This window comes from Micrasema longulum, unplaced genomic scaffold, assembly GCF_059751315.1.
Source record: "Micrasema longulum isolate JH-2025_06_02 unplaced genomic scaffold, ASM5975131v1 h1tg000185l, whole genome shotgun sequence".
Taxonomy (NCBI): domain Eukaryota; kingdom Metazoa; phylum Arthropoda; class Insecta; order Trichoptera; family Brachycentridae; genus Micrasema; species Micrasema longulum.
The window spans coordinates 122199-410556 of record NW_028277390.1 but is presented as its reverse complement, the minus strand read 5'-3'; the positions used below and the strand labels follow the sequence as shown (position 1 = coordinate 410556).

Here is a 288358-nt window from a genome sequence, read left to right as displayed (position 1 = left end):
TTTTAAAAAATAAAACTGTCTAGAATGTGATATTGAACAGATTTTTTTGAGAAGGGAATATGAAATTTTAGGCATCAATAAGGCATTAAATCTGTCATTTTCTGGTGTATGTAATAAATTTATTGTACTGTGTAATATTCACCATTTTGTTTGCATTGCCTATTATGGACGAGGCTTACTATTTTTTGGACATTTGTTCATTTATACAATTCATAGAGAATTAATATTACGATATAGATTAGTCAAAAACATTAAATAAGAAGAAAAAAAGCATTGACAAACATAAGGGACATCGAGACAAGATCTGGACTATTTATTTGTTTATTGCAAAGAGTACGTTTCTTCCAAATGCTCTAACTTTTTTGTGATAATTAGGCAGGATAATTGGCTGTGGTCTTGTTAGGGAACTTCTCCATATTTGTTTAATGCAGAGGAAACCACAGAAAACGAATTCAGGAGAAGCCGGACCATATTAACAGACCGCCCGTACCACTTAGAAAGGTTCGGCATTTGACTTTACTATTTTTACCATGAATGATATATTACCTCCCGTGATAAGTCCTTATGACTTATAAAGGTTACGATATCTCCCGGGTCCCTATTCAGACTTCTACATAGCGCCCTTTAGTTGCATTCGCTCTAAGCTGAAAAAACCTCAATGCATCAATAAATAGGGAATATCTTGGAGTGTCTCAGCAATACATGTACTCAAAATATTACTGGATTGTCTCGTAGTGTCACTTTGTGTGTTATTATAATATTTAAACTTGCGGGATATGGGATTTAAATATTCGAGGAGAAATGATCAATTCCGAATATGAATAGATTATTCACAGTTTTCCAGTGAAATAGAGGATGTGATACCGCCACGGTGGTGTATTGTTTGGTGTGCACTTGCAATGTATTGTCCACCATTCGTTTCACACTCGATATATAGCCCGATACTGCCATCCGACTGCGGACACCAGCCGGCCATGGGAACTCGGTGTACGTATATAATATAAGCGATAATATGGTTATACATCTCGCTGACAAACCTCAATCACACATGACGCAGGCAAAAATGACTCGATGTGATTTCCATAAGACTATTCAAATATTTACATTATAATATGGTGATAACCACACACTCAGTTTGCACAAAATTTAGTATTTGAAAGTCAACATTACTTTTGGGAAAGAGATGCGAGATTTGGGCAGCAATTTAAAGAATTAGTATTAAATAAAAAATTGCATTCCATTTGTGAATAATAACGCTGTATTGAGTTATTTGAGATTTCTTTGGTATTTTTCGATGATCGATTCAGCCGTTAACTTTGTCAGCTTATCCGCCTTATTATTGGTGATGCTGCCAAACTGGTTTCCTGGTTGATTTGCGTTCAAAAGGCAAGGCGGAAGTAAGGTGCTCTTAAAAAATATTTATTAGCTGGTAGGTTGATAAGTAAATATCCTTAATAAGAAAATCCAGACAAATAGTATCCGACAAAGGGACAAATATTTCCTTAATAAAACTATTATTTTTTTAATAATAATATTTAATTGTAACAAACCAAATAAATACTTAAAACGAATTACAGCGACTTATTTTATAGGAAATTTACTTATATCTAATAATAACGAGAACCTCGGAGTTTAAGAAAAGCTAAAGTCCTGAGTCTGAGCGCTCGCCTGGTTACTGGAACCGGAGGCCCCGTGGCCATCCAGGCCTGCGTCGAAGGTCATGGTCCCTGCGCTGGCGGAGGCCGCATTGCCGGAGGCATCCAGACCCCCGTGACCCCCGAGGCCGGCGTTGAAGCTCTGGGTCTGAGCGGCGGCGTTGGTGGCGCTCCCGCCGCCGCCCCCGTGTCCAGTTCCGAAGCTGCTGGTCCCGGCGTTCGCGGAGGCGGCGTTACCGCCGAACCCGCCCCCTCCTCCGATGCCGAAGCTCTGGGTGTTGGCCGCCGCCTGCGACTGGCTGCCCGAAGCCCCGAAGCCGGGGAAGCCTCCGCCCTGGTTGAAGTTGCTGGTGGCCGCGTTAGCCGAGGAGCTGCTTCCCTTGATGCCCCCGAAGCCGCCGAAGCCCGGATTGCCTCCGAATCCCTGGTTGCCCCCGAAGCCCTGATTTCCGAAGCCGAACTGGCTCCCGTCTCCGCCGGGGAAGCCTCCCTGGTAGCCGCCCGGGTAGCCGCCTCCGCCCTGGTTGTGCCGGTTCCTTTTGGGAGAGCGCGCCTCCCTCGCGAGCTCGACTCCTTCTTCATCTCCCTGCATCTCCATCAACATGGCGAGCTCATCCTCCGAGATCGGAATGACTGAAACAGATGAGAATGTCATTAATAAATCACGCCGATAACCTTTGTTATTTTATTTTTAGACGGAACACTACTGCAGATAAACACAACACAAAACATGAACTGTATTTAGAATATGAATTGAAAGCCATAAGATCTACTGTCGGTTTAGAGTAAACTCCTCAGTATCACTTCACGCAGCGGTTCCGGGGAAGGTGTACTTACTCCTGAAGGTGGCGGCGTGCGCCGCGACGACGGCCGCCAGGAAGACGAGAAGCAGCTTCATGCTCGTATAGTGTATACTGTGGTGTGGTGTGTGGTGTGCGGTGTGTGGTTGTGCGGTGCGCGGCTCGTGACTAGACCGCTGCTCTCGGTGGTCTGACGTGAGCGCCAACGGAGTCAGCCCCCTTTATACACTGGCAGAACCGCGGAGAGCCGCCATGGGTTTTACCTCCGCCGACCTGCTCCGCTCGGTGCGAATCGAATATTTACAAATATACACAAAAAATGAAGCGGGGAACGCAGCCAGGACCGCCAGGGGTGGACCACCGCAGCACGGCGTATCGCGCGCCGCACATGACATGTCCTTTATGTTCATCTATTAAACTTGTTTTTAGTATTAGTAATTTCTGTCGCAATAAAACGCTTGTTCAATAATCTTTAATTTTCAATTCTATATTTTCTTTACCCAAACAGTTTATTTATGAAACCAAAATTTTTCAAAATTACGTTCCTGCTCTCATTAAATTTATTGAAATATTGTGAAATCGTGCTTCTACAGAGAAGTGACTTTAGATTTTGGACTCTGATTTTCTGATCTGAACTTCTGGGTCCTTGGAAACTTGATTCTCATTTTTTATCACAGGAAACTATAAAATACTTTTTTTTTTTTTATTTGAAAATTTATTTATAAACCCTTACGGATTATAACATTCATTTTACATAAAATAATACATACATTTTTCATTTATACTCTGTTGTTTAAAATAATATTTTTTACATCTTTTGTAAAGTTTGTCTGAGTCTTTTGTTTAGTTTTGTCTGGTAGTTTATTGTATAATTTCAGTCCCTGGTTCATTAGTCTTGATTGTCCTTGTCTTGTTTTAAAAAGTTGTATATGGTATTTGTCTGATATTCTAGTATTATGTCCATGTTGACTACAATTTTTTATTAGTTTTAGTTCTTCGTCTACTATTTGGAGACGACAAACACCATCAACTTAAAACGTAATCATGAGAACGAAAAAATTTCATTAAAAAGATAAAGTGATCTTTATTGTTACAGACAAGAAATATTGTTTATATTATTAATAAAACATTATTGATAAATATTTAGTTTACAAGTTTAACTAGCAACGTCCAGAAAAAAATATTCAGTTACTTACTGAAACTACTTAACTACGACTTAATAATATATTATGTAGGTATCTTTATATAATAATTCTTCTGTAAGTGTGATGTTACTGAACTCCTCCTAAACGGCTTCTCCGATTTACATGCGGTTTTCAGCGAGATGTAGATCTTTGCGCTGCGCGTGTTCGTAGATATCAAAATTTATATTTTTTCATTGACCTACCAGGGTTGCATTTGACGAGAATGCACAATGAATATTATATTCCTAAAACTATTGGAAACTACAACCAATGTCATTCTTGTAATAATAAACTGCAAAATGACGGTTTCGTTATATTTGTAAAAAGTAAACTAGTTTTTACAAGTAAGGAAGTATGCTTTCCACATTCCAATTGTATTAAAGTTGAAATTAATAATATGATGACTATTCTAGCTATCTACCGTTCGTTCTCCTCACAACACAAACATAACGTCTTTCTTATCATCATTAAACGAATATTTGGAACTTAACAAGAACATAAAAAAACTTTGTTATCTTAGGAGATACAAACATCAATATAATTAATAATATGCACCCACAAGCCAATGAATACCTGAACCTTCTTGATACATATGGATTCTATCCGGTAATTATGTTGGACCCTGACATAAAGACGTCTGTCAGTTACAATGTTTATAAGAAGAAGATGAGCAAGTGGATTAGGGGTAGACCTTTTAATATCCTGTAATTATTTTCATGACTAAAAATTGTGTTACTTTTAATTGAAAAAAAATTCTGATTGTTTTTATGTACGAGTATATTTCATTTTTACTTTTTATGTTTATTCATTTACATATGTTTTATTTTTCTTTTTAATTTTACACGTATCTTATTTTTTTAAAATTATGAATGGTATATTCTGTAATTTATTTTTGTTCTTTAATTTTTAATTATTAACGATATATTTTCAAATTTGTATTTATGCTTCAATTTTTATTACTATCGGTATGTTTTTCAATTTATATTTTTGTTTAATTTCTTTATTACTAATGTTATATTTTATAATGTGTATTTGTGGTTCAATTTTTATTTTTATCGGTATGTTTTCTAATTTATAATAATTATGTCTCATTTATTTACTATTAATGGCATATTTTCTAATTTATTTTTATGATTCAATTTTTATTATTATTACTTGCATGTTTTCTAATTTATATTTATATTGATTTTTTCTAATGTTATTATTATTCTTTGAATTTATTAAGCATCATTTAATGAAATTAAAAATAAAAAAACATGAAAAAAATAAGGTCCTTCCTAAACACAGGAATTTCCTGGCTAGTCGGGACCTGAAACAAATAAACTCTGTACATTTTAAAACTGTGAAATACATAAATAAATAAATACATAAAATAAATAAATAATAAAAAAAATGGAAGGATTTTGTTTTTTGTGTTTAAAAAAAGTTTGTTATTGAATGTTTATAAACAAAATTCGCTTTTTATGGATTCCAATTAGATTATTTCCTTACATTCCTTATAATTTCTTCCCATTTATTTCTTTTTACTGTATTTTTGGTAAAACTAGAATAATATTAACTGATTATCAATACATTTTTGAAAATCGCATTCATGAATAAGTGCACTCCTATTGGTGAGGAGAGCCGAGTTTGACATTCGCAAAAAGAATTCCATATTTGAAAATGAATCATTTTATGTTTTGGAATTCAACCATAAACAAATACCCAGGTACCTACTTATCAATGAATAGTCTTTTTCCAAGCTAATAGGAGTCAAGCCAATGTTCGGGCAGGACAACCGCTAGTTTAATATATTATACATCTAACTTACAAATAACCAATAGCTCGATAAAAAGAAGGCTTCTTAAACCTCTCGGTTTTCCAATTTTGTTTTCATACTCAATTGAAGTAAAATATTATCAGGTCGGAGTTGACGACACCACTCGACTTGTTGTAGATAAGGCAGATAAAAAATAATCATGAGCCATCAGCGAATAGCTCGCGAGAGATATCTTTTTGTTTACCAAACACTCGGACAATACATCGACAGACAAAAAGCGAATAAAAATATTATGTGAAGTAGTTTTTGCTCAATTTTTAAAGTCGTATTTTAAATTTTAGTCTGTGTGCAAATTAAACTGTCGAAACTATCAAATAACACTAAAATGTGGGCAAGTTCTTTTGAGTTTTCGGGGTTTTTTAATATGTTAATCGTCGAAATAATGAAAAACTGGTTTATTCCATACAACTTAAAAAATCAAAATTGTTGAATATTCTTATGACGCAAGCTATTAAAGGTTAATATTATTGATGTTTTCGAAGATATTTTTTAATAATTCGTGTGTTCTTTCCCCCTTAATAATAATATTGATTAATTTAAACTTCGGTACGATAACAAACATTTCTTACAAATGAAATGTTTTACAAACCAGTTTTAATTATACTTATGTTGACTTTTTCTAAATAAAAATATTTACCTGATCTTTTATCTTCCGAAAACCTTGTAAAAAATATTATAACATTTGGAAATGTTGTAAACGATTTACCAGTTTTGAAAATGCCCACTCAGGCGAAAGCGTCGTTGGTTTAATTAAACAAAGTTAAACTTAGCAAAGGAATTTCATGGATATTTGTAAAAAAATCATTAATAAAATTTACTAAAATCATTTAAAAATAATTTAAATAAATCAATTATCAAAATATCTATTTATTTAATATACATTTTGTATATTCGGTTAGTTTAAGTAAGAACAAAAAAATATTAATGAATAATTTGAATATCAGTATGTTAACATAAAAGGACACACATGTTTATACAAAAGGCAGAAAAGACAGAGAAAATCAATATGAAAGAGAAACTAAAATAAAATTCAAAATTATTTAAACGCGATTAACTGAAAAGAAAGAAATGGAACGTAGTTTTATTTACAATTCATCAAAAAGAGCATGAAGGAAGTCAATTTGTTAGCAAGATAATTTTGGTATTAGCATTATGGCTGGATTCTGGATACCTAATGAACAGTAACCGTAATTTGTGATATGATGACTAACTCGTAGGTACAATAATTAGCACGCGATATCACTGCTCCCGATTCGGGACTTTTTTACACGTGAAATCTTGAATGTCAGTATATTTTTAAAAGCTATATTATGTAGTAAAACTAGATATCACAACGTTTTAAGCTCAGTTCTTAAGTTGGAAACAAAACAGTAACAATCACAATTTCAATTTGATTTGGCAATTTTCAATTAAATGTAAGCATAACATAAAAAAACTCAGTCAATATATATATATATCAGTGGCGAATGCTCCTTATAATCGATTACATGCAGCTTACCATATTTTTTTGACATCGTAAGTAATGTTTTATTATTATAATAATACTACAGTATTCTGTAGTATTATTAGGAAAAAACACATCATTAAAAAAATATATTACTTTTCTTTGGTTATTATTCCATACAGCGACCAGTTGCGCCTCTATTGGCCAAAATTATTACTATTGGATTACACGAGATTACTCTGCTCCCTTTAAAATCACTAATTCAAATACGTCTTTAACCTAAAACCTTAGAATCTCGTTCGAAAAATTACACTTGCGATTACAGTAAAATCTTGCAGCTTTCATTAATGCAATTTAGTCTTTCAATACTTTTTCATAAGGGCTAGTATTCTTAAAAATACATTAATTTGACTTACGACAGTCTAAGGAAGGTGACAATATACGCACTCGTTATGTGTAAGAAAGAGATAACGAATATATTTTGTATGTCGTAAGTAATTTAGCATACTTATGATTCGGTGGTTTGAAAGTAAATTTGCTCTAAAATAAATAAATATTTTGATATTTTAATCGAAACGAATTGATATTTTAATCCATAATATAGTATAAATCCTTTAATGGGTTTTAAAAAACAAAGATTCGCTTAAGCTAGGGTTTCCTAGGACAGCGGTGCCCGTAGTTTAACGGCCGTAGTGAACGGTGATGCAGTGGACAGCCGTCGTAACGGTGACTAGAGTGTGGTTTCCTAGGAAAACGGTATTAACAACACCATTTAACACCGTTTACCTCGGAAACCACTCTCTAGTCGACGTTACGACGGCTGTCCACTGCATCACCGTTCACTACGGCCGTTAAAATACGGGCACCGCTGTCCTAGGAAACCCTAGCTTTATTGTTTTTTAATTGTAATTCGTTTTTGTGCATACGATGACAGTTGAATATTGTAGGTTATTCTTCAGTATCCATTTAAACTTTTATAATTTAGTTAGAGTTATGATAAAAACGTTACTAGTGTACAGTGTTAAGAATAAATATATATGAATAATTATAATATGTATAACTTATGTCGTTTTGTGAATAATAATGTGATAAAAAAGTCGATGAAACAATGATTCTTAAAACGTTATTTATGTTTTGTTTGGTGAACTATCGTACTCGGTAAGGAATACTTTTAAATTATTTAATTATTATCATTTATTAAGAAATAGTGTTTTATTTCAAGACAAGTTATAATAGTCTGACTTAACCAAAAATGCACCGGTGCGCTAATGAATTATCCAGTTTATTAATTACTTTTTCAACACTTGGTCCAAAACGCGAAATGGCTGCGCGGAAATATTTATTAAATATAAAATAGACTTGTTTTTTATATGCCATACTACCGCTATGGACATTTTATCAGAATTTTCATAGCTTCCCAATTTAAAAACTCACCGCTCGCCACTGATATATATATGTATATATATATATATTTAACTAAGCATTTACATACATATAGTTTGATTTATTAATCGATTATTTGTTTGAATAAAGTAATACGTAACCCGTACCCGTAGAGTTTTTACAAAAAAAGCCTTTCAAGGCTCACTTCACTCATTTTTATGGATTGTCGGTGGATTAATCTGGAGTCATAAAAGACTAATTATACCTAAATTCAGTGGAACTAATATAAGGTATACATTCATATTTCGAAATGAGATATTTCATTATTATTATTGTATTTCAGCTAGCATTTAGTTTTTAATTTGAGAAAAAAAACAATCCGCTAATCTCTTTAATTGTGATCATTAATCGTAAACAAAACCTTGTTTAGACGAGACAAAAACCAACAATAGATGGCGTTTTTTGGATCCAAATTGAATAAGTAACGTGATTCCTGTCTATCGACGAGTTACCGTAACTGACAATGTCTACGGAAAGGATTCAGTAGAGGACGACATGTGCCACATCATGACATGGCGGCTACAGCAGCTGTGAAGGTTACGGCCGGTCATAACAGTCGTGACAGTCATGCTCCTATATGATCATTGCAATTTCACAATAAAATTAAATCGTACTTCCCTAATAAAAATGCATATTTTAGTCAAACATGTAAAAGTGACTATGTGCTATACACAATTACGAGATTTTAGAATCTAAAAGATTTTATAATCTAGAGGTCTAAAAATAAATCATCATCTTTATCCGTTAAACAAATAAACATTTAAAACGAAATGTATTGTAATACAAAACTCACATTAACAAAAAAAATAATTTCAAAACAATTTCTTAAAGACCCTAGTGAAGTCAAAAAAAATGTTTTGGTCGATAAGGTTTTTTGGCGTAAATCAATCAAGTTAATTAATTATTTATGTACTCGTATGTTCATTATTATATTTTGTACCTTTCACATTATTTTTAAATAACTTTTTTCTTTTCTTATTCTTTAAATTTATCTTGTGTCTATTTACTTTATTTTTATTACTGTATATAAATATAAGTGCCTAACATTTCTTAATTGTTGAATTGCTTTTATTTAAAATGTACTTAATCAATAGCTTACACCACTGTGGAAAATTTTTATTGACTGTTTTCACAAATATCGTTTACGACTTCTTCTTTCTTATTTTCTGTATACAATATATGTAAAAACTGTTGTTTTTTTCCCAAATAAAAATAAATAAAAAATGTGACACCCATTGAATAATTTCCTAACATTATCAGTTGAAAGTTGTAAAAAATATACAACTCAACAATAAATTTTATTTAATATATCTAAAGAAAATATTGGTGGAACTTGGATTCATAAATGGTTATGAACGAGAAAAGCTCTCCGCTGCGTTAATATGTTAGTTAAAAATGTCGTAATGTGAATGTATTGAGTATCAATTCTTGTTTAATTGACTTTTAGAAGACATTCGACAATGGAGTAACAGCATCATTATTTAATTAAAATTTGAAATAGAAAAAGTTAAGGGATATAAAAATATTTTTTAAACTAAAATGTATTATATAATTATTTCACTCAAATCAAAAACACAGATTTTTTCTTTTCTAACTTTAAGTATTTTCTATTATAAAGTTAATATTTGAAGCACTAACTTTGTGGTTATTCATTATAATAAAAAAAATAAAACAACTTTGTTTTTAACCACTAATTTTTAATTTTTACCTATCGGTTTCAAAGCAAACAAGCTTCATTGTCAAGGTTTACGTAACTGCGTAACTAAGTTACGTAAACCTTGACAAAGAAGCTTGTTTGCTTTGAAACCGGTCGGTGAAAAATAAAAATTAGTGGTTAAAAACAAAGTTGTTTTATTTATTTTATTTTCTATTATATTTATTTCATGCTGACAAATAATAAACAAATGATGATAATTATAATAATTACCTTCAAAGACAACTTTCTGAAGTCCAATCAATTAGAATTATCTGGTAATTCCAATCCTTCCATGAATGTAGTCAAGGTGCTGTTAACCTCGCTAATTTATACCTAATGTTTCTGTATCTTTGATATATGTCACAAGTTTTATGTACTCATTGATATTAACAATATGTAAATTTATTTTTATTGGTGTATTATATTTATACTCCCGATAACTATTTTTTGAGCATGATCAGGGAAACAGGCGACTAGCCTACAAGTTACCGATACAGTTTACGTTACAAAACATGTCAACATTTGGCAAAACATTTAGCAACAAACACATGAGAAAGTTCAGCCCTTCTGGAAATTCAATGTAAAAAAAAATTTCTTTAGAGCGGTAAAAATTTCTTGAAAATGTGCGAAAAAATAATAAAAATCATTTTATAAAAACAAACTACTTTGCATGACATCACTATTTCTTCGGAATTGACCAATGATAAGAGAGTTGTGATAGATATCCGGTTTACGGTAAATCAACTGAACAATCAGCGAAACTCACCGATAAGATGGGGAAGAGAACTTGAGACGTCACACGCGAGGTAATTTCAACAACAACAAACCATTACGCCATTTCCCCGTAAGGGTAGGCAGAGAGGATAGAACGTCAGATCACTCTATATTTGCATACATATCTCGCTTCCTCTACATTCATACATTCTCATGCACGCGCGCCGATTATTCCGAATTTTAACATGCCCACCTTCAAGTATTTGTTGGATTTGGTCATGCCATATATTTTTCGGTCTTCCTCTATTTCTGCATCCATCAACATTCGCATTGTAAATATTCTTAGCTGTTCTTTTGCCATCCATTCGCTCTACATGTCCAAACCAGCGCAGAGCTCCTTTCTTGATTTTGTCGAAAATGCTCGTCTCAGCCTTACATAATGTACGGATCTCAACGTTTGTGCATCTATCGTTCATAGTTTACCATTTTTTTGACTAAAATCAACCTTGGCAAATAAATGCTTGTTGCAAGAGGCAAAATTAGCAGTTCACAATGGAGTCCTGGCCCCGACCCTGATGTATGCGAGTGAAGTACGGACTTGGAAAAATAGGGATTAAAGTAGGCTGAATGCTGTCGAAATGCGATCCTTAAGGCAAAGTAATTTAAAAAATACAAAACTTGATAATCCGAAAACGCTGATAATTCGATACATAAAAATTAAAATAAAAAAACTAAAAAAAACCACTAAACTTCCTCATTTATGTCATCTTCGTTACCTTTTACATGTCACGTCGTCTAAAAACGAGATTTCAGCATTATTTGATGCGCGATGGTACTAAAAACATCTAAACTGAATTCCCAGAATATTTCATGCGTGATTCTCGTTGGCTCGTGGTTTTTATGTAGTCGTACGTACCTATATCATGTCTCTAGATTGTTTTGAAGACTTTCGATGCATTATGTTTGTAAACAAAACAACACATTTCGAAGGTGACGTTGCTTCGTCTTACAAAAAATGGCGGTTAGGCTCCTACGCCAGTATATGCACCTTCGCCCGCGGCAAGAAAATCGTTATATTTTAGTGTTTCTGAGAAAACACGCAACTACCTACATACGAGTACCGATATATTGAGATGGCAGAAAAATTCAAGGTTTTTGATAATTGCTAATAAACGTCAGATGAAAATTTGACATTGATTTATTATTCATATGAGTATTTGTAACATATTAAGTTTGTAATGGTAATTTTTCACATATTTTTTTGCTAATCAACATGATGTATGAACGAATTAGAATAATGCATTACTACGTTAGCCGAGATATAAGAAAAAACAGAAAGCCACACACGTTTATCCTGACATACATTCCTCGCTTTTTCCATAATCATCCATCTTGCCATACACAATTAAATCATAATAAAAGTTTTTTTTTTAAATGTGCTATTGATGAAAACGAGATGTTATTTATTTATCGACAGACACCGTTGAATGGCTGATAAAATGGCATACTATGAAACTGACGTCGCGGGTTCTGAAATAAGTTCCGGGAGAAGAAAAAAATCTAAGAAATATTTTTTTATGAATTGGTTCGGGTTTTGTGGCATATTTTTCATTCCTTCCCTTTATATCCTTTCTTTCCTACCCGTTAATAAGCCTCTAAAGCAGAAACTTACTGGGTTATTCTATTGAAAATATGTTTTTTATTTTTTTTATTAGAGTTTTAAAAAGCTAATCGATGTTTTTTCATAATTTCTTCGCCAATTGTAATGAAATTAATTTTTAATTTTAAGTACTTAACTTTTCAGACATCCTAATTGACAGTAAATATATTTATTTATTTTATTTTTTACTTAACACTTTATATAATTATACAATTTATATACACATAAGGGCGGGCATATTGCCTTAAAGCAATTTCTTCCTACCTACCCAAACCGTTCAGTTTGAGAAAATTACAAGTACATGGACATATTGAATCTTACTAGTTTATACAAAATTAAAAACAAAGATTAACAAAATAAAAAATATAAAAAATGAACACTATACTATGAAGAGCGAAGAGAGGGTGAGAAGGGAAGAAAAAGTATAATCTAACAACTTAAATATTTAGATAGTGACATTTCAATATTGACTTAAATGTCAATAAAGAAGGGGTCTCTAATATTAATGGGTTGGTTATTCCACAATCATAAAGGTTAACGGGATGGGGATAGTCAAGAATTTGACAAAAGAAGAGCCACAACAAATATATGTATAATACATACAATATATATATATATATATAAACTCTTATATTTGCCCAGTAATACTTTAGTTTTAGGTCCATCAGGCAAAAATAATTCGATTCAATTACTATTACATACTTTTGAATTCTTTATCCTTACTTATAAATATATTTAATTTTATGATAAAGATACTGATCTTAATGATTTCTCGAGAGCTATTAAACCGGTCACTCATTATTCAAAATTTGTGGATTTAAGTATCACTCGTTTTTTATTTCTATCATAAATTTGGATTATTTAGAATAATCACGATACGAACAAAGAAAAGTCGGATGACTTCTGCAGGTAAATTCTCACACCGGTCAAAAGAAGTACACAAGGAAGGCCATTTTGTTGCGACACGCATTATATTAATTATATTATATTCACATTGCGCGTTTTCGAGAATGACTCACTCCATACGTGTGTAATAAAAATCCGTGAACTTGTCAGATTCGCGAGGCCTCGGCCAGAGCTAGTCTCGCAAGTCTGCCAGTATCGAGTTTATTTACTATTTCTGTACTTGACTCGACCATGACCCGACTCTGATTAATAATTCGGCGAACATGAACAAAGGAACTTCATACAACTCGCATATTGATCGATTACATTTTAGATAGCGCACGTGATTAGAGAATAATGTTAAAGGTACATTATGATGTTTAGATTTTAAGTTTTAAGGTAAAAAGCGATAAGTCAGCTAAGATCTAATTGAAACAATACATGTCGGAATTATTTTTTTTGTGTAAATAGAAAAAGATTTATTAGATAACACACTCATTCGGTCATCTATATAAATGTTTATTATTAACATTGAGATAGTATATATAGAGATGACACTCCATACAAATTCGAGCTTAAAAATCGTTCCAAAATGAAAGGGAATGACCAGCGGAGGGAGCAAGTATCGTCACGTCATATAAACTTTCTGTATACAATATATGTAAAAACTGTTGTGTTTTTTTTCCAAATAAAAATAAATAGATAAATAAAAAATGTGAAATCTATTGAATAATTTCCTAACATTATCAGTTGAAAGTGGTAAAAAAATATACTACTCAACAATAAATTTTATTCACTTTTATTTCAAAATATCTAAAGAAAATATTAGTGGAACTTGGATTCACAAATGGTTATGAACGAGGAAAGCTTTTTTCTGCGTTAATATGTTAGTTTAAAAATGTCGTGATGTGTATGTATTGAATATGTATTCTTGTTTAATTGACTTTTAGAAGACATTCGACAATGGAGTAACAGCATCATTATTTAATTAATATTTGAAATAGAAAAAGTAAAGGGATATAAAAATAGGACCATACAAATTCAAGCTAAAACATCGTTCCCGAATGAAACGGAATGACCAGCGGAGGGAGCAAGTATCGTCACGTCATACGAACAATAATTTTTTTTATTAAAAAAAAACAAGTAGTACAGTATTTAGTATTTATTTACAGCATTGGTATGTTGTGAATAAATCAACGTGGTTCTGTGTTAGTCAATTATTATCTTTCCCGTTTGTCAAATCTCAGTCTCGGGAGATCGTTTGTTATTTTATTTACATTTATTTAGACACAAGTCCCAAGTCCGTGGGATTAAGTCCTGTGTTTAGTTGTGACAATTAATATTCATAAATAGCATATTACAAAAATAATCATACAAAAAACAAAAGCATCATTTAAAAATAACATTCTTAAATTAAAAAGAACCAACAAAGACACGTTGAATTAAAATAAAGCAATCAACTACATCCCCTCGAAAATCTCGTACGAACATTTTGCTGAGACAGAGCTTAAGCTGAGCCTTTCTCTTTGACCAAAAGTGTGTCAAACTTTTTTTAGGTAAAATAATCTCACACCCAGTAGCTCAATCACAAATAACGATAGACGTGCTTAAAAGCATGCTAAGATTGAACGATCACAATAAACAATAATAAACATGCTTAAGTTATCGCAGTTATAATTCAACGCTCGTGTCGGTTTGTTTTTTGTTTTCCTCATAAATAAATGCAGTTCATTGGAGAAAAACCGGCGTTTACTATAAAAAATAATACAATATATTACATTTGCAAAATAGTAAGAAGTATCTAACACAAAAAAGTGAAAATTAAAATACAATTACTATCGCGACTGATTTTCTTGACATTTGGCTTGCTAACCGCTGGCTATATGCAACGAATAGCTTGATAAATAATAAATAAATTAATAAAAATAGCAGTTTCGGAATATTTTCCATATTTACACCGGTGAAATTCAAATATGTGATTGCGCAGCAGAATTATGCGTCGCGAGACGTAAATATTTTGACATTTGTTATAAGTGTGTTCACGGGTGTTTCATTGTAACCACGAATACGATAAACAACCACTGTGAGAATTTGTTATCACGTCAATAGTTATTTGTGATTAAGCTACAGATGTGAACCCTTTCATGCACTGGAACAACTACTGTTCCAACGGATATGTTGGAGGGCACCGAAATATGACCCTTAAGTAATAATTCCTGCGAAATTAAGAGAGGCTTTATGATGGATGCCGCACAGCTCCCCGGGCCAACTATTTCAATATAAAAATGTCTAATAAATCAATTATTTAGTTGCTTAAATTACGGAGTAAAAACAACGAATGACATTTTCAACTTCCCCGAGAGAATGTACATCTGATGTTGGGATGAGAAAATTCATTTAAGCGTATCTTTTTTTAAAAGTTAAATATATGAAAAATTTTAAAACCGTTAATTTAGTGTATTGGAAATTTGCATTCGATTTTACAAAACAGCTTCGATTTGTATTATTTAAATATTTAAATAAATAAATAATACCCATTTAATTACTGTCTATGAACAGTTACAATATTTATTCTAACGCATGGTTTTTCAAAAGCATCAGCATTTTCTTTTTTCAATGAACGAAATATTCTGACTTATAACACTTCGCTCAAACAGAAGATAATGAGGTAGTTATCAGTCAATGGACATTATATTCACATCGAGGATAAAGCTTCAGAATCCAAGATCCATGACCTCTACTCGAATGTTGTGTTGACCGTTACAAGACGCTATCCTGAAGGCGCATATCTTAAAAACGATAAATGAAAAAACATCGTTTTGTATGTATCAGTTCAAGTATACTCTGTATGCTAATCTTGTCAATTATTTAGGGTCCTAGCATATGATTTAACATATATTATGGTATGTATGTATTCTTATTCCTCTTCTTCTTGTGGTGCTAATTCGCGGTGGAAGTTGGCTATCATCACGGGAATTTGCATTTTGTCCGCAGCTGCTCTAAATAAGGATTTGGAGCTACAATTTTAAGCCCGGACATACGTCGCCTTCCTGCACTGCGTTTTCATTCCATTTTTCTTCGCAATATGATACGAACTATTTCGCCCTTTTTTATCTGCATAAAATGCCCATAGTACTCTATATTTCATTTCTTGATTGCATTTATTACTTTTTTTTCTTTCTTTATGATCATGAATAATTTTTCGTTGCGTATATATCTACATCTTCTTCATTGCAGTCTCAATCCTGGGGATTGGTTTGCAGCAAAGTCCTGCGTCTCGTCCTCCACTGGTCTTCATTCTCTGCAGCCCTCTTCAACTCGGTATGAGGCGCAGTTTAAATCTTCGCACACTTGCTCCAAATACTCCCGTTGAGGGCACCCTCTGTAATTTGTCCCGTCAGCCATTTACAAATATTATAATTATTAAAGTTCTAAAAATTAATTTTAATGTGCTAATATGTCTTCTTGCTCAACTGATCATCATGGTTATGGAAATAACAGGGTTTAAATAACACCCTGTATTTTTGAAAATCTAGTTGGTTTTTTAATGAGGCAATGTGCCAGAAATTTGGTAAAATGACTTTTGCTTATTTACAATTTGGACATTTCAAGCTATAAGAGATAGTGAAAGGGAGAAAATATTAGAAATAATTATTATAATGTTGGCGGCCTCCGTGGTGTAGTGGTCAAGACGCTTGACTCGCGCACGGAAGGTTCCGGGTCCGATTCCCGGTGAGAACACAAAAAATAAAATGTGATTTTTCTCAAGCGTGGGTGTTCTGTGATGTAATTCACCACTGTAATTGGGCTTCCTGGCCTGTTGTGGTGCAAAATACAAAAAAATAAAAAATAAAAAAAATATATATAAAAATTAACTTTTAAATAAAACGTGTTTTTAAACGTGTTTTTTCTTTATGTTTTTTGTATAATAATATAAAATCACATAGTTAAAACAGGTAATTCGGATTTACAGAACCTTGGTGACGTTTTCCTCATAAATAACTTCCTAGCTACTAGAGAGCTACTTTTTCCTAAATGGCGACAATATCCACGTCCTTCCATTCAATATATATTTAATTATTTACATAAAGGTTTGTGTGATAACTCAGCTTTCTTTGTAACATTTATAATTCTGCCAATTATGGTTTCATTTGTACCCGTCTATTATTTTGTGAATCGGGTCGAGGTCTCCCGGTTGTGTCGCCGACTCCAATGAGTATCAGAGATCAATATCATAGATCCAAGATTTTAAAATCCACTCTACCACAGGTTGACTCTAATTTTTCTAGCATTGAGTTATTTACGAATAGTTAATGAATTCAAAATTGAGGTATTTGGGAGTAAATCATAAGAACTCGATTATTTTTTAATTTTTAAATATGATTTTGTAAGCAAATATATTTAAAAAAGTTTTTTGGGATAGATCTTCCTGCATATTGTATATCTTTTCATCCTGAAAACAGTGTAAGACGTACGATGGTTTACATGGATCAGCTGCTTAGCTCGATGTCTTGTGTTGAACTTATCTTCTAAGTGTACATTGTATACCAAAATATATTTTATTTTTCTTTATAGGTATACTTTTAAATACGTTTTTAATGTTTATGCATGCAAAGGAGGGTAGAGGGTGTATTGTCTTAAGAAAATTTCTTTCTACCTACCTGAAACGTTCGATTTGAGAAAATACATCGTAAATTTAAAATATCATTTGAATTTTTTTTTAAAAGAAAAACAATAATGAAAAGTAGAAAAAATAAAAATATAAACGGAATAGAAAATAATTTAAATATATAATTATCCATCTTTAGTCTCGCAATTTTTTTTTTTATGTTTGTAAAGTTTTATTTGTACGCATTTTCATTCGAGTATTTTATTTATTACCATTATTCTAGATTATTTTATCTGAAACTATTACTGTTTATGGAATGAATGTTTATTTTTGTAATTATTGTTTTTGTACTAATTTATTGAATTATTTATTCAATTGAAATAAGTAAATATTTGACTTATTGTTGTAGGCATTAAATTGTTTATCTAAGTTGATTATAATATATTTCGATTGTGGATAAAGTGACGCCATTGATGTTGATATAGGGGAAACCCCGGGTCAGGTTGAAGCGTGTTTTCCACTTGCTAATAATTATATTGCATTTGGTATTTTATGAGTATTATGCTATTGTAACCACCAAACATGATTCGCGGAGGAATTCTTGAAAATTTTATTTGACAAATTGTTTTAAATTCTTAAAACAAATATATAATAATTTTATTAGTAAGTTAAATATCAATTCTACCAGGTTTTATGATTTAAAGCGGGTTTTTCACAAAATACACGTATGAAACACTGTGTTTTCAATAATAATTGGAGGCCTTCGTGGCTATGGCTCTTTAATAAATTATTTTAAAAAAAATGAATAACACGCTAAGCCTCCATTTAGAAGCTCATCAGCAGGTGCGATAGAGGGGATATAGAAGGAGGCAATAAAAAATATACCATAACACAAACCAATCGAGAAAAAAAAATTTCTTCGATTTTTTTCTTGCAACTGGCGGGAATCGAACCCTCGACGCCAGTTTAACAGTCGTCGCTCGAACCAACTGCGCCACGGCGCCTGTCTGACTGTTAATTCACGCGCGGAAGGTTCCGGGTTCGATTCCTAGTGAGAACACACAATTTTTTTTTCTCAAGCCAGCGTATTCTGTGCTGTAATGAGGAAGTTTAACGTCTTTTTTTATTTGTTAATAGACTATCCTAACATAAGCAAAATTTTAGTTTATTTTTGTTGTTGTTAAAGTTTAAGGAGATGGGAACATCAGGTCAGTAAGTTAAACTAAATGTAATATTTCCTCAGAGTAATAATTCTCCAGACAAGCCGTTAATCTCTATTGCATAGAACAAAGGCGCTTCCAATTTTCGGTTTGGTTTGAGTTTGGTTTTTAGTTTAACAAACGTGTAATGGTCGATTTCGGTTAGCGCTCGCAATGAGGAAGTTTAGTGTCTTTTTTAATTTTTTTTATTTGTTCATAGAATATTAAAGTAAGGCAAAATTTTTATATATTTATATATCGTTTTATCAGCGCAATGATTTTTTAAAGTTTTTTATTTCTGAAATAACTCCGCGTTCGACGTCAGAGGTTGTTCTCCGTTAGTTCTTCGGATTGGTTCGTTTACGGTAAGCCAACCGGATAACCTTCACAGCTCTCATATCATTGGTTGGTTCATATAAACCAGTGACGTCGATCAAAGTAGTGCGTTTTTATAAAAATATTTTTTCAAACACTTTCAAGAAACTTTGCGATACAATTAAATGCTTTAATTTTTACCGCGCGTAAGAACACATGTTTTGTTTCCAATATCCCGTAGGGCTAAAGTTCCTCATTATTCACCACTGTAATTGGTCTCTCTGAAGAATAGTGGTACCAAAAAATACAAAATAGGAACATTTATACCGAAAATTTTTCTTTTTGTATCTGAAATCAAAAATTGATCTACGTAAAATACTCGTAGTAATATATTATAAGTCTTAAGACATGTCAAGTTAAATGTTTATCAAAATATGTTTAACGTAATATTCTAGTTAAAACTCTTCAAAGTAATAAAATAAATAAATGCTTTAGTCAGCTTTGTTATTTAAAGTTATTTTAGCAAAAAATAATTTTTAATTAATAAATAAAACCTCTTAATTAATAAAAAGTTTTATTTTTAGTTTAAAAGTTGAAAAGTAACATCAGGTGTCATTTGTGTAGATACCATACTACAATAAAAAGTGTTGTCACGATTTATTTAACTAAATACCTAACATTCTTAGTTTGATCGTTGCCGACCAAAACTTGTCTGACTCTGCGTAGTATGATGTCACAGTCAGTAAAGTCAATACAAATAATATTGGATCTTAGTTGCCAGATCTGAGTCTCCAGCGCTCACCATGCTTGGCACAGTATATTATAATGTTTTCCAAATATCCGTATCGTGTGCCGAGTTCCTCCATCTTAACAATATTTTCCCAAGAACTGGTTTGGAAAGATTAGTTTCACTATTATTCGTATAATTATTATTTCCAACAAACAAACACGCTCGATACCGAAAGGAGAGCCATAAAAATGTCCAGACTTGATATAATTATTATTATCTAGAAACCCATTTGGGATTTGGTGTGTACCCGCTTGTTATTGTAATGGTGCGATCTCTTCGACTATTCAAATTTATGCCAAGTTTAATCTGATGTAAATTAAATTTATATGAGTATTTACTTAGTATCATGGAATAAAAAAAAGTTATTGATTTATAAATAGATAAATTTAGTTGACTAATGGTTTTCATTTTGGTTTTAAATTGACTTGATTATTTGTTTCAATATATTGCAAAGTTTCCTCGGCACGGGTTGCCTCAGTGAGGACACAATAATTCGAAAGATCGCAGAATTTTTCGCCAATTAATGTTAAGAAAACATTACTCCAGAGCTTACTTCTTCCACCCCTTGACTATGCGGATGTATGCCATCAAGATGCTTACTCTGAATTACTTTGATCTTCGTAAATTCGATCACATAACCGAATATTGCCAGCAACTACACTGGCTCAGTACCAGGCATAGAAGAAACATTTACATTCTATCACTTCATCACAATATTTTAAATAATCCCACTTCGCCTGTTAATCTGAGAGAGCTCTTACAGCTTCTATCACAACACGGACTATCTCTTCGTTCTAGTAACGAAAAAACCCTTTTAATACCCTTTCATCGCTCTAATTTTCTTGCCTCTTCTTTTACAGTAGTAGCTGCTCGACTGTGGAATAATCTACCCACTAATGTTAGAGACGCCCCTTCTTTATTTAAGTTGTTAGATTATCATTCTTCTTTCCTTCCCATCCCCTCTCCTCCCTTTATAGTATAGTGTTAATTATTTATATTTTTTATTTTGTTAATCTTTGTTTTTAATTTTGTATAAAATCGTAAGATTCAATATGTCCAATGTAATTTTCTTAGACTGAACGGTTTGGGTAGGTAGGAAGAAATTGTCTTAAGGCAATTTGCCCACCCTTATGTGTATATAAATTGTATTTGTTTATTAAGTGTTTAATAAATAAATATAAGAAATAATATTCTGTGTTTAAAAAAAATAATAAATGAATATCTAAAAGAATTCGACGACATTCTAATGTATAGGATCTACATTTGAATTAGATCGATTCGAATTTACTCGCTTTGAAATGTTCACTGAAAAATACACAGCGCATTACCCCATAAAATCGCTGGCACAATTTTTTTAAATTAATTATTTATTCAACTCATTTAATAAAAAAGTGTCATTATTAGACAAACAGAACATGATAAAAATACATATTTTTGAAAGATTATAAAAAAACACCATCCATCATATTATAATATGTGCCTTTGTATCTGTAAAAAATATCACGGTAGTGCCACAACTCTAGTGGTACTTATTTCAATTGTTCAAAAAAGTCATCTATCACCCCAACTGACCAAACAAAAATAATTAACAAACAAATAAACAAAAAATAAATCACGTAGTAAAATACTTAGAAATTTACACTTGTTACTGTGGTATTGAGAAAATATTCGCATTTGTTTCTTGGTATTTTTTAAATAAAAACATTTTATTTTTTTCAAATTGCCGAAAAATGTTTTAACGGGCAAAAATTAAGGAAAATGTTAACAAGAAAATTTTAATTTAAAATTTTTGTAATAATTGTTTTAACGCCATCTTTAAAAAATATCACTAAGCTTAGAAACAGTAGAAGTTTCGAAAAACATCTTACCTATCCTTCAAACATATCGACATGAATGTACAATACGATAGTTTAAACTTTGAAAGGAACGTTGAAAGTTTATTCTCGCAATATTTTTCAGATGGCGCTTTACATAAAAACATGATAAAGCTTGTTTAATTAACTCAATATTTAATAAAAATATGAAAATAGATTCAAAAGAAAAGATTTTTTTATATTTAAAGCATTAACTATGTGGTCAAATGTTAAATAGGTCATTGTACATAACCACTTAATAAAACTGTTAGTAAGTTTTTGCAATATTAGATGTTTACAAATTGTTCGACTTAAATACCAATATCCGATATAAATTAAAGCGAATCAAAATATATTGTATGCACAAGTTCATTTTTACAAATTGAAATAAAATTACGTAAATATTACGAAAAATCTTAAATCTTAAATTTCTTTGATTTTAATGACCGTTGAGTTTTTCTGGGTTATTGTGCCGCGTGTCCTTTAAATTATTTACCAACGTACTCGCACTGCAGCGTCATTCGACCTGTCTCATCAAACCTAATAATGGACGTTGGTTGCGATGATCCGAAACATCCTCAACAATAACACTGAATATCTGAATCGGCGGTAAGAATCGACATAACAAACAAAATAAAAGATTATTCAAATTGCAATAGTTTTCAGCGCTCTGGCTAATGTTCTCGTATGCTATCAACGCACGGTAATCTGCGCATGAAACCCGCTGATTAACACGAGTTACATAAATACGAATTCATACAGTCAATTTAAATATTTAATACCCTTTGCTTCATATATGCGTAAGAATAAGTTTTAATACAAATAATTCTAGTATGCCTACTAACACAGACGAAAGATACACATTAGTAGATGCTAATGTGTATAGGCACTAACGTTAACATTTGTTAAAACATTCAAACACACTGTACTTATAATAGATATTTCATATTATTTTGCAAATGCTTGTATTTAAAAGAATTCAAACAGAGATAGTTTATTTCTCTGTTATTGGAACAAAAGTTATTCATTTTATAACTTAACTGTACATACAATAGATTATTGGGAAATACAAAAATATTTTTAATGTTATTTTGTTTAATTTTAATTAACGTTAAGTTGTAGAATTCTTATTGTATAAGTAAATTACAATACCAACATTTATGTATATACCTATCTAAGTACGGAGTGGATACTTGTATTAGCTATTTCATTCAAGTTCCCAACGTTTCGAGTGTTTGCAGATGTAAAAGCTACGCCAATGTTTGTCCGCCTTAACCTTCGTGCTCTAGGATGGGATGGAAGTGGTGGGCGGTGTGTTTGATGAACTAATTAGCGGCTACTCAGTACAGAGATGTACATTAATTGTTAGATACGCCCGAGTGAAGAGTACAGGACGAGAATGTCTGTATCATATTTAAGTATATTAGATCTAACAAATATGCCACACTCCTAGAAGTTATATTCATACCTCTTATCAGTAACAATATATTATAAAGTGTGGCGATTTTTCCGCCTCGTTCTGCAAAAGTAAAATTATTTAATAGCCATTCGTCAAGTCCCGTCTTTGATTTCCAGTAAGGTTGAGACATATTTTTTGCCTTTTCCACATCCGCTCCCGAGTGGAGCATGTGTACATCGCCGGTGCCTCCGAGATCCTATCACCGCCCAGCACTCTCGCTTTCCCCCACGTCAATCTGGTGTCCCTAGATTTCATTGTATACAGCCGCAAAATTATCATCAATGACTTCTTCTAGGACAGCGGGAGCCGACTGGTGTGAAAAAGAGGAAACTCGAGTAAAGTTTCCTGGTTCACCACCGCGCCCTCAAAGCGCTCGTTAAAGGAGGCTGCTGTGTTCGTTTTCGGACTTCAATATTGGTAATGAAATTGCACCAGCTCATACCTAATATTTTCTTCAAGCACTTACTCGCAAAACTCAGAAGTTTCGGTTTTTTGTTTGATTTCATTACCAACGGACGCAGCACATCCTCCCATAATGAGCATTTGAAGGGTGCGGCAGTGAACCCGGCTTGAACGCGTCCTGCGAAGGCCCTCAGAAGAACCTCAAGTCCACATGCTCCACTTAATAGCGGATAAGGAAGAAGAATAACATGTATTTCTCAATAATTTATGTATAGTGTATTGCACATGTCTTGCGAAATTCATGAATAAATAAAGCTTAAATAAAAAAATGACATCCTCAATTCAATATGGATTTTTCCGTATCCACGCGGAATTTAAACGAGTGTTTTTGACTCGACGCGACGGCTACTTCCCATAAAAGTCTACAGCATAAATTCCTTCCCTTTTCCAACATTTCTTGGATATAAATAGCTAAGAAATAAAATCTCATCATTATAAGCGAGGTCAATAATACTGCAACTCCCATTTAAAAAAAAACTGTCAATTAAAAATCTTAAGGTTTGAGTTACGGTTATTTTACACTGGAGTATTTTATGGTCCCTGGAGTTGCACCTGAACTTCTGCGTTATCTGTATCTCAGGGAGTATGGATTTAACCCGCGGCTTTTCCCGACCGACTTCTTACTAGGAATGCTGGGATACCAATCATTGTTGGGAAGAAGGGATATTCATTTGGGTGTTCACTTTATTCAACTCGTCGGTGGTCGCGTACATTATTCCGATATTCTGAATGAATTCGGTCTATTTGTACCTGGTAATTATCTTCGATAAAGGCAACACAGGTTGTTCTACCTACCATGATGCAGAACCAACCTGTCAATGGTTATGTCGGTAGGATGTCGATATATTTCATGACAATGGGATTACTTTTAAGAGGGCAATTTCCAAATATATGTATGTCAATTTTACATGACTTTTTTTTATCTTTTCTGTTTAATAAATCTGATACGTATATTTTGTAATGTGTTGAGAATCAATTGGATACTCTGTAATGTTCTTAATGTAACTAAAAATAAATAAATGAAATGAAATAAACAAATGAAATGTCTAAAACTGATCACCTTGCCTTCATAAAACGGGCGGTTGAAATACGCTGCATTTGGCGTACCGGTTCGGTGCACCATGTGGCGGTATAGTGATGATTCGATCCCAAAATTTCTTGGCGTGAACTTCTCAGCATTTGCTCACGTGGAGAGGAAACCGCTTAAAACTCTTCGAGAGAAGCCGACCTGTTGGCAGTAGTCAACATGCCTTCCGTTCCACTAGAGGAGTGCTCGGCGTTTTGTTCCCTACTTTGGTTTATTTTACCAATTGCCTGAACTATTTATCATGTATGATACTACCTCTCGTGTGAGTTCTTTTCTCATGCATGTATACCGTGTGTCTTTTTAGTCTCTTAATTTCGAAACTAAGAAAACTTGTTTTGCCTTATCCAGCACTTAAGTTTGATCGAATACAGAATAACAGCATTCTTCGTTATGAAATTAGTCCAACAATAATAATTCTTAAGCGAATTACAAGCCAGCCAATGACAGGTCATAAGCCCTGTAAATGCCTAGACTTCCATATTCCCTTCTCAAAAAATTTTCCCTCTCTGTTGAAATAAATTTAAATATGAACTACTCCCTAGGGAGGAAATCCAGCCAGTCTGCAAGCATTTGGACATAATCAAACATTGTTGAATTACTACCTGGTAAAAGAAGAAGAATAAAAATTGAAAAATTGTTTTCAGGCGTTGCCTAGTAGGTGATTTGGTTCAGCCGGATGAATCTCACCCACGTGATAAAGGTTTCAGCTCTTTTACTTCACAACAGTCAACAGATGGAAGAGTTGGGGAAATGTGGATGTTCAAACTTGGGCAGAATGGTGAATGTTACACAGTGTGTAAAGTGGCCACTTAAACCAGCCAATGACAGGTCATAAGCCCTGTAAATGCCTAGACTTCCATATTCCCTTCTCAAAAATTTTTTCCCTCTGTTGAAATAAATTTAAATATGAACAACTCCCTAGGGAGGAAATCCAGCCAGTCTGCAAGCATTTGGACATAATCAAACATCGTTGAATTACAAGCCCTTTGTTTACTCCACGTAGGATATTGACGAATACTAGTACTTAAATTGTTCCTTTAGAAGAAGTTTTAGTAGCTAATCTCAAATTTTGTATTTGTAATAAATGAGGTGTTCGATATCAGGACGGGATATTTTGACGAAACTGGGACTAGTTATTGTTTTTATATGTATTTATACACTATCACCATATTTTATCTCTTGGCTTCCATTGATGCATAGGACACTGCACATCATCATCATCATCATTCCGTATATTCCATTCAGCATATAGTATCCACAAAAAGCCTCCATGCATTTCTATCGGCTGCCAGCTCCTGTGCGCCCTCCCAAGACAGATTCTCGTCCCAAAATTCTGACATGAACTGCCGACAATCATTCAGCAGTGGACGTCTAGGATGGCGAAACGCCGATGCCTTGTAGAGTAGGCGAGCGTGGTTCAGGCTCTCAGGAGGCATCCGCAGTATATGGCCCAGCCAACCGTATCGTTTACGCTTGATGACAGTTGTCACTGGAGTTTTCTGCTTCCGTTCTCTTATTACTTCATTCCTCAGAAAGTCAAACCTATTCTCAAAACTCAGTTTTTTGATGTTTTGGAACCTAGTGAGGTGCCACGATTTGCATCCGTAGAGGAGAAAAGGTGTTATGCAGGCGTTATATAGGCGGCATTTGGTTTTCACTAAGTATATGTCCGATCTCCAGATAGTCTTCATACTGTTAAGTGTGGCACCTGGCACTCCTAGCCGCACTCGCAATTATTTTTGAAAGCTACCATTTTCTGTAGCATATACTCTCAGGTATTCGAAGCTCTCGACTCTTTCGATGATTCGGTTTGACAGAGCCTAGTCATTTTTACTTGACAGTAGCAATCGAAACACTCTTACAGTGTTCTGGTTCTGTTTTACATAAAAATCACTGTATTTCTCATCCGCAAGGATACGGATAAATATTAAGCTTTATAAACCAATAAAAATAAGATTATTTTTTCGTGTAATATTTTTAATTTAAATAATTAGTTATTTATTCAAATAAGTGTCTCATGATAAAAAAAGAAAAACCGCAAATGGCTTAACCAATAAAACGAATAATTCTCTAAAAGTCCCATATACTATACATAATTCAAGCAGATAATGCGCTGATTATTACAACACCTGGACGACCTTGAGCGGTCTAAAGAGTTTATCAGAAGGTCACCCAATATTACTGGAAACTCCTCTGTTCATCCTTCTACCACACTGCCATACGCCATACCGCCATGCCGCCATACCGCCATACCGCCATACCGCCATGCCGCCATGCCGCCATACCGCCATACCGCCATACCGCCATACGCCACATCTAACGGAAGTATTTTCAGGCCTGCAAATGAGGATAATAAACTATACGGAATAAGTAATTAAATGTCAGTGATTTTAAAAAAAGTGAGGCATGTTTTGGACCGTAACAAGTAACCCAAATAGTGGCGGAACGTATCTACCATTGTACACCGATTCTTGATAAAAACTTTTTATGCTGATTTAAAAATCCTCAGAATTCCTTCCGATTCTTTATCATGTATGTACAGCTAATCCATATTTCCATTTTTATGAAGCTAAATGAACTTAAACACAAATACAATAAATAAAACAACTTTGTTTTTAACCACTAATTTTTATTTTTCACCGACCGGTTTCAAAGCAAACAAGCTTCTTCGTCAAGGTTTACGTCCACAAAGTTAGTGCTTGAAATATAAACTGAACTTAAGCATATTTCAAAATGAAAAAAAAACTTGAATCTTTTGTTTTTAAAAAAACTAGAATCCGATACATAAAAAGCGACTACATAAAAATAACGGGATAAAAATAGTTTTTTATACGTATAACGTACCGGATATTTACTCAGTGAAAACCAAATGCCGCCTATATAACGCCTGCATAACACCTATTCTCCTCTGCGGATGCGAATTGTGTCACCTCACTTGGGCCTAAAATAGCAAAATTCTGAGTTTTGAGAATAGGTGTCTTAGAAGAATTTTGGGTGTGCGGTGGTTGGACTTTGTGAGGAATGAAGTAATAAGAAAACGGACGCGGCAAACTCCGGTGACAACTGTCGTCAAGCGGAGGCGATACGCTTGGCTAGGCCATATACTGCGGATGCCTCCCGAGAGCCTTAACCACGCTTGCCTACTTTACAGGGCATCAGGTTCTCGACGTTCTGGACGTCCACTGCTGACAAGTTGTTGGCAGTTTATGCCAGAACTTTAGGACGAGAACCTGACTTGGGAGGGCGCAAAGGAGTTGGTGGTCGACAGAGACGCATGGAGGCTCTTTGTGGATACCATATGCTTCAGCTAGGGAGCGGACATGGAATGATGATGATGATGATAACTTACCTATCTGAGTGAATAAATAATACTTTGCAGTATATACATTTTATTTTATTTTTCTCGTAAAAACAAAACACATTATAGAATTTATACAATGTATGTCATTAAGACGTATGTTATACAAAATATGTCTTAATTACAATACGAAGATAACTTTTATTTTAGCAATAATATTTATACCAAGTTCTTGTTTTAGTGTATAAGTGTTTTTATTGTACATTTTAGTGAGGGTGAGTACATGTATATTATGTGAGGGTGTGTGTTATATGTGTATCGGTGTGTGAGTTTTATATGTAAGTGATAATGTGTAGCGAATATAAGTGGACTTATTGAACAATGATTATCAAAAATTATCTGATTTTTTTTTCAAACCTTAAGGAGGAAACCTATTAACCACCTTATTGATTGATGTAAAATTCATAAGAAAATTATTAAGAACGCTTCGGCCTAAAATCCAACTTAAATTTATGAGAAAAAATTATAAATAATAAAAAACATTTAAAAATATAATACATAAATATATGTCAGTACTCATACACACACATAGATATGTGATAACATGTGTGTATGTATAATATGCTAATATTTCGATTGATGATATACTGTGAGAATAATACAGTTTGTGAGTGAAATAGATCCAAAACCTTGAAATAGTGTTTTTGGTTCGAGGTAAATATCCCGAAAAATAAAATCTAGTAAGAACAAGTCCCCATCTTAGTGTTGCTGTTAGTTCGCTAGCCAACTATGCCTGAGATCCTAAGTTCACATCCTGGCCGGGGTAATATGAAATATTGGTTTATAAGGTGGTTATTCACTGCGAAATTTCATTGTTTCCGTGCCCTATGCACCACTGGTCGTGAATGGGTAAATTATGATGATGATTCTCATCCTTCTCTCCGTTCTTCTCTATTCCTGAATAAATATAAATTTTATAATGAGAAGATCATTCAACATAATTATGTATCCCCGTTTTGCGGGCTAACTGTTTGTGACACCTGATTTTTATCGTTCGAATCATTTCTATCAAACTTATAATTTATTTTTATTTATTTATTATGTAGGTGCATAAAATATGTGTTTGTATGTTCGTTTTGAATCAACGTACGCATATTGTCATACTTACCTTGTTTTATTGTTGAAATTACATCGTATTCACTGCATTTTGTGGTTACGTACCGTATTTTATGGGATTCGTTGCACGTTATTCATTCAGTGTGTATCAATTAAATTTTTAAACAGAATGCCTTTTTTTTAATACGGTTTTGAAATTTATCATACTTTTAAAAAATACAATTTATAACATTTCTTGACTTAATATTTACAAAAAGGTTTCGAAAGTAGGTATAAACTTTATTTTTTAAATAATCAAACTTCTAACCAAGGTCTTTCCTGTATCTTTTTTAATATAATAACATGTTTTGAATTGTTTTTTTTTTATACTTACGCACCCACACACACGCACCCTGTCCCTCATTTATTCACACATACACACATTCACATACACACATTTATATGCACACATTTACATTCACACACATGAATACAAACGTCACACACATACAATTACGTAAACTCTTTTCTTATATATTATTAGATTTACAGTGGATTTTTTTTATTGGCTCTAGTATTGTTATTATGTTTCTACTTATTTTTTATGTATTAGCTGTTAAAATTCCAAATAAAATAAAATAAATAAATGATAATACCTTTAAAGTATTATACGAATAACCTTCAAAAAACTACATAAATTACAAAAAATAATAACGTCGGTACTACGTAATCTGGGTAGGTAGGTAGTGGCATTGTTGTGAAATCGAAACAGAAGTTTATTGCTATTGCATATAATATGAAAGGACAAGTTTAATAGGGCTATTTTCTCTAAAGTATTGTTCCATGTCTCGAGACCATTTTATAAAAATACCAAAAAGACGTGAATTATTTCAACGAACTTCCTAATGACAGGCATTATTTTAAAAAATACTTTTTAAAAAGACCTTTTTTACAATATAAATGTGATAAATTATTGTATTTGGCATCTTGCATACGAGTATATACTTAGGTCCGGATATCATATTCCAGGGCCTCGATTATGATGGAAAGATAAAGACGTTTGACGGTATAGTTGAAATTTTTCGTTTAATTATGATTTATTAAAAAATTTAATCGTTTTGAGGTTGGCACTTTTTTTCTTAAAAGCCTATTAAATATGAGAGAGAAATACGTAAGTTTTGAAGCCGAATTAAATTCCGACATAACTGTCACTTTAATAAAACGAACGCTTAGATGTGAAAATGATGTTGCTAGGTTCGGTCCTATTAACAAATAAGAGTATCTAGGCGTGAGACACAGATTATATGCATCAGAAAGTTACCACTCTAAAAAAATAATTTAGTTATTATATTTTTTCCATCTGTTTTACTATCTTTCTGAGTGTATGTATCGAGACGTTAAAGTTGCCGGCTTTATAGTTGATTGGTAAATACATACATACGATTGTTAATCTAGATGATTTCCAAAAGCTATGCAAAATTCATCTTTAAGCGAGCATTTTCCGCTTGAATTGGGATTTATTGAAGTTTATAATCGCTTTGAAGTGAGAACTTTTTATTACAGAAACCTATTTGAAATATAAATGAGAACAATTTTAAATGTTAATGACGTAAGGAACGCGGACTAATTGTTTGCGGTCATTCCATTGGCTTGTTTTGATCATATGAAGTCGATATGACAAGTAGGTAGAACACACCGAGGTAAGATACAGATAGTACAGAAGTTAAGTATACCGTCTCGAAAAATACAGTTGAAGAAAGCGTTCATAATCGAGGCACAGGTTGATCCCCGACAAAGCATTTGTATAAAAAAAAACATTAATTCAAAAAAATATGAATGGAAAATAGAATAGTTTCCATGGTCTCAAATAATCTAACTTAAATGTAACAAATGCTCGAAATGTTATGCACCTACTCTACAATAAGTTTATTTACATATAAGGGAGGGCATATTGCTTTGAGGCGATTTTTACCTACCAACTCAAACCCTTCAGTTTGAGAAAATTACAAGTTCATGGACATATTCTAGGTAACTAGTCAGAATCTTTTAATTTTATACATATTTTTAAAACAAAAATTAACTAAAAATTTACACTTTACTATGAAGAAAGGACAGGAAAGTTGAAGAGAAAGAAAAAAGAAGGAGAAAGGAACAACTCAAATATTTTGATAGTGAATCTTGATTTTAATGTATATAAGAAAGGGGCGTCTCTAACATTAGTGGGTAGATTATTCCACAATCGAGCAGCTACTATTGTGAAAGAGGAGGCAAGAAAGTTAGAGCGATGAAAGAGTATTGAAAGGGTTCTCTTGTTACTAAAACGAAGAGATAGTCCATGTTGTTATAGAGGTTGGGAGAGCTCTCTCAGATAAACTAGTGAAGTAGTATTATTCAAAATATTGTGAAGATAGTTTTAAGAAGTTCAAGTCGCTACATTACGCACTGTGTAACATTCACCATTCTGCGTATATTTGAACACCTGTATTCCTCTAGTTCTATCATATGTTGATGATTGTGAAGTTAAAGAGCTGAAACCTTTATTGATACGGGGGAGATTCATCTGATTAAATGAGTTCACTCGGCAACGCCAGAAAAAAATCAAATACTTCTTCTTGGACCAGATGGATTTATCGACAATGTTTTAAGTTTTTTAAAACTTCTATAGATAAGGACTGGAATGGAAAATTGTAAAGGTCAGTCAATGGTTTTCGCATTTCAAGGATGGTAATGTATAAACAAACAAATACAATCTAATTAATTACAATATTCTTATAAGAGCAACTTTTATTTTTATACAGAATGTGTAGATTAGTCAATTCGTCACACAACTTAGATTTCTATGGGATAAATTTTCCAGCTTTTCGTAGATCTCTTCGCCACTAAAACAGTGTAGGATGAAGATGGATTGGCATGGTTTACCGTTATTTTACTACCCTTGTCTGTTTTTGTTACATAGTTGTATGTTCTTTTGTTCAGTTTTTTTAAACATGGTTTCTTTACATAACTGTTGTAATTGTACGTTTAATAGGCCGTTGCCTAAATATGTTTCTTTAAATAGGTACTTATTAATTTAATTTATTTCCAAATTCGCATTATTAGGACACAAGTTCCAACTTCATGTCGAATTAAGTTGAAGAAAGCACTGTCAAAACATAACACCATTAATGAGGAACTTCAGCCCTACGGGAAATTAGGTACAAAAAATGTTTTTTTGAGCGCGGTAAAAATTAGAACATTAAATTGTACGGCAAAGTTTCCTGAAAATGTACGTCAAAAAGTAATTAAAAAAGACATCACTCGTTCATATGAACCAACCGATGATATGAGAGCTGTGAAGGATATCCAGTATGCTTACCGTAAACGAACCAATCGTGAGAACTGGCAGAGAACCTCTGACGTCACACGCGGAGTTATTTCCGAAATACAAAGCGTTAAAAAATCATGGCGCTGATAATACGATATATAACTATTAAAAATTAAAATATTTGGCTTAGTTTAATAGCCTATTAACAAATAAAAAAATTAAACTCTGAACTTCTCATTGCATTAGTTATTTTTATGTGTATTTTTAAAATGTTGAATTGTATCGTTCATAATTATTAAGGGGAACGGAGTATAGCGTTTACTTTATTTACGCTACATATAATGTACTCACAAATTCCCAACTATATTTAAAATAGTTTGAGAATAAGATGTCACAAATAACAAACTCAAGGTTTGGCCTAAATCGCTTGAAAAATGTTTTATTTATTTTAATTTTATTTGGGATTTATAATAAACAACAGAAATATTATTGTATAAAGAACCAATAACGGATTTTCACAAATTGTACAAAGTTAGTAAAGAAAATATGATACTCTCTATCTATAGTTTATATATATATATATATATTTTAATAATGAAAGAAGATTTATGCATTTAAAAAAAATTAACTCTAAGTGGAGCGGGATTAGGACAGGGGTGCATAGAGAGAGGATAAGGAGGGGGAGGGAGTTATCATTGTAGTGTCTTCCCACTGCATTAAAACACCAATCGCAGCGTATCTTGATCATTTTTGTTACATAAAGGTAAGATGATCGGTCCTACGATTCAGGTACCAGTCCAGGTACTATGCAATATTTTAATGTAAAAACACCTTTTAAAATAAATATTTTGTGTCAACCCTGTCGGGAATCGAACCCGCATAGTAGGCAAACGCGCTGACCACTACACCACGAAGCCGACTAAGTTACATAATGCATTTTAAGTGCCAATTTTAAATCTGAAAGAGTGATATTTGTGTAGTAAATGTAAATTTGAAATTTTACACTGAAAAAATTCTACGAAAAAAAGCTTATGTACTATATTTATTATAAAAATTAAAGACGAGTTATACTTTGATATACAAATTTGGAATATCCAGTGACCGGTTTCATCGCTTTTGCGACACCTTTGGAACTGGCGTCTTTATTAATCTTATTACACACTTTTTTTTTGCACCACAACGGGCCTGGAGTCCCAAATACAGTGGTGAATTACGACAGAATACCCAGACTTGAGAAAACTGACATTATTTTTTTAACTTTTAGTGTTCTTGAGCGTATCTTGATTATGTTTGTTACATGAGGGTAAGCTGATTAGTCTTACGCTTCAGGTACCAGTCTAGGGACTATGAAACATTCTAGTGTGGAAACACTCATCGAACCCGAAACCTCTTGAATAGTAGGCAAACGCGCTGACCATTACACCACGAGGCCGACTAAACTATACGAGTACAATATTTGAACTTGATTTGTTTACTGATCTTGATTTGTCTAATTTGGTTTACCCATGATTACAGATAGTTATAATTCATCATTTTATATTTTTAATTTCAAGTTAAAACGTCCTCTTTCTTCTCTAACTCATATAGTGTCCATGCGGCTCGACTGTGGAATCATCTCCCACCCACCATCAAAGATGTTACTACATTATCTCTGTTTAAATCACGTCTGAAGAAACATCTCCTTTCTCTTCCTTAATCTCTCCTCCTTTCCTTTTTCCTCTTTCCGCTTTTTTCCTTTTTCCCATTGAGTAATGGTTTTGATTTAAGGTAATTTATAAACAAATACGTTTATTTCTATTTTTATATATTTTCCACTTTTTAACCTTTTTTTTTTTTTCTATTGAATATGTTCTGTAACTTGAATTATAAAAATAAAACTTTTATTTTATTGGTTGGTTGGAAGAAATTGCCATTTGGCAATAAGCCCGCCAATGTACAAATAACATTATGTACAAAAAGTTAAATAAATAAATAAATAAATAAAAACTAGAGACAAGTTAATTTATTTTATTTAGACCCACAGTTATTACTGGAGTGTTATGTTTCAGGATGTTCCATTAGAACTTCTTAATAAAAAATGCTAATTTATTCAGTTTATTAATAATTATGAGAAGGATGTGAGAATATTTTATGTGACCACTTTTTATCCTTTTTATTATTTGACTAATTTTGCATTCTACTTACATCTTAAATACCGGTTATATTTATAAAATTTAAATTAAAAACTTTGTCAGAAAACGACAATCTAAATGTGTTTGATGAATTCAAAGTTTTAATAAAAATTAAAAATTATTTTAATCCCTTTTTGATAATGAAGAACTGACATAGTTTTTAATATTTGTAAATAAGAAATTAAAGGCTAGTGTAAAACATTTTTTTAATGAAATTCTGTTTTATGGAAGAGCGCGATTGTCTTAAAACTTTTCATAACGATTAACAAATCACAACAGGGATGGAGAACTTTTTAGAGAAAGAAATATAGAAGTTAAGGCATTTACAAATCTTATGACCTGTCATTGGTTTGTTCACCCACTGCGTAACATTCGCAATTATTTCTTAAATTCTTTTTATTACAATTTTGTATTTTTTTTTTATGTATCGAATCGTGTTTGTTCTAAAGAGTGAACTTCCTTATTTTAATGTCGAATAATCTCCGGTTAGTTTACATACTTACCCATCAATATAATTATTAGTCGGTGTGTATTTCAATAATAAATAAAAAAGGTATTCAACGGTAGATGGCACAGTTCGTTTATTAATTAACAATAATTAAAATTATAAGACTTTCATTCGGCAAACTCCGACTGCGCAGCTCGGGGATGCTCGGGTGTGCGGTGCACTCCGCGCCCGGCGTCCAGGACTCGGGGTGTAGTATCACAGTCGGGATGGGGCGCCGAACGCGGGACGCGGGGCGCGGGGCGCTCGTTTCTCACCTCGCGCACATTGCGGCGGTTTAACAGTTACGTGCACAACACGTATATAAATAATAACCAATAACATAATACTCGGCGGTGAGGTTCTTAGCTTCATCGCGATATCATTCTCCCTCTCTTCTTATAATTACCACCTGGAAAAACAAAATTACTCATTTGATAAGAGTACGACATGGAAAGCGAACGGTCGCGACACGATGACGAGAAACTTACTTGTTGTATCCGGGGGGCCCGTAGGTCTCGGCCGGCACTCCGTAGCTGGTCGCCGGAGGGCTGTAGCTGTACCCGGAGTCGTGGGAACCGAAGCTGGATGGAGCTTCGTAACTGACGGACGGACTGTACGAGTGAGACGGGGCGTAGCTTTGGCCGGACGAGTAGCTGGGGCCGGACGAGTAGCTGGGGCCGGACGAGTAGCTGGGGCCGGACGAGTAGCTGGGGCCGGACGAGAAACTGTGACCGGACGAGTAGCTGGGGCCGGACGAGAAGCTGGGTCCGGATTCTATATATCCACCGCTGTACCCGCCGCCGCCGTGTCCGCCGCCGTACCCGCCGCCGTAGCCGCCGCCGTAGCCGCCGCCGTGTCCGCCGCTGTAGTGCTCTTCGTAGCCGTGACTCTGCGCGGGGATGCTGTGAACTACGTAGGTCGGGCCGGACACGATGTAGGAGCCGCCGCCGCCCCCGTGCCCGCCCCCGTAACCGCCTCCGTACCCGCCTTCGTACCCGCCGCCGTAACCGCCACCGTGTCCGCCGCCGTACCCGCCTCCGAACGATGGACCGCCGAAGCCGCCTCCGCCGCCGCCTCCCTTGAGAAGACCTCCCAACAGAATTCCCTTCTTTGCCCTGGAAACAAAATATCGATTAAATTAGAAGTTATTTGAGTAAGTATGAATGTAAACAGAGAGTTAAGTCGAGTTAAATTCTTTGGATTTGTTAATAGAGCTACATCCGATTTTGAAAAAATATTAACTCTAAAAACACTTTACTGCTCATTGGTTCGTCCCATTCTTGAATACGCCTCCGTCAAATAATGGTCTCCTTCATATATTACTCATATAAATCGCATTGAATCAGTTCAACATAAATTTATAAGAAAAAATTGCGTACAAACTAGGAATCACAAGAGATCACTATAACTATACCGACATGGAACTTTTCCTGAATATATCCAGTCTCTCACAACGTCGATTTAATGCAGATTTAATTTGCATGTTTAATATACTTAATAGTTTATTTGATGTCCCGACTATTCTCCATCAAATATCTCTCAATGTTCCTTCACGTAGACTCAGAAATAATGAAATTCTGTTCCTCGGTCATCATAAGACTAATTATGGTTTCCAAGCGCCTCTACCCAGAATGATTAGATTTGTAAATGAAAATCAAGATCTTAATTATTTTGATTATAAATTGAGTTTTTTTACAAATAGACTGAAAAAGTATTCCCAATAAGTTTACAGTATATGTGTAGAATTAACCTGGATTCTATAATGCGTATCTAATGTATTAACTTGTCTTTGCTTTTCTTTGTTGTATTCCTTTTATTATTGGTTACTGTATTATTATTGTTTTTCTTTGTATGATTAGTTTAAATTGGACATTGTCCGTAAATTTGTTAAATAAAATAAAATAAAAAAAGTAATAAAATACAAAAAAGGAATTAATAACACACCCGATCAGAGCTCCTCCGACGAGTCCACCCTTCAATAGTAATCCTCCCTTGAGGAGGGCGAGCTTAGCGAGTTTTAACTTCAGGAGCGTTCTCTTGTTTCTTACTAACGGAGTCTGTTCGTCTGTGACTTCTACGGCCGGTGCCTGCGTAAGACAAGAAAACATTAATATTCATCGAGGTCCTCAAAAATATATCGATGCTTTCGGATGAAAATCCATCGAACGTCTTACCGCGGCTTCGGTCTCCGCCGCGGGGTCCAGGGAGAGGGACGACGCGGGAAGTTCCGCCGCCAAGCTCAGCGCTAGGAGCGCCAAACTCACCACGAAAATCTTGGCTACCATGCTGATGTCTGCAACGGAGGATTGAATTACGATATTTTCACAACAGTAAATAAAAGAAAACAACGCTAGTAAGATTGAGTAACAATTGAAAACCATTAAAAATTTAAATATACGATCATAAATTATCTATTCTCATTTGAATTTGAAGAAAACAACCGAGTGATAGTAAAACAATATCGAGTTAACTTAATCGAGCGTGTCTGACATTTGCATAAGTCAGGTTAAACGAAATTCAAGGGAAACGAGAGTGTGTCTTAGCAATGCGGGAAGCTTCCGGCTAATAGGAAGGTTTTTTATTTATTGCGATACTATGGACCAATGTAATAATATGCGAGTATTGCCTAATTATTTATTTATTGTGTCTTTGTCCTGCTAAAAGTACTGAAGATTTGGGATAGGTATACAGATAAAATTAGATATTTTCGAGATAGTTTTAAAATAGCTAAACAATGACGATTTTCCTGAATTTCTCAAATGATGTATGCTACGTTCGCGTGTCAAAAAAAATATGTTTCACTGCCTAATATAGATATTGGTTCAAGTTGAAATATAACTACCAATCGATGATCAAAACAATATACACTTATGCGAGTTCATTAAATTCCCTACTGCTCCAATTTAAACTAAACAAAAATCTACATCGATTACATGAAAGTTATATTTCAATAACAAAAACATCAGCGTTTGCAAATAAGAGAAACATCGTATCACAAAGAAATCGTCTGACATAATCAACTTTTAAGTTGGTTATGTCAGACATATGTGTTTACTGAGAAATTTCGGAGTTCGTTATTATGAAGTGTATCTAGCGCAATTAGTATGCGGAGTGAGAACTATTTTGTCACCAGACAAGACAAGTAAAATGTGTCATCAGTCACCGGTCTCTGGGCTCTGATTACAATGTGTAGTTAACAGAGTTACCTTCAATTTTCCGTAACGTAAAATCGAATTTTCTCATACCAAAATGTGAATATTTTAATGAAAATTTAAAGTTGCTTCGCTGGCAATTAAACATGTTTTGTTATTCAAAATGTAAAAAAACTATTTCAAATACAGAAAATTAGATTTTACTTTACATGCAATTGAAGATAGCTCTGTAAACTTCCCGTTATAAACGACCCCTGGTTACTTACACCAAATGCAAACATTTCAAGAAACTCGAGTGTGGAGAACCACATCCTTGTCATAAATTTATTATTAAATTGAATTATCATTAAAATGAAATAAACTTATTTATACTAATCACGTAGCCGGAAACCGGGTGTGTCAAATGAACAGTACACGTCTTTTATAATACGAGATTCTAAAACGTATACTTTTGTTTAATATGTTGTATTTTTTTTTATCAGTATTGTTTTGAAAACTCTAACACTCTTGCTACCATCAGAATAATTATTATAAATATCAGATTCCATATAATATGTTGTTAATCACAAAAATAGAATAGTTATTTCTAAGTTGGGTAGGAAAAATTATGTGTAGTTTTTTGTGTGAACGATTCATAGAGTTAAAAGTTATCATTAAAAAAAATGCTAGTACTGAATTTTCGGTTAGTTTAAAAAGATATTTAATAAATCAAATATATTCCAAATTAAATAACCAAAGTAAGATTTTTAAAAAAGACCGCTGTACTCATAAATACCACGTCGTTTTGTTTTAAACACAAAACTATCACAAAGAAGGGCGCGCGCTATAAATCACTTCACATTTTTCCAAGGTGTGGAGGGATGAAGGTATTGAATATGAAATATGTTGTGGTGTACGTACTATGAATAATTCCTTCCGCCGTCTCTCACTGTCACGAACTGCTGGTTATCAGTTTGACTTTCCTTTTTTATACGTCGCCATTTTCCGAGTGAGAATTTCGCCAGACTCCCCCCTCTCCGCCCCCAGGGTCACTCGCCCTCGCCCCTACCCTCGTCCTGGCTGACTCCCCCCCCTCCTCGGACACAGATCTTCCAACCGCCCGCACACGGAACACGTTTAAATATTAAGATTTTTCTAAAATACCCGATACTGAAAGAAAGAGAACGGAAATTCGTGATTAGTTTATCACTGTGTAGGTACACTTTACCTACTATACTCGTCATACATAATGTAAATACTCGTATATAAACTAATATTAAATTGTATGTAAGTTTCCGCCTCAGTGTGTAACGACCTCTATCCTTAAACAAAAGAGTCCTTTTTTTAATGGTTGTAACGTTATAATGAAATTTATTACAGTCTGTTTATTTAATAATTAGTTAGTTCTAATTCTGTATGTAATATTAGAGTATTTTTATCCAATTCCATAATTATTTTAGCATACTTTTATGAAATAAATCAAAAAATTACGTTTTAATCTGCTCCTTTAAATAAACGATTTTGTTAAAATAGGTTTTTAATTTAGAGGTTAGGAATTATAACTTATTTTTTTACATATCCAGAATGATATGTCGGTTTTCCAATAAATCTGGACAAACACAGTATTGTTTTGTTTAAATATATATATTCCCTAAAAAAAGTTAAATAATTAAATATAATATTAATTCAAGTAGACCGATATTAAAAAATAATTGTTCCATTTTCATACAAATTTAAGGCACATTAAATTGTGATTACCATTGTTTTTTCTTCCGATTGTAAATTTAATATAAATAAACGTATAAAAATGCTTGTGGTTTTCATATGCTATTTCCCTTCAACGCGAAATTTATTTTAAGAACTGAGACGTACAACGCATATTATGTATTTATTTATGTGGAAACACAACTGAAGATTTATAAACAATTCACATAAAAATAGTAATGTATTTATTTATTTATTTACTCATAAATAGTTTTTTACACATTTTTTGAGACATAAATTCTATCTCCATGGGACTAAAAGTCCTATTTTATTTTTCACGACAATGCTTTTTCTTAACATACTAATGAACAAAATAATAATTATGTTCCCGGGCGGATGTAAAACATACAGAAAGGTAAGGATTAGGATAAGATTGGAAGAAGGGATTCTGTTGAGAAGTTTATATATAAAAATGCCCACAAAGAAAGGAGACAAGATAATAACGTAACAGTGACAGTGTGATATGTTTAAACTGTATTTTTTTTATTTGATGTAAATTAATAATTTCATTCTTATTCTTCCTTTTATAAAATAGTGTATGGTTCCGGGAAATTTGTGGTCAGGATTTGTGCCAATTGAAAATGGACAAAATATTATGGTCGTTTTTTATATGGTTTCAGAACGATGTACGTTACTAATTTTTCAATTAACTACCGACCATTGTCTTTCGGAACATCTCGTGTTTACATTATTTTATATCAGTCAGTTTTATTTGAATACTTTTATTCCTACATCTGAATGTATAATTTCGAAACATGCACTTGATTTTATGGTGTCAATGATTTATCACTAGTGAACTAATGAACACTAAGTTTAATGTCAATAATCTTTTCTCTTTAATCAATGACATATAAAATCATTGAAATTAATCTAAAAAAAAGCGCAACAAATGACCAGCTGAAAGTTTGCAAATTAATTTTATTAGCAACATAGAAAAGTTAAAGTTCTTATTTACGTTTTACGGTGACTGTTCATGATTGATTTTAAGTTTTGTGTAAGATTGAAAGTATTTGAGATAAAGAAATGGTTCTAAGGGTCTCGAATGCGTCCAGGAGCAGTGGCCTTATTATGTAACTAATTTATTTTATAAACTCATTCGTATCGTATAAAAGAAAACGAGAACAAAATACCCTTTTCGTTTAAATTTTGATTGCGTTATCATTATAATTCTATAATATAAATATTCATCTCATTAGATGGATATTTGCTGAACGTACGAAATTACGAAACAAAATTGCTTGAATTTTTTTGATAGTGACAGTTATCAATATAGTTTCTATAAATAGTTTCTAATAATATGTTCTCTTACTATTTTGGATTTTATTAACTGATATTATGCAGTGTCACAAAAAGGTTTTCTTTTCATGTTCTGTCCAAAGAGCTTTTTTATAACTCCTGCGAGTATAATATCTTGTTCATGTATTATTTGTTTTATTAAAAATATTTAAAAATGACACAGAATAAGCCAGCATATTAAAAGTATGTGGAGTAAACAAGCGTTGAAGGATAATTTAACCCTTTCATCCCGGGTGTTCATTTAAATATGTAAGGAAATTAAGATGTATTTATTTTAATTCACTTTATAATGTTGTCATAATAGTATGTATCTTTATAGTAGGTATCTTTACACGAGGTATTTTTATTCAGATAAGAAAAGTTACTACCGTACTTTCTGAAATTAAAAGCGCGTAATTTATTTTTTTAATTTCTAGTATCCACAAGTACGGCAACTTTTTTTGTTTATTTTGGTAGTTAACATTACACAGAAAATTTCATATTGTCAGCTAACTTCTGGCTGGTTTGTTTGTTTTAAGGCGAATTCATCCTATCGATAAATGATCAGTTTAATATCCAATGTTTTTTGAAAATGAATCATAAATAATTTGTAATGTGTAAAAAATATATTTAAAAAAATATTCATTTAATTTGTACTGAATAAAATTCATATTTAAATCCGCAGAAATTAATTCAGGTCAGAAAGGGTGAAGTAATCAAATGCTCCGTCTTTTGATTTTTTTATGAAAACGCAACAATTATTAAACTATATTATGCATCTGACCATAAATGGTCCGAGAGGAAATACATGTTTGCAGTTGACTTCACGGGTATCGAACAGTATTTTTTTATATTTGCAGGCCTTTAACAAAAATTGAAAAAAGTAAATCAATATTTAAAAAAGAAAAATGAAGGCCAAACCAGTTCACATTGAAGAGTCGATCCATGGTTGATCGTGTCAAAGTGGTTTCATAATTTTTGATGTACAAGATGACTAAAATATTTAAATGTTCTATTTCAGGAGAGAATCGAAGGAAGAAAACCCGACAATAAAGTTTCTTCCAGTACACGATATGCTTACTGTTCAAAGGTTATATTATTAAATAAAGAAATATTTAAATTGACAAGTCGGTCGACAGACATGATACACGTATTGTGTGCTTTGATGTATACTTTGGGTATTTCCCAAGGAGAATGTGACTGCATTTAGCATAGTATATTCACACACCAGGATGTAACTATCCTTGGGTACAATCCTTAGTATCTCATATTGACATCGAACAAGAATGTTACAAATATTTTACTCTCTTAAAATGAAATATTAAGGGAGCACATTTGTGCATTATAATGTATGCAAATATTTACATTGTAATGCATGCACGTAATATGTAAATTACTTACATATTTTTTTTTTACATTTGTATATTTAATGAATTCATCAACGAGTTTCCAATTATAAGTTAATAAATTATTTCATAAGAACACAATCTATTTTAAACCATGTTTTTAAAATATGTTTATTGAAAAAAAAATAAATCTACAATTGAATGTTCATACGTACATTTAAATTCCCTCCAAGCTGAAAACGCAGTTTTTTTGCAAGGATTTCTCTCTTTAAATCTTACAGTAACGTAAATATCGAATATTTAATTTTATCAACAAAATAAAAGTAAAATCTTGTCCTTCGAGATAACGGAATCTAAAAATAATAAACAAATAACAGTGTTTGGATGAAAACAAAATAAATTTAAAATCTTTTTTTTCCCCACGCTGAATTGTAAATATAATTTTATTGGGCAGTCTATTTGAGATGTGTGGGAGGATAAACATCCTGGTCCTGGATCCGTACGTATTTAGCGCCCTTTTCTGTGAAATTTCCCTTTACTTGCATCAATCTCCGCGTTTTTTTCTTAACTGAATTTAATAACATACGACATAGAAGTGTACCTTTTTGAACCCACACTAGACATTTTAAAATGAAAATAAAAGGGGATGAATTTGCATTACCTACATTAACTTAAAACCCCCCTTAAAGTATCATATATCAGAATTTTGATATCGTGTAATCTTTAAATAAAATAAAACATTAACACTTTATCGGTTTTTACAAAATATGAAACAAAAATAATTCCAACCCGGTCGGAGTTCGAACGTAAGCCTTACACGCGGTAATATATCGCGCAAATTATTACACTAACACGATAGACCGGTATTGTTTAGGGTCACGGTTAACTAAGTTATGTAGGCGATCATGTACGTTAGTAAAAAATACTGCCTTCGAAAAAAAATCTCACTGCCTCAAATAAACCTTCACATTTGAAAAGGTTTAATAGGAAATCGATGCAAAGTAATAGGTTCATTCATTAAAATTACTCTGGACAAGGCATCTATTACGGACGAAAACCAGTTTTGTTCAAAACACCATTTGGTCAAATTTAGAAAGAAAAACAATTGAAGCTTCTTCTTTTATTAAAATAATAAAAAATACGCCTTGTTACAAATTTATTATTTTTATATGTCTTATCCAGAGACCAATACACGTATAATAAGTTAGAAACTAGCTTAAATACATCTTCTCAAGACCGTCGAAATAAATCCGACCTTCTAGTCCTATTTAAAATTCTCAACTCACTCTTTGATGCGTCTGAACTACTGATCTCAATAAAATTAAATATCCCAACTAGAAACCTCAGACAAAAGTTACTCTTTCATACCAATAACTATAGAACTAACTATGGTTTTCATTCTCCTATGCCCAGAATTCTTAGATCTGCCAGCAAACATACCAGTCTTGATTTTTTTAATAACAAGTTGTCTTCTTTCAAACGATCACTGAATCAAGTTCAATTAAAAACACCTCTTTCCCGCTTCCACTTCCAACGAGTCTACTATGGACCATTGTGTCTTTCTACCTTCCTTTATAATAATTTTATATATATAAATATGTCTTTAAAAATGCCCATTGGGCGTATATTTAAATTAATTAATTAATAATATTATCGTCATACTTGTTCGTATTTAATGGACTGGACTTGTTCAGGACTGGGTCTTCCATAAAGGGAGGGATTTGAGTGAGAAACTTCTTGATGATTTTTCCAAATATTTGAGGTAGTTTTTTTCAATTTTATTTTTTAATGCTTTTTAAATTATTATTTTTTATATGCTGATGTTGATTGTAACAGTGTTATATATATATTCGTCCTAACTAAACACAGGACTTTGGTTCCATGGATTGGTGTCTCAATTAAATTTAACATAAATACATTGCAAATAAAATAAATAATAAATAAATGGTACATAGACCACTGCACTGGTACTCCAAATGCCGCGTATTTCAATCACCTGTTACATGAAAGTAAGTTGATCTGCATTACTCTTCAGACTGGTTTCCCAGGGACAGTTTCTCGATGACCCTGCCAGGAATCAAACGCGGGATCTGAAGCATGGTTGACGAACTGCACAAACTACTGCGCAGCGCGGCGTCCTAATTTCCACACCTAGATGTGTCCAATACTGCGCTGTCTTCAACAATTTGAAATCATGTAATCAAACCATTGTCGGCATTACTCTTCGTGGCTTTACCTACGCCTGATCACGACAGGAGTCCGGATATAGGCGAGGAAGGCAATTACTCATTGATTGAAATGACATCGACCACACGTTTTTAACGTGTCTAATTGATTCGAAGCCATCGGTTCTTAATATACCTATTTAAAAGAAAGACACATTTCTATAATAAATTAAATGACACATTTGTAATTAGTAGAGATTCATTGACATAATTAATACATAAACGCGCCGTATACAGTAAAATATGTTTAAAAGTAGAGACACGAAAACGTACCCATGGCTACTAAGTTTGTTTATTTTAACCATGGGTACTATTCTGATCCGATCTCGCTGCTCGAGAAGGCAGTTTTTCTCGTGTATTTTGTATGGAAATACACAAATTAATACGGCCGCGAGAGCGTTTGGAATACCACTCCAGTAACTCAATCACAAATAACTATTGACATGCTTAAAAACATGCTAACCATTTGAGCGATCACAATAAACAATAATGAACATGCTTAAGTTATCGCAGTCATAAGTCAACGCAAGTGTAATTTCTAAGTTAACGGTCTTGTCGTTTTTTTTTTTTCGTTTTCCTCGTAAATAAATACAGTTCACTTGCGAAAAATCGGCGTTTACTAAACAAAATAATACAATCTATTGCATTTGCAAAATAGTGAGAAATATCTAATACCAAAAAGTGAAAATTAAATTACAATTACTATGGAGACTGCTTATCTTGACATTTGGCTTGCCAACCACCGGCTAAATGCAATAAATAGGATGATTAATAATAAATAAATAAGTACAAATACCAATTTTGGAGTATTAATACCGGTGAAATTCAAATATGTAATTGCGCAGCGGAATTATACTTCGTGAAACGTAAATATTTTGACATTTAAAATTAGGTGTTTACGGATGTTCCATTGTGATCGCGAATACGATAAACAACCATGGTGAGATATTGTTATCACGTCGATAGTTATTTGTGATTTAGCTATAGGGCTGCATTCAACGATCGTGCATATGCTACCAGAAATTCTCATTTTTGGTAAATAAAGAAGTTTGTATTTTAACGTTAACAATCCAAATTCGTTTTTGGTGGACCCAATCAGATTTAAATTAATTCCTTATAATTTCGACCAATTTATTCTTTTTCACTGGATTTTGGGGAAAACAAAAATAATATTAACTCACGTTTATTATATTTTTAAAAAGTATTCCTATCAGTGCATCCTGTAACGAATAAGTGCTTCGCAAATGCACCACTAGGCGTAGTTTGACGTTTACAAAAAACAATATTTATGTTTTAATATAAATTGTTTTAAGCTTTGTTGAACAAATATTTACTATGCTCAGGGTATGTCTATGTGTATTAATATGTCAATATGTAGAGATCATTTCTTAAGGATGTGTCTTTGAATACAATGTATGTAAGTAAGAAAATACGTAGTAGAGAAGTATACTTATATGTTATTTATAATATGTACTTTTATATTGTCAAATTTTCTTATTCAAGGTGAACAAACATTTATGGGTCTCTAAAACAAAGTCACTGTTTTAATATGACACTTCCTCTTATGAATAGTTTTGTTTTGGTTCGCTTTGCGACCTGCATTACTAATTTCTCAAGATATTTTACACTAAAGAAACAACCACAAAAATATTTCAAAATAAATCAGTAATTAGAAATAATATTTATATTAATTTGCATAAGATTCACGCGATTTTAATATAATGATTTATGAATATATACACATGCATAGGTACGATAATGAGTATTTGTAAACAATGATAATCTTAAAATAAAGCCTTTGAAAAAAAATTATTTCAAAAGAAACTCCTTTTTTTATAATTTCAACACTTAACCGACCTTGATTGATAAGTAATTACATCGAATCAATGTCATGGATATACTTAAAATGATCTCAAGTGAAAAATATTTTTTTTAAAGCTTAAATGCTAACATTTATCAGTAATTGATCTTGACTCCCACCACAGGGCCGAGGTTTTAAATAGTGGCCAGTCTCAACTCTAAACATGCATATTTCGCAGATTTTATTTATTGAAATAGCCTTTCTCGCGAGTCATTGACACCGAGTATCAGTTGCACCACTTACGTTAATCCTGACAACTCGTATATTATATTCTGATAAAAGACGAATACCTGCTTACTTCAATGCCATTCTAAAATATCCCCACTTTAATAAATCTAAGGACAAAATGGTTGTAAGTTAAGTATCGTTATAATTTATTATAGAAACAAAAGACAATTACTACTTTTCCACAAATATGGGTTAATTATTGATCGGTTTTGCGGCTTTCGCGACGGTATATTTATTATAAAATGCAATGTATTACATAAAATAGTAAGGGCAGAGAGTTCAGTATTATATTATCTAGTTTTTTTTTTTATACGCCCAAAGGCAGGTATAAAATTAAAATTCAAGCGATTTATGGTAAAACGACTTCATATTTATGTAGGTACATCTAATAAACGATAATTATTATTCATTCATTTTATGTATCGAATGATACGCATGGTTCGTTTGCCTGCTATTCTTGGTTCAATTCCTGGCAGGATGGACATGAAATATTGATTTTAAATGTTGTCTAAACTCCATTATTTCATTGTGCCCGTACCGACACCTGAGACGTTGTAACAGAGGATCAAAATACGGTACATTTGGTTTACAAATGCAGTACCCTATGCGCCACTATGTGCGGAGAGGAGAATGATGACGATGATGACAAAAAAAAACATTCATTAACCGAGGATAAGTATTTTTAATCAATTCAACGTACTTACGTAGACTACTTTTAAAATTACTAAGAAGCCTCGCCAGCACGCTAAGATAAAAACTTAAGAAAACGAATCTAGATAATTAATTCCCTTTTTGACTAGATTTATAAATACTGTCATGCGGCGTTAGTAAAGGATAAACTTACGTAGTTACCAAACTGACCAAAAATTGACTACAGATTATTGGTTTATTATGTGACACGTGGGTGTGTAAATAGAAAACCTGTCATTCTGTTAACAGCAAATTTAACCCTTTATAGAACAGTGGAAAATATTTTTGCCACTTTATACCAAGGTCATTTTCTTTCTTAACATTCATCTAAAATAAAATTTATGTACTTATTTAATTACTTACGTATGTGTATATGTCGTATATGTAGACGGTGATCAACACACAAAACACTTTTATTCGATTTGAAACTTGTCGCATGTGTTGTAACGCACTAGAGTTGTAAAAATACCGTAGCCTACCAAATCGCTCCGTAGTAAACCGGTAGTCTACCGTTTTCTACCGTAGTTTTGGTAGTTTATTTTTAAGGTAAAATATATGAAATATTTGGATAAAATAAATACTTTTTTACTATGATTTTATTATTCTTGTTTTTTTGATCCCCTTGCCGTCTCTTAAGTAGTTTATTAGTAAGTAATTTCATATTTCGTGACAGTACAGCTTAGTTTACCATGCAAAAATAAGCATTTTGCCAAATTTGAATTACGCAACTGAAGTGACTACTAATGAATTCTCGCTTATCCAGAATGAAGAACTAGAAGGTTTACATGTAAATAGAATCTTCTCTTAGTATGGAACTATACGAGCACCTGTATTTTTTGTATTTGTTATAATTTAAATAACATTTTCAGGCGTTGCCTTGTATGTAGGTGAAATAATTCAATTAGATAAATCTCACCCGCATAAATAAAGGTTTCAGCATTTTAACTTCACAAACATCAACAGATGAAATAATTTAAGGAATATAGATGTTCAAATATGGAGAGAATAGTGAATCTTACACAGTGTGTAAAGTGGCCACTTAAACCAGCTATTGACAGGTCATAAGCCCTGTAGATGCCCAGACTTCTATATTACCTTCTCTTAAATGTTCTTCAGCTCTGTTATAATATGTTAATAAAAATACATATTACAAAAAAAAACGTATCTTTAACTCTATGAGGCTAAAAGACCAGTGTTGAGTTGGGATACAACATGATAGAAAGTGGAAGCATGCATATTATTAAATAATACTACAAATGAATATTATTACATAAACATTAAATTCAAAAAACATCTGGACAACACATTGAATAGTACTACATTATAAATCTATGCAATGTCTCGCAGCGGTCTCCTGCAATGGTTTCTTCGCTTAGACAAAATTAAAAATTGAACGCTTCTCCTGAAAAAACAAAGATTAAATGGCTTGCCCTAAAAAGGGTTAAGTGATGTCTCTCGGTGGGTTCAGTCCCGGAGTCGAGAGGTCACCCGAGACCTGTGAAGTTCCGGAAGGTCAGCCAGGTGTTGTCAATCTACCGCCTATTACGCAATACTAGAGTTATTATGAATGAACATCACCGTAGGGAATTGTGTCTAGGCTGATTTTTTATCGCTATTTTATATTTCAAGATTAACATATTGTTATTTATTACATGACTTAGCCAATATTAAGGTATTATTAAAGTTTTTCTTCAATTCGGATTTGTTATTTTTAAACGGGGTCAAGGGGGGCTTATAATCCTATCCGGACCCTTTGAACTACATGTATGTATGCATGTAAAATTGTACGTAAAATTGTATGTAAAATTGCATGTAAAATGTATGTATGTAAAATGTATGTAAAATTGCATGTTAAAATGTAGGCAGAGAAGATAGAACGGCACATTCATACATTCTACATTTGACATGTCCATCTTCAAGTATTAGATGGACTTGATCGTGCCATGTCTTTCTCGCTCTTCTACTTTGTAGTTTACATTGGCCTGAGAGATCGCATTTCGACAACATTTAACCAACTTTCGTTTTTTTTTCTAAACTTGGCACAAATAAATTACGGTTGGTACTAGAACTCCATTGTAAACTTATGGTTTTGCCTTCTGCGACAAACTTTTGTTTGCTTAAGTCGATTTCAGTGCACCGTTCACCCTATTTCCGGCACTCACTCTCCTTTCAAAGTCTTTATATCCCTAGAAAACGTACTTCCCAGATGCACAAATTCTTCTACCTTATTCAGAATATCTCCGTTCACACTAATCTCACATTTTGTTATATTTATCAACATTTATTAGCAAATCGCTTTTCTTGAATACGTCGTATACTTTTGTTACCAAGAATCGACAGTCTTCTTTGCTGCTAGCAAGACACACGGCATCATCAGCACACAGAAGACAGTTAATAGTTATTTCACTCATTTTTGCTCCCATTTTTAAATCTTTTATTTCATTTACACAGTTACCGATGTATACATTTAAAAACCATCGTGACATCACACATCCCTGTTTGACTCCTTAAGGAATGTTAAACCACAATGTGAATAACACATTTACCCTCACACATGCTGTGCTGTCCATGTACAGTGACGCAATAGCCCGTGTCAGGTTACCATTCACTCCATACTCCGATAAAACCTTCCACATTTTTTCTCTGTCAACTCTATCCGATGCTTTTTGCAAATCGACAAATGCGCAGAAAAGCTGTTGGTGTTTAACCAGATTTTTTCTGTTATATTTTGCAAAGTAAATATTTAATACATACATCTTCTTCCATTCTAAAATTGCACTATTTGTAAAATATAGTGCTATTGTTGAATTATTTACAATAAAAACCTATCTTTCATCTATCTACATATCTATCATCTGTCTATCAAAATAAATTTTAGGCATTTTTAAAAAAAAACATACGTACACGCTTATTAAACATTCAAACACATTGTACACATGTTTTAATTATGTAGTTTGATGGTTTTCAGTTCTACAAAATGTAATTTCTGTTTAAAATTTTTAACCAAGTAATCATTTATAGATGGAAGTTAGTATAATGATTTTAGTATGTCTAAATGTTTGTAGATAAATACCCAATTTACCTCCTAGGGGGTTTATCAAGTTTAACAGGGATAAAATATATTTTAAGAGGGGTATAGTTAATGACAGGTCATTATATATACCTAGACTTCTTTATTTTCTAATCAAAAATCTTGTTAATCACCATTGTGGGAGCCTATACTTAAAATAACTGTTGTTTCTAGAAATATCGGTAAATTATTTTTTGAAATTACAATTGCCTTTTAAAGGTGATAATTTATGCTTATACTGCAAATAATTAGATAATGAATGTAATAATTATTCTTGTCATTGAATGCCCTTCGCTTTCCTAATGGTGACACGTTTTCAAAAGTTCAATTTTAATTTTATTTCTTCTAGTATTACTTTTCGTTTGCTGTACCGCAGCTTATTACTTTCTCTGTAATTTGACACTCGTAAGTTGAAGGAAAATAATGGAAAACTACGAAATCGAAAAATATTAAAGTTGTTAAGGTCTTCTTTCAAGACGTGTTGACTTTTTTACCTTGTCATTTTATTATTTTTCTGTCATGTTTTCCGCTAGTATCATATATTGTTAAGTTTTTTGGGTTTGAATAAGATTATTGGAAATAAAAATGATCATTGATATAAATTCTCATCTTTATCTAGAAAAATATATTTCATTTTATTTTATTTATTCTATATGTGGCCTAAGCCGATAACAACAGTTGTATGAAGGAAAAAAATGTATAACGAACTGAACAAAGAGAACATAAAACCATGTAGCAAAGAAAAACGAGGACAATCAAATAAAGGTATGGAATATATTCATAAACACGATAAACATATAAGACTTTGGGCTAACTCATGCCAATCCAATTTTATCTCACACTGTGTCAATGACAAAGAGATCTACGAAAAGCCCGAAGATCTATCTCAAATAATTCGATGAATTGACTTATCAACACATTCTGGACATTGGGGCATAAAAAACAGTTTTTATTATTTTTTTTTTTTAAAATGTATTTATTAACCCTTACGGATAATTACATCCGTTTTACAAAAGTAATATATAATTTTTCATTCATACTCTGTTGTTGATAATAATATTTTTTACTTCTTTTGAAAAGTTTGTCCGAGTCTTTTGTTTAGTCTGGTGGTTTATTGTATAATTTCAGTCCCTGGTCTTTTAGTTTCGTATTGTGTACATGTTTCCAACATTTTTTTTTCAAATTTTTGTTCCTCGTCTTCAATAACATCAGGGGCTTATTTATGAATAAATTTCAAGGATTCTAGTTTAAAGAGTTCAGTTGCATTAAATTGCTTAGTCTGTTGAAAGAGTTCTTTGGTTGCTGTTAGATAAGGAAGACTATAATATACTAATTTTGATATTTTATTTTACCGTATTTGTAGTCTGTCCAGGTCATTTAGATTTCCTGTTCCCTATCGCAGTTACATATAACATATTTTAGTTTTTACATCTGATTCATACATTAATTTTTTTTCCGGCTTTGGAACAAAGTTTTTGATTTTAAAGAATTTGCTCTTTAATCTAATATTTATTTAGTTATATACTTATTTATTTGTTAATTATTTGACACAAGTGCCTTTTACAGTATAAAATACAACAATATAATGAATTAAGTTATGCAAAAATAAAAAACAATATTAAAACATGAATACATAAAAATAAAACGAAAAATAATAATTATACAAAATATTACATTATTTCGATTTTCCCTCTCGGACAGAGAGTGGTAATCTCTTCCCGGATCCAAAATTTAACTCGTCGATCATCAACGTTAATATCGCTGGCGAATTTTACACCTTATTGCTAAATATTAACATTTAAAGCTTATTTGACATTCCTCGTTAGCGGTTGTCTGGGCGCTGCTGGCTGGGAAGGGGGGGGGGGGAAAGGCGGCAAGTTCAAGGTTACAGATAACATGATCGTGTACTCGTATCTCTGATCGAAGAGAATTTTCCCGACTCCGATATAGCCGGCTAACGTTAACGGGCTCCGGACTTGATTCATCAATAGGAAATGATGTTATACAATATTAGCGCTCGAAATAGACGGAAAATTACAGACGCGGCCGTCAAGTTGTCGTTAAATTGTAATAAAATTCATTGACATTATGAAATAATGAATTCGCGATCGGTCGATTATTTTATATTTTGGTGTAGTTTTCTCGAAACACCTGTCTGTTTCAGCAGCAGAATGCGGATCTTTAAACAATCATTTGTATTTTTTACTTATTTTTTAAATTTAATTGAGGTATACGGTCATATTTTGCATTCCGAACCTAGTGATGCATAGGACACTGCTTTGGTATACTGACCGCAGCCGTATGATGATTATTTTTACGTCCTGGTACAATTGGGTCTTTTCGCGTATTTTGCAATAATTTTATTTTTAAATTACCCAAAAATATTATTTATTTATTTATGTATTTCACGGTTTTAAAATGTCCAGAGTTCCTTTGTTTCATGTCCCGACTAGCTAGGAAGTTCCTGTGTTTAGGAAGGAATATAAAAATGTGTTTTTTTATTTCATTAAATGGTGCTTCACAAATTTTAATAATAATAGTAATAAAATTTAAAAAATTCGAATTACATATAAATTTAAAAATAAGCATGCAAGTAATAAAAAATTCAATCATAAATATAAAATAGAATCATAAATATAAAATAGAATATTTACCATTATTAATTATAAAATGAAACATTAATGTAAATTTAAAAACATAACGATAAAAATAAAAAATTAAAGCAAAAATATAAATTTTAAAATATACCATTAGTAATTATGAAATAAACACAAACATAAATCGGAAAACATACCGATTATAATAAAAATTGAAGTACAAATATAAATTATAGAGTGAATATACCATTTATAATTTTAAAAAATAAAACATACGTGTAAACTAGTAATAATACGAAAATTAAAACAAATGTAAATGACTAAATATAAAAAGTAAACATAAAATATAATTAAAAACAATAAGGAGGTACTTGACAATTAAAAGCAACATAATTTTTGGTCAAAAAATAATTTACAGGATGTAAATTACGATGGTAACGGTATTAATATTGTTTTTGTATTTTGAATTATCCGAAAACGAGACGTTTCCTGTCTTGTGGAACAAACGGCACGTATGACGTTTTGGCGCCAAACTTGTACGCAATGTTTATTAGAAGCGCTGTCGGCGGTCATAACGCGTGACGTCAAAATGACGTGATGCCGACTGCGAGCCATTTTGTTTGTGCTCATTTTTAAACTCAAAAATTATAAATGAAAACTTGTGCATACATTGATAGTTATATCAATAGAACCGCAAAAGTCTGCTCTAAACATTTATTATATTTTTAACGTTATTTTCGACTTGTGAAAATACCATAATGAATATTCTAGTTTGAAAACGCATTTATAAATAAAATTTCATGTCAACAGTGTCGGGAATCCAACCCGAGACCTCTTGCATGGTAGGAAAACGCGCTAACCACCACTGCCGACTCGCGCGGCCGACTGTAATACTAATATTGACATCAAAAATACATTAATTTTGCTTGAGTCTTAAATATCTCTTTCTATGTAACTTATAAATAAATATGTTTCTAATAATGTTATTTATCTTTGTGAATATTAATGTCTAAATGATATTTTGAAAGAAACTTGATTGAATTTTTATTACTTAAATAGCTTTTTACTATACATATTTATTTGTTATAAATCTGGAAATAATAAACATAAATTCTAATTTGTGGTAATTTTTTTTATACTATTTAGTTTTATATATATTTTATAATAGGTCCAAGGGGCATTTACAAAAATAACACGTGTACTAATTTAATTAATTAACAACCATAGTAATAATTTGAAAAATACAACGTCTTATATATTTTTAAAAGATGTGTAGAAACTAAAAAAAACGTGCTGTAATGTAAAATAAAAAGTTAAAGTTATCGTAACAAAAAAGATAAAATAATAAATAAATTTAAAAACACGTTGTTTTTAATTTATTTTTTCAACAGTAATTATATAAAATGAGAAAAAAATGTTTAAGTACAAAATATTGCATACCTACAGATTTCATTTATAAATTGTTTAAGACATATTGTGTAAGTATATAAGTCCTTAAGTCTGAATTAAGATTTTCCATGTATTCATCACATTTTTTCACTGCACTATTTAAAATTAAATGCTCAAAAACGCTCGTCCAGGGTTCTGGTTATTTTTCAAATTCCAAACTGTATTATTTATCCTTTCGGGCACAGAACGTCTAAGTAAATTATTTATAAACATTATTAATCTTATGCAACTGATGCTGGTCCAGATAAATTATGAAATATTGGAGTGTAAACACATACATTTCAAGTCCTCGTGCATATCAGTCGAACGCGCTATCCACGAAGAAGTGAAATATTTTCAAAATGCACTCGTAACATGTAAGTACAGGAGGAAAAGTGAATATTACAAACCCGCCAATCACGTGTTGGAAACCCTGTACATGCCGAGATTTCCTTAATCTCTTTTCGAAGAAGTTATCCATCTCTGAAGAAAAATCTGCCAATCAAAACATTATTTATTTTAATAAAAAAGTTTCGTTTTTTAAAATGTATTTATCAAAATAGTTGAAAAATGCATCACGAGACAGTTGTTCGAGTGTATGGTTAGTAATAAACGTTCAAGAGGAGAAACAATACTACCTCCTAGCAAACTGTGTACGTAATTTGTTTAACTTAAAACAAATGTTGTAACCTTTTAAAAGAACGAACAGTAACTTAATAATACCGATAGTGGGCTGAATAAATGCACATTGTTCCTATTCAGTGTCACCACAGAGTTCAAAACGCATTGTAAAGTTTGGTAAATACTTGTCGCTTACTATATTGTACTTATTATATTATTGTTACATAAACAGCCTTCACAATGTTTCCAATGGTATTGTTTATGGTCAGTCTGCGGTGTATGGTGACGATAAGAACTTGATGACATAATATTTATTTACTACATGATAGATCATGATAGGTGATATTCACTGGGGCTTGTTGTAAAGCTTTTTGATTGGTCAAAAATTAAATGAAGTCAAAAGTTTGTTTTTTTTAATATTATTAATTAAACACACAATACAAAAAGTACATATTATACTCCCAGGAGTTATTAAAGAAACTCATTTGGGACCGTACATAAAAAAAATCATTTTTGTGACAATACATAATATCGTACAAAGTTAATACATCCGAAACAGTAATAAAACATCAAATAAGAAACATAAAACCTAGTACTTTACACCATCTACATAAATTACATTAACAACTATCACTATCAAAAGATTTAACTAATATTTTTTAATTGCGACACTTCTGGATTTTCTATTCGACTTTTCGTGTTTTAGCTCATCGGGAAGTTTATTAAATTCGGAATGGCCAATATTTTCCAGAGACCTTCTGCCGAATTTCGTTGAGCGAAGCTTAGACACGTGAAGATTCTCCGAGTAACGCGTATTGTAATTGTGAATATCATGACCAAATGTGTGTTTTAAATTTGTGTGAGCAGAAAAGTTTATGATATTGATATGATATAAAACAGTATTGGTTATGTCATGTAGTCTCTTTTTCAAATGTATTTTTTATCAAACCTAGAATTGACAATCTTTATGATTAATCACATTAACACTTAAAGGGTCTATGAAGTCATTTATTTAAAAAATAGTGTTATATAAATTATCCACCATATTAATTATAACTTAAACTTTTAAAAACACTTTTTTATATAATAACCCTCTAAGCCTCTATTAAGAGGCTTGCCAGCAGGTGATAAAAAAAATGATATGAAAGGAGGTCATGAAAAATACACCACAACACCCAGTCCAATTGAGAAAAAAATATTTCTTGAATTTTTTCCTCACAACTGGCGGGAATCGAGCCCACGATGCCAGTTTCTCAGTTGGACGTTTAACCGACTCCGTCACGGCACCTGTCTAACACTTATTTTAATTTCAACTAGTTTATTTAATACGTTTATGTACATTACAACAATATTATTCAAGGCATACATAACACGGAGAAAAAAATAGGGATACTATTTAAATTTGATAAAATACACAGTAATTAGAGTAAAAGGATCCTCACTGAAATATCTTTCAGTAACACGAAAGATGTCGATATCTAAATATGGAGGACAAAATTTTTGTTTATTTTATATCTCTTAAACTTAACCAGAATCTTACATTTTCTTGTGAAATAACTTAAACATTACTCATAAGCAATGGTAATATGGATAATAAATATATTTTTTAATACCACTTTTCTCTAGAAATATTTTTTCATCGTGATATTTTTTTAGTTAGGGTGACGTAGCGAACTTCCACACTACCACAATAGTTACATAAACCGCAAGTTAAACGGATGTTCGAGTGAGAATATTTCTAATAAACAAAGTAAATACGCAAACATTTGATGGTCGTCAGTGTCCTTAAATTACTTAGAATCTTGTTTCTGTTCACTCTTCTCTCGAGTGGTACCTTTCGGGATGTTTAATATTCACACATAAATATGTAAATACACGTGGCAAAATCTAAAAACTACAAACTGACGTAGTCCGTGTACGATTAAACAAAACGATGCAATATTAAATTCTCAGGTATTTTTTTGCAGATGCACAATTTTACCAATTTTTTCCAATTTACCAATGATACTTACTACTTAATCGCTATTTCGCTAAGGACAAAATATTACAGATTATTACAATATTTGAGTTTGTCCAAATGTTCGTAAAATTCAACAAATGGAAGAGTTGAAGAAATATGGATGTTCAAACATTGACAAAATGGTGAATGTTGCACAGTGTGTAAAGTGGCCACTTAAACCAGCCAACGACAGGTCATAAGCCCTGTAAATGCCTAGACTTCCATATTCCCTTATTTAAAGTATTCTCCATCCCTGTTGTAATTTGTTAATTACATATTATGTTATGTCATTCATAATAAAGAACTACAGTTTTTTTTATTTTTTTTATTTATTAATAGTCTATTAAAGTAAGTACTTTTTTGTGATTGAATTCCAAAACATGAAATAATAGTTTTTCAAATAAAAAAATATTTTTGCAAATGTCAAACCATACGCTACTTACCGGCAGAGGTGCATTCTGGGTAAGAATCCGTTTTTCAAAAATGTCTAGTGTGTCGGTTAATTTTTTTTAAACATTACTAAAAATCCATTACAAATATGTTAATATGTAGAAATTAAGAAATTATAAGGAAATTAATCATTTCAGTATCCATTAAGTATAATTGTTGTTTGTAAACGTTAAAATTCAAACTCTTTCAACATACAAAAAAAACAACATCCTCCAAATTTTTCAAAATATGCAATACAGTCAAATGCAGCCCTGGAAAATCTATGAAAACACATACATGCTTGTAACTTTTTTTCTACTCAACATATTGAAGATGTTATTGTTTGTAAACCTTGCGAACGTGAAATTTTAGAATATTTTGCAAAAAACCGCACGTAAATCTGTTAAGCCATTTTCGAGTTTTTGCGAGACACAACACGGCGATTCATTTATATATTTATATATATAGATACATAGAATTAAGAATAGTCCAGAAGGAGCGCAGAATCATATTTGAATACATCGGACTGTGTCCAATAATTCCCCCACTTAGACACACTTTTGCCGCGCGCATACTTTAAGTCACCGAGTAATATTGCCAGATCGCGAAGAATATAACCATAACACACTTTACACACAATACTTTAAACTTAAAATATAAAACAAATTTTATTTGACATAAAACGGATATTTATATATCATGATAAAAAATATTTGATGAAATATGATTGCATCCTGTTTCTTCAAAATCCTAGCAGTATTTCTACACTTTAAAAGGACACAACACGGCATAGTTGAAACAAAGAAACTAATGAGTCAAAACGTAAACCTACTCATTTATGAGTAGTTGAGTCGCCTTCTGTTTGACTATTCTTAATTCTATGTATAGATATATATTTTATAAATGTAGCTTTAGAACGGGTATTTTTGTATCTAGTGAAGCTGCTATGATTATTTTCTTGCAATTTGATTCAATGTCAAATACTAATTTTATTTTATTTTGTATTGCATGTATTTTTTTTTTTTGCTAATAAATGCCGTATTTCTGCACTGAACCTGAAAATAATACATTTTTCATCACATAAAAAAAACTGGAGATATTCTTCTATTTTATCTTTAAGACAATGTAAGGAGCTAGTCGAGCAAGGTAGAGCACAGTAAAAGGGCGAGACACAATGAGAAAGTTCGGTAGTTTTTGATATATTTTTTTATTTGTTTATCGTCTATCAAACCTTTAAATTTAAAAAAAAGGTATATTTTCATGTATCGTATTATCAGCGCTATGATTTCTTTAAGTTTTGTAATTTTAAAATTGCTCCGCTGTGACGTCACAAATGTTTCTCGATAACTGGAAATCTATCACAACATTATCATAGGCTTACTAATGACGTCACGTCGTTCAAAGTAGTTATTTTTAATTGATATATTTTTTAATACATTTTCAAAAAACTTCGCCGCTCGAATTTCAACCGAAGAAAACATTTTTAATACCCAATTTTCCGTAGCACTGAACTTCTTCATTCTCTGCTTTATATTTATTTTCTTTATTCTCTGTGGGTAGTTCCAAATACAAACTAAAATATGAATCTTTTACCCCGGAGCCTACCCACACAGGAATATTAAATCCAAACATGACCTGTCATTCGCCGGTTTAAGAAGCCATTTTACACTGTGAAACATCCACCATCTTGCTGGTGATTAAACATCCACATTTCCTCAACTCTTCCATCTGTTAACTTTCGTGAAGAAAAGGAGCTGAAGCCTTTATCAATGCGGGTCAGATTCATCTGACTGAGTCGTTGGGCAAAATGGTGAATGTCGCAGAGTATGTAAAGTGGCCACTTAAACTAGCCAACGACAGGTAATAAGCCTTGCAAACTCTGTAGCGATATATTTCATTCTTGATAAAGTTTCCAGGAAGTCTCGGGGAGTAAAATCTGTACAAACATTTGGATATAATCAAAATACTTTCAATAAAAAAAAGTTTATTAGTACGTATGATAAAACACATGACAAGATTTTTATAGAAAATATTTGTTTTTTTATCTATTTATTAACCTTTATTTAGCATAAAAAACATAGAATTAAAAATAGAACAATAATTCAGGTTGTAACTTGCCATAAAAAAACCTTGCCATACTTCGAACAATTGTGTTTGTATATTACATCAAAGTTTTATGTTAATACGAGAATTACATTCTTTTCATTATGCTTTTCATTATAAATATAATATAATTTTAAAATGTACGTTTATTGGTTGTCATTGTAATTATATTATAATACATTTTATTATACCGCCCTGAATGGTTCAATCGATTGCGCTTGCGAAGCTTTACCTATTTTATACTCTGTACTATGAACACGTAAAATTAGCACCTCTGCGATAATCGTATTTTCTAGTTATAATTATTACATTGGTGATTACTGAACCTTCACATTTCTAGAAAGATCAGTGGCCGATTGAAGGTGTAAGGAAATGACTACTTAGAGATATGAGAAAAGCAGCCTTACTACTACTGACTCGAACGATCATCATCCTATTTACACTACCCACTGTTGATGTTATGTTAGACTTCTCTAGGACAACAACATAATGTATTAGATATTAATTGTTGGTAGAATAAACTAGCGCTGAGCTATTCCCGTAGCTCGATATGATTTCAATTAATTACTGCTTCATAAATATTTGAATCGACAACGAATAATTCGAGAAAACGATTTAATCTTAACCTTAAATAAAATTATCATATTATCCTTTGTAAATATTATTTATTTATTTATTCAAAATTACACTAGTTTAAATATTAATGAACTTATTAAGGCTGTTTAGGCTATGCCCGTGTCAAGCCATAATAAATAACAATAAAAAAATTAATTTAATTAAATTATAATGACATGTGATGCAATAATAAGAGTATCATTGAAATCAACAGAAAAAGAATGTATGTATAAAAACATAATTGAAATGATAATTGAGATATGTGTTCTAGAAACTCACTCAATACTTTAGTAAGAAATATAAGAAATAGGAACAATAAATCATATGCCAAATAATAGTACGTACTAAACAAAAAAAAATAATGAAAAAACATGAAAATATCAAGGTATATTAAAATCAAATAAAAGTAAAAGTATGGAAGGAAAGCAGATTTGTAAATTTTTGCTAATTGCTAATCTCGAACTTTAAAAAAATTGACAACCTCATTCCTATCGATGTGCAGCAACCAATTGCAAACATTTTTCTTAAAAACATTGGCACTTGTGGAGTTCTATGTGGCTGCCGGAAGTTGATTAAAAAATTTCGGAGCCAGGAAGGTAAAGTTTCTTTGAGCTAGCTTTAAGTGAGTAGTTGGGCCAAGGTAATTAATCCTTCCCGCTGATCGCGTCTGTATATTTTGCTGTGTCCTGACTTTATCTATAGATTTCCAGAACTTAACAAGTGCCTCTTTAACAAATAGCTGCCGCATGTGCTAGAACTTTACAATTTTCAAATAATTATTTTAAAGGATAGCGAAAAAGTACTTTTTTCATAGTTCTAAGCACGAGTTTTTGTACTTTAAAAACTGGATGCAATACGCTAGCCGCGCTACCCCCCATTCAATAATTACATAAGTCGCTGTAGATTGGAAAAAAGGAGAAGTAAACACTTTTAAGTAATGACCAATCGATTATGTCACGAAGCGATTTAATAATAAAATTCATTTTCTTAGTTTAGGTGTAATATAATTTACGTGGGAACTCCAACTTAGGCATTTATCAATATAAACTTCTAAGTATTTGATATTGTCATACTTTTCAATATTAATGCAAAGGCAGGAAATAGAGGGTTCGGGACACGTATGAATAACCAGTATATTGTCGATTTGGATTGGACGTAGTCAGAAATTAATGTATTTGGTGTTGCTAATGTTTAGGGTCAACAAATTCTCCAATACTAGCCTTTTCGTATACTTTATTTCATATTGGAGCCTCGTAAAATAACACGGTGTCATCCGCAAACGAATTATTATATAAATGAATTATTTTTACCAACCAATATAGTGCTTTCACGTATGTATTGTATAACTTAGTTTAAAGAATAAGGTTAATGTATTTTCATTTACCTATTTATTTAAAATTTAAGTACAGTATTTTCCAGCCAACCAAAAAAACAGACACGTCAAAAAAATTATTGGCCCAAATTATTGCCACATTAATTTTAAAAATATGAATGTAGAAACAGCTGCTTTTTAGCGGGGAAAAGAGCTTGTCAACTTACTAGTACTAAAAAAACTTTTTGCTAATTATATGGTGAGGAATGTGGGATCAGGTAATGAGTTTGGAAAGAGAACGGAAGAGAATCCAGAAAACAAAAGGGAAAAAATATGAAGGAAGTCAGGGTAGGGTCTTAAGGATATATAATAATGTTTTAGACCCTCCTCTAAAGCGGCCGAGGAAAGTACATTGTTTAATGAAGAGGTAGCTCGTTTCAATATCTGGCTTCTTGAACATAAATGGAATTGCTGAAAAATTATGTACTTTGTCGAGACAATTTATGTATCTTGAAGAGCGAAGTGATAGACCATAATCCGAAAGGGAAATGAGGTTCTCAGTAAAACATTTTTTTTTTTTAAAGAAAAAGAAATATTAGCGTTCTTATAATTTACACAAATATTTCAATTTTGGTGTCCATTTTCAACGAGTTGTAAATAATTCACTATTAGAAAATGGAAATCAAGTTGGGACAGAGTGGGGTTTGAACCTCGGGCCTCTGGCCCGTGAGTCCGCAACACTAGCCACGGGACCGCAATTGTTCTAATTTTAATTTATTCTAAAGGTCTTAAATATTAACAACTTACCTTGAAATTCGCAGTTTATCAAATAGATCATGATAGTATTTGGCATAAAATATATATATATATATATATATATAAATCTTGTCTAATAAATCAAATTTCAAATTTAATTACAATAAAATAATTTTAGTAAGTTACAGCAAAGAAAAAATTACATTATTCAACTTTCAACACTTATGTACAATATTAAGTAGATAAAGAATGATATCAATCTGTTTTTAGTATTATCCTACACAAATAAAAACTATCAACCTTTTATCGTAATAAAATGGGTACATTTAAGATGTATTTTCGTATCATCTGACGTTGAATAAATCCGATATAAATATCATTGAATGTAGCGATTCGCACTCGAGAACGTTGATCTCCTTACGCACTCGCAGGTACCTATCTAACATATTACGTAATATTGTATAGCACAGAAATTTGTGAAGTAATAGACCAGGGTTTTTCAAAGTTTCGCAGCAACGGAACACTTCGCAAATCCGAAAACTTTGCGGAAGACTTGGCTTACTTTTTAGGCTGAGTAACTCATAATAGTAAAAATAAAATAAAGTCATCTCACCAAAATATTTATTATTTATTTTAAAAAACCCTTGATATCTCAGATGATTTTGAGTTCTTGAATAGCAAATCTTTTTTAATATCGGGCACTTGGTGAGTTGATACATATATCTGTTGTGGCATCGAACCTGTTTCCGCACTTTGACTCTATTGCGGCATAATTAGAAAATCCCACTTTGCATAAATAAGTTGTAGAAAACGGAATCAAAACAACAATAGCGTGTTTTGACACATCGGTGTACTCTTCTAACTCATCCTTATATAATTTAATCTTTGTATTTTTGTTTCAAATCAAAGTCACTGATTAAATGGATTATATTTTAATAATTGCTCGCGTTTATGCCTTATTTATGGGGTCAAACTGTCAGTAGGGTCGCAGTGAGTCACATCTTACTGAAGGGTGTGATTCTATAAAATGCTGTGAACGCCCAGTTGCATTCCGCCGGAAACACCACTGACTAGTCCAACTCGTTAGCGTCAACGTCGTGTGATCACAGCAGATAACGAGAGGATGAAAGGCGAGTTTCTGGCGCCTCCGAACCAGAACTATCCAGCTACGGGAAGGTAACTCCGACAGAAAAATCTACCAGAGAAGGCAACGGGAAACCACTCTAGTCATCTTTTCCCCAGGAATCATTATAAAGAGTATATCCAATAAGCAGTTGTTCTGGCTGCGGAGTAACGCAGGACCGAGATGCTTTCGCTGTAGTAATCTCCAAAGTCGGGGGGACCTGACAAGGCACCGCTAAAAGAAAATGCCTAAATTATCTCGCACGGATAATGGATTCCGAACCCAGGAATCGTCCTTACTAGTTTTGGGAAAATATTGCAAAAGGATGTTTTCGTATATTATAATTACTCCATTTTTTTTGCGGAATACTTATTCAGGTTCCGTGGAAAATTAGTGTTCCGAAGAACATACATATTGTTCGGGAAACCCTGTAATAGACAAAACTAATAAGTGTTTAGGTGAGAAATTCAAGCCAGGACATACCAGAACATGCGCTAAATGTAAATTTGTAAATTGCAGGCAGAAATCATTAGGAATAGTGACACAGCGTCAAGTGACGTATCGGGCCACTTCTTACATACTAATGCAGAGTATATACCTACATAAATATTCGCAAAAAAAATCATTTACACCGGTTTTTGTGATATTAGACAAAATATAATATTATTCCCTAGCTAATATAATAAAATATATGTAAAAATTTATTTATTTGGCATTTTTATGGACACATTTATACATAGAAAATTATTGTAACAAAATTAGAAAGACTCAATGGTTTATAGTAGACTTTGTGGGAGTGGAAGGGGGAGAGAGGTGTTTATAATTGAATTTGATTCAGTGATGGTTTGAAAGAAGACAACTTGTTATCAAAGAAATCAAGACTGGTATGTTTGTTGGCAGACCTAAGAATTCTGGGCATAGGGGAATGAAAACCGTAGTTAGTTCTACGGTTATCGGTATGAAAGAGTATGTTTTGTCGGAGGTTTCTAGTTGGGATATTTAATTTTATTAAGCTCAGTAGTTCAGGCGCATCAAGTGGTTGAGAATTTTAAATAGGACTATAAGGTCGGATTTATTTCGATGATCTTGAAGAGAAGATGTATCGAAAGTAATTTCTAACTAATTATACGTATATAGGTCTCTGGAAAAGCCCAACCTCCAACTATATATTTATAATACGTTCATCATTTTGCGTGCCAGGTGTCTTGAATTGAAATACAACGTATAAATGTACCACTTTTTTAAAAATATTATTTTTTATTAAATCATCCTAAAAACATTTTATATATTTTTTGCTCTCCCAAGAGTTACAACAAACTCATTTTGGGACAGAAAAATATTTACATAAAGGTATGGTTATAATATTATTACAAGTAATAATATTTACATAAAACTAAAAGAACATAGCAAATTAAGATTTAAATACGAAGAAATTAAAATAAAACATAATAATATGAAATAAGAAATATCCGAGGTAAAAAAAGAACTGAAAACTAAATTTCACCTTCCATGTATCTCCTCAAGTAGTAATTTTTAAAATTCATTCAGTCATTTTTTTGTTCTATAGAATTCCGGTAGCCGGTTGTACTCATTACATGCGAGGTACAGCAGAGTACTTAGACCATACCTTGTTGTGCGTGATCCAGCATTTTGACTCTGTCGCGTATTATACTGGTGGTCGTCACGATTGAAAGTCTACCCAATATTAGTAAGAGAGTTTTTATTTACGCCTTGAAGCACCGTTTTAGCAATCTCATAATACGATATGACCAAAAATGGGAGAATGTCGGTAAGTTTGTAAATGTCTTTGACATGCGTTTCCATTAACACACCGTATACAGGGTGTTCTTTAAACCCTGTCACATCCGAAACCACGATGATCAGTATGGGCAAGAAGACATATTAGCATATTTAAAAAAATATTTAGAACGAAGAAGTTTTTTTGGAATAAAATATTTAAAAAAACAATTGGTTGCTTACTTCTGCAGGGGAAAAGTGAGGGGAGCGCGGCGCAGTATCAGACTCCCCCTTTCCCCCTCCTCGTTTCACCCCTGCAGAAGTAAACAACCATTTGCTTTTTTTGATATTTTATTTTTTAAATTTTGTTCGTTCTAAAAAAATATTTTTAAGTGCCAATATGTCTTCTTGCTCATACTGATCATCGTGGTTTTAGATGTTACAGGGTTTAATGAACACCCTGTATGTTTCTTATTGCTTTATTTTGTATACACTGTATGTTTCTTATTGCTTTATTGTGTATTTTTGATACACACTTTTTTGTGGCAAATCTCCATATGCACGACAAGTTTACCAAATGAGAGTGTATCATTGAATTGTAAACTGCATGGCGTAGTGAGATCACAAGAACTTCCTGAAACCTATGCATTATACCAGCGATTGAAGAGATTTTAGATTTAACATAATCAAACTGGTGAATCCATTAGAGCTGTTAATCTATGTAAATTCCGAAATATTTTGTCACGTCAGTCTTTTCAAGATAATCATTTCCAAGAGCGATATGGGGATTAATATCCCGTTTCTTACCAAATGTAGTGTAGTTAGATTTTTTAATGTTGAGACTGAGCTTGTTGATACGAAGCCAAAATGCAAGATGGTGAACATCTTGTTGCATTTCATTTTTAAGGTCTTTTACATTACGATTGTGAAAATAAATAATTGTATCGTCTGTATACAGTTGAAGTGTACATTTAATACCCCAACGCGTTATATCATTTATATAAATTAAGAAAAGCACTGGCTCAAGAACGGAACCATGTGGTACAACACATGTGATCCCCCTGAACTCACTTGATAGTCGTCTGATCTGACTAAGCAACTTTGATCACTTAGGTAAGTTTGAAACAGCTCAAGAGAAGTCCCAACGATGCCTAAACGTTCTAATTTTTTTTATATTATTTTATGGTTGACCGTATCGAACGCTTTCTTGAGATCTATAAATATACCAGCAGTATATTCGCCCTAGTCTATATGTTGATGAAGTGTTGCAACAAAATCAAAAACTGCACATTTCATATCAGACAATTTTTGAAATCCGTATTGTTGTGATGAGAAAAGATATTTCATAAGTCTGTATTTAATGATTTGTTCAAAAATTTTAGAAAATACGTATGATTTATGAGCTTACATATATGTACATAATTTACTATAGGTACTAGTGTATTTTAATTGATAAGTACGAGTAGATAGTATATTTTATTTGATATTATGTCTATATCTACTAATAAATAATATAGTCATATTACACCTATATTTAAAAAGGGTACTAAAGATGAAATATTCAACTACAGATCTATTTGTATCCAGTCTACCCTCCCTAAGTTGTTTGAAAAAATTCAACTTGAATTAATTATATCTTTAAAACAAATCATTGCTCCTGAGCAACATGGGCTTACAACTGGTCGTGCAACAGTCACCAATCTTATTCTGTACGAGAATTATATTGCCAGTGCACTTCATAAGATGCACCAAGCCTTTGACAAGGTTTGCCACTCTTACTTGTTGCAGAAACTTGGTCGACTGGGAATACGGGATGAACTCTTAAAATGGTTCATTAGTTACTCATATAATAAAAAAATAGCAGTTGAAATAAATTCCCATTTTTTCGACGCACTTTTTTACTCTGAAAATTCAACCAAAAATTGGGGAGCGTCTTATCGTCCGCAAAATACGGTAAGTCCGCTTCGTATTGTAGTTATCGCGTTCGCCTTCCATTTGATTCCTGAGGGGATAGGCATATAAAATTGATTTTGAAGGTAGTTTTATACCGAAACATTTTACCGTCCCTAGACTGGTATCCTTATCTGTCATGTACCATACATCGGGTGCGGATAGGCGAATGATGATGATGAATAATATATGTAGTTACTAATTAACTAGTTACATGATATCAATATTCATATCTCGTCTTAAGACCTCTTCCTCTATAAAAACTCGCATCTCACTATTGGAGAGGTAGAACCGTTAAGTAACATGTACTCGTATACATTTTAAAAAAATACATCGTACAACTTTTTTTATTGAATAAAACAAAAAAGAGAACAAAAAAAATCGTTTTAATTTTATTAAAATATTTAGTTATAATATATACATATAATAATATACAAAAAGCAGCAAAATGATCATAATCTTTCCTGTATCCAAGTCAAGTCTCTATTAAGAATTCTGGGAAATTATGTAATACGTAAAAATAGTCCTAAAATAAGTTGACAAGTGAGTTTTTGGCAATGCGAAATGGAATTGGGAATGTAGTTTATAAAACATCTCCGTGTGACAACTTTAGCAATACTCGTATTGTGGCATCAGTAGGCAGCCCACGTAAAGTGTCGTGATTTCAGCGATCACTCAAACTATCGTAGGCATTCTCTTATTGTTTTAATTTACTTTATTGTTGTGCAAACGAGATATTTTTTGCATTGCGATTCAATTTCGCAAAGTGCGGAGAATAGTATCTGTATTTATACAGCATACGAAAGATTTTATAAAAATAAAACAAGAAAGAGCACAAAACGTATAAATAAATACACGCATAAAAAAACCGGCCACGTTGCCGTTCAAAAACAAGCCTTAATTAGTCATTAAATTGACTTAATGGAAAACTGCTCCGTAGTATGTTCATTGTTTTGGGCTCAGTTATTTTATTCCTTCAATAGCCACACAGTTGTCAAATGATCACAGTTAAGGTGAAGTGGGTAATTTAACGTACCAACGACTAAAATAATCAGCCTGGTCATTTTAAAAGATTTGGAAAATGTTTTTTTTAGATTTAGTGGCCCTCGAGTCAACAGAGTAATAATTCTCTATATTGCATAGAACCTAAGCGTTCCAAATTTTTGGTTTGGTTTTTAGCTTAACAACAAACGTGTAATGGATGGTTTCGGTTTTCCCTTGAAATTTCCAACCCAAGTACCTACGGGGTGTTGTATTGCTGTAATCTATGGCTGACTTCGTGGTCAATAATCATCTAATGGTTTTTCTCCATATGGGCGACTCTATTAGGTTATTATTTTACTAAGGTTTTACTACTAACTACTGAACAATCAATATTCTTCAATAAATAACTATACCAAACCTTTAAATACTTTATTTAGGTACCGTAAATGGATTATAATATATTATGGAATAAATATAACAGTGGCTTCATACGTGCGGACGCGCCACACCCTACTCCTGATTCGCTACTTATTTTTAGCATCTTTACGTACGACTAATCCCGTTTTATTCGAAATAAAAAATACACGATTAGGTTTTTTATGCTTGCATTACACATTAAAACATAATTAGTAACAGTACTCTGAAACATATTTTAACAAGGAGATACGTTCCACGCAGTAACGTGTACAAAAATATACTGGAAAAACCAATGGTAGATAGGTTTCCTTGCATAATAATCGTTTCTTAAAAAGAGACTTAAAAATAAACATTGTTTTCTATTTATTGTACCTTCATTCTATCAAAAAATGTAAGATGACAATGACAACGAAACACTTTAAAACATCTTAATATAGTTTTTTCACTATCATTATAAGTTTAGTAAAAGAGCGATGTAGGGAATTTCTTAAACGATATATGTAATTATATTACTATTACGCATTTTCAATTATTTTTTTGTACGGTGTTGTAACGTTTTTAAAGTGAATTAAGTGGGTAAACTACAATTTTTTTAATTGGATGAATTTTCTTATTTTCGCCATTAATGTGCATGCATGCAGCGAGCATTGTTCATTCAAAAAAACTCTTTCAGAATAGCGAGTGAACATAATATCGACAGTAACACTTCACTCATTGCTAATTTTACCATTCACGGATCTCAGAACGCATAACAACACTGACCATTGTAATATGGTGAGGTACTCGTACATACAATACTGAATCTATTCTGGGTACTGGGCGACAGGTGACTTTAGTTTAGAGAAGAAATTATATTTGAATGCCACACGTTACTATTGACATCAAAAGGATACGTGACAAATTAAGCTCATTTTATACAGGCTCTTCGTACATTATCCATTAGACGAACAAACAATTACGTCAGAATATTTTTGTAATTATAATACTAAGGTATATGCACGTAGGTATCGGACATTAATTTATTTTGTAGAGGTCAGTATATCCAAGCTGCACCTCATGTACATAGATTCTAAAAACATTCCGTGCAATATTTTGCTCATCCTTCTATAATACCATTGACAGATATTTGTTTCTATACATGAATATGATTGGGTCTTGTTAAGATACTCAGTAAAATACACAGTTTTAGGAATTAAAACGTCTCCAAATAAAAGGAATTGTAAATCACGTATTTTGAAGAAGGTATAAATTGTTTATTGAAATTTATTCAATGATTTGTGATCTTAAGTGCGACACAGTATAAATTACTAATACATAAACACATGCTTTTTTCTACAAAACACACAGTTTACCCTGAAGATCGTAGCCGAAACGTCGGAACAAATTCAACACACACAGTATCATTAAAAAAAAAACATTTTGATAACAGTGACCGTGAAAACCTTCGCACCTATTTGACAATGCGTCTAGTTGCATTATTTTGAAAAACAAATTCTTATTTATTACCTTCATCGAACGCTCAGTGACCGAACATTTTGGGTGGATATTTGATACATCCGAATATTTTACGTGGTTCTGGTAGCATTATTTCGAGTGACAGATTATTTTTAATTACATTTCGATTGCTCAAGACGAAAAAACTTTCAGGCCCGAAGGACTGATTTTGTTTTAATTCTTTACTCTTGTGTGTATAACTATTTTTATTCTTCTCTTCCTCTTTTTTAAGACTGCTATTTTCTTTAATTTACCTTTCTTTTATAAAGGTAAATATTAATATTTGTTACAGATGTAATATTTCTCTTTTTATATACAAATACTGTTTACAATTGTATACTTCTCACGATGTTTTTGTTCTTTTTTAAAATATTATGCTATTTTTTGTTGTATTTTTTCCCTGGTTTTATTGTAATTATGTAAAAGGTTCACAGAACCGTAAATAAATAAATAAATGTCCTAGATCCGATCGACTGAAATGAGGGTCAGAGACTTTTATTTTCTAACATGAAACAATCAGCGACATTATTTAGTATTATGTAAGTATATTATTTAGTCAGTTCAAAAGTCACGTTCGCATGCTACCAATTTTTTTAATCCACAATAATAACATATTTACGTTTATCAAAAACAACCAAAGTGATTGTTCGAAATTGCTTTTATATTTATAAAAGAAAATATTTAGTATTTACAAAAACGATAAAAAATATATAACTGAAGTTGTAAGTACATTAGGTACATACTTATGTTAATTTTAAACAGCAAGATGCTATTTAAATGTTTATAATTTAAAACACCCGCAAAAGTTAGCGACGGTGTTTGAATATCTTTTTCTTAATTAATTTACACTTTAAAGACAAATAAATCAAGCGAGGAAGAATTCCACACCTGTGGCGATCGATGGACGCGGACGGTGCGGACGTGGTCATAATTATGTACAAGTGTAAACCGTGAACTGCGAACCTTGACACTCCCACGTCCCACCCGCGCCTTAATATTTTTCTACTTAGGTACCATAAGGATTTTCCGAGATAAGTGTGATTTTATTCTAATGTTGAAATTCTCTAAACAGTGAAACAGGTGTCCACTTATGAAGAGTCCGTTTAAATCTTAAATAGCTATTGTTCAAATAAAATTTTCTAGTGTGCGTACTAACACAATTGAAATTCCTGTTGACTCGGTTTACTAACACATTAATATAGGTTGCTAAACATTTGCACGCATTGTACCTACATCGTAAAAATGAGATATAAAATAAGTACCCACACTTGGCAGTTTCTCTTTTGCTGACATTTTGTATTACGTATAATGTGCTGAAATCCAAATCAATCATGTATGTACTCCCATTTCTGTATTTAAGGGACATTTACTGTTAGGTTATAATCCCCGTAAAAATGTCTAGACTATCATATTTCCTTCTTTAAAATGCTCTCCGTTTATGTCGTAATATTTTAATCTTAAAAAGAGATTAATCCAATCATTGTTTACAAAATTTGGACACCCACAAAATAATATCGCTGTGTACATTTTATTAGACCAAAATAATATTTTATGTGACATCGACAGCGACATCTTTTGGGATTATTAAAAAGTTAAATAAAATATTAACAAATTAATTCAGCTGTTTTTTTTATTTGGAACAAGACGTTCTTTTCCTACCACCTTATTCGATATTTTTCCGGTAGGTACCTCAGAGTAATAATTCGTAAGAGAAGCCCGCATTCCGGACGGTTTCGGTTTGCGCTTACAGTTCTGGACCTGAGTATCTACGGCCCGTTGTATTGCTGTAAGTTGTAGCTAACTTCGTGATTGATAATCAAACAACAGTTTTTTGTCCGTATGGGCGACTCCATAAGCCAGTGGCGTATTATTCCTCTAAGGTAGGTACTGTTCGTCAACATGTTTATTGTCTTTGGAAAACATGGCATGATGTCATAGACTATTATCATTTCAACTTTGTCTTGTGTCTTGTTATCACTTTGACTTTGACAGAAATGTCAAATGTCAAATGTGATGGTAGGTGCTAGATGGTGCACAGTGGGATAGTTCACCATTATTATTGTAAAGTTTAAGAAGTCTTCAATAATGATGAACACAATAAGGGAAGCATACGGGAGTGTCGTTAGTAAAATAGGATCACCGACAAAGGGCGATTCTCATATCAATAAAAAAATATTATGTGTTGGATTGTGTAATTTAGACATTGTACAAGTCGTTAATACTTTCCCGTTGGAAGATTCCGATCAAAGGTTTGTGACATGATATATTCACTATTTGAGAATTTTACACATATTATGTTTTTTTTAATAAGTACCACATGCAAAAGTAATCTAATAATGTTACTCAAACTTAATTCCTACCTACTTCTGTCGAGATTATAATGAAAACGCAGAATTATAATAGGCGTATGGCAGACTTTTGGGCACCGTACGATGTATGCAAACTTGGTTCTACCCGCCTTCTGGTATATTGTAATTCTACAAATGAAACTTTAAAGTTGATTCAACTATTTTACTGTAGTCGAGGTTTAAAAATCACTTTCGTAAAAATAGTACCGATAATCATGAATATTTAGCAATTTTCTACAACGAACTATATTCATATAACAACAGCTGCCATCAGGCCCATGTCTCATGAGGGTGAGTGTATATCAGGGCGAATCGTATGAAGTGCGCCTAGCCCGTTCTCAGTGAACGATGAAACTAGCCGATCACCCTTCATCCTTTATCAGCGCAAGCGGTTACAATTGTCGAAATTTATGCATACATGAATATGTTTCAACACAATCATGTTACAAATTATAATAACGCTTGTTTAGATTTAGTTTTCAGTAGTTTGCATGATGTAGCTGTGTCTAGATCTACTGAACCTTTAGTCCCAGTGGACAACTATCATCCACCGTTACTCCTAGATATTTCCTTACCATCTGCACCTAACATCCTTGTTCCTAATGAAACTAAATACTTCAAATTCACTGAAGGTGATTACGCTGGTATGAGTAATTCTCTCGCCCTTATTGACTGGGTATCTGTACTTAATAACAAAACTGTCGGTGCAGCAGTAAATACTTTCAACGACTACTTAATCAAAGCTTAAAATCATTTTATTCCAACAGGTATATTCTTTCCCCCAAAATACCCTTAATGGTTTAGTTCCAAATTAAAATCATTAATCTTTGAGAAAAAAAAGCTCACAAATTGTTTAAGCAAACTGGTGCTGAACCGTACCTTCTCTCCTTTTTCCATTTCCGCTATCTGGCTAAAATCGAATCACAGACATGTTATGAATCTTACATTAACACTACAGAGAATAACCTTAGTAAAAATCCCAAAAAATTCTGGCAATTTGTTTCTCAGAAACCGAAAGAAAATGGACTTCCTTCCAGTATGGTCTTTGGAAATCAGTCTGTTAACAATGAACAAGACATAGTTAATCTTCTTGCCTCCCACTTTTCATCTTGGATTTATTAACAGAAGCACAACTGACTTCAAAAATATCAATACCCTTAAAACTCTCTTCTGTTCCCTAGTTCGCCCGCACCTAGAGTATTCCTCCGTTATCTGGTCCTCATATTATGATGTTCACATCAAGAATATTGAACCAGTTCAACATCGATTTTTGAGAAAGATAGGCTGGAAGTTGGGCTTATCCAGAGACCAATATACGTAGAATGAGTTAGAAACTACCTTAAATATATCTTCTCTTCAAGACCGTCGAAATAAATCTGACCTTCTGGTCCTATTTAAAAATCTCAACTCACTCTTTGATGCGCCTGAACTACGGAGCTCAATAAAATTAAATATCCCAACTAGAAATCTCAGACAAAACTTACTCTTTCATACCGATAACCATAGAACTAACAATGGTTTTCATTCCCCTATGCCCAGAATTCTTAGGTCTGCCAACAAACATACCAGTCTTGATTTCTTTCATAGCAAGTAATCTTCTTTCAAAAAATCACTGAATCAAATCCAATTATAAACACCTCTCTCCCACTTCCACTCCCACAAAGTCTACTACATACCATCGAGTCTTTCTACTTTTTAATAATAATTTTCTAAGTATAAATATGTCCTTAGAAATGCCCATTGAGCGTATATATAAATAAATAAATTACCTCAGCTTATTCCTCTATACAAAAAAATACTCTATATTTTACATATTTAACCCATTTCACCTTTTTATTACTAAAACGTGCTTGCGGATTACAAATATTATTTGAAGATTATTTGAAGGTGATTTGTACAGATGGCTTAGAAGGCTTATAAAAAGCGTTCTTAAGTACCGTTGAGACAATTTTAAATGTATTAACTTTTGGTGAAATAATTTGTTTGCGGCATCTATTTGAAAAGATGAAAACCTTTACACGCTTAGTCACGCGAAATTGTTTACAATAATCACAAATATTTTGTTATAAATGCCAACTTATCTTTTTTGGTGAGTTTTTTGTATTTATTAGTTATTTTCCTTTCTATGTATCACAATTTTTATATTCATGTGTAATTGTAAAATTTAATTAAATATAAACTATTTTTAAAAATTGAGATTGTCATTACAAATTAGTTTAAATACTTTATGTTTATTACGAACTATCTGAAGTTTCGATAATTAAATAACTGTAAGCATTTTTATAACTGATGAGTGATGAGTCATGACTAAGACCGATATAAGGCACATGGCTTATGGTAGTGCGCACATGTGCTCATGTTTTTTTAAATACTAAAAGTTTCTTAATATTACAATAATACAAAAATACAAATCCCGAAGGGATATTTAAAAAAATTCACAGGACACATATTTTTACCTATTTGGCTTGAACCGCTCATCGATCCGTGCGCAGCCCACCTCCTCTATCCATTTCTTAAGAGCAATTTTATACCGTGAGTACTTACTAATTGTCTTTATGGACAATGGAAGTAGATTGTACACTTTAACTGACTAAATGGCCAATTCTCTTTGGTTGTATTCATTTTTAATTGTTTTTGCAACATCAGGGTGGAGTATCTAGTAACTCTTGTATTTGTAAAATGAGTTATGGAAGGTAGAGAATAATGTTTGTGTGCGTACAGTAACAGAGCTTTTTACATAAAGTTGTTTTACAGATGAGATAATTTTTACTAAAGCTTTTTGTGAAATTAATATTTGTTTGATCAATGTGTCATTTGCACATCCCCATCCAATTATTCCATATTCCAAAACGATTTAATTATTGCGCATTATATTTTTACAAGTTCTTTTAGGCTAACTATATGTCTTATAGTTTTAAAGAAGTAAATTTGTTTTTTCAATATATTTTTAACATGTTCAATTTAATTATTCCATCTTAAATTCCCATCTTTATAAATGCCTAAATATTTCATTAAATCTACTCTTTGGATTATAAAGAGTTTTATTGTTAATTTTAAATGTTATGTATTTTGTTCTTAAGTGGATTTAGTGTTAGATAATTTGAGTCTAACCATTTTTTTACTAAGTATAATAAATATGAAACATTTCAAATAAAATCTTAAATATTTTTTTTGATATAACTCTGTTATTTTTATCTTTGTATTTATGGTCAATGTACACATAATAATTTTAAAATCACTAGGTGCCTACAATCTCGATGGAGACGCGGAGGAAACGCCTCTAACAACTGCACAGTCCTCTCGCAACTCGGAGCCAACTGCGAGTTCCTCGGAACACTAAGTAAAGAAAATCATCTCCAGTTTCTCTTAGATGATTTTAATAAGTACAATATAAGTATGGACCACTGTGTTTATTACAGGTAAGACAGACATTTTATTACTGTTTATTTGCTATTGAAAACAATGCAGAAAAGTAAACATAAGAAACAATGTCTCTATCACAAAGTAATTGACTTCAACCGAGTGATAAAATAACCTTCAGAAACCTTATATTTTAGGTTAGTATTTTTTTGCTGCCTGAAAATTTTCCTCTTTTGTTGTTTTTTCAATGAGTTTTAAAAATAAGGATCATCTTAATTATAAATGTGGACAATCATTTAATTTTTCAGCGATTGCGAAGCTCCTCTGTCAACTGTAATCCTGAGCTTAGAAGGGGCTTCGAGAACGATACTTCATTCCAACCCGGACTTACCGGAACTTAAATTGGAGGAGTTCAAAAGAATAAATCTAAAAAACTATTCGTGGATACATTTTGAAGTGTGTACTTTGAAATTTAAAATATTTTAATAATGTTAATATGGATGATTATTTAGTAATTTTTATTACGCAAACGGAATTATTTTTCAGGGCAGAAATATTTCTGAAGTCACATTAATGATGGAGTACGTAGAGCATTGGAACTCGCAAATTGACGACGCAAAGAGTCATATAACAATATCCTTAGATTTAGAAAAACCCAAACCAGAATTGTTAGATTTATTACCTTATGCTGACGTGGCATTTGTGGGGAAAGATTTTGCAAAAGCGAGAAAATGTAATAATATGAGTGAGACACTAAAATCTGTTGCTAGAGATACAAAACCAGGGTAAGTTGTGCCATTTTTGCAACTTTTTATATTACTGTCGTGTCCCTCATCTAGTCATTTCCATTTTGTCAGTATTTTTTCAGCAGGGTAGAAAATAAAATTTATAAGCGTAAACTGCTTTCCTCAAACTCATTTCCAGGATCTTTCTTTTACAAATAAACCATTTCAATTGCGTAAATATGTATTGATTTCTCAATTTCAATCATTTTACATATCAGTTACACTTTATGTATATTATTAAGCCTATTGATAATTCAATATTCGGCCATATATGTTAAAGATCTGCATTTAAAGCAAGAAGAAGAGAACGAAAAAACGACACTTCTTGTTATTTACAGAAATAGTAAGGGTAAAAAAGTAAGAGATCTAGATCTAGTAGGGGAGTGTTACTTGGATATTATTCTTCCATATTTCAATGTGGGGAACTTCGCATTACCTTTGATTCATTATTATTTCTAATTATCCAACAAAAAATAAATGTAAATAGCTTTACGAAATTCACTTTTCTTTATAATTCTTCTCTTGATGTATGTTCTTTTTTGAATATTTGTACATTTGTAAGAATTTGGGATATAACGCTTTCATCCACTCGTGTCTTCAAATATTAAGTAAAAAATTAAATACAAAATGTTCATTGGAATAAGCCTGTATGAAAATATTTTCATTTTCATTTCAGCGCGACGATAATCTGCGCATGGGGCGATAGGGGGGCCATGGCTAGAGGTCCCGACGGCTCCACGGAACAGAGCCCCGCCTTTCCCCCGCAGAAAGTGTTGGACACCCTGGGGGCCGGAGACACCTTCTGCGCCGCAGTCATATTCGCCCTCTCATTTGGCCGTAGTCTCCGGGACAGCATTTACCTCGGCTGCCGAATCGCCGGGGCTAAAGTTGGCTGCGAGGGATTTTCACAGTTGGAACAAATATACCAAGATATCAGTCAGAGCTGATAAAGAACGACTAGGTGAAAGGATAACCGAGGGAAAAAAAACATTTATAATACGTTGTTGCGTTGATTTTGACAATTGGATTACTGACAATTGGATTACTTGTACATAATATGACATTTTTGATTGCTTTTGTGTTTGGTTAATTTATTTTTTATGACCCAGTGTATTGAAATATATGATTCTTTTTACATTATATATGTAGTAGCTTATTAGAACTACTCATAGTAATTATTATATTTCCTTTCGGTAAAGGCTGATTTTCTGTTATAAATATGTAGTATGAATTTGTGTAAGCTACAAGTATACTTAACAACATTTCATTGCGTACTTATTTTGTGTAAAATCACAAAAATAAATTTCATGTGCCAACTGGTTTCAGAAAAAAACTGCCAATTTGTTAAGGTTTAAAATAGACTATCACTAAATATTTCAATCTTACCGAAGCTAACACCAAATTTCAAGTACCAAAAATTAACATTATAGTTAGCTTTGGTAAGATTGAAAATATTTAGTGTATAAGTTTAATATTAAACCGCGCAAAAACAGTAGTGTTCTGAAACCTGTCAGCATATATAATTTATTTGAGTGATTTTACACAAAATAATTACATAATGAAATTATTTGACATGGAAAATCACAAAGTTAGTAATTAAAATATTAATTTTATTAAATATCCTTGTTCTAAAAAAAAATAAGTCACGAAAATTATGTTTCAATATAATATATTCGAAGTCTGGTAATGAAAAATTAGTTTAATGGAGTTTTTCAGTTATAATCAAATATTCTTTTGTAATATCTATTTAATATTGTGTCGACCTCGTGGTGTAATGGTCAGTGCGTCTGCCTACCATTTAAGAGGTCTCAGGTTCAATTCCTGACATGGTTGATACGAAATATTTATTTAAAAGGGTGTTTTCACACTAGAATATTTTAAAGTCCCTGGACTGATACCTGAAGTGTAAGACTGATCATCTTACCTTCATGTAACAAAAATGATCAAGATACGCTGCGATTGGTGTACCGATGCAGTGCCCTATGCACCATTAGGTGAAGAAAGGAAAAGATGAGATGAATGAAATATTACGTATTAGTAAAATAAAATAAAAACTGTACATGTATATAAAATAATAAAACTTATAAATACAGACAAAATCTGTTATATTTTTCAAACGCAGTCATTTAATATGTATACGTAGTCCAAATGCTTTGGAACTTAACATTTTATATACATACTATATTTCTTAGTAAAAAATCATTGATCAAAACCACAAGTTATATGATATTGCCTACTGTCTGGGTTCCCCGATATTGTGTAGTTTGTGCGATGTTGGAGAAATCGGGGAGCCGTGGCCGGGGTGACAAATGCTTTCAGTAATTTATGTTTATGAAGAACTTCATAGAGGCTGAACCGGGTTATGGTTTGTGGCTAGTGCCGCAGACTCACAGACCAGAGGACCGAGGTTCAACCCCCCTCTACCACAACTTCATTTCCAATTTTGAATACTTATTTATAACTCGTTGAAAACTCGATGTAAAATCTACACGATTTTATTTTCCATCCATCTCTACAATGCATTGGTTAGCACATTTCGCAACCATGCATAGTCGCATTGGTTAGATTAATCCCAGGGTAATTTAGGTTAATGTAATTTAAAAATTATTATTTTACGATAAATATGTGATGACATTAAGATTTACATTGAGAGATTAATTGTGATTTTTAGTTTATGCATGTTTTATTCTGTTGAGATTCTGTGTAGAAAGATTTCATTCGGCAAATAAATAAAATTAAAAGGACATGGGAAAATAATAAAACATTCTTTAAATAATTGTGTTTCATTGTATAATTTTTTTTTAAATATAAATACATCTCATCTTTCTTGCGCTACTTTCATTTTTAAACTACTGAACATCAGAAATAAATAATCAGCCTTCAGTCTTATAAGCTTTAACAGATATTTACATACATAATAATTATTTTGAAACCGTATGTTGAGCGATCACCACAATAATTATATAAAAATATACATACTTATATTATAATAAGTATGCCGAAATATATGAACTACAATTGCACAAACCCTAGCATAATTAGGCTTTGTTGTTTATTTTAATGGAAGAAATAATCGACAAGCACCCGCCACTTTAAAATTCTGCATTAATACTCGCAATCGACAAATCAATATAAATGTAGAGAGTAATAATTTGATTTGTTTACAAATAATCCTAATAATACATCAGCCGAAGTCAACTCCGGTGTCTAGCATTTCCCTCATCATGACAGTGGCTTGTCGTGGAAGGATCCTCAGGAGATGACCGATAAACAGCAGGTGACGAGGAATGGACACTTCCACATAATTCCTCCGGACTGCTTCTATTATAGATTTGGCAGCCGAAGCCGCGCCAATTGTGCCAAAGTAACTCGGTATCCTGGAAGAAGCCACAACACAATACATAACGCAATGATTACATTCTACCTATGAGTCATATTATGTAATCATCTTTGGTCACAAACTTAGGCGAATTATTAGCAAATGTAATATTTCATTACTATGGAAGAATTCAGTGTCAGAGATGTTGATTAATTATGTCATTTTTTCTTTAACATGTTTTCACAATCGGTAGTTATTTATCTACAAATAAAGAGACTTATTCTGTTTTTACGAGGGTTGCCTTATGTATTTCGAAATTTGGCAACACTGGTGCTGCTATCTGGGAACTGACACCTTTATCGTAGACTTTGACATTTTAGAAGATATATTTTCTCATTAAGTTTTTTTTTATACAGTTCCTATTTTCAATTGCTATAGGTAGTTATTTCTAAATTTGATATCAGTGCAAAAATGTAATTAAAACATGAAAATATTCATGTGATTATTTTTTACAACTTTCAACGTGGATTAACTCAACAACAGCGCATCGATGAACTTAATTGTATTTATCGATGGTATACGGAATTCAATTGTGACCGCAGTTCGCTCAATGACGAATTTCGTGAAGGTTGTTTAAAATCGGTTGTCCTGAAAAACATTGATGCTGTGTATCAACTGATAATGGAAGATAGTCAATTGACTTACCGTGAGATTCAGGCTGAACTTATCGAGAGTAAGTGGAAGAGAACCTCTGACATCACACGCGGAGTTATTTCAGAAACACAAAACTTTGAAAAATCATTGCGCTGATAATACGATATATGAAAATTGTAAAAAAATTTTTGGTTGTAACAAATATTTTTTTTTTTTTAATACTGAACTTTCTTATTGAATATTTGACCGGTCAAATCATTGAATTAATGACTCATCCGCCGTATGCTCCTGATTTGGCACCCAATGACTTCTTTTTATTACCGAACATCAAAAATAAATTGCGAGGTCAACATTTTTCGGCACCTGAAGAAGCGGTCGATGCTTTCAAAATGAATGTTTCAGAGGTACCTCAGTCTGAGTGGCAAAAGTGCTTCAAAAATTGGGTCAAACTTATGCAATAGTATATTAATCACCGTGGAGAATATTCTAAAAAACAATGAAGTCATTTTCTATAATAAATTTTTGTTTTTCTTAACTATTATCCCGAAATATAAAAGGCAACCCTCGTATAATTCAATTAATAAGAAAATACACATTAGTGGTTCACATAAAATGAGGTATGTAATAATTTAAAACCAACTCTACACTCGGTCGAAGTTCCTCACTGAAATTCTCCAAAGTAAGAATTAGTAGTCCGATGCAAAGTAACTAGAAGTGACCCTCTACACTATAGGTTCTCAATACTAACACAAAACAAAGCATTTGTTTATTGGTAATGACAAGGACCAATTTGTCCTTTTTATAAACCCTTTTTTAATTATTTTTTTTATTTAAATTTTTTTGTTTTTTACAATTTACATAATAGGTAAAACAGAGTATTCAAAAAAATAGGGCATAATTACATAGCAATGAAATACATATTAATAGTAAAAATATTAAACAAATAAATCCCACAAATCATAATAATCAAACAAACCATTATCAAAACCTTGCGCTTTTCCATTCTTCATATATTTGGCAGCACTTCTTATTTCTTCCATACATATCTCTGTCGTACCATCATCTGCATTAAAACTTATGCGAGAAGGTGCCGCAGTGCTTTTATTTCCTGTATGCGTTTCATACACCTTGAAGTATTCCTTCCATCTCGTTTTTATTCCACTATCATTAGTCACCATCTTTTCCTTTTACCGCTGTCATACATCCACTTTCATTAGTGTTTCCTTTTAAAGGCCTTTTATAAATAAGCCATCGCCCCCCTAGACCGCCTCAACGCCCCCAATTTTCTCTGGGCGTTCTATCGCCCCCCTGAAGGCCTTCAGCGCCCACTTTGAGAAAGATGCTCTTGTACTTGGCTAACTTTGTGAGTAAACGTTTTTTTTTCCATATTAAAATGTTGTCATAAATATTTGATAAATTCAATAACAACAAAAATAAGTATGTATTTTTATAGAAGGCATGATCATCATCATCATCAGCCATCTCTTATCCAATGGTGAACATAGGCCTCCCCCTTTAGTCTCCATATCTCCCTACTCTGAGCCAACCGCATCCAACCACTTCCTACAACTCATCTTATGTCATCAGACCACCTTGTCTGAGGCCTTCCGACACTTCTTCTACCTGTTCTGGGTCGCCATTCTGGGACTTTTTTGGCCCATCTAGAGTCTGTGGTTCTGGCTATATGACCAGCCCAGCTCCATTTCTGGTTGGCAGCCCTACGGACCACATCGGTGACCTTTGTTCTCGCTCTTATCCATGTATTGGTTTTTCTATCTCTCAACGAAATACCTAGCATTCTCCTTTCCATGGCTCTCTGTGACACTGATAATTTGTGTATTTATTTTTTGTGAACACAAAAGTTTTACAGCCATATGTCAGCACAGGGAGAAGGCATGATACATTAAATTTTTCTTGATGTAACGCATATACAAAAAAAAACATATTTTTTATTGCTAATTATTTTTAAAAAATACAATTTACCTGAGTCGAATATCAGAAGCCACATCTGCACTGATGATGAAGGGATAGACGTGGACAACGGTGACATGAACATCACTATTCTTGGAGATTCGCAACTCCTCCAGCACAGATTGGGCGAGCCCTTGAACGGCTATTTGGGCTACACTCATGGGCAGCTGCCCCTTCTGACCGCTGAGCCCCGCCACTGAAGTGAGTGCCACTATGTGACCGTGATTCATCCTCTTCATCGTCGGAAGGAATTCATCTAAAAGCTAGAAATAGAAAGGTGAATCAAATACCGTAGCATTACAAAGAAAAATCAATTTTTTTTCCAGTATCTACACAAAAACTATCCTATTTTATTATCATAAAAAAAAAATATTTACCTTGTTGTTGGGGTGATAAGTTAAATAGAGTTTTCTGGATTGTTGTACTATCTGATGTGTGAATTTAAACTAAATAAAATAAATTCGCTTTAAAAATTACCTTCATTAAAAATGCAGGCAAATGTTGATAAATACAAAAATTGCACAAAAAATGACTAGGAATATCACAATCAGAAAACAAATAACGAAAAATATAGAAAACTCAGAACTATGTCATTTCTTCAGACATATTTCAATAAAAAATATTTGCTTTATTTTTATATTGATATACATTACAACAAATTGCGAAAGGTACATACATCTAGGAATTTATACGGCTTATGACCTTTTATTGGCTGGTACGAGTGATCACAAGCATTCTGCCTATGTTTGAACATCCATATTTGAATATTCCAAAATAACTCAATTTTATGGCTACATGTTAGAAAAAAAATACACTTAAAATAGTGTAAATGTGGTTGTGGATTGGGAACATGCCTCAAACCTCTAATGTTAATGCTTTCAGCTTCATATTAATACATGAAGCTCTGAAAGCATTAAGCTTAAACTTTAAAGCTAGAAAATGAGAAAACAATTCTATTCTATTTTGCATTTCCTGTCAAACAAATCATTTCAAGGGTATTTTAAATTTACCTATAATGAAAATTGAGGGTACTGCTCGTATTTACAAACCCATCAAAATCTATCTTTCTTTATTTTGAGTAAATCATAAAAAAAACTGTTACAATAATATTAAAAAATCACAACAGGGATGGAGAATACCTTAAAGAAGGGAATATGGAAGTCTAGGAATTTACAGGGCTTATGACCTGTCATTGGCTGGTTTAAGTGGCCACTTTAAACACTGATTTTTTTTTACTATTTTTTTTTTATTATGACCAGTTAATATGTTATATTTAACTAGCTATTTAATCACAATTATGTCAAGAGACAATAGTGAAATAATAAATTTAATTTTGGAGATTGCCAACTTTGCAATACTCAAAGCCATGTTTGCAAAAAACCCAATAATTTAAAAGTCAGATTCTCACAGAGAATGCCGTATTTCAAACTATGTTATAATTATTGTAAACAAATGTATTTTGAATAAATTTCAATTTATATCTCACTTTTTAAGATTTTGAATTTTGCTGGGTTTTGCAAGTAATAAGTACCGCGAAACCGTAAATTTGGTACCAAATTTACCGAAATCAAATAGAAATGTGTTTTTTTAAAGGTTGATCATAGATTAGACTGTTTGGGCAAAATATCCATCCAGGGCAAAATTGGATGGTTTCGCGGTAATTATTATAAAAGGAACTCGTTTATATTACCTGTGACAGTGAATAGGTAGGTGCTTCGCCTGGTTTTGAAAACCATTTACCGAAACTAAATAAACATAGGAACTATTTATGCAGGCAACTCACCCAAAAATGAGAAGTAAGGGTCAGATCCATGGTTTTGTAAATATCGGAGGAGGGTTCATTGAGGAGAGTGCGCGGACTGGGAATACCGCAACAATGGAATAGCATCGTCACATCTCCCACTTCACGTTTCACAGCCTTGGCCATCTTCTTCACATCTTCCTTCCTGGTGACATCGCAGTTGAAGTGCAAAACCTTGCCAGTTCTCGGGGGAACTAGAGCTTGGGCCTCTATAGCGATGTGAGCATTTAAATCTGAGTTTATATCGATACAGACAACGTTAGCACCTTTCGTGGCCATCTGCTTTACTATTTCTTTCCCCACACCTCGACATGCGCCGACCACCTACAAAAGACATCGGATTAGTAAAAATACCCCGATCAAACAAATCTTTTTTCATCAAAATCAAAAAGTGGAAAGATAGACTAAATTATATGCCAAATATTATTCAAATCAGGAGTGGTATTCTGAATCCTCTCTACACCCTAGTGGTGAATTTAGGAATTTTTATTTTTTTAATGTGATGACACTTTGCTTTGCGTAATAGCTACACTGATGATTAAACGTCAAATGATATAAAACTGTTTAAAAAACGGAAAAACAAAGATGGCTCGGTCAATTCAACCTAATTAGGTGTTTTGGGGAATACTTAGTAGTAGTATATTATTCTTTACACAGGATTCATTGAATCTCTTGTAAACGTCAATAAAATTATAACTACATTTTATAATTGAACAATTGGTAAATAGGGCGCAATAATGTTCTAAATAAAAATCTTCATGTAGAGTTTCACATGCCCGTATTTATATGACGTTTGATCATTAGTGTGGCTATAAATGAAGCAAAATTTAGGTGCATGCAAAAAACTAAACTCCTTAAATGAATCACTCTCTAGGGGATACAGAAGATTCAGAATACCACCCCTAATTTGGTTTTCATTAATAATTTATTCTCACTGGCCTTTCTGGTATTATAAGGAAATGTGTTTGCCATTGTTGAATGGACTGAATGAGTCAGTAAATAAATAAATAAACCCGTATTTATCTTACAACAATAAGTTGCAATGTATTGATTGTAAAACACAATACTGAAGAAAATTTAGCTAATAATCTACATACTGAAGATGTATGGGCGATACGAGTACTTACCATGACAACTTCACCTGCGACAGATTTCAGGGGAGGTGGCCGTATGAGCTCTAAACCGGCTCTCGCTATTGAGAGCACGGCGTAAAAGGCGAGCCAAGATATGTCCCATACTAGGACGCAAGCTGCGTATAAACGCAGTAACATGCGAAATGGAAAAAGTAGTTTCAAACTTCCTGGAATAGCTTGCACCCAATTACTACGGCGCTGGTTTTCCAATTCCTAAAATTTGCAAATAAATGGAATAAACTAGTAACTTAACAAGACACCTTTTCCACGTGGTTAAGTAATAATAGAAAAAAGTTAATAATCTAAAGAGTACCATTTTAATTTTTTTGTTCTTGTTTTCCAGACACAACATGAATCGATCGGAAAGAAATTGTCTGACTGACTAATTTTTATTCGACCAATGTCTGGAGTTCATTAAGATAAAAATATTACTCGTTAGTCTTTTTTAGTCTTTATCTTTTTTCATTTACGCGTGCTTATCTTCGTATGACGGCTTCCCGGTTTAAATAATTAAAAAATATACTAGCTAATTGATAATCGATTGTAAGGATAAATTGAAGTATTTAGTATTTATTGAATCGTGGGTAGTTTGTATTTATTATTATGGAAGGTAAATATTTATGTAAATAAAACGATATAACATACCTACATATTATAGAACATACCTGCCTATAAAGTAATAAAGGGATCATTGAGAATAATAAATTAATATAAAGTGAGTAATGCTTTATTACTATATATTAGAACAAATGTTTTATTTTGTTTTTATAATATTATTTCGTTTATTATTTGTTTGATTATTTTTTACCGATTTGCCATAAATTTTTAATTGGCACAATGACTCATTAATCGGGCTTTCAGTGAATTTGTCAATTTTGACATCACAGATTAATAGTTTGACATATCTAAATCTAAATATCTATTATCTATTATCTATGCATATCTATCCACAATCCAGAGATTATGTTAGAGGTAAACTACGGTAACTCCAAATATTATGAAATTGAGTTATTACAATGTCGAAATTAAAATTTTCGTCATGTATTACACGATAAATAGCAATAACACATAATTTCTTTAAAAACACATGATTTTTTATTGTAACTCTACACCAAATTAGAGATTGAGGATAGTCAGAAAACGTTTACTTCTGCCAAAGATTTTTTTGGTGTATTTTTGTAATATAAATCAATATACATTCTAGAAAACCAATTTACTTTAAAGCCTATCATTAAAAAATACAAGATGTTTAATGTATGAAAAATCAATAATTATTTGTCTCTCTTGAAATGTTGGGTTTTTAGAGATACCTCTCGCTTACTGATTTACAAAACTTATATTAAAATTTTAATAATACCCATTTACTCACAGGTTAGATTGGATTAGATATCGTCACCTTAACTTGTAAAACTCTAAAGTTCACCAACTATCTAAAATGATGTTTTGGCTTTTTCTGTTAGGACTTCAAACAATTAATATATGAGAGTGTATGAAAAGCAAACTTAGAAATATCAACCAAAAACGAAAAATTAGTTATTGATGACAAAATAAACTATACATAAAAGCCTACCCACCTAAATAATAGCGTAATTCGACACCGTTTCTAAATCTTGCAAAAACATGTTTAAATTATACTACTTGACACCGCAAACTTTATATTTTCCATTGAAGTGATTCCAGTGAAGCATAATTAGAAATCTCACAATTCTTTTTTCAATTTTTTTCACAAATATCTCAGTTACTCCTTCAATGGAGATTTCTAAGTTTGCTTCTAATGCCTTCATATGTAAACTTATATTGTTCATACAGTGTTCCATTATTTTTTTTAAAATCTATTGAAAAAAAACTTCGCTGACAATTGCTACTGAAGTAAAAATTGTTTTTACCATCTCCTGGGCTGGTATTTCAAACACTATTGTGGCCGTATTATCTCGTGTATTTACATACAAAATACATGAGAAAAACTGTTTTCTCGTGCCAAGAAAATGGTTCAGAATAGCACCCCTGAAAGTATATTTGGGACCTAGATACGAGCTTCAAAAGTTAGGCTGACGATATTTCTCATACTTGTTAAAATATATATATATATATTTTAACAACAACAACAAACCATCACGCCGCTTCCCCGTAAGGATAGGCAGAGAGAATAGTACGCCACATCACTCTATCTTTGCATACAGATCTCTCTTTCTCTACATCAATATATCTTATCATGCACGCGCTCCGATTATACCGACTTTTGACATGCCTATCTTCAAGTATTTATTGGATTTGGTCATGCCATGTATTTCTCGGTCTTCCTCTAAATAGAGGATACAGAAATTTGTATCCATCAACATTGACATTGTAAATATTCTTGGCTGTTTTTTCACTCGACATGTCCAAACTAGCGCAGAGCTCTTTTCTTGATTGTGTCGATAATGCTTATCTCTGCCTTACACATTTATACATACATATATACATATATATACTCTAAATTTATATCTATGTACATATATTATAAATATTGTACTCCACGAAGGCCCTGTTGTACATTTACAAAATAAATGGTGACACGTACTCAAAGAGTCAATTTATTGTCTGAATAATTTCTTCTAGCATTTCTTTTTAGCATTCATTTACTTACGCCACGGTTTATTACTGCTTCCGAATTTGACTAAAATAAAACCGAGGATAAGTAGTACATACTACCTACCTAATATAAAACCACGAAGTTAAAGTGTTCAAAAGTTGTCAAGGTCTTTGATCGAGATGCTCTGATTTTTTATACAAATTAGTCATTTTATTTACTTATCAGGCGCGTGCGATAAAAAAATTAATGCATCTATGTCAATAATTGTTGAAAGATAATTATCTGTAGCTATGTTGACAATAAAGTTATAACGTATTTCTTACTCATATGTAGTTAAGATTAATAAGTAGTTATAGGTTATATTATGTGCATATGTTGCATAAAATGTAGAACTACTTATATCGTAAAATTTACACTTTCAATCAATTGCGTTTTTGTAAATCAACAAGAAATGGGCATATTATGTTTGCAATACCTATTACGAACATAAAAAGCTGTTTTAAATTAATTTTATAAGTACTTTTTATTCTCTTTACCCAAAATTCCCAGTACAATGACTTAATGATTTGTTTTAGTAAAAAGCTTTACCTAGAAGTTTTTTTACTTACATATACTGGTATTGTATTCGGTGCGTTAAAATATTCAACTCATAAATTTAAGTTTATAAGTAAAGAAACAAAAAAACATATTTAATAATATGCTTGATGGTACATAACACGTGCCGATTAGATAAATAATTTATCTGATATCTACGTACATCATCATCATTATTCCCTTTCTACACCTAATGGTGCATAGGGCACTGCATTGGTATACCAATAACACCAAATTTTTTATTTTTTTTTGTTACATGAAGGTAAGATGATCAGTCTTACGCTTCAGGTACCAGTCCAAGGACTACGAAATATTCTAGTGTAAAAACACCCTTTTATTTTATATCAACCATGTCGGGAATCGAACCCTAGACCTCTTGCATAGTAAGAAAACGCGCTGACTATTACACCACGAGGCCGATACTACAGCAGAACCATATAATATGAAACTGAACAATTGGGTACTTGGTAAAAAGTAAAAAAATAATTACCGACACAATCATTTTTTTTTTTAGTAATTGATTTTATTTCTGAGGTTGGAATTTTAAGGCGGGTTGTGGTTTGTAGTATTACGGGGTAGTGTCACGGACGCTGAATCAGAAAGTAAAGGCTTGAAGTTCAAACCTCTCTCTACTACAATCAAATAACCGAAAAACAAAAATGTATTTGATAACCTACAGGAACGAAAAGGCATTTATAAAAAAAAAAACGCATTAGATAAACTCAAAAAGAAAACTGGTTCATGGGAGGGAGAATATTTGAGTAATAATAGTAGTAAAGATGAAACATATATTATCATCAATATTATGGTTTTGCAAACTATATACCTTTTATGGGTAAGGCGGTAAGGTATTACTTGTAACCTGTTACAGTGTACAGTCACAGATTATATAGTACAATGTGTACAGTCGTACAGTGCCACGAGTCAAATCAACCAAAACCACCTCTACTTGTAGAGGGGGTTGTGAATCAACACCCACTCTCATAGACTAGATACATAATTATGTCAAATTGTACCATAGACAATGACTATTTACCAACTTTTGCTGCAAAATCTGACGATCTGTCAAATTCAATTTATTTTGATCTTGTTTACCAATCGAAGTTTGTTTAATTAAAACTTATATATTTACTTTGTACTTGTGAATCTGAAACCTAAGAATACCGTCTTCCTTTAAATCGAAATGTCTGTCGTTTATACAGGAGATCCTGATTTAGAATTAAAGGTTAAAAAAGGTTAGTCCCAATAACTAATGATTTTCTTTGAAATGTAAATGTTTATCGTGTAAAACAACAATTATGATAACTATCATAATTGTTGTTTTACATATACTTATTCTTAAAACGGTATCCACGATCAATCAAACTATAATCCTATAAAAATAATATTAGGTTCTTGATTCTTTAAGCTACTGAACGTATCTCAGAAAACATGCACATCGTAGCGAATGAGCCTTCACTAGCATTCTACAGGCTGCAAGAACACGTGAGGAAGGCTCTGCCTCCGATGGTGGAGAGGAGGATAGAGGTTACCAAACTCCACCACGAGCTGCAGGGAAGGTGTTATGATGTGGAGTACGCTGTGAGGTAATAAAGCTCATACTACTAGCTGCGTTTCTATGCTATGCTGCACAAAAACCTTTCTTTTAGATTGCCGAATGCAGTTTGATAATTTGTTACGCTTTCATTTAGATTGTTCCATTTATTTAACACTTGTCATTTGTCATAATAAATAATAATAATTAAACTGGCTGATTTATATAGCGCCATTTTTGTGAAAAATCACCTCAAGGTCGCTTTACAATTGTATATGTAAACTTACATTCTAACTAAGCTAAAGTGACATATTATATTTTCTGATTTAAAATTGAGGGTATGATAATCTAAAGAACTGGGATTTTAGTTGGGATCTGAACTGACTGGGACTGTCGATGATTCGTAAGTTTGAAGGCAATTGGTTCCAGGCAGAGGGGCCGGCAACGGCACAATCTCCAAATCTAGTGTTTGGGGAGCGCCGGATTTCGACAAGTTTTCCTCTTCCTGAATCAAATGCTGACCTAAGAGTAGATTTTCTTTGACATGTATTTTCCCCAATACAAAGGTCCGATAGAAATCTTGGAGTCATTTCATGAAGAGATTTAATAAGAGAATACTGTCCAGGAAAGCTTGTATTTTATTCTCTCTGGGCTTTTTGACCAGTTCAAATCTCAAAGATGTTGTGAGATGTGAGAATATTTTTTTACTCCTGTAATAAGCCTTGCTGCTGCATTGAAAACAGATTGAAGTTTATCAGTTTAGTATTTTGGGAGATTTGCGTATATTCCATTACAGTAATCTAGACGTGAAACGACATAAGCATTCATAAGACCTTAATTGCGCATATTGGAATAATTCTCCGTACGAATTTGATTTGTCGGAGATGGAAGAAACCAGCACTTACCATTTAATTGACATGAGAATGAAGAGAATGGTATGAATTTAAATGAAAACCCAGTAGTTTAACATTTATACTAGGGGTTAGATCACAACCTGTGATTGAAATCGGAGATCTGTATAAAAGGTGCTGTAGCTTTTTTGTCGCTGTCAGTTTGAAGTCAGTCACAAGCTCAGTTTTAGATGGATTGAGTTTGAGTCTGTTTAATAACATCCAATTATTGACAGTTCGGATGCATTGAGACACGCGATTCATCAAATTGTTTATATCTTGAGGAGAGCAATAAAAATAGATTTGTTGATCATCCGCATCACAGGATAGTAATCCGAATGATTGAATAATTTTGGACACATCATTGATGAACAGCGTGAAGAGTATAGGACCAAGCACGGAACCTTGTGGGACGCCAAATTTAAGAAGGGTAATCTGAACTGATTGCGTTCGCTCCGAAAGATAAGATTGGATCCATACCTTTGTGAGCCCAGAAATTCCAAAAGTTACTTCTACTCTTTTAATAAGAAAACTGGTCAATTGTATCAAATGCAGCACTCATGTGTGCTTTTTCTGTGTCCGGACAGATAAAATTGACTCTTCTGTGTGTAAATAAAACCAGAACTCTGGACGAATATTTTCTGCTCAATAGCTACTCTCAGGTAAAAATCCCGAAATAAGAAAACAAGTGGAAATAAGTCTACCTTGTAATGTTGTGGTTGGCGTGTACACCTACCGTGTTTAGGATTCTGGGTTCGATTCCTGACAGGGTGAACTGAGAGGTATAAATGCGGTTCTTCACTGCAATAACTTATTGTTCCTTGACTGGGACCTGAAGTCTAAGACGGACCTTCCAAGTACCAAAAATGATTCAGATACGCTGCCAATGCAGAGTCTTATGCACCACTGGGTGCCGATGGGTGATCATTATGATGATTTTAACATTAAAAATTAAACAATAACAACCATTTTCAATTAAGCTATAAAATAGTACATTATGAAACAAGTCAGTTGAAACAACATAATATTATAAACTTGCTGTTTATTTTCTTAAACTTGGGTAGGTAGAGATAAATTTCCTTAAGGCAATATGCCCACCGTTATAAATATATATATACATATATAAAATGTATTTCCAATATATATTTTTTTATAATAATAGCTTAGTATTTACACAAAGTTTGTCTCCTATTAAAAAATTTCACTCACCGATGTAGCAACTTGCTTAGCTTACTCATATTTCTTTTCTGGTGAGTAAATATGGTTTCTTTTATTCTTTTTTTAGTGCTGTGAAATCTATGGATGGAGCCGCAAAAAGCTTCGCCAATATTCAAGAGATGCTAAAGAATGCCATATTCTTAAAGCAGCAGTTGAAGTATGAAGAAACCAGGAAGAATAAAAAAGATACTAGTTCTGTTTATAAGCGTCTGTCAGCACATATTACTTTAGACCTTCCGGATCTAGCTGACCTATCAGGAGTGGTCAGGGAAACCACTAGTCGAGTAGAGAATATGATGGCTCAAGCCAGAAATTCTACAACAAGCAGCGAATTGCAGAGGTCTCATACCACACTGCATTAGGGAAAGTTTCCAGTAATGCCGCAGTCATGTTCCCGTACCTTTGTTTTATTATTGTGATAATTATTATAATTTGAATTAATCATTAAATTTTATAAATATGTTAGTATCAATATTCATATTAAAGAGAAAAACTTTACCCAAATACATGTTCAGTAATATTCAGCGTTATAACAAAACTCATTTCTATCCTACTAGGGGAAGTGAATGTTTCAGACTCCCTAATACAAGAACCAAGGCGACTCGGAACAATCTGCATCATAAAGGATTGATGATGTTTCATAAGTTTCCAAAGGAGATTACAGATGCTGAGTTTGTCTCATCGTTTTGTAGGATGGCGATGGTTTTCTTAAAAAACAAACATCCGTATAGGTAGGTAGGTAAACAATCCTGAAGATGCCCACTTAGGTGAACGTGCTTGTCGGTCAAAATAAACTAGGCAAATCTTAACCGAGGAATTTTATTGATATTTATCAAAATCATTATCCATATAGTTAGCCATAGTGTCATCAGAAAGAGTCTAAATTTTAAAAAAAATTGTTTGAAATTATTATTGTATAAAATATATTGTATTAGTCAATTATTACTAGCTGATGTAAATTGTTTTTTTACAACTACCTGAATAAATACGTTGCATTACATTATTTTAATGCTTTGTCGTGTCTTTATGAAAATAATAAGCATTATATGATTTATAAACAGCAGTGTATGTTAAATTTTATTGTTATCAGAAAATTAAAAAAAAATACAAATCAACTTTGACACTCCATTATAAGATGTTAAAATTTAAGATAGGTATAAAAATACGTTTATGTAGTTGAAAAAAATATTAAATTGAAATGGACAAGACAAAGACAGACTATGGACAACTTTTTTATAAAGAATCAGTGTCGCACCAAGGATTTTTATTAAAGGGGTTTTAAGTAGTTACGTAATTTGCCTATTTTAAAGAAAGTAAACATTTTTTTAATAAGCCCTTAATAGGCCAGTCAAATTCTACATTAAAATCGCAAAACGCGATGTAAAGCTGCATTTTTGGTATGTTGTTTGGACCCATTAGGGGAGTGCGAAACTACATTTTGCAAGCAAAAAAAAGTTGTGCTATCTGCATAATACGTGAAAAACTGAAAAAAATGTTTTTTTATTTAGTTTTTGCAATTTAATTTAAAAACTATGGGCTTTTGACAATAGTTGCTCTTTTCATTTTGAAAGAATATTAAATTTAAAACATAATAAAAATACTTTATAGTTTTATTCCACTTTTATTTATAATTATTTTATAATTTTTTTTACCAGTGACCGGGTTTTGTCATGACTGACATCGTCAGACTGGTGTCGGTCACGACGAAACCCGGTCACTGGTAAAAAAAATTATAAAATAATTATAAATAAAAGTGGAATAAAACTATAAAGTATTTTTATTATTATAATTAAAATGCAGTTCCACCAAGAAATGTCAGTAGAAAAACTCAATATATTAAATTTAAAACAATTTAAGCTAACCCCACAGCTCCGTATGTCTAATAGTTTTTGAGATATGATGCTTGAAAAATTTACATGGTTTTAAGAAATGTTAAAGTTTTGAGTTGTGCTTATGTTTCCAGCCAGAGGAAAATTGTCTGAAATTAAATTTTAAATTGAAATTAAGTTTTAGCACATTTAACTACATTTTATTTTAGCGCAAAACAATTTTTTTTTTTTTGTTTGCACCACAACAGGCCAGGAGGCCTAATTACAGTGGTGAATTACATCACAGAGCACCCAGGCTTGAGAAATATCACATTTTAATTTGTAAACCTTATGATTCTTTTGTAATCGTAAAAAACAAAAATTGCAATAATACATGTTTACAAATATAAACTTAACCTAACATGAAATTGTGGGCATTATGTAAAAAAAAAAGAATAAAAAGTTTTTGACATTTATAGACACACATTTAAACATAATAATTATAATGTCAAAAAAAAATTACTCTTTTTTGAGGGTGCCGGTTGATCATCTTTTTGAGACAACTCTTCTTTAGATAAAATATCACTCTAATATTTACACGTTTGTCGATGTATTTTTCTTTATTTTCGAATTTGTCTATTTCAATTGCAGGGACATTCTAGCATGACTTGCCCCGACAGAAATGACAGAGAACAGAGAACAGAGAACTTTAGCCCCCTTTTCTGGCACGTGCAACCTCATCCAGTGCACCCTCTGCGGCACTTGCAAGAAATTAATTTTAAGAGGGCTTAAGGAGCTTGGTCTTTTGTAGAAGTCTCGGGTAGCAGTACCTGCTGGTTACTGTTCCACTCCTGAACCTGGTGGTATGTTCAATATGAGCTACAGCCTCTTCAGTTGGGGAGCCAAGTGAAACTTAGCGTTGGCAGCTGATTGCACGAAAATTTCATAACGGCGAGTGTAAAGAGTGCTGGTGACTCCTCCTCTATACAGAGCCACAATTTTTTTTTTCCAGCAGCGGCTATTTCTTTGTGAGTGGTATCAGGCTGTAGGAAAATGATAACCACCTCAACCAGTCACGGATAGTTTTGGAGGATACATAACATTTTCATCTTTCTTGACGGCGTGCACAAATAATACAAATCAAGGAGGTAAAGTTAAATCTCCGTTATTGAAAGACGTAGAGGAAAACTGCAGAGAGTCAGATTCACCCCTGCCACTTTTCTGGAGAAATAAATTATCCACATTGGATCCCAATCCATTAAGGAGAACTAAAAGGGCCACATCTTCTCCAATTTTTATTATTTTTTCTTTGGAACTACTTTTGTTAATCGCTGTTCTCACTATAGTGTAGTCTTTGTCCTCCGTAGCTTGCTTTGTTTGAATTCCCTCCCTTTCCAATCCTAAACGAAGAAAGTTTTTATTTTGAAGCCAACTTTCCTAAACAAGTTTCCGATGATATATTTGACCCCATCAGTTCCCAATTCTTGTGCCATGTGGCAATTAACTTCAGGGCGTCCAACAAAGCCATTGCTGATAGGCATTATTTTTTCGTTACATGAAACTAGTACGTGGACATCGAACCAGTTCTTGATTTTTTCTACATCAGCAGTATCTCTTATGATTTGAGAGGCCCTCATGTCAACGTTTTGTTTAGTGGTGGTACAGGAAACGTCACAAAAGTACTAACGTCGTTCACATTTATTGAGCGTGTAGACTATTCCTTCAGTCCAACGGGCTAGGACACTGCTAGATATGCCTCGACCATGGGTCAAGCCCCTCTGACTCTTCATCGATCCCATTAAAACCTGCTCAATTGTTGAATCTGTCCATAGGTCTGACCAAAATTTATGTAATCAGCAAATCGTAAACTGTCCTTTTTAACAACAAGAACATTCTTTTGGATCCATTCTCTGTTGTAGCTGACTCATGTCCTGTAGGCATAGGCGAGCACTCTTGGCGTAATGAAAGTGACCTGCTGAGTGGAAAAATGGAAGCATTTTCATGATTGTATCTAGGTGGAGGTCCCAGTCTCCCATCTATCCATCAACAGCGCGCCGCCACCATCAGGCAACAGCGCGCCGGCAGCGGCAGCGTTTGAAATTACTATAAAGCTGGGCACTATTACGCAGGTAAGTAAAACGATTACAAGAGAACTATAAGGGTTACTGACCCTGTTTTGCACTTAAATGAAAGGTAATTATATCTGCTATAACTTAATTTCTCGAAATTTTCTCATAGCATGAAGGATTCTGCCGGTATTTGGCTGAGAACATAAGCAAAACTCAATATTACAATATTTTTGGAATAAAAAACACTTTTTGAAACTTCATATCTCAAAAACTATTAAACATATGGAGCTGTGGGTCGGCTTAAATTGGTTTAAATTAAATATTATTTTAAAAAGATAATTACAAATAATGTGAAAAAAAAAATTTATTGAAGTCCGAAAATTTTGCAGTTTTTCATGTATTACGCAGGTAGCAAAATTTTTTTTGCTTGCAAAATGTAGTTTTGCACTCCCATAATAGGTCCAAACAACATACCAAAAATGCAGCTTTACATCGCGTTTTGCAATTTAAGGTGTTTTTTTGTATTATTTTACTGGCCTATAAGGCATCTTTTGGCCACTGTTCTATTTCTAGTCTATCGTATGAAAATTTGAGTTCCACTTTCAGTTCATCAAGATCACCTATCCACTCACTTCTATAAAGCATATCTTTAAATTCTTTAAAAGTGTCATTAGAAAGGTTGAGAGGATCAGTTGGCAATAAACTTTAAAAATGAACCATATGTTATTTTCTCAAAATATTTATTTTGAATAATTTATAAAACACGTTTAAAGGGTATTCCTTGGGATTGGTTGGTTTTGAGCTAAATCAGTGCAGGCGCTATTATTTTTAATTGCCAATTATTTGTTAACATTGATAAAAATTTAGTAGGTGAGTATGAACATGGATTTTAAAAATTATTTGGTATTCATATCTACTACTACAACTACCATCACGCTATTTCTAGCTCCTCCCTCGTTCATATAGCCCCGCCACACTATGCTCCTTGCGCTGTTCCTCACTTTGCTCCTCGTGCTGCCGCCCTCTCGCCCGATGTCCCCCTCTCCGACGTGACGCTCCGCACTTGTCATTTGTCTTTCTATACCCTGGACGATGAAACTGTGACAGTGTGCGTGCTATGTATTTTTAGTATAGCCAGTTATAGCAATGTCATACAAAGATATATACATCATTCAAAATTGACGCGTGCGTCTTGTGTGAGTAACTTGTTATAGTTCTACATTATGTCTGGTGTGAGCGCTCAATGCGTACTGTGACCGCGCGATTATGGGGCCAGCTACTCGCGCTTATATTGCCGGTCCTTTAACTCGCGCTCAAAAACCGACAAAATAGGGAGCGGTGGACACGACGAGGAGCATGACGTGCGGCATGATGAGTAATGTTGCCACACTACGTCTCTGCCTCCTTTCCTCACTACTTCTCGTGCCACTCGTCGAGTGTGTGGCAGGCCCAATACATTATGTCATATATCTGCTAGCGTTATGTTTATATTTGACCATCACACTTGTTAAATTTCGAGGGGTGTCATGATTCCTCTTAAGTGCGCCACTGTAAATAATGTAATAAAGAAAGCCATCTTAAATCTGTCTTATCTTTATTAGTAGGACAAAAGACCTTAGACGCGACCGCGTATGTCCCCGATTCACGAATCATAGGCCCGAGTTTCGAACCTACCTCTACCACATGATTCCCATTTTTGAGCGCAGTGATATCAGAAAAAAATCATGAATATTTAAAGCAGCTTTAAGAATTTAAACATTTTTTTAGCATGTTAGAACAGTGATAAATATCTCTGAGCGAAATAATAATAAAAAGTAAAATTATATCAAGGAATATAGAAAATATTTTTGCTGGATAGGTAAGGTCATTTCATGGCTACATGAGTTACCAAACTGACAGCTATAATTTTTTCTCTTGATGTTGTTGCCTTGATATTTTTTTACATTTCAGTTGCAAGCTTGACTGTCATGGCAAAAGCTGTTTTGTTCGTGTAGGTGTTGTGTCTCGCAAATTTGTGCACTAAGTTTTTTTTTTTTACCCGAATTAGTGTCTTTGATTAGCGGGTGAGTGTTTTCCATATGAATAGTGACACGCCGCATTTAATAATTTATTTCACTGTCGTGTATTGATATTTTACGTGTATTCTCATAAAGTATGTCGATCGATTAAATTAGCTCATACTCATGTGCAATTTTAAAACAGCCCTTAAGATTATGGCTAATTTTTTAACTTTAAAGATTCAACGGCCCTGTAAATATACGAATTCGTACACGTGTTGAAACGTACGCAATTTTCTGTGCGCTTTGTTAGATGCCCACCTGTCAAAAGTGTCTCGCAAATTCATCTGACAAATCAAGAGACATACGTTCCTATGATTGTTGATATTTTTGACTTCTACATGTCTTTAGTAGTTATTTAAAGTAGTTGAGATATTTTCATTGGCCTATCGCATAAATAAATATGAAATCGCAGGGCTAATAAATGACTTTTAATTGCCCGCTAAATAAACGACTATACTTCTGAAAATTGTATTTTAGTTTAACTTTACGGACTATAAAAATATTGTAAAAGTATTTAGTATTAAACATATGAAATACTGTTCACTTGCAGCCAAAACTTATCGTTTACTATACCTATTGTCGAAAACTCGCAAGTTTTAAAATTGTTTTAAAATTTAAGATGTTAATAAGTTAGGCGAAAGTACTCATCAAGAAAACGCAACGAATACCACATAAAAAAAGGTATGATTTTTTTTAAATGCCCGTATTGCTCAGGTTTTAACACATAAAATCTACACGCATTTAGAATGCGTAATTTTGAGAAATATGTTTTTTGTTGTTGTTTTTCTCCTATTTAAATATTAATTAAAACATGGATGTAGTGAGTAAATTTTATTGAAAAAATCTTTTTTTTTTTAATGAATAAAAAATGCATTGTCAATCTTGTGTTATCGCGAAGCCAGTAATGGTTGGCTTTAGTCGCAAATAAAGAATTTTTCTATAAGTGCTTAGATGTTATTAATTTGTGCATTCGACTATCAGTAAAATTATGCAACAGAAAGATTAGAAAAATATGTGATTAGACCAAATACAATGGGAAGTTAACCTTTAACTTCAATTTTATCTACAAAGTAAAAATAAGTTTTCTGAATGAAAAGCAGAATATGAGTACGATTTTATCTACAAAGTAAAATTAAGTTTTCTGAATGAAAAGCAGAAAATGCGTACAATTTTATCTACAAGGTAAAATTAAGTTTTCTGAATGAAAAGCAGAATATGCGTACAATTTTATCTACAAAGTAAAATTAAGTTTTCTGAATGAAAAGCAGAATATGCGTACAATTTTTTCTTCTAAACATGTTCAATTATAGATTACCGACGGAGATACTTTAAATGCTCATGCAAATATACTTATTTTCGCACACAAATATCGGTTTTTCTTTATAGACAGTCGAAGATAACTCTTTTAACTTCCTATTCTAATCGGGGCCCTTGGTCCGTATTCGAATGGCAAGTTATCTTTAATTTTATCTACAACGTAAAATTGAGTTTTTTTGTATGAAAAATAAAATATGTTTACCTTTTTTTCTAAACATGTTCAATTACAGGTTACCCAAGAAAATACTTTTTTAATTTTTAAAATAATTTTAGTACTAATATTTTAACACATTTTCGTACATAAATATCGATATTCGTGTATACCATCTCGATATGTACCGATAAAGATAGCGTTCATTATCGCGGCGCAGGTGCCCAAATAAAGTTAAATAATTGTTGCGTTTTCCTCGAAATGGACAACATTTGTTGCTTGAAATGAAAGGAATAATAAAAGAACACATTTTGACAAAATTATCAAAACTTTTTGACCACAAAACCGTTAAAACTTGTTTCCCAGAAAATGTTTACTTAAAAAACATGCCATTTTGATGATAACTTTTTTTGATTGAAAATTTTTGGTACAACTGGCCTTAATGAAGAATTTCCTAAATTCAGCCTATGTTACAACGAACAAATAAATTACAAAATATATAATTATGTCAAATTAAGTCCAAAAAGTATTTAGTATGAAAATCTATTTTTAAAAATAATATGATTATTTGTACATTGTGTACATATAAGCATATTCAGTGTACATTCAACATATAAATAATAGGTTTCTGTATTATTACGATGGGAAGAAAATAAATATCTACTACTGTGTAAATATATTAGGCGATTTTATAAATAAAAATAAAGTATTTAGAATAATTGTAACTAAATATTATCTAATTATTGCAGTCTCGCATTTTTATTGTATTTTTACTAAGTTTTTACTCTTTACAGAAATTTCCTAGCTAATCGGGACCTGAAACATTTAACCTCTGTGCATTTTAAAACTGTGAAATAAATAATAAAAAAATATATGATAATTAAATCTGCATCATCATTCCCTTTCCGCACCTAATGGTGCATAGGGCACTGCACGGGTATACCAATCTCTGCGTATCTTGATCATTTTGTTACATGAAAGTAAGATGATCAGTCTAACGCTTCATGCACCAGTCCAGGGACTATGAAATATTATATTGTGAAAACACCCTTTTTAATTAATATTTCATATCAACCATGTCAGGAATCGAACCCGAGATCTCTTGCATGGTAGGCAATCGCGATGACCATTACACCACGAGGCCGACAAAAAATAAAATCTTATTACACCAAAATATCCTTCAAGGACGTCGACTTGTGTGTTGTTTAATATTGTATAATGAAATACGTACGTACATAATTATATTCTTAGGTACATAATAAGTTTATGTGTATACATTAAATTACTTCTTTTTTTATGCACAGAAACTGACACCTGCATTCCTAAAGCGTCATAGGATACCATCGTTCATTTATTTTCACAAAAAGGAAATATCACATACTACAAATACCGATAAAAACATGTGAAATTGATTTAGAAAAATTCAAATTATTTTCGAAATCAATATGCATACTGTGGAGAAATGTTTTTATACATATTAAAAAAATATATCTGTACCAAAACGCGTCATCTTTGGTCTTGACAATTGTGTCGTCGAGATTCGTGACGATGTTCTATTTAAAATTAAACGGTCACAAAGCTCAAAATTTAACCGAATCCTGACGTATTAGGGGCGTGGCCAATGCAATGAACCGGGTATGTGGGAAATTAAAATTATAAATTTTTAAATATTTTTTATGCTACTGATAAACTCATTTTTTTTATTCGACTGTATTTCATAGATCCTTATTAATTTAAAATTGTAAAATGTGGTATTTCCCTATTCGAGTCCAATTTGCAATGTCAAGTGAAACAGAACGTCTCACAACTTATAGACTACTTACTTTGAATACACTGAGAAATATGTTTTTTATTTGTTTTGAATATTTCTTTCTTCACTGAAATCATATTATAATATTGTAACACATATTTTTATGTTAGTTATTTGTCTTAAACTTGGGTTGATCAAAGTGAGTGGTTTAATCTTTAATAATATGCATATCGTCGGCGCAACTTGTAAAACTCGTAAATCCCGAAATGATCAAAAATTATATTTTAGCGTTTTTTGTTAGGAATTGAAATTATCTATATGTGTGTAAAACTTGTACGCCTATACAATGCTTCATAAATTTTTTGTACAAAATAAAACCGTAAATTCTATTGATAGTAAAATATTTTTTTGTAAGTCCAAGTTTATTTATTTATTTTATTTTATTTCATTGGAAAGCCAACAGACATTTATACATTTATAAGAATCAATTATACCATAAAGTCCAATTAGAGGCTTCCACATAATATTGTTATTGTAAATGTTGTCACATAAAAATTATACATAACATAAAATAACTAATCATACAAAACTTATAATATTACTAGAAATGTAAATGAATATTGGTCACACAGTTGCACATTATAATAAATAATACAACTATAGTTGACCATACAGTGTTCATTTATTATGTGCCTACGTACAGAACTGCACATAACCTGCATAATATAGGCTGCGGATTCAAGGCGCAACATCATAACTTGAACGTTACAACGGTTTGTACTTTTTAGCGAGGATTATAGCAAAGTAATTGATTTCTCCGAACATAATATAACGGTTTCAAAGGTAGGTAAGCGATTTATTTCCTAGGTTTTTCAATGGCATGTGAAGTTGAATTGTATAAATTTCAACTTGAAATCGGTAATGTTTATGAGTGCCTATATTATTGTGATTTCTTACACAACCTCTTATTTCACAGTGTTTGAATTATTTTTAGATGTCAAAAGACATAAAATTATAGACATGTTGGGACTCAAAAAGAGAATTCAATTCTAACACTTAACGCTAATAAAGAATATATTGTATTGAATATTCATTGTAATGAAAGCTCTTCTGGTTATGGAGCTGTTACCGTTACTTTATTATTATTTATATTTGTTTTTTATTAACTCGCGATGATAAAGCAAGAATTAATACTTCTGTCGAGATAATTGTCATATTCAACACTTTGAATCATTTTCAAAGAGAAGACTTATAACATTTTGAAATAAATTTATGAATCCCAATTCTCGGGTAAACGATAGTGATAATGTACAATCTTCTGCTCCAGATGCATATCTCATGGAACATGTAAAACAATCGGTTCCACATTCGTATAGTGAAGAATCGTTTGACGAAGTACGCACTAAAAGAAAGAGGCTACCGCAATATGAACTTAAGCCTAAGAAGAGTGTCGTAAATATTTTGGAAGAGAAATGATTCATTGCAAGATATTTAGGAAGAAAAAAGGCAAATTAAAAACCGATGTAAATGCCTGCTTACAAAAAAAATCTTCACCATTTCAGATGATGAGAAAAAAATATATTTACGGGGATATGGTGAAACTGACACAACCAAAATGCCAAAGATCTCGAAATGTCGAAAGTAAAGGAGTTGATCTTTTTTTATGTTTTTCCTCGGGACGTGTTCTGTAATAACACTAGGAATTGTATGCTCTGTTAGGAATCGAAAAAAGTAATCACATGGAAAAAAAGAAGAAAATCGTCCGCAGAATCGATAATTATAGCAATTTTTTTACTTTTTAAAATGTTTTTTTCCATGGGGTGTATTAAAACCGAAACGCAACAATGATCAATTCTTTATTAAATATTGCCATGATGCATAAGTTTACTATAACAACAACAAAAACAATGGAATATAAACCCACCCGAATGCCTGTTGATTCAGTGCATTCAACAATCAAATGTTACACGAAAAACAGGGACATTGATAAATGCTCCCGCTGAATATATTTATGTATGTCGCTTTTCCCGAGAAAATCCTAAGCCGTATTCTTGCAAATATTGGTATTAAAAGGAATCCCAGAAATTCGAATCTATTCAATTTTCTAAGAATATTTACCCTGGTAAGAAAGCTAGCGAGCAGGTTTTTACTAGTATTTGCGTGCCACTTTACTAACCGACTGGGACGATTGATTATTTTTATTATTATGGATAACTTGCATAGCGCCATTTTCGTAATATAATACCTCAAGGGCGTTTGACATAGTGATACTATAGATAAATAAATTTAGTTGAAGCTTTTAAATTTGTAATTTGAAAACAATTTATTTTGTTTATTGTGTATGCAGACAATTGGTAGAATTCCATATTTAATTTGGTAATGTATCCAAAATAAAACAAGTTTATTGGATTGTAATTCTACTTTATTTTTTATAAAATATACAAAGGGTATATTGTGACGCGTTTCGTCTTGTTAGGACATTTTCAAACAAACTAACTTAAATATTTACAAAGGTTCCTGATATACTAAAAATAATTGCTATTTTATGTTTGTGGATTTCTGTACAAGCCAAAATAAGTAGAGTATGTCCTAACAAGACGAAACGCGTCACAATATACCCTTTGTATATTTTATAAAAAATAAAGTAGAATTACAATCCAATAAACTTGTTTTATTTTGGATACATTACCAAATTTATTTTGTGCTATGCTATGAATTTATTCAAATGATTTAGATTAAGAACCTATAAGGTACGATTTCCAGAAGATTGGGCGCTATATTGCCCAGATGATAATCGAAGAAGCTGTACTTCACATATTTCTAAACTTTAAAAACCTCTACATTTTAATTTTTTTTTATCTAATTTTTTTTTGATCAATCATTAAATTCCCGCCAAACTGCAAAATCAGTTTTTTTTTCAGGGATTTCTCTCTTTAAATATTTTAGTAACTCTATATAATAATGTATATATAAAAAATAAAATCATAAATATATCAAACAAAATAAAAGTTGAAAAAAATATATGATGAAATAAAGTATTTTTTGATACCGAAATATATAAAAAATAATAAACAAACAACACTTTTTTTTCACCTGTTTTAAACTGTTTATTTTTTTTTCTTTTCTTTTTTTACACACTAAACTTAGAATCCAAAAAATAATATTATATACTATCAAGATAATATAACTTATTCATAATTATAATTTTTGGCAGACATTAGTATCTACATTTAATAATCTACGAATTAACAAATGAAATGTTGACATTTGGTGAGAAATATGATGACGTGAAGAATTATGGTTTATGTTATCGCTGAATGTGGGCTTTCTAAATATACTGAAATATAATTTATTGTTAATTATTTTCATTGTTTTATCTAAAAAGTAGATTTTGTTTCCGCCTAATTCTAATGTAAATTGAATAGATTTATCTAAAGACTTTATTTGATTAAAAAAGAGATCTGAAACGCGTTTTGAACCATTAAAAATTATAAAAATTTCATCCATGTGTCTGTAATAACACAAACATGTTTAAGTAAGCTTAGTTTACATATTTCTTTTTCTAAAACGTCCATGTAAAAATCAGCTAAAATAGGTGATACTATTGGAGTATTTTTAATCGGTGACTGAAGAATTGTCAATGATATAAATCAAATCTTATATATTCACATTATTTGCTTTATTTAACAGAATTTTAATTATTGTCTTCGGCGTAAACAATTTTTCTGTGTTTGCGTGGTGTCCTCGATAATATACAAAGAGATTGTCAATATATGTTGTACATGCTGTTGGTTTACCCAATAAAATAAATAATCACTTAACTACTATTAACATTTAAACCATCATCTTTGTGTTCAAGATGAGTTTCGCTAATATCTGGAATGATTCTGTGTTGCGTGTTTAGTATGTTGCTAGATTCATCCTGTTATGCCAACGATGAAGCATTTACAAGTGCAGCTGAGGACTGCAAGTGTTTGTCATGTCCTCGTCCTGTGGGTCCGCGTAGTAGTTCCCCTCTCCTCGCGGGGTGTGATCTCCCATCTCCCCTCTCCCCTTTATCTATATCAGATTTGCATTATGCTTACTAAAGAATTTCTCCAACGAGGCTTTATTCAAATTCAAGATGTCGTGATCTCCCCTTTCCTTCCTTGCCAATATGAATTTGTGGAATCCATACTCTGGATAGACTGAGAGTTATTTCCAGTTATTTGAAGTTAAATAAGCTTTATGCGCCTACATAAATTTGAAAGTAGCAACATGCTGAAAAGTATATTCTATGGTTTCTCATTTGAAAAATTAGACTGGAATACAACCTGCGCCTGCGTATTGACGAGATTTGTCTGAGCGCGATACTGACATTTGACGGTTGCGTGATTTAACTGGAATAAATCAAATAAATTAAATAGGTCAAAAACAAGGAAAATATTAAAATCATTAAATTCATTTATAACGGGTTCTCGATCGGTAGGATCAAGTTTAGTAAGTACCCACCAGCGACGTATAATTTCATAGACGCTTTATAAGCGCGCAATCAATAGCATTTAAATCGGTGGATAGTTGACTTCATTATTTTATGAACTTTCTGCGTTATAAAACGGGACGCTACGCTGAAAAATTCAGTCTTGTGTGACGAGAAAAAGCTTTAATCGCACTGCTGTAACTGTAAAAAAAACAGAACAGATTATATCGATTCATTCGTAAACACAATCAAATTTATTGAATAACTTGCTCATTATTATGCTAGTCACTTACATTTTAATTTTTTTTTTTTAACAAAATTAAACTCTATAAATAATTACACTGACAGCCAGTGTCGTTGCCTATGGCAACGAGTTACACCTAAATATGGTCTAAAGGAATATGTATGTATCTTTTTCGCATGAATGTTTGCTTGTGTATCGTAATCTCTTCAACTTATCGGGGGAAACGCAATATTTGCTAAATCTGAGATTTTGTTTTTTATTTAATTTGATTTATTTAGAATTCAATCACATGTATAAATTAAATGTGTTTACTATTAGAGACTATAAAAAAAGGCAATAGTAGGGCCTGCCATTCAATTACATGTATTCACTTAATTTCAATAATAATTGTTATGTTTAAACTATATAAAAATAAAATCATAGTTATCTTGATATAAATTAAAATAATAGAAATATGGATAAAACAAAGAAATAGTGGGAAAGAAAAGGAAAAAGAGATGCAGATAGTGAGGAAATAACGTGTCTATTATAAGCCAGTGGTCCCTATGCATAATATTTGTAAAAACGCATCGGTTGAATGATGGTTGTGATTCGGGCTCGTTTAAAGATAACTCGGATCAAAGCTCCGTCGGCGTCGGTCGATTATTAAGTTAAACATAAATTTAATCTTAAGGGTGTCGATAGTCGATACCTGGGCTATAAATAAGATGCCCCTGTCATAGCGGTAGCGGCAATCGGTAGCTATCGCGGACCGGAGCCCGCGGGGAGGCAATCAAACTTCCGTCCGATCAATCTCCACCCCCGCCCCCTCCCAGCACTTGGACAGCAAGAAAGTGAAAAGAATCATCTCGTGCGTGAAATAACACCACCGAAACACATATTTCACATTAACCCTTATCCTTATCCTTAACCCCGACCTTTATGCTTTCCCGCTTTAGGTTCATTCGAGCCGCTGCCTTTGAATCTAGAAATATGATATTTGTATATATCTCGCGGGTGCTATTTCTCGCCACTTTATTATACCGCCGATGTTCCGACTACATTTCCACTCCTTTTTCTCTTATTTCAATTGGTTAATCCTATTTTCGGACGGAGGAAGTTTCCCCGTGCTTCGTATTTTTTTAAAAAATAGCGTGGTTAGCGGTTTCTACGGGGGGTTTCTCTGAAACTGCCAAATACCTCCGTCCACGTCCCGTCCCGGCTGTAACAGAATAAGGAAGGCGACTGAAGCAAGAAGTAGGGATACGAGATAATTACAGATACCGCTCCTCGTACTAACTAGGAACTGGGACCATAAAAAACTTACATGTTATAGTAAACATTTTAATAGTAGTAGTTCACTTATACTAAATAAGGCTACACTTTATTTAGTATATAACTAAAAACCATTAGTTTATCGATTCGCGGTATGCCGTAGTCTCGAGTATAAATAAACGATAAAGTTAATCTAACCTTGAACCGATTCTGTAGCGGATCTTTTTCTAGCCAATTCAAATAGACATAAATGTGTAAAAACGGAGTATAATACATAATTGCAAAAATATTCTCTCCATCGCCGACGAAAGTTTTTTGTTTATTTTTTTATCGTCTTGCGATCGATCGTAGTGAGACGGTCATTGGCGAGTGTAGCGGCGTAGAGCGTGTAGCGAGGTTCCGTCGTGATGCGCGACGCCGACGCTGAGCGACGCGCTGATCCGCTCGGCGTCTCCGTCGGGACGCTTTAGCGGGTGAACGCTCTCCTCCCTGCAAGCACTTATATTGTCACGGGGCATTGTTCCCTATCTATACCTACCATTATTTAATCAGAACACAGCATTTAGAGAATTTGAATAAGTAAGTAAGTATCGAGTTATCTGAATTAACTTACAAAATTTGGTACGTAAATAAACTAACTTTATTCATAGTTAATAAGTAGGTAACTATCGTGTACGACGCGACATGTAAACATCATTTGATATATAAAAACGTTTCCCCGTAGGGGTAGGCAGAGAGGAAAGAACTCCATATCACTTTGTCTTTGCATACATACCTCGCTTCTCAGGCACGCAAGTCGATTATTCCTACTCTTAACACCATATGAATTAAAAATCTGTTATTTGATAAAAATCTATTTCTATATAAAAAGTTTATTTTTACATAAAAAATTTAAGATGTTTCTATTCACTCATATCAAACACACACTCACCCTGTTCATAAACCCACCCTCACATCCATATACACTCACACACATATTCACATACCTACCAAAACCACACTCAACTCACTTACCCGCGCATCCTCACACAAAAAAACTCGCACACATGCACTTCTACATCTTTTAATATCTAACTGAACTGGATTTTTATAATCAAGGTTCGTAGGTTTTCACGGCCTTCAGAATACAGATAGTGTTTTTCTGGGTTATTATGCCGTGTTTGTGGGCTTTGTATTGCCGACGTTTCGGAGCACATTGCAGTGTCCATTTCAGCCCTGAAGATGGACACTGCGATGTGCTCCGAAACGTCGGCAATACAAAGCCCACAAACACGGCATAATAACCCAGAAAAACACTATCTGGATTTTTATAATTGTATTTATGTGGAAAACTGATTTGGCTATATTTTATGTTTTTGTATAATTTTGTTTATATTTTTTTTGTATTGCTGTTGTTTTTCTGAATAAACAAAAAATTCAAAATTAAAATCTCCATCTTCAAGTATTTGTAGGAGTTAATCGAGCCATGTCTTTCTCGGTCGTCCTCGTTTTCCGCATCCATCAACATTCGCATTGTAGGTCCTTTTTGCCGATCTTTCGCTGTCCATTCGCTCTACATGTCCCAACCAACGCAGCGCCCCTTTTTAGATTTTGTCGATAATGCGCGTCTCTAAAAGAAGAGGCAGCTCGGGTTCATGCTCTCCCGAGGCGTCCGCATCGCGTGTCCGAGCCAGGCCCACCGTCGCACCCTCAAAACGCTCGTCATAGGAGGCTGCTGCGTCCGATCTCGGACTTCAATGTTAGTTGTGAAATAGAACCACCTTATGCTTGATATTCTCTTTAGGCACTTGCTCTCAAAACTCAGAAGTTTTGTGTTTTGAGCTTTAGTAAGATGCCTGGATTTCGCAGCCATACAAGAGCACCGGCATTTCGTTTTGACCGTTTTGATGTTAATACATAATATGTGATTAAACTTATTTTTTGTAACGTTTACGCATAAAAATTAGGAGTATTATTTTCTTCTGTCGTTTCGGGTCCTCTCGGTAAAACTCGATGTAAATTTGTAGTAAATATTATTTTACGCGCAATTGAACGTAGTTATGCAGAAAGCAGCCAGTCAACAATTTTGAAAAAAATGAGATATTGGTGTTATCGCGTGCAGTAAGGTCAATTCTATGTTCTGCTTAAAAGAGCCAGACCGCTTTCATACAAAAAACTGTTATAATCACCTTCTGAAAATGGTGTCGATCACAAAAACGGCATTTCTCAATTTGCAGAAAACACCCACAGCATTTGGAAAATCTAACAGTACTTTTAAATTCATTAAAACTTATCAACTACATAATTATATTTTCGTTTGTAATATTTAAAAAAACTCACGTATTCATTGTTTATTATTTGTTTAAGTCAAAAACATTCCAGCTGTGGTGTAGATTTGATTATTCACTCTTTTTACAAAAGTGCTATTATCTCAATTTAACGTTTCTATGGCTGGCTGCTTTTTGCATAACTACGTTCAATTGTATCCCCACTTTCAGGTATTGTTTCGATGTACGGCATAAATTTTGAATTATTAATTAAATTCTAATTTTGGTTAGGTTAAAATAGCTACGGATTTCGACCAAAAAATTCAAATATGAAATATCCCGGAAACCAGTTTGTAGGAAATGAACAGTTTTCCGCCAAGGTTCTGTAGTTGTGTGAAAACGAAACGGAAATAGTTTTCCGCGAGGTTAAGTTTCCGCCCGCTGAGAAGTCACTTGCCCACCTATCCATGGAGCATGGGGCGCGTTACGCCCTAATTGTGCTACCGAGTACTAAACACTACCCGTGAGCGGTGAGCAGCCTGTGTACACCGCTCCAGGCTGAACGGGCGCCTTCCCATTCTTTAAGTGTCAATTCCAATTTCTATAAGGGCTTCGCGAGATCTGGATGGATCTGCACATACGCTTGTGCTGGAAAATTGTACAAAACATATCTCTATTACTAATGCAAAACTCAGCAAATAACGCAGTGTTGTGCGTAGGTACCTACTTAAATTGAAATCTAATTTTCCTTTGCTTCGATCCTTATTCCATATTATTTTGTGACATTATGGTGTCAGACGCAGGTTTTCTCCATTCGTCCATATTGCGCTTCGCCCCACCCGCATCTTAGGCGATACAATCATTTTCAGTTTCATTGGTCGACGTCATCTTTTCGCATTTCACGATCTGCCCAGCTCTGAGTCAATCAGATTTTTTATGCTTTTAAATGAATTGTTTTTATTTATTAAATCGCTATAGTTTTACTGTGTCCAGGCGGATGAAAAATACATTTCTGTGTGTGAAATAGAACCAGAATCCTAAACGAGTGCTTTCGACTCGATTAATTATGTTTTACTAAAATATTTAGAATATAGACAATAAGATCTTTTACGTATATCGTATTTTTAAATTCACGATTACCTACCTACCTTTTAGTTATTTTTATATGATTCAATTTGCACTTTCGAAATTTATTATATTTTGAACAACATTTTGGTAATTTATCCATTGAAACGTTTAGATAATTAACCCAATGAAACGTTCATCAAAATTAAAAATATAACAATGTTATTATTATTATTATCGGTATATTTTCTAATTTATATTTATGATTCAATTTTTATTATTCCCTGTAAGTTTTCTAATTTATATTTGATTAAAAAAAAATATATATGAATTTTTTTAAGCATCATTTAATGAAATGAAAAAAAATACATGTAAAAAGAATGTCCTTCCTAAACAGAAGAATTTTCTAGCTAGTCGGGACCTGCAACAAAGAACCTCTGTACATTTCAAAACTGTGAAATAAATAAATAAATGTACGGACAAATTGTAATTTTTTTGTCATTTTAAAAGACGATCCCTCCAAAGGTGATGCAATGCAACATAATACTGTTCGTGAGATCATTCTGTGTATGACACCATCACAATAATTTCGCGGTCACTTGTAAAATACGTTATTTAGATTCGAGTTTCTTTATTTTCTGCATTGAAAAATACGTTTGCGTGTTGCGATCAAGTAAGAAATATTTAGGTTGCGAGATTGGGAAAATGGTTAAAAAATAAATAATAATTGGTTTACTAATTCATGTCCAACACGTAATTATACTAGGGTTGCTACTTAAGTTTTGAGATAGACCAGTAAAAATAAATATTTATAATCGAAAATGGCTTTATTGTTTTTCAAAATATTCTCCTTGAAGATACACTTTTGCATGCGTTTGAACCAATTTTCGAAGCACTTTTTCCAGTCCGATTGAGGTACCTCCAAAACATCTTCCAACATTAAATGTATGCGAGTGGAACTAATGCTCAAGCATGCCTCAATCTCACGGTATGTCACATGACGATCTTGCAATATCAGTTCACGCAAAGCCTTTTTTTTTTCTCGCACAATAGCCGATTTTGGATGACCTTCACGAAAGTCGTCCTGTAACTAAGTGCGACCACGATTGAATTCAGAAAACCAGTGAAACACGGCGGCTCGAGATGGTGCTTCATCACCAAAAGTCGCAGCGAGTTGATAGGCACACTGTTGTTGGTTTAATCCACGTCGAAAGTCATATAAAATCATCGCACGAAAATGTTCACGATTAAGTTCCATTTCTTTACAAAATTATTATACTATATTTTATGTATCTGTAAACAACACAAATATCACTCGTATGACAAAACGTTCTGAGTACGTTTACCATTAAAATGGCAAACGATGACAATGTCAGATTTGACATATTCACACTGGTGTTGCCATATCTCAAAACTTAAATCGCAACCCTCGAAGATGAGGAAGAAACAAGAGAATCCTCTCATTAGTTGAAATAATATTAAATAGATAAATCTCCACCAACAAGCCAAAAAAAGTGGCTTGGCGGGATTTTTGTATTTACTATTACTTATTAAATTTTTATTTTTATGTATCGTTACAATATCATCTGTACTCATATATTTCAATTTTCAAAAATAAATAAAGTTAAGGAAAAAAGAGCCGTATTAGAAAGCAGTTGTCCGAATGTACCCTGCAGCTAGCACCTACATAGAGATATCGATTTTCTCCCCTCCCCTCTTCGCTCCGTACCACCCCTGCTCCTCATGGAAACTTGCCACTGGAACACGTTGCATATCTCCTTCACTTTGGCTGTGACGTCATTGTCACGCATTCGTGCCAACATTGCTTCATTAGGCAATGAGAAAGTTCAGTGTTTTTATTAGTTAATAGACTATCAAACTAAGACAAATTTTATTTAGTTTTTAATTTTATGTATCGTATTATCGTCGCTGCGATTTATTAAAGTTTTGTAAATTTTTCATTATTTCGCAGGTGACTTTTCACTAACTCACTTCGGTGAGTCGGCTTTCCGGAAACGGAAATCTATCACTACACTATAATCGGTTGATTTAGAAGAACTTGTGACGTCATTTAAAGTAGTTCCTTTTTATAACTTTTTTCATACATTAAAAAAAATATTCACTTAACAATTAAATGCTCTAATTTTGACTGTGTGAAAGAAAGCATTTTTATATCAAATTTCCCGTAGTACTGAACTTCCTCTTGTGTACAACGTGTACATCCTAATATGGAATGACAATCCGACTTTCATTAAGAGACGACAAGAATAAACATTATTACCTACAGCCAATTCCCCAAAAAAGTTAATTTTGTAAAATTAAAGTCTATTTACTAAAACGTGTTACAAAGATGATTTAATTTTTTTATGTAATGGGAAACAGGCAGTCATTTTCCCCTATAGTGTGATTAATTTACCTTGTCTTTTTATTTATTATCCTTGTAGATTTCTATCATTACCACTCGGTGCATAGGGCACTATATCGGTGCACCAATCGCAGCATATCTTGATCATTTTTATTTTATGAAGGTAAGGTGATCAGTCTCACTGTTCAGTCCAGGGACTATGAAATATTCTAGTGTGAAAACACCTTTTTAAATAGATATTTTATGTCAACCATGTCGGGAATCGAACCCGAGACCTCTCGCATGGTAGGCGAACGCGCTGACCACTACACCACGAGGCCGATTAAATATCAACTATAGAAATCTAGATACGTTAGCCATTTTAAATTCCTATTTCTATAACATATGTGTAGTGGGTATAGGTACCTACTTTAATTTTCCATCTGTTCATACACTTTCACCGATTAAACAACTGTTGCGTAGAATATTTTATTTTACTTCCTAAATTCCGAACCCGCTATCTATTTTAACGTTTCTATAAAGCGCCTTTGAATTTAGCCCTTCTTCTGACGTAATACTCTCGAGGCTCACTGGATACGTTAATCCAGTTAAATCGGAGTTTGGATTTGGATTTGGACGCAAATGGATTAAACAACCGACTTCAGCTACATTACTGAAATACCTACCTACGCGTAACATGAATGCTGCCGAGAGGAAGATGTCGGTACCACCTCCTAGGCCGCGATTATGAACGGCTGTCTTCATCGGTATATATTGAGACTGTATAAACTAATATCGATATTTATGTATGAAAGTGTATATATTTGTATGAAAATTCAATGTATCTTCGTCGATAACCGGTAATTAAACATGTTTAGAACAAAAAAAAAAAATGTAAATATATTATATTTTTCATACAGAAAACTCAATTCTGCTTTGTACATAAACTTGAAGATAAATTTTAACTTCCCATCAGAATACGAACCCTGATCACTCAGCGCGCAGCTGGAAAACATTTCTCGTTAGCTTTTGTCGGACTTGAACGTTAAGCTAGGGTTTCCTAGGACAGCGGTGCCCGTATCTTAACGGCCGTAGTGAACGGTGATGCGGTGGACAGCCGTCGTAACGGTGACTAGTAACTAATTTCCTTGGAAAACGGTATTAAATGGTGTTGATAACACTGTTTTCCTACGAAACCACTCTCTAGTCCCCGTTACAACTGCTGTTTACCGCATCGCCGTTCACTACGGTCGTTAAGATACGGGCGCCGCTGTCCTAGGAAACCCTAGCTTTACGTTGCGTTGCATATCACTCACGTTGCATTTAAATAACTCACGTTACATTTAACATCATAATCTACCTACGTGCAACATGAACGCTACCAGGAGGAAGATGTTAGTGCCACATCCTGATCACTTAGCGCGCATCTGGAAAGCATTTCTCATCAGCTTTTATCGGACGTATAACGTTACGTTGCGTTGCATAGCGCTTACGTTACATTTAACTTCGTTCATTTCATTCCAATCATCGGAGTAATTTTAGATTTAAAAAAAGCCTTCGATACGGTACATGTTGAGAAAATGATGAAATAATTCAATGATATTGGAGTAAAATTTCAAGAATAAAATCTACTAATATCATACTTAGCAAATCGGAAGCAGTATACGTATGTAAATTTAAAAAAAGCCAAATACAAACGGTAAATTTTGGAGTACCACAAGGATCTATTTTGGGTCTACTATTATATATTTTATTTATTAATCTTTTTTTTAAATCAAAATTTTGTTTCAAAAACGGAAAAAAATCTAACGTATGAAGCCTATGTAAAAACTAAAATATGTTATATGCAACTTCTTTGGGAAACATGAAGTCAAAATGACATAAACATACTGCAAAGACAGCAAAATAAATTATTACAGTTAGTAAATGACCTCCCCTATCTAAAAGCAACTAGAGAACTCTTTAAACTAGAATTTATAAAATTTATCCATAAATTAGCTACTGATGTAATTAAGGACGAAGAACTAAAACTTGAAAAAAATAGCATTAAACATGGACACAATACGAGAATATCAGAAAAAATATCATATAAAACCTTCTAAAACGAGACAAAGACAGTCGAGACTAATAAACCGGGGGCTGAAATTATACAATAAACTACCAGACTAGGGTTGCCATCCGTCCCGATATATCGGGACTGTCACCGTTATCGATCCCTCTGTCCCGACGTCCCGATGAAACCTATAATGTCCCGATTGAAACTTACACAGTGCAAAGCCGTTAATCAACAAAAATCTTCCACGACCGTACTGACAATGGATGTGAAAATAAGATGGCAGATAATATTAGAAATTGATGTATCTAAAGAACTTCATAGAAGCTAAATTTCATGGAAGTCGATAGGTTCTGTGAAAGAAAAATGTTTTTTTCTTGACAATTTTTCAAATTGAGCAAGTATTTAATTTCCATTCCTGCTCATAAAACCATAGTGGAAAACGTTATATCATCGATGTTGGTCCAGTAAAAAAAAACGTTAAAAAAGTCGTCTGCTGCCAGGGACTGTAGAATCAATATTGCAGTATTACCTAAGTTAATATGAAGTCATAGAAAAAGTATGGCCAGCGATACTTTTTCCGTAAGAAGCACCACATAAAATATAAGAAAAACATCTATTTATCATCATTGTTTTATTATATTTCTGAAAAAACATTATAAAATTGTCTTTTTTTTACTACATATCCCAATTACAGAACTTCCCGACGAGACCCTAGCGAAATATGGCAACCCTATACCATACACAACTAAACAAAAGATTCAGATATAATTTTCAAAAGATGTAAAAAATATTGTTATTAACAACAGTGTATGAATAAAAAATTAAAGATTATTTTTGTAAAATAAATGTAATAATCCGTAAAGGTTAATGTAAATGAAAAAAAATTAATTATTTATTAATTCTGTATATCACTGTGCATTGAACATTTATTTAGGAAACATTTTCAGAAAAACAGGAATTTAAAAAAGGTAAACAAGTATTTTTAAATATTTATTTAACTTTGTTAACGCACGTTACATTGTGTGACATGGAGTTCTATACACATGTGTATAATTCTAAAACTCTGTTATAATTAGCATGTAAGAAAAAAATAAAATAACGGAAACTTTAAGGAATTCTTGTGTATTTCAATAACGATAAAAAAATTCGCTGCCTGCACAGAAAAATAATGAAAACTAACTCACGTTACATTATTTAACAATTCATATTGCTTTGCAAGTCTACCCCGTATTTACACCACACTGCATTTATGTACAATTATTTTGATGTAATTTCCATTTTTATGTAATTATTTTTTATGATCGATTGATATTCAAAATATAACTCGGCGTTTTTTAGGGATAAAGAAAGCATTAAAACGGGTAAAAACGATAAGGGTTCGGGTATTCCACGCACGTTTATTCAACCCGCAACATACCTCGCTCCTACTACCTACATTTACCTAGTGCCTACGTCAATACCCTCGCTTCCATTTAGTATGACCGAACAGTTTCTGGCAAATGGTAAGCAAATTATCACCACTCGGTAAAAAGAGTGATACCGGTTCGTCAATATTTCCCAAACGCCCTTACCCTCCGCTTCCAGCGAATAGTGGCGCACAAACTAACCACGATATTCGTGTCTCTATATCACGCTCACAAGGTAACAAGAAAAGTTCTATTGTTTCGCTTTCCCTGATTTCCCCGAAGCATTTGTTTCAGATTTGTACACCGCTTCGTCTCTCGTTCCCGCTTCCGTCGTATCGGCTTTGTTTCAATACGTAAATGTTTCTGCGCAACTAGTGATAAAAGGTTTCTCTATTCGTCTCATTTACGTATGCCTACCTCGGCTTATATCTACATCTCGGGAATTAAGTTATTTTACAAAACAAGTGGAGGAAATCATTTCGACGAATACCTTTCTGCAAGATAAGCCTTGTCAATTCGCCTTCCACCCCATTGCACAGAGTCAGGCAGATAACGGGGTAGAGCTAAATTGGTATTGATTCCGAATAATTTCCCCGATCGTCGACCGAGTAGGTCCTTCGAAGAAACCTTTTCCTCTCCTTTACTAACATCCCCGAGCATCAAAAATATTCTTCGCCTTACCCTCCTCCTTCCGCACGCGGCAGGGGCGCGGGCGGAAGGGCGCCCGAATAACGTGTGAAAGTGAAATTCTCAGTTTGAACCCGTCTGCTGTATTAATTTCCCTCTTCATGAATAATTCCTTCGGTCAGCTCGCCGTCAGTTTTTTCTAAAATTAATGATAATTTATTACTTAAAACATAAGCCGACCGGTAATATCGAACTTTCGATTATTTTTTAGTAAACATGTCGAGATCGACCATGAAACATAACGGCCCTCTCAAAAAGGAGAAGCGAATTGCTTCCCTATAGTCCGAAGTGAGGGAGGCTGATCAAAGGGGGGTTTACGGGTCTCGATAAAAAACTAATGCTACGTTTTGAAATGAACCAACCGATGATATTGTAACGGAATCTACCATCCTTTGATCCGCCCTTATGATCTGTAACAAGTAAAACTATGGCGAGTTTCTTATCACGAAAATAAATGTTCTATTGATGAATCTGCGTATTTCTGCAGCTCAATCACAAATAACGTATAACAATTTCTCACCATGGTTGTTTATCGTATTCGCGATCACAATGGAACATCCCTGGAACACCTAATATTAAATGTCAAAATATTTACGTTTCGCGACGTATAATTCTGCTGCGCAATCACATATTTTAATTTCACCGGTGTAATTATGGAAAATATTCCAAAACTGCTATATTTATTTATTACTTGTCACGCTATTTATTGCATTTAGCCGGCGGTTGGCAAGCCAAATGTCAAGAAAAGCTTCCCCTTAAAGCTCGGGTTTCCTAGGACAGCGGTGCCCATATTTTAACGGCCGTAGTGAACATTAATGCGGTTGACAGCCGTCGTAACGGTGACTAGAGAGTGGTTTCCTATAAAAATGGTGTTGATAACACCGTTAAAAAATAAAACCACTCTTTAGTCACCACTACGACGGCTGTCCACCGCATCACCGTTCACTACGGCCGTTAAGATACGGGCACCGCTGTCCTTATATATTGATAACATTTAACAACACCGTTTTCCTAAGAAACCACTCTCTAGTCACCGTAACGACGGCTGTCCACTGCATTGCCGTTCACTACGGCCGTTAAGATACGGTCACCGCTGTCCTAGGAAACCCTAGCTTTAGTAATTGTAATATAATTTTCACATTTTTGTATTAGATACTCCTTACTATTTTGCAAATGCAATATATTGTATTATTTTTTATAGTAAACGCCGATTTTTCGCCCGTGATCTGTATTTATTTACGAGGAAAACATAAAACAAACCGACACGAGCGTTGACTTAGAGATTACACACGCTTTGACTTATGACTGCGATAACTTAAGCATGTTTATTATTGTTCATTGTGATCGCTCAAATGCTTAGCATGTTTTTAAGCACGTCGATAATTATTTGTGATACGCTTGACGCTTGACACTGGATTGACTGGATCACGGATCCCCCTGCCTCACACGGCGGCGGCGGCGCGGCGCGACGTGTTGTGACGCGGTGATGTCTCACAACTCACCACACAGCAGAGCAGATGGGAGATGTCATTGTGCGCGCGACATACTAATATCGATATCGAGTGGCCCAGCGGCGTGTTGGTCGAACTAAATGATTGTATCACGGCCCTCGTGCTGCCACCAATTGTATTCACAGTAGACCGTTTATGTCGCTCACGTTACATACTGGATTTTGAAAATTACAGAAAATCTTATCGGCGCCAATAAGTTACCGACGGAAATTCAAAATCACTGAAAATGACTGTTGTCAAACCAAATAAATATTTTTTTCGTTCCCTCCACAAAGCTACGCTGTTTTTTTTTGTAAAATAAGGTTTTCTTAATTTTTTATATTTTTTTTAAGAACAATGACAGGTAACTAGAAAAATAAAGGATATGTACATAATGTCGCTAGACCTTACAGACTTTAAGATTGTTCGCATTATGCAGTGAATTGATGTAAGAAAATTGTCTATCTATCTGTAGTAGTCACGTAGTTTATATTTAAAAATATAGGTATCTAAAAAATAAAAAATAAACCTACCCTAGCCTAGTGCATCAGCGATTATTTTCGCAAAATACATTTATTACCCGTCAAACTTTAATTTTTAATTTCAATTACCAACATTATCTAATTCCTCGATTTTGTAACAATATATCAGTCTCATTTACATTTTTTTGTTTGTGGTTTGTATGGGAAATTGTCGACGTTCGAGGGTGAGTTAGTGGTTAGTGGTTTGTGGCGTAGGATAGTGTAATTGGCTCTTCCGTTATTAGTTGGAGACGATTGTCCTTGAATGCCCAGAAGTCTCCATATCGACCGCTCGGTGTCTAGTTGTCTGAGTTGTTTGGTTGATTCATATTCTGCGACAGAAATTCTTCCCAAGTGAACGCATTACGAATAATTTATTTATACTTCTTGGACTTATCTTTTGCAGAATTTTCTAGCGGATAATGGAGTAGGTCTCCTGTCTCCCGGCGGACACATTAAATAAAGCTCCCGTAGAACATGCTACCACCACCTTTTGTAATTTTCCTATGAAACTTTGTGCTACCAAATTGAGCTAAATGACTAGATATGTATCTTCGTGCCCCTTCTCGGCTGTTTGACTTATTTTATTCATTTATATGACTCGTATAGTTAGTTAGATTCTAGTCGAGGTTGTTCGTAATAATATATTTTTTGTTTTAGGATCGCAATAGGCCAAGAAGGCCACGGATTTTAGAAAAATAAATTATAAGTATTCGATCAAACTCACAACTAGCCATTGCACCACGGACGCGAAGGTTTGTCCCGCTATATGAGACAAGTAAGTTATTGTCAATAAATACATTTTATTAATCAGAATCACACTATTATAATGTTTGAAATTGCCTTATGAATAGAAATCACCCAAATCTTATATTAAGACGTCACTTGAATTTTATTAGTAATCTCGAACAAAATATTAGGCTCATTTTTTTTGAAAATTCGGCCCTTCGGCCCCGCAATATATTATTTGGTAAAAGCGTGGTTATTTAATTTACACATAAAAAATCATTATTGAAGATATTGCAAAAACAAAAAAATATTATCTTGGAAGTCATTTTCGTCAATTCTAGCATTCCTTTCGCCATTTAGATGCAAAGATTGACATCTCCTTCTAGCGCGTACTGTGAAAGCTTCCGTGATATTTTCAGACACAATTATAATATTATTATATCCCGAAAGAAAAGAAAATATAATTCGAAAATATAAATTATATTAAATATATAAATGTTCTAAGTGTTATAACAGTTAGATTGGTGAGCGACCGAAAAACAAAGAAACGTCACCCAAAGTAACAAATTAGTCACGTGAAAACATAAACTTTAAATTATCTAAGTTTTATTTTGATCGTTAATTTCAACAAGCTTTTAGTTATAAAACGCTACCTCAATATTTTTACGTTGACGCAATCGAAAATTGTTTCAAGAGCTTCGTATATGTGTATGGCAGCCCTTCAATATTTATATCACGATACGTCAAATAAAATAATAAAATAAGTCATCACGCATCAGTTGTTAAATATTATAAACTGCTCACAAAGGTTCTGTAGATCGATAAAATGATTCGAGCAGTCTCCCCATTGTAAACGAGGGAAATGGTCTGTCAAGTCACCTCCGCCCCCGGAGCGCGAAGAGGGGGCGCAGTCCCCCAATTTCTCGCGGTGAAGACCTGACCAATCGTAACACGTGGAGGGAAACGCGATGCATGTCACACTCCGCTTTATGGCCGTCACGAGGTGCTTTCTTCACACTATAAACAACTAAAGATTTATGTGTACTATTTTAGTACTGGTAATTTGATGCATTCATTGTGGATATTGGAGGGTGTCCCGTGTGTAGGGAGTGCGGTGTAGCTTATTAAAGTGTGTACTAATTTGTATGTTTTCTTGCCCGATATATTAGATTATAGAGGCGCTCCCCTTTCGAAAATTCTTTTGATAGATTTTGTTTTCTGTCGGCCATTAATTTAGCGCTTCTGCGAAATATTGTCTACTTTCGGAATTCCTCTCTGCAGTGTCCGTTCCGGCCTTTGTGCACCTCGCCACTCGCCGCTCGGCACCCAGAACTTTCCTTTCAGAATTCCACGAATACAAGTGTCGCATTTTCTCCGCAATTCTTCGGCTAATGAATATTGACAGCCGAAAAGGCATTTAATAAAATGAGAAATGTGCCCGTCTCCCACCCTTCGTCACTGCCCTATTATTAAACTGTAAAGTAACCTTCCACATTCGAGTTTTGGCATTTCAACAGCGACTATCGATTTCCCTCTGTGCCGCTATACGAGCGGCGTTGTCTGCGGCGCGGCGCCTTCTGAAAAGGGCAGACGCGAAAACAACGATTTTAGAAACAATTCTTCAAAATATACATAGGAAGTAATTCTCCGTCCTATAAATAACTCTTATTACCGACTATTGAACGAAGTATAGATTTATTTTGTTGATTTTCACAATTTTTTGTTTGTTTTCAAGTATATGCCTTAAATGATTTTTAAATATATGCCTCAACATGTATTTTCAAAGTTAGCTAGTGATTTAGTCTATAAAATAACTAAATAAACAATCATTATGACTACCTTTGGTGTGCCAGTGCAGTGCTCTATGCACCATTAGGTCCGAATGGTGGTGGGATGGTGATGATGATGAGGAACTTAAATTTTTCCCATTGATATTATTTTTTTAATTTCTACTCCCGCCTACACCTATTTATTTTTTATGTGATCTCTTTAGTGTATACATCTAAAAAATATGTATATGCATAACTATCAGTATTAACTTTTATGATAATTATGCATATACTATGACTTAAGAACGTGGGCGCCAAAAGCCTTTTTGTTTGTTGTTTTTTTTAACGTAAGATTCGTGGCATCTTCTGCAAACGTCAATTAATTATAACTATATAGTTCTAATCAACGATTTGATAATTATAAACACAAATCTATATAAAAATCAGGATTTAACCTGAATATCAAGGGGGTACTTAGTTATATAAGCGCATGCAGTTCTAAAGACAATAATGTCAATGTTTCAGTTTAGTGGTGGGCACAACTAGTTTTTATTTATTTTTGTGTTGAACCTATGGAAGTCTCTGTTTCTTTTAAAATCATTAATATTTTTGTGCACGTACATTAAATTTGGATAAATATATTAACAAGTTACAGTCATCTCTATGCTTAAATATATTGTATTATCTATATTGCTTAAACAGAATCAATATCCGTAGCATATCTCCACAGCAGTATACCGTAAGACATAATGCTGTGAAAGTAGCCAAAATAAACTAACCTAGCTGTTTTTACATCAGTAAGTTGTCGAATTTTTTTAACAGCGTATGGAGGAGAACTATGTCTGTTCTATAAACCAGCTTTATGTGGACCCCATTGAATCTATTGTCAATCCTAAGAATATGGTAGTATCAACAAGGTCTAGTTCCTTATCTCTGTGTTGTATATTGACTTTAGTCTGTTTGACATCATGTGTCATAAATCGAATCCATTTAGTCTTTTTTTCGCTCAGTAATAAATTGTTGAAATTAAACTAATTCAGCACCACGGAGACACCATTAATTATGATTTTCGCTTTAAATGAAATCGATGTACCATCTGCAAACAATAAAACCTCATGATTATTATTTGCGAGTCTTATGAGGTAAGTCATTCATATAACTGAGAAATAGGAAAGGTCCTAATATAGCACTTTGTGGTACACCCATTGTAACAGTTAATCCTCGAGATCGTAACCAGCTACATCAACCCTCTGAATCCTATCACTTAGGTAAGAAGAAATGAGATTCAAAGCAGAACCTCTAATTCCATAGTGGAGTAGTTTCTTGACCAAATGTATCATGCCGAACACAGTCGAATGCCTGAAACAAATCATAAAAAAACCCAATATTATCTTGGGACTCCTCCCAGGCATCGATGTTTAATTATTTTATTTTTTATTTATTTACATTTTTTTGTTTACTTTTTCATACATTTCTTAATACATATTTATTAAAACAAAAAAATGGCCTGTGCGTGGGGGTATAATAAATCTACAATTTGTTATGAAGTTTATGGTGTGAAAGTCAAATAGAGACACAATAAAAACGGAAAGTTACATTCAGGTTTTTTTTTTAATTCTTAAAAAGATTTTAGTTAATAACTTTAGTGGAGAATAATAAATAGAAAATAAAAAATAGACTTGTAGACAAAAAAATAATAAAATTAAAGTAGATAATAAAATTAAGAAAAATTACAAGAGCAAATAAAAAGTTTATCTGGAAAAGAAATCATTGACATTTGTATTTGTGACCCAGTATATCAACACATTATTAGAAGAAGAGGGGCTTAAATTATTTTTTTCTGTTGTTTTCTGTTATGTATAATTAGCGTAACACCAGCAACGGTTGTCGATCGACCCTGTGTAAAGCCAAATTGTTTTTAAAAAAATATAACATATTCGTGAATATCGACGCGCCTAAACTCAGCCGGGCAGCGTTACAACTCCCAACACACCACCGCATTACTTCCGTGCGCCTTGAACGCAGACCCCGCCAATGGGTATTCTCGACATTGTATCTTAGATTGATTTAGTGCTGAATTGTTGCAGTCCTCGTGGGAATTGTATTGAATATTTAAGGCGATTAAGCTTTGCATTATTAGTGGGTTCCTTACCCTACCGTGACTGCTGGAACTATTGTGATTCCAGAACAAACCTTTCTAAATTATTTAATTATCTGCAGATATCGATACTGTCTTCTGCGGTAGCACTGGATGATTAATTATTACTCGTAGGTTTATTTGTTATCTTTTTTCTCTGAACAAAAAAATAATAATGTAACTAATGTGAAGGTGGTGGTGTATTTTAGTATTTACATGTTGGTGTAGTGAGCGTCCTGACGAAGAGACGGGTACGTCTCGAAACCGGTAGATTTAAAAAGTCGGTAAGTGGTAGACCTCAAGGTTAATGCCATAAACATAAATAATAGTACACTTATTTAAAAAATATAACATACATATCAGTCTATAGTCCACTATACAGAATTGTATCCTATATCTCGGTCAACGTTGATACAATAAAGTGACCTATTGTTTTTTTTATTTCATCTTATTGCGCGTTGCAACATCATGTGCCGATAAATGGATAGTAAGTTCCTCCCCCTTTACTTTATCCGCCAATCCAAAGCCAGACCGTCTTCTGCGACGCAATCACGTAAACCCTTATTTGGAGCCAGAGTTTATCGGTTTTTCCTCCGAATCAACGCCCGCCTGACTGCGTCCTTCGCGGCTTTAGTACGCGCTAGGAGTTGAGAGTCTCTGGCCCTATATCCGGACGTGTAAACATACCCAAGTTTTAGTGTCTATTTGTGACGGGTCAGTTTTGTCTTACCCCCAGCCCTGCGGAAGAGATATTCTGTTTATATCTATTATAGGTATATGCATTACAATATTATACTGTGCGGAGTGCCAGCCCGGCGCCGGCGCCGCACCGCTCGCGCTCGTACACACACACGAGTATCTCTGCAAACGCAGGCATTACATTCGGATGAATACTTTAGTCCTTGGGATGAATGAGCGGCTGGCTCTCTCTCGATATTACGCTTTTGTATTTCTTCCAGCTCCATTCGCATCCCTTATTAATCTATTTACAGCTGCGATCGCGCCCTTCAGCGCCTCTAAATAAAGTTCCGTACAATTCTTTCAAAATGTACTTTCGAAACTTATCCGACCAAAACTAATACAGCATTGTAGCAAATATATTTTTAATTTTTAAATTTTTATTAATCAACATATTTTATAAATGGCACTTAATGGTACTAAAAAAACTATACATCTAGTAAATGTTATAACTGTAACTCTTCAATAAAAGAGACTAACTCTTGTGCTCGGAAAGTGACTTACACTGTTATAGTTATTTATTAGAATTTATGTTATTTTGAATATACGAGTAAATGAGAAAAAAAAACTTATAGGATATAAAAGGAAAAACAGAAAATAATATTACATTCATACTAATTAAAATTGAAAGCAGTTTTTACACTTGTTCAAAAATTTCTTTTAATTTACTTTGAATTTATTTATTAAAATATTAGTTTTTAGTTCATTGGGGAGATTATTTTAATTTTTGACACCTTTGAAGACAAAGCTATTTTGACCATGACTTGTGTGGAATTTAGGGATCTCAATATTATTTTGGTATTTGAGTGACTTATTTATCTCAAATTCTTTTATTTTTTCTTCTTTATAAATTTCATTTGAAAGTAAATTCTTAATACAAGTGTTGTAAAGCTCAATTACTTCAACAAACCTGTGTTTGTCGGAAGCGTCGGAAGCAATTCTGACCTTCTAGGAAATTCTGCCTTTAGGACCTCAATGAGTTGATCGTGCAAGTATTAATGAATCCATCCTTTTGGCCTTATTAAATCAGCCCTGCTAATGAATCTGTACTCATGGTCTTACTAAATTGGCCCTACGGGCCTCAGTTGATCGGCTCTTAGGATCTCGGATGCGCCATACTAATTATCCATAATTCATATTCAAATCAATAATCATGAATTTTGACTTTATATAAGTTATCCATAATAATGAATGACCTATGTTATGTATTTAGAATAAAACTACCCATATAAATATTTAATGATATTTTTAAGCATTTATAATAATATTCTTGGAATTATTTAAATTTTGTCAGGATTTTTTGAGGATAAATATTGTAATAATAATTCAAATATGCAGATAATTATCTCTCGCAACTCATTAAAAAAAAATTGATAGGCAAATATTGTAATAATAATACAATTGTAGAGATACTTACCTGAATATTAATTATTATTTATCACTCATAGCATTGCGCGTTCAACATAGGATAATAAGTAAAAAGGATCAACATGTCTTAAATTAAATATTAAATTCGAACTTACTTTTTAATTTAAGCGTTTATTGGACTATCCGTTCTTACAGTTTCAGCTTACGGAGATTAAATTACTGGGAAAGTAATTCTCCCCGTATAAGCAGGCAAAATTTGTACTGGAAGAAATTATTTAAAGAAATTACCTTTTTCATTTTTCGTGTGCGACAGATGGCGTTCGACGGCCTCTGACCGAAAGAATAATAAAATGGATATTGTTAAGATTTTCTTTTTCCAATTCAAACCCAAACACACAAACGAATAAACAAACCACCCCTCCGCTTCCCCGTGGTGGTAGGCAGAGAGGGTAGGACGGCACATCACTCTGTTTTTGCATATGGGCCTCGCTTCCTTTACATTCATACATCTTCTCATGCACGCACGACGATTATTTTATTTTATTTGTTAGAATACAAGCAGATGTATAGGTTCATTGATTACAAATATAGACTGTAAAAATATATACACAAAAATAGCAGGGCCTGCCATCCGATAACTTCACTTAATTGTAATAAAATAAAGCATCGATGCTCTAAACTATTATTCCGACTGTTGACATGTCTCTCTTCAAGTATTTGGTGAATTTGGTCATGCCGTGTCTTCCTCAGTCTTCCTCGTTTTCTGCATCCATCAACATTAGCATCGAAAATACTTTTAGCCGTTCTTTCACCGACCATACGCTCTACACGCTCAAACCATCGTAGCACTCCTTTCTTGATTTTGTCGATAATGCTAGTCTCAGCCTCACATAATGCACGGGTCTCGACATTTGTGCACCGTCATACATAGTTTTAGCACCATTTTTCAGAGAGATCGCATTTGGCAGCTGTTCCAGTCTACTTTCATCAAAATAAATCATGTTTCAATATAAAAATCATCATCCCAATAATTTGAAACTCTTATTTTTAATTCAGCAAATGGTTTCAGTTAAAACATTTCCAGCTGAATTCCCTTAAATTGAATTATACTCGAAGCTTTCACTGAGCAATTTCACATTGCGTAAACTTAATAAGCGCTCGTAGTGCAATCGTGGGATGGTTACACATTTCGTGTGTATGTGTACATATCTATTAGAGATGGGCCGACTGCGACTTTGGCCGACCAGCCGACTGGCCGACTTGTCGGTTGCAAAAAGGCCGACTAGTCGCCCAAGCCGATCATTGCTTTCGGTGGAGTTCGTGTGGCACCGGCAATTTTCGTGCCATATTAATTCGTTCGTGAAGATATTAATGATGATAAGTCAAGTGCAGCTCATGTACTGCACTCCTACTGTGCGTTACCGGTGATAAATCACAAAGATGACCCATTTGAGTGGTGGAGCCGTAACAGTTCTAGATACCCCCAAATTTCGCGCCACGCTAAAGTTCACGTACCATTGTTGTCCAGCCAGCTCCGTTTACAGTGAGAGACTTTTCTCCGAAGCTGGAAATATATATGAAACAAAAAGAAATTGGATTCTGCCAGAAAGGGCAGAAACTCTAGCTTTTTTATATCACAATTTGCCTTTAATAAAAAAAATATAAATAATTGAACAAGAGTAACATGCTTTTAACACATTTTGTTTGCCATTATTTCTTAAATGATACTCACTGTGACGTAACTGCGTGTAACATATTTTTATTTGTAGGTTAGAAACTAATAATCAATTAATTTGAATTAAATAAATATTCAATTTTAAATTATTTATGTTACAAAACCGAAAATGTGATTCTAACACAAACAACAAATAGGTTACGTTAGTTCTTGGTTCAGAGTTGTAAAAGCTCTCTTTTAGAATTTGTTTTTTTGTCAAAATTACACTAGTAATTTCATAAGTTCAATTGTTGAATACCAAAGGAACAGTTCCTATTCCTAGATTATATTTAAAAACTGTAAAACTGAATCTTTAATAAAAACTATTAATATAGGTTACGATTTCATTTCAATCACCCTATTTTTTAGCATAGAAATACGAATAAGTAAACCGACTAACGCCGACTACAAATGTAGCCGGATAGTCGGCTTTCCCGTCTTGTCGCCGACTAGTCGGTACATCTCTAATATCTATGTATATTGTATCTAGTACCCACACCTACCTATAATTTCCGGATGATATTACCCCCCGTTACCCTGCTGCAGCGGTAAATTTATTCATTTGTTTTGGGAAATTTAGCTCCGGGCTTAGTGGATCACCATTTTTATAGACTTCTCTCGTGATACGGCAATAATAACTCTCTGTCTTCGCTAGATGGAAATGGTTTTGAATAATCCAATGAGTTTTGCCTTTCCTCGTGAAGTTTCACATTCCCACTATGTGCTATGGTGCGGTGTTACCAAATTCCTCTCGGGTAGATATTCTCACCATAAAAATACTTTATCAACTCTTCGTTATTGTAATAAGCATTTTTTTATTGAATTTCATGCACGTACTACTGTGATAAAAAATAAAGTGAAATTTTAAATTTAAAATACCACGGCTCTTCGACTCTGGCAAATCTTTTTTTAGGTTGGTAGTACTTTCACTGACACGATGTGTGTCAAATTTCATGTCAATATCAGCATTTGTCCGATAGTTACGTGCGCGTGTTTAGTGAACAGCAAAAAGTTAATTTAGCGATTTTTGCAATGTCTGATTTGGTTGAGCGAAGAAGTTGCGTTAAATTTAGTTTGCGGAATGAAATTTCTGCTGCCGAAACGTTGAGGATGTTGCAGAAGGCCTACGGTGACAAGGATATGTCACAAAAATGTTTACAAGTGGTATACACAATTCGAAGGAGGCAGAGAAAGAGTTGAAGACAAAAATCGCCCATGGAGACCATCAACATCGACGGATGAACAACACGCCAAGGAAATCAAAGATATGGTACTCAAAAATAGTCAATTAACGATTAGAGACCTCGCTGATACTGTTAACATTTCATTTGGATCTGTCCAAACCAGTTTAAAAATGTTTTGTGCCTGAAGAGTAAAATTTCGTTTGGTTATTAAAAGGCTTTTTTTTTGGAAAAACAGCGTCGCTTTGAAGTCTTTCTGAGAATGCTTTCTGACCATCAGGATAAGATGAAATGCATGATAACTGGAGATGAGACTTAGATCTATGTAAAAGATCCGGAAAGAACCGACCATTCGAGCGAATACCGCGCAAAAGATGAGTCAAGACCGAAAAGATTGCGCCAAAGCCGTTCAGAAATCAAGATCATGTTTTATTTTATTTTATTAACATAAACGGCAAATCTGCCTTTTACAATAATTTATAATACTAACATATTTGGCTTAATATTTTTTTTAAAAACATAAATTTCCTTATACCCAAAATTTATAAAAAAAATTAAACCTAAAAATTATTCAAGATTTATATTTAAAAATTAACCTAAAAATTATACAACATATTCAGTAGAAAGTTTAAACAATGAGGAACTTCAGCCCTTAGCCTTTTCTTGCGCGGGGTAAAAATTAGAGCATTCAATTGTACTGCAAAGTTTCTTGAAAATGTAAAAAATAATAAAAAATATTTTGATAAAAACGCACTACTTTGAATGACGTCACTGATTCATGTGAATCAACCCATGATCTGAGAGCTATGGAAGATTTCCGGTCTGCTTGTCGCTTCTGGACCAATGGGAAGAACTGAATGAAAATAAGCGGAAATGAACCTCTGACGTTACACGCGGAGTTATTTCAGAAATACAAAACTTTAAAAAATCGCAGCGCTGAAAATACGATATATAAAAATTGAAAAAAAAAAATTGATTTGGTTTAATAGTCTATTAACAAAAAAATAATTTAAAAAACAAAATTGAATAATAAAATATTTTAAAGTAATATCAAAAGAAAATCATAAGTACTGTTTCATACAGCTGGGCAAAGTGAACAAAAAACTGTATATATTATGAAATGCATGATTAAATAAATATAATTACCATTTACCATCTTTGAAAAAGTTCAAAAGGTTCTTGGTATTCTATAGGAACAATACCCTACACTAAATATATTAGATACGTGGGAATAACTATTGCCGAGTTCATGAAGTATGTTTAATACGGCATTACAAGTATACACTGTCCGTGAATTGTTGCTACAAAACGGTGGCACCCGTCTAGTCATTCTTCCAGGCACCCTGAAGTTGATGAGAGATAATAGTTCAGGGCAATCCCATATTGAATTTACAATTTTGAATAAGTTAAAAATGTTAACGGGTTTCTTCGATTATCGTGGTGTGGTGCATTTTGAATTCCTTCCGCCGGGCCAAACTGTTAACAAGGAATATTATTTTAGCGATATGCAATGTTTGCGTGAAGCTATTCGCAAAAAGAGACCAGAATTATGGCAAACAATTCTTGGTTTTTGCACCAAGACAATGCACCGTCTCACACAGCATTGGTGCTTTTCCCAAAAAATCCAACTCATATCGTTCCACAACCATCGTATTCGCCTAATTTAGCACCAAGTGACTTCTGGCTATTCCCTAAGCTTAAGAGACCGCTCCGGGGGCATCGTTTTGACACGATTGAAGAGATAAAAATCGAATCGCTGCGTGCTTTAATGGCCATTACGAAAATCTACTGAAACAATTGTTTCGAGGATTGAAAAAATCGTTAGCATAAGTGTATTGTATCGGGAAGGGAAAATGTTGAAGGCGATAAAATAGATTTAGAATAATAAATAAAGATTTTAAAGTTAAAAACAATTTCACCTTATTTTTTATCACAGTGTTATATCGGAAAATTAATGTAAAACGTGGCCAAAAGTTAAGTGTTTTTTTTAGCTATAAGGGGTCTGTAACAGTTAAATTTAATGTATACTTTTTAAAAATTATTTTAAGGCGTTGCCTAGTAGGAAAAATAATTCAGTCAGATGAAACTCCCACTTCAATGAGGAGTTCAGTTTTTTAACTTCTCAAAAATCAACAGGTCAACGAATTAATGACATTTGTATGTTCCGAAACAGAATGGTGAATGTTACACAGCGTGTAACGTTGTCACTGAAAACCGGCTGTATATGCCTAAACTTTCATATTTATTCTCAAAAATGTTCTCCATCTCCGTAGTAATATGTTAATCTTGATAACTTCCTAGGGGGTGAAATCTAGTCCTGTCTGCGAAATATTTTGGCACTTAAAATTTTGTTTTATTTATTATTATTTATTTTACTAGTTCTATTTTGTGTAATTTTTTTTTATTCAAAGAAATTGCCATTCGGAAATAATACCGACAACATGCAAATATGTATAAGTAAAAAATACGCTATTCACTCTATAGTATGAACACGAGAGGCGTTCGTAAAATTAGAGCAGTATTGTTTTTCGTCCAATATTTTACATCGAACGAATGAAACAGTCAGATACGAATAGAAAATATTGAGTGAAACGATTAGCTCTCAAAGGGTAGTAGTTTCCACCTGTTCTCTTACTCAGCTTCCACTAGCTCACCATGGGGCATGAGGCGTGAGGCGTGAGGCATGGTGGAGGCACGGGGAGTGTACCCGGACTGCTCTGTATGCCGGAGGTCGCCTGCACGGATCATCGTCTATTCCGGATTACGTTCTCCGGGCGGGTATAGGGTGGGAAGTGGGAAGCGGGAAGCGGGTAGACCGAGTAGTGCCGAGGGTCGGCCGCCCGCTGTAGATTCCAGTATCTAATAGACAAAAATATTTGTCAAAAGACTTAAACTTTCTGAGTTCGATGCTTTCAAAAAACGACGTAACGTGGATACAAATATTTACTTATCGTGTTGTTTGTATCTTAGTAACTATACACAAGTAATAAATTCATTTCCGTTTCATAAAAATACGTTTCAGGAGATCAGGTGTTCGTGTTTTTTCACATTATCTTAATTTAATACGTTATAAGCAAGGCCTACAGCGTGGAATTTTGTGCACAATGAGGAACTTCAGTGTCTCTTTCTTCTTTTTTATTTGTTTATAAAATTAAATTAAGCTAATTTTTTTAAAATGTCATTTTTATATATACTATTATCAGCGCTATGATTTTTTAAGTTTTGTATTTTTGAAATAACTCCGCGTGTGACGTCAGGGGTTTTTCTCTGACAGTTCTTCCGATTGGTTCGTTTACGGTGACCAAACCGGATATCCTTCGAAGCTCTCATATCATTGGATGGTTCACATGAACTAGTGACGTCATTCAAAGTAGTGCGTTTTTATTTTTTATTTTTTTGTAAATTTTCAAGAAATTTTGCCGTACAATTTAATGCTCTAATTTTTACCGCGCGCAAAAAAACATTTTTTGTAACAAATTTCCCGTAGGGCTGAAGTTCCTCATTGTGTAATATTGGTAAGTCTTAATACTTTGATGACAGGCAAACAAATACTAAAAATAAAAAAACATTTAAAAAAAATTAATGGATAATTATGAGATTTATAAGTAATCACATAATGGTGTTTCGAGTGTTATTATTGTATTTATTTGATACATTTATGTGCATTACAAAATATATACATATTTCGAGCCATACATAACACAAGAAAAAGTAACGGATGTAATTATTAATTAAAGGTATTTGCGTTGAAATTTAAAATATATCGCAATAGAGAGGGCAAATATTTTTTAAAGCGGAATATAGAAGTCTCGGCATTTATAGGGCTTATGATCTGTCATTAGCTGGTTTCAGTGGCCACTTTGCACACTTTACCATTGATATTTGTGTTGTCTAAATTTGACGAAATGTTCACCGTATTAAAGTTTTCAGTCCGACTGAAAATTTCTGCCGTTTAATAAGATCTTCAGCTTATATTTCTAGTAAAATGAATCATATACTGACTTGAGAATCTAACATTCGGTCGTGATTATTTTTAATGTTTAATTAGCAGTGCATCCTTTAAAATCGAGTTGTGGTCCTGTGGCTAGTGTCTCCGATTCAAGGACCAAAGGTCCGTGGTTCGAATCCCACTCTACCCCAACTCGATTCCCATTTTCTAATAGTGAGTTATTTACAACTCGTTGAAAATGGCCCTCAAAAAATTAAATATTTGAGTAAATCATAAGAACTCGAATATTTTTTTTTTTTTTAAAAGAAAAAAAAAGTAGTGCGCTATGTAATATATTTAGTAAATAAATAATGTTAAAACAATTTTCATTTATAACATTAGAAATCAAACACTGATTTGAGTCTACTGAACACTTTATTTTATTTTTACAAATATAAAAAAATATCAAAACGAAAATTTCGCGACAGTAAATCAGTTTAGTTTTTCTACTGACATTTCTTGGTGGAACTGCATTTTAATTATAATACTAAAAATACTTTATAGTTTTATTCCACTTTTATTTATAATTATTTTATAAATTTCCAACCCTCGCTTGCACTTGTATATAACAAAGAAATTTGTTTAGTCTCCCACCAGTCTGACGATGTCGGTCATGACAAAACCCGGTCACTGGTAAAAAAATATATAAAATAATTATAAATGAAAGTGGAAAAAAACTAAAAAGTATTTTTATTATTATAATAAATCAGTGTTTGACTTCTTATATTATAAGTTTAAATATGGAGTTCTACAAAATAAATACCAAATCAATCAATACCTATTTTCATGATTATTTAATTCTGGATATGTTTATTTCAGTGACCAGTTTTTGGATTCAGACTTAAGGCCGATGTTTGTAACAAAAATTGTAAGTATAATGTTTTTTTTTATCTTTACTTATTAAAATCATGTTATTTAAAGTTTATGGTATTAATGATATAATATGTGTTTAATATGTTGGGAATTTACTTTTTTATTAGTGGTCACTTTACGTTATTTCAAAGCTGTTAAAAATCATAAAACATAAGAATACCGGCATTGTAAATGTAATAGAATGAACCTGTTAATAAATAATTAATATAATGTTGACATTCGATGGTAAGATGCGCTTCAATTATTATATAGGTGAAAAACGGGAACAATAATTAAGATGGTGTTTTAATGAAATACTCGATTCGCCACTAGATAAGTAATATACGTAAAATTGTTAAATCGGCAACATTGGTTACTATTTTACACAAGTATAAAAAAATAAATAAAACTCTTATTCGCTTTCTGTATCTTACCATAAAATACGGTATTGAATGTCCTGTATTTTAAGAAAATCGACTCCTCATTATCTTCGCGTGCCTTTGATTATAAATCGATTCGTTTAATCATACTTAATTCTGTACAAGGATGCCAATTGATGGCATTTTCCATTCGTTGCCAGTTCCCTGTAACTTTACGCTGCCATTTCCTGGCTGTATTCCCGCTGTTCAACTTTCCCCGGGTATCTTATCACCTCCCCTCCTCCACCCCCATTATGGGGCTCCGAGAAAGGCGGTATATTCCTCGGGAGGAAGATTGTATTACCTTTCGAGATTAATCTTCGATAGATTTATTCTTATGTCTGTAACGTTTTTTTGGGGTTGATTAAGTCACTCTCCTGTCAATACACTGTTACGGTACACTATATCTCCATCATACTCCTGCGAATGAATGTCGCAGCGTATAAATAAATATGTGAATCGTTAATGTTTTTGGTCCGTTTTGCGAATCTCACGTTAACGTGTTGCGTAGTATAAATATTTATGTCCAAACTTTATTGTCGACCCTTTTACTTAACTTTATAAAGTTATGTCGGTTTCTGAAAACTATTTTATATTCCACATGGAAATACGCCGGGGAGAAACCCGAAATGTTGACCTCTCTCCGATCCCGCGATCAGCGCGATTCAGTCCAATTACATACAGGTATATTATATTTGCTCACGGCATGCCCCGTCGCCATCGGCACCGCTTCGGGGGATTATTACGTTTGTCGCGTGATTGGACCGTTTTCAAATCTGTTAATCCAATTTCCGACGTGTACGCACCGATGGCGATGGATAAAATCATTGTCGTACAAAACATCCGCGATTATTGATTTTAATCCAAATTATCACTAGGCACATATCGATAGCCCAGAGATGAACCCGAAATTTCCGATTTTCGAAGTTAGCTAGTTAATCTGTGTGAAAATATAATAATCATAAACTACTTCAAATAATTTAATTCAATCAGACCCTTTGCACACCCCGAAGTTAGATTATCTCAGAATTAGTTTTTCAGAGACGTCACCCTGTCGCTCCGGGCTAGCAATATTATATTAAACTTATTGTTTTTTTCACATTGACGTAATACATTTGACACCGACCACCGATGAGTATGCAAATAGCATGTCGCGAGTGACGTAATTACAATAATGTTTTTTCTTCCCATCTCCCAGAGTGCTGTCGTAACTTGCCGCCATTTCGCCTATCGTCATGGACGTTTTCACGACTTTCATTGATCGTTCGCTACTAGGACCAGGCAGTACCATTTACCGATAACTGATACCTAATGCCCGCCGCGAGCACGCCGCTTAATATTAAGGTTTTAGAGGCGGATACTGACCCTCCGTATTTTTACGACGATCAACTCATGAATTATTTTATAAATAGGGAAAATACTTAACGTTTTACTATAAAGCGACACGATAATCGATATCTTAAGTAAATATGAATATCATATTCACAAGTGTATTTTTCTTCATCTTCCGTAGCTCCGAGTGTCTCGTTAGATTAATGTCCAGTAAAAGAGTCCTGTGGCAATTTTGGTAAGCCAGTGTAGGTCAAAGGTACGCCCATTCACGTGACTGTCAAAGTGGCGCACGGTGGCGGTGGCGCGGCACTGGAAAAAAACCCTAATTTGTTAAGTCAATGTGTGCGCTCGAGGCGCGCTATTCAGTCTCTGAAAATCTAATTTTAAATTCCTGACGAGAAATTTTGCTTATTCTATCGGAACGACATTTCTCGAACACACTTTAAATGCAAGCGGCACCTTTGATACAGTTTCGTTGAATTCTAATACGGTAATTTCGTGTTCACATCTCATAAAAGTAGTCTATCCCGAACAAACTGTAAAGCGAGTTGTATGTTCAGTGAGTCCTGCGTGACATTTGAATGAGAAAACGGTCATATTAATCAGCAGTACCTACTCGGGACCCCTCTTTAGTTCGGAAACCCCGTAATACGGGGTAACCATATTTCTGTGTCTCCTCCCGGAATTATCCCTTCTTATTTATGACATCCCCGAAAAGCGCCAACCGGGACGAAGATCACGTATGAATTTTTAAACCTCACCCGCGAATATTGCTGAAATATTGTTTAAGTGAGATGTATATTTATCTTTCTGCGCGTACCCTCCCTCTGCCGGCGAATCGTCTTTTCACGCGGCCATTTCACCCTCGTCTCTGCATTTTTGTACACAGAACGCGCAGAAAGCTGTAATTTAATTTGAAACCGAGTCTGTTTTCTGCTGTTTTGTTTTCCTGAAATGATCTCGCGCACGAGGGACAGTGATTAGAAGACTAATAATAATCTAGATAGCATTTTTTCGTGTCATTTACTCTGCAAATGATGCTGTAAATTTTATATAAAAATCAAGATCGTTAGTATTCAGACCCCCTCGATCGAAGATAACATTTCAATGACTAAGTGTTCGAAGAAATGAGTCAACTTGAAAAATACGCTAATTCGAATTCCCGACGATGTTATCACTACCCCACACACCCTACCGACCCGTAAAGTCGTCATTTCAGAATTCTCCTCTCTAGTGCGTTCGTGTAAATATAAATAGTAGATATGTACCCTCTTTCATCGTTTCGTCAGATTGCCTTCTGAAGAATACTCGATTATAAAACTGGACACACGTTTCGTGTTACAACTAAATATATTGTAAATAATAAAATACGAACACCACCCTACAAACAACGTACAAATGTGTTTTTTAAATCTCGGACTTAGTTCTTTTTGTTTTTTTTATCATTTGATAACACGGATGAATAAGTTAGACTTTTACTCCAATGCAACCTTCGGGCAGGTTGACTCATTTTAGCTTCAAGTCGATAAACAAGGAGGAATATTATTAGCTTCATTTATTTTTTGCGCTCGGTGAATTGCGTTGATAATGATTTTTCTTGCGAAGAACAGATCTCAGTCGACATTTCCTCTGTGACAATCCTTTTAAATTTAATGTTAAAACTTCGAAGTTAAAATTGTATTCTTTTGGTCAAATATTTCTACTTTTTTTCCATATTAGAAAGTAGGTATTTTATTTTTGTGCCTACCACATCTTTTGAAACGGAAACAATCTCTCATTACCTAAAATTCAGACTCAATTGTCTCTTCTACGCGTTTTCTTTAAACATTGAATCATTTTTCAATATTTACGCATAGTTTACGATTATTTATTTCAATGGAATTATTTCAAACCTTTAAATTGTTATTTGCTTCCGACGTGTTTTATATAACCAAAAAGAATATACGCAGAGTAAAGCGCATCCTCTCCATCTTGCCTCTCAAAAGCCCCTGTATTTCCTCTTCCATTATTTTCCCCTCCCCGCTACTAACAGTTTTATTTCTAATTAAAAGCTGCCCGGCGGAATATTAAATCCTATTATGGAGAAATCCTAAATCGGACAACAAAATATTTTTTCTCTCCGGTAAGATATTTTAATCCTCATTGCGCAATGGTGCCAACTTACGTAGTACCTTACTTACTACGGGTTTCTTTAATACTCGACAGATTATCATTTTAAATTAGCTGTTATATCGTTTTAATTTATGTTGTTTGTATAATTTAAACTTAATATCTTCTTCCGTATTGGCGGGCAAGCTATAAACAGGTAAGTTTTTTCGTAATATTAAATGTTCGTTATCTTCCTTTTGTAATTACTTTATTTTTCTCTCGGATAACAGCTACCGGCCACTGTGCGCCCGGCTTAAATTGGTATTATGATGCAATCCAGAACGTTGCTGTAATGTAATACATCTCTTAATAAATTCAAAATAAATTTAAGGAAAATTGTTAAACCCGAGTAAAAATGGCATTCTATTTTAATTAGTATTACCATATTATTATTTTCTGTTTTTCTCTTTATTTGGTTTTTTTTTCTCATGTATATTCGAAATTATATAAATTAAAATTACAAAATAACTATAACAGTGTAAGTCACTCTCCAAGCGTAAGAATTAGTCTCTTTTTTAAAAGTTACAATTATACGATTAACTAAATAAATAATAGTAGATTGTAATAGGAAAAAAAACATGTATAATTTTATGTAACTATATTAAATTAATTAATAATATATGTCAAAGGTGACTGATCCACAAGTAACAATGTCTTACTTTTACTGAAGTTTTTTTTTTTTTTTTTTTTTTTTTTTTTTCCTTGGTTGTGTTGCATTGTTTTTCCCTTGCTTATTATTTATCAAGGTGATATATTTGTGCTGTTTTTAGTGTTAGTGCTTTGTGTATGATTTTACGTGTAAGTGTTTGTGTACTGTCAATTAGTTTACAATCACATCAAAAGCACTAACACAAATACATGTGTCGGCGCCCCCGAATGCGACTAAACTTGTTTGTGTTATGTATTTTGTTATTTGTGTTCGTTTTTATGTGAGTCATTTTGCGTGTTTGTGTTTTGTGTACCTATAACCTCTGTTTTCATGGGCTAGTTTCGCTTTCCGACATTCGTCCAAGTGTTAAGGGAACCATGAGAAACCTTAACAGGAAAGGGAGGTATCTGTGGAGAAATTTTGATTAGTTTACATTTTAATATTGTTATTATCACAGATTGTTATGACAAGTTTAGAGTGCCAGCCTCTTTACTTGTTCATGGGTCTTATTCTATCTATAATTACTTTAGCAAAGTTCACGAACATCCCGGAGAGTAACCTGTTTTGAAGTACCTGCGTAAAATCTTCAAATGGAACATTTAATCTGTTGCACTCTTTTTCGAAAGAGAATCGATCTATGGCAAACATGGGGCAGTGAAACAACAGATGATCTACGTTTTGCTCCGTCTGTGCGTCGCAAGGACAAGCCGGATTATCTTTCAATTTAAATCTGTGAAGATAAGAGAGTGTGGCTCCATGGCCCGTTAGAATTTGGGTTGACTCGAATGTTGGCGTGTTTGATTTTCTGAAGTTTTTGCACTCTTCTAGTGTCTTTAAAAAGTATTTGGTTCCAGAACCAGTGGTGCTGCTTTGGTATCGTTCTTCCCATTCTGTTAAAGTCAGACTTCTTAATTCTCTTTTGGCGTAACTAAGTGGAAATTCAGTGTAAAGCTTTGCGGTTTTTACGTGTAGAGCTGCGCTTTTAGCTAGTTCATCAGCTCTTTCATTTCCCGCAAGGCCATTATGGCCTCGAATCCACATAAATTTGCAATCGATGCCTTTGGACTTTAAGATCCGAGAAGAGTTTTGGATGTAGAAAACCATCGGATTGTCGGGAGCCCCGTCTTCAAGTGCTTGAACAGAGCTTCTAGAATCTGACAACAAGTTGACAGTCTTCCAGTTGCTCGTCTTGCTAGAGACCCAGTCTAAGGCTTTCATAATGGCGAAGAGTTCGGCTTGGAATACCGAGCAGTAGTCAGCCATGGGAAGCTTCTTTCTGTGTACTTCTCCGTCATTATTAAACACGGCGAAAGCTGCTCCCACTTTTCCTTCAGTTTTACTTCCATCCGTGTATATATCGATTTCTTCGACGGGGAATTTGACTCTTGCGTACGAGTCTGGGTAACTGGTGATTTCACCTATTTGCTCGCTTGGATGCGGCAGTTCCGTGTACGCTATCCTTCCCTGGTATCTTTGATCATCTGCTCTATTAGTGATGGTGAGATTCTTCTTCGTATTATAGATTTCTCCCAGCTCTTTAACTTTTAAGTCCAGTGGAATCAGTCCAGCTATTGCTTGTACAGATGTAAGGGAAGCCGTGCGGTATGCTTTGCATATTCTTATTCCCATAGATCTCTGTACTCTATTTAGTTTCGCCTGTATATTTTTATGTATACTTTTACTGAAGTATATTAACTTGTCCATTCAGAAATTCATTATTATTCATTATTTCCCTTTCCGCACCTAATGGTGCATAGCGCACTGCTTTGGTAAAGCAGTCGCAACGTATCTTTTTTTTTTTACATGGAGGTAAGATGATCAGTCTTACGCTTCAAGTACCAGTCTAGGGACTATGAAATATTCTAGTGTATGACCTCCCTTATCTAACATCAACTAAAGAACTCTTTAAACAAACTAAATAATTAAATGTAACTGAACCTTTTTAACTAGAATCCCTAAAAATTTTTCATAAATTAGCCACTAATGTAATTGTAGACGAAAAACTAAAACTTAAAAAAAATTGTAGTAAACACGGACACAATACGAGAATATCGAAACAATATCATATACAACCTTCTAAAACGAGACAAGGACAATCGAGAATAATAAACCACGGACATAAATTATACAATAAATTACCAGACAAAACTAAACAAAAAACTCTGGCAACCTTTATAAAAGATGTTAAAAATATAATCATTTACAGTAGAATATGAATTTTAAAAGCGAAAATATTTTGTTAAATGTATGCAATCCGTAAGGGTTTATAAATAAAATTTCAAATAAAATAAAAAAATTCATTTCAACCGTGTCGGGAATCGAACCCGAGACCTCTCGCATGGTAGGCAAACGCGTTGACCATTACACTACGAGGCCGATTTTTAATTCAGAAATGGAGTAATATAATAATGTAGGTACGTTCAATATTTCGGTACGGTTAATTAGACTCCTTGTAATTTTTAAAATAAGAGATAGAAGAGGTGACTGTCTCAAGCTCGTCTAGTAAATCGATATCCCCTACCGCCTTCCGCCCTTCCTGACACTGCCCTTTCGTTACAACGATACTTATGAGAAATCGCGTTAGTCTATTTAAAATCAATTTGTAGATTAGTACTTTTCTTAAAGTGTGCCATTTACTAGGTACTACGAAGTATATTAAATATCTTTTACGTATTCCTTTTACGAACTTTTTTTTGTAATATAGAGGTGATTTCATAATTCAGCGGTCCAAAGATTTCGATTTGAAAATAAATTAATATTAATGCGAATCTCACACACTGTTTCTTATTCTCTTTTTTTATACCTGATCTAAATTATCTTTGTCAACGACTTTCAATCTGCGAGATTCGTTTAGAAAATTATACGTATTTTTTTTGGTCAGCACTTTTCATCCCTTGCGGCACTCCGCAAGCCCAGTCGAGAGTCGAGTCTGCATTATTCACCCCTCTACCATTCGCCTTCGCCGGAAGATAATACTGTTATTTCCGCGCAGAAACAAAGGGAGTGAGGTTCTAAAGTTGCAGTGACTGTACGAGTATAGCGTAAGGTTATACTCGTAGTTATTTCGGGATATTTATAGTATAAATAACGTTGACGAATTATTACATTTATAGTTTCGGTATTTACTTTGTGGAATAACATTTGAAGTTTTTCAATATCAAAAACATTTTTCACTTTGTGGTGAGACATTTTGACTTATTTATTTGTACATTGGTTCCCCTCTTTCATTCTTCTTTTCTCTGTCTTTCTTTCATTTTTCTGTTTCTCTTTTACAATAAATTATAATATAAATAGCAACGCGAGTAATTCTAAGTTAGTTCAAGTCCTGATGACAAGGAAGGAACCTCGAAACCGGTCGACGTATAACTCAAACGTTTAAGTGGTTCATACAAATTTATAAGTATATAAGGGTAACATTTTAAGTGTATTCTTTATGAAATATTTAACATCGATGAAATATAATACTGGTAATATTATCACCGGGTGCCTTAAAACCCCCGCTATTGATAATATAATCCATTGAACACGTTTTCGCGTTATAATTTGCCATAAAATGTTTTTTTGGTAGTACTTTTAAAAACGCTACATTGGTACAATCGTAAAATGTTAGTATACTCTGACGATACAGAATAAATGCCGAATAAGTTTTAACGGGACACACTTCAGCCAACGTGGGCCATGTTGCTAGTTGCCACGTGTGCTGTAGGAGACGAAAAGGCAAATAATAAAATGACAATTTATGCTCCATTTGGCCAATTCCGATGGGTGGGGGCGGTGCGTGGAATCAAGAAATCGAGGGAGGGAAATCGAGCCCGTGGCTTACTCCCTCCCGCCAGTATTTATCTTATTTTCCCGTCTAGCACAACTTACGTGCTCCTAGCTCTCAATAGTACTAAAAACTATTAGTTAAAAATTATTTCTTGCTCAAAAACAAGTTTTCAGTGAATATCTTGCAAGACAACAACCCATTAACATACGTTCAACAATAATAAAGCAATTATGAACAGGGTTGTGGTTCCGTGGCTAGTGTCGCGAACTCACGGATCAAAGGTCCGTGAGTTTACAACTTGTTTACAACAACGTGAGTTTACAACTTGTTGAAAATGGTCACAATAAAAAATAAATAATAAAGAAATAATGTTGTACATTGTAAGAACGCAAATATTCATTTTTAAATATTTGCGTTCTTACAATGTACGCAAAATGTTTAAGGAGATGGGAACATCAGGCCAGTAAGTTAAACTAAATGTAATATTTCCTCAGAGTAATAATTCTCCAGACAAGCCGTTAAGCTCTATTGCATAGAACAAAGGCGCTTCCAATTTTCGGTTTGGTTTGAGTTTGGTTTTTAGTTTAACAAACGTGTAATGGTCGATTTCGGTTAGCGCTCTCAATGAGGAAGTTCAGTGTCTTTTTTCATTTTTTTATTTGTTCATAGAATTTTAAAGTAAGGCAAAATTTTTATATTTTTATATATCGTATTATCAGCGCTATGATTTTTTTTAAAGTTTTGTATTTCTGAAATAACTCCGCGTGCGACGTCAGAGGTTGTTCTATGACAGTTCTTCCGATTGGTTCGTTTACGGTGACCCTACCGGATATCCTTCAAAGCTCTCATATCATTAGATGGTTCATATGAACCAGTGACGTCATTCAAAGTAGTGCGTTTTTATTAAAATATTTTGTATTATTTTTTCGTACATTTTCAAGAAATTTTGCCGTACAATTTAATGCTCTAATTTTTACCGCGCAAAAAAACATTTTTTTTCAGTAAAAAAAGTCAAGTTTTTTTATCAAGATAATATCTATTTTGGTTTCACTGCATTTTATTAAAATAAAATAAAACATCTTCTGCCTTATTCTCTCCACTGCTGGATAAAGGCCTTTTCCAAACGTCTCCAAATGTCGTCGACCCATCTTTTCTGTGACCTTCCAACACTTCTTTTGTTTGCCCATGATCTCCACTTTACTAAATAAATAAATTTCTTACTCTGTCTCTTAGACATACACCGAGCATCTGTCTTTCCATGGATCGTTGCGTGCATTTTCATTTCTGGCTACTTTTTTGTGTTACAGACATAGTTTCTAGTCCGTTTGTTGTTACCGGCAATATGCACGATTCATATACTTGTCGTTTTAAGCATATAGGGACTAATATTTTTTTTTCAAAACTATATTTTAGTTTGCCGAAAGCAGGCTAATTCTTCTCGGTAACTCCGCTTTCTAGTTATCTTTACCAAGTTTGACTTTGTGTCCTAGATATATGTATTCATCAAACAATAATAAAATCGAAGTGGTTGATGAATACATATAAATAAAATATAATGCCACAAAATACTTAGCCGTTATTTATTTTAATATAAGTAAATGTATAGTTAAAGTTGGTTGATTTGTTACTATAATTTATCAGTAAATATGTAAAAGTATTTTTATATTTTTTGATTATATGTTTATAGTATTTAGTTTATCTTTAATTTCTAAAGGGCAGTGTATATTATTATTATGTACCAATTACCCATATATTAATTGCCTCCCTAATTAAAAACCCCACCGCGCGCCCCTGGTAGGTAACTACTATCAGTAAAATTATATATTTTCGCGAGCTTTAGGACCGCCTTAATATATTTTAATTTTTAGTTTTATAGACGGGTATGTAATTAATAAATCGGTACATAAATTGTACAACGTAATTACTAATCGGTGTATTTGTTAAATAGTATTGATTACTTCAATGCGCCATACCCGAATATCCGTTAATAGAATTGAACAAGTTTCAGTGATTAGTTTGGACCGATCCAAATACATGCACATTTATCGATTGTCCCAAACATCCATGCGAGAAAATTCATCAATCAAACTAAATCTACTCTGAACTTCAGCTTGATCAATTTTAATTGATTACTTCCGCGTGCAATTAAAATGACGCCATATAAATCACAAGTAGAAGTGTAAAGCAAATATTGCTGGCGTAAAAGTTAAGGGATTTTAGAAATCAGGATACCGAGAGAAATTGTGCTAGTTATTTAATATAACTCTTGTAATAATAAAAACACCTATATAGTTTTTGTTCACATTTATTCGCAGTTTTTTTTTTTTTTTTACAATTAAAGTATATTATAAATTCTTTTAATGTAAACTTGTTTTTTCCTATAATTATATAAAATCATGATTGATAATCCGTGCTTGCACTCGTATATAACATAGAAATTTGTTTAGTCTCCCACCATTCTGACGATGCCGGTCTTTTTTTAAAAATTACAAATAAAAGTGGTATTAAACTATAAACGTATTATTATAATTAAAAAGCAGTAGAAAAACTCAATCTGGTAACTATTACAGTTTATTATATACATGATGTCTAGTTTATGATAACGTATAAAATGCACTAGTCAAATTAATTGCACTTGATATTTATGGTACAATCAGAGGCATAAAACTCTATTTATTCACCGCAAACCCATATTAATTGGCTCGGTGAGTCTTATATTATTCATTATTCCATGTCCGCTCCATAATTGCATATGGTGTCCACCGAAATCCCCAAGCATCTCAGTCGGCTGCCAGCTCCTGTGCATCCTCCCAAGTCAGGTTCGCGTCCCGTAGTTCTGACACGAACTGCCGAAGAACAGTCAGCAGTGGACGTCCAGGGCGTCGAGAACCTGATGCCTTGTAAAGTAGGCGAGCGTGGTTAAGGCTCTCAGGCCGAGCCAACCGTATCGCCTCCGCTCGATGACAGTTCTCACCGGAGTTTGCTGCGTCCATTCTCTTATTACTTAATTTCTCACAAATTCAAACCACCGCACACCCAAGATTCTTCTGAGACACATATTCTCAAAACCCAGAATTTTGCTAACTAATTTGGATAACTAATAATAAAATAATACGATACATGACGTATGATATTTGTCATGTATTTTGGGTACCGTTATTGTAAAACAATATTTATTTAATGTATAAATCATGAAATATTTGACCAGATAAAGGTATTTTAGGAAAAAAAAAATTCTTATTTATTTATTTACACTCTTTATCAAAATACAATTCCATGTTCACTTTGCCCAGCTAACAAGGGTACATACCCCGTTCCAAGCTAGGCAATTACATTTTAATATATTATAATAGTTAGCAAATTAATATAGAGCACAGACAAACAAAATATAAACTTATTCGGATACACATTTTGATTCATATACATACAGACATACACATATTTACACACATATATATAAATATACACATATATACACATGTACATACACACACACGTACATACACCCATGCGCATACACATAAATACTTTCATAAAAACATAGGCAATTTATTTATGCGAAACTTTATGGTTGTCATCTATAAATATATTTTTTTAAATTATTCCTTTTTAAAATATTTTATTTTTGACATCCAGTAAGGTTCTCCGATCCGTGGCATGCATCAACTTTTCTGACTCCCTACGACCAATGTCATGAAAAAGCGAGGTCAACACCTTCCGTAACTTGACAACACTTCCGTCTTTCCACGATTCTGGCAAAAGGTTATGGACCTTTTTGCCTACGTTATAGTGTTGTTATATATTCTATGTCTTCAGCTCAATGTTCAAAAATAATTCAGAACACAATTGTCTAACGAGATTTATATCTGTTGATGGTCAATTTGTACCAAAATTTAAAAATAAACTCGGACAGCACACTAGATTATATTATTTCTAAAATATTCAATATGCGGCCAAATGACTTGAAAACATGTCTTAATAGTTATAAAATTATGTTTTTATTGCGAAAGTGGTTAAAAGTTAGACATTTTCTTAGACAATTCGATATCTATTCCTAGTTAAGAATTGAATCAGGGGGTCTTTGTATTATTATGCATAGTAACCAATATGCCACCAGCAGGCAAAATCTTAGCCCATCGCTTTGTTAAAAACATTTTTTTTTATATATTTCTATTAATATAATTTTGTATTCAACTTTGGTAAGATAAACCTTTTGTTACCGCGTGCACGGGTAATTAAACAGTACAAAATAAAATTAAAAAACCAAATGAGACGGTAAGACTTATTTATTTTTTAATATTTGTTCTTCATGTTTATCTTTTATACTAGAGGACCACCCGTAGGCCACAAAAAGTGTTTGTTCTGAGAACCACACTTTTCAATCATAATAAGCACATTCAATCAAAGGCCCAAAATGGTAAATTTTGTATGATGTTCTCTTGAAAACCTAATTACGTTTTGGTTTTTTGCTCCTGTTACTATTGTGATGTCGGGGAATTATCATTATAATCCTAAACAGTCGCGCTATGTTCTGTTCCCACGCGAATTGCATTCCATATATCACTAGAAGCGCAGTATTGCAGAGTGGAGCATCTCTGCTGTTGTCAAATGGCTTTCCACAGATGGTAATACACGCTAAAGTCCTCTGCTTGTGTCACATAACTTATACAGAATAATGCTGGAATGTTTGCGTTGCCAAATATTAATTATCCTACTCGTACACATATATATTATATTTCCTCAGCTCTAAATTGTACGAACATGTCCTAAAATTGACGAAAAATACTTAAAAAATAATATAAACTATAAAAAAATAAACCTTAATTTTTAATTAGGTGTATTATCTCAAAAATAATATTTTTTGCGAACAACGATGTAAACTAAGTATAACATACCTCGTTTCTACTGTATGTTGTTACTCACATACTATTTTATAAATTAGTTCATTCTGTTTTTTGTACTACGACAGGCCAGGAGGGCTGGCATAGAACACACAGGCTTGAGAAAAATCACATTTAATTTTTATGTTCTCACCGGGAATCAAACCCGAGGCCCTCCGTGTGTGTGAGATAAGCGTCTTAACTACTACACCACGGAGGCCGTCAATCCCATGGAGTTACCAAATTCAAATGCGTATTTTGATCATCGTATCTGTTACATGAAAATAAGGTGATCAGTCCTACACTACGCACTACTATACGGAATAGGGCTTAATAGCCAAACTTCGCTTTGTAGAAGATAAAACGAATGCTATCCACAAAATAAGGTTACAAAGGCTCCTGAGGCCGCGGGAAATTTTCGTTCCAAAGTTGGCGCACCTGACGTCTAGGGGGGATCCTAACGGTCAGTTTAATTAGTCTCGCGTGTTTGTCGACCATTTTGTTTAGTCGCAGTATATTTTTGATATTATTTTTTTTAAGTAAAAAAAATATTTGCGTTCTCATGATTTACCCAAATATTTAGTTTTGAAAGCCATTTTCAACGAGTTGTAGATAACTCACTATTAGAAAATGGAAATCAAGTTGGGGTAGAGTGAGATTCGAACTACGGACCTTTGTGCCGTGAGTCCGAAACACTAGCCACGGGACCATAACCCGAGAAGAAAAGACCGCCAACCAACTATACGAACGAATGGTGTCTACTTAAAATTTGTGTATCAATTCAAGGTTCAATTCTAGGACCTACTATAGAACGTTACCTCAACTGGTACATGTCGACAACGTTCGCAAAAAAGCAGTAGCTGTAATGAATAAAATGGTTCTAGCAGCCAAACCTGCATGGGGTTCCTACATCACTAGAGGTTATGAAACAAATTTACGTAGGAGCTGTAGAACATTATATTAAATATGCTTCAAGCGTATGCGCAGAAGCTTGCTTACGAAATATTACTGCAAAATATTGGATTCCATGGACATATCGCCATCAGGACTTGTATGGGATATATATTTAGTATCTGCTGAAGTTTTGAGTGGATTTACGTCCCTTGATCTAAGGATTAGAAAACTCCCAGAAGTTTACGAAATAAAAAAGAACCTCCTTTTACATTACCTGCCAAAAGACAGATATTAACCGGAACCTAGATTTTTTTTCTTTTTACCGCATCCTGCTGAACGCAACATGATTAAAATCGGCTATAACGATGAACCATTGCCGGAGTTGGTGCAGGGAAAGTTAAGAATATTTACTGACGGCAAGGCAGCATCTTAAACGGTAAAGCAGGTGCGGCATTTTTACCCCTTGACTGTATGAGAGAGCCGCCTCCGAGAAAGCTAAAACTTGAAGATTCCTGTTCAGTGTTTTAATCAGCGAAGCTCTAATTTATGTTTTAAAGAAATCACAAAGTAGATGGAAACAAATAACGAATTTGACAGATTATAAATCAGGGGTCCAAGCAATACTCGATAGACATTCGGCCAACCCAATTGTTATGAACATTCACACTGATAAACAGAAAGGTCATAATAAAAGTTGAGAATATTTCACGGTAAATTAAAAAACGCTTTACACGAAATAGCTATCTACAAAATTAGTGAAACACTTGTCTAGACCAGGGATGCCCAACTTAAATAATAGTTTGGTGGGCCAAAAAATAAGGCATGTCTTTGATGGGTCACGCATAAATATTCTGTAATTAAGAATTATAATACTTTTTATTTATTTATTTATTTAAAACCTGAAGTACAAAGAATAAGTACTTTGGTGGACTTATTGCTAAAAGCAATATCTTTACCCCTATCTCTCCGATGGCGCTAGAGCCCATATCGATCTTTGGCCTCCTGCAACTTTCGCTTCCAACTCTGTCTGTTCTCAGCCGCCGTCTTTCAATTTGCCGCCCGAAGAAACTGCGCTGCGTCCCTTCTTACCTCATCCTCCCATCTCAGCCTGGGTTTTCCGACTGATCTCTTTCCACCCGGGTGTCTGCTCATTAATCTTTTAGGGACACGTGAATCAGGCATTCGCTGTCCATGTCCAGCCCATCTTAATCTAAGCAACTTCATATGTGCCGAGATGCTCGGGGCCTGGTATATGTTGTACAGTTCTTCGTTATACCGGATGCGCCACTGATTATTCTCTCTAACTGGTCCGCAGGTTCTTCGGAGTACTTTTCGTTCAAAAGTGTCCAGCATTTCAGCCATCGGTACTGTCAGTGTTAGCGCCTCACACCTATATGCCAATACTGCACATATAATTGTTGTAAATATGGTGATTTTGTTTTTTTCTGAAGATGTTACGTGATTTGAACTCTGGTAGCAAAGTATGTTTCGCTAGCTGCTGTGATTCTTTTTCTAATTTCTACTGGACCCTTTTTGTTCTCTATTAAATTGGAGCCCAGGTAGGCGAATTGCTCGATCACTTCGAAGTAATTATCTTTGTATCGGACACAGCCTCTTGCACATTGCTAATTGCCTTTATTTCGGAAATCTATCTTCAGGAATACGTTTTTTCATAAAATTATTGTATTTTATTCCCTAATCTTTTTTGCAGGTCTATACAGGGTGTTCTTTAAACCTTGTCACATCCGAAACCACGATGATCAGTATGAGCAAGTAGACGTATTGGCACATTAAAATATTTTTTTAGAATGACTAAAATCGTAAAAAAATAGAGATTAAATTAAAGTAATTAAAATAAAAAACATATGGTTGCTTACTCCTGTAGGGGAGAAACGATGAGGGTGGAGAGGGGGGAGAGGGGAGCTTGATACACTCTCAACCGCTCGGCCGCGCCCCTCTCGCTACTCCCCTGCTGAAGTAAGCAACCATTTGTTTTTTTTTAAATATTTTATTTTAAAAAAATTCTTCGTTCTAAATTTTTTTTTAAATATGCTAATATGTCTTTGTGCCCATACTGATCATCGTGGTTTCAGATGTGACAGGGTTTAAAGAACACCTTGCATGTTCCATTTGTAATTCTGGAGATGCAGTTTCGACCTCTACATCAAACGAGGTTAATAATTGTCCCGTCGTTTTAGTCATTGATTTAACATTAACTGGCTTAGTATTGTCGCCACGTTGTGATTTCAGTATGTCGATCGTCGATATTGATTCAAATAATAATTCTATAAATATAAATGGAAAATGAAAATTTTCGGTCAGTAGCAAATTGGTTTGCATCTATAAACCTATCTTTAATTACAAAGAAAACGGCGTAAGTATAGCCTGTGAGCTCGCCAATACATGACAGATGACATTAACATAACCATAGAAAAACATAGCAGTTGAGCTCTCAGAAGTAAAGCAACGTGAATGCAGCAATGCTTGAACTACATGTCAATAATATTCTAATAATAAATAATATTATTTGGCTATACGGAACTTTAAAGCACACCTTGGTTTAATTACTAATAGTATTTTATCGGTTAGGTAGGTGTATTTAAAAAAATGTTGCGTACCTGAAAAAAGCACAAATAATTATGTTTTTGTAAATGATGTCAGTGGCGACACTCAGAGAGTGGCTTTGTGACGTTTTGACATTTTTTATAAGAAATTCATGGCGTAGCCGAAATACTGTTATAAAAACGAGGATGTTTTTGTTGATTGACGTTAGCAGGCGCTACCCATGGGCGACTTTGTGACGTGAGAAATTATTTAAAAAAAGGGATTTATGGCGTAGCCGAAATATTGTAATTAAAACGAGGATGTTTTTGTTGATTGACGTTAGCAGGCGCTACCCAGGGGCGACTTTGTGACGTGAGAAATTATTTAAAAAAAGAGATTTATGGCGTAGCCGAAATATTGTAATTAAAACGAGGATGTTTTTGTTAATTGACGTTAGCAGGCGCTACCCAGGGGCGACTTCATGACGTGATGAAATTATTAATTTAAATATTTTTTTTCATTTTACATAGCGTAGCCGAGATAAGAAATTGCGTGGTGTTTCGAAATTTAACCGTGTAGGTAGCCGCCTAGTTACAATATTATTTTTGTATTTGTATAACTCCTGTTTTATAATGTTTATGTATTTATCGCTATAAGAATTAAACTAAAGATAGTTTTTACTTTTAATCGCTATCCGTTTTTAAAAATGTTTGTAACACTCAGTAATATTTATTTTTCAAGTATTCAATGTTATTTTTGCATTTTAATTAATATTGTTAATATAAAGCGTATTTTTATTTATTCGAATTTACTAGACTGTTTTTATTACAAAAAATAAAAATGCATATTTCTCTATGTATTTTTCTGTTATAAACAATCTATTAAAATAATACACATCAAATTTCCATTGTCTGTTGATTTTATTTGCAATCTTCTTTTTTTTCGATGGTTTAAACTCTAGGAAATTCAAAGACAATAAATTTTTTACTGTCATATATTGGCGAGCTCACACGCTATACATAGCCCAAGAAAACAAAAAAAATATTAATTTTCGTCCAAACCAAGTAAATATAAATGTAAATAGGATAATTAATACTAAAAAAATAAAAACAACTTTACACAGTTCTCAACTTTTTAAATTTTTTTTTTTAATGTGTATTTTTTGCTTTTTTCCATTGTTGTATTATTTTTTTTGGTCAGACTGTTAAAAATTGCTAGTGGCAATAAGTCCGCCATTTAATCGTGTATACCTTTTGATTTTATTTATGATTTTTTTTTTTGTATTTATCATATTGTATATATTATAGTTAATAAAGATTTATTATTATCGATGTAATAGGGATGTCCACATTGATCGATGGTCGATATTGGCCTATTAAAATTTTAATTTCACAAATGACAAAATGCAAAATGTATATAAAGTTGAAAACCTCGGAAGGGCCACACAAAACCTTCATTTGGGCCGCATGTGGCCCGCGGGCCAAGGTTTGGGTATGCCTGGTCTAGACAGAATTAAAAAAAACCTTTCGCGAAACCACAAAATATTTCAAATATGTTAATTTTATTTGAATCTTGACTGCCTGTCTCTCCCAATCTACACTTTGCCGTAATTAGAATAACACTGCATTTGTTAGAGCTTTAGTGATTCAGCATCATTTCATTTATATTATTATTATTATTATTATGAATAACTTATAAAGCGCCATTTTCGTAATATAATACCTCAAGGGTGCTTGACAAAGTGATTCTATGGATAAATTATTTTATTTGAAATTTTAATTTAAGTAAAACAATTTATTTTGTAATCTATTCATAATGAATCAGATACTAATGTTCTCAATGTACATAAAAAATAAATTAATTTAATTTAGTAAAAAAAATTGACATAAACTTACTTTTCTATTATCGAAGGACGGTGAACGTGAACGCGCTGACACCTCTACAAGTAGTATTAGTTTATCGCTGCGCCTTGTTTGATCAAAAAAGGAAAAAAACTGGGGATAAGATGTCATCCGCTGATATATTTACTATTGTAAAACAACAAGCAATGGCGAACAATTGTTATTTAAGAAAACGACTTTCCGCCATGTTTGCTCAATCTGACGCCCCTGTAGATCTGACAGCTTTCCATGTTCACGAAAAAAGTTTCGAGCTGCTGCTTCCTCCAATCTTTACGTGAATAAATTTATCTACATGTTTATGCCCTAATTTTTACTAAACCACCCGGATACTGGGATACTGTTACGTTAGCACTTTAACTCTCGCAAAACGTTGCAAGCTTCGAGTAGATAGAGAGGTAAACCGTGTTATGGGCGTTGCCTCCCACTCAACTTGTGCAAGTCAATTAAAAGCGGTCCGCTTTCGCGAACTTTTAAATGAGCCTCGCTTCACAAACATCCTCTCACATCTTAGACGAGAGTCTATCTGTTTATTTTTCGCTGAATTCCTTTTGGTCTTTTGCGCCGCTAGACGCGAGTATCGCCTATAGCCGTACAGGGCATAATTAAATACGATGATTACTCAGTCAAGTCTGATTTGTAAGCGAAACGTGATCGGCAACAACCACTCGCATCGTTGCGATGTTCTCCGGCGTCGGCGTCCCTATATTATGTACCTGATCTTGCCTACACCGCAGTTAGTACCTACAGACGCGCGGGATCCAAACAGACACCACTGTTTCACAAAAGTTTGTTCATTTCGATGCCAGAAGTAGGAATATCACATGTTAAGCGAAGTTATTATTATCTGTGCGGCAGTTTCGCAAAACATGAAACACTGAAACCCGCTAACTTGATCTTACAAAACTTAAAGTTTTCACCAGATTTTGCGCTCTCACCTATTCACACGTGGTGCTTCAAATTATAACACATAACATCTATCTCCCTTTGTTAACCATGGAGTTGATACAGTGCTTTATTTATTTAGTTTTTTATTGCTTACTTCTTGGCACGAACACTTGACAAACTTACTACTATGCTCTATTTTTTGTAAATTTATTGATATCATTCTAACTTTGCTGGAATTCCACTCGTCCATGCGCTTTGTAGCTGCACGATGATTGGTTATCTAGCTTTCAAATATGAACTTTAAAATACCTAAATTTTGTAAATGGGGTCTAGAATCCCAATAGTCTATGTGCTTAGTAGCTGCAAGACGTGTTTTAATCTTACTCTTTTTTATCATTCATATAATTTTTTTAGTATCATTAATACACTAAATTTATTTGTCAATTTTGAAAATGTGTAAATGGGGGCTAAATTTCTAACTTTCTATGCGCTCTGTAGCTGCAAGACGTCATGTAATCTAGCTCCTATCTGTTATAATTTTTGATTGATCTTAATTAAAAACGAGGAACTAGAATCCCAACCGTCCATGCGCTCTGTAGCTGCAAGACGTACTGGGATATTTATTAATTGTACAGCGCTCTTGAGGTGACTTTCACAAAAATGGCGCTAAATAAATTATCAAACTATATATATATATAACGTAGGTACCGCGTAAGTGATACAGGCAAGTAATCAATCCCATCCCTCTATTCTATTTTGTTCAATGTACACTACGCGCTCTCCATAGGAAAATATGTCAGGGTGCCAAAACGGTCATTTATTTATTAACGGACTTAGTCCATTCAAAAAATGGCAAACTCATATCCTTATAATACAAATAAAGAAAATTAATGCTAGGACAAAAAATTAAATAATAATTACTACCTCAAGACAAGATCCGGTCTATCTTAGTGATTGTTTAAATTAGTTAGAAAGACTTGCACCAAAAAAGTCCAGATCTTGTCTCGAGTTTACAATGCGACACAATCGAGACATCGGTGCATGCAAGTCATAGTTTGTGCTGTGCTGATCAAGGAACAGCGCTGTATTATTTCGCAACCGGCAGATCGGAACATTGAATGTCACTTGTCATACTATATTTAACCTTTTCTAGCGATGAGATGTTGTTGAATTTGGCGTTTGAGCATAGCGTATTATTTAAGTTTTCGCTTATAAAAAATATAGCGTAATGTCTACATAAGCTTTCTAAACTTTTCAGAAACGTTTTATTATGAGTTGTAGGGCCGAGCTCCGACCCTCTTGTCAGAAGGGGGAATGGAATGGGGCCCTCCGTTAAGCTGGAAGGGATCGCTGTTTTCTCGTGCCGACCTTTGGGAAATTAATGGAATAAAGCTGGTTTTTTGTATATTTATGCTGTCATTCTGCAGAGACACATAATTTTTAGCTTTACCTTTATGTATACAGTTTTTTGAAGGTCGTCGAATTTTACTTGGTCAAATAAATAGCTTAGTACCTACTCGATAAAAATATGTTTCAAATGATAGATGATTGGATTCAAAATTAAATCTGTCTGAATGTTTATTGATGACCAGTTGCACTAAAAAAATATTTATTTAAAAAAGTTACAGTTTAATGATTTTGCTCAAATTTGAGGTTTTTTATATCACTGTTTTTATGCAACACATTGTGTCTATTTTGACAACGCAACGGTTGGTTTGTGCCCAAGTAGAAGGGTAAACGTAATTTAGTTTTTTTAGAATAATTCAACTAAAACTATTAGGCAAAGCTCTATTAATTTAGTTTTTTTAAATTTCACAAAAGTGACGATTGTCAACGGTACCTCGTTACTATAAATAAATATACACCTTTTTACCGTTGAATAACACCTTTTAAAGTTTGTATGGTATATGCTCTTCTACATGGGCAAAATTCAATTATGTAACTTTAAACTTACAAACGTAATCGTGTGTATTCCATATGCATTAAAATATAACAAAATATTATGCTGCCAATATTGCCATTACCGTATTTTGCGGGCGATAAGACGTATCGGACCGTAAAACGCACCCCAATTATTGATTGAATTTTCAGAATAAAGTGCGTCTTATGGCCCGAAAAATACGGTATGTATTTTCCTAGTAATTAACGAGCTCATATTATGTTGATTCAGCTTTATTAACCTTCCCAACGAGCAACAAAATGATACGATTTGGTATTATTTTTATATAGAATACTGAATATACTCGTATAATCCAAATATACTGAAAGAGATCAGTTTGCATGTTCCCAATTATACTAGAGCAAGATCTTATGTTTGACGCACCCGGAAGCCGTACGAATGCAAGTCAGAATTCACCCGTGGTGGCAATTCGCTTGCTGAATGAGAGAGAGCTTTATTTTCACTAATTCTCTACCTTATATTTACAGTCTGCATTACGTATTACGTGATGGGTTAAACAACCCGTAACGGAATGTAGACTACAATTATTGTCAAATAAATAAATAAATAATGGTTAATACATTATCACGTGGTAAAAGAGCGCTTTAAAATATAATATGAAAGCAGAAAAAAAGCGCACGTTTTGTTGTGTCTATTGTGCAATCAAATGGCCAGTTTTAACCAAAAACCAATACTCTATTAAAATGCAATAGACACTCGGATTCATAAATGAATTGTAATTATTGTGTGCAACCGCAGCACTGTCGGTGAACTGATAGCGGGGCAGTTCTATTAGGTTACTTCATTTATACGTTGTTAGTTGAAAATTACCATCATTTTAACAAATTTTCGTATTCATCCTAAATTATGCCTATCGAATTGATCAAAAGCTTAACTTTGAATAGCCGATAGCTTGTAAAAGTTATATTATCATCTATCCTCGTATAAAAATGATTTTGACCTATATCTCGACGTCTTTGTCATCCCGCCCCCTTCTCCCTTCCCCCTACCCCCTCCCCTACCAGCGCCAACGCCCCGCCCTGACCGTGTGTAAAGCGCCGCGCCGCGCCGCGCCGCGCCGCCACGGTGCCGGTGCAGTACTCCGCGCCGTCACAGTGTATATTGCGCACCCGCAGGAGGTAACATTATGTCCTTGCGAGTGTCACGTCTCGTGCACGCTTTGTGCAGACTCTCGCCTAGCGGATACAATCATAACTGCCGTACGGAGTATGGGCATACATAAATACGCCACTGGCACTGTCATGGGTCCTTTGGTGCTCTCCTCTCGGAACCTAATACATAATGGGCCCGTAGTCAAATATTCGCTGCCGAGCTCTTTGTGCAAGATGCCGGTAAGTACACTCGCCGTAGTAGTACAAGTGCGGGGAAACCAGGGCCGTGATTACCGTCATATCTTCACCATGACGGTATAGTAGAAGATTAATTCTCCCGAGTGATTGCGAAGATACACACCGACCCCCCACCTTCAAGTTTTGAAGTAGGTACATCGGTATGCAACCACGGATCTAGCACCTCACGGTACACATACCTACTCTTTAAAGTGACAAAAAGTTTGTTCCAACGAGCAGTTTTTGCTTCAATTACAATGTATTTAATTTTTTAATGCTTCTGAGGTGGCCATTTTTTTTTCTCAAAAGCTTATTTAAAATATGAGAGAGAAATAAGTAAATTTTGAAGTAAAATTAAATTTTGACGTATTGTCAATTTTGACACCGAACGGCTAGATGCTGCCCTATTAACATATAATAGTATATAGCCATAAAAACGTTGCCACCATAAAAAATAAACTTAGTTATCATATATCTTCCTGAGGTTATACGTATTGAAATGTCGAAAGGCTTTGTAATACTTTGGTAAATGAATACAGACGAAAGGTGAACCCATACCGTCTTGGTAATTGTCAAAAATCATGTTTATGCGAGCTTTTTTTTTTGCTTGAATTGCGATTTATTGGAGTTTATAATCGTCGGCCTCGTGGTTGCTCGTGGATTGGTCAGCGCGTTTGTCTACCATGTCTTGGGTTCGATTCCCGACATGTTTGACTTGAAATATTTATCATTCATTTAATCAGAATCGATCATATGACGTCGAGATGACAAGTCGGTAGAACATACCGAGGTAGATAGAGATAGTACAGAAGTTAAGCATAGCGCCTCAGTATGTACCGATGGTGGCCATTATGTGGCCACTTAAAACACGTGTAACATTGTGTTTCAATATCCACAACTCTTCCATCTGTTGACTTTTATGAAGCAAAATGTACAGTTTTTTACAACTCGTTGAAAATGGCCACCAAAATTAAAATATTTGGGTAAATTATAAGAACGCTAATATTTCTTTTTAAAAAAATAAAAAAATACTGGAACTCAATGATGTGGGTTAGATCTATCCGGCTGAATTATTTTACCTACTAGGCAACGCCTGAAATTAATTTTCAATTTTTATACCTCTTTTATATGAGTTAGTTAAATATTTCAAGTATGTCCACAAGTAGACAAGGCTGGATTTCACTCTCTCGCGAGTTATTATGATTGTAGTTTAGCCTTGCCTTTCTACAAACATTTGGACTTACTCAAAATATTGGTGCACGTACAAGATTATTATGTAAATACGTGTTTGAAAAAAGATGGATAGTACAATATACTAATTATCTTTTTGCCGGTGACGTAAGCATGATGTATAATATATTATTATATTTATTTCGTTTTTTTGCAGAAATCATACAACCGTATTTAGATAAAAATATTGTTCCTCGACTACAATAGCCATTATCTGATCATTATTAAAAAGTACAAAGTTTGTCTGCTTCCGTTCAGTTGCGCAGATAATACACACTTGACCTTTGTAAACTGCGAAAAATGGTAAAAAGTGGAAAGGGATTCCAGTTTCGTCCAAAACAGGTTCGTGCCGCGTCTCGAGAGCGAGGAGTTACTCCTGTCCAGTGTCCACCGGACGATTATTCAGCATTTACCCTCAACTGCGCATCCGTAGCTGTTATTCTCAAATAACTTCGTTTTCTGTTTGATCGCTATAATATAATCAACATTCGTCGCCACCGTATTTGTCGGCAAAGCTTTGAATAACATCAAATAAAGCCACCCCTTTCCCCTTCTCGGAGCGTTGAAAAAGTAGATGAGGCGTCCTTATTGGCACCTATCAGCAGTAAATCGTATCCCAGTTGTCACCGGAGTGTATAGAGTTCGGAGTAGTTCGGAGGGTAGGTATTACATGTCCCTGCCTCGCGTTCCTTCGGCAATCCCATTATTTACCAATTTATCACCTTCTATCTCTCTTCTGACACACTATTATCGGAAATTCCTCCTCGGATGAGCTCTCCTCACGCAACCCCTTTCTAGAAAAGAAATAAGAGGAAATATGGAAACGCAACGAGAGTTTCCGTTTTCTATGGCTGGGAAACGATAAAACCCTCAAATAAAACGTAGGTATCGAATTTCTAGTTCCGTTGGAAGGTTACGCTAGGAACATTATATTATGTATAAAGGTTTCTACAAAAGTTAAGCGGCTCTGAGCGTACGTTTTATAGTTCCTTTGTTTATTAAATGTGGGATCGCCGAAACTGTTCGTTATTGTTAAAATGTATATTTTTTTATATACTAAAATCAATATCGTCCGTACTCGTTTGTAAACTTGCGCAGACTATTAGAAACAAACGTTAAGTAAAAAAATTAAATACTTAGGAATTATTCCCGACCCGAGATATTAAATTTAGCATCACACTTTGAATATAGGTATGGAAAAATTTCAAATAAGATTTTCTTCCTAGGAAGACTGCGGAAAATAGTAAATAAAATGACTAGAGAGCTTATATATAAAACAATAATTGTCCCCTAATTAATTATAAGTAATTGTTGTATAAAACAATAATTGAGGGGGGCATAAAGAAGTTTGAAATACTCCTGAGCGTTGAAAGTTATCCTGAAAAAAAACCATTATAATTAAATTATGTTAAGTATGCCCGGAAGTGTTAAGAATGAAAGAAAACTTATTGATAAAAAAAAGGTTTTATGTTTATTGTAATAATGTAGAGTTATAAATTAGTATATATTAATCTTAGTAATAAGAAAATAAATAAAATATAAATAGTTATTTCCCCTGTCTCATTTTATGTCATGTAAACTTTACACCTATGATTTTCATTTTCTACAACCTTTCGAGCGTATCTTCCCATTTACCGCGCTTTACAAATTTTGCTCGCGTAATTTCCCGTTTTCTAAGAGAATCGTGAAAGGAGTTAGGAAATCGATACACATCGGGTATGCGGTACGTGGGTACCGTCACTTATTCCTTCAGTGTAAGAAGTAGAAGAGAACGACTACACCGACTTTCCCGGCAGCGGCAGGAACAGGCAAGAAGGGCAAGGGTACTCCTACCTACCGTTCCCCGGTATATAATGTACTACACTCTTCAGAACTCCGCTAGCGATAGACTTGAACTATCTTCGTCGTCGGATATTGCATATTGATTGTTGCCTTTAAGCTTAAAAATTATTAACGCCTCTGTAAAATCAGATCCTTATTGGAGTGTCTAGTATTGTGACTATGGCAAATTGATGGATATTTTTCTTTATTGAGATGTGTGGCCGCTACTGTTGAGTACTTACCGTTGTCAAATATTCAGCACTTGAAATTCTTTAGATAGTGAATCACTCGGATATAGCTATGGTATTTTTAAGATTACTCGTATCACTGATTTTTGCGCTGTAGCTGCTGGAGCCATAGTCGTTTTAGTGCAGCTTCCCCAGCCAATTATTTAATCCATTCATTAAATCTCTTCAGTTAAGAAAATAAGACTTACTCAATATAATATAATATCAAGTCGTAATTATACCTTTGTTATTATTTTTGTATGTTTGACATTGTATATTATGGTTGATAAAGATTGATTATTCTAATGTCTGAATCTGTCTTCATTGAAGAAACAAAGAACGGAGATGGAGCTTATATGTATAATTTTCAAACTACTTAATGCCATAAGTGTTGTCCCATCTCTGTTGCAATAATTTTCTTTTTATGTGGCCAACCATGTCACTGGAACTCAAAATCTGCCATTAATGAAATCTTCCAAGAGCAACTTTTGTTTTTATGCCTCAATGTCCATAATGTGTAGACTAGTCAATTCGTTACACAGCTTGCAATTCTTCGGGATAGATCTTCCGGCTTTTCGTAGATCTCTTCGCCACAAAAACAGTGTGGGATGAAGATGGATCGGCACGGTTTAGCTCGAAGTCATATATATTTATCGTGTTTATGAATATATTGTATACCACTAGTTTATTGCCCTCGTTTTATGTTCTTTTTGTTCAGTTTTTGTATTTATGTTTCTTCGTGTAACTGCTGTAATTGGCCTAGGCCGTATATATAATAAATAATGTATTTTTGTCCCTAAATGAATCTCATCGCCATGCACCATCCCCGATACTAGACCAGACGGAGTCACCGCCGGTATGTGGACGAGGGGTGAGGGTGAGAGCCACCGTCTCCCGCTATAAACGATCGCGGTATTAAATTAGCTCCGAGCCTTAAGTGTGCTTAAACGCTTTCCAGGTGTGTTTGACGTGTAATTTTACACCAATTGTATTCTGCTTTGTGATTGGTTGTGTGTGTTATTGTTATCGCCTAGTTTCGTGCGATCAAACGATTTCAAGGGCTCGTATAAATAGTTTATATTTGTGGAATATTTCGGGAAATCGCCCCGGTGGATATGCTTTTTTTGTGTTTTTATTAAATTACACGTTTTAAAGATTTTTTACTTGCGTCATTAGACATATTATGTACTTAACTGGTTTAAAACGTCTGCGAGTTGCGAATTTCAAAACATTTCGTTCTTCATTCACTTCGTATTGTGTACATTAAAAAAATCTTTGATATACCTACTCGTGCATAAAAATATGTACATACGAGTATATAGTAAGTAATTATGCGCAGTTTATGAAAATTATAGTTTTATTACAGTTTCTACGGCAGTTTTTTAAATGTTGTATCAGTAGTATATTATTTATTAAACGAACCGAGATTCCACAATTAACTACACAATAAATCATAGAATTTAATCGTATTGCCTACATTATATACATAAATCCGCTTTCGGGTCCGCGTTTAAAAGCTCTATATTGATTTGAATACTAAGTCTGGTAGTGGAGGCGTATAAAAAACCCAATTTCAGTATCATATGCTACGACTATTAATAAATAAATAAATATACGAGGCGCCGAGAGACAGAGACACTTGAGGTACTTTTAAATAGTTTTTGGCAAAATAGCTTAGAAATGTTAACATGTGTTTTTTTTTTATATAAAATTACTTAGACTATGGTTATGGTTAATGCGACGTTTTTTTGCAAAATTGAAAAGTAAAACAATTGTAAACTGACATTTCATACACATTTGGCAGTTATGTTTCTCTGGTGTATTTAAAAAAAAAATATTAATAATTTTGTTTCCAGTTTTAATATCGGCGCTTGAGTTAGTGTGGCTAATCTAACTATATATTTGGATTAAACTAATGTCAAATGTCGCTTACGTTTCTATGTCTCTCAGCCCGGAATATAGTTATAGCATAAATACTAATAGATTTTTTCACGCAAATTAATGCTAATATAACGTACATTATGTATTATGCCCATTTTTCAATATCATAAAATGACGACTAAGTTATTCAGACCTTTTTCAGTTTCACTCATAGCGTGCTTTGGTTAAAGCTTTTTTTCTTTTAAATTAATATTCCTACGTTCTACGAGTACATACAGCCTGCAGGCTACATGCTACAGGCTGCAGGGTGCAAACTGGTTCTCTACTACGCCTCCTCGCCACACACGAAGCAGCTTCTCGCAACGTCACGAGGAAATATGGTACATTAGCGTAACTTACCCCAACGTGGTAATGCTATGGGGATATATTATATGAGTACCCGCAGGAATTAGGTACACATATCGTACTCTTTGTATACCATCCACCCTACAAAATACACTGCGAGGTGACTGACTGACTCCGTACATTATAATAGCATGACTGGGCTCTCGTTCTCGTATCTATCAATATACGGTTTTTCCTTTGTACGTTCGTATCGTCATTATTTTTACAGACGATTGGTAAAATAAACCAAAGCAGAAACAAAATGCCGAACACTTTTCTAGTGGAACGGAAGGCCCGTTGACTACTGTCAACAGGCCTCCCAATAACCTCCACGGACAACGCAAATGTTAACAATTATTCTTTTCTCACTTTAGTCTCTTATTTATTATTTTTTTGTCACATTTAATGTTTACATATTTCGCATAATTTATGAAAACTTAATTGGTATTTTTATGTTAAAAAATCGTTATTTTTAATACGTATTATGTATGAGTATGTTTTCTGAATAAAATAAAATTAAAAAAAAAAAAAAATATCCAATTGCAGAAAAATCTTCTTTTGTAATATAAACCTTGGATATTATAAGCAAGGTAAAAAATAATGCAAATCCCATATTTAAAAATATATATATAAAAAGGAAACATTTTTAAAATCACCATCCTATAGATTGAAAATACGTTTGTGTGAGTTTTGTAAACGCACCAGCTCTTATTAATCGATCTGTAAGTTAGCAGCGCCAACGCCGCGGAGCATCCAATAGATACCAATTATTTCAATTTGTTGCAACAGAGAGGGAAAACATTTTTGAGAAACTCTGTTGCATCAAATTTAAATATGAAAAACAACTCCCTAGGGAGAAAATCCAGCCAGCCTGCAAGCATTTGGACATACTCAAAACATTGTCAAAACCAATTATTTATTGCGCCATTTACATTTTTAGTTTTGCTTCTACATAGCAGATTCAGTTTACTGGAAGCTTTTTAATTTGTTTCTAGTAGTTTGTTTACATGCATTTTAATAGAGGACTGCGCTTTGGTTCAACTTTTTTCCAACTTTTAATTATCGAGGAACGCTTCCTTAAATATTATGTTTATTTATTTATCATAAAATCGATATTTTTGTATTTCGTATGTGAATTAATAAGGTTTGTCAAAACTTTAGTATGAATTGTAATTTCTGTTAAGTGGTCACTAAAGCTAGGGTTTCCTAGGACAGCGGTGCCCGTATCTTAACGGCCGTAGTGAACGGTGATGCGGTGGACAGTCGTCGTAACGGTGACTAGAAAGTGGTTTCTTAGGAAAATGGTATTGATAACCCCGTTCAAAAATAAAACCACTGTCTAGTCACCGTTACGACGGCTGTCCACCGCATCACCGTTCACTACGGCCTTTAAGATACGGGCACCGCTCTCCTAGGAAACCCTAGCTTTATAATCTGGTCACTTAATTTTTTCCCAGATTTCGTCAACAGTTTAGTTTTACATTTTCATGTATTGGGTTTCAACTTAAGCTGTGTACAGAACAAGAGGGCACAAACACAATTAAATCTAATTAGTCAATAATTCATAGCATCTTCGCCGTACACTGCACAAATATCGCTAGAAGCTTTAGCAGCTTCGTTTCCTGGATTGAACGCGAACAGAAGAAGGTGTCAAAAATTCTCACTATCGTCTACTCGATATTCCATTTTGATGGCTTGCAATCGAATAAAATAATATATGTAACGTAAAGGAAAACGCAACATCTTGTTAAGCAGAGATTTTTCTTTCGAATAAAGTACTCGTATAACCTTAACCGTTTTGTTTTACTTAAGGTGCTCTTTTTAAATTTGGAAACAAACGGACAAAACTTTTTTAAATACCTAATACTAAAAACTCGAGGTTTTAATTTTTTTAATGTGTATGTTTTTTTTTTTACAAAATTTAACATTTTACTGACCAAAAAACAGACTGGTCAAAATAAAATATATGTCAAAATTTTGCACTAAAAAACCATGAATATGTATCAAAAGATACAAATATATGTTTAAATAAAATAAAAAAGAATTTAATTAATTGTAAATAACAATTGTTTATTTAATTGGGAGATAAGGCTCGCACATATTAACATTTTAAAGTACATTATGTTATACATTTTAAATGATGAGGAATGTGGGATCAGATAATGAGTTTGGAAAGAAAGAGAAAGAGGAACCGAGGAAAGAAAATGGGATAAAAAAATATATTTGAGACAAAAAAAGCAGTAAAATATTCGATACTTCCCTTTAAAATTACCGTTTTGTATGGAAAAAATATTTTTTATAAGTTTCTTTTTATTTTTTTTAACAAAAATTGTGTTTTGAATTCATAGAAATATTGTCTGTCCCTTGTTGTTAATCGTTTCCTTTCTTTCAGGTGATGTTCGGTCGGAAGTGAGTGCAGAGCGCGTGACGCGGGCCGCCCGGTGACGGCGGGCAGTGCACGCTGCAGGCGCCACCCGCACCAGCCGGCCGGGATGGGCGCGTGGGAGTTGGCCCGGAACTAGCCCCGCCGCCACCTCTCGCCGGGGACCCCTTTCTGTGAGTCTCACCTCATCGTCATCTTTAGGTCGGAGAACGGGGAACGGAGACTGGACTCGCGGGATGAGGGGTAGAGAAAGCGTGGCTAGCACGTAATTCGCACGTAAATTACGCGCGAATTTGTGAAATATTAGATGTCTGTGAACTTTCCTTGAATTTGGACAAATTTAAATCATCATCATTCTTTTTCCGCACCTAATGATGCATAGGGCACTGGATTGGTACACTAACCGCGGCGTATCTTGGTTATTTTTGTTACACAAAAGTAAAATGAGCAGGCGTGCGCTACAGGTGCAAGTCCAGGGACTATGAAAAAATATTTTTTTGTAAATAACAAAAGAAATATAATGAATGCGGAATCTATAAAACGATATGAGAATATTGAAGTCCAGGCATGCATTAGACATATGACCGGTCACAAAAATAATCAACAGATAGCTGTTGTAATTTTCGAAAACGGGTTTCTGAATGCTACCTATTCAGTTTAATGCCAATGAAATTATTATACAATTGTACAACTGCGTTGGCAGTACCTATGTTGTATACGCGCACAATGTAAAAATATAATCTCAACTGAAAACGACAGATCGTAAACCCTGTAATTGACAAGACTTTTTCACCTCTATTGAAATCGTTTAAATGCTCTCATATTCAGTCAAAGTCGCCTCCTCTGTCCTTTTCGCTGAGCGGATACATACCAATTGCTAGCCTAACAGTTTAATGGGATTTGGCGTAATTGGGTTGATTCTTCAATTTTCAAAGTAAACCAATTTACGCCGCGGCTTTTGGTAAAATACACCATAATTAATTAATGTATCAACATACCATTACCGTTTATCAAATGCCCTAGAGCGCATAATGAAGTTTCCGTATAGAAAATATGATAAAAACAGGATTACGTAGCCTGTTTCTCGCGTCATGTCTCTTTTCAAGAGTCTGATTACTCTGTAGAATAGTATTTCGCTTCCCCCCAGTGTAAAGTCGGTCAAATGCAGACACGAAGGATAAATATTTACATGAAAGCTTTGTGTAAAAATCCTACAGCGGCGGATAAGCCGACGTCGCCTGTGCGGGGCTTAATGAAGAGATCCCAGCTTTTTAAGAGCTTTGACATTTTAATTTTCCACGTTCCCGTCATTAAGCTACACGGGCTGGGCATATCTATACGCGGTGGGAATATGTGGAAAATAGTCATCATTTATAAATGCCCTAGAGAGAAGTTGTTACAATGACACTTTTTAGCTCAGTATATTTATATTACTTAATGGCCAGATCTAGGTACTCGGCGTCGCGTCGGCGTCGGCGTCGTTATAGGTAGGTCTCCTAAATTTACAGTCATTTTAATTACTGCACGTTTTGCTAAATATTTTTACAGGTATAAAATGCATAATTGTCATTTTTCTGTCGTTTGTCAAACATTAAAATATAATGTATCGATAATATTTTGAGTATATTCATAACTTTGTAGAAAAGCACCGGAGGGGGCTTATCTCCGTTGAAATAAAATAAGTTATAAAAGTAATTATAGATAAAAAAAAAATGGTTTAATTACGTATGTATCAAAAATTTTGATCAAATTAAATTAAATTAACGTGTTGTCATTTAGTTCTACCACAGGAAAATCTTCTCGCCGTAAAAATTTGAAATTTTCTTTTCTTTCTTCTTTATATTAAAATCTTTATTATTATACCACTAAATCGTCGTGATCGTAGAACAGCGACGGCTGTGCGGAAAATGCGACATTGATTTTTTTTTTACATTTTTTTATTTTTTTCAATTTTTTATTTATTTATTATGTACATACAATATTACATTTTAGTTATTTTAAGACATTTTTGACATTTTTTTTTTTTTTTTTACAGGACTCACCAAGCCAATCGATTCGATCTTGAAAAAGTGTAATAAAGGCTTTACATTCCAGGTTTAAATATATTTATATAACTATCCCAAGTATCAAATTATATACTTTTGTACCTACTTATTAAGTTCTGACATAAAGTGTCAAAAAATTAAACCGCTTATGTAAAGTTGGAAGAAAATCACACGCGTCGTTGTTCTACGATCGTGATGAAATTTATACAGAAAAAAATCTAACGTAGAACAATTTTGATAGCGCTTTCGCCTAAGCGGGCATCTTCACGAATGGGAAATAGAAATCAGATTTTCAATTTATCATTTTAGAAGATTGATTGGTACTTTGTGTCAAATTTATTAAAAAAACAAAAGTTTTATCACAAAACATCTACAAAAAAACATTTTATTAAATATGCTGGACTTGAAAAACATTCGCATTTAAATTGTGTATCTCTACTGCTTCTATATAAATACACATTCCTCCCATATCTTTGTCGTTGAACTCTTTACCGTAGATATAAATTTCTGTTCTGCGCAAAATTTAAGGTTTACTTTGCCTCCCATTAATCAATAATACCTTATTATTGTACCAATCCTTTGTTTCTGTTAGTTTGAGACGTATCGCCGTTACCGAGAAATAAAATGACCGGTTTTAGAACAAGAATGTATAGAAACTGCAGGAAGGTCGAGAGAAGATAATGAACAGGGGTGCGGGTGGTGCCGTCTATTAGCGACCCGCTACCAGCTGCTAGCGCCATACACGCCTTTCCAGGATTCGGGATATCCGCATTTCACTCGCAAACTATTGCCCATGTTTGTACTATTGTCCGCTCCGCAGTTTTCGATTATTCTCTTCTCTCTAATTTTACAGTCGAGTATGTTCAGAATTATTCTCGGAAGCGGAAATAGCTCGAAGTTTCAGCGTGGTCTACAAGAATATTAATACAAATATCCCTAAAGCACTTATATAATATCGTTCGTACGAGTTCAGTAAGATACTTAGCGTAAAATGTTTCTCATACGACCAACATTTTATTGCAAAAACTCTCATAGAATTCGAATATGTATCCCATAAATAACGTATTTTGTTCTTATCTTCGGATGTAACATTTTCACAATATCATTTTTCGCCGCACGAAAATTTCTTATTTCTCGCGTTTCCTATATTCGTATGTCGCGAGGCATCTCGCATTGTGAAATTTTATTTTATTTGCAAATTTAAAATCGTTTTTTTTAAACCATCGAAAGTCGCAGTTAAGTGCTAATGTCTCCCACTTACTGCCTTTAAGGGTACCTCTATTTGTAGATATTTGTATTTGCGGAGCGACTAGGCTCCATAGAGGGATATAGGCAGCAGGCAGCAGGCGGCAGGAGTACGGTGTTCTTATTGCGCTGTTATTGTGTTTGACACGCTCGGTTTAATATAGGAATTACCCTCGCGGGTGTTGTATACAGATATAAGAGTTCTATTCGGCTGTGAATAAAACGGCTGTCAGTAACGTAATTGCAAAGCCCTCAAACTCTCGGGCGCCGGGCGCCGGGCACCGGGCTCGAAGCTAATCTAGATTAAGGAATCTAAATTGTTTTTTTATTTGAATAACTTATTCGCGTGAATACATTCGATACATGCAACTGTGATGTACAATTATCAATATGAGTTCATACACATAAAAATATTTCTCCATATATATTTTTTTTAATTGAAAAAGACTACTCTACACATCATTAACATCCCTCTACTTTAACCGAACGCGTAAAACATCGCATTGGTACACTAATAAATAACATAAATTTGGCTTTGAACGCTTCGAAGATTATCATTCAGCCACTAGAGATTCTAAATATGAATAATTTATTCGAACGCAGTCAGCAAAATGTACCGATAGGTTTCCACTTTCTGCAATTTTATTACTTTAATTTCTACAGAACCGCGTATGAATAGTGAATAGCAGCAGGCAGTGGGTAGATGTTAATCATTCGGATGTACATTTTATTATGAATGAAGTGTTCGGGACATAATGACTTAAATCCGCCACTCGTAGATAACTGGAGTGGAGTGATTCAATGATAAAGTTACTGTAATCTATACCCCGCCCCCGATTTGGTGAAGTTTCCTCATTACCCACAGTTCGGGCCACTCGGCTATCCGCCGCTAGCCACCGCCCGCGCCCTCCCCCTGCCCACTCGACTGTCCCGACTCTCGGTCATTTTTTGTTCCGGATCTCGCTAATGGCTCACTTCATTAATCAGTTCCGGACCCGGCCTGCATCGCTAAACACAATCCGCTTTAGTGATAAAGTTTACACGGCCGTTTTTTCAAATACGATAGGCATAAATCAAATATTATGTAGCTCATTTGATTTAAATATTATTTACCGACTACCTAAGTATTTGAAATTTCATTCGTAATTGTTGTTTCCGATTTTCCTGGCTGCCATAGCTTTTTCCTCTTTCAAAGCATGACCGTGCAAAATGTACCGCTAAAGAAGTCTCTTTCTCCCCGCCTACCCGCCCAGTTCGGACGGTCCCGTATAAAAACTTTTATTGTAAAACTTTTAATTGATTTTCGCGTACAAGTGTTCCGTCTGTGAAGCACCTTCCCGCTTCCTACTTGTGTACACATAGCTGGTTGTAGGCTCTTCTCTCGGATATCAGTTTTATTTGCAGATTAGCCGTTAACTTAATCTCGCCCTTACAGAAAAATGGCGCTCGTATACATATAAATTAATTTTCTCCTCAGAAATGCGAGCATGTTTCGAGAACATATTATTAAATTAGCATAATTACCTACGCAAACGACATCATTTCGTTCTCTGGTCTACCGGGACTCTTTTTTATAGCTACATTAGTGATATACCTACTTTACCAAACAATTACCAACGGTCCATGAGGCCATATCCTTCGGCCTTTAGCCTATCTCTAGCTCCATTATTGTCTGAGCTCAACACGCCTTATATACTCCGCTGGCGTCATTATTTATCTGTGTTACGTTGAATTTGCTTTACTTAATTATATAAATTTGCGGAAAGACTAATTATAAGTCGGCAGCAAAAGCCGAATAGCGAACAGTTAGCGTGTGTGTGTAGGTTAGGTTGAAGGTGGTAGTTCCACCACAGTTCGGTAGGGCGCGGGTGGGGAGCAGGTACCGGTTGAGGGCGCGGGCGGTCCGGATAATGAGAGTCCTCCATTTGCATTTTCCCATCAGCGTGCTCGAGGGTCTATGAGGATCCTAGAACATCTGCCGAGTCGAGGTCATGCATATGTATATTTCCATTACTGTGTATATTAAAGTCTGCTCCGATCAAATTTCACGGACGACGAAGAAATTTCCTACCAGCCCACGTGTTGTGAGCGTCCGTTTTCAAGGCAAGTCCACTTTTTTAATGACGTGTCTCAAATCATTACTATTTTGGTATTCATATCATTCCAAATATCTGTTTGTCGACTTATTCGTACGTCTCTGATTCCCTTAGTTTTGCATGTTGTAGAGTATAAAAACACAGGATATGTCGAGTTTCTTGTGGAATTAAAACTACCCCTTGAAACTTTCCCGAGCCAAAACTATCCGTCTTGATTATGGGCAGCTTACTTCGGACGGGTGGTTTGGAGTGAGCTTGCCGTATTCAAATAGTTTGGAAGGAAATTTCGCACATCGGGTACCAAAATAAAAACATTCGGGGTACGGTTACATTTGAATATATTATGTGTGTACATAATTATATAATGTTATGCTAAGTAACCGCCGCGCCGAGGCAGTAAAATTCTCTCCGGTTAACTCGCCCTTTTCTTATTCACGCGCGTAGCATGTTTTATTTTACGAGTGCGGTTCTGCCCACATTATCTCTCCCCCTCTTTAGAATTACTACACGATACATTTTTTAGCGAGTCATAACCCAGATTGGGTCCTGCCGTATTCTGCACTTCGTATCTGGCAGTTCGCCTAGTGCCTGAAGTAACTTGCAATACCAAACATCTACTGCCGCGTGACATTTCAGTATCTAGTCTGTCTGTCCCTTCATCAGTAATAAATTATATGTACTCGTATAATATCTGGTTATTGTATATTTGAAACAGTTCACTACGAATGGGAGAGAGCAGTTGCGCCGACTGTAGTCGCGCCGGATTAATGGTGCCGGTCTATTTAACTGCGCTAGCAACCCTGGGTTCAGTTACTGAGGCTCGGGGGATTAGACCCGCGGCCGCCTCGACGTTCTTCCCTTACAACTCAGAACCTCTCCGTTAACTGCCGCTCTAAAAGTTTATATTGACTGAAAGATTAATTGTTGTTTTAAACTGATTATAATCTACAGTGTGTTAACGAAGCACAGTTAACCGCACCGAGTGGCTAGGTTGCTGAACCGAGGTTTTCAATAATCCGAGAGGAGGATTGCAACTTGAGAAAATGTATCGTTATTTGAAATATTTTTCCCGTACAATTCGTATGTACCTATGTACGTACAAGTATTATAGATAAATATATCGATGTGACCCAGGTGCGGCATACTGTAACTGTAATATCATCCCTTATTAATTGGGGAATTCTTTCGCTCGACTTTATTCCCATAGTCACCGGTGAGATTCCCCGAAGGAATCGTTTTACCTTTTATTAATGAATTATTATTATTTCGTGCTATTTTTTTTCTTTGTCAACCAGATTCGGAATTTTTATCTTTCTCCTTAAATTTTATGTCGTTATTATTGCGTTGAATGAGAAGTTTAATGTTTTTTAAAACAATTTATTTGTGTTTTATATAACTAAGCTTAAGTGTTTTTTTTTTAAATATAACTATGCTTTTTTAAAGGTTTAGATTTAAAAAATTGCTGCTGTGATTTTTCTTCATGACTTGACATCGACATTTAATGTAGTTAGATGGTAAATTTATTTCAACAGAAAGGGAAAATTTTTGAGAAGGGGATATGGAAGTCTAGGCATTTACAGGGCTTATGACCTGTCATTGGCTGGTTTAAGTGGCCATTTTACACACTGTGTAACATTCACCATTCTGCCCATGTTTCAGAACTTCACTACTTCACAAAAGTCAACAGATGGAAGATTTGAGGAAATGTGGATGTTCAAACATGGGCAGAATGGTGAATGTTACACAGTGTGTAAAGTGGCCACTTAAACCAGCCAATGACAGGTCATAAGCCCTGTAAATGCCTAGACTTCCATATCCCCTTCTCAAAAATTTTCCCTCTCTGTTTAAATAAATTTAAATATGAACTCCTAGGGAGGAAATCCAGCCAGTCTGCAAGCATTTGGACATAATCAAACATTGTTAGTTAGATGGTCGTTAGTGAATGGCAAAATGATATATGGAAAGGTAATGACGACATAAGTTCGCGTATAAGTATGTATTTAATTTGTTTTATTTTTATAACATTTTTTATCATTTCAGAGCAGGAAGTGTCGCTATTCTGTGCCTACTGGCAAACATTTTTTAAACACGATTTCGGATAGCACTAAACTTCTGCATTTTTGAATATAGAGTCTCATCTTTCAGCACTGCCATAAGCCGTCTCATTCTCAGCAATAATAAATAATTATCTTTATCTGCGACGCTTTGTTCTGTTTGTCTATCGAGTGGTGCTGTTTATCTGCAGAGATATACGTCCCATTGGTCCGCTAATTGACTCCCTTCCATACCCACGTTGCCGATCCTATCTCTTCCTCGAGTAGTGCGGTGTATCGCGGCCCCCACCCCTGTCCCGTAGTTTCCCGACCTTAAGCGCCGGGTGACACCACTTAAGCTTATCGTTACCCGTGAGTATGACAAGAAAATGGAATTCTACTGTAGTAGAATCTTACCATACAGAGTAGAAAAAACTTGCGCCTATTTCAGAACTGTACTTTATTCCATGGGTGAAAAACGATAGCTTTTCTATTGAAATATTATTTAAATCCAGTTTTAGTTCAACTACTACTACCACCACCACGCTGTTTCAGAGGTGTTGTTAATGGACCGGCAGAGATAATGGACCGCCACACACGACTATCCTGGCATACATTTTTACCTTTTTCCACATTCATACATCTTGTCACACATGCTCTTCGGTTCTGTCTGCTTTTGACGTGACCAGACTTGATATTTTGGTTTATCTGTTCATGCCACGTCTTCCTTGGTCGTCCTCGTCTGACATTACCGTTCATTTTCGCCATATATACTTGTTTTACCATTTTTTCGTCGTCCATTTGTTCTACGCGACTAAACCATCTCAGAGCCCCTTTCTTAATCTTAAGCTAGGGTTTCCTAGGACAGCGGTGCCCGTACCTTAACGGCCGTAGTGAACGGTGATGCGGTGGACAGTCGTCGTAGAGGTGACTAGAGAGTGGTTTCCTAGGAAAACGGTGTTGATAACATTTATCTTACTACTTAAACCAGCCAATGACAGGTCATTAGCCCTATAAATGCCTAGACTTCCATATTTCCTTCTTTAAGGTATTCACCATCCCTGTTGTATTTTTTTTTTATCTTAATGACTTTCGAGGGGGTGAAATCCAGTCTTTTGTCTACAAACATTTGGACAAACTCAAATATTGTAATCAAACCAACTGGTCCAAGAAGAAGTTTAAAAATTGGAAAATTGTGTTCAGGCGTTGCCTAGTATGTGAAATAATTCAGTCAGATGAATTTCTTCACAACAATAAACGTTTCAGCTCTTTGACTTCACTAAAATCAACAAATGGAAAAATATAAGAAGAAATATGGATGTTTCAACATAGGCAAAATGGTGAATGTTACACAGTGTGTAAAGTGACTACTTAAACCAGCCAATGACAGGTTATATGCCTAGACTTCCATATTCTCTTCTTTAAGATATTCTCCATCCCTGTTATAATTTGTTAACTTTACACATTGCTTGAATACCTAGTCATTCATACGGTGTAGTACTAAAGGATTGTTTAGTAGTTTTTTTTTTTTTTTTAAAGAAATATTTGCGTTCTTATGATTTACCCAAATATTTAATTTTGACGGCCATTCTCAACGAGTTGTAAATAACTCACTATTAGAAAATGGAATCAAGTTAAGGTAGAGTGGGATTCGAACGACGGACCTTTGGTCCGTGAGTCCGAGACACTAGCCACGGGACCACAACCTGATTTACCACACGTTCACCTTGTTCGAATTGGTATATTGATTTTTTGTGTGATATTTCTTAATAAAACTCCGTACATAATGAATTTGATAATAAAATTAAGTACATTGATGTCGCTTTCGACGTATTTCTCATTCCTCGTCTTTGTTTAGATACGTTTATACTTAAAATAAAGACAAGCATAGTATCGTGATTAGCGCTGGATGCAGGTTGTTCCCTCTGCTGTGCAAACTCAAAGTGATTGTTTCTTATCTCGTCCCGGGGTCCGAGGGCGGGCGCGGGGGCCGGGGCGGGGCGCCACCGTCCAGGCTGCCAGGGGATGATAAATGGTTTAACGGCGTCAGGGAACCTCCTCGCCTCCTGACCCTCGAGCCGCCCTCCACCGAACATCACTCACGGCCTCCTGACCGGTACCTAGCGATATTCCGACTGCACTCTATTCAGTGTTCAAAAAGCAAATGGCCACATCATTCAACGGAATATGTAATTACTTACTTTTAAGCATAACTGCAGGCCCGTGTAGAGTGTTGAATAATACGTATCATAATACAGGCATGCTTGAGAAAAATCGTATGCAATTATTGTGATTAAGAAAGCGAACCCTTAACCCCCGTGCGATAGGCGAGTGCCTTAAATTAATTATAGGAACAAAAATAAGTTTACAGTTTTATTCCACTTTTATTTAGAATTTTTACCAGTGACCGGGTTTCGTCATGACCGACATCGACTGGTGGTAGACTAAACAAATTCCTTTGTTTTATGCAAGTGGAAGCAGGGGTTGTAAATCATGATTTTATTTGATTATGGGAATAAAAGAGTTTAAATTAAAATAATTTATGTATAAATTAATTACAATTGTATGAATTCATATACTAAAAACAGATGTAAACCATATAATTTTATGAAGTTTTATAGTAAAAATGTATTCGAGTTATCTGTATTTAAATTTTATAAAAACTATAACAGGACCCGCTGGTTGGCAGTTACTTCGGAAGCCATGTCCCCGGGCCGGGGGTAACTTAGTGATTCTCTGATCAGGCGAGTTGCTTCTCGCGTTGCGACGCCGACGCCCTGAGAGTCATGGTGTTAGATTAGAGGGTAGTGTAATATTTTTATTTAAAGGGAATAAACACTGTTTCTCCACCGTATGTGTTATATGTAATTGCAATATTATCCATGATTAAGAATGACAAAAACCGACATAAGCCTTTCTTAAAAAATGCCAACCAGGGAAAGGTATAAAAAATGCTGTAGTAGGCTTAAATTTGATTGAAATTTCGGTTTACGAAAGTGTAAATTAAAAAATATTTTCAACAAAAAAAAATTAGGTAAACCTACAGAAAAGCCCAAAATCTCAGAAAACTATGTCGAGTATGTGAAAAGAGCCTTCACTATTTCAAATAAAAGTTAATAATTTTACGAGCATTTATTTAATAATCGAGACTTTTTGAGCATTTATTTTCCAAACTATAATTATTAACTATAAGTTCTGCTATCTCTAGCGCTGATTACCTTAATATAAAGGAACACGTTACGATACATTGCCTGTCACTCTAGAACTATTTTGTTATGTCTGCTAATGTTTCAGGTTAAAGTGTTTATTATTTCTTTTGAAATATTTATGTTTGCCACATTTTTTTGTTGTTGTTGTAAATTTTGTTTGTACAAGTGTATTTTATTTTATAAATTATAAAAAAAAAGTTCTATAATAAATAAATAAAATTAATTGTAATATATTGATACTTGTGCTGTTCGAATCTATATTCAAGCATAATTATCTTGCATTGCTGACTCAACGGCTTGCTAGCATGATTTTGGGGTCGCCTTTACATTTAATTTCTTCCGACTACACTCACATTTAGTTAAATGTAGTCACCTATCTATTCCACTATTAAGAAGATATTGATATTCCTCCGTTGCATCTAATTCCGGATAGGAACAACGCAAGAGTATTTTTACTATCCCGTCCCCCGAATCGAACCCCTTACCTCGAGTGGCTAATCGGTCCATACGGACCGTCGGATGATTGATCTTTTCTCCCGCCCAATATGTTTACACGCTTCCCCGAATTATGATTGTGCGAATTCACCGCAATTTCTGCGGATCGTGAAGCCCGATATTTCTGGACCCATTTCGTACAATGCCCCGTTTCACGAATGTAACCAAAAATATATAGGTAATGTAATAACCTCCTTGTTAAATGTCAAACTATTTTTAAATATGTGTAATATGATCGACGAGTGTATGTACTTTGTAAACTAAATGTCATAAAGATTATACCTATATATCAGTCTTTCAAAGATGGTGAATGGTAATTAAACCTTTAGTACCTATAATGAATGTGTCTTTTATGATGCGAATGTGTCTGGTTGTAGAAGGCGAGGAAGGCCGAGAAAGACATGGCATGATCAAGTACAACAAATTCTTGAAAGTGGTCATGTGAAAAGTCGGAATAATCGACGTGCGTGCATGAGAAGATGTATGAATGTGAAGGAAGCAAAGGAAGTGTGCCAGGACAGAGTGGTGTGGCGTTCTATCCTCTCTGCCTACCCCTCCGGGGAAATGGCGTGATGGTTAGTTAGTTTAGTTAGTTACCTATAATTATTATGTGAATCAGTAACTTTATGATTTTCTTGTTATAATAATCCTTTAAAATATTTTATTATTTCATTTGATTTTTAAATTGTTTTAAGCTTCTACTGAATGAAAAATATTCTGAGTTTGTCCAAATTTTTGTAGACAAGTACTGGATTCAACTCCCTGGGGAGCTGTTAATACTAACATATAACAACAGAGATGAAGAACATTTTAAAGAAGGTAATATAGAAGTCCAGGCGTCTCTTTTTATTTAACTTTTTGTACATATTGTTGATTGCACATTAGCGGGCTTATTGCCAAATGGCAATTTCTTCCAACCATCCAATAAAATAAAAGTTTTATGTTTATAATTCAAGTTATAACATATTTAATAGAAAATAAAGATTAAAAAAAGCTAAAAATATAGAAATAAATGTATTTGTGAAAAAATTACTTTAAATACTATTACTCAATGGTAAAAAGGAAATAAGAAAAAAGAGGAAAGGATGAGAGATTAAGAAAGAGAATGGAAATGTTTCTTCAGACGTTATTTAATCAGAGATACTGTAGTAACATCTTTAATGGTGGAAGGTTTTAGCTCGTTAACTTTACAAACATCAACAGATGAAAGAATTGAAGGAATATAGATGTTTGATATGGGCGGAATGGTGAATGTTACACAGTGTGTAAAGTGGCCACTTAAACCAGCCAACGACAGGCCATAAGCCCTGTAGATGCCCAGGCTTCTATATTACCGTATTTACAATGTTCTTCATCTGTGTCGTAATATGTTAATATTAACAGCTCCCCAGCGAGTTGTATCCAGTCCTAGTCTACAAAAATTTAGAAAAACTCAAAATTCTACTGAATGTGCTGTATAATTTTTAGGTTTAATTTTGGTTTTTTAACCTTGGGTTAAATGAAATGAGTGTTTTTAAAAAATAAATAAACCAAACATTTTATTTTAATTTTATTAACATAAACGGCAAATCTACCTTTTACAAAAATTTATAATCCTAACATATTTGGCTTAATTTTTTTTTTATATATGTTCAGATTATTAGTTTCGTAAAAGGCAATTTTTTCCGTATATGTTAAAAAAATAAAATCTGTATTGTAGGGGCAGTCGATGTATCGTAATCAATGCGGTGGGTGAAATGGGCCAAAATTAGTGCTAAAAATAATTACCCCCCCCCATACATGTTTAACTGTTACGATTCAGTTTTTGTGAACGTTGATTTTATCGACATATTTTCCACTTGAAACTAATGCAGTGTATGGCGTATGGTAAAGAATAAGGGTTTTTTTTTCAAAATTCATCTTACCCAAAGATACAAATATAATTTCGTAAAAATACATCGATTTATTGATTATTTTTATAAAACACTCATTTCTCCGGTAACTTATAACCGTTACTGAAAAAGGCGATTATAAAATAGCCTAAGAACCACTTGTACAAATACTAAATAGCACGGTCTTGACAGATGTGGTATTAGTGATATATTTTTTATGTACATACATAAATACAATTGGGACTAAAAATATTATTTTCTATGAAAACAACGGGATTCATAACTGCTTAGTATACTATAAAAGTAACAGATTTTACTTTTAAAAAAAAACATTGTTTCTTTAGGTATTTAAATGACATTGTTTAACCGTAAAATATTATAATTGCCAAAAGGTACATTTTTTATTTATTTTTATACATTAACAATAACACAAAATATGAAATATAATACACAAAAAGTTGTGTGAAGGAAAATCTTACCATAACTTTTTTTACTATTCCTTTTAACTTTTTTGCTATTTTTTCCTTTTCATTTAATTATTAACATTTTTTTAAAATTTTATATTTTGCGTTATCATCTTACATTGTTCACTTGTGTGATTATACTTTTTCTAATATACTTTTCTAAAAGGGTCTTAGAATCGTTAATAAACCAATAAAATGCTTTTCTTAAAATATACGAATAATCCCGTAATAAAGTAGATTTCTTTTAACGCGATTATTACATTTTATTTTATCATATAAGTGCCATTAAATGGTCTGTTTATTGTATATATATGTTTCTTCGTGTAACTGTTGTAATTGGCTTAGGCCGTATATTTAATAAATAACGTAACGAGCAAACTATTAGACATTTGATCATAGAAAAAACCATTTACTTCCAACACTCGTTAAATATTTCATCAAATTCTCAATTTTTACCCAGGATCCTTAATCATCCTAGACCCAAGTCACTAGTATTATTATTCTCTGGGATTGTCATCTGCTCGGCGTCTCTCCCACAAATTAAATGTAATTCCACGATGATTTCTGATGAGATGCACAGATGATTATTGCTCAATCCATTAACCCAACGAGCCCCAGTTCGCGAGGGATGGATCAGTCTTGCGCTTGCGTCGCCCCCTTTGTACATTCCGAATAGTTATCATACTTAGTGTGGTCCATAAAACTCGTTGCCCAGCCCATAACAAAGCTAATCTATTTTGTTAGTAGTATATTGTATTGTTCGAGTATTATTGTAATTCAATGTATTTTATTAGATAGTTGTAAAAAAACTTAAACAACTAATCATAACCTACATTATAATCAATATGCTTTATACAAAAATAATTTCAGTTACTGTATTCCAAGTTATTAAATTCAGACGCATTCTGTTTCCTAATTTTTTTATATTTCCCATTCTTTATCCAATTGAATTATTTGAGCAACTTTTTGTGAGTCATCTCTCTGTCTCTGAAGTCCACACGAGGGTTGTGTATACCATTATTTGTTAGTTTTCTTATATTAAATATTATTTTCTAGAAGGCACGATACTGGCAATTACTTTCATCACAAAACGTTCTTCTCTATCATTTACGTCACTTATAGATAATAATAATAATAGTTATCACGATTTATTAACAAATATTAAAATTATTTTATCTACTACATGTTTTAGGTAATAGATTTATCTGGATTATGTCTAGTCTGCCTAACTAGATGTTTCATTATTCCAATTTTCTTTTTGATGCTCCACATATTTATTATGTGCCGTTATTTTGTTTTTACCTCTTTTATTGCGTGTTTATTGACACCAATTTTCGAAGAAATCAAATAAGAAAATATGGTCTTTATTTGGAGAATGACACACCGCTACGCATTATTTTCCTGTTATAAGTTGTGTAATTATTATTTATTTATTTACTAATGGACTTAGTCCATTCAAAAAATGCCAAACACAAATCTTTATAATACATACAGGCACAATTGAAATAAAAACAAATAAAGAAAATTAAAACTAGGACAAAAAATAAATAATAATTACTACCTCGAGACAAGATCTGGTCTATCTTAGTGATCGTTTAAATCTAGAAAGACTTACACCAAAAAAAATCAGATCTTGTCTCAAATTTATAATGCTACAGAATCGGGATATTGATGCATGCAAGCCATAGTTTGCGCTGTGCTGATCAAGGAACAGCGCATTATTATTTCGCAACCGGCGGATCGGAACATTAAATGCCACTTGTTCCAGTAACGACCGTACACCAATGAAGCCATTTAGTAAATTAAACATAAATATATAGAGTTAATGTTATTTCTATGTTTTTGTAGACTTGAGATTTTTAACATTAGCTTAGATACCGAGCTTCGTGAGTTTTGTTTGTTGCAGAACCTCATTTGATTTTATCTTAAAATAAATTTTACTTCGGGTTACGATCATTTCGCCCCCTGTATGCTGACTTAACGTAAATTGTTTTTATGCCTATAAATTCCTTTTGGAAAGCACGATGTTTTTGAGATTCCAAAAATAGTTCATAAGTAAAACAACTCTTGCTTATAAGTTTTTTAAAAAAATTAAGCCAATCAAAAGGTTTTTGAGAGCCATAATAAACAGAGTGGCATTAATTATATTTAATACGATGAATAAACGTAACCTAAACAATTTTAGAATCTATTTAAGTGTACAATAGGTATTAGTCATGATATGATCTCGGCAGACATGGCAAGTGTGTCATCTCAAGTCGGGAGTGATAACATTGCTTGCTTTTTGAATGCTAAGCTTTGCTGTAGGAACTCATCGACAGTACTGTAGGGGGAAAAGAATCAGACGTTGGTCTCAAAATTTTTCCCAGTAAAGTCAGCATTGATACGCAAGTTACGGCAAGGTGCATTAAGATTAATCTGGGCAAGGATATCATGGGCATCTATATCATCATTTATTATTCCCTTTCCGCACCCAATGGTGCATAAGAGACTGCATTGGTACACCGATCGCAGCGTATCTAGATCATTTTTGTTTCATGAAGGTAAGATGATCAGTCTTACGGTTAAGGTGCCAGTCCAGGGACTATATAATGTTCTAGTGTAAAAACACATTTTTAAATAAATATTTTATGTCAACCATGTCAGGAATCGAACCCGAGGTCTCTTCCATTGCAGGCAAACGCGCTGACCATTACACCTCGAGGCCGACATTACACACTACGAGTACTTAACCCTCATTAGATTTCGTTTGGTATACCGTTTGCGCTCTGAAAATGTTTTTGCATCTGCTGAAGTTCAAAAATTAGGGAATAGTTCATAGCGTTAACATAACTTTATGTAACAAATTAGATGATCGAGATGCTTTGCGTTAGTTTGTTTTAGTTTTTTTTATATTTACGTGTAGTATTTTACCAATTTATTACATTAATTTAGCTATACACGTCAAAATTGATCAAAGCCATCATGAACACGATTACTATACCAGGCAAAAGGTAAACACGAAATTTTATTCCTCTTTGTATAAGGCAGTGGAAAAATATTATGGTATGTGAAAAAACATTTATAAAGAAAAAAAAAACAAAAAAGGTTAGGAAATATGTCTAAAAAAACTTATAAAAATGAAATATATGTTTATTGTTATTGTTAAAGCACACATAAGAATATGTTTATGTGTGCCCCACTTCATGATTAATAAAAAAAATAATTAAACTTACTGTAGTAAAATTGTATAAAAATAAATCGTTTGGTTTTCAAATGCGGTGCCATATGCACCATCGGTTGTGAATAGGGATATGCTGATGATGAATTAAGGACTGTATATGTGTGTGTCTTTACATACTAAATAAAGTAAGTAGGTACTGAGCATATAATTTTTAAACTTATCCATTTCAGTCGGCATTAAAGCAGGATCTTCTACCGAGTACCGTGTTCCGTGTTCCGTGGTACGTGCACTGTGTGCTATGTGCCGTGTGCAGTGTGACATGGTGCGGTGACTCATAACATCCACGGGGTTATTATGAGTCACTCGGGAGTACGCCGAGTGAGTCGAGGGGTGGCTTTAATCTTCAGCCAGTCACCATTTTTGCTTCGCGAACTGAAATCGCAACGCATACCGGAATTGGAGTAAATTTATGTACCGGTCTTACTTGGTTTGGTGTTTAAATAAAATAATTTAGATGCCGTTACTAAGTTAGTAGTAACAGTTGCCCTTTCACAAATTAAACGGTTTTGTTCAACATTTCTAAATAACAGTTAAGAGAAGCGCGAGCAAAAATCTGGTTATTTAAGAAACAGTTTTGATAATTTTTTTTTCATGGCGGGGGAGAGGGGGCGCGGTTTTCCACGCTGCTCTTAAAACTGTTTGTTTTGTGTATCCTGCCCAATTTTTAATTTTCGTGGGGATGGTGGGCGGCCATGGCTACACTACTCCGAAAACCGTTTTAAGAAACAATTTAATATATCCGGAATAATTGTTACAGCTGTTTGCAAAAAGGAACTGTTTCTGGTAAACTGTGTTTTTATTATCTAGTTAATGTTTTGTTTTTGGAGAAACTTATTTTCAAAATGCTTTTTTGAAAGAATGACTGTTTTAAAATATCAGTTTTTTTATATTTTTTACCAAATCTAGTTAGTACGGGTAACCCCCGATACTTTCCTGACAAAATCGTTCTCAACGGTGGTCACCTATGTTCGAACAAAAAACATTTTAAGTAATAAAAACGCACTTTACATATTCCTGATAATTAACATCACTTGATTACATAATTAATTGTACAAAATATGTAATCGTAATTGTCATCGTTTCCTTCCAATAACTCGAGCCGTTAATTATGGGGAGAAGGGCCGAATATGGGGATAAATATTGAATAGTGACGTATCCAATACATTATATCGATCATTTGAATGAATCCACATCAGATAAGTTGAAATGAGTTATTTCTAAAAAAATAAAAAATCAACCGGTCAAATTCTCTAACTATGCTGAAAGTATGCAGTGCCATATAATAAACTCTTCATCGAAGAATAATGTTAGACCAGTTATTTTTGCAAACATTAATAAGCAATAAAATTGATTCCCGTAATCTACTTGATAGACTCCCATTCCGTGTGCCATCTAGACCGACAAGACAAGGTCTTATGTTTTACACAGGCAACGCGTCAACGAACTATTTAAAACAATCTATTTTGCAATACCTAGAATATGCGTGGCATAGATTTACCGAAGCTGATATTTTTTATGACAATGAATGTAAATTTAAGTCATAAGTCATAGAAATATTGAGAGAAGCAGATTTTTAATTTATTTTATTATTATATATATTCATCTTTTTCATTTTTTATTTTTTACATTTGTTATATTTAACATAATATTAATTATTGTCTTCAGTGTAAACCATTTTTTTGGTGTGTCCTACACTAATGTACAAAGAAATTGTGATTATATTTTGTCCGTAATGTTCGTTTACCCAATAAAAATAATAAGAATAATTATTAATTTATTCACTCACGAAAGTCAAGTCTGATCGATTTTCTATTTTCTTCCATTGTATCAAGGTTACTTTTGACCATAAATATTATATGCCTACTAAATTCCCACCGCTTGTGGATGCTAGATGGATCATACGTCACCTATTACCTATGTACCGAGTCTGTTGTGTAGCGTTATATATAAGTGTATGTATAGGCTTTGGGAAAAGGGGATAGTTAAATAAAAATTAAGTAATACTTCCAGATTAGATCCACGTATTATTTTACGGAAATCCTTTGTGTGCTGAATACAATTTTGACCCCGTATTTTAATACACACAATACATTTGTATCTAAATCCTCACTCCGTTTTTCCGAACCGATATTGCTAAGCCTATTTGGTTTTGGTCTAAAATTTTACATAGAATATTTATATTTTAGGTTTTTAAAATATAAGTATTTTGTTCAATCTGAAGTTGTGTTATCCAATTTGTTTCCAACATTCACGGATATTGTTTATTTGATAACTATAACTTATTTATGTTACAACTGGGCGTCCAATAGCTCAACTCAAAATTAGCCTTTTACACTTCTGGCTACCGTACTCGTCACATAGTTAACTGTTTATTCCATGTACCGTCCATTCGTACAAACTATGCCCAGAACTCTCCACTTGTGCGCTTCGCTAGAGAGTATAATTCAAACGTTCATTCTATTGACCCCTTCGATTGTAACAAAAAGACTTTCAAAATGCAAAATACTTAATGCTAATATTTAAGTCTTTGTCGATATTTCACACTGTTTACGTTCGTTTTTCGCACTTTACTTACTCTCTTTAACAATTTTTCTTACAATGTCTTTATTTTACCATTTTATAATGTCTACTAGCTTATTCCCATATACACACACCCTTACTCTCACTTTTACACCCTCTCTCACCTCTCTCTCACACACACGCAAATTCTTATTCTATATCTACTTGTTTATACGTGTTAATGTATTTTTGTTAATATCTGTTATTAGTTTTATTTTATGTTTTTTTTTCGTTTGTACATGTATATTCGCTGTATTACTGTTAATATCCCAAATAAATAAATTAAAAAATCGATAATAATTAACTAAATTTTCTTGTCCCGCTGGACAAAAAAAACGAATCTACCTGCTACCGCAACCCTTGATTTTACTGGGCCTTTTTTCTTATATATTTTTTATAAGATTCTTTTTTTATTCAAATATAATTGGAATTAAAACAATGCGAGTATGATTCCACTGTTGAATATAAAATCTAACAAAGTACCTATAAATAGAAAAATAAATTGAAATCGCGTGTCTTACTCGTATAAACTCCTAAATTATTATTGTGTTATTTTTGTTTATGTACATGAAAATATAATATATATGTCCTTTATGAACATATTAATTTCTCCAAAACGAAAGCCATTTTCAGGAGAGGTGTACAAGTTTGGATTTTCTAAGGGAAGAGACCATTGCAGGAGACTGCTGCGAGACATTGCATTAATTTATATACTATTAAACGTATTGTCAAGACGTTCATTAAAATGTATATTCATATAATAATTTTAATTTTTAGTATTCTTTAATAATGTGCGCGCTTCCACGTTTCATTATGTTGTATCCCAACTCAACACAGGGCTCTCGGTCTCATAGAGTTAGGGGTGCGTTATTATTGTTTTTTTAACTTGTATTTAAATTAATAAATAAATATAAAAAAATGAAATTAATAAAACATATATAATTATATTGACAACAGATTTGCAATAATTCAATTTATATGTATATTTTTAGTTTCTTAGTATTGTTCATGATCTTGGGGCCGGACGTGGTATTATTATATTGAAAAATTGTAACCCCGCTGACGTGTACAGTGGATTTGCAGATTTCTTATCATAATTTCCAATACACGAAGGTGCTGGATATGAGACAACTGTACCTAAAAAAAGCACTTACACACTTCAGTTCAAACAATAAGGAGAGGTCTCGGCAAAATGTCCGTACGAATTTTCCCAGAGTATGAATTATGTCATACCCAAAACCCGTACGACTTTTGCTTAGAGGCATCTCTCATTTATCGCACCGACAGTATTCAATATTTTGGAAGAACGAATTAAGCTCTCAAGGACAAAAATTATTTTCAAGAAAGGAGTTAAGGCCTGGATTTTCCTTAGTGGGAGGGATTTGAGTAGGAAACTCCTTGATGATTTTCCGAATGCTTGCGTTTACTGTTTACCATATTGATGTGCCATATATATGTATTTTAAAAATATTTTTTATAATTATTTTTTATGTTTCTAATCCTATATTTGTGGTGATATACTCATGTGTCTGTGTCATATAATTGCTCGTCCCATCTCAACACAGGACTTTTAGTCTCATGGAGTTGGGACTTATTGTCTGAAATAATGTACAATAAACTTATGTATGTAGATGAATAAATAATGTAAACTCGCCCTATTTTTACTAAGTATATCTTGTGCTCACCTCCGTTTATCTTCTGTATAAGTAATACTCGCCTTAAATATTCTCACGACTTTAGCGCCATAAATAAGGCTCAAATCCATTTACTAAACATTTTGTATCGGTGCTTTTAGTATGAATATGTATCCAATACACATCCCTATTTATATTACTCACATTTAAGTAAGAATATCATCATCGTCATTCCCTTTCAGCACCTTATGGTGCGTTGGTACACCAATCGCAGCGTATCTTGATCATTTTTGTTACATGAAGGCAAGGTGATCAGTCTTACGCCTCAGATACCAGTCCAGGGAAACATTCTAGTGTAAAAACACCCTTTTAAATAAATATTTCATATCAACCATGTCGGGAATCGAACCAAACATATGCAAGGTTGCTTATTAAAATGCATGTCGTGGTGGTTTTATATTTTTGTGCAACAACTATGTTGAAGGTGTATAGTGGGTTTTGCGTGTTGGTTTGACTGGTGTCCTGACGAAAAAACGGCTACATCCCGAAACCGGTACACGTAAAAAAAGTCAGTAAATGGTTATATACAAGTATTTAATAACATTTAGTAATATGTTTGGCCTCAAAGTTAATGCCTTAAATATGAATATTACATTTGTTTATCTCATTTATATGCATGATAATAATTAGATGATTTACTGTTACCGATTTACTTAATACTCAGTCAGACGAGACAGTTTGTTTTTAATATAATAACACGACGTGCTTCATTATCCGTATGTTTTTAATATAATAACATGACGTGCTTCATTATCCGCATGTTTTTAATATAATAACATGACGTGCTTCATTATCCGCATGTTTTTAATATAATAACACGACGTGCTTCATTATCCGCATGTTTTTAATATAATAACATGACGTGCTTCATTATCCGCATGTTTTTAATATAATAACATGACGTGCTTCATTATCCGCATGTTTTTAATATAATAACACGACGTGCTTCATTATCCGCATGTTTTTAATAAAATAACATGACGTGCTTCATTATCCGCATGTTTTTAATATAATAACACGACGTGCTTCATTATCCGCATGTTTTTAATATAATAACATGACGTGCTTCATTATCCGCATGTTTTTAATATAATAACATGACGTGCTTCATTATCCGCATGTTTTTCGGATAAACTTACGAAAATAACTTTGTATCTCAACCCCTTTATCACCATCTGGCTGTTACAAAAAATACATTCAAATTTTCATTTCGTTATGCCGTGCGCACCATTTGGTCAGTCCGAACTCCGAACGTACCGAGAACAGGAAAATTCCTTTTCCACATATCGAGATTTTTACACTTTTTCATAATATTGGTGCGTATGTACCCGTGTAAAAAGGTAATTCCTAAAGGGGTGTGAGGCTTTTATAATTGTGTTATATATCTCGATACGATGAATTCTCGTAGCTATTGGTTCCCTTTTCTCGCCTTATCCGCGAGACTGTCCCCGTCCGACTTCCGGTCCGCTACACCGGGCGGATGTGGGACACGGCACACGGCACACTGCCCGTACTACCGGTCGTCCGTATGTTCGGTCGGAAGTCGGAAGCTAGGGTTTCGCGGCGTTTATTATCTAAGATAATACGTTCATCTTAAATATGTGTCGCATGGCTTTATCTTGTTGCTGTCCAAAATACAATCCGTTTCAGTCTGAGAATTTTAATGAGACATTAGTCGATGTTCGATTATTTTTCTTACGTTAATCTATATTAATATTATGTTAATCTCAACGGTAAAACGTTGTCGTATTTCTCATCCCGCTTTCGTTTTATTTCTTGCGCTGTACTGAGAATTTTCGCAGTTTCATATTTTCTCGCGATTTTCACGCTGTCCGAGATTTAAAAAAAATCCTCATGTGACGTAATCTCGCCCCCTCATCGCGTCAGTGGCGTCCGCTGGAAGCGCATTAATTATGGCGCAATAAATCGGTGTTTAATTATGATTTCAACATACGAAGGCTATTAATCATTCGGGGATCAAGAATATGGCGCTGGGGAACTTTATGGGGCGTGCGGGTAAAGCGGCCGAACGTTAAATAGCAATATTCCTCGGCTGGAAGCCCCGGAATGTGCGTCCACTTACTGGGAATATATTATTTCCTGCATATTTGACTATTTAAACTTATACATGCATATTTTATTAATTCAAATGAGCATTTATCTAGCGTTTTTATAATAACTGCGTCGAGTCGAAGCTTCTTTGCATCGACGTTGAGGATACCTGGCACAGAAAGGACAAAACTCTCAAGTTCTACTATTTGTACATCTGCCATTCTTCCTTAAGATTGCTAAGCGTACAAGCGAACGTAGTGAGGTACTACGCGGTACATGGTGAGGTATAACAAGAAAATCAATGTGGAAAGTTATCGAGCGAAAGTTAAATTAGCTAACGAATGGAGTGCGCCCTTGAAATCGTTCATCACAAAGGAGTCTCGGGTACACATAATACACTTTGTATTGATTTTTACCGAGCGACGAATATTTATTTATTTACCGACTCCCTATCTCGAGAGGTAGAACGCTATTTTAAACCCGAAGGCGTCGTTTTGTGAATATGTCTCCATCTGTTGAACCGTTGCGACGATAAGGAGATCACGCGATGCGGTAATTAGGTTGTTTGGTCCTTTTCGCAGTCACTACGTTACTAGCTCGTGTTTTGGCTATCTTTAGTTTTCTGATATAATATCAGACGTGCGTGCGCAAGAAATGGGGCAATTTGCATATTAAATATTGTATCTTTTCCCCAAACTTGCTCACCCGTGGAATATTTTCACCGAGTGATTATTACGTCAGTTTAAATAACATTCCCACAAAAGCGATAAAAAAATATGTTCATATTGTTAGTATTAGGTTCCCGTTATGAGCCTATTTCATGTGACATTTAAATGAAATCGTCGAAAGTTATTCTAGAATATCAAATTATAGAAGTCTTTTGTAATATAATTGTACTAATTTAATAAGTTCCAGGACTACGTAATGTTCTAACCGAATGAAATTGCCGAACACGATTTGCGCGAACAATAAACTCGGATTAAAAGATACGTCGGTGTAATGTTTCTCACTGTAACATTTTGTAGCGCGGCGTAAGACGAAAATTATTTTTACATTCGAAAAGAGAATTCGTAAAACAGACGGTTCAGATCGAGTATAAAAATGCATTTATGTGCGAAGAGTGAGAAGAGTCGAGAAGATTCGAGAAGATTCGAGAAGATTACAAAACCTTAGCCGACTCGTCTCGTCTGTTGTTTTCTAGAGTTATAGGGAGTACATCCAATCGGTCGTCTTAGTATTTTGAATGATTTGTATATTCGACTTTATTAAATTCGAGATGATGCAGATGTATAAGGTGCTACGATTTTGCACCGGTAAGTGAAAAGAACGCGCTAAATAAATTGGATGCATCGGGAAAATTCGATTGGACTATTTATTTCGGGGCCGAAGCCACGGTAGGATCATTCCGCACAAACTGATTTCCTAGCCTACGATCGGCGTGCGTGTGAGGGGGGGGTAGAGGGGGTCAGGTTGGAACGGGATAATGGAGGAACACGCGATAACCAAAAGTGATCACAATCATAAAAATGGGAGTATCCACTGGGGATTCGTACCTTAAGAGTATTTCTCGGTAGTCACGAAGTTATTTGTACTTGATAAATATATGTAGGATATTACATAGGTACGCACTCTAGTCTGTATCGCGGAAAGGTGAGCAGCCGGTCGGCATACCTTCCGATAATTAAATTTATTTCCTAGTTGGAGGGGGGAGGGGGGGTGCTGGGTCGGGTCGGGTCGGGTTGGGTTGACAGAAGTACCGTGCGGAGGAGGCACTCAGGTTGGCTTAGAGGCCTTAACAATATTTAGAACACTTAAGACAGCGAGGAGGTTAATCGAGACCACCTGATACCTTTAGATATATTCATTTAAGCTTCCTGTTTCCCGTAAATATAGCCCGTATATTTCGGTTAAGAATACCTTATGAGACACCTGTTCGATCGCCGAATAAATCCGTCCGGAGAGCCAGCGCCCCTTCCACGGGATGGGCCGAGTGGCAGGGGGTAGCTCGCTCCCCCTCCTCGCCCGCCCGTCCCCCGCACCCGAGGGGAGAGATTGATGCCCGCTCTCGCTACCCGTTCATTTCTTATTTTACGTGTCATTTATTTTGGACCAATATGAAAAGGAATATTACACATGTAAAAACTAACGAAAGGTCTTCCCGTCTTCTGTTGGAGTAATTTTAGTTAGAAATATCATTTTCTCTCCACAATTCGCTTCGTCACCAGGGCCGCGATTATGAATGGCTATCTTCATCGGTATATACTCAGGCGGTATAAACTAATATAGATATTTATGTACGAAAGTGCGTATATTTGTATGAAAATTATAAGTATCTTCGCCGGTAACCGGTAATTGAACATGTTAAGAAAAAAAAATTGTAAACATATTCTATTTTTCATACAGAAAACTTACTTTCGCTTTGTAGATAAAATTGAAGATAAATTTTAACTTCTCATCAGAATACGTCACCGGAGTGTTTATTTTTTACCGATGTTTAATCTAAAAGCAGTTAGGTATTATTATTCATATTGATACTTCACCAAAATTCAGATAATTGTTGCAAGCGTGAACCAAATACCTGCAAAGGCATTTAAGGAGATATTTTTTGTGGAATAAATATTACTATCTTCGTAACATTCATAGAAGGTGTTTTATTGTAATGTTGATTTTTGAAAATTTAAACATTTTATACATTTCTTCGTCACTGTACTGCGGTTACCAAGAACAGCGACGAAAGACTTGACATGATCAGATATATCAAAATCCTAATCTTGTCGTGTCAGTAGTAGTAATGTTTTATTTGAACGTTGCTTATTTGATTTCTGCATAAATAATCCAGGGGTGGTATTGTGAATCTTCTCTAGCCCCTAGAAAGTGGTTATTCGGGGATTTTTTTTTAATGGAACCACACTTTGCTTCATATGATGGCCACATTGATGAACGTCAAATTATGCATAAAACTGATGTAAAAAACGGAAAAAAACGAATTCGGATACTCAAAGTCGCCATGATGTTCTACATGAAAATCATCATGTTTGATTTCACTGTAGCCAGATATGAAGCAAAATGTAAACGCATGTAAGAAAAAAAATCCCAAACTAACCACTCTCTAGGGCAGCAAATCCCATTTTTTTTTTCGTTATGGAACCTTACTTGATCTACCTTTTTTGGCGAAACCCTAGAAGCGAACAATAAAAAAGTAAATTGGCAAAAAATATATATTTTAAAACCCATGGCACCTTATTGCTTGCGTGTTGTACCGCTCGACTTGAAAAAAATTACATTTTTAATTAAATATCTTTTACCTATTTAATGTGAATAGTGATTTTTTTTCACGTTTTTACTTATAATACCACCAAAATTAGGTTTAATGTTCGATTATTGAATACGGAGATTTGGAGCGGCATCCACGTAGTTCTGAAGTTATTTTTAGTGTAGAAGTAAGCTGAAAGGCCAGTTTCCCATCGGCAAGTCGATACAACCGGAAGCAGAACCATGATAGGCTTCTCCTAGATCTCGGAACCCCCGTGACCCTTCCGAGGAACACTTTTTAGGAACCGCTGCTCTAGGAGATGCAGAGAATATCACCCCGGGTATTTTAACATAATTTTACTAATCTAATTATTCATTTTATCTATTCTCTACTCTAGTATTAACATTCTGACAGATCGGTGACATTTCCATAATCAAGTGAGAGCTTGTTAAAAAGATAAAACAGAACTATCCATATGGATTATGCAACAGTCATATGGCCATGGGGCATCACTCGACAATTAGAGTTGTTGAAGCTGTAAGGTACAATCCTTATCCTTCCTCCATTGAGTTGTATTTTGTTTTTGGTTGGGGAATAGTGATTAATTAAAAATTTTCATTTAATAAATGTTTTGCTTTTTTGTTTGATTTTTTAATTCTGTTTAAAATCTCTTAAATAAACTAATTCGTTTAAAACACCCTCATACAACTCATTCCGAATGTGTGATAGAATTAGTAGGCTAGATTGACGCGCAAATCCGAAGCCGGGGGCTAGCCCTGCGGTGACCGCAGTCCAATTTCCTTTTGTTGGTCATCTCCCCCAGCCCCCCTCACGGGGTACGGCTGCCCGGCAGCCTGTAGCAGGCCTCACAACAGGCAGGTTGCGGTGTTACCCGATATAAACCCGGAATGAGATTGAATGTTTTCACTTTGGCGCCGTCCGCGGTAATTATCGCCTCTGTAGCCCAGCCGAAGCCAATGACGTAACACTGATTTGATCGTTATTTGATATTGGCATTCGTTACAATCAACAATTTTGAAATATCAATAAATATTATATGTTTTATGTTAACTTAGATATCAAATACTGAACAAACAAACCATCACGCCGTTCCCTCGTTGGGGTAGACAGAGAGGATAGAACGCCACATCACTCTATCTTTGCATACAGACCTCGCTTCCTCTACATTAATACATCTTCTCATGCACGCACGCCGATTATTCCTACTCTTGACATGTCCATCTCAAGTATTTGATGGACTTGATCGTGCCGTGTCTGTCTGTCTTTTGCTTGTTTCCTGCATCCATCAACATTAGCATATTAGATCCTTTTAGCCGTTCTTTCGCTGTCCATTCGCTCTACATGTTTAAACCAACGCAGCACCCCTTTCTTGATTCTGTTGATAATGCATGTCTCAGCTTTACACAGTTCACGGATTTCGACATTTGTGCACCTATCATACATCGTTTTACCACATATTCGTTAGAGGGATCGCATTTTGACAGCATTGAAACCTACTTTCATCATCATTTTTCCAATTCCATACTCCCATACATCAGAGTTGGCACTAGAACTCCATTGTGAATTGCAAGTTTAGCCTCCTGCGATAAACATTTGTTTGCTAAAGTAGATTTCAGTTCACCCTGTTCCAGGCACTCACCCCCCTTTCAATATCTCTCTCGGTCTTTCCATCCCTAATAAACATACTTCCCAGATACACAAATTCTTCTATCTGATTCAGAATATCTCCGTTCACACTGATCTCACATTTAGTTATATTTTCATCCCTTTCAAAAACCATCACTTTCAATTTATCAACATTCATAAGCAAATCGTTTTTCTTGCATACATCGTAGAATTTTGTTACCAAGAATTGCAGGTCTTCTTTGCTGCCAGCAAGAAGCACGGCATCACCAGCATACAGAAGACAGTTAACAGTTATACAACTCTTTTTTGCTCCCATTCTTAAATCTTTCAGTTCTTTCATACAGTTATCAATGTATATGTTGAACAACCGTGGTGACATTACACATCCCTGTTTGACTCCTTTAGGAATGTTAAACCACTATGTGAATGACCCATTCACCTTCACACAAACTGTGCTGTCCTTGTACAGTGACGCAATAGCCCTTGTCAGGTTACCGTTCACTCTATACTCCGGTAAAACCTTCCACAATTTCTCTCTGTCAACTCTATTAAATACCTTTTGCAGATCGACAAATGCGCAGAAAAGTTTCTGGTGTTAAGCCAGAAACTTTTGTCATATTTCGCAGAGCAAATATTTGATCCATACATCCTCTTTCATTCATAAATCCACTTTGTATATTGTTTGTATACAGATATTAAATGTAATTAGGGTTTATTTAATACATTTATATGCACTTATTGTGTCTAAGCGGGTGAAGAATTCAGTTCTGTGTGTGAAATAGAACCAGAACTGGACGAGTATTTTCGACTCGACGGCTGCTCTTGTGTAAAAACTCTGAATAAGGAACTCAATTAGAGATAAGTCCGCCTCTTTGTATTTGCGCGTTCGTCTACCATTCTTGACGACCTAGGTTTAATTCCTGGCCGGGTGGACGTGAAATATTGATTTTTAAGATTGATTAAACTGCAATATTTCATTGTTCCTGAGCTGGCATCTGAAGCGTGCGACTGATCACCTTACATGCACCACTGGGTGTGGAAAGGATGATGATGATTTATATGCAAGATGCTTAGTGTAGCGTTACGCTCCGGGTGCCATTCCAGGGAAACTGTTTCTATTACAATTTTTGTTTAACCTTGAAGAAATATTACCCTCAATGTTTAAAGAATTTATTTTATTACAGACAATTATAATTTGTTTATATTTTTCTTTTCATTATAATTCTGAACAATGAAGTGTATTTTTAATAATAGATCTTATAGTAAAAACACGATTGCGGGTGGCGAGATCCGCCCTCTCCGCGGGGTGAGAAGTTATCCGAACGATTCTTATTGAGCGAAGTGCATTAAAGTCCTCGTATGTGCGATTGTGAGTTCGGGACATTCCATTCTCCATTCACTTGAGCAAATATTTCCCGACAATATGCGACCGGCAATCGCTCCAGTGGAAGAAAGAAAACTCCGCCATTTCCCGCACCAACCGAACAACCCCGATATCGACACGTGCGTACCTACACATAATATATTAGGAGAATTTCGTGTCGCATATTCGAGTATATAATGTAGAATATTTATTACGAGTGTACGCTTTATAAATATATCAAATATTTAAACCGATCGACAGGTTTCTTAAATACGAGGTGTGTTCAGAAAATAACGGGAATTTTTAAATTTCGCGGGTTTGGATATATATACCAACATAATTTTGAAACCTGACAATCGGACTCTTCAAACCTGCAAAATTTAAAAAATCCTGTTATTTTCTGAACACACCTCGTAGACTTATGGATTAGTATATAAATAGTGATAAACAAAATATGTTCAAAATAACTAGATACCAAAAGATAATTATTTTCCCAGAGACGAGACTTTGCCTTGTCGGTAAGTTTCATCTATCGAAAAGTAAGCCAATTATTTATTTTTTGTGTAACTGTCTTTGCGGTAAGAACACATCAGCCGATCTGTCTTTGGATGTTTCATTGTAAAGCCTGAGCATTCTTGGTATTGGTGAAAAGCAGCCAGTGTTCTATAGTTTCCCACAGCAAATCGAGTATTAAATAGACCAAGAATCTTTTTCTAAGAGCAACTGTCACTTTAATGTATTACTCAATTACATCGTACTTAGTTCAGGTATTGTTATCGCCAGCTTCTTACTATTTTGTCAACCTTTTTTTCTTAGTTTTTGAATGCTGATTTTTCAAAGCACCCGATGATAAACTTTTAGTTGATCGTTCATTGGGACAAATTTTAAAACAATGTTTTTTTTTTTGACAATTGTAGTCTGCATTACTTTACGGGTTGTTTAACCCATTACATTAAATACAAGGTCACAAATTCACATTGTTGGCCTCGTGGTGTAATGGTCATCGCGTTCACCTACCGTGCAAGAGCTCATGAGTTTGATTCCCGACATGGTTGATATGAAATATTTATTAAAAAAAGGTGTTTGTACCCTAAAATGTTTCATAGTCCCTGGATTGGTACCTGAAGTGTAAGACTGGTCATCTTACCTTCAGTTAATGAAATGATCAAAATACGCTGCGATTGGTGTACCAATGCAAAGCTCTATACACCATTAGGTGGGAAAAGATGCGAATGATGATGGTTATGATGAAATACAAGGTAGAAGTTAATGAATAGAAAGCTGATAGGTGCTAAACTACCGATATGCACAGAAAAATAGGTACATATAATCCGCAGAAGCCGTATTCAGCAAGCGCTGCTCTGGGTGCGCTGCTCTGGGTGCGCAAAACAGTGCGTGAGATTTTGCTCTAGTTTAATTATTGTGAATGTTCAAACTGATCTCTGTAAAATAATATTGTTTTAACTTGTTTTTTTTTAAATATTGTCCGTACCTACACGATATCTGCACTTTGTCGTTTTTTTTAAAAATAAAATTGTTAATTATTAGTTAAGTCATTCATTTATCCTCGTTTCACTCATCACATCACATTTTAAAAAGCTTTGTTCTCGCTTATGTAAAAAAAACTCATTTCACATTTGTATGTAAGTACAAATAGGTTAATCAACAGAATAGCAAAAATGATGCATTAGAAATTTAGTTTGTACCTTAGACCTGGGTTTTTTATAGTAAATATAGACGTTTTTTTATTTCAATATCCTGTGATTTTTTTTATTTAAAAAAAATAATATTTAGTCTGTTTAAATTATGTCAAGTTATTTTTGAAAAATATTTTGTAAATTTTATTTTTTTAAAATTTGATTAGTTCTGTTTGAATTGTATTAGTATCATCCACACGCAACAAAAAATCCTGCCTAAATACAGGAAATTTCTAGCTAGTCCGGACCTAAAACAAAGAACATCTGTACATTGCAAAGCAGATAGGCTGGATTTCCTGCCTAGGGTGTTATTCAGATACTTTACAAAACAACAGACAGATAAGTCAACAGACGGAAGAGTTGAGGAAATATGGATGTTTAAACATAGGCAGAATGATGAATGTTACATAATGTGTAAAGTGGCCACTTAAACCAGCCAACGACGGGTCATAAGCCTTGTAGATGCCTAGACTTCCATATTCCCATCTCAAAAATGTTTTCCCTCTGTTGCAACCAATTTAGATCTAAATAAATAAAAAATAAATTCTAAATTTCAATGCTTTTAATGATTTTTTCATCAGTTTTTGGCCAAGCAGACATGACAGTGCCGTAGTAATAGAATGTAGGAACAAGACGCGGTAAATGCTCTAATTACCCTCAGAGACGTACCTATCTCCGCTCGATTAAAAAAAAAACGTTAATAATTACCTGAAACTAGCCATCGAGTCAAAAACACTCGTCTAAGGTTTCGGTTAAAATTGACACTCAGAATTGTATTATTCATCCGCCCGGTCACAGAAATACCTGCATAAAATTTAAAGGAATACGAGCGTCAATTAATTTGAAATGTTATATGGTAAATACGACTATGTTTTGCAGATGTAACCTTACAGATAATACAAATTTTCTGTCATTTGCTGATCACTGGCGATGTTTACATTAAATGGCTTCAGGTACAGCGGAGCAAGCCGATAGACAGTGCCGAGTACCCATTAAAACTCGTTCCACTCAGAATGTTCCGTGGAGATAAGCAGATCGTCGTTCTCTGCTCGCGGATCCAAAAATGCAGGCAATATTCACTTCCTTACTTTCAATGGTGCTCCTGATAATATAAATGCTGCAAGAAAATACAACCCATTTCAGGAATTTCAGTAGGTAGCGGGTACTAGTTAGTCGGACTTTATTCGGTACTAAAACGACTTGTTTACAACCTTTAGAATATAAATATGTTATTTTACAGCAGTTGTTATTAGTTATTTATTACGCGTTCGTAATAAAAAATAACTATCAATAATATTAGTTTCCCGCTATTAAAAAAAAATACCGTTTTGAGGTGTTAAATGGCATACCCCTATAGTATAAGCTGTTTATTAGATTTTCTTTTTGCCCCTTTGATATTTTTTACATATTCCACAACAAATTTTCACGTGGAAAATAACTATTGGGAACAACAAAGATGTTATTAGTATTGTAACGTCAGTCTCTACACACCTTCTCTCGCTAAATAGTTTAAATTAAAATGTCGAATAAAACATTCTACCACCCCTCGTATTTGTGAAACATTCAACAATAATTTCAATAGTCCTAGATATATTTAACACCGCATATTATAGTACAGAAGAGAACAACTAACAAGCTTGATTCAGAATAACTGAGAATATACGTTTTGTTTTTTTTTGCTCTTTTTTTCTCGCCATCAAATCAAATGCAATTTTCCACTCCTACTTTCCTTCATTCATCCTCTACCACTCCTCGCCTGTTATTTTATCTTCCCAATACCTCATTGTTTTGTCCCTATTTCTTTTATTCTAATTTATACTAATAACATTGTTTCAATTACTTGTCGTGTTATGTTTTGTATGCTTTAAACCGTCGCTTTATTTTATTACAATTAAGTAAATACATGTTATTGGATGGCAGGGCCTATTATATACATAATTTTATATAATAGTATAAACATTTAACCCGTTTCTATTCTAAACAAATAAAATTAAATGTAAAAATGAAAAGTGTTCAACCGTAATAAAATGTTACGAATTGAATGCCGATTTAATTAGTAAAATAATACAATCTGGTTCATGTATTCAAATGTTTTTTTTCTTTACGTATTTTTTGTTGCTATCTATGGATTTGAATTTATTTTAGGCATAACTTAATTAGATATATTTTAACGAAAATCAAAACGGCTCTATCAACCACAAACATTTTATTCATTATTAAACTTTGTCCGAATATTTTTATTTTTTTATTTTTTATTCATAAATTTCATAAAAAGTACACGTTTTTGTAAAATGTTAGACATATCTACTTTTACACATCTAGTAAATGTTATCACTGTAACTCTCCAAAAAAGAGACTAACTCTTGTGCTTATTTTTTTTTTTACATGGTTTCTGCTCACTGTATCAGATTAAATCAGTCAATTTTCATCGTCCAGCCGTTGTCATCTATAGAATAACCTATATTTGATGATTTCTGCATCATGTTAAAATGTGCGACCCTTTACGCTGTGTTTTGGCTATACACGCCTCTACGATTCGTTTTCTTTCGAGTCACAAAGTATCAGCAGTATATTTATATTCTCTTGTGATTCCTCGCATTGTGCAGCATGAAAGACAGCCATAAATTATTGGTGTGGAAGGAGTGGATTCGCTACCTTCACACTTCACACCCGAGTCGATATTGTCGACAAGTTTCGCTGTAGCCACTTTTATTCTCTGTCGTCTATCGCTTCCTCCCTGGGCGGGTATCTCGCGGATTCGGAAAACAAAGAAAAGTTATCGATACGCTTTTTTTGACATATCATAACCATTTGGATATAATTTTTAAAATGTCGCTATAAATTATTTAAATAAGGTCGCGTGAATATTTTTGTCTACTCAATAAACGCAGCGTGTCACGTGACGACGGCACATTTTAAAACTGAAGTTCTTCAGTACGTTAAGTTATCGATCGCGATTATTCGAGACATGCTGCTATATATCAGTGTCAGCGGGGAAATAGTGTGGGATCCGCCCCGTGCGCTGTATTAATCTTCCCGCGGGAGGTGAAGTTAATTGCCTATTCCTGTTTACACGTGTTCAGCCAGACTCGTATTAAGGTGCCGCCAAATCCTTCCACTCCCGGATACTTACCACCGTATCATCATCCTCGCTATCCAGCGCCAGCGCTTTGCCGTTCGTTTCGTCGTCCATCTGTCAGATACCGGCGAAGTCAAATTAATAACGCGGTCACTATGTTAGCGGGAGTCGTGTATCTTCCGGCTTCCGGCGCGTTGGCGCGTGGTGCGGCGCCTCGCGGATTAGGTCACATCTCGTGTGTCCGACGGTCCAACCACCCGACTGACGACTGTCTGACTTACGGATGGATTTATTATTTGACTTCTACCCCTAAAATACGCTGTGTAGAGGAATTATATTAGTTCGCCCATTATTTTTATTGTTGCCTCACTCTTATCTCAAAAATTTAGAACGAACAGATCTTAAAAGAAAATGTTGAAGAAACTTTTAAGAAAAAAATAATTAAATGGCTTATGTGTAAAACAAGGCTTTATACTAATTATTATTTTATATTAACAGTCATCTATTTAATTTTTTGTATATAAATTTTGTGAAAAAATACATATGCTTTTAGTTCTTAGTAATGTTTATATTACTTTTTAAATTTATATAATTTCTCTAACGTTTTTCTTTGTAAAGGAAAATTAAGAAACCTGCTGACAAGCCGGTTTCGCGGTTTAGTGTGTTTCATTATTTTTCCTTTTATATTTTTTTATGTTCATGTTTACCTTCTTAAATAAAATAAAATAAAGATCTCTTACATTATTTTACCGGAGGAGATAACCGCACGATTCGATAATCTAACAGTTTAACCGCTGTCCAAACGAACGCTCATAGAATACGTATGGAAGTGTTCATAATGTGAAGAGGAGGTGAAACTTTAATTGGCATCCGTAATACCTTCAGTCGCCTGCGCGGGCTGTGGATTACGCCTATTCTAGTGTTAAATTGCTTCCCATCTACATTTCTATTATTTCCTATTTCGAAGAGCGTCCTGGGAATATTTCCATTTAATTACTTTCATCCCGTCTCTGACGTACTGTGCCCCCCTCCCGGCCCGTCTCCGCCCCCGGCGTGACTCCTCGATCCAGCCAGCGCCAGCGCCTCGATGTTGTGACAGTTTCCAGTTTATAATTATTCTATTAGTACTCCCCGACGGACGCACACTGAGGGAACACGATGCGCGTCGTTAACGCAGTTTTAAATATTCTTCAAACCAATTAACAGTTCAATACGCAAACTGGCGACTGATACCCGAAACCTTCAGGGTAATGTCTCCCGGCGTCTTCCCAATTTCACGTAATATGTTTACTTTTCAACGTACAATGACTGGCTAATTATACGAGTAGTAATATCACAAAGAATGGGACATCATATGACAAAATGACATAGTTCTCAAACTGCCATTGTCCGCATTTTATGAACTTTTGAGTAACGGTATTTACGGCAGGGCTAGGTAGGCAAGAGCTGTGATAAAGCGTTCGGTGGGGGTTGCGGAGTAATAATCCCTTTAAATACTACTACTACTACTACCATCACGCCATTTGCCCGTAGCGTAGGGGTAGGAAGAGATAATGGACCGCCACACACGTCTATCCTGGCATATATTTCTAGCATCTTCCACATTCATACATCTTGTCATACATGCCCTTCGGTTCTGTCTGCTTTTGAAATGACCAGACTAAAGATTTTGGTTTATCTGATTATGCCACGTCTTCCTTGGTCGTCCTCGTCTCACGTTACCGTCCATTTTCGCCGTATGTACTTGTTTTACCATTCTTCCGTCGTCCATGCGTTCTAGATGATCTAACCATCTCAGAGGTCCCTTTCTTAATCTTATCAGTTATACTTGACTCAGATTCATTTATTTCATTTATTTATTTATTTCATTTATTTATTTTTAGTTACATTGAGAACATTACAGAGTATCCAATTAATTCTCGACACATAACAAAATATACATATCAGATTTGCTATTTTTTTTGTAGTGGCAGCTTTCTTACGCCTAGATACTCTTATATGTTAATAGGGCAAAATCTAGTGACATTATTTTTTGCATCTAGCCACTCGTTTCGGAAACGGACAGTTATGTCAGAATTTAATTCGACTTCAAAATTGACTTATTTCTCTCATATTTTAAATAGGCTTTTAAGAAAAAAAGTGCCAACCTCAAAACGATAAAAAATTTAAGTAAATCGTCATTAAAGAAAAAATTGCTCAGTGGAACAAAATTTTTGACACTTTTAATGGGTAGATAAACGTATCGAGGGGTTTTAGACCCGTCGATACAAACTAATATACTTACTTCAAAACTTGATGGTGGGGGGAATCGGTTGCTTATCTTAGTGATCGGTCAGAAGAATTTTATCTTCAACTATGACGTCATACTGAAGCAATGTCATTTTAGTGCGTAGATATGTGTACCGCGACGTACGTTTCCCCTTGTTTCATACCCAAAACTTGAAGGCGGGGGGTCGGTAGTGTATCTTTGTAATCGCTAGAGAAATTTCTCTTCAACTATACCGTCAAGGTGAAGGTATGACGAATTTATCTTCCCATCATAATCAAGGCCCTGGGACGGCAGCTACTGGCGACTGGTCTGGCTCCGGTCGCCGTCTCCATTGAATGGAGAATATCTCCCTTATTCGGTGAGCGTTCCCTCTATTGTACAAACAGCCATTCGGGGATTAAAGCCACGCGGCCGAGGATTAAGCGGACCGTCTGGTTTTCCATACCGACAAAGGAATCAACACACATGCGACACACGATAATATATGGAATATAAATCTCGGGAGGTTTTCATGTTTATGGTTTCCATTGTAAGACCACGACAGATTTGTAGGCATACGTATTTGGTGGCTACTTGTTTCGTGTACTTTTTACATTAAACCCTTTTCTTGGCAATGCGTCCTATAGGATGCGTATGATCTATTTTTTTCTCATGAACTTAAACACGAGTAAAATAGCGTTCAGTTACAACTGCTTTACCATATTTTTAATTCTTAACTGCATTGTCACCACTCGTAATAAACTTCGATTAAAACAACAAAATAATTGTTTGGCATTCAGTAGCTCAATCACAAATAACTATCGACGTTCTTAAAAACATGCGATGCATTTGAGCGATCACAATGAACAATAATGAACAAGCTTAAGTTATCGCAGTCATAAGTCAACCCTAGTGTCGGTTTATTTTTTGTTTTTCTCCTAGATAAATACAGTTCATTGGAAAAAAATTGGCGTTTAGTATAAAAAATAATTCAATATATTGCATTTGCAAAATAGTAAGGAAAAGTGAACATACAGAAAATCGTGAAAAGATACATAAAAGTGAAAATTAGATTACAACTAATATGGCGACTGCTTTTCTTGACATTTGGATTACCAACCGCCGGCTAAATGCAACAAATAGCGTGATAAATAATAAATAAATAAATGAAAATAGCAGTTTTGGAATATTTTCCATATTTACACCGATGAAATTCAAATATGTGATTGCGCAGCGGGATTATACGTCGCGAAGCGTAAATTTTTTGACATTTAATATTAGGTGTTCACGGATGTTCCATTGTGATCGCGAATACGAGAAACAACCATAGTGAGAAATTCTTATCACGTCGCTTATTAGCACGAGCAGAACTATCTCAACAGGATCTGCGAGATTGTGGATGGATCCAAATGAGGGTATCTAAGGAGGTGAACACCTACCATGTTCCCCATGGATCGCCCTCAAGAGACTACGGGTGGGTGTTACACGATGTAAAACAAATCTCCAAAGGTGGGGGTACCTCTCTGGTGATGATATATTGTGTGACCCGGGACGACAGCCACCTACTGACATGCCCGCTCATGGGAAATGGCTGCACTCCTGGGACCTAATTGTGGCAAACGACAAGGCGATATCTGTCGCCGCATATTGGAGTGGCCGGATATAATCCAACCGGACACGCTAAGAAGAAGAAGCACGTCGATAGTTATTTGTGATTGAGCTACTGAAGTCTTTTCAGTAAATAAAATAATAATTAAATTAACTAGTAGGTACACACTGTTGCAAATTTCATATTCGTAATATTTTTTAAAGCAAAACGTAATTCTTAAATCCGTTTGTGGTTCAGTGATATGTTGTTAGTGGTTGAAATGTAAAATGTTTACTAAATAAAAAATGCAAATATTGATAAGTGATCCAATCGTAAATTCTCCCCGTAAATAATGTTGTGTCGCGGAGTTACGAGTGAGTGATGACAGCCGGGGGACGTCTGTCGTGTATATAATGCAGACGTGACTAATTCCCGTCTAAATTTCTCAATATCGCATTTCCCTGACCACGTGTCGGCAGTCGGCAGCCATAGCTAACCACCGCGATGTGTAAAGTTGAGAAAGTTCCCCCGTCCTCGGATGCCCACCGAAAGTTTTCTGAAACTTGAAGAGATCGTTTTTCCGTTAATATAATTTGCGATGAAGATTTTCCGATGCGGGTCGCTCGTCGCCCCCTCCGTTTCGGTCCTGTTCCCTCTCCCCATCGAACCTCGAAATGTTTCCGCCATTTACTTAGACTACGTTATAATATAAGTATGGCAATCAATTTGTTTATTTTGGATTGTCAATCGAGACTTAATTAGTATTTTAAAATTATTTGTAACATTGGTAACTTACGCGGGTCAAATTATGACATTCGACGAAATTCTATTCGCTAGGTACCTACTCGTATATCAATTCTATAAAAAATTGTGTCCCAACTAATGTCGAGTTAATTAACGAAATGTTAACATTCGTGCAATTTATAATCGGCGAGTGGAAGCAGAATAATACAAGTATGGATTTCATAAAGTCAATATTTACAAAACCGAATTAATTGTGCTTCGTATTATGATCGTTTTCTGCTAAATTCACTATTCTCGATTGTTGCGTATACACTTTTGAATATCGGATTTCGATTATGAATGAGCTGTTGTTGCATTATTAATACTCGGTGGATTTTTCAATACAGTTAGAGGAGCTTTAAAGGTTGACGACAGTTGGCCAGTTGAATTTCAAAATCCTTTATTATGAATGTTCTTCTATCGATAAAATATCGAACAATTTGTTTAACAGTCAAGTCACCGAGAAAGGTATAATAAATTTTATCATTATTCACACTGACTTATAAAATGGTGATAACCCATTGGCTTTTTGACTATGGAGGATTTCGAAATTCAGCTCGCTCAGTTTGAATTTAAAAGGGACGGATATTTGACTTTGAAACCATAATTTGGAGGAAGTCACGTAGGTCTAGTGTAGGTATGAGTATCCCTTACACGGTTAGCCGTCAGACGTCAGCCGTCGGCCGTCAGCCACTGAGGCCGGTGTGTGTCCGCAGATGCGGCGCTGAGCAGCGCTGAGCGGCGCTGAGCGGCGCCGGCGGCGGCATGGCCAGCAGCCCGGCGGCGGCCCCGCCCGCGGAGCACATCACGCGCCTGTTCCCCAAGTGCCGGCCGCGCTCCGACCACAACCTCAACACGCTCCGCTCGCTGGACGCCAACACCAACACAGACACCACCGACACCACCCCCGATAGGTTTGTCTCCAGAACATTCTTGCTCTTTTCGCTTCTCGCTTCTGGTCTTCACAGCCTACTTCATCAGCATACAACTTGAGGCGACCAACTTGCCCGCTCATTTACCCCGGCTTACTTATTCTGGCTCAAATACATTTAAACTTTGAACGAATTGTTTCTTCCGAATTTATTTCGCTTTTCTGTAATTAGGTATTTTGTATTATTTGTTTGATACACACTTCTTTCATTTACTGTCACGCTTGTTTAACGATTGTTTACGCATATTTTTTTATGAATCATCTTCAATTCAAATATGTGTAGTCCTTTAATCAGTTTTTCTATTAGTTGTTTGGTAGGTAGGTATGTATTTTATTTATTTATTTATTCAAAGAAAAAAATAGCCATTATAACAACAACAAAAAAACACTGTTTACAAATAAACCAAAATTATGGGCTAATTATAGTTTTCTGTATATAACTAAATACGATGCCAAAAAAGAAGAGAAAAGACGTACCTACCCGTGAAAACCCACTCCGTATCATTCCACTTGTATATTATTACAATGTATTTGCTACTGTTTTTCTTCACTGATATTTTTTTTTATTGTTTGTCATTTTCTGTCTTGTTTATTCTAAATGTCTGTAGTATCAGATTTATTATGTAAATAAAAGACGAGTGATACTTTAATTCACAAATTTGGAATATCCAGTGACCGGTTTCATCGCTTTCGCGACATCTTCGAGACTGGTATCTTTATTAAGGAGTTCATTGTATTTATACAAAACAGAGGTAAGGATAGAGAATTCAAAATTATATGAAAGTAAATGAAATAAAGTTATTTTTATCTTAAGGATCATTATCAAAAAAAAAAATAGGTTAACTAATGAGTTGATATAATGCTATTTTAATGAATTTAAGTATTTTATTTTTATATTCTTTGGATATTCTATATTACTTAAATATTTGGATATTTATTTATTTATTCACACTCTTTATCAAAATACAATTCCATGTTCACTTTGCCCAGCTAACAAGGGTACATACCCCGTTCCGCGGCATTTACATTTTAATATATTATAATAGTTAACAAATTAATATAAAGCACAGACAAACAAGATATAAACTTATTCGTATACACATTTTGATACGTATAACTACAGACATACACATATATACACACACACACACATATATATATATATATATATATATATATACACATATATACACATGTACATACACACACACGTACATACACCCATGCGCATACACATACATACATTCATTAAAACATAGACAATTTATTTATGCGAAACTTCATGGTTGTCATCTATAAATATATATTTTTTTAAATTATTCCTTATTTTTTATATTGTTATGGATATTCCAAATTTGTGGATTAAAGTATCACTCGTTTTTTATTCATATAATGAATTACAATGAACTTCCATCAAGAATTTTCACTTACAAATTTAAATGTTTCAAATCAGATTTTGATAATTTATTGCATATTATTTTCATTTTGAAAAAAAAATTTGAATATTTGCCTATATGAATATTTTTCCTTCCACTACCCTAAAATACACAACCTTTCATTTGAAAATAATAAATTCTACACCTTGTAGAATTTCGAGAAGTTTTGCCGTTTACTCGGAAAATACTGTTCCAGACGGCAAACGGTCCCTCGAAAGTTTTAAATAATATTTTTTTAACTCTTCATTCGTAGGGTGAGGCGGAGTTCCCCTTCACTCTGCTGTCTGCCCTTGGGACAATAAATTCGATCAAATTGGTTGGCCAGTACGCTGGCGCGCGTATTGGAAACGGAATCGCTATGCTGGCCACACGTTGGGGAGTCGTTCAGTATCTGTCGAATTACGTGCGCCTTCTCCAGTAGTTTTTAACATACCGAAAGCTGGGCCAATGTGTGGACGCGTTCAGCCAGCGCCATTTGATCTGTGTCGAAAAACCCACAACACACGGATTGCGCTCCAGCGTATGTACCAGCGCGTGTGGCAACTCTGCCAGCCATAAATACCCCCTCTACACGTTTGCCAATACGTATTTGCCAACGTATAGGCCGACATATTGGCCAGCTCACATAGGGGCATTTCGCCAAACTAGTCAGACAAAACGATTTTTTTCCATTTTATCAGTAAATTGATTACACCGTTGACTCAACCATTAAGATTAAGATTAATCAACAATAAAAATTAAGATTTGAATTTCAAATTTTTATTTGAGTTAAAACTAAACTGGCTCATAATTTATTTTTAATCCATCTCATTCGTCGGGGTTGTGACCGATTGACATTGCATACCGCATGTCGAGGATATTCACTTATTTCATTAAAATTAAAATACAGTCCACTCCATAATATCGTAGAAGCCCTAGGGCCTCGCCCCTCGCAATTTCTCGCCCTGCGTCGGCGTAGGAATTCGTTTTCCCATCAGATATATTAGGAATAAATCTTAGTGAATAAGTACACACGTACAGCATTTTTTATTGCATTGTATACTGTATAAGATTATTTTTTTTAATACAGCAAATGTAATTCTATCTATTTTGTGTAATTCTATAACTGAAGAAGTATTCATGTATGATATATGCATGTGAAATTGTATCGACGAATAACTTCAAATCGTAGGTTTTCTAGTATGTATCTTTGTTGAATTACCTTATAAAATAAAAGTATCTTCCGATTGCAATCGTCCCCCTGGACCATCTCCCTCGTAAACAATATTCCCGGAAAGATATATTATATTTATGAGCGCCGTCGCGCGTCGTGCTGAATCTCCTTAATGTTCTCGATGCGCGGACTAAAGATCGTGGTGCAAAATTAACGCACCTATTTAATTAGCAGTTAACATAAAATACACGGGTTTTCACGTTTCTTAAGGAAGGTGGTTTGATTAATGGATGTAATTATTGTATTTCTTAATTGTCCCGAGTACGGTAAGAATTCGCAAAGAATGTTACCCACCCGCGGCGAGTGGCGCCGCCCGCGCCCACTCGCCCACTGCGGGAATTTCGACTCTCCTCTCTGTTTCCCCGATAAGTTTCCCGATAGCTTTGTTCCGGGCAAATAATTTACTAGCATTATTTACCTGCTCTTTGATTTATTTATCCCTTTTTCCATTGGCTTTTTATTTTTTTAAAATTAATTAAAAACCCTTACGGATTACATTAATTTAACAATAAAATTCTACTGTTAATGATAATATTTTTAACATCTTTTGCAAAGGTTGACTGAGTCTGTTGTTTAGTTTTGTCTGTTAGTTTATTGTATAATTTCAATCCCAGGGTACGTATTCTGACGGGAAGTTAAAATTTATCTTCAATTTTATTTACAAAGTAAAATTGAGTTTTCTGTATGAAAAACATAATATGTTTACATTTTTTTTTTCTAATCATGTTTAATTACCGGTTACCGACGAAGATACTTTGAATTTTCATACAAATATAGCTGTTCATAATCCCGTCGCTGGTTTATAAGTCTCGACTGTCCTTGTCTCGTTTTAGAAAGTTGTACTCGTGTATGATATTGTTATGATATTTTCGTATTGTGTCCATGTTTACTACATGTTTTTTAAAGTTCTAGTTCTTCGTCTACAATTACATCAGTGGCTAATTTATAAATACATTTTAAGGATTCTAGTTTAAAGAGTTCAGTTACATTTGATTGCTTAGTTTGTTTAAAAAGTTATTTAGTTGCTGTTAGATAGGGGAGGTCATATACTAACTTTAATATTTTATTTTGCTGTCTTTGTAGTCTGTTTATATCATTTTGTTTTCAGTTCCCCATAGTAGTTGCATAAAACATATTTAAGTTTTTACATAGGCTTCATACATTAGATTTTTTTCCGTTTTTGGAACAAAGTTTTTGATTTAAAAAAAAAAAGACTCGATAATGTCGTCACTTTGCTAATTAAATTGTTGATATGAATTGTCCATGTCAATTGTCTGTCTATTGTTAGTCCTAAGTGTTTAACATGTTCAATTTCAGTTAGTCTTTTATCATTTCTTTTCCTAATCATCATTTTTATGTATTTTTTTCTAGATTCAAAATGGATAATATTACTTTTTTTTTTCATTAAATGTAAGTAAGTTTGTTTGTCCATTTAGTCGACATATTAAGGTCTTCGTTCATGTAATTGTTTATTTACAGTGTATAAATAGTGGACCCAAAATAGATCCTTGTGGTACTCCAAAATTTACTGTATGTATTTGACTTTGGTTAAAGGCAATAAAATGTACATCCGAAAATAGTCGATCTGTCGATTTATAAAATTTTAATAATATTTACGCAATTTTATGGTGTTTCCTTTCATCTCTTTACTTAAAAATTATTTCTAAAAAAGTACGATACGAAATCCTCGCTCACAAGTGCTACCAGTGCCAAGTGATGCTATGTTTACAGAATGCCGCAATAACACGCCCGCACGCAACTATAAGTTTATAAAGTGAACTCCTGGTTTTACTGTATGGAAACGCGGTGTGCTCGTATTTGAGGTACCTAGTGAATTTACTAATTACTATCCATGTCACATATTATTTATAGAAGGGAGGTTGGATTACAAATTACAATATGCTTTACAACGGCTATATCCCAATTACAACTGTCGTAGTTCGTGCGCTAAATATACCGAGAATAATCCATCCAGTTACAGGAAAATTCGAATACTCTACAGCAGGGGTAGCCAACTTAATTTGACTGTCCGAAGTCTATGCGATCTACCGATCATATACTCTAGGCACGCCGTCGTCATATTCCTATTCCTATTCACACCTGGGCTGGTATTCCAAACTAAATTATAGCGCGGTATAGCGCGTTTTTACGTACTAAATATGCATTATAGCGCGCTACAATTTCGTTTGGAATACCAGCCCTGATGGTGCATAGAGCGCTGCAATGGAACACCGAGTAAAGTTTCGTGAAGGTAACTGATCAGTCTTACGCCTCAGTGCCAATCGATGGACTATGGAATACTGCAGTGTAAAACCACATTTACAACAGAAAATTCACATTGACCATGCTAGGAATCGAACGCCAGACCTCAATTATGGTAATCGAACGCGATAACCACTGCACTATGTGGTGTCCTTTTGATTCTTTATGCACCAATTTTACCTGAAAGAAGCCATCGAGTTGAAAACACTGGTCCTGAGTTCCGGTTCTATTTCGCACTCGGAACAGTATTTATTCGCTAGGACAATAAATTAATCAGAATTCTTTCATAAACTTCAACATGTATATTGAATAAAAAAAAATTTTGTTACGCGTGTAATACAACTAAATAAATAGTAGTTAGACCTGAAATGTCTTTGTCTTTTTAAAACCATATTTTTTTTTCTTGTGGCGATTGGAAGACCTAATAATAGCTACGATCGACACCGGTTGGCCACCGCCGCTTTACAGTACCCATATTAACAGTACAGGGCCCCGATTACAATGGGAAGTTAACAGAGTTATCTTCGACTGTCTATAAAGAAAAATTAACATTTGTGTACGGAAATGAGTATATTTGCATGAACATTTAAAGTACGAGTATCTTCGTCGGTAACCTATAATTTAACATGTTTAGAAGAAAAAAATGTAGGCATTTTCTGCTTTTCGTACAGAAAACTTACTTTTACTTTGTAGATACATGCTAACTTCCCACTGTAATCGGGGCTCTGGTTCGTATGGCGAATCAATCTTAGGTAATAAAATATCGAGAATGTACGCTATGATGTAGAATACTTACGTTATTATAACAAAATAAGATCACTAAAACTCGAGTGTCAACAGATTTCGAAAAAAACGTTTGAATTTGATTGAAATCAATGTTCGAATATTCGCAGATAGTCAAGTTCTCCGAAAAAGGCATTTTTCAAGTTCTAATAAATGAATAAATTCGCCGAAGTTCATGCGCGGCGCGGCGCGGCGCTCCCCAAAGTGGTAAAAGCTTTACGGTTTCATACAGAATATAAAGCAGAATGAAATAATAATATGGAAATTATTGACGTTTTACTCTCTCGCTTTGAGACTGACGAATCAGTCTCATAACTTATTTCTGCGGTACAAACTTTGTAGGTATTGAAGTTTACCATTTCCAAGGGAAAGGTCTGTTACTGATAACAATGCGTATGTTGACGCGAGCCGATAGTATGCGAGTAGAGTATGTATAGACAATGTTTATAAACAGTATTATGACTTGCATTTTAAACTCTGTGTACGCGTTTAAGAGTTGATATTTCGGACGAAAATGGATTTATACCATTTAAGCTTTAAATTAATATTTATATTAGAGGTTCGCGTTACATAAAAATCCGGCTAAAAATTATTTGTAGACGCGTGCGATTTCTTTGTTTTATTTTAAAAAAATCTTTTTACGGAAAATATATCTCACATATTTTTTCAGCCCGTTTCGAGAAAATCTTGTTAAAATTTATTTTTTTTGCATTTCAAAGTGTTTAAAATATTGATTGATTTGGTGTTTATTTTGTAGAACTCCATATTTAAACTTATAATTTATAATTTAAATTAAATTTAAATATTTAAACTTATAATTTAAACTTATAAGCTTATATTTGTAAAAATAAAATAAAGTGTTCAGTAGACTCAAATCAGTGTTTGATTTCTAATTATAAGTGTTTAAAATAGTTTATGCACCAAGTAAGAGTAAATGCCTGCAAAGCACAAATATTAAAAAGACAACTTTAACATGTTACAACATAAATGGAGAACGTTTTTGAGAAGAGAATATAAAAAGCTTATGACCTATCATTAATAATAAATAATATTAATAAAAAATCTTTATGAACCATAATATATGAACCATAATATAACCGTAATATATTATAATATACCAACAATATATATATGTTCATATACCACTGATTTTTTCAAATTGAACGATTTGGGTAGAAAGGAAGAAATTGCCTTAAGGCAATATGCCCGCCCTTACGCATATGTAAAATTTATATGCATACAGGTGTTCTTTAAACCCCGTCACATCCGAAACCACGATGATCAGTATGGGCAAGAAGACATATTAGCATATTAAAAAAAATATTTAGAACGAACATTTAAAAAAAAAGTAAGTATTAAAAAAACAAATGGCTGCGTACTTCTGCAGGGGAGAAGCGAGAGGGGCGCCGCCGCCCAGTTGACGATATATCAGACTCCCCCCTCCTCGTTTCTCCCCCGCAGAAGTAAGCAACCTTTTTTTTTAGATATTTTATTTTTGTAAATTTTATTCGTTCTAAAAATTTATTTTAATGTGCCAATATGTCTTCTTGCTCATGCTGATCATCGTGGTTTCGGATGTGACAGGGTTTAAAGAACACCTGTATAAAGTGTTAAAATAAAAATAAATAAATATCTGTGGCTTGGGTCTAAAAGGGCCAATGTCGTAAATCGCATTACTGGAGAGTAATTTTACAGCTATTTTGTGACGTCACAATAAATTATTTGAGGTGCTTGAAACTATTTTCATTAAAAAAAACACTGCCACGTATGTATGTGCATATATATTTTTTCAAATATGCGTATTTTTCAATTGAAATCAACCCTATACTAAATGTTGTCAAGAAAAAAAAAATTGCATTGTCCCTTTTAGACCAAAGACACGAATATATAGGTACTATACAATGTGATAAATACAAATTAATAAAACAAAGGTACACACAGTTAAATGGCGAACTTATTGCCGCTAGTAATTTCTTAAAGTCGGACCAAAAACAACTAAAAAATATAATGATAATTAAAATTAAAATTTTAATGAATAAATAGAAGTAAATAAATAAAAAATTTAAAGTTATGGTGTCTAGCGCTTACATTATTAACATTGGCTGGTTTAAGTGGCTACCTTGCACACTGTATAACATTCACCATTCTGCCCATGTTTGAACACATTTGTCATATTTTGAAAATTCTTCCATTTTTTCAAATGTTAAAGAGCTGAAACCTGTATTGATATTAGTGAAATTCATCTGGTTTAATTATTTCACCTACATACTAGGCAACTCCTGAATTTAAAAAAAAAACTACAATTTCTTGGATCAGTTTGTTTAATCAAAATACTGATGAAAACCATTTAATTTGAATATGAATAAGTAAATAGCATAACTAATACAATTTCGGTATTCTAGCGTTTCTGTAATTGTTTCGTAAAACAGAGATCTGGAAATTTGTGGAGACATCGCAGACATTTCATCTACTGTCAATCGGCGGTCTTCACAAACAGTTTTGCCGATTTTTTCCACCAATCCATCGGTCACAATTGAAAGTCTTCCACTCCTTTGCTCATCATGAATATTTCTTCTTCCATCATTAAACTCACGATACCCCTTAAATACGTTTGTTCGGTTCATAGCACCTTTGCCATAAACAGTTTTGATCCATGCAAAAATTTCAGTCGGAATTTTTTCCTTCCGCGAGAAGGTACCTTATGACGCGCACACCTCGCACTTGGCGGAATTTTTTATTGACATAATTCGCAGAAACTAACATTACGAGGCAAGTTTTGATACTAACGAGGGTTGCCGGTGCTTGTTGTGTTCAGGAGACCCCCCACTACCAATCAGCGTTGCCAACTTTTGGAAAAAAGTTCTCACCGCACGAGAGCCAAACTGTACTCTTACTTTCTGGATGTGCCTCGTAAAATATTATTACTGGATTCAATTTTACTTTAAGTTTTATAATGTATACATAATATCTACAAGAGTATATAACGTAATGCTTTTTGTCTTGTTAGGACATTATCAAACTCATTTGATAGTGTCCTAACCCCAAAACTCAGTTTGATTATGTCCTTACAAGACGATATGTGTCATTTTGTACTCTTGTATTTTACAAATGAATCCAGTAATATTTTAATTTTGGATTCCTTACCAATAATTAAAATGGAATTGTTTCAACCGACTACATTCACAATAAATATGAATGTGCTCTTGTTTTGCAGCAGGATAATCGAGATTGCGGGCGGACGGGAGGTGTTCTGCCAGAGCCGCAGTAGGGCCGGCCGTAAGGGGCGACCGCTACACCGGCCGGGCCGCAGGGAGAGGGACGGGGCGCTAGACGCAGCCTTCATACACGAGGTGACTTCACTTGATCCTTTTGTCTAGTCATGCCGACCAAGTTTTTTTTTTATTTGATAATTTTTCATTTATTTATTTTCAATTAAAAATAATTCAATTCAATTAATTTATTTAAAAATAACTTATACATTCCAAGCATAAATTCAGTAAGTACATATTATAAAAAAGAAAAGATACATGAAAGAGACTCATGTCAAAGTAGGGGGAGAATCCTGCTCCAGAAAACCACTTCGGATACATGGAACAGATCAATATCCAGAGCGATGTTGTTCAGCATAGCGGTAGCTCTTCCAACAGGCGTAACCATAGGCAGGTTGGTCCTGAATATCGGAAAATGAAACAATCTATGCTGACGCTATCTACGCATACAGGAACATACCAACCAATGCTCATCATAATCTCAGGATTATCGACCATATCGCTCAACAATCGATAAAAATGTGTAGTCAAATACACAGTCCTTCTAGTCTCTAAACTTTTGTAGCCATGCATACCCTGGAGAAACTCGGTCAGGTAGAGCCAAGGATAATACCCGCACTCTCCCACGTAGAGATATCTCAGAAACTTCTTTTGGATTTTCTCTAGGGTATTTTCGAAATCCCCGACAGTCCGAGGGAAACATTTTGCATTATTTTAAAACATGCCCAAAATAAATATCATCAAAATTTTTGTAGAAAAATAATACATAAACAGTAATTTTAAAAAAAATAATATTTTTATTGAATAAAATAAATAAAAACATCTTTATTTTTAACCACTTATTTTTTTCTACCAACCAGTTTCAAAGCTATACAATCTTCTTAATCAAGTATACTTAACCGATGAATTCTATCCTATTTTATTATATCAGTGTTATGCTGTGTATGGAACTAATAAATCAAGTCTTTTTGTCTTGTAAGGATAGTAATGTGAGATGGATACACTCAAAACTAGACAGGAGTAGACCATAGGAAATATTGTTTATTTGGTTATTTGTAGTTTTTTTTTTATTATGAATCGCTTTTTTGATTTCCAAGATTTCTAAGTTTTGTTATTTTAATATTTTATTTTTAACATGAAGAATTTTTAATCCAGTGTCTTTATTGACATTATGATTATTTTCTATCAGATGGTTTGCGAATTCATTTTTTTTATTATTATTTAGGCACCTTAAGTGTTCTTTTACTCTAATATTAAAGTTTTTCTTAGTTTTTCCAATGTAGATGTAGTAGCCGTAGTCATTACAGTTTAATTGGTAAATACCAGATTTATTATATTTCGGGACTTTGTGTGATTTTTTTAACAATGTTCCTATATTATTAGTTGTCTAGAATGCAGGTTTAAAGTTTGATGATAAGGAATTTAATAATTGTTTAGAAAACTAGACATTTATTGTGGAGGGCAACACCAACAGCCGTGAGGTTGACAGGTCCGAACATTATTTTGGCCCGCAACGCGTAGTCCGCTGCAACATCAGCTTGGACAAGATATTAAACGCTGTGCATCGAAAGAATTAATTACATATCATCTTGGCATTTCGTGTCGCCCGGCCACCAGCTCTCCGCCAGTGTTCGCTATTGTAAATTCCTTCTGTACAAAATAATAGGATGTAACTCGTGTGTGACTACATAGTAAATAACTTCAATTGTAATCCATCTTTCTCATTTAACCTCAAATCAACTCCCATCCTATATTATAAAATGAATCCGCCTTTATTATTAAGGTGGGTAAGCTTTATTTATTGTGGAAGTAGAATATAAATATTTATTTATAAGTTTGCATTTTTGTTTTTGATTTAATATTTTATCAATGAAGTTTTCATTACATCCATTATTATTAGCAATCTGTTTTATTGTATTAAGTTCTTTTTAAAATTAATATTATCTAGTGGAATGTTAACTAACCTACGTATCATTGAATGGAATGCGGAATTTTAATGGGCCATCGGATGATTTGAGGAATTATAAATAATTATGTCTGTATATGTTGGTTTACATCATAAATGTAAATTTTTCTAAACAATTATCTAATTCCCTACCATCAAACATCATACCTGCATTCTACACAACTAATAACATAGAAACATGGTAAAAAAATCACAAAGACGAAGTCCCTGAATATAATAAATCTGGCATATACTAATTTAACTGTAATGACTGCGACTCAATCTACATTGGAAAAATTAAAAGAAACTTAAATATTAGAGTAAAAGAACACTTAAGGTGCCTAAATAATAATATTTTTTCTGAATCCGCAAACCTTCTGATAGAAAATAATCATAACTTCAATAAAGACACCGGATTAAATAACAAAATTTTAATTATAAGTTCATCAAATTGAAATAGAAACTACGATTTCAGGCCAACTCTAACATCAGGCGTCGCTCGTCCCCGCCCCTGGCCCCGGTCCTGTTCCCCGTGCAGCACTCGCCCCCCCCTCCCCGCCGCTTGCCCTCGCCCGCGCCCTCGCCCTCTCCATCGCCCTCGCCCTCGCCGCCCCCGCAGGAGTCGCCGCCGCCGCTGTCGCCGCCCTCCTCGCGCCCCCACAAGGCCAGCCCCATGGCCGTCACGGCTGCCGGCGGGGAGGTCGTGGTCTTCGATGACATCGGAGACAATTGGCAAGGTGGGAATTACACTATCTTCATTTCTCTTTCATACGTGCACGTTGGATATACGAGGGTTGATCATAAAGTATGGTGAATTTATTTTTATAGCACCACCTTCTGACAGCTTCATCCGTTTGAAGTAATAAGTCCGAAAGCCTGATCCGTCGAGATAGTCAGTGTCCAGGTTCAACAAGTTGTGACTTGTTAGTCGGCTTCCAGAGCCGCAAGAGTAAAGTCGTGTTTACGGTGTCTTTCACGCATCGTAGATTTAAGTTGCTTAAAAGTGCCAAAGAAGCCCACGAAATGTTAAAATCAGTATATGGTGATGATGTGGTGACTCTGTTCACAAAATGTATGAGCGATTTAAAAGCGGAAATAAGTTGGTTGAAGACGAGCAATGGTCGGGACGTCCTTCGACCTCAAAAAAACATATGAAAATGTGCAAAAAGTGACAAAAATTATTAGTACAAACAGGCATTTGACTATTCGAGAGCTTACCGAAGAACTGCTCACCTCTCATACAGGGGTCTATTCAATGCATTTTAACCGCTAACTTGCAAATGACACAAGTAAGAGCTAAATCTGTCGCAAAACTTCGCTTCTGATATGCAAGTTTTTCGCAGGAAAAAAGTTTCTGTCAGTCCACGTCCACCTTTCTATCCTCGTCTTGTTAGGATGTTGAATCTCTATTAGACGGTATTTTTGTTTTTGTTAAAATCCTAGTAGTTATTTTTTCATCATAAAACAACATTCTCCCCAAATGTTTACTTTTTGTAGATATTTCACTTTGTGAAAACAGTCCTCAATCATGAAATCAACGCTGGGATAAGTGCATCACTAGCCAAGGAGAGTACTTTGAATGAGATTAAATTAAATAATTAAAATTTGAAATAAACTTATTACTTTGTTCGTAATAAAAATATTCACCATTCGTCAGTTTGTGCAGTTTGAAAAAAAAAACAGAGAAATCGTTTACCTGCAAGTTATGGACGTAAATTATTTGAAACTTATGGCCAGGGTGACATCGTGGGACTATTACTGAACATATGGAAATCCCCCTTTACATAGAGAAATGTCTCGAAAGATTGCCACTGAACAGGATATGTAAATAAATATTTTATAGCATGTTTCTACTGGATATTCCTTTTATATAATGGCTCTTTTTCCCAGTAAAATCACTTAAGTAAGATGTGATTATTTTTTAATTCTCTGCATTATGTGCTGCAATTTACCACCGTATATGGCCATTTTGTGTTGTGAAAATGAAATAAAAACATCTTAATAAAATCGCAGCGGTTTTTTTTATTTATTTATTTTTATTTTTATTAAATTGAAAACATATTATGCATAATTATATACAATATTCCCAAGGAGTTTAAAAAAAAAAACTCATTTAGGGACATACAGATACCAAAATTATTTAAAGACGTTTTTATATTTTAAACTATAATATTATTTACAAAAGCAGAAAAATTAAAATTATGATATACTACAAATTAAAAAGGGTATGAAAAATACTTAAAAATAACAAAATAAACATAATACTAGGCATGGAAATAAATTCAAAATGATGTTCACAGAATAATTTATATTTAAACTGATTTTAAATGAAGTTATTTGAAAAGGCACCTAAACATATTAATTAAGAAAGTGAGTTGTCTAATCCAGTTTCTTTGTCCTTATTTTAGTAACCTTCAATTTGGTATATTTCAAGGTTTGCGTTTGGATTTCGAGAGTAGCGACAACGAGCTGGACGCCGGTATCATGCGACCGGAAGGAAGCACCGCGCATTCATCTCCACTCCACGGCGAGTGGGAAGGAGATGGCGAGGCGGACGGGGACGAAGGGGAAGACGGGGAGGGGGAGGACAGCGGTAGCAGCGCGGGGAGGGTAGCTCGCATTATCGGCGGCCTGCCCATAGCCGAATATGCCGAGTCTCCGCGGAGGTACGGACCGCCGCGACCCGGCTTCCCTCAGGTAAGGAAACATAACACCCCCGTCCTTATAAAGAAAGTGGCATCTGGGGTGCTATTCTGAATCGCTCTCGCGGCATGAGAAAACAGTTCTTGTCTTGTATTTTTTATGTAAATTTACGAGATAATACGGACGCGAGAGTGTTTGGAATACCACCCCTGAAGATGGCAAAATCAAGAAAACATAAAATGCTTCACAAAGACGGCAGAATATACATTCAAAATTTTGTTTACCATCTTTGATCGCATTAGTACAATTCGGCCATTCATTAGTGAATTAAACAGTTTTTGGTACTGTTCATGTAATTGCAATTCGGCCCTCCATATAATTTGCTAAACTCTCGATGAAATGGGCAATGAGTTAAATGCAATTAAAAAGCAGTAGAGTTAAATATAATTTATATCGCAGTTTATGAAATTGAAATTTAAAAAAAAATTATTAAGTTTCTCTATTTTTGACTATTCTTTTTTTAGTATGAGCGAAACCAATATGAAGACCCTCGGTCTTAAAAACGGTTTTCAGGTATGGGGAGGGATTGCTTTCACTGTAATGTGCGATTCAGCCTTTGATCAGTTTTGGGTACCTATCCGTTAAAATCATCATCACTTAATTAACTCTTGTTAAAATAGTCTGTTGGGATTCTGAGATTGTTAAAATATTGGAAATTAAATTTATTGAACAATAGATACGTGTCATAATTAACCAGGCTTTATAAAGAATTAGATCGCTAATGGTCAACCGCACTAAAAATGTATTGTGATAATTGTTTAGCCTTTTCTGAAATCAAAGAGTTACAGGCAAATTTACATTCAAATGCAAATGTTGAAAATGATATGTATTTATCTCACATTAAACTCGTTTGAATTTTATATATATGTGCATATGGGCAGCCCACATGGTGTAATAGCTAAGACTCTTTTCTCACACACAGAGTTCCGGGTGAGATCGCCAAAATTAATTGTGATGTTTCTTGAACAAAGATTTTTTTGAAAAAATAAATAAATTTGTCATTCATTACAGCTAAAAAAATTAATTATTTTTGCAATGTGCGGATCTGAAAAGACGCCGCAAGACCTTTAAAACAGATTTGGGTAAGTGGGTGGGGCTTTCAATGATGTTTCTCGATCCTGGATGTTTGCAACCCCTGTAATTGGGACTCCTGTTTATTGATTATGAGATGATACTCTCAGGGATGGAATAATTAACTTCTTATAGATATACAAAAGTAGATGAAGTAGTAGAATAGATAACTTTCTTCGGAAGTTTAGAAAATTGACAATTTTGTTGCACTAAATAGTAAAAATAAACAAATATAATGGTTTACATTATGGTGTTTTGTCCCTTCTAGCGAGTCCTGTCAGGCAGCAGTCCCTCCCCTCCCCTCCCGCCGCCGTCATGCATGCCTCCCTCCTCAGCCACCTTCGACTACCTGTACGAGTTCTCCGAGACGCGGAAGGTGCTGGAGGAGTTCTTCAAGTGTCCACGGCCAGATGACATGGACCACGACACGGGGACATTGGACGATATCCACGACTTCAGAGTGAGTCCAGCAAAAAGTATTAGATTCTAATAAGTCAAACTACAGTTTAAAATTTATGAACATTTCAAATCAAAGAAAAGTAAATGCGCCGAAACTTATTTTTACATGGATATATTCCGTGTACAACAAAGTATATTTAAAATATGAAAAATCGTGGATAAGTTTCCTTGTTCAAATAAATTGTTTACTGTTTATTGTGCAGTGCATTTGAATGTTTAATAACCCCCGCGTTATTGGTTAGTGCCTGTCGGTGAACCAAATAAACATACAAATTTAGTTTATGTTAGTAGGCACAGTGGAGTATAACTAAACCATTAAAAAATTGTTATTAAACACTCAAACACAGTGCACCTTAATTTTATTAAATAATATAACAAAACAAAATCCGAATGACCGAATCCATAATACTTTAATTAGAGATGCGTGTAATATAGAGGATATCGTACGATGAAGCAGATCCAGAAGAAGGTACCGGAGGGACCGTGTGGACAGAATGAGCAGCGACAGACTTGTGTACACTGAAGCCGATGAAATCCCACCTGGACAACGTCCGCCTGGAAGACCACCCGAGAGATGGAGGAACAGTTGGACCTCATCATTTCAGAGAACAACTAGTTTTCTGTAACACAGATCTTAGGATCTCTTAAAAGATAAAGAAGAAGAAGAAGAATAGACAAAAAAATACTCTTACACTATTAGACAATAATCTTTTACGTTTATGAGTATTTGGTACATCACTTTTATTGCTTTAGCTATCCGGAGCCTGTGTTATATTTCCATAAAAAAAAATAGGTTAACTGGATTCGAACAAATGCTCAATTTTTTTAAATGTAAAAATGAATTTTTGTACGGTGTAAGTAAAAAAACATGTTGAAAGAGGTTCCGGTATAATGTAGTGTCAAACTGATAAAAGAAATAACAGAAGGTGGTCACAATTCATATTTGTTGATGTTGAATGGCAATGACTTCTCAAACACAATGACCAATGCCTTCCTCAAACATCACACCTGTGATTTTATAATTTTACCATTTGTTTATAAATTTGATTTATCCAACTGCTAGTGGGTTGTTCTTTACTTCAATTGTGTAAATTCTGTTGCAAAATATCATTTAATTTTCGTGAACCTGTTGTTATTACATGTAAAATAACCCATGTATAAACAGAACATACCGTGCATATTTATACAGTTGTGGTTGTAGCCAATTTGAACTAACAATTTGATCAATTTCAGTTTAAATTTATTCAATTTAAACTCTCTAAACTCTAAACAATCTAAGCTTATTCAGCTAGATCTTGTTTATAAAGCGAAGTAAAAGAATTTACTAAACATGGAGCAAATTCGTACAAATTACAAGCCAGCTGCACTGGTACGTGGCAAATTTTCAACTAAAAGACGTCCACATAGAGATTCCATTTGTGCGTAGTGTGTAGACATGGTTTAGGGGTATTTATCATATTTTTTTAGCAAGTGTCGTACATTTTGTGTTCCAGGATCTTGAATATCAGTTGCGCCGACACTCGCGGCCGCACGAAGACGGGTCTGTGGACGGCGAGGGAGACGAGGACGGAGAGGGGGAGGGGGAGGTAGACAGAGACGGACACGTGGCGGAGCATAATGGGGAGAGGGAGACGGAGGACGGGGGTAGCGGTGCTGGTAGCTGGTACGTGGGCCAACGCCTCGCCCGGCCTCCCCAGCGCTCCCCCCACCACTCCCCCCATAACCACACAAACTTCCTAGGACTGCAGGTAACTCGATTAATCTCAGGCTCTGTATTCTCTCCTCCCCTGTGTCGTTAACACTCTTTGCTGATATTTTGCATTGTATAGATTTGTTAGTGCGTGTCTGAGGTCTCATTTCCCGTGTAATATTGCAGCAAGAGTGCGCTCCGTACTGTCCGGAGGTGAACCTGGTGGAGCTTTCGGCGGGCACGGGCTCTAGCGGGTCAGAATCTCGCACGGGCGACCCGGCCCCCGCTGCTGCGGCACCCGGGGCGCGCCCTCCGCGGCCCCCGCGCCCCCCGCGTCCCCCGCCCCACCGCTTCACACTCTCGCCGGAGACCACGGACTGCGACTCCAACTGCGGGGACCTGGATAGCGAGGTGTCGCTGATGCTTGTCGAAAATGAATTGCGTAAGTTTGTAAAACTTGTCGACTGATCGACTTTATTTTCAATGCCTATATCCAAATCTGACAAGTTCTGAATTTCCAGCAAGGTTAAATTGAATCACTGGATTTTTTATATTTTTTATACCGAACAGTACTTTAATAAGGAAATTCAGTGTTATAGGAAATTGGATTTAAAAAGTGTTTTCTTGCACGCAGTAAAATTAAGAGCATTTAACTGTATGTCATAGTTTCTCTAAAGTGTATGAAATTCTTCTAATTTTTTTTTGCACCACAACAGGCCAGGAGGCCCAATTATAGTGGTGAATTACATCACAGAACACCCAGGCTTGACAAAAATCATATTTTAATTTTTGCATTCTTACCGGAAATCAAACTCAGAACCTTCCGTCTGTGAGTCAAGCGTCTTGACCGCTACGCCACGGAGGTGGCCAATAAAAATAATTCAAACAATGATAGTGTTGTGATATATTTTTGGTTTCAATGTCAGGCAGGTAGTGAAAAAATTACAAAACTTGGAAGAAAAAAAAAATTTACCAGTTTAATAGTCGATTAACAAAAAAAAAACACTGAACTTCCCCATTGATGCTTTTAGATTTATCTTAAATACCGTAATAGAAATGTATTTTTGTACCTGAATTTAATATAAATGTAATAAAATACAGTTTTTGCTACCATTCGTGTAATCTCAATATGGTCAGAGGAAGAAGGATTTGACCGAAGCCTTCCACACATGTTGCCAAGCTTCATTAAAATCTCGGTTTATGATTTTGACATTTTAAAAAGTAACTCGTTTATTGACAAAAAAATATATATTTTAGTGAGCAAAACCGATTGGAAAACCCCCAGTCTTTAAAATTGTTTTCGGGTATGTGAAGGGAGTGCTTTCACTGTTCCATGCTATGCAGTGGTAAAAAAGTATACTGATTTAAATAATAATTGTTGATAGCTTTCACATTATGTAAAAAGTGTTTGCACTATTAAATTCCTTAAAACTAAAAATATACACAAGTTTAATTTCACATTCAACACTACAACCATACTCCAAACACGCTAAACAGTAACAACACAAACATTAATAATATCATCCGTATCTGTTACATGCCGTTGTCCTCGTTAGAAAATTTGTATCGTATAATATCGGTGGGTAACTACTACGACTAGGTAACTTCAAAATCAGTATTTTTGAGCCCACTTAAAACATATCTTTGTATCTTTCTTCACGAATGCTACAAATAGGCAAGTCACGATTCATTAAAGTCATCTTATGATGATTTGAATGCATGACTAAACTTGTCTATTTGTAGTATTCACGGAGGAGGATACAAAAATCTGTTTTAGCGAGTAACTCACAAATGCTGATTTTGAAGATACCTAGTTGCAGCCCCGCGTGTCCAACATTGACTTTAAGGAAATATTACATTTTTCTTTTAACCAGATAAATAATATGCATATGTATACTAGTACAGTGTTTACATAATAATGTTCCACCGGCCATGTGTTGGTTTACCACTGATAACTCTATTAGGAATGTAAACATCATATCTATTGTGTTTTACTGTGGTAAATACAAATTTCAACTGGCCCGCAGTCTGCGTGTGTATCTACTCCATTAAACTGGCTTTATAATTTTCATTATAATACGTAAGTCCTCAATACTCGCTAAATATCCATTATTTTGTAACAATAAATGCTTAATTGACAATGTGGCAAATGTTCACCGTGTCTTCACTTGATTAATGTACATATTTACAAATATTATATATTTTGTAAATACATTTGATCTGTGTCCATTTTCTTGATGTGGTGTGGTGATATTTTTCCTGAAAAGTAATTTGTATCGCATAATTATCATATATCTTATTTAAAAAAAAATCATAATGCAGATTCAATAGCGCATAAGAGATGTAAATTTTAAACACTGTCACTTGAATCATGAATGAAAAGAAAATAAATTATGTAAACTGACAGCTCATACAAATTTGGCAGTTATATTTCTCTGGCATAATTTTTATGTGAAACTTTTATTTAGAAATGATTGAAATGCAATGGCAGATTTTTTTAATTCATTCAGTTTCCTTTGATATTGGCGCTTGATTTAGCGTGGCTGAAAACCTAGGATATTTTTCCCTCTAACTATATACTTATTGAATTATGTTAAATGTCACTTAAGCTTCTTTGGCTCTCGGCGCTTCAATTAAGGGCATGTTGTGTTGTTACGAGAAATTAGGTAGTGAACAGTTTTATCAATCGTCAAAGTAAAAAACATAACGCTCTAATGTTTACAAGTCGTAACATTTATTCATTCATTCATTTTTTTTTTCACATTATAAACAAAGATTAATAATAAATAATGTGCCAAGGACACTTAACAGCATACTATATGAAATATTTTTACATGTGAGAATAAACAAAGATGATGAAAAGACTACATATATAGAAAGAAATGACAAAATGTTCAAACAGTTTTAAGCATCATGTATTTATGTTTATATGTAATTTATTAATGCCTATATTATTTATATTATAAAATGCACAATAAAACATAACATAAACTATACATTTGTGGAGAAGGGTGATTCAATATTGGTAAGGGTGAATGTTTTTCACCCAAACCAATATAAATAATGTAAATATATATGTATATATAAATTTCACTATCATGTTTTTCAGTAAATCATCAATCACTGTTGCAAACAGTTTTATTATCTTGTAAAATGTTGTATCATCTTTCAATCTCATTGAAAGATGATACAACAGATGAGATTCTGGTCTGGCATCTCAGTCTATATAGTCTCTTGTCTGCTTTGTAGCCCCTCCCCCCAACCCTGTGGGGCAGCGGGGGCCGGGCGTGGCGCACATGCCCGTACTGGAGGACGGCCTGAGCTCGGGACACGCTTCCGACGTGGACAACAACAATCCTCCACCGCCCACGCCGCCTCCCCCACCGCCAACCACCAATCATCAGGTACTATCAACTATTCAATTTGAGTAGTTAATAAGTGGTGCTAAACGTGTAATTATGGAATAAATCTTTTGGAGACTTTTATGAAGGGCGTCCGAGACAAGTAATTTAAAGAAATAATAAAAAATAAATCAAAACAATAATAAAAGGCAATGAAAGCAGTAGACTTATACTAAATTAAAATTGCGGTTTATGAAATTGTAATTTTTTATAAATAGTAACTTGTTTATTGACAAAAAACATTTGATTTTAGTATGAGTCAAACCGATATGAATGACCCACATTCTTTAAAACTGTTTTTGGGTATGTGGAGGGAGTGCTTTCACAGGTATTATTAACTGTATTCACAACTATACTTTTTTTCTTCTTTTTTTTAATTATAATTTTTTCTTCGCATTTTACAATACATATACATAAGTTACAAATACAAAATATACTATTACATAAACACAAAAAAAAATCCCACAAAGGCATGGTCTGTGTGTGGGTGTACATTTTATTTTCAATTTAAATAAAAGGTACTGGAAAAATACAATAGATATAAAAAAATAAGTAGTAATTTTAGGAACACAATATTTAAAAATAATAATAAAGCATATGCTATGAATTTTTTTTAAAAAGGCTTTTTAAATCTGCTTTTTTTTTTCATAATTTTAACAAAATTTTTAATTTAAGCTTAATAAACACAATTCTATCGTATGTCCTATACTCACATATTACCCCTGCTATTTTCAGATAATCAAACCACAAATTATATTGGAGAACGGAATAAAGAATGATGTTAGTGTTCTTTCCGATGCTGACTTTAATTGCCTCGATCCACTGGGTAATTAATGATTTTTTCTCTTTTTTAAAATTCGTACGGAATGCCTTTTGTCACTTCCAGATTGAATGCACGGTGTTTCTTAGTAAATATACATTTAACCATTAATATGTCACATAAACTGTCACAGAGATCAACATAAAACGGCTTGATTTAAAGTATTTAGTTTTAAGACTGAAATCTCGAGCCACGGTGACCTATACTCTGAAGTGAGGGAACTAACTAATAAAGCCTCGGCAATATTTGGATGCTTGAGAAATATCCTATGGCGTAATAAACTCATGCGGATTGATAGCAAGGTCCATATATACAAAATGTGTGTCAGACCAACCATGACGTATGCAGTAGTGAAGAGGGCAGATACGGTGAGAACAAAAACTCTGCTCAGAATGTCAGAGATGAAAGTACTAAGGGCAATAGCAGGAAAAACTCTGAGGGACAGAATCCGGAATCAAGAAATTAGACGGACTTGCGATTCCCGAGATATAGTAGAAGATTCTGGAGAAGTCACGTCGATAGAATGGACAGAACCAAAATCCCCTTTACCGTGGCCCATGAAATCCCAGCCGGTCGCCGTCTGCCCGGGAGACCACCAAAGAAACGGAAAGACAGCTGAAACTCAGCGTCTTAGGAATCACCATCTAGCCAATAACAGATCAACCGATCTAAACAATGAAGAAGTTTTAAGACAATCTGTTGACGGTTTTCTTACTTTAGAAAATCCAACCATATTTCAAATTGGTTCAAATGGTTGTTTATTGTGGAATCATTTAGCATGTTATTACATTCTTTGTTAGAATTCGGTTGGAACAACGGATAGATTGTTTCCAATACACAGTTAAAAATATTCTTAAGCTCAAATATCAAAAGTGCCATTTCAAAGCTGAACAGATAGTGTAATGTGCAGACGCACTGTTAGAATGGGGGTTGAATTGAAACTCGCTCTTATCGCTCCATCGGCTCTTAGGCAGTTCTTTCTTCTCGAGCTTCTGTTCCTTATTATTCTACTCCAGTCCTCTTCCATATTATCTATTCATCTTTTCCCTAGTCTGCCTCTGGGCTGCTTTCATTTTAGTACCAACTTTATTATAAATCCACGCCGTGTCGTCGGAACATGATCCACATTTGAGATATATGTATATTTTTAGGTCGCTGGTCAGCGGCTCCTCCCCCGCCTGCGCCCGAGGCGCACCGGAGCCCAGGGCGCGGCGCCGCGGATGCCGCGCCGCCGGGTCCTGCGCCCCCTGCTCCCCCCGCGCCACCACGCTCTCCGTCTCCTTCGCCCCCAGGCAGCGCGGGCGAGGCGCTACGCGACATCCGCTTGGCGCTGCGTCGTGCACGCGCCCTGCCCCCCCCGCCCGCGCGCCCCCCTCAAGAGGCGCAGACCCCCGTACTGTGGCTACCCAGGTCTATATGATACTTTACCGTGTAAAATTGATTTCTCCACTTATTTTGTGTGATTTATTTTGTTTGATAATCACAATCATTAATGATATGTGAACACAATGAGCACAAACAAGTATATAATTATTTTTTTAATGAACAAGCTTAATTAAATTCTATTAATGTTATGAAAGTTATTGCAACAAATTATACTAATAGGTTATTACAAATTATTTTATCTAACTAACATAAGAGACTATTTGATTTTATAAATTGCGTTACAGTTCTCCTATAATTATTTAATGTATCGTTAAAGATATCAATATCAGCATTACTTTCTAGATAATTATATAATCTTAACATACAATATAATTAATTAAAGTGCGCCATATCATTATTGAGGGCTGCACGATCTCAATCGCCCACTGGGGACATTCAGGGGCACATTGTTTAGAAACAAAATCTAGATTCTACCATCAATTATATTGTAATGATACATCAAATCTAAAATCTGTCTCTTAAAAATAAATGAAGTGATATGAGTGTGGATTATTAAGTCCGTGACTCTTTGGATGAAAGATAGTTTTTTCAGCAAAAAAAATATTTATTTCTCAACATAGTCTCCTTTGAGCTCAATACACTTTGTCCAACGTTTCTAGAATTTTTCGATCTCTTCCAAATAATAAGATTTGTCGAGGTCCTCGAAATAGGCATTTGTTTGAGTGATGATTTCATCTTTCGAGTCAAATCTCTTTCCGTTGAGCCATTTCTTCAGGTTCAGAAATAGGAGGCCAAAACGGGTTCTAAATTCGGAGAATATAGCAGATGAGGGAACAATTCTTAGCCCATTTCATGAAATTTCGCCATGGCGACATATGCCCCGTGCATTGTGTTGGTGGAAGAGCACTTTCTTTTTGGCCAAATATGTTTGTATTTTCTTCGAAACGATGTTGAACCGATCCAATAAGTTGGAATAATATTCGCCTTTGATTGTTCCCTTTTGGAAGTTATTGGTGTGGATACATGCATCCCTAAAAACTGTCTTCAAGATCTTATTGGCCGACAGACTCCCCTTGGCATTCTTTGGCGCTGATTCGTTCGGGCAAATCCACTGTTTTTATTGCTGCTTGGTCTCCGGTGCGTTGCGGTGGACTGTCCACGGTTATGAAACGGAGCAAAAACTCATTTCGATTGCGGTTAAACAACATCAAATAATCCTTAGAGCTGTGAGCGAACACGGTACCCATCGGATTGCTTTCTCATACCCAAGTAATCATTCAAAATCAAAACCACTGAACTATGTGATATGCCTATGGCTTCTATAATCTTTCGCACTTTCAATTTCCGATTAGATAATACCATATCGTGGAATTTCAAAAACTGTTTTGGGTGTAGTGACCTCAATTGGTTCGAGTGATAGTTTTTACAGCACAAAAATAATGCTTGTCTGCTTTAATGGCTGTCAAACGTTAACTAAATGACGCAAATTGCTCAAAATTTCGCAGCAGTCTATCAACAGATGACGGTTAAAGGAAACAGTGTTGCTTTTAAAATTACAATGCGGGAAGTTCAAAAAGTCACCGACTTCATGATCACCCTCGTAGATTAAAAAGATGTACAATTTGTCCTTTTAAGTTTATCATTTTTCAAAGTTCAATATAGTTTCATGTAAGCTAATTACAGTCTTATACCTGAATAATTAAAAATGAAATAGGTTATTGTTTGTAATATGATAAAATTTGTTTCAGAAGACGTGACACTTCAAGAGAAAGTGTAGAATCAGTAGAAAGAAAACCAACTAGTGGGGATGAAGGTAAGATTTGTTTTTTGTAATGTTTGTCTGTTCTTGATGATACCGTGTTTAAATTGTGATTTGAAATAATTGGGTTTGCTTTTTTTAGATGAAGCGGACACAGATCTGGAGACAGACAGACTCCTCGGCCAGCAGAGGACGGATGACCAGGGCTTCTACGACGACAAGGTCTGTGTGATGTAATATACGAGGAAGTGGGTGGCATGCATGTGTGGGTGGACCTAACCTAACCTTGCGTTGTGGTTGTTGCACTCGCCTTTCCCCTCCCGGGTGTGGTGTCCGCTGTCCCTGTGTCACAATACTCTGAACGTACATCAGAAGTTTTCACGCTCCTCCCAACAAGCCGATTACTTCTAATTCGACTAACTTCTTGCGTATCTCGAATAAAGACACCTCTGTATTTATAATTTCAATACATAAATGTTTTGGTAAAACCTTATCAACTCAAATTCGTACCAGATACATACCAACATTTTTGACATTTGTAGCATGATTTTTACTAGACAAGAATTTTTTTTACAAAATAATTATCTACGCCGAGCTTATTCTTTGTTTTTATAACTTTGAACGCTTTAGTTACTGACAAATGTATGTTTTGTGAATATTTTGTCTAGACATTAGATTGGTGTAAATAACATTCAGACCTCCACCAACCTAGGAATAGAATAGGATTGTCTACTGTAACATATTATGTAACCACAGTGTGGAGAGCTTCGATAGATTCACATTATGTGCGTAAGTTTAGGTCACCGCTTGCGAGTAGATTGTTGTGTATATTGAATGGGACCACGCGAGGCATAGCACAGAACTGAGTGGTAAGGCTCGCTTGCTGTTGGTTTCCAGGGGTGGAGGAAAGGGGAGTCTCCGCCCCCTGTGGCGCCCCCGCCCCCCGGCGCGCCCCCTTCGCCACCGGCTGATGTCACTCCCACTATAGACGACACCAAACATAAAAAGGTAACCCGCAAAGGGTAAATAGGCAGGTTATGGGCTCAAAAATCAAATCGTTCATGCAATTAACCGTATTACTTGTGAAAACTGGTTGCGTTTTGTAGGGAATAAATGTTACATATTTGGAATGAAATTTTGAAAATTTTCATTCCAAATATCATCTTGAATTTTTCAACATACTCGTACTTCTAGTAGTTTTTTTATAAGTTTTTTTGCACAACTTTAAAATGCAATGAATTACATCCAAATTGCGATAACTTTAGTCATCAATGCAATTGTTTAGTTTTTTAACTTGAGTCCGTTCTTTAAGTGAATTACCAACAAGTTATGTTTTGCTAAAATAAATTCTTATTAGTGTAAACTATAATTAATACAAAATTAAACTTAAGATAATTGTCGTATGTATGGACAGATGAAAGGTGGTAGTGCCGTGCCATCGGTGATTCTCTTACAGACTTCACCAAGATTATATAATTTTTTATCAAATCCCAGAACATGTCACGATAAGTATTTGTGAAATTAATTATTCGCTATGATTTTTTCCTAAGCATGATTATTTAGCAATTATATAACAATTTTAAACTCAATTTAAAACTTTTGAACAGATTCTTCATCAAATTATTCTCTATTGAAGTGGAACTGTTTTCACTAAAATAATATTATGCATAACCGAGTTTGATTTTTACTCCCATATAGAGTTGTGTAAAGTGAATGCCTTAGGATTAGGAAGAGATTCACTGCGGTCTCTTAATGCATACGTGTCAATGCATGCCCGACAATATATTTTATTGTATCTATACTCGCTTCAGATGATAAGATTATTTTAGACAATAAGATAAACTATGAATACACACGATAAACTCTATTCTTTAGAGATTAGACTTTGAATTCAGATGGTATGTGCATAAATAAGCAAGATAATACTTCACCGGAATTTTCAATTGCGGTGTCATATGTATTAAAAAAAAAATATTTCTGTTTTAAAATGGGACTTTATTAGTGTAAGTTTTCTAGATTTAAACAATCACTAAGTTAAACAGATCTTGTCTCAAGGTCGTTACTTTTTTGTCCTCGCTTTAATTTGTTTTAGTTGTATTTTATTTTAATTGTACTTGTGTATGAAAAAATGTAATATGTTTTAGTGTAACTTTCGTCAAACTAGATTTAAGCATATCAGCTTTAAGCTGCTCGCGTAAAATTAATATAATATGATAATAAATGGACTGAATAAGTCCGCGAACAAATAAATAAATTATAATACATTAGACTCTCGTTTTACACAGATTTTATTTTTGACATTAATTTAACAATGGGTAACAGTAATACTGTGTATTCGATATTGGACTTTCTTACACCCCTTGAGTGAGCGTAAACGTAATTATATTATCTATTGATAGTGATAGTAAATAATCTTTATCTATAAAATCAGTATACAATAAAAAATAGTGATTTCTATTTCCCTAATTAATTTTTTCGCCGACATTGAAAGAGTATCACACATGAATGGTTAAAAGTGCTTGTAAAAAATCCAAGCTTTGTGAACTCAGTAAGTAGCGGCTCGGCACCTGATTACAATTTACCACTTCTTTTGATGTTTATGAATGACGTTCTTTTTTCGGGGTTCTTTTTACAATGTTTTTCAGTTTTTTTATTGTCTATGGCCAATGCGTAATAAACCTTACTAGTGAGTGATATCAGTTCTAGAGCAGATTGGTTAAAAACTAACCTTTGTATTATAAATTCGTTTACTAACAAGAAGAAGAATTGATTTTCCTATCCTATCCACCATTATTCTTTCAGTATACTAATTGACACGGTATCTTGTACCGTGTAAAACGAGAGTCTAGTGTATAATGAACTTTCAATAGAATTATTATTTGAACCATCTTGATTTTATGGACATACATATTATAATTGTAAAATTTAAATGTTTTTTGCATGCTTTTATTTTATTTTATGCATGTTGTGCGCTATTTAATAATGTGTCAATCTCTTGCGTGTATTTACAGATTTATCAGTGTCTTTCTTTTTACTAAATATGCCTTATTCACTCGCACGCTTGCTAAATCTTAAATGTAGTATGTCGAGTAATGGACATTCTGGTCTTGTGAGTCCCTCGAACATTAGTTACCGCAATAATGAGATGATTTTTTTATATATTTAATATAGGTGAGTAATATAAAAAAATGGTTTAAAATACACTCTTTCGAAGATTCATTTCATGTTTGGAATTATAGATTAGAATAATTAAACGCTAAGTAAGAGTAGTTTGAATAAAATAATATTTACCTAATTATTTATTGCATGATTTGATTAGGAATATAACTTTTCGGAGTTAAGCCGTAACTTGATTAATTTAATTGGACTTTTATATTTAGTCAATTGTGAACTGCGAAAAACTTGTGAAATTAAATATTGACAGGCATATTTACTAAAAATATTAAGAACTCAGACTAAAGCAGATTAGTGAAATGAGAAGAAATCCAGTAAACCGCTTGTTGTCACCTTTAAAAGATTTCCAAAAAGATTAAATTGTTTAAGCTATATTTCCAATAACTAGACATAAATGTGACGCTCGGAAATAAAAGTTCTTATTCAAGCTTAATTTTCCTATTTTAGCTTTACAAAATCACATCATTCATGTTAAAAGTTTATAATATAAGCTCTCCGTAGTCAAATAAAAATTAAAGATTCAATGACCGTAACCTTGCAATTTTTAACATTTTACAAATTGAATGACTTGAATTGAAATGCATTGATACATTTACGAGGGAATGATTTTATCAAACCTTAATTGGTTTTATTTAGTAATATACTTTAAAATTGAAATATTATAGATAGGTCGCTAATACAACTTTAATAAGCCTGGAGCTGATAAAATCATAATATGTATGTAATAAATCTTGGTTAATCTAGGCCGAACCTAAATTGAGATCTTTTCATGTCTTCTTTTGAGTTAGGACTATTAACGATTATTAATGTTAGCAATTATTAATTTGACTCTAAGTAGGCCTTATATTCGCAAAATGCATTTGCTATATCTGTAATATAACCCATTACAAATTATAAAACTCTTCTATTAACTATATCACTGTGGCAATTCGCTCATAACCGCAACTATACTTCAGAGTAATAATTTTCTCCCGTTTATAGAGTTGCCGATACAGATAAAAACCATTCTATGATTATAAATCACGAAATTAGCTACAGTTTAAAGCAATAAAACGGGTCGTATGCACTCAGGTCGAGAATTGTAAGCGCAAACCGAAACCGTCCGTTACACATTTGTTGTTAAACCAAAAATTTAGAATGCTGTTCTATCTCTAAATCTGAAAGGGCATCTCTAGAAGTGAGAGCAAAATGTTACTCTGAAAACTGTACTCATTGGAACTATTTTGAAATGTATACACATAATATTATATTAATTGATTTTAAAATTGATAGCATCACCGTTGTAAAAATTAACAAAAATAGAATCACATTCATTTGTTTCACTCGGGGATTCTGGTAGAATCTGCGATGAAGTGAAATATGAATAATGCATAAAATTTCACCATTAAAAAAATCTTTGAAATTTTGAATGCTTTATTATGTTTTGCAGTGTTGAGCTTTTTAAATGTGCTTATAATAATTATGCAACAAAGTAAAAAATAAGTAAATTATTATGCCTATTAAAGTTCAGTATTATTTGAAGCCCAAATATTTCAAAAAGTTGTAAGGAAATTGGAATGGGTAGTGAATTGATAACCTTTCTTTCTTTTGAATTGATTATATTTCCGACTTACACAAGTTCTCTTTTTCAGGATAAAGATGGTAAAAAGAAAGGAAAAAACAAAGAAGGTGTGTATTCCATTACATAAATATTTTGTATTTAAAATTGCTACACAATTTACATAATACTTTTTATTCAAAATTTATTAAAATTTGATTAATTATACATTTATTTATGTACATATTAAGGGTATACGGCAAAAATGGGCTCATCAACAAATAATTCATTTTACAGAAGAGCAAAAAGAAGGATAAAAAATCTTATTTGTGGGACAATGGGTTCATGTTTTTTATAAAATAGGTTTTTAATTACATACTTACAATCACAGAAAAATTATCAAAAATGTTTAGTCATTTTTTTTTTCAAAACTCCTTTCTTAAAGTGACAAAAACGAGCTTATTGCAGCAATGAGGAAGTTTAGTGTTTTTTTATATTTGTTTATAGACTATTAAACTAATCTGAAATTTAAAAAAAAACTAAATTATGTATCTTTTTATCAGCGCTATGATTCTTTAAAGTTTTGCATTTCTCAAACTACTCCACGCGTGACGTCTCAAGTTTCTTCTGCTTCTTCTCGGTCAGTTCTGCCGATTGGTCCGTTGACGTACCGTAAACTGGAAATTTTTCACTACTCACTCATCATTGATTGATTTATATGAACTTATGACGTTGTTTAAAGTAGTTTGTTTTTATGAATTTTTTTGTTCATTTTCAAGAAACTTTGCCGTAAAATTTAATGCTCTAATTTTTACGCGTAAGAAAACATTTTTTGTATCCAATTCCCTGTTGACTGAAGTTCCTCATTGTCACATTTTGACTGTTTTTTTGCCTGCCGTTATTCCATGTTTATTTCCTAAATTTTGTAAGACAGGCAGCCACATTTTTATTATTCCGTTCGATTAACCGGCATTAATATCTTGAAAATCTAAGAAATTTAATGAACCTGCTTTAGCCGTGTACCCTCATATTATTTATTTATTTCGATATTATGTAGATGTCTGAATTTTCATTCATGTTTTTATTTTCTTTTTTTGCATTCCTGCGTTTCGGGATAATTTTTGATTGGTGAGTAATATCCGAATCAAATACTATCATCCATCCCATTTATTTCATGGCATTGCACTTCGGTCGAATTCATTTTCCAGTCTTCACAAAACACCTTAAATTGCCGTATTTCTGTTCATACTATAATAGTTATGTTGTTAATAATAATTTATTATTCTCTAACATTTTATTTTATCTATGCTCTGAGAGCCATGAATCTCATATAACTTTCATTTTCAATTCTTGTAAATTAATATTTTAATACTTATAACAAGATAGAAACCTTCCAATTATAAAAAAAAACAGTAATGTATGCTTGAATCTGGAGAGAAATGTGCATGTTTCCATTCATGCATGATGCATTAAATAATAAACTGAAAGCATAAAATATAATACAATCATTTGTAAGGATTGTTTTTCACCCGGTTCTACATAGAAACATGCATTACTGGTTGTCGTACACATACATATGTTAATAATGTCTGTAAAAAAAATACTTAATTATAATCGGTTGTATTTGTAGGTCTTCACGATCCATCAGTTCTCATCGAGGGAGTGTTATTCCGGGCGCGATATCTCGGCTCCACCCAACTGGTCTGCGAAGGTCAGCCCACCAAAGCGACTAGGATGCTCCAAGCCGAGGAAGCGGTCAGCCGGATAAAGGTCCTCCCCCCATCCATTAAACTTGTCATTATGTATTCCGAATACGAATATAGAGCACCGGAATAAGCGAGGAGATGTTTAGTTTGCTAAAAACACCCATCTTATCGTGCATCGAATCCGTGTCACGTCTGATTGCTTCTATTTGCTGAGAAAATACTTAAGCATGACTTTGTGATCGCCTTATGATTAGGGATTGCTATCTATATTTTGGAATCCTTTACTAATAAACGTAGATACCCGTAACATTCCAGAAAAACAGGCTGCTACGTATTCTAACTCTAAGTCAGATTCTACCTTACTCTAGGTAGAATCTGACATAAAAAATAAAAAAAAATAACTGACTGTCTGGCTACCACGCCACAGATTCGAAGCCACAGGTTTGATTCCTGACTAGGTCGACGTATAAGATGTTCTTTCACTACAGTACAAAACCGTTCTCGGTTTTCCTATATTGACAAGTGTGAAACTAGATTGGAACGCCTCATGCATCATCAATTATTGCCTACCAGTTTTCGAACTCTTCAACTCTTCTCTCGAATATTGATAGATGTGTAAATTTAGTGATGCGTTACGAATGACATAAATTGGTTTCATAAGTTCATTCACTTCATCCTTGTATTCTGCATTTTGAACATTATTATCAGTATGTATGGTAGTTTCTTCATAGTCACTGTGTCATGACATGTCGTATATACGTATGTCATTAACAGATATTGTTGACGTGTACAAACCTCATCCGATTAATCACGTTGTTATCACTTCCTTAAGAATATTTTAATTTATTGATAGCTTAGAGATGATATACATAGTTATATAACTTTAGTATATGGCACAACACTAGTGGCCCCTAGTTATTTAAATATCTTAATCGTTAAATATTATCCATCACAAAAATGGCACTCTCACTTTACCGATCTTCATTTCAAAGTACATTTCAATGAATTATTACCAAACCTTGTATTGTCTCTCCTTCTGTACATATGTGTTGATTATAATATCGAGCTTTGTGTGTACATATATTTTTATGTCAATCATCAAATGTCCCTATGAAACTACTACACGACCATTCGATAATCAAATTTATATTGTATGTATCCAAAACAATGCAATATTTTGTGGAATAATGAATGATTACCCTTTCTTTAAAATAAATCAAAACACCGCAATTCAGGCATGATAATAGTCTGAAATCTGTTAGTAAAATATATCTTTTTTATTAATTAATTACATATATATGTATATATATACATATACGGCCTAAGCTAATTAAACATATATTAATACAAAGTATAAATTAATGAGTATAACAGTTCAATTAGAGTGTTTGTTTGTAATTTACTAACTGAGAAATGCAATAATTTTAACATTACTTGCTTTTTAAAAAAATCAATGTGTTTCATCACACTTAAATTTTGTGTTTTAAGTCAAAATTGCATTTATCTGTTGTCACTTATTTCTAAAACTAGTGTTTGTTATTTTAGAAAATGTCGATAATATATTTGAAAAATTGGATTTTGTTATCTAATCTGACTGAATAATTTATATAAAATATTTCATTAGAAGTGACGACGGGTATGTCAAAATAATGCACTAAAATGCACTAATTTCTACCCATTTCTTCTCGTATCATAATTTTTACCATACATTGTCTCCATATATTTATGTTTATATTAAATTTGAGGGCTTACTGGCCGAAAGGTCTCATTTCATAGAGAATATTATAATATATCATCTGATTTGAAACATTTTGAAGTTTTTAGAAAATAATTTTTATCATTTACATAATACGTCTAGCGTAGCTCTAAATGTTTGCTTTAAGGTCTTCACATTAGACACTGACAATTGTACGCATTTAGTTATTGAATATTCTTCACAATGAAGTTGAAATTACCTTAACATTTATACCCAGTATCGATTACAGATAAATTGTAAAAGCAAGCATAACCGCAACGAAAGTCACCTCTTTTTTTTTTGTTCAAATAATTCGATCTTTCTTTTCTAAATTGATAAATGAGGGACTTCAGCCCTACGGGAAATTGGATGCCATAAATGTTTTCTTTATGGCATCCAATTGGAGCATTAAATTGTACAGCAAAGTTTGCTGAAAATGGATGAAAAAAAAATATATATATATATTTTGATATAAACTAACTACTTTGAACGACGTCACTGGTTCATATGAATCAACTAATGATAAGAGAGTTATGGAACATTTCCGGTTTGCTTGCCGTCAATGTATGGGCAGAACTGGTCGAGAATAAGCGGAATAGCGTTAATAATACGATATATATAAAAATTGAACAATTTTTTTTTGGCTCAGTTTAATAGTCTATTAACAAATAAAAAAACCACTGAACTTCCTCATTGTCTTAATTTTCAATAATACATTTATTTTAGATAATTGTTGCAAAACTAGAAAAGTGTTAGGCATTCAATAGTTCTCGGTAAAAATCCAGCAAACCAAAACAAATAAAGATGCCTATCAATGTGAACTTCGATATCAAATTCTGTGGATTAAAATCCACAAGCTTCTGGTTTGTTGTCTTACCCATCTTCGATTTGGAGCACGCTATAATGCACGAGCTTCCATCGGCAACACATTTGTTATAATTGAAGGGCCGTTTGTAAACAACTTTAAAAGTAGTTGCACAAAATACTATTTTAGTTTTTTGTTATGAGCACAAAACTTGATTTTATAATAAATTAATATCTACGTACATACTAACAATTCAAAGATGAATATTTTTTTTGTTTTACAACTGTTTGAAATTATGTTTGCTTGGCTGTTTTACTGTACTTCTACATATTTCACTTTGATAACACTGATGTTTAAATCATCTTAAGAAAGTTTGCTTTCACCTCAAAATTGATTTGTAAAATATGTTTGTTTCGATCCCCGTTTCGTACTGTATGTGTCATTTTATGTTCGCCTAGAGAATGCTCCCCCTACTAAGTAGCCTCGGAAGCGAGATGAACTCGGCTTGTTAGTGCAGAGTCGGCGCTCCGCCCCAACGGGGACGAGTCGAGCGGCACTCGCTAGTGGCGTACTGCAGGCGTACTGACCGGGCGTAGACTCGCACTAGAGTTTTGTTTCAGTGTCTCCCTCCACCCGCTGCTGGTCGGTTGCCCGCCCCCCTCTCCACCCCCAGCCGGTCTGTCTATCCTCCGGAATGTTTGTCTCTCACCTCTTCTTTCTCGCCCCATTCCGCTATCTTTGTTTCGCTTTTTCACACCATCATTATCTTATCATATTGTTGCATCTATTATATTATGTTCTCCAAGTCGTTTACTCTAGCATGGCATGATCATAGTTCTTTTAAACAATTCCATTCCACTTTGTTTTTATACAAACGTAGCATATTTATATATACCGAGTTCGGATATGTTCGAGTATTTGATTATACTGGCGACACGACTCGGCTTGTAAAGATCACGCATTCCATCATCGGAGTCTGACTCGCGCCTAGTCATATCCCATCCGCGGCGGTAGAGAGACATTCAGAGGGCAGTGAGAGTGGCATGTTTTGTGGTGTTTTGTAGGAGCCAAGCGTTCAGGCAACCGACCGGCAGCGGGATGAGGCGGGGGCGGGGACGGAGGGGACGGTGTTCCGCCTGTCCTTCCTGGGCTCCGTGGAGGTGGACGAGGAGGGCGCGGGGCGGCGCCGCCGCAAGCGCCTTAAAAAGAACATGGTGGAGGAGGCAGTCACCAAGATCAAGGTCCTTCTCACTAGCCACGCGTTACTATCCAACCACCTTCCTTAGCTCTCGGCTGGAGTCGCACACTTGACATCCAGACAGAGGCTTCTTCGTCTGGTGCCATTTGTGTTGCTGTACATCTTGCACCGTTAAACTCATTTATACTGATTGCGTTTTTGCGTAAAATAAATATGTCAAATATTAGTTTTAAAATAATATTTGATTCCATTTTAAGTAAAATAAATCTTATTAATGAAAATAGATTCAAACAATTTGAGGGGTGTAATGGTGCTCCTTGATTATAATTTTGGTTTATAACATTCATCGTACGCAATGTAATTTCTTGTGTAGAAGTATTTAAAAAATATAATATATATATATGTTTTTTCTTCTTATTTAACATGCTTTCATGGATATTATAGGCGTTGGTGAGTACCAAAATGTATTGTGAATAAATTATTTTATGTAACACCAAGATTGATGATGGACGCTGTAATGCAATCTGAAATGTCAAGAAGTGCGGACGACACTCGGCGTAATAACCCATAAAACCTCATTATGCACCTGATTGGCATTAAAAATTGAAGAAATAAAAATTAAATCTTGGCATCTATAAATATAATGAAAATGTTAGGTTATACTAACAGAGATGAAAAACATTTTATAGAAGGGAGTATGGAAGTCTAGGGATGTACAGGTCTTGTGACTTGTCATTGGTTGGTTTAAGTGGGCACTTTACACACTATAACATTCATTATTTTGCCCACATTTGAACATCTATATTCCTTCAATTCTTCATCTATTGATGTTTGTAAAGTTAAAGAGCTTAAACCTTTGTTGATGTGGATGAGATTCATCTGATTATTTCACCTACAAAGTAGGCAACGCCTAGATTTCTCTTACGTTATACTTCTATATAACGCCCATACTCCTCAATTCCCTTCTCTAAAATGTTTTTCATCTCTGTTGTAACAACCTAACATTTTTATTATATTTATAGATGTCGAGACTTAGTTTTTATTTCTTCGATTTTCAATGCCGATGAGATGCATAATGGTTTTATAGGTTGTTGATTTTATGTTTTTTGCAGTTAGATTTTAATTATTATCATTTTTGACTTCAACTATAGAACCATTGAAGCAATTGCCTATGAATAGTACATTTTTCCTATACACAGCACCGTAACGCGGGGATGTTTTTGGCACAATAAGGTAAGGGTTAATGGAAAAATGCACACTAGGGCCGAGTCCCTAGTAGATCCACCAAATGCCTATGGTTCTTGTAAATAATCAAATTCAATAGAATAAATTTGCAAAAAATTGGTTACTGGGTTTGGGTAGAGAAAAGGCAGAAAATTAGTTAAAGTACATTCATAAATAATAAATAGGATATTTAAATTGGATAATGAATTCACTAGTAGGTGGCCATGTGTTGTTTATTTTGCTCTACACATAAGCCAGATTAATCTGTTACCAAAAAATGTAGTAAATAAAGAAATGGTTGTTTGTTAATAAACCATTATTATTATTTAAAAGTAACCACAAGCGAGAAGAGATTCAGCGGTTGCCATTCTGGCACGGCAAAGGTTCGATTGTAGTGAAGTCCCTTAATAGAGCTGCTTTGTATGCTGGGCAGTCTTTATCTCCGGACGGGAGATTTGCAGGCTGATTAAATTTTGCGCGTGTAATGCAAGTCGGGAAAAAAATCTCTTCATGGATTGATTTTTTTGTGACTTGTTAAATACTTATAAAGATACTTCAACAATAAATTTTCAAGTGTAATTTTCTTCAATTTCTCAAATTTGACTTTAGGCTCCGGAGGGAGAATCTCAGCCGAGTACTGAAGTTGATCTGTTCATCTCCACTGAGAAGATAATGGTTCTCAATACGGACCTTAAGGAGATCATGATGGATCACGCTCTACGAACCATCAGCTATATTGCGGATATCGGGGACCTTGTGGTACTCATGGCTCGCCGACGCTTCGTTCCTCATGAGATGGACGACCCTCCCAAGGTTAACCGTACTCCCAAGATGATCTGTCACGTCTTCGAGAGTGAAGAGGTATTCATTTCACATACTTATATAAAATATGAAATTGGAAATCTGAATCAATCTAAATTACCAAATAAAATAAGTTTAAAAAAATGCAGCTTTTGGTTATCCGAATAAAGAATTTAAAAAAAATAAAAATTTAAAATCATTTTACAGCCATTATTTTAAAGTGATGTTATTTGATTATGTGGAATTCTACCAGTTGATAATTAAAGCATTAAAAAAAATATTGTAATAAATTAAATGCAGTTTCACTGAGAAATGTCAACAGAGAAACTCAAATTATATACTTTTTATAAAATTGTTTCAGGCTCAATTCATCGCTCAATCGATTGGCCAAGCCTTCCAGGTAGCGTACATGGAATTCTTGAAGGCCAATGGCATCGAGGACCATAGCTTTGTTAAGGAAATGGACTACCAGGAAGTCCTCAACAGTCAGGAGATATTTGGAGATGAACTGCAAATGTTTGCCAAGAAGGAGATGCAGAAGGAAGTTGTTGTTCCCAAGGCTAAAGGAGAGATCCTCGGAGTGGTAATAGTGGAGTCGGGATGGGGTTCCATGCTTCCAACTGTTGTCATAGCCAACTTGGCTCCGTCAGGTGCAGCTGCTAGATGTGGACAACTCAATATAGGTTTGGACAATAATCTCTCGTGTATTTTAAATGTTCCGCCTATTTTTCTCAAAAAATGTGCCTCAGTTATAGCTGAACCTCTCACCACGTTTTTCAATAAACTATTGTCAATGGGATGTTTTCCCTCCAAATGGAAATCTAGCTATATAACTCCAATTTTTAAAAAGGGGGACGACTCAGATATTAAAAACTACCGTCCTATATGCATCCAATCAGTCATACCCAAACTTTTTGAGTCACTCATACTTGACCAAATTCAACATGATGTCTCAAATATAATAGACACTAAACAACACGGTTTTATAAAGGCGCGGTCAACTGCCACAAACCTAATTCTTTACCATAATTACATATCGGAAGCCTTTAATGATAAAAATCAAGTTGATAGTATATACACCGATTTTACTAAGGCGTTTGACAAAGTCTCTCACAAAATATTACTAAGTAAGCTGTATGGTTTGGGTTTTCGTGGAGCTATCCTTGATTGGTTTCGAGCCTATCTATCTGACAGGTATCTATATGTAAAAATCAAAAATGTAAAATCAGACTGTTTTTCTGCCTCTAGTGGTCTTCTACAAGGCAGTCACCTAGGGCCTGTTCTTTTTCTAATGTTCGTAAATGACATTACATCCTGTTTCCATGATGTCGAAGTTTTGCTTTTTGCGGACGATATTAAAATATTAAAAAAAATATCGGACATTAATCATTGTGAAACTCTGCAATCAAATATTAATAATTTGTATAATTGGTGTAAAAAAAATAATTTATTTCTTAATATTCAAAAATGCAAAATTATGACATTCTGCCGCAACAGGAATCCCATCGTTTTCACGTATAAAATAAATTCTTCACCTTTAGAAAAAGTTACAGAGATGACAGACTTAGGTATTCTTTTTGACGAAAAACTGAGTTTTATTAAGCATATACAAAACATTACAAATAAGAGCATGAGAACCTTGGGATTTTTGCTGCGAACGATACGGGATTTTGAGTCTATAAACATAATGAAAACATTGTATATTGCCCTAGTGCGAAGTCAACTCGAGTATAACTCAGTTATATGGTCACCGCATTACAGGGTTCATGTTAAGGACATCGAAAGAGTTCAGCATAAATTTTTGCGTTTTATCAATTTTAAATTAAGTATACCGATTGAATACATAAATTACTCATACTTAAATGATTATTTAAACATCCAAACATTAGAAAACAGACGAAAATTAAATGACTTGCTTTTTTTGTTTAAAATAATAATGTCGATGTTCGATTGTTGTGAACTTATCAATTTGATTAATGTGCGAGTGCCTGGTCGAGTTACCCGATGTAATACTTTGTTCTACTGCGGTCCATCATCGACCAATTACAGCGCGAATTCGCCAGTAATGCGGATGCATGTACTCGCGAACCAATATGCTAACAACATCGATGTCTTTAGCGTGAGTCTTGTAAATTTTAAATATCAATGTATATGTTCCTTATCAAATAGAACTTAATATTCTGTTCATATTGTATTTTATAACATTATGTACCTAGCTGCTTTAAACCTTTAATTGTATTTCTTTAGCTTATTAAAAAAAATAGAAATATATATATATTGCTTTAATTTTTTTAAAACCAACTTAACTTTAAAACACAGTTCTATATTTTATTACAGTATATTATATATTTTTAAAAAAATTTATGTTGTTAATACACTCATCTTTTTATTTTTATACCAACTATACTTCTTAACACTGTTCCTTTATTTTGTTCCTTTATTTTATTTCTTTATATTGTGTTTTTTTTTAAATCTATGCTGTTTATATACTCATCTTCTTTTTTTATACCAACTTTACTTCTTAACACCGTTCTATCTTTTGTTGCTTTATATTGTATTTTTTAAATTTAATGTTGTTTATATACTTATATTTTGTAAAATTTTCATGTATGTAAAAGCCTTATGGGCGTGAAAAAATAATAAAAAAATTTTATACTCAGTCTTTATTACACACCAGTCGCTACACTAAAAAAATATTGGTGTAGATTGATTTCATGTGAACTAAGGAATTATTATTGTTATTTATAGCAGTATTTTTTTAGGATTTGCAAATTAAGATTTCTTCTTTTAAATATGATTAGTCTCTAGTGGCCGAGTAGTGCTTATTATCAATATTTAAAGTATTAACTTTTGTGGTCAAACGTTTTGACTTTTCAATGACGAGACCGTCCATTACACATCTGTTGTTATACGCAACAGTTTTGTTCTATTCAATATAGCAAAATAGCGTCTCTACAGCTGTAGAGCATTATTAGATTTGAGGTATTTGTCAAATGTCCTGACAAATATTTACTTATTTTATTGAAGAAAAATAACACTGAAAAATATTAGTTGGCTATAATACTGCCATTTATATTACGCGCATAAAATATCTGATTTATAGAACCACCCCATAGTTTAGTACTCTAAAATTCTCATTTAACATAGGAAATCATACAAAATTATATTAAAAAATCTCCTAACCTCGAGTAATTCGGTGATACGGCACCTTATCCAGAGGTGTGTTTTAATGTGTACAATTTTTTCAAGAGTTTAACAATAGAAAACACTTAATAGTGGCCATATTTATGAAAACAGTGCCTCTTTTTTGAAAGTTTTTATCAAAATCATCATTATTTCCTTTCCACACCTAATGGTGCATAGAGCACTGCATCGGTACACCAATCGCAGCGTATCTTGATATTTTTTTGTTACATGAAGATAAGATGATCAGTCTTACACTTCATGTACCAGTCCAGGGACTGTGAAATATTCTGGTGTGAAAACACCATTTTACATATTTCATATCAACCATGTCGGGAATCGAACCTGAGACCTCTGGCTTGGTAAGCAAACGCCCTGACCATTACACCACGAGGCTGACATTTATTTTACACTTATTAAAAATATGCATAAATAATAAAAAATATTAGAATGGTAAAAAAAGTGGTTGTAAACAAAATTTCGAGTACGTTGACAAACTTTATTACAGTAGCGTCAGACATTACTTGAAACCTAATGCAAGTTAATGTTTTTTTTCAATTTTATCTACAAAGTAAAATAAAGTTTTCTGTATGAAAAATAAAATATTTACAATTTTTTTTATTCTAAACATGTATAGGTTATAGACGAAGATACTTCAAACTTTCATTAAAATATTTGCATTTTCATACATAATTATCGATTTTACTTTATATCGTCTCGATATGTACCAATATAGTGTTTGTAATTACCCCCCGGTAAATTCAGCGTATTTGAATGTTTTAGGAGACCAGATAATAGCCATCAACGGAGTAAGTCTAGTCGGCTTGCCGCTGTCCACGTGTCAGACTTACATCAAAAACTCCAAGAACCAAACGGTGGTGAAGCTCACTGTCGTACCCTGCGCACCCGTCGTGGAGGTCAAAATCAAACGGCCGGACACAAAGTATCAGCTCGGCTTTAGTGTTCAGAATGGAGTTGTAAGTATTCCACGTTTACTTTACCAGAAGCCGTACATAATCATTATCACAAATCTATTTTTATCTCTAATGCTGTATTATCATTGGCAGTTACTAGCCAGTTCCTAATGTGCGATCTCCGTTCCAGATCTGCAGTCTGCTGCGTGGGGGGATAGCGGAGAGGGGGGGAGTGCGCGTGGGCCATCGCATCATCGAGATCAACAACCAGAGCGTGGTGGCCGTACCGCACGAGAGGATCGTGAACTTGCTGGCCACTTCGGTGGGGGAGATCCTCATGAAGACGATGCCCACGTCCATGTTCCGCCTCCTCACGGGACAGGAGAACCCCGTGTACATATAGAGCCGTGTTCACACAACTCCGAGCTAAAAGTGCCTGCCTGGGTAGCGTGTAAAGAGACTGCGGGAGGATATTATTTACGTCAAGTGAAATGTAAACATTTCTAAGTGTTCTAGTACCCTGTGTTTTGTAATAATAAAGTTGACAATACGGGAGTGGCTTGCGAGGGCGAGGGCGAGGGCTTGGGCTTACTTACCGGTCTCGCTGTATCCGCTCACAGCGCGCGCCACACCCTGCAGTATGATTTGCTAGCGTCGCTACTTCAGATATTCCAGTGTACCCCGAGTATTGTATATGTGTATGCGGTGTACAGACGTGTAATAAACAGATATTATCATATTGTTCAGAGTATTATCTAGTCACGCATTTATTTATAGATTAAATTACAATATATAATGTTGGCCTTTTATTTTCCCTTATCCTAAAATAACAATACATTTTATATTTTATGCTTAAAATTCTATTTCAAAAGCGAGAGTTGTACAGAACTTGTTAAACAAGCATTTAACATTATACAGATTCACCCGAATAGTAATTAGCCGCGGAACATGGGATTCCGAAATTGATTGATTTTGGTAAAATATGAATGATGTAGTACACGAAGAGCACGTCCAGTGTGAGTGGGTGGGCAAGCGGTGTGGTGCCGGCGGAGACAGCCGGTCCGCAGCGGATGGGGGCGCGCGGCTCCCGGCTCCCGGGCACCTCGGGGGCCCGTGCGGCACTGGGGAAACCGGGCACTGGGGGGGCGGGCCGAGTTAACAGGGAGAGGGGGCACAATCTGGTGGGACATCACAGGGACCGAGTTTCCTCGGTGACACTGGGCCAAAGTCTGTAAACATTGTATCGCCACTGGGCCGCCGAGACGAGCCGATGGACTCAGTTGTCCATGGCGTATCTCCTAGTCCATTCCTTGGCATTGCGTATGGCTTCTACTTCGTTGACTTTCCACAGCTCGGCGACGTCGTTGGCTAGCGGGTCGTCCGGGTTCGGTGCCGACAGCAAGGCTTGGATGGACAGAAGCACGGTACGTATTTGTAAGGCGGGACTCCATTTGTCTTTCAAAATATCGAGGCATATGCGACCCAAACGATCTATATTTGGATGATATATTTTCGTTATAAATCTAACTTTGGGAGCTGACATTGGATAGTCTTCGGGAAGGAAAAGCTCTAATTTGAATAGACCACCTTCGAAAGGTGAATCTTCCGGTCCAGTGACGATAACGTGAAAATATCGAGCGTTAGTATCGCTGGGCACTGCACTTATTCCGGGCACCGGTTCCTGCATCAGACGTTGTGTCTCTTTAATTATTCTACGTGGTAGGGCTGCCATTTTAAATGTGCGGCCAATGCTGATAATTTAGATTGTACAAAATATACGCCACACCACGCCCGAATGTTTCACTTGCGCGTAATTTAGTTTATATTCAATATATAACAAATATAAAAACGGGAAAACAACGTGTCCGCGCAATTTAAATAACATTTATTCCATCGCAGTATCGAAATGCCCTCGGTGCGAAAAGGGACTTCATTACAAACGAAATAATTTCGACAGTATTCTACAGCCAGTTGAACCAACAAAAAGATTTTAACCGGTAGCCATAGACAAACGGCTTGCCCGTTGAAATATCTATCCCATTTTTAAAATATTACATTATTGAAAAAAAAACAGTTCACATGAGTGAAACACAATAAAACAGCAGGTTTTTACTTTATTTATTGACTTATAAAGCGCCTATAAGGCTTTCACATAGTTTTATCATAACAAATAAAAAAATATAGAGGAATAAATATTTATATAAATATTCATAACACTATTTGAACATATAAATAAACTATAATTAGCAAACTTTTGAAAAAATAGTTTACAGTCAACATTATAATGCTGTCAAAAACATTATTTAAACGACAATTCTTAATTATATGATCAAAAATTATTGAACGAGAACCAACATGGTTTTATAAAATTTAGATCCGTCATTTCAAATCTTATTGTATTCTTAGAATCTGTTTTAAAAGTAATGGACAAAAGAACTCAAGTAGACGGTATATTGATTATTCAGAAGCCTTTGACACTGTTACGCATGGTATATTACTCAATAAATTATGGAATTTGGGTATCCACGATAATCTGCATAAGTGGCTGACGTCTTACCTTTTTTTTATTTTAAATAAAATGCGTTGCATAATAAATTTGATGCTTTTGCCAATGTCACGTTGAATTATTTTATAAATAAACTGGTTTCCCAGTAACGTCTTAATAGACTACAATCAGTAGTCGTAAACGGGTTTAGTTCCGACATTGTAAATGTACCCTAAGGCGTTCCACAAGGATTCCACTTGGGGCCATTACTAAGGTAAAGGCACCAGTGATGGACAGTTTTAGAAAATGTTTTTAGACTTCATAACCCTACGATCCATTTTCAACAAAATGAAATCAGACGATGTGAAATAATAATAGTACGGTATGTTGAAAATCGTTTTTTAATAATAAAATTAATAACAGGTTACAGGTTTAAATAAAAAAATAGAAAAACCATAGTTACTTCTAATCATCAGTGATGGACAGACAAAATCTAACTATGGACACCCATTAATGGACAACGTCCAGTAATGGACGTCCAGCATTGGACGTATGAGTAACAAAATCTCTTTAGGTCATATAGATATTAGGTAAATATTTTTCCATCTTCATTACTTTAAAAAAAACCTCTTTTATTTTGCTGTACAGGATCATTGATCCTTTCCACAATGTCTTCTATTTTGTACCAAATCTTATCGGTTTTTTTCGACCATCTGAAGGTGTTTCCAATAGATAACGTCATTGTTCTAATTTCAAACAAAGAAAAAAGTTTGTTTTCCATTATTCCTGGGAAATATTCTCCCTCATATCTAATTATTAGGTAACATCCCCTTTTTATGTATTGTACAAGAGCAAATTCATTCAAAGGTACATTTTCTAGATCTGATTCAGTGTCAAGATTTAGGGAAAGGGTTTTTCTTTTGTTTTTTTGTTCTTTATAAGAAGAAACATGCGGTAATCGTTTTTTTCCTTTCGTGAAATATTTTTCACATCCCTTATTCTCTACAATAGAGTCACTGTGTTCATTCCACTCACTTTCACCACTTTCGGCATATTCGATTTCCAAGTCGGTGTTGTCTGAAGACGAACATTGTTGTAACTTTTTCATTTTTTTCTTATTCATTTTTTTTTTTCTTTGGCAATTTTCTCTTTCAAAACTATTTTTTCTGCTCTTTCTTGGTTTTATTTTCTTTTTCTTCTTGTAATCTACGTTTTTCTTCATCTTTTTTTTCTTAATACTGCTTCCATGATTTACTTGTAACTGCCGATGGTAGCTTTTCTTTCTTTCTTCTGTCTTTTTTCTTATCCTCAATTTCTTTCAAACGGCGACGGCACTGTAATACCTAACACATCGCTTAATATATTTTTCAAAGGTGTACAATATTTTGTTGCTGGATTAGTACGGGAAGTGCTAGGTCTTGATTAGAATATAAGGCCATGGGAATGAAAAGGCTTAGGGCCTAGTAATTAAATACCAGATGCAGTTGATGTAAAGTCCTTTACTGCGTCAGTACTTCTAGTCGACTCAAGCTGCTCTTATTCCATAGTAAATGCTCCTGGCGTAATATATTTTGGCTCATCAGTTTCTCTCGTCGATTTCACACTTATTTGACTCTACATTGGATGCAGCCGGTATTGATTTGTCAGTTAAATAATCAGTATTCAATGATGACTTGTGTTGCTCTGACTCCTCAAAAGATAAAAAAAGAATATTTTTCTCAGGATTGTCAGCAGTTCTAATCGTTAAACGAGGTATACTGACTCGACATCAAATGCCGGTGAGAAGAGTTATTCGTGGTACACCATATTTTAACGCCGCTGCCCCTACTGCTTCCCCCCTGTTCACTGCATCTACGGCACGTCCCATTTGTTTTGGCGTATATTTTTTTTTGGGTGCCATGGCTAGAAAAGAAAACACAAAATATACCTTTATTTAAGATCCACTTATGGACAACCAGTATTGGACACCCATGTCCATGACTAAATTGCGTACACTTATCAGTACCACAAACATAATATACAACAAAGACGGCACGACAGACTTAAATTGAAGGTAACTGCGATGAAAACACAGATAAACTATTTGACTCAATTTATGGACATTTTGTCCATCACTGGTCTAAGATGAAAATCGGTAGTCAGTTATGAACATTCAAATTTGACAAAATATACAAGTAGCTAGGTATGAATTTAGATTGATTTCGTATCTACGGTATGTCTAGAAATCGTATTATTTAATATTTCAATAAGTAATTACTAAAATTTCTACCAACTAATTACAAAATAGTTACTCACCTCACTAATTATTTCTGCAAGAAATTATGAATTTCGCTAACGCCGTTCGATTGGTGCCTTTAAATGCTAGCTATTTTTTAACGTAATAGCCGATTGTCGCGATTTGCATCCCGGTTGATAGATAAATATCTATAGTTTATGATTCATTTTTGCCAGTATAAAAATATGTTGAATATTTCTTATTTTAAAGGATTTAATAAACTTTTGTCCATAACTAAGGTGCAGTCCATTACTGATGCCATTACCTTATCTATAATTTTTACAATGACATTGGTAGGAGCTTTAAATTTGATGATTTTTAACTTTTTGCTTGATGACATGAAAATGTATTTAAAAATTCAATCTAATTTAGACTGTATCAAACTTTAAGACGATCTTGATAGATTAAATGTATATTGTAAACAAAACTGACTAAAATTGAATATTAAAAAATGCTCTGTGCTCACATTTTCAAGGAATAACTTTAAAATCATCCTTATTGCCTTGACTATTTTTCTATTTAACTTTTTGTACATAATGTTATTTGTACATTGGCGGGCTTTTTTCCAAATGGCAATTTCTTCCAACCAACCAATAAAATAAAAGTTCAAGTTACAGAACATATGCAATAGAAAAAAAAAATAAAAAGCTAAAAGTATATAAAATAGAAATAAACGTATTTGTTTATAAATTACCTTAAATCAAAACTATTACTCAATGGGAAAAAGGAAAAAAGAGGAAAGAGGAAAAAGGAAAGGAGGAGAGATTAAGGAAGAGAAAGGAGATGTTTTTTCAGACGTGATTTAAACACATTTTTTTTTGTAGTTTACAACCTTACTAGGTTATATAAAAATATAAATAGGGTTAAAGATTGACATATTAATACATGCCTTGAGCCCTCAAAAATGGTGAATCACGCACAAACGCTCAGTCATGCCCAACGCGTCTTTAGTAGTTCTTCGACCGCCAGGCAAGCGTGACATTTAGAATCAAAGACAAAATGCCTACTTTTGTCATGAAAGCGCGTAAAAACCTTTCGGATAAACATTGTAAAAAGGAAAGTGTAATTTTTTATCTGTTTATCGGAGATTAACAAAGCTCTGTATATAATATCTCTATATCTACTTAGGTTTTTAAAAAATGTCTGTTATTTTGCGGATTTCTGGAAAACCACCCCTAGTGACCACTCCCTAATATTATTAGGATCCCCCCTTCCCCCACACCACTGGACGCAGTGATCACCCTGATAACACATTAAGCCGCACCTTTTCTTTCATTAATAAAAAATAGAATAGAATTAACTAAACACGAACGTAGGGGCGCACCGTGTGTCACAAAACATAATGTGTTAAAAGAAAATAGGAAAAAAAAAAATATATGTACCGTAACTACGCACTTTTTACTTTAAAAATTCAACTAAAAATTGTGGTGCATCTACGGTAATGCAAAAATATACTACTGTTATAAAACATATTCGCCATGTTTATGATAATGTATTGATAGTATTCATGAGATGTTTAGGCTGGAAATAAACCGGAACACGGCCCTTAAATTGATATATATATATATTAGTAAATGAGAAGGCACTTAAAAAATCAACAGTGCATGAAAAATTTACAAAATATAGATGCGTACGTACAGTCGTACAGTATACGTGTGAAAGCGTTATATTTTTTGAAAAACACGCTACTTTTGGTTTGCCGATGTAAGAGATGTTAAAACAAAACAAACCGTCACGCCCATAGGGGCAGGTAGAGAGGATAGAACGCCATATCACTCTGTCTTTGCATGCAGGCCTAGCTTCCTCAGCATTCATACGTCTTCTCTTGCACACACAATTATTCCGACTTATGACATGTTTATCTTCAAGTGTTAGTTGAATTTGCTCATGCTTTGTCACTGTATAGAATTATTATTATCTTTAGACAACAATAATAAATATATAATTAGGTTAATTGCCTGTCACTTTGTTTTATTTTTTTCTTTGATACAAACCAAAGAAGGCGACTAATTGTATTTTCACCAAAAATTTAATGGATCTGTCTCGTGTTATATTTCCGGCAAGGTTTGCTTCGTTTTTTATTAATTTGAAATGTGTTTTTCATCGAAATATTGCACAGTCCCCGGACTAGCACCGGCGTAAGTAAAGTGCAATGTGGGTAGGTTTATTATTTTATCGACGAATTGCTGTCAAAAACATTTTGACTTCATCATATTGAAGTTAGAAAAGAACTGTCTGTTCTCCCGTCCGTTTCCATTGAATTATTTAAAGAATTTACTACTTCGGCAATAAACATCACACAGTATAAATAATCTCTATTTCCGGGAGTATGAAGAATGCATTTCTGTGTGTAAAATAGAACCAGAATCGTTGGAGAATGTTTTCTATTCGACAGCTACACTTAGATCTATCTAGTGGAGATAAGTCCGCCTTGTAGTGTAGATAAATGTACCATGCCTGAGATCACGAGTTCGATTTCTGGCAAGGTTGAAGTAGTGAAATATTCATTCATTAGATATTTTTTTCACTGAAATAGGTCCTTGGACTGGTACATCGAACGATCGTCTTAAGTGCGCCGTTTTTTGTTCGATACAGTTCCCCGTGCATCATTGCATATGTTAATAATGTTTTTTTGTTTAATTAATCTTTATGAAAAACTTTTGCACACATGCTTTTTGAGTTGCACATAATTGATTTTATTTATTAGAAAAAAACAAACAAGTGTCTGTTCATATTTGTACATCCTTGTTCGAGAACAAGCACAGTATCTCAATCACAAATAACTAAGTGCTTAAAAACATGTTAAGCATTTGAGCGATCACAATGAACAATAATGAATGTGCTTAAGTTATCGCAGTCATAAGTCAACGCATGTGTAATCTCTAAGTCAACGCTCGAGTCGGTTTGTTTTTTGTTTTCCTCGTAAATAAATGCAGTTCATTGTGGAAAAATCAGCGTTTACTATAAAAAGTAATACAATATATTTCATTTGCAAAATAGTAAGGAGTATCTAATACAAAAAAGTGAAAAATAAATTACAATAACTAAGGCGACTGTTTTTGACATTTGACAACCGCCGGCTAAATGCAATAAATAGCATGATAAATAATAAATAAATAAATAAAAATAGCAGTTTTGGAATATTTTCCATATTTACACCGGTGAAATTAAAATATGTGATTGCGCAGCAGAATTATGCGTCGCGAAACGTAAACATTTTGACATTTAATATTAGGTGTTCACGGATGTTCCATTGTGATCGCGAATACGATATACAACCATGGTGAGAAATTGTTATCACGTCGCTTATTAGCTCGTCGCTAGTTATTTGTGATTGAGCTTATAGGGGTGCTCCTGCTCGTTTCCTTAAAATGATTAAACCAATAATAAATAGAAGGCGTTATGAAATAACTGTTTTCAAAATCAACGTTATTTCTGATTTTTAAAGTACCCAAAGTCATGGCACACCGATTTCAGACTTCTAATAGTTTCAGTTGGTTGTCAACTCTGACCCGCGCTAATACCTTCTGTAACCGCGAGGTACTGTGACTGTGACAGAATAGTGAGGTTCCATATTCTCAACCATGGGAAATAAGATTGTCACTTTTACGGAACAACAACTTGAAAACTATCAGGTTAGTAAAATATTTATAGCTTTTGAAAAAATATTAACGATGAGTTTTTTAATTTGCGTTTAAAAAACACACAATTTTAAACGAAATTGTACAAATATTTATATTTTTTTATATTTTAGGATTGCACGTTTTTTACAAGAAAGGAGATTTTAAGGTAATAATCTAAATTAATAAAAACTTTATTCTGTATTCTTATACTATCAATTAATAAAAAAACAAACAATTCTATTTACTTAGCGAAGTAAATATGTTGACTAAATGTTATGAAATATTTGTATATAACCACTTGCCGACTTTTCTATGTCTACCGGTTTCGAGACGAACCCGTCTCTTCGTCAGGACACCAATTAAACCAACATGCAAAATTGTTGTCCGGACGAAGAGACGGGTACGTCTCGAAATCGGTAGACATAGAAAAGTCGGTAAGTGGTTATATACAAATATTTCATAACATTTAGTATTATGTTTGACGACAAAGTTAATGCTTTAAATATTAATAAAACAAATATATTGACTTCAATAATTTGTTTAGTTTGATAGGTAGGTACCAATATTTGTATACAGGGTGGGCGCTATAGTTATTGGACATGCACCAGTAAATCTAATGGTCAAATATAAGTAAACGTAAGAATTTATCTTTACCATAAAATATTCACTTTTTTGTGTTTGTTCTTTTACCATTAGATTTAGAATGACCAATTACTGCAGCATGAACAATTTTTATAGCACAAAACCTTTTTATTGTTAAAACATCAAACCTTTTTTTCGTTACTAGCCAAATCTGAGTCGAATTAAATGCCATTACATAGAATTAAAACGTATTTTTCTTCTTCGTCGTTCCTCAGTTCTGAGGGTCATTGGTACTGCCATTTTATTTACAATGCGCCTTCACGGCTCTGCGCCCCCCACGCAGCTCCATGCAGTAAATCATCGTCTTCATCTGTCCCCGTTTCTTCGTCCCGGCACACTGCCGGTGATTGTTATTTTCTCCAGATTTTCTGGGTCACGTCTGACTATGTGTCCGAAGAACTGCAGAATACGTTGACAGCATACGACCGATAGGCGAACTTTCACGTTTAGTTTCTCCGGAACGGAGAAGTCTTCTGGCTGTCCATAGGACCCTCAACATTTGACGCCAACACCACTTCTTGAAGGCATCTATTCTTTCCTGCTCACACGCTATCGTTCACGTTTCTGCGCCATATGAGAATATTGGAAACAAGCGTACAATATGTATATTTTTTGTTTCCTTTGAGATGCCCCGATCTTGCCAAATTTCGGTAAGTCAATTAATGGAGTTTTTGCAATTATTTGGATCCGTACTTGTTGGCTGGGTTTTCAGAATATTTTTTATTTTATTTACAATAGGTATACATTAGTTAGAAATACACAAAAAATCCATTACGTTAACATAAAAAAAACCCACAAAGGTACGGCCTCTTTGTGGGTATACATTTTATTTTTATTTAAAATAAAGGCGACTGAAAGAATACGATATAAATCAATAAGTTAAAAAATGAGTGCTGATATTAGAACACAATTTTTTTGTCACTAAGAATGAGAAAATTAAAGTAAAAGTATATTCTATTCATTAAAAAAATAAGGTATTTAAATCCGTTTTTTATCCATAATTTCAACGAAAAATTGAATCGAAATATATTCAAATAAAATATCTATCACACTGTCCATATGAAATGCATTGAACAGTTTTGGAGCTATGAACAATGAGTTTCATTGCCCAAGTCTGGATTTACAACACGGGATTTCGAGTAAACTATTCAATCGTTGACTAGATATATTAAAATGTTTAGGAAATAAATGTTGGCGCGTAAAAACATATTTTAGACATTGCTGGCAATAGATTTCTCGTAGCTTCAATAGTTCAGCTTCCTGAAATAATTGGTTGGAGGATAAGTTAAATTTTTGTGAAGTAATATGGTTATTATAGGCTTCTCCCCATCCAATTATTCCATAAGAAAGAAAATACTGTACAAGAGCGTGATAAACCATTTTGCTAGTGTTTGGATGTAACATTCACCATTCTGCGTATGTTTGAACATCCACATTTTCTCAACTCTTTCATCCGGTGACTTTTGTGAAGTAAAAGAGCTGAAACCTTTATCATGCGGGTGAAATGCATCCGATTGAACCAATTCACCTACTAGGCAACGCCTGAAAACTATTTTCCAATTTGTATACTTCTTCTTTTACCAGTTAGTTAATTCAATAATGTTTTGAGTATGTCCAAAGTCCAAATGTTCGCAGTCCGGCTGGACCTTCTCCACAGAGAGTTATTTAGATCTAAACTGCTAACTCGTACTAAATAAATACAATCATATTCTTGTTACATTTTGTTGTCCTGTTTAGAAATTGTGTAATAATACGTAATTATTTCGGAAGAAATTAAAAAAATTACTGTGTTTTTTGACATAAATCAAATTGCAGTTTACATGAATATAATATGTAAACTGCAACTTAATTTTTAATGAATAAATAAATTGTTAAGTACGTCTTATTCAAAATTCGTTTTGTAATAAATACGAAAAGCGGAGCAAACTTTTTCGGTGCGACTGATCCAATGTCAACACGTGTCGTTAATACATATTGGATACAATTTTTTGAAAATGTTTACCTTTACAATGAAAGCATCCACCCCTTTCCCGAAACTGTTCATAAAGACTTGAGTCTTTCTTCAGTTTCACATATCAATATCAATTTTTTTTTTTTTTTAAACTAATTAAGCGAAAATTTAATATTTCTTTACAATCAAACCGCGAAAATAACAAAACAAATAAATTTTAAAAACTTTCATTGTACCCCTCACTGCAGTATTGTCAGTTTGTGATCAATCAAATACACATGGTCAGCACAATCACCTTTTTCTAATTTCCCAGTATGACAGTGGAGGAATACAGTGTTAGTTCCAAATTGAGACCGCGGCCGCACGCTCCAGATCCCGCCTCGGAAAGGAAAAAGAACGTAGTAATACAAACAAATCAATCAAACGACACGAAACCCAAATACATTTAGGAAACATTATAGGAAACAACAATGTTTACCTTTGTGATAAGTATGCCAGAAAAATAATGTAACTCAATTGTTTAAGATTGGATGGAATGCAACATTAGAAATAATACTTGTTCGTGGCCTAATTATTACAGGGTTCACAAGAGATTCCGCGAAGTGTACCCTGACAAAGTGCCCCGGAGCATGACGGAGGGTCAGGCCTCCAAGATTCAGGTGCCCGTGGAGTGTATGGAGAAACTGCCCGAGCTGAAGGTACACTGAATATATATTTTTTAAATTCAACAGTATTAAAGTCTGTATTAAAACAATAACGGTAATCTCCGCCATTGCCTGCGTGTCGATGAAAACTTTGTTCATTTATAAATATATTTTAAACTTCTTCAGCGGGCTTTATTTAAGATACATAAGTAGGTTTTTAAAATGCAAAGTGATATATTATACAAAATAAACAAATACAAATGGAAAAAAAAGACATAAATAAAGCCTAAAAATCAGGCTTGGTTAAGACTGGTATGAATTTCAGATTATTAACTCAGTTAGTTAGCTCTTCGGTTGAGAAATGAGAGACTCTCAGGGGTGACCCATAATATAGTAACCGATATTTGCGGAATTATCGTCTTTTAGAAGTGTAGAATGGTCGGGAAATTAAATTTGGTCAAGAGAGCTCAATGTCTCTGGTTGTAAACCAATATTTCGTGCTGTGCTTTCCCATCAAATGAAAGAAGTGTTAACTACATAATTAACCCGTGTTAAAATATAATTGTTGGATTTAGTACTTACAATAATTTTGCTGTGACTTGGTTTAATTGAAGAATGTAGCTAATAACCTTAAAATAAGTTTTGTTAATTGCATGATTACGGAATGAATCGTTAAGTGGCTCGTTAGGACGCCGGAGTCAAAGTAATTTTTCAAAATAATGACAATTAAATTTATTTAAAAAAATATCGAATTTTTTTATAGGTGTTCTATGAAATTCAAATATTTTTTTTCGATTAATTTTACAAGGTCAGAGTCAACATCGACATATTTGCTCGTTTTCAAGGAAAATCCATTCAGGCGTCGGATTTGCGAAGTTTTTTCTCGCGACGGCAGCGGCAACATGACCTTCGAAGACTTCTTGGACCTGATGTCAACCTTCAGCGAGCAGGCTCCGCGGGATCTGAAGGTCCACTACGCCTTCCGGATCTACGACTTCGATGGGGACCGCTTCATTGGAGCTGAAGACCTGGGGGTGGCCTTACGACTCCTCGCCAGGGGGGAACTGGCCTCCGAGGAGTTGCAGCAGATAGCCGAGAATGTAACTTACATTTTTATTTGATTTTACCGTTGGCCTATTTCACACGGCACGATAAAATTTAATAGATTTTTGTTATAATCAATTTTTTTATTTATTCATTGAATCGCAGGAAAATGCATAAAACCTGTACGGCCGACTAATCTCCCTTCGATTTCCTTTCGAAGGATTTTTACCTGAGAGTAACCACTAAATAAATAATATAATAAAAATTAATCCATCCTAATTTTACGGTGTCGTGTAGATTTGTACGACCGCCGGCGCCGACTAGTGTGATATTGTTTATGCTCTCATTTGACTTGTATTGATTTTTCGTTAAAAGCATAATTGAACGTAGTTATGCAAAATGCAGCCAAGTCTACAACAAAAAAAGAAATATTGGTGTTATCGAATTCAGGGAGGTCAATTCTGTGTTCTGCTTAAAACGGCCAGGCCGCTTTCATACAAAAAAACTGTAATAATCACGGTGCGAAGGTTTTCACGGCCACTGTTAGCAATATGTTTCTTTTTTGGGTAATACCGTGTGTGTTGGATTTGTTCCGACGTTTCGGATACCATTGCAGGAGCCATCTTCAGGGTAAACTGAGTGTTTCTTAGAAAAAAGTGTGTGTAAAGTGTCTAGTAATTTGTACCGTATCGCAGTCGGCAGTTGGCACATTTTAATTCATTTTTGTAGTATGTAGTGCTGGGAACCATGCTGAGTTTAATTTAAGCCCGTCGTCTTTGTTTATGTTATTCGGGTGTCTGTACACAATACATTTCGATTGCCTCTTTTATTATTCGTGCACTGTAATTACTGAGTTTATGCAAAATTTTCGGTTTTAAGGCGAAAAAATGTCCGGTGTCTATAAAGTGCTCCGCTATTGCAGATTTGTCAGGATGCCAAAGTTTTCACGCTCTTTTGTGTTCGTCAATCCTTTTCTTTGATGTGCGCCCTGTTTGTCCTATGTACACTTTATCACATCCTTGGCAATTTAGTTTATAAACAGCTTCCGTTTCCAGGGGATTCTTATCTTTTGGATTCAATAAATGGTTCTTTATTTTTTCCACAGTCCTGAACGTTGTTCCAATATTATGTTTCTTCAGCACTTTGGCTATCCTGTCAGTAACATTTTGTACATGTGGTAGGTATGCAGTTCCTCTTGTAATATCTTCTTCCTTGTTCTTTTTTGTAGCTTGTGATTTAATAATGTTGTCAATTTGCTGCTTCTTATATCCAATACGCTTCAACGCATCTGTAATTTTGTTGACCTCTTCTCGCTTTTCGGAATCTTCGCATATTCGTGTCGCTCTTGTTAACAATGTATTTATTAATCCTCGTTTTGGGCTGGATGATGATGCCAATCGGCGTGTAGGTATCAGTTTTTATGGGTTGGTTTTCTATACACCACTCAGTTTACCCTGAAAATGACTCCTGCAATGGTAGCCGAAACGTCGGAACTACTAACTTCGCGCTCAGCCACCGTACGGGCTGGGCGTGAAATATAGTTCCTCTCCAACCGTAGCTTATAATCTTATAATAAATCTGAAAATAAGTTGTTATATGTTAGAAAACAATGAGTTAATGTTTATAAATCGTTAGTGTGTAGTAGTGTAGTCATGTTTCAACAAACAGTGGAAAAAAGAAGACTATTTATTTAATAGCATTGTTTTATACTTTATTCTTAACAAAATATGTGACAATTAGTGAACAATGAAAACTTACAAAAAATAGTGCGTCTGTTACCTTAAAATCATAAAATTTTATTTGTATCCTTTAAAACCGTTTAAGAATGCATCAGTTTTTGACGCGAAAGTACCTAAATTTTGCTATTTAGAACACTACACCCATAATTAATAAATTACAACAGTGCTACTAAAAGTGAACCGACATTTACTGATAAATACATAATATTTCAAATATCTGCCTTCTAATAATATACAAAATGATAAATCAAACCGCTCATACACGCGATTGTGTAATATTCATGTAAAAAAGTGAATTTGAACAGGAATGTTGCGTCTCATAAAACGAAATAATACGGACCAAAATGAACACCAAGTCATTGGAACAAAAGGCATAATCGTACTACACACGTGCGTTTCCAGAAACTATCTACCAGCCAGCGGGCCACATGGCGACGGTATCTACCTACTGTCTACAAACGCTTCTCTTCGGACATCTATCTCCCTTTGTTAACCATGGAGTTGAAACAGTGTTTGATTTATTTCGTTTTTTATTGCTTACTTCTTGGCATGAACACTTGACGAATTTACTATTATACTCTATTTTTTATAAATTTATTGATATTGTTTTAACTTTGCTGGAATTCCTCTCGTCCATGCGCTTTGTAGCTACACGATGATTGGTTATCTAGCTTTCATATATCAACTTTAAAATACCTAAATTTTGTAAATGGGGTCTAGAATTCCAATCGTCTATGCGCTTAGTAGCTGCAAGGCGTGTTGTAATCTTACTCCTTTTTATTATTCATATTATTATTATTTTTTAATACACTAAATTTATTTGTCAATATTTAAAATGTGTAAATGGGGGCTAAATTTCTAACTGTCTATGCGCTCTGTAGCTGCAAGACGTCCTGTAATCTAGCTCCTATCTGTTATAATTTTTGATTGATTTTAATTGAAAACGAGGAACTAGAATCCCAACCGTCCATGCGCTCTGTAGCTGCAAGACGTACTGGGATATTTATTAATTGTACAGCGCCCTTGAGGTGATTTTCACGAAAATGGCGCTATATAAATTATCCAACTATATATATATAATCCAAAATCCAGTATCACCCAAAAAAAAAACATAGTGTAATAATCACCTTCTGAAAATTTCATGTATAATAAATGTCACATCATATATTTAGGGTTTGTATGCGATTCCATTCAATATTAGATCTGGTTGCTTTCTGCAAAATGCAAAATTTAAATTCTGTAGTCAGCCAGACTTTAAAAAATCATCAAAATTCCTTTTAACCATAAGTAATTAAATTATTTTTAAAGTTATTATAAAAAAAATATTAAGTGATGTTTTACAATTAAGTACCCGGATATAAAACATAAAATAAAATGAACAGTACCTAATCACACATTAGAAGTTTACTAGGGCTGGCTATTTTCTGCAAAATGCACATCTTAGGTTGTGTGGTCAGCAAGACTTTAAAAATCATTAAATCTTGTGATGTACATATTTAAATTCTTATTTGTATGATAAAAAACGGACGCATGCATTATTAATAATTTGTCAAAGTAAAAAATATCCCAACCGTTATGTAGATTCGATTATTCACTCTTTTCACAAAAGTGCTATTATCTCAGTTTCACTGTTCTATGGCTTGCTGCTTTCTGCATAACTACGTTAAATTGCTTGATTTAATTAATATTACGAAATAATACTGCTTTGCTTCATCTAACTTGTGTTTCAGTTTTAATTCCTTTTTTAAAAATTAAATTTATATTAGTATTTTTAGTTATTTGATTATTTTTTTTTTCATTTCTGATATTTTATTTTATTTTATTTTATTTATTTCGAATACAAACAGATGTACAGGTTAAATGAATATTAAAAAAAAAAACTATATAAAATGTATACATAGCAGGGCCTGCCATCCAATTATATGTATTCACTAAATAATACTGTCATAAAACGACGACGGCTTGAAGTTTAAACTATATAAATAATAAATATACTATATATTAAAATAAGATAAATATGGACAAAACAAGGAGATAGTGGAAAGGAAAAGAAGGAAATTGATAAGGAGTGGTAAAGGATGATTGAAGGAAAGTGAGAGTGGAAAATTGCATTTGATTTAATGATTAAATGAATTATGAATGAAGAGCATGAATTTTTCACAGCTCTTTTATCATTGGTTGATATATTTGAACCAAAGACGTCGTTCAAAGTAGTAGTCGTAGAAACTTTGCGCATAAAATTTAATGCTCTAATTTTTACCGCGCGCAAGAAAACATTTTTTGTATCCTATTCCCTGTCGGCCTCGTGGTGTAATGGTAAGCGCATTTGCCTGCCATGAAAGAGGTCTCGGGTTCGTTTTCCGACAGGGTTAAGTTTAAATATTTATCAATAGGGAGTTTTCGCACTAAAATATTTCATAGTCCCTGGACTGGTACCTGAAGCCAAAGACTGAACATTCTACCTTCATGTAACAAAAATGATCAAGATACGCTGCGATTGGTGTACCAATTCAGTGCCCTATGCACCATTAGTTCTGCCGCGCCACCGTAAATTACTTAAAACGTCACAGACGGAGTATTTTCAAATTCACAAAACTTCTATCAATCATAGCGCTGATAATACGATACATTGTATACGATACATTGGTAAAATAAACCAAAGTAGGGAAGAAAATGCCGAACACTCCTCTAGTGGAACGGCAGGCCCGTTGACTGCTGCCAACAGGCCGGCTTCTCCTGAAGAGTTTTGAGTGGTTTCCTCTCCACATGAGCAAATGCTGAGAAGTTCCCGATTGGTCCACATAAATATCCCTCCTGATCCTAACAATTTAGACAAATTTAAAGAAATTTAATTGCAGAAAAATCCACATTTTTATAAATAAACCTTGTATATTATAAGCAGGGTAAATAAATAAAAATAAAATAAAATTAAATTAAAAAAATACGATACATAAAAAAATATTTTTAAAAATTTGGCATATTTTAATAGTCTATCAACATATATATATTTTTTTAAACCACTGAACTTCCTCGAAAATGTGTGTAAAATTTAAATAAAATCTAACTACTTTGAACGACGTCATAATAAAAAAATAGTTATTCCGAATTGACCAATGATAGAGTGTTGTGATAGATTTTTGGTTAACGGGAAGCTGACTCACCAAAGAGAACTTGTGACGTCACACGCGGAGTAATTTCAAAATAACAAAACAATAAAAATCGTAGCATTGATAATACGGTACAAGAACTTTTTTCTTGGTTTTAGTTTGATAGTCCATTAGAAAATTTTAAAAAAGAATTCCTGAACTTGCTCATTATATTTTTAAGCAATTTTATTGTTTTATTTAAAAAAAAAAAAAAATAAATTAAATAAAATAAAATTTTGTTTATTCAGAAAAACAACAGAAATACAAAAAAATATTCACAACATTAAAAAAAAAACATAAAATAAAGCCAAATCAGTTTTCCACAAAAATACAATTATAAAAATCCAGTTCATTTAGATATTAATTCATAGAAGAGCATGTGTGCGAGTTTATTGTGTGACGATGCGTGTGTAAGTAAGTGGAGTGTGGTTTTGGTAGGTATGTGAATACGTGTGTGAATGTATATGGGTGTGAGGGTGGGTTTATGGACAGGGTGAGTGTGTGTTTAATATGAGTGAATAGAAACATCTTAAATGTATAATGTAAAAACATATATTTTTTCATAAAGAAACATTTTTTTTTTCATATAATAGTTTTTTAATTCTTGTTTTAAAAGTGAGTTTACTTCAGTTAAATATGTCTATGTTTTTGAAAAATACATTATAATTACGCGCCAAGCGAATCAGAGGAGAGTTCTGTGCATAGTTGGTGCGAACTGTAGGTACATGGAAAAGAGATCGATTCGTGTGACGGGTGCAGTAGCCAGGTAGCCAGGTAGCCAGGTACATTAAGGGCCAACTCAGAAACCAGAACATGACTATCAAGACGCCCATTAAGTATCATGTAAAATACCCATATCTTATACCAAACGACGATCCTCAAAACTAAGTATATTATGTTTTTGACAAGAAGTTTTATAGTTAAGGTCCGTAAATCTGGATCTCTAATTGAGATGTCTCAAAAATGTTTTCTGAATATTTTCAAGCCTTATCTTGTGCATGGAATACTGAGGAGACCACACAGAGGAGGCATATTCAAGGAGACTACGAACGTAAGCGAAATAAATCAATTTGATACTACCAATATCATTAAAAACTTGACAAGTGCGGATAACAAAACCTATGTTTCTGTGTGCCCGGTTTACTATATTTTCGAGGTGGTTTTTATACGTAAGTTTGTTTATCTAGAATCACATCAAAATTACAAACACTTTCAACTCGTTGTATAGCTCGATTACTTAAAAAATATTGATTTCAAATAGGTTTGAGCTACGTGAAAAAGAAATGAGTAAACATTTTGAGACATTTACATTTATGATTTTTTTTCATAGTAATCTGTTAATCGGTGAAGATCGTCTTGGAGATTATGGCAGTCGCTAGTATCTTTGATATTCAGATATATTTTCTTATCGTTAGCATACATCAAGAAATTTGAATTATAGACGACTGCATATATATCATAAAGGTACGCATTACAGAGCAAAGAACCTAAGTGTGACCCTTGAGGAACTCCCGATGTAATATCTATAAAATTGGATTGTCACGACACAATTTTATTATTCTGAAAAACAAGTGTTTTTTTTTACCTCGCTATATTTATTTAATTATTTAATTTAATAATTAATGTTTGGTTTGAATCGTGGACCTTTTTTTTATGACAAAATCTGTCTATCTAACAGAGGTATTGAATTATATTATGTAAAGGTATACATATTAATTTATCACTTACTGAGGTAATAATTATTCTTTATTTTAGGTGGTGGATGAAGCGGATGTAGACGGAGATGGAAAACTCTCATATATGGAGTTTGAACACGTCATCACCAGGGCTCCGGACTTCCTGTCTACCTTCCACATCAGGATATAAAGAAATAAAAGCTTCGATAGAATATGCACTTTATTGCGTTTTAAACAACGTACATTATATGTATTTGTGTACTAATTCATGAAACATTACATTTTTATAGTAATTAATTATACAATAAACAAGATTTAACTCACGCATATCAAGAACATTTATATAGTTACCAAACATTTACTAAAAATATATGTAGATATTATTTAAATATACATATTATTATACAGCATTGAATTCTGTTTATTTAATTATTAAATAGGTAATGTGAATTATTGACTATTGTAAATATAATTTTTGGGAGGTACATTAATTGAACGATTATTATAAACAGGTACCGAGTACCGACTATCGATAACTATGTCGATAGCATCCCCACCCGCGTCTACAGAACAGCTCGGTGCGGGGTGCGGGGTGCGGGTGCGGGTGTGGGGAACACCAACGAGAAGAAGAAAGGATAAAGAAACAACCCTCGGCCCTCGGCCCTCGGCCCTCGGCCCTCGGCCCTCAGCCCGCAGTCCGCAGCACTCACGGAACTCACTCTCGGCATATTTACAGGTTTCTTAGACGAAATAGGCACTAGGAAATTAGAATCACAGATCGATCGAAGGAAACTGAGACGGAGACGACTCTCAATACAGGTAGTGGGAGGAGGGGGCGGCGCGCTCGATGCGGGGGCGGGCGCGGGTGTAGCGCGGGTGGAAGGGGCCCAGGGCGGCCTCGTTCGTGCTGCTGGGGGGCTGGTCCGCGTGCGGCTTGAAGTGGAACAGGAAGCGGCGCGCGGCGGCGGGGCGCGGCCAGGGGGCGCAGCCGCCGCGGCTCAGCGTCTGGTGGTTCAGGGTCCAGTACACGGCGGGGTTGATGGCGGAGTGCGCGTGGCCCAGCAGCAGCGTGAAGCGCAGCAGGCGCGGCGCGGGCGCGCCCAGCAGCGCGTGCAGGCGGCACGCGGCGTGCGGCAGCCAGCACGCGCAGAACGCGGCCGCCACGCTCACCAGCACGTTGGCCAGCCGCCGGCGCGACTGCAGCGTGGACGTCAGCGGCTGCGGCGCGAGGAGCGAGGGCTCGGGGGGCGCGCGCGGGCGGCGCAGCTCGCCTCCCCGCCCCCGGCGCGGCCCCCTGCTGGCTCCGGAGCGCCGCCGGTCGCGCTCCTCGTCCTCCCGCCCCCCGTAGTAGGTGACGGCCTGCGTCTGCGCCGCCATGCCGGCCACTATGATGACGTGCGTGGGGCGGCGCATGAGCGGCACCGGCAGCGGCAGCTCGCCGTGGGCGGCGCGCGCCGTGAGCGACAGCGCGCACAGCTTGGAGCGCACGCCGAGGTGGAACAGCAGCACGGCGCAGGCGGGCAGCGGAAAGGTGAGCAGCACGCGCGCCGCCTGCAGAGCGGGGGCGGGCGGCTCGGGGGCCAGGGCGGGCAGGGTGAGCAGGGCGGCGGCCGCCCACGCCAGCAGGGCCACCGGAAGGGGGCAGCGCTGCAGCGCGGACAGGCAGCGCGGGTGCTGCACCGTGATGAAGCGGTCCACGGAGAGCAGCATCAGGGAGAGGGTGCTCGCCGCCACTGGGAGATGCTGGAAACATCGATACATCGCATTTATTGCTGAGTTGGACGTCTATTGATTTGTTATTATTTTCTTTCAAAGCATAAAATTGAATGTACAAAGTACAGTACGGTAAGCCACTGAGTCAGTACAACTTATTTTGTTCAAGAAATATTCACATATTTTTAAAAACTGTGTAAATATTTATCAGAGTGTCTATTTTAATAGTAAAGATTAATAATGAATCACTGTTACTTTTTATTTGCCTAACATTGATTACTATAACCTCTAAATTTGACAGCTGTATGTTACCAACATTTTTTAAATTTTTTTTTTATTAGTGAACCTTTATAAGCATGAAAACAATACATAAAATAAAAAATAGAACACTTAAGGTCGAACTTGCAAAAAAGACTCTGGTTCTTGTGTTTAGCAAGTACACGGCCGCTATACACTGCCAAAGTTCTAGCGCCCTTATTGGGAAACCCGATATATATCTACTAATACAATACATATAAAATATTGTATAATAAATATACGTGCCATGTTAATTACAGCCTAGAACACACAGACTTGAGGAAAATCGTATTTAATTTTTGTGTTCACCGGGAATTGAACCCGGAACCTTCCGTTTGTCAGACTTAACCACTATACCATAAAGGCCACTAAAATCTTTGTTAAATTACCTTTTAAAATAAAATAAAAACTCAAACATGGCCAAATCAACTGGGAAACGAGTATTCGAAAAAAAAGTTTAGGATGTATTTTTACTAATAATCAGTGTTTTGTGTTCAAAATGTGTCATTGTACGTTCCCCGTAGGCGTCTTAGATCACCTAATACATTTTACCTTCCAATTTTTACAAACAATATGGCACATTTTAACCCTCTTGCAAGTATGTTAAGACTCTATAACAAAATGGAAAAAAAAGTTAACATTGACATTTATCATGATAGAGCAAATGGTTATAAAAAAAACATTACTATGTATCTTAAATCAAATGCCTAATCCTTATTTTTGTGTATGTAAATTAATTTTAGTCTATTTTATTATATCTTATATGTTTTTAAATCTCTTTTTTTTTTTTTAAATCTTTCTTTATTTTTACCTTTCACTAAACTTAATCTTTATCATTACTTAAATTGATTTTACACTCTTATTTTATGTAATTTATGAAAGATGTTGGAGTTCTATAATTGAGAATATATGTAAAGAACGTAAGTTATGCTTACTTAAAAAATGTATGTATTTTATGTATTCTTGTTGAACTTCCAAATAAATTAAAAAAAAAAAAAAAAACAGTATATGTTTATTAATCACAAAGTTTGCTTTAATTTACACCAATATAACGGGCCGTAGGTACTCAGGTCGAGAATTGCAAGCGCAAACCGAAACCGTCCGTTACACGTTTGTTGTTGAACTAAAAACAATAAAAAAATTGGCTTTGGACGCCTTTGTTCTATGCAATATAGAACTAAAGGGCTTCTCTAGCGAATTATTACCCTGAGAGTCCAATGCTCGCAGTCGTAGACCAATAGATAGTACTCCGCCAGCAACGTCTTGTTTCTCTGAGCAAATATTTTTTTCTTTGTACCTGTATTGTGATGTTTATATGAATTTTAATGTTATTAAAGATTGTTTTTTTAAAAAAATATTTATGGACAATTCTCGATGTCCAGTCTGAAGATGCCCATTAGAGGGTGAAAGCGCTAATTGGTCAAATAAATAAGTGGAAGTGTACCGAGTATTTTTAAATTAATAACTTATATGTAAATATAAGTTATTACATCGTTATGAAAGATAATGTTTCCTCACTAGGGTGTCCCGTGCCGAGGGAGACATTTTATATAATTTTGAAACATGCCTTATTAAAATTTTATCATAATGTCAAAAAAATAATGTTTTATTTTATTTTTATTTAGAAAAAAACAACAGTTGTTCTATAAAAATATAAAATATAGTACATACATCTAGTTAGAGTTTTTCACAAATATAATGAGAGAACATGTTACTTTTTTTAATTTATTTTTTTTATTTTTTATTATACGCCTCCACTCGTTTGCGAGTGATTTTGGAACATGTTACTTAGTGAAGAGAAAAATAATATATCACGTGAGACAAGAGAAAAAAAGAGCAAGAAGGTTGAGGGATGAGGAAATAGAGTGGAGAGGGATTTTCATAATATACGAGTAGTTGATCGATTCAAATTTTGATATGATAATTACATGAACATAATGAATGGTACATCAACTTTTTTCAAAATATTTTTATTTGTTAATTTATAATCATTTTATGTGCATAAAATGTTAATTTATGCAAAGTTGCTTAGACTATCTAACTAGAATTATTTACCCCGTTTTAAGACGGTAAATAAATAATATTAAAAGCAATACCTAATCAATACACACTGACAAACCTAAATTACTTAATACCGAGAACACGCACGATGTTTGCTCGGAGACACTATTCATATATAGCTCCAAGAGTGTTCAACGTCTTGGATGAACACATTAAATTCTCTAAAACAACGTCTTTATTTAAGATGAAGATCCATAATTGGATTTTATCGATGGGTAGAGACCACTGTATAAAATTGCTTCGGGAATAAATATTTAATATCGATGCTGTCTTCATTATTATTTATATACATTTTTTTTTATCATATATTTTTTGTGACAATGTATGTAAATTTAGGTCAAAAACTATTGAAATTTTGAGAGAAGCAGACATTTAACATTATTATAATATAAATATTTTTTCATTTCGTTTCTTTTACATTTATTATATTGAACATAATTTAAATTATTGTATTAATATATACACTTAAGTGTAAACAATTTTTTTGGTGTGTGCATGAGTTTCTTACTCTAATATACAAAGAAATTGGCAATATATGTGTACATACTGTTTGTTTACCTAATAAAATAAATAAATAAATATACCTATATATATATATATTATGTATATCATCTTTGAATAAACTTAAAAGTGTGCTTAATAATTTGTAAATACATATTTTAACTATTGCTAATCGAAGCATAAAATTATTTATTATTTTGTTTATTAAATGACATTTCTACCATATAGATGTGTTACTATTATTACTTTATTGTATTATTTTGTATTTATTTTTAATATCAATTAACTATCGAATTGAATTATAAAATTACTTTAAATTATTAATTACATATTGCCATGTATTATTTATTAACCTTTCTGCATTCCATTTCTTGACATGTATAGATTTTTATTATTTATATTTTTTTATTATTATTTTGTTTATTGTGTTGATTATTTTGGATATTGTTTAATGTGTTTATAAATGATTTTGATTTATATATAGAATTCCCGACTTAATACGGAATTTTCCAACAAGTCGGCAGATAAAAAAATATATTTGTGGTATGATAAAATTGTGTATTTTGTGCATTATATAAATAAATAAATTTTAAAGCGTTTCAAAAAGTATGTTTTTGAAGTCACAAAATTTATGTATTAAATTATTGTAGTTAAAATATGTAACTTATGTACTGTAAAAGTAAGTATATATGCATGTTATGTTAATACTTAATATTAAAATAAAAGAAATATGGACAAAACAAGGAGATAGTGGGAAGGAAAAGAAGGAAATTAATTAATTAGTGGTGAAAGATGAATGAAGGAAAATAGGAGTGGAAAATTGCATTTGATTTAATGAGTAAGAGCTAGAAAATATACAAAACGTCTAAAACGTCTACGAAGATGTCGCGAAAACGATGAAACCAGTCACTGGATATTCCAAATTTGTGGATTAAAATATCACTCGTCTTTTATTTCTATAATAAAAAACGTCTATTCTCTGTTATTCTGAATCAAGCCTATTAGTTCTCTTCTGTAACTATTATATTATGTAGTGTTAAGTATTATATTTATCAAGATATTATTTTTATTGTTAACTCCTTCATGTATACGAGGGATGGTAGAATGTTTCCAATGATTAGTTTTTATTTTACGAATATAGAAAATATCAGACAGTACAGTTGGTCTGGAGGGGACACGGTGAGCAAGTAAATGAATTCGTTCTGGGGAGTCAAATTTATTATTTACAATTTTGTAAAGCAGGATCTGAAATATATATATGTATATATGTGCCTGAGTATATACATTTTGAAAAAGCGTTATATTTTTCATATTTCTTTAATCTTTAATTACGTATCTGTTTATACACCAATCCATAAGGGTTCATTTGATAACCTGTCGATTGGTTTAAATAAACAATAGCCTTCTTAAGGGCGGTATTTCGGAACGGCAGTACCTCGGCACAGACGAGGGCGGCACACGGCAGGCCCGGGCAGGGCGGTTCGCGGGAGGCCAGCAGCGCGATGGAGGCGTTGGGGGCTCCCAGCTCGGCAGCGCGCAGCACGGCCAGCGGCGCGCTGCACGCGCACACCAGCAGGTCGGCCACGCACACGCTCACGAGCGCCGGCGTGCGCACGCGGGACCCGTGGCTCGACACCAGCGCCACGAGCAACCCGCCATTACCTGCAGTCAACTTTACAATTAGAAACGCACGAAGAAATAAAAAAGCTTATAATAATTGACCTTATAGAGACGGAAATAAATGTGACATAAAACAGTAGTAGGCATTCACGCAATACAAGATTGTCTGGAATTTATTGATTAAATTGATGAAAAGTTCAAAAACAAGGCAATGAGAAACAAGATTTGTAAATAAGATACTTAAAATGTACAACGCTTTACCAGAGGAAGTAAACGAAAACAGAAGTCAAATATTGCCCTTGGAGCAAAGCTGGACCAATAAGCAAAAGAGTACATACCTACGGTCAGTTAAAAACTAGTGCCTTACCCACGTACCCACGGTAGGCAATTGCAACATCTTAACCAGGGCCCAGTGGGTAGCAAATAAATTTAAACGCCTCATCCTAGTAAATATGCTATGTATATATGTGCGTACACATATAGTAAATGTGGTGTAACCACACTGCCTTTACTGAGGGAGAGAATACGACACAATTTTTCTGTAGTTATCACTGCAGTCAACGGCTTGCCGCTCCACTTTTCGTCAGCCACCGGTGTTTGTTCTTCAGCTTCGTTACAGCGACGAACCCATCGTCTAACAGTGCTGACATCAACTGTTGCATGACCGTACACATTTTTCAGTCTTTGATGCGACAAAACTCATTTCTAATTTAATGTTAAAACACATAACGGTCGGCTATCGCTGACTGTTGCCTGCTAGCTAGCGTAATAATGATATTTTATTAATTAGTAATGAAAAGATTAACTTAAAAGTATAATCCTAGTTGAGGTATCTGTAAATGTAGACACATTTTAAAATTATTATTGTTTTAAATAACACATATAAGTCTCGCATACCGATAACTCCGACGAATATGATGACGGTGTAGAGCACCACCAGGGGGAGTAGCTCCTCCGTGGGCAGGGCCGGCGGCGGCGCGGGGGGGAAGTGCGGGGTGTAGTTCCCGAAGAAGGGAAGCCCTTCACTGGCCGTGGGGGGCTCCATGCTGCGCGGGCCGCGGGGGACGGAGGGGGTGCATCGCGCGACTACCGCCAAGCCACCTGCGAACACCCAAATAATCTTATAATATTATCACACCCATATACAATCACACACATATTCACATACCTACCTAAACCACACTCCACTTTTTTTACACACGCATCCTCACACAAAAAAAACTCGCACACATGCACTTCTATGTATTGAATCTAACTGAACTGGATTTTTATAATTGTATTTATGTGGAAAACTGATTTGGCTTTATTTTATGTTTTTTTATAATGTTGTGTATGTTTTTTGTGTTGCTGTTGTTTTTCTGAATAAACAAAAAATTTAAAATTAGAAATCAAACACTGATTTGAGTCTACTGGCAGGGCGAAGGTAATTAATCCTTCCCTGATGGCATCTGTATATTTTGCTGTATTATATAAATAAAATCCATTTTTTTATTTTCTCCCTCCCCTAGTTAATCAAACAGCATCGGTTATTCGGTAATTAATTTACGAATCGTTACCAATTTAGGGCATCATTTTCACACCATCTGTACCTATTTTCAGACCTATTTATTGTGTAATCAATCTTATGTAATCACTGCAAGAGTAACATAAATTACAGTTTCACAACGGTTATCCGAAAACAATTTTGATGGACAATAATGGAAAATTATGATTTGAGGTTACGCGACTACTTGTGACTGCCGTTTGGCCTGGTGTTCTCTTGTATAATGGATTTGTTTAATAATTGGGTAAATGTGAACTTATATACAATAAAAAAATGTGCAGTTAATTAGGCTGACAACAATATAATGATTGTAAATATGGCGAGTTATTTTAGTATCGAATTCATGGCAATTATTTTATTTTATAATTCAACAAAGGTTCATAATTGAACACCTTACAATTTGTAGGTATTAGGCGATTCACTTTCACATGCATACATCATGTGTTAATCTTTAATTGAACGCAGATTTGCAGAAAGTAGCCAGCCGTGATAAGAAACCTCAACTAGATAAAATACACTCCAAAAAAACTAGAGCCATACCTAAAGGTAGTCTTGTGGTTCTAAAAATAAGAATTTAATACTGCCTTTAATCTTTAATATTCAATGTCTATTTTTTTTTATTTGATTTATACATTATATTAATATCTATAATTTTCTTTACTGAGGTTTTTAGTTTTTGGAAATAGAACTGTTGGCCAATTTTCAAAAAAACATTTATTAATTTTAATTGAATTTTATCTGTTTTTTTTATCGTACATTCTTTTATATCATATATATATATTTTTCTTTTTCTTATCATTGATTTAATGTTTTTAAAGTAACTAAAATTTTTTATGTTGTTCACAAATGTTTTAAGTGTTTTATTTTTGTTATAATGTAGAACTATAATTTTTATTATGATGTAGAACTATAATTTTTATTATAATGTAGTACTATAATTTTTATTATAATGTAGTATAGTATATATTATAAATGTAGCTTTAGAACAGGTTTTTTTTGTGTCTAGTGAAGCTGTTTTCAATTCTTTCAATTTAATTATTTGCTTGCAATTTAATTCGATGTCAAATACTCATGTTGTTTTATTTTGAATTGCATGTATTTACTTATTTTTTGCCCTGAAAGAAATAAATAGAAAAGATAAACAGAGGTAATAGCGCGTTTGTGAAAAGAGTAAATAATTAAATGTACACAACAGTTAGAATGTTTTTTACTTTGACAAATGATAAATAATGCAAACATTTTTTTTTTTTTAAAACAAATAATTTTAATTTGTATTTGACCAGTTTTGATAATATTTGAAGTCTGGCTGACCACACAACGTTGTGCATTTTGTAGAAAACAGTCAACCCTAGTAAAACTTGGATGTATATTCTGTCATTATGTACTGAACGAATTCTTTTATATTTCAATTTGAGTTCTTAATTGTAAAGAATCACTTAATTCATTTGTTATAATAACTTAAAAAATAATTCAATTATGTGTGAGAGGAATTTTAGTGATTTTTTAAAATCTGACTGACCACACAAACTAAAATATTCATTTCTTGAATGATACCTCATTCAAACTTTTAATGTATCAGGTGACATTCAGTATTAAAACATATTTTTTTTATTACAGGTGTTTTTAAATTACCGAATTTATAAATAAAAGTACATACTTATTTACTGTATTGATCAACTTTCATATATTTAAGAGAACTAAATTTCTGGAGGCATAAATCTTCCCATCCAGCGTGCAGCGGGTGTTTTCTGCAAGTTGAGAAATGCCGTTTTTGTGATAAACACTATTTTCAGAAGGTGATTATTACGATTATTAATATTTTTTTTGTATCAAGGCAGACTGGCTGTTTTTAACAAAATATAGAATTGATCTCACTGCACCCGGTAACACCAATATCTATTTTTTTTTAAATTGTGGACTGAAAAACTTCGATTCAAGAATTTCACAAAATACAAAATAGATGAAATCATTTTTTTTTTATGATTTCATATCAGTTTAAGTTTCATCACAATTTGATAAAATTGTTTGTCCTTTGGCGAAAACGTAATACGTAATTATGAAACTTTTTTTTAAAGATATTTTTTTGGTGTAACTGTCTCGACGATTAGAAAAATCATTAATCTTGTCTTACAAGTTTGATAATTTTCTATGTCGATCTACATTAATTAAGGATCCGTAATTCAGTATTACTATGTCAGTACCCTCTGTTCCCAGAAAGGGGAATGACAGAGACATATCGTTAATGATTCTCAAATACCTACCATGTGCACTGTTGATTTAAAATAACTACTTAATAATGCTATTCGCCTACCGTATTTAGTGGAACCGAGAACGAATATTTAGACACATGTCATTACAAACGTGAAAAAAATGGCATTTCAGTTCGTAGGCAATTCAGTGCCTTTATTCTCTAACGGATTTTTCTTATGATCAGACGTGATGCTGCGCAGAAATGTGCTGTCGTGTGGTGAAAAAATGCTTTAACCGTGAAAATAAAAACAGAAAAATCGGTAAGTAGTTATTAACATTAAATTTATTATAATAATATTTTTTATGATAATTCAGTGTGTTCGGATATGATGCAATAACTAGTAGTAGTGGTTGTTGCATTGCCATTGTCTAACATAAAAAAAAAACTAGATTGATTTTTTTACTATAGTTAGTAGTTCTAAGGTACCCAACTTTTCAAAAAGCAAGGGTGCCTGTCCGTAGATGCTATTCTCTGGCTCAAATTTGTTACTATATGTCGATTTGGTAGTAACTACCAGAAAAGGTATATACATAAACATAATACAAGACTAGCACAAAGTGAAGGCTTGTCAGTACCGAGGTTTGTAAACAAGTATGGCCAAAGAACACTTGCTATTGCTAAAATTTTCAATATGTTTCCTAACAGATCTTAAAAGAAAGTGTTGATAAAACTTTTCAGAAAAAAATATTTAAATGGCTAATATGTAACAAGGCTTTATATTAATTATTATTTTATGTTAAATAAATTTTGTGTTAAAAATACGTATCCTTTTAGTTATTAATAATGATTATATTAATTTTAAAATTTATATAATTTCTCTAACGTTTTTCTTTGTATGGGAAAAATAAGAAACCTGCTGACAAGCCGGTTTGGAGGTTAAGAGGGTTTCATTATATTTCCTTTTATATTTTCTGTTCATGTTTACCTTCTTAAATACAATTAAATACAACAAAAAAAAATCTTTCGTATTAATATTTGTATAATTCCTTAATATTGAATTAGTTGAAGATTATATGGAGTACATATTTGTAACAGTTCTTCAATTTACAAAGTTATTTGTTGTGTTATACATATAACTTATTAAGTCACCAAAAAGTGCTAAAAATAAACGATTGAAAAAAAAAAAAAAATTATTGATTTACAATTTTAAAAAACTTACATTAGAAATTTAATATTGTCTAGTCATTTTATGTCTCGTCTAGTCTAGTTAGTTCAGTCATCATGTGCTTTTTCAGATTGATTTTAAATTTGTCTCCATTAAAAGTTTTCAAGTAGTAAGGTAGGTCGTTGTAGTTTTTAAGTCCATTATGTAGTATTTTTGACTGTCCTGTGTTTGTCTTTGCTTTTTCAATATGATAGTGTTGTTGTTGTCTGGTGTTATATTTGTGTATGTCAGCATTTTTGACTAATATTATGTCGTCGTCTTGTATGTTTCCCGGTGTTATTTTGTGCACAATTTTTAAGGTCTCAATTTTAGTCAAGTAGTTTATGTCAAACTGGTGTGTTTTTTTGTACAGTTCAGTCGTAGAGGTCAGGTAGGGTAGGTTGTATGTTAGTTTAAGAATTTTATTTTGTTGTCTTTGTATTCTTGTTATGCCTGTCTTGTTAACTCATTAACTCATTTTATTTCATTGTGTATTTTACTTCACAATTTTTTTAATGAACTCGTAGGTTTAACAATAAAATTGCCTAATTTTTGGCGTTTTAAAGTACCTAAGTTTTAACTTATTAAAAAAAGTTTCGGTTTTGGTTTCGGCCGAAACTTGAACAAAAGCCGAAATTCGGTTTCGACTGAAAATCTCGTTTCGGTTGGTTGAATATTAGAAAATACGTGGGATGAAGAGATTCTGTAAACAACTATTGATAATTTAATTTTATCAATGCCGTCTCGAAGAAAATTAAGAGTTACAAAAAATTGATAACTATAACTAATATCTAATGTTTGTTCAGCTTTTACCAAAAAATAAACGTGTTCTCAACTAATACGAGAAAATGAATGCCAAATTCGTGTAATCTTTTTCAAATATATCAGGACTGGTCTTAACTTTATTTTTAAAAATACATATTTATTTTAGTAAAATTTAAGTTGACGCGATTTGTGTGACTACTGATGTAAAATTAAAGGAGAAAAAGAGAAGAAGAGAAGAGAAGAGGAGTATTTGAGGAACAGATTACAAAAGTTTTGTGAAATTTAAATATTAAAAGATTGTGGTAATTAATTCTTTTGCGCACGGTGATGTAACATCGTGTTACCACTAGTAAAATACGGAATATTCTAAAGTTCAGAAATTTGGCAAAAAAAATAATAGAGACATACTGTTTAATAATTTCTTTTCCATAATTTATGCAAATAAGTATATAATTTAGCCCTGTTATAGCAAAAACAAATAGAAATCATAAATACGCCTCTCATATAACGGGCGTGCGTCCCCCATCACTGTCATCAACCGACTGAAGACTTAATCTGTTTCAGACAACACCCGCCACAGAACAGCGTCTCTGTCTTTCTTATTATGAGTTGTATTTTCGTGCTCTCTCTTATACAGATGTGTTTCTGAATTAGCGTAAATTCATTCTTCGCGTAGTAAGGATAAAAAAAAAAGTATTAACAATGTATAAAATTTCATTTTCCAAATCCGGTGTGAAAATGTCCGTTTGAAGGTTACAAAAAATACGAGTTCATCATTTTAATAAAAGGTCGAGGTCAACTGGTGTGACATCACAGCCACACAAGAGTTAACCAAAATCTTCGAAGAATGTTATCGACTCGATGGCTGAGTTAGTAGTTTTATGTGATAAAACAAAATACGTATAAAGGTCCTTTGTCCATTCCTCAAAGTTACGAGAAACTAAGTTAAATGGCTTTTAGTCCAGTTCCCTCGTAGTATTAAGAGGTTTACAGTCAAGTGCAAGTACTTTCCGTAACTAGAGCCCGAGTAGAATCCCAGTTTTTAGTATGTCCAAATGTTTGGTGACAGGCTGAATTTTCTCCCTAGGGAATAATTAGGATCTAAATTTGTTGCAAATTGCAACAGAGAGGGAAAAAAAGCTTATGACCTGTCATTGGCTATTTTAAGTAGCTGCAAACATTTTGACGTACTCAAAACATTGTTGATTATATTATTATATTAGCTGGTATAAGAATAAGTATAAAAATTGAACAATTGTTTCGGGCGTTGCCTAGTAGGTGAAATAATTCACCAACATGAATAAAAGTTTCAGCTCTTGTAAATCTCAAAAGTCAACAGAAAATGTGGATGTTAAAATGGCAGATTGCGTGTAATGTGGCCACCGAAACCAGCCAAGGACAGGTCATAAGCCCCGTAAATGCTTAGACTTCCATATTCCCTTCTCGATAATGTTTTTCCTCTTTGTTTACAAATTTAGAATCCCAGTTGTCCGCCTTGTATTACTATGTACCAACATTTTATGTATGCGCTCTAAATTGTGAGAGAGCTTTAATCAATAAATGCACTTTCTCCTTATTAAGGAATGATTCCGGCCGGCGGTAATGGCGGTAATGATGTTACATCATACACAAAGTGCATTCTGCGTTAGTTAACAATAAACCAATTGATATATTAGTATGCATATTGTGACAGTTTAGTGGCATCGACATATTACACTGTAAATACTATAGTTACATACTACCTCCATCTTATCAATTGTTTGTTTTGAAATTTTAGCTATAAATATAAATATTAAATAAAATAAATAAAACAACTTTGTTTTCAACCACTATTTTTTTTTTTTTTCACCGACCGGTTTCAAAACAAACAAGCTTCTTTGTCAAGGTTTACGTAACTAATGAATTGATTCCTTTTTATTTTATTTCTATCATGTTCACTAAATACTACACGTTCTTTTAGTCCTCTCCTGGCTTACTTCGAAATTAATGATATCAGATTACCACCCGTGTAAGAAAAAAAACACTTGATTTATTCGGTCCACGTGTAGTATTTAGTGAACATGATAGAAATAAAATAAAATGGAATCAATTCATTAGTTATGTAAACCTTGACAAAGAAGCTTGTTTGATTTGAAACCGGTCGCTGAAAAATAAAAATTACTGCTTAAAAACAAAGTTGTTTTATTTATTTTATTATAATGAATAATCACAAAGTTAGTGTTTCAAATATAAATGTTCATGGAAACGAAAACGGAGAGGAAAATAACAAAAATCACATAAAAGAGGCTTTTTATTTAATTTTTCCTTTTGTCCTCTTTTATTGTTTAAAAGGGTACTCGCAAAGGTTTGCCTTACAGGCTGTACTAAATGCCGCAGCGAGACTTATTTTTGGAATCTCTAAATTCAGTCATATCACTCCACTACTTCGGGAATTGCACTGGCTACGTTTTCCACAGAGGGTGGAATACAAACTCTGTTGGCTTATGTATAAGTCACTGCACAACTCTGCTCCAGAATATCTAAGGGAACTCTTCATTCCAGATGAACTAGCTGACAGACGTCTTACGCTTAGATCAGCTACATCTACTAGGAAAAGTTATTATACCTCTACGCAAACAGCGCACTAAATTCGGCGAACGTGCATTTGCGGTCGCAGGCCCTACGGCATGGAATGCTCTCCCAGCAGAAATCCGAAACTGTGAGGGTGAAGTGATATTTTGGAAGAAACTTAAAACCCACTTGTTCTCTAAATCATTTGAATAAAATCATAGCATGTGGTGGAAAAGTAATATAAAAAGTACATTATTTTTCTTGAATTTAAAAGTTAAAATTAAATTTATATCTTTATATAATCACTTTGTAAAGCGCCCTTGAGGTAATATATTACGAAAATGGCGCTATATAAGTTATCCATAATTATTATTATTATTCGACCTAATAAAGCTCAGCCGAAATCAAGTGAGGGTTATCACCAGAGCCCGTCCAGGGCACTGCAGATGAAATCTTATCTTGTTTTATCTCTAATTCTTAATATTTTATCTATATATTTATATTTTTGACACTTGTGCAATAATATTTATACACATGTCCACCCTAATTCCAATAAAACACCCCCTCACCCACCCTCTCACACACTTACACTCACACAAACACACTAGTATGTATTTATTGAGTATGCAGACAATTGGTTGAATTCCATATTTAATTTGGTAATGTATCCAAAATAAAACAAGTTTCTTGGATTATAATTCTACTTTATTTTTTATAAAATATACAAAGGGTATATTGTGACGCGTTTCGTCTTGTTAGAACATTTTCAAACAAACTAACTAAAATATTTACAAAGTTTCCTTACATACTAAAAATAATTGCCATTTTATGTTTGTGGATTTCTACACAAGCCAAAATAAGTAGAGTAATTAAAATTCAATTAGGGTATACTGAGTATATTAGAGAAATATTTTGGTTATATTGGGGAAAAACCTTTCATTATTTAAAAATATTTGTAAGGGTATGACTTTTAAATTAATATAATAATTATAAAAATATTGATTTCATTTATACAGGTTTGGTTTGAATGTTTGTCACAATATACCCTTTGTATATTTTATAAAAAATAAAGTAGAATTATAATCCAATAAACTTGTTTTATTTTGGATACATTACCAAACACTAGTATGTATTGTACGCGTATTTAATGTATATCTGTCATTGGTTTTATTCTCTGTTTATTTTATTTGTTATATATTTTTTACATGTATAACTGTTGATATCCCCAATGAATAAAATAAAAACAAACACCTTGCTAGAATGAACCTTTCCGAAACTTCTAGATGTAGGTTCTGCAGTGCAGATGAGGAAACACCTATACACATTATATGTGAATGTGTTGCTTTACATAAAAAATAAGCCTCATCTTCGGGGGATCACTGGTTAAACCTGAGGATATTAAAGAGCTCGCCCCCTACCTAATAGCCCAATACTTTACAGACCTAAGCTTCGAGGGGAAAATTTAGCAAAATGTAAACTCTCGCCTTCCACACAGTAGCAAGGCTCTTTTTAAACCTGGGCTTGGAGGGCGAGAACCGTTCACGGGGATATCCGTCACAATAGATCTTCACAGGTCACAGTGACGTCAGGAGCTTGAATACCAATGACTTCCACCTCTGAGAATAAAAATAAGAATAGTATTGTTTAGTTTTTTCCCCTTTCCCTCTGTACTCATATTTAATATGAAAGTGAAACCAGTAATTGGTCTTACTTCTTTAAATTGTTAACTTGTACCTTGTGTTTATTAAAAATACCGGAAGTTTTCCATAATAAATTAATTAAAAAATATGTGTTCATAAATATTAAAACTTAAAGTAACAAAAATAATTGTAGACTCTGTTTTATAAAAAAGAAATGTATCTTTTTTTTCCATTTTGAGTTTTAATTGTATTTTTAATTTAACTTTTTGTACATAATTTTATTTATACATTGGCGGGCTTATTGCCAAATGGCAATTTCTTCCAACCAACCAATAAAATAAAAGTGTTATTTTTATGATTCAAGTTACAGAACACATTCAAAAGAAAAAAAAATAAAAAGCTAAAGAAATATAAAAATAGAAATAAACGTATTTGTTAACAAATTACCTTAAATCAAAACTATTACTCAATCGAAAAAAAGGAAAAAAGAAGAAAAAGGAAAGAAGTTAAGGAAGAGAAAGGAGATGTTTCGTCAGACGTGATTTAAACAGAGATAATATTGTATCATCTTTTACGATTGTTTGTTCACAACCCCTTATAATGCAAACGGTTCTTTTTTTTTAAATCTGAAAAAAATGCGTGTCTCGTCAATTACCGAATTAAAAAAATATAATTCACTACTTTATTGGTTTGAAGTACCTGTCTTGTATTTTTTCTTCTCGTAATTTTAAAGTTCATTATGTTATTATGTTCACTTGAAGAAACATATATTCGTAGAAGTATTTACGTTTAAATTTATAGTTAAATTTTGGTTTTTAAGTATTTGAGGTAAATTCTGCATAGTTTATACTGTAAAAACATGTTTCCGAAATTCGATTGAATTTTTACAAACATTTCAATTTAAGTATAATATTGTATATATTATCTATTATTATATACGGATAATTTCATATGTGTAACTACATTCGAGTAATTCGTACAAATAACATAAATATTCCAGAAATACTACTTGAACCATTAAATATGGGACAGAATGAGTCAAATTATTATACTACTAGAACTCACTTATACTATTTGTACCACTCAATGCGTGATAGAAATGAGTCTACTTATTTTACTGAGACCAACTCGTACTATTTGTACCACTTAATGCGTGATAGAAATGAGTCTACTTATATTTTAAATTACCGAGACCACCTTGTACCAGTTGTGCCACTGAAAATATGACACGATTTGCATACTTATTTTATTAAAACTAAAGTTTAATAGGTACAAAGTTGTTGATTCATGTTTCGAGTAGTCGTATAAGTGTACTGTTAATACCATCGATGCAGGCATACACCAAGAACATTTTCTCATATAATTCGTAAAAAGAAAATGCAGTAAAGTTTATAAGAGGGGACTACTTGCAAACCCGGCAAAATCCAAAATCTAAAAAAAGTGAGATATTAATTGAAACTTATTCAGAATACATTTTTTTACAATAATTATAACATTGTTAGTTTAAAATACGTTTTTTTTGTAAGAACTTGACTTTTAAACTATCGGGTTTGTTGCAAACATGGCAACCTTTACTTGAGTATAGTAAAGTTGGAATGCATAAAATTAAATTTATTATTTCACTACTGTTTCTTAACAAAAGCGTGCTTATGTCATCACTGCTTACGTATAAAATATTTTCTGATTTTAATAAAAAATTATCAGCATTCAATGGCATGAAATCATTCTTCTGCAGTGATAGTCTTAATTTAAAACTGAGACAGAGGATGGTCAAGTGCTATGTGTGGTCAATACTGCTCTACGGGGTTGAAACATGGACTCTCAAGGTGAACTCCATGAACCGATTAGAGGCTTTTGAAATGTGGCTTCACCGGAGAATGCTGAAAATCCCGTGGACAGATTTAGTGACCAACGTGGAGGTGTTGAGACGAGCCAGTGCCGAAAAAGAACTACTGTCCTCAATAAAACAGAGAAAACTCGCATATCTGGGCCAATATCATGCGCGGAAGCAAATATACGCTTCTACAGCTTATTATGATGGGAAAGATCGAGGGAAAGCGTGGGGTTGGAAGGCGACAGATGTCCTGGCAGAGAAACATCCGCGACTGGACGGGAGTGCGTGGGGTTGAGGCGCTGTTCCAGTTGGCGCAGGACCGGAATGCCTACTCTAGAGTGATCGCCAACGTCGGGGAGACCTGATATGGCACAGAAAGAAGAAGAATAAAAAATTGAAGTTTAAAAAAAAGTTGAAGTATTGTATATGTTTTTTGTGATTTGCTAAAAATAAAGAAAAATGAATTTCGCCGGGTTTGCAAAATAGTACCCTCATATGTATGGTTTATACATGTTTATCTTATTTTAGCCCATCAAATATATACATGTATAAAAATATTGTATTTTTATTTCACAAAACAATATTTTTGTGTTAAAAAAAAAAATGTCCTTTGCTTTTATTGTTTTAGAATATTGACAATAACCCAACTAATTGAGTACAAGTATAAAGGTATATTGTGACGCGTGCAATTCAACAAATTAAGGCAATTTTCAGTGGTGATATCATAATATCATTGTCATGATTCCGTCTGGCACTGTGATATAAATGGTCTGTCATACGTTGTCGTATATAATATTTATATATATTTAAATGATATTACGAATCTGTTCAAGTACCAAGCCGGTTGGTTAGATAAATTGGTCCCATCGAAAACATCGTAACTTCAAATTAAAAATAATTTTCGATATTACTTATTTCGATGTTATGAACGTATGCTACAGTAATAATACACCTAACCTAATCAACGTTCTCAAAGGAAATTTTAAACTTATTTTTATTAATATTTAAAGGAACTTTGTTGTCGAACATTTCAATAAATGCTTTTTAATATTTGTGAAAAATAATCTCAATTTTATTTATAACATAATGGAAAGTGGAAGCACACATATTTTTTAAGAAAACCAAAATAAAAAGGATTACATAAAACATCATTTTTTATTTTAAAAAAATAATGTATTTTCACTGTCCGTTTTGTAATATAAATAGTATAGATGTGCATAAATTAATTATAAACATAAATAATATTATTTTTATTTATTATTTGACACTTTATATACATATACAATAAATATACATATAAGGGCGGGCATATTGCCTTAAGGCAATTTGTTCCTACCTACCCAAACCGTTCAGTTTGAGAAAATTATAAATACATGGACATATTGAATCTTAAAATTTCTTCTTTCAATCTTACAAATACGTAGTATTTAAAACTCTCTGAACGTTTTGTTAATTATTATATTTATTTTTTTGTAAAGAAAACAAGAAATATTTTCGTTCTAATGATTTACCCAAATATTTAATTTTGAGGGCCATTTTCAACGAGTTGTAAATAACTTACCAAGAAAATGGAATCGAGTTGGGGTAGAGTGTGATTCGGACCGCGGACCAAAGGTCCGTGAGTCCGAGGCACTAGCCACAGGACCACAACCCGATTAGTTTCTGTTTATTAAGTTAGTCTTCTTTGTTTATTCTTAAATGTAAAAATATAAAAATAAAAAAAATATATATTGCTAAGCATCCTCGGCACGGGTAACCCTAATGAGGTCACAATATTTTTATTATTAATTATAGTTTGTAAGAGAAAAAAAAATATGAATAAAAAAATACGAATATGAATACATATCCGGATAGTGATAATTTAATCAATACTCAGATAAGATTTCAATATAGCCCAATGTACAATGTTCCTTTGTAATGGTCACCCTAAACCTAGTAAACTCATACTCTTCCGTTTCTCCCCTACATCCCCTTTTTAACAATTGTTCAAACAATTTTTATTATTTTTATTTTAAACCCAACGACAAGTTTATAAAATTAACCCCTATGAAATGTCAGGTTATTACTCTAAGATTACCCTAAGACTATCCTAAGATAAGATTACCCTAAGATTACTCTAAGATTATATAAATAGTAATTAATCAATAAGGTGTACAAAATATATTCAAAATAGTTTAAACTAACGGTTTTTTAAAAAAGGTATTTTTTCCCCCCGAAAAACAAGCCAATTGTAAGCTTCTAATAGCATGTGTTCTATAAACACGACGGTTTTATACTTTTGTGCAACTACTATGGTGTATAGTGGGATTTAGATGTTAGCATAATTAGTGTCCGGGCGAAGATACGTTTCGAAGCCGGTAGACATAGAAGATTCTAAAAATATATACATAGATACAAACATTTACAATCTCACCCGCATAAATAAAGGTTTCAGCTCAATAACTTCACAAACATCAACAGATGAAAGAATTGAGGGAATATAGATGTACAAATATGGGCAGAATGATGAATATTACACAGTGTGTAAAGTGGTCACTTAAACCAACCAATGACAGGTCATAAACCCTCTAGATGCCTAGACTTCTATACTATCTTCTCTAAACTCTTCATCATCTCTGTTGTGATATGTTAATACTAACAGTTCCCCAGGGAGTTGAATCCAGTCCTTGTCTACAAACATTTGTACAAACTCAAAATGTTGTATATAAAGTGATTAAATAAAATAAATAAATGTATTATCCAAATATAATAAAAATAATGTATTAACATAAATTGAATTTTCTTTATCATTTAAATTGTATAAAAATAGTAATTTTGATAAAAATGTAAATGTAAGAGGAAGTGGTATTTTAAACTTATCTTATTGTAAAATGGTACTAGATTTCTTGTAAAATAAATTCGTAAAGTTAAAGGTGCGACCTCTATTTCCCTAGCGAGTCTGCTCCCTTACTAAAGTGGTTAACTTGTTGTCATTCTGTTTCGGAGATTTGACGATAGGTGGTACAATCATTCATTACAAAGATAAAAATTTCAGAACAAGCAAACATTTAAAAACGGTTAGTGATTAATCAATGCGTGTTTTTGTCTGTGTCCGGGCGGGTGAAAACGACAGTTCTGTGTGAGAAATTAAACTACAAACTTGGACGAGTATTTTTGTCTCTGATAAAAATCCTGAAAAAGGAAATCAAGAAAAGATTTCTGGCAGGATAGACGTGGAATATTATTTTTTAATGTAATCTTCACTGCAATATTCATTGTTCCTCGACTGATCATTTTACCTTTCATTTAAGAAAAATGATCAAGATACTCCGCAATTAGATCATTAATGAGTATCCTATGCACCACCGTGTGGGGATAAGGAAATATTGATGATGATATATTTTTTTTTAAATAGTGAACTCGTCTTATGAACGTAAAAGTAATGCAAAAAGTATTAATTTATTTATATATATTTTTTTAAATTAAATAAACATTTGAGTTTTTATGATTTACTCAAACATTTTAGTTTTGGGACCAATTTTCATCAAGTTCTAAATTTTTAAATTTGTTTATTTTCCCATACATATATTTACATGGAATTTTCATTAAAAAATACACTTTGAAAAATACATCTTAAAATTAATTTGGAAAAAACACTCGCAAAGACTTCAGCGTCTAAGCGTGGGCCATTCCTTTTTGAATAACTCACTATTAGAAAATGGGAATCAAATTGTAGTAGAGCCGGGTGCGAATCTCGGACTTTTGATCCGTGAGCCATGACACTATCCACGGGACCATAGCCAGATTGAAATAAATTATATTTATTTTTAATTTTTTTTTATTACCCGTGGAAAAACAATCAACCGTTTTAAGTTGTTTATCATAATAATGAATAAAATTTGATGTAAAAAAGCAGGAGCGTGGGGTGGGGTTTTTGATTAGGGAAGCAATTCATATATAAGTAAATGGTACATAATAATATACACTGCCCTTAAGAAATTAAAGACAAACTAAATACTATATACATATGATTAGAAATAGTAACAATAATTTTACATATCTAGTAATAAATTGTAATAACTAATCAACCAACTTCACTATAATATATACTTTAATAAGTAACTGCGAAGTATTTTATGGCATTATATTTTATTTGACTAAAATGCAGTGAAACCAAAATAAATATTATTTATTTATTTACTTTGTTCATTAACGCCTAAAAGGCATTTACAAAAAATAAAAATAAAAATAAAATACATGCTAACATACTAAATAATAAACAGAATATACAGAAAAAATATGTGGAATTAGTTGGAATTAAAAGTTTTACAAAGTAAAAAAAAAACAATAATAACAAAGGTATGCAAGAAAAAACAGTAAGCATACAAACGAAAAATGCAAAGTTTATGAAATCAATTCTGTAAAGCAAACACAGTAAATAAAGTGTTACGGCAAGCAAGAAAGACAAATTTAAGTTAAATTAATAAACAAGCAAGCATATATTATCGCGAAAAAGGAAGAAAAAAAAATGTTTAAATGAAATGCGTATTTGCCAATACTATTTGCCAATACTACAATGCAATTTGATATAATAGTAAAAAAAAAAAAAAACAAGTATAAGGTAATAAAAATAAACAAATAAGTATTTTTTAAATTTATGGAATTGAATTGTCAATCATAGTTTGACGAGCAGCTACAAATAAACTTGATATTGTGGACTTATAAGATAGTAAAGAATTGGACAGAATGTCTGCAGCCGTTTCATAAGTGTTACCTAACCTATGCAGTCTCGGTATCGATGAATTGTTTTGTTGGTTGGAAGAAGTACTGGAGCAATGAAACAATAAAGTACTCCTATTATCTTGTATATAAAACATGACTTTTCAACGAAAAAGAATTGGTCATTATTTGAACCCGAAAAATCAACATGATATGTAGTAGATTATAATCATAATATTTTATTTAATCAAATTAAATGTTTAAAAAATGATGGTTTTAAATAATATGTACTCGCAGGTATAATTAGTTTGTTTTCGTTTAATTTTCCCTTAATTTCCCTCGAAGCAGCCCCTGTGCGTGAGAGGGGCGCAACAGGTAGTCAGCGATGGGTGGTAGGAGGGGGAGAAAGCAAGCCAAGATGCGAGGATGGGCAGTAAGAACTCCCCGAGGGGTGGCTATTGTTAAGAGATTGTATTTAAAACTGGTGAAAATAAAAAACGTCAGTAAAGTACAACGTTTACGTAGTGATGGAATAAAAGTGGGTTTCATTAGGACAGAATTTGATGTCAGCTGGTTCGTCCTTTTTAAATTTAAAATTCTGTGTTGAAAACTGATTTTGAGGACTTAAAAATAAGACAAGGTAAATTTTGAATTCTGCGCTTCTTTTAGGCACTTAGTTTATTTATTTTAGTAAAATAATATTCTTTCATGTTACCTAAGTAAAAATATTGATTTTAAACATATCAATTTTATGAGAGATTATTAACATTTAGAAGAAGGGAGTATAGAGGTCTAGGCATCTACAGGGCGTATGACCTGTCATTGGCTGGTTTAAGTTACCACAGTGCACCATTTTACCTATATTTGAACACCATATCATCATTATATTCCTTCAATTCTTTCATCTTTTGATGTTTGTGAAGTTAAAAAGCTGAAACCTTTATTGATGCAATTACACTTCGGTGGATTTATCAACAATGTTTTGAGTTTGTCCAAATTTTTGTAGACAAAAATTGGATTCAAACCCTCAGGGAGCTGTTAATATTTACAATTTACCTCATCATTATTATATTGGGTACATTGTTTTAAATCTGTTTGCCGTCAAAACTTGCTAATGTCAAAATCTTCAAAGAAGTTTCTCTTAATTCGACGCATTAAGACTTGTGGCACTATAGACGGGGGTGCAAAATGTAAATCTAACACTGTACGAGTAGTTACACTGTTGTAGCATTGAGTGAATTATGGGTAGAACCAAGTATTGAGAATAGCATGGAAAAGAGATATACTATTCTTGCCCTGTCTAAGCAGACTACAAACACGTCAAATAGACTATAATGTGTCTTTTTCTCTCTATCCGAATCCTTGAATGTAATAGTTGTCTTTAAACAAGAATAAATAAAAAACCGTACGGATGGAATTTCAGAATACAAAGGCAGTTTGTATTGAGAAAAACAAACGATTTTCTAGAGTAAAGCGGAGTTTATAATGGGTTGTATGTTCGGAATCTTTACAGGGAAAATGTGATTTTTTAGTTTATTTTATTTTTAAATTTATTTCGACAGAGAGGGAAAACGCTTTTGAGAAGGGAATATGGAATTCTAGGCATTTACAGGGCTTATGACTTGTCATTGGCTGGTTTAAGTGGCCACTTTACACACTGTGTAAC

At 33.9% G+C, this 288358-nt stretch overlaps 9 protein-coding genes across 36 annotated transcripts; 4 read left to right on the top strand and 5 right to left on the bottom strand.

Annotated features, from left to right (window-relative positions):
* Nucleotides 1-1583: 1583 nt before the first annotated feature.
* Nucleotides 1584-2652, bottom strand: LOC148283859 (uncharacterized). The gene is made up of 2 exons (XM_088243107.1): nucleotides 2493-2652; nucleotides 1584-2288 (listed from the first exon to the last, which is right to left on the bottom strand). Exons 1-2 carry the CDS (start codon nucleotides 2551-2553, stop codon nucleotides 1633-1635), a joined length of 717 nt encoding a protein of 238 aa, XP_088099233.1. The 5' UTR covers nucleotides 2554-2652; the 3' UTR covers nucleotides 1584-1632.
* A 32846-nt stretch (nucleotides 2653-35498) lies between these two features.
* Nucleotides 35499-39583, bottom strand: LOC148283858 (uncharacterized). The gene is made up of 5 exons (XM_088243061.1): nucleotides 39482-39583; nucleotides 37604-37722; nucleotides 37374-37516; nucleotides 35918-36544; nucleotides 35499-35838 (listed from the first exon to the last, which is right to left on the bottom strand). Exons 2-5 carry the CDS (start codon nucleotides 37712-37714, stop codon nucleotides 35832-35834), a joined length of 888 nt encoding a protein of 295 aa, XP_088099187.1. The 5' UTR covers nucleotides 37715-37722; nucleotides 39482-39583; the 3' UTR covers nucleotides 35499-35831.
* A 32988-nt stretch (nucleotides 39584-72571) lies between these two features.
* LOC148283857 (ketohexokinase-like) lies at nucleotides 72572-78152 on the top strand. Of its 2 annotated transcripts, XM_088243101.1 has the most exons (5): nucleotides 72572-72833; nucleotides 76175-76351; nucleotides 76601-76748; nucleotides 76839-77077; nucleotides 77754-78152. In XM_088243101.1, exons 1-5 carry the CDS (start codon nucleotides 72670-72672, stop codon nucleotides 78022-78024), a joined length of 999 nt encoding a protein of 332 aa, XP_088099227.1. In that variant the 5' UTR covers nucleotides 72572-72669; the 3' UTR covers nucleotides 78025-78152. The 2 variants fall into 2 exon arrangements, with proteins under 2 accessions (XP_088099227.1, XP_088099228.1); XM_088243102.1 differs by lacking the exon at nucleotides 76839-77077 and having other exon boundaries at nucleotides 72580-72833; nucleotides 77754-77917.
* A 1692-nt stretch (nucleotides 78153-79844) lies between these two features.
* LOC148283856 (epidermal retinol dehydrogenase 2-like) lies at nucleotides 79845-89971 on the bottom strand. Of its 5 annotated transcripts, none has more exons than XM_088243100.1 (5): nucleotides 89948-89971; nucleotides 85950-86168; nucleotides 84805-85146; nucleotides 83034-83284; nucleotides 79845-80454 (listed from the first exon to the last, which is right to left on the bottom strand). In XM_088243100.1, exons 2-5 carry the CDS (start codon nucleotides 86091-86093, stop codon nucleotides 80262-80264), a joined length of 930 nt encoding a protein of 309 aa, XP_088099226.1. In that variant the 5' UTR covers nucleotides 86094-86168; nucleotides 89948-89971; the 3' UTR covers nucleotides 79845-80261. The 5 variants fall into 5 exon arrangements, with proteins under 5 accessions (XP_088099226.1, XP_088099225.1, XP_088099223.1 ...); XM_088243099.1 differs by lacking the exon at nucleotides 89948-89971 and adding an exon at nucleotides 86601-86868; XM_088243097.1 differs by lacking the exon at nucleotides 89948-89971 and adding an exon at nucleotides 86621-86856.
* Nucleotides 89972-89988: 17 nt separating this feature from the next.
* Nucleotides 89989-93766, top strand: LOC148283855 (BLOC-1-related complex subunit 8 homolog). 2 transcript variants are annotated; one of them, XM_088243104.1, is made up of 3 exons: nucleotides 89989-90356; nucleotides 90530-90707; nucleotides 92831-93766. In XM_088243104.1, exons 1-3 carry the CDS (start codon nucleotides 90305-90307, stop codon nucleotides 93123-93125), a joined length of 525 nt encoding a protein of 174 aa, XP_088099230.1. In that variant the 5' UTR covers nucleotides 89989-90304; the 3' UTR covers nucleotides 93126-93766. The 2 variants fall into 2 exon arrangements, with proteins under 2 accessions (XP_088099230.1, XP_088099231.1); XM_088243105.1 differs by having other exon boundaries at nucleotides 90129-90356; nucleotides 90513-90707.
* A 4822-nt stretch (nucleotides 93767-98588) lies between these two features.
* LOC148283854 (protein lin-10-like) lies at nucleotides 98589-245639 on the top strand. 22 transcript variants are annotated; one of them, XM_088243072.1, is made up of 24 exons: nucleotides 98589-98703; nucleotides 120351-120468; nucleotides 134134-134182; nucleotides 164811-164974; nucleotides 204162-204359; nucleotides 213285-213420; nucleotides 215760-216021; nucleotides 217719-217981; nucleotides 219327-219518; nucleotides 221011-221265; nucleotides 221394-221649; nucleotides 224457-224611; nucleotides 225344-225434; nucleotides 226580-226838; nucleotides 228563-228627; nucleotides 228716-228795; nucleotides 229471-229581; nucleotides 233379-233415; nucleotides 234915-235054; nucleotides 238595-238771; nucleotides 240562-240813; nucleotides 241115-241436; nucleotides 244720-244913; nucleotides 245041-245639. In XM_088243072.1, exons 5-24 carry the CDS (start codon nucleotides 204211-204213, stop codon nucleotides 245251-245253), a joined length of 3609 nt encoding a protein of 1202 aa, XP_088099198.1. In that variant the 5' UTR covers nucleotides 98589-98703; nucleotides 120351-120468; nucleotides 134134-134182; nucleotides 164811-164974; nucleotides 204162-204210; the 3' UTR covers nucleotides 245254-245639. The 22 variants fall into 22 exon arrangements, with proteins under 22 accessions (XP_088099198.1, XP_088099199.1, XP_088099200.1 ...); XM_088243073.1 differs by lacking the exon at nucleotides 120351-120468 and having other exon boundaries at nucleotides 228566-228627; XM_088243074.1 differs by lacking the exon at nucleotides 120351-120468 and having other exon boundaries at nucleotides 234933-235054.
* A 348-nt stretch (nucleotides 245640-245987) lies between these two features.
* Nucleotides 245988-246718, bottom strand: LOC148283853 (ubiquitin-conjugating enzyme E2 N). The gene has a single exon (XM_088243095.1). It carries the CDS (start codon nucleotides 246580-246582, stop codon nucleotides 246127-246129), a length of 456 nt encoding a protein of 151 aa, XP_088099221.1. The 5' UTR covers nucleotides 246583-246718; the 3' UTR covers nucleotides 245988-246126.
* Nucleotides 246719-253123: 6405 nt separating this feature from the next.
* Nucleotides 253124-264294, top strand: Cib2 (Calcium and integrin binding family member 2). Its single transcript, XM_088243070.1, has 5 exons — nucleotides 253124-253245; nucleotides 253365-253399; nucleotides 256407-256524; nucleotides 257316-257570; nucleotides 264155-264294. Exons 1-5 carry the CDS (start codon nucleotides 253195-253197, stop codon nucleotides 264263-264265), a joined length of 570 nt encoding a protein of 189 aa, XP_088099196.1. The 5' UTR covers nucleotides 253124-253194; the 3' UTR covers nucleotides 264266-264294.
* A 526-nt stretch (nucleotides 264295-264820) lies between these two features.
* Nucleotides 264821-265836, bottom strand: LOC148283851 (uncharacterized). Its single transcript, XM_088243069.1, has one exon. The coding sequence runs from the start codon at nucleotides 265834-265836 to the stop codon at nucleotides 264886-264888; it is 951 nt and encodes a 316-aa protein (XP_088099195.1). The 3' UTR covers nucleotides 264821-264885.
* Nucleotides 265837-288358: the final 22522 nt, after the last annotated feature.

Coding starts and splice junctions, on each gene's coding strand:
- LOC148283859 (XM_088243107.1), bottom strand. CDS start 2,553: ATGAAGCTGCTTCTCGTCTTCCTGGCGGCCGTCGTCGCGGCGCACGCC. Junction 2,289..2,492: donor GCACGCCGCCACCTTCAGGA/GTAAGTACACCT, acceptor CATCTGTTTCAG/TCATTCCGATCTCGGAGGAT.
- LOC148283858 (XM_088243061.1), bottom strand. CDS start 37,714: ATGGTAGCCAAGATTTTCGTGGTGAGTTTGGCGCTCCTAGCGCTGAGC. Junction 37,517..37,603: donor CGGCGGAGACCGAAGCCGCG/GTAAGACGTTCG, acceptor TGTCTTACGCAG/GCACCGGCCGTAGAAGTCAC. Junction 36,545..37,373: donor GTCGGAGGAGCTCTGATCGG/GTGTGTTATTAA, acceptor TTTTGTTTCCAG/GGCAAAGAAGGGAATTCTGT.
- LOC148283857 (XM_088243101.1), top strand. CDS start 72,670: ATGATGAACACAATAAGGGAAGCATACGGGAGTGTCGTTAGTAAAATA. Junction 76,749..76,838: donor ATTCGTGGATACATTTTGAA/GTGTGTACTTTG, acceptor ATTATTTTTCAG/GGCAGAAATATTTCTGAAGT. Junction 77,078..77,753: donor GCTAGAGATACAAAACCAGG/GTAAGTTGTGCC, acceptor TTTTCATTTCAG/CGCGACGATAATCTGCGCAT.
- LOC148283856 (XM_088243096.1), bottom strand. CDS start 86,307: ATGTTGTGTCTGGAAAACAAGAACAAAAAAATTAAAATG. Junction 85,147..85,949: donor TCGCAGGTGAAGTTGTCATG/GTAAGTACTCGT, acceptor TGTCTTTTGTAG/GTGGTCGGCGCATGTCGAGG. Junction 83,285..84,804: donor CCCTTACTTCTCATTTTTGG/GTGAGTTGCCTG, acceptor TTCTATTTCTAG/CTTTTAGATGAATTCCTTCC.
- LOC148283855 (XM_088243104.1), top strand. CDS start 90,305: ATGTCTGTCGTTTATACAGGAGATCCTGATTTAGAATTAAAGGTTAAA. Junction 90,357..90,529: donor AGAATTAAAGGTTAAAAAAG/GTTAGTCCCAAT, acceptor TGATTCTTTAAG/CTACTGAACGTATCTCAGAA. Junction 90,708..92,830: donor GATGTGGAGTACGCTGTGAG/GTAATAAAGCTC, acceptor TTCTTTTTTTAG/TGCTGTGAAATCTATGGATG.
- LOC148283854 (XM_088243071.1), top strand. CDS start 204,211: ATGGCCAGCAGCCCGGCGGCGGCCCCGCCCGCGGAGCACATCACGCGC. Junction 221,650..224,456: donor GCTTGTCGAAAATGAATTGC/GTAAGTTTGTAA, acceptor TCTGCTTTGTAG/CCCCTCCCCCCAACCCTGTG. Junction 235,055..238,594: donor AAGCGGTCAGCCGGATAAAG/GTCCTCCCCCCA, acceptor GGTGTTTTGTAG/GAGCCAAGCGTTCAGGCAAC.
- LOC148283853 (XM_088243095.1), bottom strand. CDS start 246,582: ATGGCAGCCCTACCACGTAGAATAATTAAAGAGACACAACGTCTGATG.
- Cib2 (XM_088243070.1), top strand. CDS start 253,195: ATGGGAAATAAGATTGTCACTTTTACGGAACAACAACTTGAAAACTAT. Junction 253,400..256,406: donor ACAAGAAAGGAGATTTTAAG/GTAATAATCTAA, acceptor TAATTATTACAG/GGTTCACAAGAGATTCCGCG. Junction 257,571..264,154: donor TGCAGCAGATAGCCGAGAAT/GTAACTTACATT, acceptor TCTTTATTTTAG/GTGGTGGATGAAGCGGATGT.
- LOC148283851 (XM_088243069.1), bottom strand. CDS start 265,836: ATGTATCGATGTTTCCAGCATCTCCCAGTGGCGGCGAGCACCCTCTCC.